The following is a 232268-nucleotide window of genomic DNA, read 5'->3' as shown; positions in this document are numbered from 1 at the left end:
TACTCGGTGCTCTCCTGGGTCCTGCATGGAAGGGGAGAAATTCTGTGAAGAAGCTTGTACCTGCCGATTTCTCTCAAGCTTGAGCACAGAGTGGAAACCACTGCGAGGAAGCTGATCCCAGCCACGCTGCCTCTTGGGCTGTGCTAGGTCAGGACAGGCCGCTCCTTTCAGAAGGCTGATAACTCTGAGGAAACTCACAACTACTGAAGTGCGCACTGAGTTGGCCAGCAACAAGATGCTGGTGTGAGGAAGCTCACAGAGATCTCTCCCGACTTGGGCAAGAACAGAGAGCACTGCTTTGTGAGAGGTTTGCTGCTGAGGTATCTCCCAGAATGGGCAGTGCCAGTGCACTGCAAAGGGATAGCTGCCAGAGTGACTCAGGAGATAAGCAGGGATAAGGTAAGGCTCTGAGGAAGTTCACAGCTATGGTGGGTTCTCCTAGACTGGGCAGGCAAAGGGCACTGAAGTGAGGAAGGTCACTGTGGCAGATTTCTTTTAGACTCAAGCTGAGACCTGAGAACCTCTCTGAGGAATGTCAAAGCTGTCACACTCTTATAGCCTGGGCTAGGACATGTCAGTGTGATGTCTTTATGGTTGGGCATGGATAGGCCAGTGCATGAACCTCTCATTCATGGATGCTGGATTATCTCTTGATTTGGGAAATAAAGGTACAGAGCTCTTCATGGTGTGGGCCATGAATGGCACATACCCCCAGCAAGTGGGGGGGCATGGCAGCAGTGGGAGCAGCGGGAGCATGGCAGCGGTGAGCGGCGAGCTCGCATTGGTGCTGCCAGTGGCAGGGGTGGGGTGGGGCGGGGATGGGGAGTGCCGACCAAGGGTTGGTGGCCATCTACAGCCACCACCGGCAGTGTTGGTGGCACCAGCGGGATCGGGAACTGCCTGCAGACACTGCCATGTCAGTGGCAGGGTGGCGAGCAGTAACTGCCTGCAGGCGCCACCAACAAGTGTCAGTGGTGCCTTTTTGTAGGGTGTGCACCTCCACACTCAGGGGGTGCACATGCACCCATGTGCACCCCTTACACATTGCCCCTGGTGTGGGCTGAGACAGGGCATGGTTGTAAGCTCTTTTCTTCCAGGGTCTTTTTTCTGTGTTAGGCAAAGATAGGACACTACTTTAAAAAAGCTCACAGCTCCTAGGGTCCCTTCTGTGCCAGGCACAAGTATGGCACAATCTGTGAGGAAGCTCACAGTTGCCAAGGTCTTTCTTTCCTGATGGACCTTTCAGAATGACTTAGACAAACTGTAGGACTGGGCCAAAAGGAATGTCATGTGTTTCAACAAGGACAAGTGCCTAGTCTTGCACTTAGGACAGAAAAATCCCATACACCAGTACAGGTTGGGGGCTGACTAACCGGGCAGCAGCTCTGCAGAAAAGGACCTGGGGGTTACAGTGGACAAGAAGCTGAATATGAGCCAGCAGTGTGCCCTTGTTGCCAAGGAGGCTAACAGCATACTGGACTGCATTGGTATGTGTGTTGCCAGTAGGTCAAGGGAAGTGATTGTTCCCTACTACTCAGCTCCAGTAAGACCACATCTAGAGTACTGCAGTCAGTTTTGGGCCCCCCACTACAGAAAGATGTGGACAAATTGGAGAGAGTCCAGTGGAGAGCAACAGAAGTGGTGAGGGGGCTGAGGCACATGACTTATGAGGAAAGACTGAGGAAACTGGGCTTATTTAGTCTAGAAAAGAGAAGTCTGAGGGGGGGATTTAATAGCAGCCTTCAACTACCTGAAGGGGGGGTTCAAAAGAGCATGGAACTAAGCTATTCTCATTGGTGGCAGATGGCAAAACAGAGCTATAAGGAGCAACAATCTCAAGTTACAGCAAGGGACGTTTTGGTTAGATATTAGGAAGAACTTTCTTACCAGGAGGGTAGTAAAACTTTCTTACCAGGAAGGCAGGTGTCATAGCCCAACCATTGGCAAAAATTTTCAAAAATTCATGACGCTCAGGTGGAGTACCTGAAGACTGGAAGAAGGCGAATGGGGTACCCATTTTCAAGAAAGGGCGGAAAGTAGATCCCAGGAATTACAGGCCAATCAGCTTGACCTCAATCTCTGGTAAGATTCTTGAGAAAATGATCAAGGAAACCCTTCTGGATAAGCTGGCTGAGGACAACATCCTGAGGGACAGCCAGCACGGGTTTGTCATGGGTAGGTCTTGCCTGATCAATCTCATCTCCTTCCATGACCAGGTGATGTATCACCTGGACAAGAGAGAAGAGATTGATGTCATATATCTAGACTATTAAAAAGCCTTTGATCTGGTATCCCATGACCTCCTCATGGAAAAATTGGCCAACTGAGGCCTTGGCTACACCACAGTCCAATGGCTGGGAAATTGGCTCTGAGATCAGACCCAGAGAGTGGTGGTCAATGGCAGCGAATCATTATGGTGCTCTGTGACCAGTGGCATCCCCCAAGGCTCTGTCCTTGGACTGGTTCTCTTTAACATCTTTATCAACGATGTGGTCATTGGTGTCAGAAGTGCACTGGCTAAGTTCGCCAATGACACTAAACTTTGGGGCATAGCGTCCACACCTGAGGACAGGCTAGTGATCCAGGCTGACTTGGATAAACTTAGTGGGCTGACACAAACCTGATGATGTTCAATACCGATAAATGTAAGGTACTCCACCTCAGGGAAAAAAACCCTGCAGCATACTTATAGGCTCAGCAGTGCTACGCTTGCTAGCACCACTGCTAAAAGAGACTTGGGGGTCATGATTGACCACAAGATGAACATGAGCCACCAATGCGATGTTGCATCTGATAAACAAAACCCTGGCTTGGATTTATAGATGCTTCTCAAGTAAATCTCAGGATTTCTTCCTCCTGCTGTACTCAGCCTTGGTGAGGCTGCAGCTGGAGTACTGCATCCAATTCTGGGCTCCACAATTCAAGAATGATGTCGAGAAGCTTGAGAGAGTCCATTGGAGAGCCACGCGCATGATCAGAGGGCAAAAGAATAAGCCTTATGATGAGAGGCTGAGAGCCATGGGACTCTCTAGTCTGGAAAAGTGCAGGCTCAGGGGTGACCTGGTGGTTGCTTATAAGTACGTAAGGGGTGTACATCAGGATCTGGGAAAACATCTGTTCACCAGAGCACCCCAAGGAAAAACAAGGACCAATGGTTATAAACTCCTACAAGGCTATTTTAGGCTAGACATAAGAAAAAGTTTCTTTATGGTCCAAGCCCCCAAGACCTGGAATAGACTCCCTCCAGAAGTGGTGCAGGCACCTACTCTGGACTCATTCAAGAAACGCTTGGATGGTTATCTTGCTGGGATCCTTTGACCCCAGCTGACTTCCTGCCTCTGGGGCAGGGGGCTGGACTTGATGATCTTTGAGTTCCCTTCCAGCCCTAACATCTATGAAATTTATGAAAAATACTGGAACAGGTTCCCCAGAGAGGTGGTGGAAGCTCCATGCTTGGAAGTTTTCAAAACCTAGCTAGACAAAGCTTTGGCTGGGATGATCTAGTTGGGGATGGTCCTGCTTTGAGCAGCGGATTGGACTAGGTGGCTTCCTAAGGTCCCTTCAAACCCTCACTTTCTGTGATTCTATGAGTCTATGACTGCAGATACACCACTGCTCTGAGGAAGCTTGTGCCTATTGGATATTTATTGGTATTGGTTAGCAACAGGGGGCTGCTTTATGGAATCTCATGGCTGCCAAGTTTACTTGTGGTATGGGCAGGTAGAGGGCACTATTGTGAAGAAACTCACAGCTGCATCTATCACTCCTGGGCTGGCATGGTCAGGACACTGCTGTGAGGATGTTTCTCCCAGCTTGCAGCAACAGGGCATCAGTGTGAGGAATCTCACAGCTCCTGAGGTGTCATTCTGAGAAGGGCCGGTCTGAAGAAAACCCCAGTTGCCAAGATCTTTTCTGGTTGTCCGTGGACATGCCACTGCTCCAGTGTTCACACCTGCTAGATTTTATACTGATATTATCCATAACAAGGCACTAATTTAGGGAAGTTCATGGCTTCTGACATCTCCCATGGATTTGGCAGGGGAGATGAATTGGCCAGCCACAGGAAGCCACTGTGAGGAAGTTTGCAGCTTCAGGGATACTTCTGGGTTCGGCAGTGGCAGGTCACTATGACAAGAAAGTGCAGAACAGCAGAAATATTTCCCAAGTTGGGCAGTGGCAGGCAACTGATGCAAGGAAGCAAATGTTATCACCAAAAACCCAGGACCATTCCAGAGACATGGCTATAGCCCACCTGTGATCAGGACCTCTTTTTCAAGCTTAGGCACAGAATTAAGGGACAGTGACAATTTCCTTAATGATTATCCTTTTTGTATACCATGTCAAGATACAATTACACTTCCCGATGATTTCATTCCCTTTTAACAGGTAAGGTTTTACTGTACTACCACCAAGTCAGATAGAGGCAAACAGCAGGTCTAGAACTCAATGTTTTATTGATTACATCCCAAAGCACAAGAATAAGCACTGCTCTCAATGCCTATCTAGCTGTGGGCATCCGTACAATACAGAATCTCACCTATACTATCTTGGGAGACACAGAAGGGAGGAAGAAGGTGGCATCCAGACTGGCAGCAGGTTGTTTTGAATTTGCTGAGATCTTCCAAAATCCCCCTTTTCTCATTTATACTCAGTATATATACACACAGCTTATTTTAATACATAGTCTCTGATTGGTTTTGTCCAGATCTCTTTGTTTCACTGATACTTTGCAAACTAGACTGAACCGGTTTTTCTATGAACTTTGAAGATGCCAATTAGATGGGGTCTGTGTCCTTGTGAAAATTACAGTTCTGGGAGAAAGGACTTCTTATCTTTTTCCTTCACCATCTGGGAATACTACTTGCCATGTTCTGTTTTGGTTTTTTTTGCTTTGCTGTCAAAACCAGTGATAACACATCTGCAAAGGCTCCCTCTGAAACAGGCTTTGGGGCTTTCTGCTTTAGCCACATTTCTGTATCTTAGCCTAAGTTCTCTGAAAAGGCCAGGGCTAACAACACGTAGTTTTGCTGGTGGACTCTTGCTTTTCCTCTGTGCTCCTGGATTCATACTCCCAGGGCAACTTTAATTCACGCTTTTATTTCTTTTCTAGACATAATATACATTTTGCCTCTACCATAGCCAGTTAACAAAGACATTATTATTTCAGTATGATTCCAGCAAACTACGTACAATTAAATTTTTAATAAAAGGCAAAACATCAGTTGTTACTTTTAACTTCCATTAAGTGTTTTCCAAAAACAGTTATTCACACTTGGGTTAGCTTAATGTTAGTGGTCTTGATGAACAGATTCTTGTTCTGTTTTCCCAGGATGCTGCTTGTGACTTAAATGTAAGTTTATTGATTTTGTATCATCTTAAGCACATATTATTTGTAATTTAGGCTTTTGCTAGTAGTAGGCCTGCACTTGTCAGTGTGGTCTGTCAGGTACTGACCATGTTTACAATACTAGATCTTGAGCAGGAACCTGGAAATGCTGTAGGGAACCTCACAGCTGCCACAGTCCCTCTTGGACTTGGACAGCCACTGCTGCAAGAAAGCTCACTGCTCTGAGATCTCTCTGGTTGGTAATAGGTAGACCACTGCTCCTGGATTTCCTACTGAGTGAGAAAATGGCAGGAAATTGCTGTGAGGAAGCTCTCTGAGGGTACCTCTCCTAAGATAATTACACAGAGCACTGCTATGAGGAAGTTCACCACTGCAGCAGTCTCTCCTAGGCTGGCCAGAGATAGGGCACTACTGTGAGGAAGCTCACTGCTGTGGCGGGTCTTATCTAGATTACGCAGAGAGAGCGCAGTGGTGTGTAGAAGTTCACAGCTTCCAGGATCTGTCTTGGGTTGAGTAAGGACAGATCACGCTGTGAAGAAGCTTACAGCTGACCGTTTTTTTTAAGGCAGTATTGTGAGGAAGCTCAGTGTTTCTGCTCAGGACAGAGCAGTGCTGTGAGGGAGGCTTATTCTGGTAGCATTATGGAGAAAGAAAGAAAACCATTACTTCCTTCCAGTGTGAAGGCTAAGGAATTGCTTCTACCTTGCAGCTTTCCATACTGAAGTGGAGACACTGAGATCACTGCCAGCCCTGACTGCAGCCAGGGGACTCTTAATGCAGCAAGAAGCCTATCAATGGGACTGCTATATAAATTCAAACTGGGGGGGGCGGTAAGCTAGAGAAGGACCAACCCGAGGAAAGAGTCCACAGTCTCCACCTTTGTCACTGTCTCACTCTTCCTGCTATTCCTCTCTCACTCTGTGCAGTATTGTATCCAGGTCCTCTTTCCTCTTTCAGTTTTGCTCTGTGATGCCTCCCAACCTGACCGGCTACTACCGCTTTGTCTCCCAGGACAACATGGATAATTACCTTCGAGCTTTAGGTAACTCCACTCTTCTCCTCTTATTGCTTCTCCCTTCTATATCCCACCCTCCCCTCCCCACTCTGCAAAATGATGAGCCCCCCACAGGCAGGGATAGGATTTTTGTTCCCCTTTCTGTCCATTCATTTTTATTCTGATCCTGTAATCCCACCAGTATGAGCAGAGGGATTGTGATAAGGGCACCTGGAATCTGAGGAATAGTCTTGTTGCAGGGAGGTAGAAGTTATGGAAGGGACTGCAGGGAGGAAACCACAGAGGAGCAAGGAAGGGCACTGCTGTGAGGAAGCTCACTGCTGCCAGCATCCTATTCCTTGTCCCATCTCATGTCCCCAGATATTAATGTGGCCCTGCGCAAACTGGTTTGCCTCCTGAAGCCTGATAAGGAGATAATCCACACAGGAGATCATATGACCATCCGCACAATCACCTCACTGAGGAACTATGTTATGGACTTTGACCTGGGAATTGAGTTTGAAGAGGATCTAGGGCCAGTGGATGGACGCAAGTGCCAGGTGAGAGGTTTGTGGGAACAGATCAACTTCTGGAGGTCAACTCAGCTACAGGCACTGTCAAGCAGTTTGACTAATCACTGGAATTTAGTAGGCAAGCCTGTTCCTAATGGGTGAATCAAAAGAGAATCCAGCTCAGGGGTAGGGTAACCTTGTCTCTGCAGACCTAAGCAGGGTGAAAAAAGCAGGGCTTTCTCTTGCTACCTATGATAAACAGGAAATTTAAGTTAAAATTAAATGTAAAATAGAGCTGAGATATCTGGAGTTTCAGAACCCAGATACCCTCAACTCTGTCCTCTGTTAGCAGTACCCTGAAAAATCCAAAAATCAGATGGCTTGCTGGAACAAACAGATTTGTCCTGTCACATGAAAGGCTGGACCCTCTAAGATGCTGGAGTCACTCTGTATTCATGAAAGTCAGAGCAACGCAAAATAAAATGTAAAAAAGGCTCTCAAAATCAGTGACTACATTTCAAAATAAGTCCCAGAGAGAGAGAGCTCAAGTATGAGGGGAGTGGGTTAGAGGAAAGGTAATGGTAAACACCATACACAGAAATAGACATGGGCAGGGACTCTGTCTTCTTTTCCCACGACTGATGGTGTCTCCTGTCTCTTCACCCATTCTTTTCAGACCACCGTCTCCTGGGAGGAGGATCAGCTTGTGTGTGAGCAGCGAGGAGAGAAGAGAAACCGGGGCTGGAGACACTGGTTAGAAGGGGACCTGTTACACCTGGTGAGGTGGAGCTCAGAGCAGGATGTCATGTTAACACCCATTATGGAGAAATCCAGGGGTGCCTATACATGTGCAGGAAGGCTGCTCTGACACACTTTAATTATAGCATATCAGAGCAGACTTGGTTAATTGAGTCTGCTGGGCCATGGTAATAAGCACACTCCAGCAGTCTCCAGCATCTTGTTTATCAGCATCCCCACACTGAAAAATGGTGGTGGGGACACTCCAAGTAGTTAAAGCACCCTTGCCACCATTTTTCAGCATGGGGACACTGACACACATGACACTCCAGGCAGTTTTATTAAAGCAGCTCTCAGAGCCGCTTTGATTAAAGCACCCACTCCCAGAGCATCTCTACAAATGCCCTAAGAGATGCAATAAGATGCCGAAGGCTCTGCCTGGCATGATCATGCCTCCTCCTGTGGATCCCAGTCTCAGTGTCCAGAGTTTCTCTGGGGCAACAGCTGCTTCACAAAAACATCCTCCTATAGGGTTCAAAAGTTGAGTTGGCGGAGCTCACTGGGATCCAGCCAATGTCCCTTTCCTGCCGTGAAATCTGACTATGGCTCCAGAGATTCTGAGAGGGAGAGGAAAAAGAAGAACACAAGGTTTCCTGTGTCTAACACTGAAATCTCAATAAATCTTCAGAAACAAAGAGAGAGAGAGAGAGAGAGATGGAAACGGCAGGGAGGGACTGGTCGTGGGCAGGAGTGGGAGGCTCAGTCTGAACTGCCTGAGGAGCTGCAGGCAGGAATAGCAGGAGCATCTCTTGCAGGGCAGAGCTGCATGGGGACCCCAAAACTAGAATGACTGTGGGTTAGAATTAGGGAGCTTTGGCAGGGATGTGTGGGAAATGCAGGCCTGGAAGAGGTCTGTGGTTCAAGACTGAGGGGCATTGGCAAAGCTGTGTGGAGATGGGGGCAGAACTGGAAAGTGTGGGAGCTGTAGGTTAGGGTTGAGAGTCTCTTTCAGATCTGTCCTAAGTCTCCTCTTGTATCTTATTCTCCTTCCCAGCGCATGACAGCAGAAGATGAGGTTTGTGTTCAGATTTTTCAAAAAGTGAAGTAACCACAGCACATAAGGTATCAAGAATTGATCCATTTGAGCAGGACCAGCTTTGCTGCAGAGCCAAAATCAAAGCTAACAAATCTGCCCCCCATGTCACGCTTCAAACTGCCTTTGGATTAAAGAGATACAAATGGCCAAAACCTCTTTTGTAGTAATTATCTTCATTGCCGCCAATGTTTGCCTTGCATCTCACTAAGGACCACACCCTAAGTAATACTTGGGTTAGGTTTCCTGGCCCATTTTCCCACTCCATAGGGGCAAGGAGCCTTGCTGAGCACCGTATCTCCTTAAGTGAGTTCACTGTGCTACCTGTGAGAAGCACAGATTTCTTTGTGTTCTCCCTCAGTACTCAGGCGCTGGAAGGCAGGAAGCATGCAATGAGTAGATACTGGCTCCCCTTCTGGGTTGCCCCCAGGAAAAGAAAGATTACAAGAGAAGGAATTTCCAGCCTCTGGGGAAATCTGCTGATGGGGTGGGGAGGGGAAAAAAAAGAAGTCATGCAAGGTTAGAGGAGTGAGATGGAAGTCAGGCTGTGGGGTGGGAGGGAAATGGGGCTTCAAGTTTCACTGAGATCCTTTCAGAATAAGAGCTCTCATGTCTGAGATAGAGGGAAGGGAGGGTGAAAAGGAAGAGTCACTGTTTGGCTGACTCCAGATGTAAGAATCCAGAGAAGAGGAGAACACACAGAGTGAAGGTCAGAAGTGAATCCCCACCTTGCTCCTTGGGGCAGAGCTGTGCAGTGGCTGATACACAGATGGGACTGCCTAAGATTCTTGTCTAATCTTATTTGTTCCTCTGCTACCTTTCCTCTCTGAGACCCCTCTGGACTCTGTTCAGTGTGGAGTTGGAGAAAAGAGGGAAAGGGTCAAACCCCTCCAGTCACCTTCAGAGGGAAGATGGCATTGTCATCAGCCCATCCCAGTGCAGTCCACAGGAATAATGCTGCCCTGACCCATAAAACAAGCCCCTGATGTTTTTAGAGCTCATGCCGAGTCCTCCTGGGCATTGCTGATATCCTCCTGGCCTACAGCACATTCTGCCACTCTACTTGCTCCCACTGACACCCCACAAGTCCCCCTGGGTTTAAAATACAGACTTGAATCAAACTTTGTCTAAAAACAGTTTTGCCAACCAGGTGAGTCAAAAATCAGGAGCCAGGAAATCCCCAAATCATTTGATTTTAGGAAATAGTAAACTGTGGATTGTTTTTATTTGATTCTTTTGGGGATTTGGTGCTTTTGGGGGTGGCTTTCTGCTGCTGTCTCAAGAGCTAAAAACTAGAAATCTGTTTATTTAAAGCAAGGGTGTCAACTTCATCTGGCCTGAAGGGCTAAATGAGGGTTACTGGGCCAGTCTGGAACCAATCCCCTAACCCCTGGGCATGCAGCACCAACAGCACTGGGACCCACCCACCAGCCTCAGGGTGTGCTGTGCATGCTGCATACAGGGCTGGCACAGGACACATGCTGCCCTCAGTGCACAAACTGCACCTTTTTTTTATTAAAATATATTTCTATAGATAGAGAGTTATATATGTACATTCCCTATCATAAGCTTTCCATCACACATCTTAAATCCACATTAAGAAGCCCACACTTCCTGTTTCAATAAACACACCAAGTCCCCTGTGCACCCTCCCTCTACCCTCACCTACCCAAATAGTCCTTTAGTCCAAACCCCTATTTGGGGTTTACATTCTCAGTTCATTCACTGTCCTTGTCGCTGTCACTGTTGATGTCACTGTCACTTCTGCTGCTGATCCTGTTGTAGTCCTTCTCGCTGTCTTCAGGTCCAATTGCATCTCTGTCCTCTTCATTCTCTTTATCCACTTCCTTTCCTGGGGGGTCTTTGAACAACCTGTGCCAGGTATTGCTTTTCCAGATAGAGTTGGCTACGTCTTCTCCAGCCTCACCCACCGATTTCCAGTGGTAGGACTGAAGTTTGCTCAGAAACATTTTAACACAGTCTGTTTCTTTGAGTTCAGCGTGCCTGTATACCAGGAGGTTCCTGCATTGCCACAGGGCGCTCCTGACACAGGACACAAATTGGTCAAAACGCGTTGTCTGGGACCCCTGCTGCTCAGTGAGGTGTCCATACATCACCACGTCCCTTGTCATCAGCCTGACTCCTGTCACTCTTTCAAGGAGCTGGCTTAGCTTTTCCCACACACTTTTGGCATATGGGCAGTGCCCTAGGATGTGGTCAATGGTTTCTGCTTCTTCTTAGCAAGTTTCCCTGGGGCAATTGGGTCGAATCCCTTGTCCCTCCCTGTACCTCCACACCCTCACTGGGAGTACTTAGTGTGCTATCAATGAACTCAAGTCCCTGTGGTCCTTGCAGAGGTCCTTGTGGATTGGCAGTCCTGGCTCCAGATGGCTTAGCAGTCCTTATCGGGGAGCAACTCCATGGTTGATAACCTGTCTCTGTCTCTGACTGCCCTCTGTATCTTTTTGTGGTTGGACATAGTCACCAGGCTTTCCTTCTGTAACTGATACTCGCTCCAGAACTCATTCAGGATCCTGTAAAACCAAGGCTGCTCCATGGTCCACTGTCTCCCTACTGCTACAGGCAGCACAGGGGGTAAATCTAGGGTGTCACATGGAGCGCCTTGGGCCAGTGATCCATAGCCAAACTGTATGGTTTCATGGGCCAGATCCAGCCTGCAGACTGTATGTTTGACACCCATGATTTAACATGAAAGCTGAGCATGTCAAGTAATCATCTGACTCCCCCAAGCTGGAGCTTAAACATATGTAATCCTGCTTATGTTCTGCCCATGTGACTGGCTCTGTTCTATAATGGTAGCTTGTGTGTTTTTCATCCGCATACCCTCATTAGTATGCAGGTTTGGGGGGACTACAAATCATAGAGTCATAGAGAAGTCGGGCTGGAAGGGACTTCCAAAGGCCATCTAGTCCAACCCCCTGCCCAAGGCAGGATCATCCCCATCCAAACCATCCCATATATACAACCATAATCTGAACCCTACATAAGACTACCCTCAACCCTGACACAACACAGACCTAGCACCCTCACCTGCCATGGGTAAAGCAGAGAAACCACAGCAGCCAATGTCATGCTTCTATAAAATGTCAATATATGCTCAAGAGGTCCTGGATAGAGGGCCACACCCCCTGCTACAGAGGAAGGCAAAATGTCCTGTCCCACAGTCTATACTGTGTTTCATAGATTTCATAGACATTTGGGCTGGAAGGGACCCTGGAGGATCACCGAGTCCAGCCCTCTGCCCCAGGGACAGGAAGTCAGCAGGGATCATAGGATCCCAGCAAGATAAGCATCCAAATGTGTCTTGAAGGCGTTCAAAGTGGGTGCTTGAACCACTTCTGGTGGCAGTCGATTCCAAAACTTGGGGTCTCGGACAGTGAAGAAGTTCTTTTTTATCTCCAGCCTGAATCGGTTGCGGCGGAGTTTGTGACTGTTGGATCTTGTCATCCTTTGGGGCACTCTGGTGAACAGATGTTCCCCCAGATCCTGATGAGTACCCCGATACATTTATAGGTGGCCACCAGATCACCCCTGAGCCTGCCCTTTTCCAGGCTGAAGAGCCCCATGGCTCTCTGCCTGTCATCGTAAGATCTGTTTTCCTGACCTCTGATCACGCGCGTGGCTCTCCTCTGCATACTCGCAAGCTTCTCCACATCCTTTTTGAATTGTGGAGCCCAAAACTGGATGCAGTACTCCAGCTGTGGCCTCACCAAGGCCGAGTACAAGGGGAGAATGACGTCCCGGGATTTACTTGAGAAGCATCTATGGATGCAAGCCAGCATTTTGCTCGCTTTACTAGCTGCAGCATCACACTGAAGGCTCATGTTCATTTTGTGGTCAGTCATGATCCCCAAGTCCCTTTCAGCTGTAGTGCTAACCAGCGTAGCACTGCTAAGCCTATAAGGATGCTGCAGGTTTTTCTTCCCAAGGTGGAGAACCTTGCATTTTTCAGTGTTGAACACCATCAGGTTCCCATCCACCCATTTCCTGAGCCTGTCAAGATCTGCCTGGATCACTCTCCTGCCCTCAGGTGTGAATGCTTTACCCCAGAGTTTGGTATCATCAGCAAACTTGGCCAGTCCACTTCTGACACCAAAGTCCACATCATTGATGAAAATGTTAAATAGGCCCTAGGACAGAGCCTTGAGGGACCTCACTGGTCACAGCATGTCAAGACGATTGGCTCCCGTCAGTCACCGCCCTCTGGGTCCTACCGCGAAGCCAATTCCCCAGCCAGCAGATCGTGGTGAGGTCAAGGCTGCAGTTAGCCAGTTTAGCCAAGAGGTGATCGTGGGATACCAGATAGAAGGTTTTTTTGAAGTCAAGCTATCACCTGGACAAGTGGGAAGAGATCAATGTTGTATAAGTAACCTGGTCATAAAAGGAAATGAGATTGGTCAGGCAAGACCTACCCACAACAAACCCATGCTAGGTATCCCTCAGGATATTGCCCTTTGATAGTCTTTTCCAGGATCCTCCCAGGATAGAGGTCAGGCTGATGCCCTGTAGTTAGCCAGATCTACTTTCCTCCTTTTCTTGAAGATAGGCACAACACTGGCCCACTTCCAATCTTCGGGTACTTCACCAGAGCGCCAAGACCTCTTGAAGATCTGTGCCAGGGGCTGAGCTATGATGCTCGCCAGCTTCCTGAGTACCCTTGGGTTTAACCCATCAGGGCCGGCTGACTTGAAGGTATCCAGCCTGTCAAGGTGTTCCTTCACAAGGTCAGCTTCGATAGAGGGCAAGGAATTCTCCCTCACCTGGGCCTCCCTGACCCATAGTGGGTAGGGCTGTCCCATGGGACTGGTGAAAAACTGATGCAAAGAACCCATTTAGCAAGTTCACTTTTTCCTGGGCATCAGTTGCCCCATCTGGTTTAGCAGGAGTCCAATGTTGCCCTTGCTTTTCCTCCGGCTCCCCACACATCTAAAAAAGGACTTTTTATTTTCCTTGATATTTGTAGCTAACTGGAGTTCCATCGCAGCCTTGGCTTTCCTGATTTGCTCCCTGCAGGACTGGACCAGAGCAGAGTATTCGCATGTTGTTCTCAAAAGACCAAGGAGTTAAACTTATAGAACAGTAATGTTTGTTTATTTAGAGAACCATCTTAGCCTGCTTCTCTGCTGTTCCCTTTGGTTCCTGCAAATGTACTAACTTATACTTTTAAAGGTATCTTCATGTCTTCCTCCAGTACTAACTTTGGCAGTTTAGTTCAACCCATAGTTAAAGCACATTTTAGCAGGTCTCTATTAGTCTTTGTGTTGGCTTTATAGCTGTAAGTGGTCTTCTCAGATTCTCTGCATTCTCAATCTGTGTTGGTTCAGTTGTTGTTTGGTTTCCTTGTTCAGTTGCCTGTATTTGTGTGTCATTTTTAATCTTCTCTGTCATTTCTTGTTGCTTTATTGCTATCTCTGTTTCCTTCAGTGAATCTCATGATCATAGGATCCTAGAAAGTGAGGGCTGGACCTCAGGAGATCATCTATTCCAACTCCCTGCTCAAATCAGGACCAGCCCCAACTAGATCATCCCAGCCAAAGCTTTATCTGGCTGGGTTTTGAAAACTCCCAAAGATGGAGCTTCCACCACCTCTTCGGGTAACCTGTTTCATTGTTTTACTACTCTCCTAGTGAAAAAATTCTTCCTAATATCTAACCTAAACTTCGCTTGCTGCTCCTTGTTCTTTCAACTGCCACCACTGAGAATAGCTTACTCCATCCTCTTTCAAACCCGCCTTCAAGTAGTTGAAGACTGCTATTAAGTCTTCTCAATCTCTTCTTCTCTAAACTAAATGAGCTGTGTTCATGCAGTCTTTCCTCATGACTCATGTCTCCCAGCCTCCTTGCCATTTTTGTTGCCCTCTCTTGGACTTTCTCCAATTTGTCCACATCCTTTTTATATGGGGGGGGGGGGAATGTGGGAGAGGGGACAAAACTGAACACAGTACTCCAGATGTGGCCTCACCAGTGCTGAATAGAGGGGAATAATTACTTCCCTTGACGTACTGGCAACATACCTACCAATGCAGCCCAGTATGCCATTAGCCTTCTTAGCAACAAGAGCACATTGCTGGCTCATATTCATCTGATTGTCCACTGTAACCCCCAGGTCCTGTTTTGCAAAGTTGCTGCCCAGCCAGTCAGCCCCCAGCCTGTACTGGTGCGTGGGATTTTTCCATCCTAAGTACAGAACTTGGCACTTGTCATTGTTGAACCTCATAAGATTCCTTTTGTCTCAATCCTCCAGTGTGTCTAGGTTCAGCTTGTTCTGTTTTTTCTTCCAGCTTCTGCAGCCTGGGATTTGTTATTTCAGTTGCTTGGCACATTCTAACTACCTTTTCCAAATTAAGCTCAGGATCCTCTAGCAATCTTTTCCTGACCTATCCCTTATACCTAATACTATTTGATTTCTGATCATGGACTGTTTTAGACCTCCAAAGTTGCATGTCTGTCTCAGAAGTCTGAGATCTTTGACAAACTCCTCTATCATCTCACATTCTTTCTACTGTTTCATGTGGAAATTGTACCATTCATAGGTTTCATTTTGTTTAGATATACAATATTCCTCAAACTTTTTATTACTGTGTCACAGCTTTTCTGTTCTGCTTCTGACAGTTGTAGGCTATTACAAAGAGACAGAGAGCTTCTAGGCCTGCTATATTTAAAAAATAGCTACCTTGAATGGATCTTCCTTCTCTGTAGCTCCATTGGCCATCGTATATGGAGCTCTGCTTAAATTCTTCCAGTTCTCTGCTGCACTGCTGGACAGCTTTAACTCCTCTGGAATTCTGAGAGGCTCCATTTTTATTGCTTATATTCTACTCTTGGTACCAGTATTGTTCTCAAAAGACCAAGGAGTTAAACGTATAGAACAATAAAGTTTGTTTATTCAGACAGCCCTCTTAGCCTGCTTCTCTGCTGTTCCATGCAGTTTCTTTCTACTGCTCTGAGGCAAAGGTACATATATATTACACTCTTAAATTTCTCCACAAACATACCAATCTGACCATGGGGTACAATTCCTTCCTGATCCCAAATATGATGATTGATCTGACCCTGAGTGGAGGGGAAGGACCCTTGAGTCAGGAATGTCCACCTTTGCTCCTAGTTGGAGAATTGGCACACCCCAATTGAAGTCCCCAGCCCTCACTCTAGCCAACGTCCAAGGCCTCTAGGGAGGCTTAAAAACCCTCTGACATGTATAGCAGAAAAAGTGGAGATGGGCAGGAGCAACCAGCAAAGCCCAAAAGCATAGGAAATATCCATGGTAGAAAATAGGCATAGCTACGCCTAGATCATCCCTGACCAATGGCTGTCCGACTTCTTCTTGAACACCTCCAGTGATGGAGTCCACAACTTCCCTAGGCATCTATTCTACTGCCTCCCTAGTCTCACAGTGAAGAAGTATTTCTGGATATCCAATCTAAATGTACTTTGCTTCAACTTCAAGCCATTGGTCTACAACCTGATCTTTGCAGCAAGAGAGAAAATATGCTTTCCCTCTTCTTTATGGCAGCCCTTCAAGTATTTGCCTGTTTTCACTGATTGTGGTTGGGTGTGAAGAGTATGAAGGGTGTGAAGAGTGTGAAGGGTGTGAAGGTTCCAGATAGGGATTACTCTGTGGATAGCCTTGTGGTTCATCAGTTCTTTGAAGGAAAGTACATGTTCCGATAGTGGGTTCAGGAACAAATCTGATACTTATTATTACTAAAAATGATGAAAAAGATCCCTGAACCTACTGCTGACATATGTCAGGGTCTAAAGGAGCTGGGGTTGTATTGCAGCCTGAACAAGAGCAGCAGAGGTAGAGACCCCACCAGAGGAATGACAGAGGAGACCCCTGAAGGTGGCAGCCAGAACAACACTCCATAGCTTCCCACCCTAGCACTGCTCCCTAGTCTCAGAGTAGTAGTAACTGCGTGGGCCTCCCCACCCAGCACTTGTTACTTTGGTTGATGTAGGTCATAGAGTCCCTGGAGCAGAGCAGCAACTTCTGATAGCAGGGAACAACAGGACCTCTGGGGTTTGCAAAGGTGGTAGAATCTCCGGATGGTAACCCTGGGTGAGACCTCCTTACCAGTTGACTAGGCTAGGGGGTAGCTCTCTGGCTTGGTTTGCCAGTGATTGTGATCTGCTTTGAGCTAACAGTGAGTGTGATCTGTTTAAGATATAGTTAAGGGTTAATCATTAAGTTTTTCTTAAGGCATGCGCTTGCTCCTCTTTCCCCTTGTAATAAACTATGTTTTAGTTTAACTTTTGCTTGTGAGTGGGGATGTTTGCACATTAGAACACACAGTTAATGTTTATTTTCTCAGGTTTCTGGCCTGAAATTGAACCTGGCCCTTGTTACTGCCATCAAATGCCTGGCAGAAGGGTTACACATAAACGGGAAATGCGTGGGAATCATGATAAAATCCTAAGAGTTAGGAGCTCTGGGAAAAGTCAGTAGCTTCAGCCCTCTCACTGAAGGGGGAAAGTGGAACTACTTCCTTTGCCCCCTGGATTGGGCTGTGTTCTACTACTGTCTCAGCTTGGCTGTCTCATTACTCCCTGCTCACAGCTTCTCCTAGCAGAGGGCAGAGATGATAACCTCATTCAACAAGATTTAGCCAGTTTAAAACTTGCGGGAATTTAATACACATAACAGGGAGGCAATGCTGGAGATATTCGAATTAGAATGCAGAGCAGACTCATTTAATCAAGTCTGTTACAACATGTTCTAATTAGAAAGTGAACGTGCAGGTGTATAGGCAACCAAAGTGTCTAACTCCCATACGAATCACAGGCCATGAAGCACCTGAAGATTTGGACCAAAATGACTTTTTAAGTTGGTAAAATGCATTTTATTCCCACTGAGACACTTTGCAGGGAATCTGCCAGCCTACAAGGAGATTTCCAGGCACTTAAGAATAGAGTGGAGTAGAGCTGTAACTCTGCATGTGAAGACAGCTACTCCCACGGACACAAAAAATACATGACAGCCAGCTGTGATTCCATTCTTATTCACCCATGGTAAGTTGAGATCACAAAACAGAGCTGTTCAGCCTGGCACTGAAATACCTTTGTAAAAACTAACTTTGACTTGCAGCTCCTGCCTTCCCTGCCCTCTGTTATTCCAGTCTTAACCATACTCACAATTGGCAACAGTTTCCCACAGAGTTAGATGGATTTCACAGGGTGAGGTGCTTTGTTAGAACGTCCTGTTGCTGTGAGCTTGTTTTGTATGGTGGCCTCTGGGTGCCAGTCCCGTATGTAATTACCAGTTTCTCTCCCAGCAGTGTTCTTTAGGTGTAAAGTTCCTCACCAGAAATGACTTCTGATTGCAAACTTCCCTGTAAAAAGGACCCTGTCTCTGCAAGCACCTCTGAAAATGGTGCCCTGTGCCTTGCATTGTTCCTCACTGGTGGGTGGGTGATCACCTCCTTCCAAATGATGGCCTGTTGCCACAATTTTCCCATGGCTTCAGGCTCCCTGCCTGGCATACTCTAGATCTGCGTGAACTTTTCCTTTGTGGTTTGATAAAGTAACTTTAAAGAAAACTTACTGAGACAATGTAGTCATTTTAGAGTTATTTGAAAATCAGGAAATTCTAAGCATAAAGCTCATGTCCAAAAGTACAAGAATATTGGACATGGGACTTTGTCCTTTTTTACCTGTAAGTCCTGAAAAGATTTGCATTTTAAATGTTTTCTGTTCCCAGTTTCTTTTCACATTCATAACTTCGGCCTTGTCTATCCTGTTTCTCAAGGAAGATGCTATGAACAAAGAGCAAGGCCTAATCAACTAAGGAAGGGAAACAGGGTATTTGCAGGTTTTAAACATTTTTCTTTGGCTTTGTTAAAATCTATTTAACTCAAATACAATGGTAAACCCCCCCCCACTTTTTTAAAGTTTTCAAATCCTACCTCTTCATTGAAGAACCTGCTGATTCACAACTCAGAGGTTTCTGATGAGTCCTTCAGCAAAACACAGAGGAGAAAACCTGAAATTTTTAATAGTTTGATATTTTTAAAGTAAAAGAAGAGACAGTTTTTAAGACTACAATTTCTGGCCTTTTTCCCATACCTAGAAAAAATGCCAAAAAAAGAAGCAAGAAGGGAAGCAATGATCCTATTATCTATTACCCTTGTAGGAGTTCTTAAAAGCAACCCCCAATTGTGTTTGGATGTAGGAAAATTCACAGTTAAGCATCTCTTTAACAGCTAATGATGTTACTCATTTGCTGCAAAGAGGGTTCTGTTACCACAGTTGTTCTGTTCAGATGTAGACACTGCACAACCCCTACCAAAAACTCTTAGTTTTTGATCTGACAGTCAGTACCACAGTTCTAGCAAAGGAACAGCAGAGGGCAGCAGAACCTGTGTTAACAAAACCAATTGGCTCTGCCAGTCTCTTTTTATTTTAACTGTCTCTTCCCTCCCTCTCCTCTGGGTCTCCCCCCACCTTGCTATCTGAGTTAAGAGTTTCGATTTGGTTACAGCTCTCAAGGTCTGGCTAGAACATTTGGAGGGAGAGAGCGGGAGAGACACACACATCAGACAATGTGAGTGCTGGCAATTTAGGAAGGGCTGGGCTGGCATCTTGGTGAGGAAGAGGTCTAAAGGGTTAGATTTCTGGGGAAGGAAGGAGATAAATGCACATCATCCCATTACTGTTCTGAATGCTCATGTTAGGAATGGCCCTACAGTGTAGAGCAGTGAGGCTGTCAGAGGAGTGCTGGGGCCCCCACTCCCATAGTAACTCAGAGTGCTAAGAGGGTTGGAGGCAACAAAGAATCTGCCCAAGTTCTTGGACCCAGCTGAGGGTCCAGTAGGGAGGAGAGGGTGCTGTCTGGAGCTCATGCGGGGGTGTTGCAAGTCTCCTTTGTTTGTAGCTGAGAGACCTAGATGTGATAGAATAAGCGGAGCTAAACTGGGGGCTCTGTGGAATTGCTCTCCTACGGCTAAACTGAGGTCACAACCTTTGGACCCTGGAGAGCTGTGCTGGGTGAGCTCTTAGAGTGACAACATACAAAAACAACCTGTTGGCCTAGAGTCAAAAGGAGGAGCAACCATGCAAGCCATTATGGCCAAAATTCTTGCACCCTCCCTCACCCCACCCTCAGTTCCAAGAGACCCGGTTCCAAGTCGTCTCCCTAGAAATTGGTTCCTGGCCTGATCCATTTTCTTGGCTTGGTGGATATCACCCAGCTGTTTCCTGATTCACCCGCCTGTATCTCTGATGTTTCATAGGTCTCCTTGGTTCTTAGTGATCAGGGACCAGCATCTGGTGTCTTGTGCCTAGAGCCAGCTCAGCCATGGGGCCATTAGGGGGCTCCTCAGCCTCCTGTGAAGTCAACTCCAGTTGTGAATAACCCAGCTGCATGGCTAGTCCACAACTTGCCTTCCCATGTATGCTGTGTTTACAGGTTTTTCCCATTTCTACTGTGGGAGTCCCTCCTCTTTGGAGTGATCAGTTCCAGTCAAACCCCCAAAAAGCTGTATGGGGAGATCACATCTCCCAGTTATCCCAAGCCATACCCCAACAACAACAGCAGCAGCTGGGACATCGTAGTACCAAAGGGCTTTGTGGTGAAGCTGACCTTCTGGCAGTTTGACCTGGAGCCATCTGAGTCCTGCTTCTATGACTACGTCAAGGTAAGACCTGGGGTGTGGTGTGAGTGGGGAGAAGAAACTAGCGACCTCCAGGTGCAATGAGATGCCCCTTTGCCTGTCTAACAGAGGAAACAGAGGGAGTTAAAAGGATGGTGATACAAGGAGCAGAGACTAACCAGATAGTGGCAGCACACAGAGTGGATTGAACCTCACAAATTCTAATGATTTCCCTTTCCCATCATTCCTCTGGGTAGATCACTGCAGACAAGAAGGATTTGGGCCGGTATTGTGGCCAGCCAGGCTCAGCCAAGGGCAACCACCCAGGAACCAGGGAATTTGTGTCCAAGGGAAACCAGATGAGGCTGAAGTTCCAGTCTGACTTTTCCAATGAAGAGAATGGCACCCTCATCCCCTACAAAGGATTCTTGGCCTATTACCAAGCAGTAGGTGAGTAGGAGATAGCCACACAATAAAAAGGGAGCACATAGGGCTGGTACCATCTGTCCCCTGATGGAAGAATAAAGAGGGGCCTAGTCCCAGTCTACAACAGTTTGAGGTACTGGACAGGATCCAGATTCAGAGTCCTGTGAATCTAGAGCCTTTGGTGTTTATACAGAGCTGTTTTGCTTTTATGCCTGCACCTGCTCTCTCCTTAGATCTGGATGAATGCACCCATGGTAATGCCCTTGAGGAAGAAGAGGGTCCTCAGTGCCAGCACACCTGCCACAACTACATTGGTGGCTACTTCTGCTCCTGCCGTCCTGGTTACAAGCTCCAGAATGATCAGCACTCCTGCAAAGGTGAATGAAAAAGGGGGAGATCAATGCAGAGAGAGAAAGAGCTGAGAGCAGGAGCCTGCTGGTGAGGATGAGAGAGGGAGGAGTGACTTAAGAGGCAACAAGGGAAGAGGACACATATTGTCTCCATGGGTGCACACTGAAGCCCTGGCTCTTTTCCCCTTTCCCCAGTGGACTGCAGCAATGAGCTGTTCACAGAGGCATCAGGATACCTATCAAGCCCTGAGTACCCTGAGCCATATCCCACAGAGCTGCAGTGCAAATACAGCATCCGCCTGGACAAAGGTCTGAGCATCACCCTCAAGTTCTTGGAGCCCTTTGATATTGATGAACACCAGAAGGTCCATTGTCCCTACGACCAGCTCAAGGTACTAGAAATTGGCAAATGTCTCTTTCCAGCTCTGCTGGCACACTGGAGCAGCCATGTGGCCAGGACCACTGGGAGGAAGATTTAAAGATTAGCAAAGGAGGAATGACCCAGGCTCTGGGGCAGAACTGTTTCCCTCAGTCCATTTGCTAGGACCTCTCATTTCCACTACCCTGAACACTGGGGATTCAGGGCCTTCCTGGACCAGTGCTGGTCTCCTTTGCTTTTTTTCACAGAAATCATAGAAAACATAGAGAAGCAGGGCTGGAAGAGACCTGTTCAGGTCATCTAGTCTAATTCCCTGCCTGAGGCAGGATCATATCAATGCCATCCTATATATATCTATAATCTAACTCTTAATAAAACTACCTTCAACCCTGAGACAACACAAGACTTAACACACTAACCTGCAAGGAGACAAGGGCACCAATATCCTGCTTTTGTAAAAGATTGTTAATACATGCTCAAGAGATCCTAGGTAGAGGGCCACATCCCCCACTACGGAGGAAGGCAAAACCCCCCACAGTTCACACCAACTTTTCACCTCCTCTTACCTGCCAGTGTTCTTGCCTCTTCCCTAAATTCATAATTAGATGGGATTGTAGGTCTGAACCCAAGATGGGAGAACCAGGTAAACCTGGTTGGACAAGCCAACTGGTCTGATCTGACAGTGGACATAAGGCTGGGTGGGTCAGAAAGCCAATTCTTTATTCACTCCTTCTCCCCTCCCCAACCCTGCAGCTGCGGAGGAAAGTACCGGGCCCCTGCACAGCTCAGGCAGGCAGGCAGACTCCAGGGAGAAAAGAAAAAAAAGATCAGGCTTTTTTTTTCTTCTTCAGTGGAGCCTGCTTGCATGGTCTGCTACCGGACTGCCTGTACAGGCTGCCTGCATAACCTCTGAGCTGCACTGGGCTCAGTGCTTCCCTCCGCGGCTGTTGCACTTTGTTAGGTAGCAAACTAAAACACCTCAGAGGTGTTTTATTTTGCTATGTCCCAACATCATTTAACAAGTAATACGCTGCCAACAATGTAAACAGCAACACCATTAAAGCAATGCAAAATTGCATTTAAGCCACTTTAAAGGCCAATTTGTGGTGTGTACAGAGGCCCTATAAGATCAAGGGATGGAGCAAACAGATCATTGGTCTGGCCTGACTCAGGGAAGGAAGTGGAAACACTGTGGTGGAGGAGTATGTTGGTCTGATTCTGGCCCCTGTAAATCATCTGTTCTTTCTCAGGTCCAAGCAGGAGGGAGAGTGCTTAATGAGTTCTGTGGCAAGGTGTCACCTGGCATCATTGACACGAACAGCAATGAAGTGGACATTTTATTCTTCACGGATGAGTCGGGGTTCAGTCGTGGCTGGAAGATCCACTATAGCTCAGAAAGTAAGGTGTGCCTTGCCCTGAGCTTACTTCAGGCCTCTGCAGGCTTTTTGCTAACATCCACCCCATTTCTCCACAGGAATCCGGTGCCCCCAGCCTGTACCACAGGATAACTTCACAGTCATCAAAAATCTGCAGCCCGTCTACCAATTTCGCGATTATTTCGTTGTTAGCTGCCAGACAGGCTACAGACTCATGGAGGTAAGACCCTTTTCTCCACTCCTCCTGATCTGTTCTCCACTCTTCTCCTGTCTCTCTTTTTTCTGTTGACCTCACCACACTTCCAGGTATTTCTGTTCTCTTAACTCGTCCCCCTCCACGCCTGTCACTCCCTTCCTTTCCCGTAAAACCAGGCCTTGTCAGGAGATTGGACAACACAGGTCTGAAGAAAAATTGGGAAGCAGTGATTTTCTTCTGGAAGGCTATGAAAAGCCTCAGCTCTGAGCTCAGGAATCTGCCTAAAGGTAGAAGGAGTTACTTACTCCTCTCCTGTACCATTCCTGGGATTGGGTGTATCTATGGCAGACCTGTGAGGAGAATCCAGTTCATGGTTTTGGAGGAAATCAGAAGGAAAGTTGAACTGTAATGAACAAGAAGCATCTCCCCTTTGATTTGGAGTTGGGAATAGAGATACAAGATTATATGGGGCCCTTAGTTCTACTTTATTTTTCATGCAGGGTGGCCAGAAGCTGGCATCCTTCACTGCTGTCTGCCAGGATGATGGGACATGGCATCGACCCATGCCACAGTGTAAAAGTAAGTCAACAACCTCAATTATCTTCTCCAGAAGGGCAAGTTGAGGGTTCATCCACTTGGTCTAATTTAGTCCTTGTCCTTTCTGCTGAGCTTCATTGATGGAAGCTCATTCCCATTAGTCTGACAGTATCATAAGTACCATGAAAATGTCTGTTCCCCCTCACACTGTAAGACCTCTGTAAGTGATGGATATCAGGGTATAATGCAGCCAACATGCTTCTTACTAAAATTTATTTAGTGAAAAATAGCCTTTTCCCCTAACAAGAGAAATTTTGGGCCAAAAAATAAACTGTTTCTAAATGAAGCATTTCCCTTCCCTCCCTTGCACCTTGGACTCTGTGAGTCCCCCGTGGGGGGCTCAATATCATTCTGGTGATGAACAAAGTGGCTACATCTGACTCCTTTTCTGGTTCTGTTTTGTAGTTGTGAACTGTGGTGACCCCAAACTTCTAAACAATGGGTATTTCAATTATGTCAGCAAACCTGGGAACAACGAATACCAATCAGCAATCACATACCACTGCAACAAGCCTTATTACCAGCTGGTCACCAAAGGCAGAAGTGGTGAGTTCTGACTGGAAAATCCCATCAGATCCCATATTACCTTAATTTCTCAGATCCAGGTCAGCATCAACTCCTATCCATTTACTGGGGCTCCAAGTTGTAGCACTATATTCTAACTGATGATGTTCTGAGCTGTTCCTCTGATGAAACAAGTCCCCAGACTCTCAATACTGAAGAATGTTTCCTGGGTTCTTCTTTTGTGGCTTTCTCCAAGCCCATTCTCACTCCCCAAGCAACTTCTCTCCTCTCAGGCACTTTGAGGTTTCATATATTTCATTTCCATGTGATTCCTTCATGCCAGGTGAGCCTAGTTGTTTGAACCTCTTCCCGCCATCCATGTGGAATCAAGGGATCATGGTTCTTGACAAGAGAATTTCATCATATAAACTAACATTATAGACCTGGACCCCAAAGTACCATTTTAAATTGGCTGCTTCCAGGGGTGGATCCAGGGGTTGTGCAGCAGTACCCTTTGGTTATGCCGTGCATGCACAGTGAACTCTCACAGCTCATAGGCACTTCAGCACAGCTCCTGCTGGGAGCTCTGGGAGCTCACTATTGGTCAGTGTGAGCTCTGTGCAGAGTCCCTGCTTTTAAGTAGCTCCAGGGCCTGCTGTTCATCACTCTTCCCCTCCCTTCTTTCCACCTCCTCCCCTCTCCTCCCCCTGCCACCCCTGAATTCAGCAGTAGGGGAAAGAAGGGGAGAGGTTGATGTGCAGCCCCTGTTTTCATTAAGCTCTGAAGGCTTGGCCCTGCCACAGCTCTTTCCATCTTCTCCTTCCCCACTACTTCAGCAGTGGGGAAGGTGAGGAGAGAGGGGAAGAATGAAGAACAGAAGTCTCTGGACTGCTTTAAAGCAGATGTTCTGGACAGAGCCTGCCCTGGACTGCTCAGAGCTCATGGCACATGAGAAGCTCCCTGGCATCCAAGATTACAGTGAGGGGCTGTGGCCATACCCGCTTCAGATGAGCTCCTTTCACTGTGCATGTGCCTTACCCCTGAAGGGAGGTGGTCACACCCTTGTCACTGAAATCCTGGATCTGTGCATGGCCATTTCCCAAGGTACACCCTGAGTTTGGAACTCGGTTCCACACTAGATACATCTAGTGACTGAATGCTATAAAAGTAAGCATACGCTACGTAATGGGGAAGATGAATGCTGAGGAACTATTATGTATTAGGTATTGTCCTTAAAGCCCTAATAAGTGAGTGTTAATGACCCCCAGTCAGTTTTCAAAGATAGAATACCATGCAGTTTCTTTATGAAACATGTAGTGGGCACAAAACTTGATAAACAGTACACAGCATAGCAACGAGCATTTAGAATATTATGGATATTCCAAATATTCATGAGAAACTTGTTAAATGAAAGCCACTGCTGCTCCTCATGGAGGCTTCCCTAATTTATTGCTGTTGCCCATATCAATATATAAAGTTTTGATGTAAACATTATGCTGTTTTACTTCAGCACGGACCTGTAAACACATACCCCTCAAGTTTTCCTCCAGAGTTGGCATGTCAGTCTTCATAGTATGATTGTACTATTGCAGTGCATGTCATCTGGATTCATTAGAGCTTAAGCAGAATGGTGGCAGCATCCCAATCCTTTCAAGACACTTCAGAGCCCTATCAGCAAACAGTCTGTGGTTCTCCACAGCTAGTAGCATTCAGGGATAGGCCATGGGATAATAGTTTCTGGTCTCCTCAGCACCTGATGAAGACATCTATAAAAGGCGTTACTAGGTATTAAATGTCAAGCTAGCTTGCCGCAAGGTAACCTGCCTCTACAGTTGCAGAAGCAGTTATATGAGGCGAACTGCCACACCCCATTTATGGCTGTTTCTGGGCCTGTTGCACTAGCTTACCCTGTCCTGCCCCCTGCACAAGTGCAGACACAAGGTGAAAAGCCATGCCTCCAACCCACTACCTCCTTCCCTTTCTTGGAGCCAAAGTCAAAAGCTGTCATAAACAGCACATATACACTGCCCCCCTGTCCTCATCAGCACATGTTTTTCTCTATTTGAAGCAAAAGTTGCTGTCTTTCTTGAACTAAGAAATTCAGATTTGAGCAAAGTAACTCAGGTGGAGACTTCCCAGAGAGTACAGAGAGGAACCATCCCTCCCTGCCTATGCTGTTCTGTTTCTTGGATTGATGGACTCAGAGCTGAGCACAGCATGCCAGTGGGATGCCTGCTCTGACTGTGGATGACCTCTCCCTGTAGCCCTGGCCTCATTATTTTCTTGCCTCTTCTCACAGATACCTATACCTGCTCTGCCCAGGGTTCCTGGAAGAACGAAGATGGCCATGTGGACATTCCAGCATGTTTACCAGGTCAGTTGGGAAACCACTCTCTTTATCTAGCACTCAGCTATATGCCTTTAGGGTCCCTGCACAGTCAAGATATCAGACAGAGAAAGGGATGAACAAGTAGAAGAGATAATAATGTGGGGACTAGATAGTGATGGAGAATGGGAAAGAGACAGACTGAGAATGAGAGAAAGCAGAAGCAGGGAATGTGATGGTACAAAGAGAAAGACAGATTAAGGAACAGAAACTTACAGTCATTTTGGTTCCTCTCTCTTCCATTTCACAGTGTGTGGGAAACCAGACAATCCTGTCACTTCAATCCAGCGGATCGTTGGTGGCAGCAGGGCAAACCCAGGAAACTTCCCATGGCAGGCAAAAACACGCATCCATGGGCTCGGGGGTGGGGCTTTGCTGGGTGACCGCTGGATCCTGACAGCTGCCCATACCATCTACCCCAAGAACAGAGAACGTGGAATGGAAGCAATTGGGAGAGAGGGCGAGGCTGTACTGACTGGGGATGAGGAGGTGTTCCTTGGACACACAAACGTGACTGAGATCCATAAGCTGGGTAACCGACCTGTCAGCAGAATATTTGTGCACCCAGGCTACAAACCTGGCGACACCCACAATTTTGATGGGGACATTGCACTGCTTGAACTGAAGGAGCCAGTGAAGCTGGGGCCCCATCTGTTGCCCATTTGCCTCCCAGATGTTAAAAACAATACCTTCTACAACACGGGGTACATGGGGTATGTGAGTGGCTTTGGAGTGGAAAAGAATATTCTTCCAGACCATCTGAAATATGTGGCACTACCAGTGGCTAGCCGGACAAAATGTCAACAATGGTTGCAGGATAATAACCGAAAGACCATGGATAAGACCATGGTGTTCTCTGAAAATATGTTCTGTGCTGGCTCACTCTTTGCAAATAAAGACACCTGCCAGGGAGACAGTGGGAGTGTCTTCACTGTGCTGGATCCAGAAAGTGAGCGCTGGATTGCTACTGGTATTGTCTCTTGGGGTATTGACTGTGCTAAAGGCTATGGCTTCTACACCAAGATCCTCAACTACCTAGACTGGATCAAAAAAATAACAGGAGAGAAGACGCTCTGAATGCCAGCAATTGTCTGAAGGCTTAGCAATATCATGTAGGCTTCCTAACACCAGCACATTCTTTGTTGAAACTTTGATGATGCCATTAAATCTTCTCAACACTGCTGTCCCATTGGCTGAAGCCTTGAAGACACCACAAAAATTTCTGAGGCTACCACATCATTGCCTGAATTTTGGTGACATTATCAAAGGTTCATAATTGTGCTCTGCTATTGACTAAAGCCTTGCTGATATTCTAAAGCTTCCAAATATAAGCCTTGATAACATCAGGAAGCCTTGGGTAATCCAACATTCAATCGCCTGAAATTCTGATAATGTCATAAGACTTCTGCAATCTGTTACACTGTTGTTTAAGATGCTTGCAATGTGGCACCCTGTTCTGGATGCTGCTGCACTTGCTGTTGAGTGCAGTTTGTATTCATCCCCAGGCACCAATAAGGTTCTATCAACATTAAAATCACTGCTACCAGAACAAGAAGTTTTTATTTAACTGGCTTTTCTCCAGTCTCTGTATTTAGTAACTAGTACCCTTTTCCAAGAAGGTTCTCAAAGGAGCTTATAGGCTCAGCCATGAACTCCAGGGTGACCCTCTGCCAACCTGTTCCCTCCTTCCAGACCATACAAGATTCCCCCCACAAAAAAACAGTCAGATCCAGGATGAGCTCCCATACATGCATCTACCCATCTCCACATACACTTTTTTCTTTCTCCTTTGCAACATCCAAAGACTTTCTTCTTCCAACTCCTCTTTCTGCACAGGTGACCCCTTTTCATTTCCTTTCACATCTTTCACTGTTCTTCACAAGCACTCTGTCATCATGAGTGCCAGATGGTGGGATCACATCACCTTGAAAAACTGGGTTGACTGAGAATACCTTCAGACCTTCATAGACCTATGTGTGGAACTTGACCCATTACTCTAGCACCACAGCACATAACTCAGGTAACTTGTGCAGGGCAGAAACAGGTTGTCACTTCTGTCTGGCTAAACAGTTCGGGGGTGGCAAATCAACAGTCAGACTGTGGGCAGTGGAAGTGTTATACTATGGCCATCAGCATCAGGGATGTGCCTGAAGTAAAAGCTGACTATCAGGGAAAGTAGTCTCCAAATAGCCTCGGCATCACTGATGCATACACATACCAATCATTTGCCTTCCTGAAGGAGCCAATGAAAATGTTAACTGCAAGGGATACTGCTTTGTTCTGCAGGGTTTTGCAGACCAGAGGGCAGGTTTGTGCAGACAAATGTGTATGGCTCCGGCAAAGTGCACAACACCAGAGCTCTGAAGAGATCAGGTCTTCTGCTTGTGTTTTTCCAAGCTGGGACCTGATTTTTCCCAGTAACAGTAGTCATCCATGGGACTCTGGTGCCCACCTTACTGTGGGGGACCCCACCTGTCCTGTATTTGCTTGTTAAGCTCCCAGACAACATGGGGTTGCATAAAACATTCAGTCACTTTACCAGCAGCTGCAGAATGGTAGTAAAATAGGCATTTGAAAGATTGAAGGTAAGGTGGCACTTCCTTCAAAATCACATGATGTCACTATTCTAAATTCTGGCCATATTGTTGTAGCCTGAAGCACTCTGTGTGGTGTCACTGATGCTAGAGGTGAATGGTACCACATGGAGCTGAAGCTGAACACTGATGGACTCTGTAGCTGAATCACACCGCCTTCATAGGCGGTATTGGTCCAAGTCATGTGTTATGTGCAGGATGAGAGATACCTTATAACATGTCCCAATTTATGACAAGGTTCATAATTGCCCACTGTAGTTATTTGTAATAATTTTTTTTAACCTCTAGAAGTGAAGGGTCTGCTGATGTGCATAAGATATGCCTACCCTGATGCATTTTATGGATTCTGGTGGGTAAAGCATTGATTTATTTTTTTGGCAACAAATGGATGTTTTTAAATGCAGTTTTCTGTACTAGCTAATTTGTGGTCATGGCATACTGTTTCAGTGGCTCTTGTAGATTGCCTGCTTTTATTTTATATTTCAGTACAATTGTTTTGTATGTCCAGTTTCCCTTACATTACCGGTGGGTGGGCAGTGATAAGTGGTTCCACAAAAAACTTTAATAAACTTACAAACATGAGCCGTGAAACCTTAGTAGCAACCAGTAAATGGACTTGTTTTTTTAAAAGTCATGTTTAAACAAAACCAGATGCAAACTGAACTGAAACCAACATGCTGTTTCTGAGGCAGCTGAAGTGCATGAGAAGAATGTACTTCCCCTCCTGTCCTCGCCTTGTTCTCCTTTCCCTGCCTGCCTCTTCTTGCATGCGTGATACAGCACAATACAGACTTACATTGTTTGGCCTCTGCCATTACCCAAGCTGTTCAAGTCCCAGGGGTTGACTGCCATTTCCACATCCTGCACCATCTGCAATCTACTTGCATCATACAGGACAGGCTGGAGAAATGGGGACTTGAACATCTTCCAGTATCTTATTGAAAACTGGGAGTAACACCAGAGAAGAGAAGGGCATATACATCTTCCTGTGTTGTTCCTGTACCTTGGATAATGCAGGGTCTGGCCCTGTTCTAGTCATGACTGTGATGTGGGTAGTCATACCTCATGGTTAGCCTTGGGGTCAGGAACCTGACTCCAGAGCCAGAAGTCAGGACAAATCCTTGTCAGGAGGTACCCAGGGTCAGAAGCCAGGCATGAATAGTAGGAGAGCAGGAACAGGAAGCAGGAGGAAGGACCAGAGTTAGAGCATGGTGCTGGGTTCAGGTTGCTACAGACAGCCACAGGGCTCCCCACATATAGGCCTCACTTCAAAGCCCTACAGCTTTTAAGTTTGTTTGGTGTGGTGGGGTCAGCTTCCTGTCAATGCAGCAGCCAGTGATGGACTGCCAGAAGCTGACTCATACCCCAGCTGGTGCAGTGATTCATCCTAGTTCTTGGCCAGTGTCAACACCAAGTTTTCTAGGACTTGGATCTGTGGGTACTTGCATCTCTTCTCCACTATTGTGAACACGCGCTGCCAGAGGTCCTTGCCCTGCTCCCTCTCCTTGATCTCTTTCTCCCATTCTTCCTGTGCTAGAATCTGTCTTGAACCCATTCCAGCCCCTGCTTTCCTTGCAGCAGCTCCTGGAAGTACGTGACTCTCTTCTGTATTACAGACACAATGTCATCCTTGATTTGCTTCCTTTGGGCCCTCTGTGGTGACATTTGCTTGCTGAGGCTGGTGGAGGTCCTGGCAGTATGTACAGTTGGGTGTTGAGACACTCCATTCATTCCTTTTCCCCACAGGATATTAGGAATGGACTCCCTCCACATGACTTCTATATTACCAGGCCCCAGCATGTAGCGTTCATCATTTTTGCTGTGTCATCCCCATTCATTTTCAAGAACATTGGCCCACAGGTAACAGGGGGTTATTCAACAAGGCAACAGCAGATCACATCATGGCAACCTATTTCTGTGCTTCTTATTATGGATATTCCTAAAGAATTTTTCGTTTCCAGTGGGCAGCAATTTACCTGTCAGTAGAATGGTGTGTCTATGGACCTGTTTTAAAGAGCCTGAATGGAAAAGAAAAGTGTCAGTCCAGGTCTGCAGAGTATGCTGGGGGGCTTTCTAGAAGCCTTGTGACCACACAGCATGGAAGGGTCCAGAGGTGTAACTAGGGTGGAGAAGGTGGTAGTGGCCAGAGCAGTGGCTACTATTTTTGCGCCTCTTCTAAATTGGCACCCCAGGCTGGTGCCCCACTCATCCACTGCTAGTTACATTACTGGAAGGGTCTTGTCAAGTACCTTGCTGTGGGAGGGTACTTGGCGTGCCTGCCCCTTGAAGAAGTCAGGCAACCTGCGGAGCCACCAGCAGGTGAGGGTCAGGGCTAATTACAGAGTCAGGTGACCCAGGGGGCTGATAGGTGAAGCTAGGCTGATAAAGGAAGTCACCTGATTGGAGAAGGGCTGGATTTAGACAGGATAGAAGCTCGGACCCTAAGAGCTGGGCTGGCACTAACATCTTGGGAGCTGGCACCCAGCAGGAAGGCTGCCACTCCTGAATGCCAGCAAGAAGAATAATATCTGGAGGTGTGGGTAGGATCTAAAGGTGGAGGAGGTTCCTGGGGGTCCCAGTACGGGGTCCAGAGTCCTGAGAAGGGGGCTGAGTGCCTGGGGCCTGTTGAGAAGCTGGATGAGCCTGGAAAGAGAGGGGCTGAGTGCACAGGGGCCTGGTGAGAGGTCAGGTGAACTCTGGGAGAGGAGCTGATAGTCTGTGCACCTACTGAGGGGCCAGGTGAGCCCTGAGATTGGGGCTGAGTGTTTGGGAGGCCTCATGGAGGGTCTGGATGAACCCAGTTAGTGGGGCAGAGTACAAGGGCCTATTGAGGGGTCCGCACAAGTGCAGAGAAGGAAGGGACTGCATTGGGGAAGACCTACAGAGGGCTCTGAGCCCAGAGAAAGGGAGTGATCTATGGAGGGGCCTGAGAGGGTGGACCCACAGAGACAAGGACTGACAGCCAGAGAACTGACCCTGGGAATCTCAACTGGCTTGGGCAGGGCCAGGGCCCAGGAGGGACTGAAGGGTGAAACAGACCACGGCAGAGATTGCCAGAGCCGGGAGAGCCTGGAGTCTCAACTGGCCCAAGTCAGGGCCAGAGCCTAGGAGAGCCCAAAGGTCCTTGGGTGGCCACAGCCAAGAGGAAGGGGTGAAGGGGCGTGAAGCCTGGGATGACAATGGCTGGTGCTAGGCCATCTGAAGAAGAGGGGTCAAGGAAAGGAGTCTGGGAGTGAGCTGGGGGCCAGAGATGGAGGACTCAGATGGGAGATGGAGCCAGGGCCAGGAGGCGTGGCTGTTAGCAGCCCAGGAGGGGTGTAGGACATCTAGGGGGAGCTCAGAGGGATGAGTAGGATCAGGAAGGCCTGAAGACTGGTCCTGGGTAAGAACTGAAAGTGCACCCTACTGGAGCTGGTTAATATGGTGGGGCTGCCTGTGGCGGGGCAGCCTCCATGAAATGCCACACATGGGCCACTCCAGGGAAAGGCAAGGATAGGGCGCTGGAAAGCCTCAGCTCCTACTGCCTGTGGGTTACCCTGTGGATGGGGCAAAGCTAGGGGGGCACACCCAGACAGAAAAGTAGTTGGTCAGGGAAGACTGGGACCATGTGGGTCCAGAGGCCCAGAAAGGGGCCAGGAAAGACCCAGGACCACATGGGTCTAGCGGCCCAGTGAGGGGGCTGGGGAATAGAGTGCAGCCCGCGAAGCATAGTGGGACCAGAGGTGTCCAGTGGCCCAGCAAAGGGCAGGGAATAGAGTGCAGAACTGGACAGGTCTGAGAGCCTGGAGAACGGCTGGGAAAATGGAGGACTAAAAGGGTCCAGGAAGAGAGAATAAAAGGAGCTGGCAGCCTGGAGAGGGATTGGGAGGGTGACTGAGAAGCCTGGTAGCCATGGGAGTGGTTGTGCAAGACCAAGAGGTCTGAGGGCCCAGAGAGGGGCTGGAGGAGAAACTAGAGTCTGGCAACCTGTGGTGGGCTGAGAGGGAAACTGAGGGGTCTGGCAGCCCAGGAAGGGGCTGTGTGGAGAGGCCAAGAGGTCTGAGGGCCCAGAGTGGAGCTGAGGGAGACTGAGGGGTTGGAAGGCCCAGGGAGGGGCGATTGGTAGAACATCTGTAAGGATGCTATCTGTGAGGCATGGGGCATGGTGTAAGGGAGGTACAGAGCCATGCAACTGGCCCATTAGGCCAGGGCCACAATCAAGGTGCTCATTATAATAAGACCAGGCTAGCCTCCCGCACTCTGTATAACAACAAACATCAAGGTGTGGTGAGCAAGTGCTGGGCAAACTGCCCCTAAAGCAGGGTATCTCCAAAAAAATGTGGAGGTACCCTGTGACACATACTGCTCTAGGTTTATTTTCCCAAGTAGCCCAACCAACCGGCTAGAATTGGTGCTACCTGAAAAACCTGCAAACATTACCTGCCAAGAATGAGGCATGTTGAGGAAGGTTATTGATAAGCTGTGTAAGTTCCTGCCCCTTGAACAGTGCCTTCAAACTTGACTCCTTGTCCCTCCCCCTACAACCAGCACAGAGGAGGGGAAGAAGCACCGTTTGGACTCTTTCTTTGAGGGCTTCACTGGTTTAGCACCAGTTGAGGGGAGCTTTGCCAAAGCACATTGCCTGCCCCCAGTCTCTCCAGGATAGCTTCAGAGCGAACAGACTAGCACAGACAGATAACCTCTAGATAGTCAAGTGGCTTCCTCATTAGCACATTTTCAACAAAAGGGGCCATGTAATTCATAGGCTCATTAATAACCTAATTTTTGTGAAACTTTACTAGATTTTAATCAATAAACTTTATATTTATACTGCTTATAAAAATGTAATAGAAAAAGCCTCTTGTTTTAATTTTCTGTCTCAGCCCTGAAGTCATACTGCCCTGTAGTGACAAGTAGAGAAGCTCAGGTCATACTGTGAGACTGTCACTTGGCCCTTATTGGCCAAGCACCAAATCCCTCTCCCTTGGCACCAAAACTTTCTTTAATGTCATTAGGAAAATGATAGTAACAAGTTTGGTGTGTGACGCATTCGCCAGCACCTTGCCTAGCTCCATGTAGCAGGGGGCATGACCAGACTTTTGGCTTGCACACTTCTCCCTGTTGTGCTTTGAGCACTCACAGCAGGGAATTCTGCCCCAGTGAACACCCAGCAGAGCAAGTTGCTAGCAAATTACCCTGCTGCTGTAGATGTTCCCCACATTGTGTCTGAAGTCCTGGTCCTTGCTGTGTTCAGGCTTCTGTCACTTCCCCAGTTAGCTAGCGGTACATCAGGAGGTCATGCTGATAGTAGCCATGGAGCAGTTATTCTGGACTGAGCTAATCATTCTGGGTAAGTACACCATAAGGAGTTAAACACTGAAGAGGGGGATTAAATAGCATCAGCAAGTTGCTGGGCAGTAGAGGGTGGAGAGGGGTACAGAAGGGCTGGAAGACACAGGAACAGGGAATTGTGGGATTGCTGCTGAAGGACAGCTAGTGTTCAATCCCCAAAGCTCATGACTACAATGTACCCACATAGTACATTAGGCATATACATATGTGGGCGGCAGATGAAATAGGTACATAGCCAGAAGCTGAACACACTTTGTGGGCTTGGGAGGACAAGACTTGCCTTAGGACACAAGGATAATGGTGGATGGTTGGTTGGTATGGGTGTGAACATGAGCCACAGCTTGTACCTAATAATGCAATTGGTAGACATAGTCTCAGATAAACATATAAAGCTTATAGCTTTCATAGGTAAATACAGGCAGCCCCAAATCCATCACATGTACTAATGAGGCTGTCAACCACTCAGATAATTGCACAGTAACTACACGAGTGGCAGACTGTGCAGTTGTTACTGTGCAGTCATTTAGTACTTGCATAACCAAGTACTAAATGACTGCGCAGTAAATGGTGTTACTACACAGTACCATTCTCACACGTTCTGGGTTGGGTTTTTTTTACAATACTGCGCAATAGCAACAAGCTGCGCGGTAGCTCATTACTACTGTGCAGTACCATCGCCGTCATGGTTAGTGCCCCCCAGTGTTACTGCACAGTAGCATCTCACGTAGATGCTCCCAGTCTTCTCTTCACCTCCAAAATCATTGGCTGTCTGGATTTCCTTCCCTTCACACCCATTTATGACTGTCTCCCATGAAATTCTGTATTCTACACTCTATTTAAATTAATATCACAAGTCTCTTAAGACCTTTTCTGGGACTAATCTCAGGGCTGGGGCACCATGCCCATCTTTGACCCCTCAGTAGCTATTTAACACTGTTAGTTACTCCAAGCTCCATCACCATCCTAGCCATATGCAGCAGGCTGGTTTCCTAACCTGTGCAAGGAACCAAAATTGCTTCCAGACGGACCTTCATGCATTTATGGAGGGCACTGCTGCAAGGAAAGATCCAAGGAAAAGGGCCGTGCTTCCTGCTACAGAGGAAGGCAAAACCCCCCCACAGTTTGTACTAATCTGACCATGGGGTAAAATTCCTGGATCCCAAATGTGGTAATTCATCTGACATGGAGGGAGAGAAAAGACACTAGGCAGAAACTTCTGGATTTTATTCCCAGCAGGAGCATTGACACAACCCTGTCAAAAACCCCAGCCTTGGCTGCAGCCACCACCCAGTGCTTCTGAAGAAGACACCCTCCCCTCCACCACTCAAACAAACAAACAAAAAAAACCCAACTCTGGCACCTGTAGCAACAGGATGGGGAAAAATTCCTTCCTGACCCCAAGTGGCAACCAGCAAAGCTCAGAAGCCTGGGAAAAACCATACAGTCCTCATTCTGGTTTGTAACATGGGGACAGAAAGCATAACTCTAAATATCACACCCTCCTGCTGGAGAATCAGAACTCCCCTTTCTGTATCTCCATCATAAACTAACCCCAGCTCCTTCAATCTTCTTTCATAACTAAGCTGGTTGTGGAGCTCTGCTTCATACTCCTGCTGATGGACATAGTCTTTTCCAATATCCACCTGCTCTAGACTACAGAACTCCTTTCATTATGTCTCAGAAATATAGGGGGAGGGAAGATCTTGGGTTTCCAATGGTCCCTCTCTACAGAGAACTCCAGGCATGGCTACTGCTAGATCATCCTTTGCCAAGACTTATTGGAAACCCCCAGTGCTGGAGAGTCCATAACTTCCCTAGGCAGTCTGTTCCACTGTCACTTTTCTAACAATGAGTGTTTCCTCATATCCAGTCTAAACATACCATGCTGCAACTTCAAGCCATTGGTCCAAATCCTGACTTCTATGTCAACACAAAAAAGGTTTCTTCCTCTTATGTGGATTCAAATATTTTCCATTACCACAAAGTGGATGAAAGGAAGCTTGATCTCTGTGGGAGAGGTCCAGAGAAATCCCATGCTTTGGGGCTTCTGCTGGTTGTCTGTAGGGACCAGAATTTATGTATTTATTTTTGCCCCATGCATGTATTTTGGGTTTAGGGATCTCTTTTCAACTTCCTCCACACTGAACATTGGCCATGACTACAGCCAGGTGTCTGGTTGGGATCCCCTGGTGCTCCTGCTGGCAGCCTCTCAGATACCTAACTGGTGAGTCTAGATAAAATACTCAGGGTTAACAGACGTCAAATCTGGGATCAGGAAGGATTTTTCTCTCATGTCAGATTAGCAAACATTGTTGGGTTTTTTTGCCTTCCTCTGTTGCCTGGGACTCCCAGGATCATGTAAGCCTATTTTAATTTAATGTAATGCCATGGTGGTGGCAAGGCATTGGTGGTACCCTTTTTCTCCCTGCTTTCTGAAATGGTATAGAGGTTTTTATAGGATGCTTTGAGGCTATGGCATGTGAGAGGGGTCAGAGTGGATGTTCTTGTGGACCCTTTGGACATGTGCTTTTCCATGTGCTCTGAAGGGCGGCGCTTTCATTAGTGCAGCTCCCACAGCTGCTGTAATTAAAGTGCCCACAGTATCTCACATATCAGCATCCCCATGCTTCAAAATGGCGGCAGGGGCACTTTAATGCATATTTGACAAGCTTTAGTTGAAGTGCCCCAGCTGTCATTTTGAAGTGCTGAGGCACAGATACATGAGACACAGAAGCTACTGGAGGCTTGCTAAGTAGCACACTCAAGCAGACTCATTTAAACAAATAATACAGCGCATCGCAGCAGCCTTCTAGCGTGTCTACAGGCACCATTCATAGTTGCCTATGAATACCGGAGACTGGATTCAATGGTTTTCAGAGTCCTCTTCCTGTGTTCCTGACATCACACTTCCATTTTGCTGTACACACACCCAGAGAGGTCCCTGAACTGACTGCAGTAATTGAATTGAATTGAATTGAATTGAACTGAGTTCAGAGGGTCCCTGAACTGACTGCAGTAATCCTGGTAATATCTCTTTAGAGTCACACAGAGAGGGATGTTCCCCCAATGTTCCAGGACACGTATGGGGAATTCAGGACTTGGAGTAGTACTTTGGAGAGGAAAGGCCCCATGAGTAACCTAAGACAAACACATTTCCAGTAGGTCATTGACCCTATTGCCACCCAGTCTTTTGTGTGTGCTGCGGAAGTCTGATGATGACCAGGCTTTGAGGTCTGGGGAATGCAAGAAGCACCACAGTGACTTCCTCTTCTCTCAGTTTAATTTAGAGGCTTGGATCTGTGAAATAACTCCTTTTCCCTCAGAGCAACTGTTGCTGGGGATCCAGCCAGTCCGTGAAAGACCACTAGTGCAGCAGTGAGGTATCATGAATCACATCATTACAAAAGGTTGGAAGGATAGGGATGGGCAATATGAAGAGTCATTTCATCTGGGAGCTGCAGGGAAGCCTAGGTCTAGCCTGAAAAACAGAAGAAGAAATGAGACGACATAGGCAGGGAGGTGATTTAGTGATCCTTTAATGCCATTAGATAATGTGTGATGCAGGAAATATAAAAAGCTGAAACCTCTGAACCTCTATGGTTCCAGTGACAAAAAGGTGCAGTGCCTCTTTTTCTGATGATTGGCCAACTTGAGGGTTAGCAATGACCCTGTCTTGTTCCCATTGATGCTGCAGAGCTAACATGCAGATGATGAGGCACAGATAGCTCCTCTCTGAATACCAAGGAACAGAGAACTTTATGGGAAAGGATGAAAAGGGGGCCCTACCCAGAATGCTGTCTGCTCCTGCTCTGCTACTTCAAGTGGGGACTTGAAAGACAAAGACCCTTCCCTGATGAAGTTACAATGTAAAAGTCCATTTGTTCCTGACTCCACTCTGGCACAATTAGTCAGGTGGCTTATTTTATGCAAAAAGTGAATAGGATCATGGTCAGGCAATCTGCTTTGGCAGCTGACCCTCAGCACACAGTAAGACTGGCAGCACCAGGGGGTGGAAAGGCTCTATGTCTGTGAAGCTACAGTCTTTTCATACTGGCTTATGGTCTCTGTGATCCAGTCTACATAACGTACCACCTTGGTATAAAGACCATAGGTACCACACTTTGGTCCCCAGGAAACCAGGCCAGATACATAGTATTTTTCGTCATTATGGGGATCTTCCATAGCATAAGCCCCACCACTGTCCCCTTCACAACTGTCTTTCTGGCCAGTCCCAGCACAGATCATGTTGTCTGTGTATTGGAAACTGCTGGAATCAACTGTGTCTATATCTGTCTTCACAGAACGGCACTTTTCCATGGCTACCACAGGAATCCGTGCCTTGAAGAGACGCTGGACTCTTACCCGATTCTCTGTCCTCCCCCAACCAGCTATGTAGCCCAGAACCCCAATTTGTGGCTCATACTCAGGGGATTGTTCAGGCAAACAGATAGGGGAGATCTTAGGACTCATCTTCACAGGCTCCTTCAGCCTCAGCAAGGCAATATCATTATTAAAGTCTGTTCTTATTCTACCCCGTAAGTCTTCTTTCTTCATCCAGAGAGGGTGAATAAATGAATCCTCTACCTCCAGATGGGTGCCCTGATTCAGGAACTGTTGGCCGATATTAATCACCCCAGCATACATGTCAGGCTTTTCCTTGTCATCCACCACGTGCGCTGCAGTCAGCACCCAGCGGTCAGAAATAAGTACCCCACCTGCTCGTGGGTCTCGAAAAAAGACTTGCCAGGGGAAGTTGCCTTCTTCAGCCCGGGTGCCCCCAAAAATCCTCCCTGTATCTTGGATCGGGACACTAGGAATACCACAAACTAGAAAAAAAAGGGAAAGGGAAAGACCAGGTTTGGAAAATAATGGTTGCATGTAGTACACTACTAAAAACCCCATAGGCCCGCTTTCCTGTGTTCTTGACATCATCTCTGGTTCTAAGTAACCTCTTTCTATGGTTATTTTATAATATAGAACAGGAGCAGGCAATTATTCTGGCTGGAGGGCCACTTCATGAGTTTTGGTGAGCTGTCGAGGGCTGCAAGGTTAGCCCCACCCCTTTACAGGTGCCCCAGGACTCTGCCCCCTGCTTTCCAGCAGAGGCCTGGGACCTGCATGGCATGGGGCGGGGAAGGCAGCTGGCTCCATCATGTGGGGCTTCTCTCAGTGGTGGTGGCACTCGAGTGCCAGGGTGCTGCACATGCACCGCGGGAAGCCCTGAACAGTAGAGGCAGGCCGGCCTGGCTACACTCTTTGCCACCATGTGCGGCACTTTCTGGAGCTGCGCACTGCCAGGAGACAATACCTGTGTGGGCCATAAACACCCCAAGCACCCATCACCTGCTGCTGTTGCTGTTGCCAGCAGCAGGGCTGTACACCATGGAGGAGCAGTGCGTTGGGGCGCCCTCACACCCCACAAATGCCACATGCCCACACCCTGCCCCACAACCCCTGCAACATACCCTATACCCTGCCACACACCCACTCACACCCCCTCATATGCCTCCCACACCCTACCATATACACACCCCAACCACACTCCACAGCCCCCGCACACAACATATAGGAGTAAGACTTCATTTTTGACTTATTATGCAATCACCTCTATGTACACTATGCAAACATGAATCATGACAAAAACATTTTTTGTAATCAAATTAAAATATGTTCTAGTGGGCGTTCAACTTTTAGTATGACTTTGTTTTTTTCTGGTTTCACAATGGCAACCCCCTACTCCCAAAGGAGTACTTTTGGGGGCCAAAGGGAGGGACTTCCAGTGGTAAATGTCAGGAGTTAGGGGAGAGGCTTTCGGTCTCAAGATGGCAACCAGGGTAGGGCACCTGTCAAGGAGCAGGGCTCTTGCAGCTCACCAAAACTCATTAAGCAGTTCTCCAGCCAAAATAATTGCCCACCCCTGGGATAAGATGTGTTCTTTCAGCACCTTCCAGCTCATACTCATTACCTGCTGTACCCAACATTCATTTAAGAGGAAGGATTTCTTTTTTTAAGGTTTGCTAAAAGCCTTACAAAGAATTAGATCAACAAACCCCAGCCTTTTTGAGACTTTATATGTGAATGCCACATATGTATAAACCAGCTGAAACTATGTGTCTCTGATATTTTATTTACCTCTGTACCCTTTTACATTCTTAGTGTATATGCTCTATAATGTAAAGTCCTGTCTTTAGCATGGTCACTTCTGTAGACAGATGGTGAGTCTTTTTTATATAATAAGGTATAAACATTTTGTTTGCTCAGAGTGAGAAGGGGAAAGTTAAGGTTCTTCTCAGTATCATCATAACGTCTGTGGCTTTCCACTTTAGGCTTTTTATTAAATTCCAGTTGAGAAACCCAGTAGGTGATAGAGAGGAAACTTGAGCATAGATGATGCCTAGGCCTGCAAAAGCACACCTATATATCCATACACACACACACACACACACACACACACACACAGAGTCCTTGGTGATACCTGGGACACAAGTTGGCAGCTCTGTTCCCATGTCTTTGCTGACCCATCTTCCACTGGCTGAACACTGATAAGCTCCTAGGAAAGCACAGAAGTATAGAAAGGATTTCAATTCAAAGCATCATGTGGATGTGACCAGGGTATCTGGGAAGTTGGTTCTGTGGGGCCAAGTGACATTACTGTTTAAATGTGACCAACCTATGCATTTCCAGACTAAACACAGCTCTGTAAGCAGAGAGTGAGCAGTGCTGACACATGCAACCTCCTGCCAATATGCCTCAGTCACTGCGTTGGAGTGACCACTCCAGCAGAGAGAATGGTGTTTGTGGCTCATTAAGACCATTACCTGACCACTGACATTGCTTAGCAAAGGAAATGATTAGTGCCAGTAGTAGTGGTGGTTGCTGTAGTTTAGACACTTAAAAACAAACCTCATTACTAATGCACTGCATACAGACCCCTACAATCAGACACCTGGAAATGTATATGCATACAGTTATTTCATAGCACCATTGAATGCAACCTTAGTCCAATGTGGGGGGCTTTCACCAGCCTTATTCTGATATAGGCTATACTATAGCCTCCCTAATGGCTCTACTGCAGGTCCTGAAGTGTTATACTCAAGACAAGGCTGTGACATAGCAAACAGTACAGTCTCCACTAGCTATAGTGGAAACTCTCTACCCAGTCCCATGAGGGAACCTTATTCCAAGCAGTCAGAATACAGCTCTTGAAACAATGCTCTTTTGGGGCCTTTATTCAATGAGTACTGTGGCTAGTGAAATACCTACCATCGCCTCTGGTTTTCAGGGAATAATAAGGCTTTTCACAGACATAGTGAATAACAGCTTTGTAGTGAGTCTCCTCAGATCCCGATGAGTAGATGACTCTGCCATTGTTAATAGGGTCAGGAATACCACAGTCCACAGCTGCAGAGAAGAACCAAACAGGTGCTAATCATAGGTGCTTCCACATCCCACAGTCCATTCACTTTGTACAAGTAGGAGCAGTTGCAACTTCCCATATCCTCCATTAGTCATCATTTCACCCTCAATCCATTCAGCAGCCTCATGCCCCATTCCTCAAACCCTACAGTATTACTATATAAAGGTATGGACTGATATCCGCATTCCCAGAGCAAATATAGCCTACTAAGCAGTAGAGTGAGCTGCACAGATACAGAATCCCCATAAGTCACCCATTCCTCTTAGCTGGGGCCAGATTGGTCAAAGGTCCAAAGCCTCTCTCCCAATCAGCTCTACCATAGAGAAATAGGTCACTTACGGACACATTTGAGGTTAGAGTTGCTCCATTCTCCATTATGCTGACACATAGAGTGAAAGGTTCTTAGGCTTCCGCGTGGCTGTGCAAAAGAAGAATACATCCCATGTCAGCTACTGGGAGGGCAATGTAACCAAATTAAGCTTTTCAGCAGTGGCACCTCACTAAGGGATCTTCAAAGTACTGCTGGGGAGGAAAGGGGCTCTCTGCAGAGGCATCAGGTACAGAGGGAGGCAGAGCACCAACCTAGACAAGTCCACCGATCTAAGCTTGTGTGGGGTAAGAGACAGACTGGATCATGGAGAACCACTGGCCTTATTCTACAAAAAGAATATTCTATTTCAAAGCCACTGAGAGCATCCAGTCACTTCTGAGCTGTTGGAGGAGACCCCATTTGTACCAACAGACCTGTGCTCAAATTTACATACAACATATTCTCTCCCTGCTAGGTTTTTGGGCATTGACCTTCAGCTTCCCAGATAGGAAGTAAGTGGAAGACACTATAAGGTGTATGGGAGAGGCATTTTGAAGTTAACAGCATCCTCAGGCTGTGTAATGGGAAGGGGAAGTAGAACTGTACTGTGGAGCTGGATGAACATACATTTTTGGTGCAGCTTACCATTACAACCTCATAGCCTTCTACACAGGTCACCGTCACGTAGTCCTTGAAGATATAGTTGTCCTTCCTGGGGTCAAGAATGGAGTTGGGGGTGACACTCTGGACACAGGGTATGGCTTTGGGGAATAAAGAGATAAGTGACCGATTGTTCTGACACTTACTCTTATTCCAAATCCCATCCTTCTGTGCCCAACACTGAGGTAGGAACACCTCGGCCAAAACAACAGGCATTCATCCATTCACACACCCATCCATCCATGTAGCCAACAGCCAGCCATTTGGTTAATCAATAACCATCCAGCTAAGCAAGCAGCCAGCTGGCCAGTCAACAGCTGTGAAGCCAATAACATGTAAGCATGCTGCCCCTGCCATGCACCTCACCACCTGGTAGGAACCTTCCTCCCAAAACAGCAGAGTGGGTGTTTACTCACGGTCTCCATAGTAACGTATTTTCCAGCCTTTGCTTTGCCCTGTTCTGTCTGTTCGGAAGATGACGTCCAGAATGTTGCTCCTGGTTTTAATTTCTGAAGGCCCTGGGAATCTGGTACCACAATAGGGACCATAATGCTGTTTTCCAGCAATGAACTAGGAAAAAAGAAAACAAGAGGAAATGGCCAATACCAAAGAAGGAGGAAGGAGGAGACAGAAAGAAAAAGAACAGGACTCTGAGAAGACACTTCTTTTTATGACAATATAGTTGGGCTTTATGGTAAGGGGGTGGTGGAGGTAGCTATGAATTTCCTGGGGAATCGTGACTGGGTCTAGTGGGGAGCAAGGAACAGTGAGCATGAGAGGAGGGGAAATCTCTAGGAGAATAGGGTAGGGTCAGGAATGCACAGACCACAGTTATAAAGGCCTCCTACCTCTATCCCACCACCTACTTTTAAGCTGTCATGGCAATTCCCTTCCGAGTCAGCCGGTTCCACATCAAAGTCCCCATTCCGGACGTTCAACACCACACGGTAGCCTGGCTCCAGGGCCACGCGGTACTGACAGCGTGAATTCTCTGGGTACATGTTGGGGTAGTTGGGGCTGGTGATTTCCCCAGACAGCTCGGTGAACACATTTCCACTGCAGTTCACTAGGGTTGAGAGGGAAACATGAGCAGGGGGCTCAAGAGAAAAGTGGTCTGGATCTTAGGGGACAAGACCCCATCTTCCAGTCTATCTCCATTTTCTCCTCTCACCTGCATTATCATGTCAGAACACTGCATCACTGAGATAAACTATAACTTGGCTCTTGCAGTGATGACTGATTGCACTTCCTGAGGACACCTAGTTCCAAGTGCTCTGTTCTCCAGATGGGAACAACACTACAGAGCCTTCAACACTTGGAACAACAAGTTTTGGGAACAACACTACAGACCCCTCAGCACTTGGAAATGGCTTCGGTGTCCTTCCTTTGCCTCAGTCTTACCCCATTCCTCTTACTACTTCCCCTTCAGAAGCAATTCCCTCCTTCTGTGATTTGTTACCCTCATGCTCATACAGACAGTTCTCATAGTTACAGCCCCTCTCAGCATAGCTACAGCTTTGCCTGCCCAGCTGAATTTAGCTCTCTGAAACAACTCCTCAGGAGCATAGCAGGGTGGGTGTATGCCCAGGACAGCCACTAACACTTGGAGTAGAGCCAGCTTCTGATGTGCCAATTACAGTGGTACAATCAGCTACCTCTGTTACAGCAGCTGCTTTTACAGCCCTCTTTTCCACCCACAAAGGTGGTGCCAGGGGCGACATGTAGGGGGTGCATGCGGGGGCACGTGCACCCCCTGAGTGTGGTAGTGCATGGTCTACAAAAATACAGTGTCAGTGACATCTGTGGGCAGTCACTGCTTGCCGCTCGCCTCCCTACGGCTGACACCACTGGCAGCATCTGCGGGAGGTCAGCGATCCCCACTGGCCACCACCAATGGTGGTGCCTAAGGTTGCTGCCCTGGTCCCCGCCTTCCCTCCCTCCTCAATTACCCTACTGCAACTCTTCTGGTCCCAAAAGCATTTTGGGCTCCTCTGTGGTTTCCCCCAGTTTGTCACTGTCCTACAGAAACTGAGAGGCCCACAAATGAGCATGTTATCTGTATGTCAGGTGTCTGCAGGGACTGTTCCTCTCTGTTCTGGGATGAGAGGCCTCTGAGAATCCACAGCTGACTGCACATAGTATTTTCTTCTCTGGAATACCATAGAGATACTTCACTGTTCCACAATATCTCAACATTTGCAGTCCCCCAAAACTACAGTGGTTTCATGGAAAACCCAAGCACTTTGCAAAGTCCTATATTTTCAGTTCCTGGTCTCTTTAGGCCTTTACTGCTTCCCACTTCCTGCGTTCCATTACTTAGAATTATTTGAGAAACTACAAGTCAGTTAGCCTGATCTTATGCTATGCAAAGCTTTGGAATGAATTTTGAGAGAAGGAATAATTCTTTCCTTCAAAGAACAATAGTTAAGAAAGATGTGAAAGTAAATGGAAAAATGACAAAAACTCTAGCTTGGGTTTACCAAATGCAGACTCTGTTAATTTAACCTTAATATATATCTAACTTTTCTAGATTTCAGTAAGGCCTTTCCTACAGAACCTCATGCAAAATTGTTGGTTGGGATGGAGAAGATAGGTATTTCTAAGGGATCTGCAAGGAAGTGCTGACTGGGAAGAACACAACAGATTACGTTGAACGACTGGGCTGGAAGGAAGTTCTGAATGGAGTTCTTCAAGGGTAAGTCTGGGGCTGATCTTATTCAATGCTCTTATTAATTACCTTGGTATAACAAGGGGATCATGATAATGAGATTCCTGACAACATAAACTGGGAGGCTTTACCATTGTCGAAAGGAATCAAGATATCATAATGAAAGAACTGGAAGGCATTGAGGACTGGATTAATAGAAATGGAAATAAATCCAGGAGTACAAAGTGCGAGGTCATACACTTAGGGATTAAGACTTTATCCCATAAATTGGAAGTTTATCACTGGGAAAGAACAGAGAAGTAAAAAGACTTGGGTCTATTAGTTGATCTTAGAAGGACTATGTGATGTGGCCATGACAGGGCATGTCAGTCAAGTTATTTCTAGTAGAGATATCATTGTTCAGGAAATCATGAGACTTTATCTGAAGTACTGTCTGCAGTTCTGATTACCATTTTTGAGAGGAATCCAAGCTGGAACAAGTATGGACAAAGGGCTATTGAGATGATCAGGCATATGGAGAGTCTATCTTATAAGAAATGACTAGAAGAGGTTGGCTTGTTTAGCCATTGTGAAACAGGCTAAGGTGGGACATGACTACTCCTATATAAGTATAACAAATGGTAAATCTCAGGGCTGGAACAGCTATTTAAGATAAAGGACAATGCTGGCACAAAAACAGAGGGCCATGAACAAAGTATAGGCTGGATATTAAAAGAGGCTGCAAAGTATCAGAGCACTGAGATTGCCGAACAGCCTCCCAGTAGAAGTTGTAGGAGCAACAAAACCAACTGCTTTTAAGAAGGAGCTTGATAATGTTATGAAAAGGATTATATGACATGGTTGCTTGAACAAGAGGGAATTGGACTCAATGACCCAGGGCATCCCTTCCAGTCTATGTCCATGTGCTCCCATTCCCCAGATACACTGGTTTCCCAGATGATGAATCAATTTATTATTCCTTGTTATATCCCATTGTTTCATTTTCCTCCCCCTCTGTTAACTGCAGCTCTTTCTGACTTACCATCCCTTGCAGATTTCCTTAACAATCTCCCTGAGTCCCATGTAAATGGAACATATACTGCCTCCTGCTGTTGGGGACAGCACATGTGGAGCTCTTACCTGAACAAGTTTTCTTGTCATCTTGCAGGAAGTACTCTGGAGGGCAGGAGCAGAAGTAACCACCAATGTAGTTATTGCAGTAGTGGCTACAGGCCTCTTCCACAAAATCTGTGCATTCATTCACATCTGCAGGGATTGAAGTGAGACAAGAATGAGCCAAGTCTAGAAGAAGCTTGGGAAGGAGGTGATAAAGTGTTCTAAACAGTCACTGATAAGAGGAGAGGCTGACCATCAACACAGAGTGCTGCATGGCCCCGTTCTGCCGCAGCTGAACACTTATAAGGCACTGCTCTGAAGAAGCCATTGTTGCCAGCCATACCTCCTTTCTGCCAGCCCCAGGAAAATGGGTTGAGTCTCATATTTACAGGCCCCTCTACAGACTAGGAGGCAGTCCCAGACTTACCCACTGCAACATAGTAGGCAGCAAAACCAGTGAAACGTTGTTCATTGGAAAAGTCTGATTGGAAGGTCACAGTCAGAGAGTTGTAAGGGACATAGAATTCCTCCAGGATTGGGGAACCAGGGACACGACTTGTCTTTCGCCCACAGAGAATGCCCTCAACTTGGTAACCAGACAGAATCTGCAGGAGGACAGACATGGAAGTCTTGATTCACTAAAGAAATGTGTATGATTACCACTGCTTGGTCTCACTGGTCCAACTTCAGCACACCTCTGTCTGCATCAAGCTTCTTAGTCACTATTAGTTACCAGTTAAACTAAGTGCATATCACCTGTAGCTGTGGAGGATTTAACTGTGATGGAGTCATTTGTGGCTTAATGATTTGGGTGCCAGCATAGATAGGAAAACAATGTCGTCCCTGGCTCAAATAGCCCCCCTTCGCCCATGGCTCACTGGCTTACAATGGGACTAGGATAGAAGGTTATTACTGGTGGCTGGGAGGGCATATGTGACAGGAAAGAATGAGGGAGGGACCTTGGCTGGAAGGAACACAGTGGGGCAGAGAGGACTCAGCAGACAGCTTAGACTCAACAACTGAAGTATCTGGGAAATGGCGCTTACAGCCCTGCTTCAAACCTGTAATGGGAACAGATAACCAGATGGCATTGAAACTATATTAGTTTATGACAATGATAGTATGGATGCCAGGCAAAGCCAAGCCAATTTGCCTATGTCTGCTGTAGATGCACTGAAACATTTGTGCTTTATCAATTATTGGACCAGGAGGGACCTGCCATTGTCTGCTTCAGTTCTAGACTACCATACACAGCTATACAATGACCCTCTGTCTTTCTCCATAGGGCCCTTCTGCTATTATAGCCCTGGGAGATGGACACCAGCTCTGCTGCTGCTCCTCCTCAGGCCTGCCCAGATGCTCTGAATCTCTGATTTGGAGGCAGGTGTGTGTACTGCACCTTGACAGGTGGGTGGATGTGGTACTATACCTTCACAAAGTCATACTCGCAGTCCTGAGATGGTTCAATGTCCAGGTGGGTAAAGTAGAGACGGATGCCATATCCTAAGGGAACTGTGACATTCCAGGACTCATGTGCATCATTGGGATATAACTGAGGATAGTTGGGGGATAAGATCTCACCATACATGGGAGCTGCATCATCTCCAACCAGGAAGAAGCAGAGGATGAGGCACCTGGGAGAAGACAATGGAAGGTGATGCAACACAAGTTCTCTGTGTGTGTATATATGCAAGTAGTTAATAGAAAAGGTGTCAGATGGTGGCTCTCAAGAATATCTTCTTGGGTTTTGTTGTAGCAGTAAAACTTGCTGTTGCGATGTGTGCAAATGGCTCCCTCTTATAGCCCTCTACAGCAGGGGTATGGCACTGACTTTGTTCCCGGCTTCAGCCACCCATCTTCTGGGAACTCAGAGTGCAGCAGATGCTGGACCCGGGTTGTCCTTCCAGGCGACCTACATCCCCTCCCCCCCCCCCCAGCTTACTCCTCATTTCCTGGGGGCTGCAAGTGCAGCAGGTACAGATAACAGGATTGGTACAAGAGTTGAGGAAAGAATCATGATTCATAAAATTAACTTATGAACAAAAGCCCCTTGTATTTTCTGTCACTCACCACATCTGCAAAAGTTCTGTCCTGTTTTCGTCCCAAAAATCCTCGGAGTCTGAACTTTGGAGCTATGGGACTAGGACAAAAACAACAGCACTGATTAGTGTTTGCAGTGTGTTTGTGCAGTCGGTGGGCAGGACAGTTATGGCCCCAAAGCACAAGGAACATGCCAAAGGAGTTGCGTAGGGAGCAAACTTCACAACCCATATAGACAGCAACACCTCCTGTGCCAGCAGCCTTGGGGAGGCATGAGGTTCACTACAGACAGAGAAAGGGGTGTCCATTCCCCTACTGAGTCACTGAAATGCACCCCAGGAGCACAGCATCTCCAAGCACTGTTGTAACATTACAATCAGCAGTGACTCAAAGACAGAAATTGTTCCCAGCTGACTCAATCCCACCCCCAACACACCTTTCCCAGTAAAGCCCCCCTTACATGCTGTAGTTAGTCACAGCACCTGCTACTGCGTCTCCCGGTAATGCAGTGACTGGCCCCTCCTGATCCAGGCAAGCCAAACAAAAGTGTTTGGGAACATCTGCCAGGCTCATTTCTAACATTTACGTGGAGGTTTTACCTTCTCTCTCCGTCTCTTTCTCTCCTCTCTCTCCCTGTCCCTCCTCTCTTCTTTCTGTCTATTCACAGCCTCCAAACCACATCCCAGCCCCAATCTTTGGGCATGAGAGAGAAGGATGCACCCCTTTACTGGCAATGTGGGAGCACCCCCTGCTGAGGGGATACAGCTTTGCAGCCTCTCCTCTTCAGCCCAGGCGTTTTGTTTACCAGGCTTGCGCAAAGACTGGAATTTCCAGGGCTGGTTGCACAATCCCTTTGGCTGAGCCTGTGGGGCTACAGCATGAAGATCTGGGTTGGATTAACCTAAACAGCTCTTTCGGGGAAGTCAGATGACTTTTGGGAAAAGCAAAAGCAAGGGAAATTCCAGCTGGTGGGAGTTTATCTTTAATCTCTTTGCAATTCCTGGAGGAAGCTAGGAAGGTGGGCAAGCTAGGCAGCAGCAGAACAGCCACCACAAGCATGCTGCTGGCAGCTGTCGTGCCTCATCCTACCCTTTGAAAACCCTTACGGGAGAAAAGGGGAGTTCGGTTTCTGTGTCTTTCTTACCACTGGGCCTCTCTGGTTGAGGCTGCAATAAAAGGCATGCTAGTGGCAGTTGTTCTGCTGGGGAGTGGTTGTGAGGTAAACACTTGTAGAGCTTCAATCTGTGGTGAAAGCCCACACATCGGTTTCCAAAAGACGTTCTTACAAGAAGGACAAGGAGAACTGATTCTCACACTTCCCCCAGAGCCGTCTTAGCTCTGGTCCACTAGAGAGAGGGACGTTCCAAATGCTATTTCCAGATTTGACCCATACTCAACCCCTGATGGGAAGCCAAACTTGACCTACAGTTCAAGAGGTAAAAGATAACCCTGACCCTTCAGTCAACCCACCCCCCTGCTCCTGAGTTGGGTTAGAAAGTATGTTGTACACTTTCCAGCTACCAAACTTAACCTTCCAAATGGAATATTGCACATCTGAGGTCTTGTCTTGACTAGGAAAATGAAATTAAACTGGCCGTAGCTGACACATACTAGCAAAGCCCAACACAAAACCCACCTTTTTCTGGTGTTTGCACATGGGAACACACATAGGTGGATTTTACCCGCTTGACTTGTAGACAAAAGCAGGATAAAAGCATTACCCTGCATCTACAGTAGAAGGGATTGAATGTACATTAGCAAAGCCTGACCCAAACACAGTAATTTTTGCTCCTCAATACAAATCCTGAGTGGGCAGGAAGAGGCAATAGTGAATCACCTCCCACTCCCTCAAGTCCTGGGGGAACATCTTGTGGTGGTGCTGCATGGGATTTGGAGGACTTAAGGGCTTAGATGTGGCCTGAGGTGCAGGACAAATTGTAGCCCCCTCTTCCCTTCGTACCTGCTTGAGAACGTTGACATTAAGACCAAAGGCCTTCCAAGCAAGGCCAGTCCAACCATTAAGCAAACCAGGTGGTTGCCTAGGGCACCAAAATTTGGGGGGTGCCAAAATTATATGCAGAACAAAATAACAGAAACATCATTCTAAATAACAGCCCTGGCCGGCTATTATAATTGTGTTAGGGTTAATGGAAAGTGTGAAACAATCAATACATTTTTTTTGTTATTGTTTTAGTGTTCATTTCGAATATCAAATAAGTACATGTAAAAGTTCATTCTAGGCTTATTTTCCTCTATATTAGAAGTGGTGGGGGCACCAAGGTACACAGTGGACCTTGAACCAGCCCTGCTTCCAGGCCCCAAACATTTTTTTTTCAAAATAGCCATAATGGAAATAAAATGAATGCTTCTAATATACATAACTATGCATAATATTGTTCATACATTATCTAATTTTATATCATTATATAAACTGCCTCTACTAGCAGTAGCTAGTGTATACATTTGCATGATATTAATAACTCATAAGGAATCATCCATCTTCTAATTAAGAAAAAAAAATGTTGAAGTTGATTACAAGGGTAGCTAGTTTTTTTATGTGCCTAGATTTGTGTAATTTGATTATTTATGCATACTACCTGAATATTAAAGTGCACATTTACACTGAAAAAACAAGCAAATAGGCATCTTATTTTTATTTGCATAGATCTAGAGTGTATGAATTCTTCATAAGATGAATTACTAAGGTAACATTTTAAAATGACTGAAATTACTCACAAAAATATGTTACAAGGACATTTTTAAAGTTGTAAAACCAAAAGCACCCAAAAGCAAAGAAATGGCAGAATTAAGGTTGCGTATGCAATGCTAAATCTGCCCTCTTATGTGCATGCATTCTGTTGCAGTCTTAAATTAAATGATCACATAATATTTTTCTGTTTGATCCCTGCCTCATTCAGTGCAGGATCCTTTCTGAGGATAAATCAGGATTGTGTTTTTATAACCCTTCTGCCAGGTGGTTCCAGAGGTCCTTTGGAAAACCAGCTTCAGCTCCCAGCCACAACGGTGCAAAAATCAAATACCTGTGCATGCTTATGATAGGCAATACTGTCCCATTTGCACATACTTGAGTCTGTGTAGGGAATAAAGAAAACATGTATTTGGAGAGGAAGAACAAGGCATTAATTGGGAAAACACAACGACAATTAATCAAAAGCAGACAAACAGTGAATAAAACACCCACCCCAACTGTAGTTTGGACAGTAGTCCTCTGCCTTAGTTTGTCTTTCTGCCAGCATGACCATCCAATGGACAAATGTCTTCTTGATACCTCACTTCCCCTCCCCTTTACCTCTGTGATGCTCCTTAATCATGTTTTTTTCTCAATGGTTGGAGAAGTCCCAGAGCCCAGGGGTGTACTTGAGGTGTACTCCCTCAGATCCTGAGGATGGAAATGCTGCCTGGCTTCCATGAAGGGACCCTGCTGGTGCTTTTGGCAGTTATGCCTCTTCTAGCCAGGTTGTCATCCCTGCAGTGATCCAGGGTTATCCTAAGGCATCTCTGCCTAGCCCGTTGTCTTCAGTTGTATGGGTGCTGTAGAAAGAGGGATCCTCACTGCAGTTCATTGAGCTTTTGCTGTCCTGAGGAGTTTGTAGTAAAAGCTCCCATTACTTCATACCAAAATGCTAAGTCCAGGACTTCAATTCTGCAATTTCTTTCCAGAGATTTTACTGCATATAGGACCCTTGAGCACTATCAAGGTGCTGGCCCCTTCTACAGAGCAAAATCCTCTCAGTCTCACTCCATCCAAGGTCCACTAAGGGTGTCTGATTGAGGTTTATGCTGCAGGGAACTCCTCAATCAGGGGAAATCTAATATGTATTTGTTACTTCTTTAGTCACACAACAAGGATTAAAAATGTTCCATTACCCCACATTGAAAACTGAAATGAGTTTTACTCATTCAATTGTCATCTCTAATTCATCAATAGATGGCAGCAGAGACCTCCTTCTTGTAGATCACTAGACCACAGTCCTTCATCTTGACAGGAACTGTGGCAGTGAGATGTCACATGATTTTTACAGGTAGTGATAAGAACACATCTTAAGAACAGCTCTACTGGATCAAACCAAAGGTCCATCTAGCCCAGTATCATGCCTCTACTAGTGGGAAATATCAGGTGCTTTAGGAAGTGCATAAGAAACAGGACATTAGTAGAGTGATTCATCCCCTATCAGACTTGGCCTAGCAGCTAGAAGAAAATGCCCTAGCAAGTAGGCAGAAGTCAAGCAGAAGTCAGATGTAAAAGTCACAAGCCAAGGTGTGAAGTCTATGGCAATAGCAAGAGGCAAATCCAGGATATAAGGCCAAGGTCAGGTGACAAAGATGTTGTCAGGATGTCAAGCCAAAGGTCTGAAGCCAGAGACAGGAAATCAGGAGACAAATCAAGGTTAGTAATCAGTCAGAAAGCCAAGAGGCAAGCCAAGGTCAGGAAACCCAGAAACAAGGCAAAGTCAAGGATCAGGAGCCAAGGAACAAAGAATAAGGGCAGGGAGCAGGAGACAAGTCAGGGAGACACGAGCAGGCTGGGATCTGGTCATAGACAGGAAGCACAGCAAAATTCTGCAGCCGGGCTAGTCCTTTAAATGAGGAGCTGGAGCCATTCATGTGACCAAGCAAGAGCTGGGAGACCTGGAACCCAACTGGGAGAGGTCACTTGACAAGCTAGAGGGAAGAGACTTAAACTGAACAGTATCCATATACTCACAGCCAGCTTCTAGATGCCCTCAGCCCAGATTTCTCAGGATGGGCATGATGGAATTCATTAACTAAGTCCAGAGCATGAACATTCTTGCTGGGTTCCCAAGTATATTCTTTTTGGTCAGGGGTTGGCAACATTATGCCCATGGCCCAGATCTGGCCCGTAGAGCCACTGGATCCAGCCTATGGAGCTGGAGGGTTTTGCCTGCGTCTGTACCCATGCAAGTGAGGAGCCGTTCCAGGGCTGATTAGCTCCCAGCTGCTCTCATGCCACTGCTGCTTCTCCCCGTCCTCCCAGCTCCAATCTGATGGTTTGGCAGTATGTTAGTAGTGGGGGGCTTTGCCTGCACCTGCACTGGGACTACTAGGCAGCTGAAAGCTACACCTACGCTGCTGCCATTTCCCACAGCTCCAGCTCCCCAGAGGTGGCACAGGTACAGCTTCCAGCCTATAGGGGCTGCACCAGGGCCTGGCAGCTGCAAACTGTATCTGCACTGCCGCTGCTTCTCCCTGCCCTCCATCTTCCACCACCCCAGCTGTGATGTGGGTGCAGCATCCCACTGGTGGGAAGCTATAATGGAGTCAGGCAACTTCCAACTTCCAGGCCCTAGGGAGTGGGAAGAGGGAGTAAGAAGAAACAGCGGCAGCACAGGCATAGTTTGCAGATTCCTGGTCCTGGTGCAGCTTACCACAGGCTGGAAACTGTGTCTGAGCTGCAGCTGGGGAGAGGGGCCTGGGCGTGGGCAACTGGTGCCTCCTGAGTCTGGGGGGTCACCCACAGAAGCCACAGGCAGCATTGGGGATGGGGCTGGCGAGCACCCACAGAAGCTGCCAGTAGCATTGGTGGCAGGCACAGGGCTGGCGAGCACCTGCAGAAACTGCCACTGTGGGCAGAGGACGACCCTGTCAGGGGGTACACATGCTCCACCATGGCCTCCCTACCAGATGCCTGTGGGCCTGGGAAAAGAGGTGGTGACCCAAGCACAGCTCCCAGCTGCCTGATTCAACATAGGCATAGGGAAAGCCCTGCACTGCTTACCTGGTGCAGAAGTCACCCAGCCTGCACCAGACTAGGATTAGGTTGTGGCTCACAAAAGGTTTACATTACAGTCCCTGCTCTGGCCCATAGCCTCCCTGGCTTTGGAATCCAGGATCTGATTATCAAAAATTCTTCCTCACCTTACATGGTCGTTGGTGGTCAAAGAGCATTAGAGTGGGAACAGGTTTGTGTGTGTGGTTTCAATAGAGATACAGGGATGATATAACTAATCACCATGGTTCTAGGCAATCTTAGTTTACAGGGCACGAATTGATCTGTCCTTTGACTGCAAAGAGCTCTAGATATCTGCACCAGAATTTGGCCAACACTCGTGGATTTCAGGTAATGGGTTGATAGCTATCCTTTGTTTCCTATACAGAAGGCAGGAACCTTTGATCCCATCACAGATCACTGTAATTTCTTTAAGAGACTTTGTTGAGGGTCCTTTTGAAAAACTTTTTGAAAGTTCAGCAATGCTATATTGCTTGTTGACACCCACAAAGAACTCCAGCAGATAGGTCATACATGATTTTCCTTTACAAAAGTTATACTGACTCTTTCCCTGCATATCAAATGAATCAATGCAACTACTAATTCTAATTTTTGTTATACAGTCTACCAATCTGCAAGGAACAGGAGTAGGACTCACTTGTTGGTAATACCCTGGATCACCTTCAAGAGCCCTTTTTATGATTACTATTTCCATTAGCAACTCTTCAGTCCCCTGGCACTGAGACTGATTTGAACCACGTTACATCCTATTGATAGCAGTTCTGCAGTTTCTTATTTGAGTCTCTTCAGAACCTCTGGCTGAATTGGAAGCTGGTCCTGGTGACTTGTAACTGGTCAATGTATCAATTTACTGTAAAACCCCATCTATTGTCACTTCAATTTCAGCTAGATCTTTAGACTTATGCCCCCCAAAAGATAGATCTGGTGTGGTAATCTCCCCAGTATCCTTTGAGTGTTCCTTAGTGAGGGCATTTAGAGCCAGATCCTATTTCAACTTATTTGCCTAAATGGTTGTTTGGTATTTACTCACAGTTTGTGACTCAGTATTGCCCATGTGTACTTATTCAGCATGCTCAGTTGGGTTGCCCTACAGACAGGCACCTAACTTGGCCAGGTATGCACATATGGCCAAGCAAGTCCCAGCATTTTAGTCAGACATAAACTATGGCAAGTAGTTGTTAGACATAAGAGGAGAAGAACCACCCACCTTCTACTTTTTAACTGAACAGTTAAGGCATATGACCCAGTAGTGGGAGATACAGATTATAGACTCCCCTCACCCACAGGGGGTTTGAATCAATTACTTCCCTGAAACAGGTTCCAACTTCTAGGCCCCTTCTCTAGCTTTCCCTTTGAAGCTGGTGGCCCTCTGGGCAGCCAAGAGAGGGAAATAAAGGGGTCCAGAAGGAATAATACAAGTGGGAGGGAGTGCAGGGCAAGGAGATGCATGCTTCTCTGGAGGGAAGTAAGTGCCAAAACCAGAGATGTAGCAGAGCAGCAACAGTACATAGTCAGTGCCAACTTGCAGCAGTGAATATTTTTGTACGTGCCCCTGCCAAAGGCAAAGCATGGGGCTGTTGCACTGGTCACCTTCCATAGGTTACACTACTGGTAAGAACTGTACTTACAGGGCTAGGTATGTGCCATTTAGGTATGTAAAGTGACACAGGATCTGCCTCTTAGCATCTCTCCTATGGACTTGTCTTCTCTGAGTACATCTTTTACACCCTGCTCATCTAGTGGCCTGACCAGGTTTCTGGCAGGTTTCCTTGTTCTGATGCACCTAAAAATATGTTATTTTTAGCTTTTATGTCTTCAGCAAGGTGCTCTTCAAATTGATTTTTGGCCTTTCTTGATGTTACATTTAACTTGCCACAGTGTGTGTGCTTTTCTATTTTCCTCATTTTGATATGACTTCCACTTTTGGAATGAGGTCTTTTTGTCTCCAATAGCTCCCTTCACTCTGCTTTTAAAAGCACTGTTTAGTACCTTTTTGACTGGTGATATATATTTACTCTGAGCCTCTAACATAGTATCTTTATAAACAGCCTCCAATCCACTTGCAGGCATTTTATCCTCTTAGCTGTGCTTTTTAACTTCTTTGCAACCAGTTTCCTCATTTTCGTGTAGTTCCTTTTTCAAAGTTTAATATTTTGGTGGGGTTTTTTTTTACTTATTCATTCTTGCAAGGATGTAGAATTTGATGACATTTTGCTCACTATTCCAGAGCAGCTAAGTATAGTAATCACTTAAACCAGATCACTTAAACCAGGAATAAATCAAGAGGCACTTCTTTTCTAGTTGTTCTAAAAAGCATTCATTTATAGTTTCTTCATATTACAAACTGAGAAGGCCTTTACCCAGCCTATACAGGCATAACTGAAGTCACCATTACTAGTATATGTACTCCTTTTGTGGTTTCTCTGATTTCCCTTTGCATTTCACAATGACTTTCATTAAATGTGGATTCCTCCTTTTCTAGAACTACTGAACATTCACAGCTGCAAAAATGGAAGTAGGAACTATAGTTTGAACATATTAATACTTACACAGTGCTCAGTACTCTGAGCAATCAGGTTCTGGGTTTCTGGAACCAGGGAGGCAGAGCCCCACTTTCCAGTCTCTGAGGGGGGGGACAACGCCAACTTATCTCACAGGTATGTTTTGAAAACACATTCATCACTGCTTGCAAAGGCACTGTAGGGGTTGTGAAAGTACAGGTGACCACACACTTCCATTTGGTGAAGACCTTGTGAGGGAACACCTGGAGAGGCTGGACATCCACAAGTTAGCGGGCCCTGAAATGCACCCAAGAGTGCTAAAAGAGTTGGCTGACATCATAGTGCAACCAATAGCAAGGATATTTGAGATCTAATGGTACTCAGGAAAGGTTTCTGAAGAGTGGAAGAGGGCCAGTGTGGTGCCTATCTTCAAGAAAGGAAGGAAGGAAGATCCGGAGAACTACAGGATAATCAGTTTGACCTCAATGCCTGGAAAGATCACGGAAAAAATTATTAAAGAATCCATCCATAGCAGGCTAATAGAACACATCATTCCGAGAGACAGCCAACATGGCTTCATTACAGGTAGGTCGTGCCTGACCAACTATGACCAGGTGACAGGTCACGTGGACAGGAGAGGAGTGGCTGATGTCATTTGCTTGGATTGCAAAAAAGCCTTTGATTTGGTCTCCCATGATGTCCCCATAACAAAATTGGGTAACTGAGGCCTCAACAACTTTATGGTCCAATGGCTGGGGAACTGGCTCTGTGGTCGGAGTGATAGTCGATGGAACCAAGTCAACATGGTGCCCGGTGACCAGTGACATCCCTCAGGGTTCAGTAGTCGGACCAATACTCTTTAACATATTCATAAATGACCTGGATTTGAGTGTCAGATGAAGACTGGCTAAGTTTGCAGATGACACCAGATTATGGGGAAGTGTGGTCACACTAAAGGATAGGCTGGGGATTCAGGCCGACTTAGACAGGCTCGCAAAGTGGGTGGATCTAAACCTGATGACTTTCAACATAGAGAAATGTAGGGTGCTCCACCTGGGAAGAAAGAACCCACATCATACCTATAGGCTTGGCAGTGCTACACTCACTAACACCGTAACCAAAAGGGATTTGGGATCATAACTGGCCACAAGATGAATATGAGCCAGTAGTGTGATGCTGCAGCTGGCAAAGCAAACAAAACCCTGGCTTGCATCTACCGATGACATCTTGGGTTTTGCTCAAGATGCATTCTCCCACTTTACTTGGCTTTGGTGAGGCTGCAGCTGGAGTACTGTGTCCAGTTCTGGGCTCCACACTTTAGAAAGGATGTGGAGAGCATTGAGAGAGTCCAGGGGAGAGCCACACACATGATCAGAGGTCAAGAGAGCAGGCCCTATGAGGAGAGACTGAGAAGCATGGGACTCTTCAGCTTGGAAAAGCACAGGCTCAGTTGGGACTTGGTGGCAGCCTATAAGAACACCAGGGATGTGCATCAGGATCTGGGAGAACACCTGTTCACCAGGGCATCCCAAGGGAAGACAAGGTCAAATGGTCACAAACAGCTGGAAGACTGTTTTAGACTGGACATAAGGAAAAACTTCTTTCCCCGTCTGAGTCTCCAGAGTCTGGAATAGACTCCCCCAGAAGTGGTGCAAGCACCTATTCTGGACACATTCAAGAAGCGTTTCAATGCCTTTGGGCAGGGAGCTGGATCCGAGGATCTCACTAGGTCCCTTCCAGCCCTGATGTCTATGAAATTATCACCACAAACAAGCCCTTGCAGTCACACAGGAATGAAATAGTGTGCAGGACATGAGGCTTAGTGTGCAGTAAACTACATACAACACAAAGCCCTGAGCGCGTTCTCAGTAATTGAGTACAGCCTGTCCTGTGCCCTAAGCCAGGCTGGGTCCTGAGGAAAAATAGCGTGTGATACTTAAATACTATATCTTATGTGCATATACACAAAATGTTACCAAAAACTCAATTAATTCAGCACTTAGAGACACAAAACTATAGCCCACCTATGATCAGGAGCTCTTTTGTAATGCATGCACAGTTAAGATATAGCCGAAATTCCCTTGAGGATTCCCCTTAAGACATGCAATTAAGATATAACTATAATTCCCTCAGGTATCATCACCTGGGTCAGAAAAGAAGCAAGATACAGATCTACATACCGCAATGGCATAGTACTACATATTTTTCTAGCATCTTATCTAGTTGCTCACAATAACATAATAGAGGTTCTCAGTTATACCATCTGGGAAGATTCAAGAGGTAGCATGCCTTCTTGAATTTGCAGTATTCTTCAATTTTTCCTCCCAATCTATACCCTATACTTAGAGATGACTTATGCCTATAAACATTCTCTGGTTGGTTTTATTCAAATATCTTTGTTTCACTGCAACTTTTGCTACTGAACTAAACCAATTTTCTTGTGGATTTTGAAGGTAGCAAAGTTACAGTTCTGGGAGGGAGAATTTCCTCACTATCAAGGAATGCTGCTTGCCATCATAATGGCTTTCTTTTCACCTTTATTTATGATCCTCACTGACAAAGCTGTTTTGTATCTACAATGTATCTAAGAAATGTAACACAAATGTAACACCTCTGCCATAGCTAAGCTATATCCAATACACAACCACTAACAATTTCAAACTATGAGGTTCTAAATTATAAAAATCATTTACAATTCTTTGGCAATGCCTCGCAGTTGAGGATGACCGTCTTCCATGAATGGCTTCTTGGGTTTGAAAATGGCTGACAAGGCCAATCTGAGATTGGCAAATTCTGTTGCAATTCAGACACGTGGGGGGGGTGTGAATGGTTCTGAATTCTCGATTCAGTCCGTGACACACTGTTTCTGTTGCTCCCACTTTCCATCTCCTGCTGCTGTCATACGGTTTCAAAGAACTAAGATTGCTGCACCAAACTCTTTCTGCATTTGGGGCAGTCCTGAGTAATAGTCTCCCATGAGTTGACATTGATGTTACATTTTTTTCAAGTTGGCCTTAAGGACACCCTTGAAGCACTTTCACTGCCCTCCTCTTGAGTATATATTTTGACTGAGTTGGGAGAATAAAACTTGCTTCAGGAGTCTGGGGTCAGACATCCAGATGTTGTGGCTGGCCCAGCAAAGTTGATGCTGAATGATCATTGCCTCAATGGTTGTGGGTTTTTCCCTGTGAGAGGACTCTAATGTTAGAAGGTCTGTCTTCCCATTGGATTTGAAGAATCTTCTGCGGGCAGCATTGCTGGTATTTCTCCAACAACTTGAGGTATCAGTGTCTCAGCTCCATATAGTAAGATGGGGATTATAACCCATGAGCTTAGTTTTAGATCTGATGTCACAATCTTTGAACACCTGTTTCCTCAGGCATTATTGTAACAATTATTACAATAATTATTTATGATAAATTATAAAATTATTAAAATATTTTCAAGTGTGAGCTAGGCTTATACTGGCATCCTCTCCTGCATATATGTACACCCTCCCCCCCCATACAGATGGTTCATCAGCAGGGTTGAAATCTATAGACATACTACATAGACCTCTTATACTCAAACCAATATGGTAACTGATATCAGTAGTAGGTTGCTATTCATTACGTGGACCAGCATTTTTGAAGGATGGTTCACTTGCTGGCAGGCTTCACAGCTGTGTGTTCATAGCAGAGGAATGGTTAGACTCTGGATTCTTGGTTCCATTCCTGGCTCTGGAGGATGAGGTAGGGGTCTGCTCATAGATGCAGACTCTTCTGCCCACTCCCCACAAACCTGACTCCTTCCTTAACTCTTCCAACCTTAATTTCTTCCAGTCCTGTTTCTGTGCCTGTTCTGGTTCCAGATTCCAGTCTCAGTCTTCTCACCCAAGATTTCAATCCCATTCCCAGTCTCCCTGCCACATAAATCTTATCCTAACACATCCAAAATCCCAGTCCTTATTTTCCTTTCCCATTCTCCTTGCTCAGCCAACCCCAGTTTCCTCCTCCATTCTCCAATCTGTCTCTTCCCCTTTTACACATGCATTTGTTTGTGGTCACTGCCTTTGCTTTTGTTAGATACATCCTTTCCTCAGCCTCTTTCCCTCTGCCTTAGTGGTTTCCTGTCCCAGTCACTCACCAGGGCCCACTGTCTGCTCCTAGTTCTTAACTTCAGTCTTCACCCTCCTCATTTGCCTCCAGTTTCATATTCTGTCCTCTATCTTCCCTATCCTAGCCTACAATCCCACCACTCTTCCACTGTACTTTGTCTGGTTCTTATAGCTCTCCACATTTGAACCAAAGAGCTTCCTCCTCTACAACACCTGGTTACCAATGACAGGATCACTGAAAACACAGAAAAGACAGGTTCACTGCTCTCAGTTCCAGTGCATGGTCCCACCCTAGCCCTGGGAGCAGCTGGAACAATAAATAAACATGTAAATGCTTTCTGAACCCCCACAGCACTAGACTGCGTGTGCATGGTCACACTGGGCACTTCTATGTGAGACACTTTACTGCATATTAGATTAATGTGCAGTAAAGTGTCACTGTCTATGCATACCCCACACTAACTGCACATTATTCATAAATTCATAGATTGTAGAGTCAGAAGTGACCTGAAGGATCATCGTGTCAGGCAGGAAAAGGACTGAGATCAGACAACCCCAGCCAGGTGCCTATCTAGCCTCCTCTTGAAGACCTCCAAGTTAGGTGATAGTACCACCTCTCTTGGCAGCTCTTTCCAGATTCTGGCCACTCTTACTGTGAATATTTTCTTCCTAATGTCTAACCTGAATCTACTCTCCACTAGTTTGCACCCATTGTTCCTGGTTACTCCTAGGGGTGCCCTGGTAAATAGCGCATCTCCAACTCTTTGTTGTCCACCCTTGATAAGCTTACAGGCTGCTACAAGGTCCTGTTGAAAGGTCCTCAGACTCTTGTGAAGGCTGAAGAGATCCAGACCCCTCAACCTCCCCTTGTAGGGTCTTGCACAGAGGTCACTAATCATATGAGTGGCCCTCCTCTGGACCCTCTCCAGATTCTCTGCATCCCTCTTGAAGTGCAGCATCCAGAACTGGACACAGTACTCCAACTGCAGCCTGACCAATGCCGCATAGACAGGGAGCATCACCTCCCCGATCTGTTGGTCGTGCATCTGCTAATGCACGATGAGGTGCGACTGGCTTTGTTGATGACTTCATTAAACTGCCAGCTCATGTTCATCTTGGAGTCAACTATTAAATTAGTCTTATGCACCATTGGCTAGTACCAACACATACAGGCACTAGATAAATGGTGCATTATGTAATGCGCAGTAGTGTAAATTGTAGATATTGATCAGGACCAGTCCCAATCCGCACAGGGCTGGGAGACAACTGCCTCTGCAGCTGGCACAGCTCTCCCAGCTCCGTGCACATCAGGACTGCCCCCCCCCCACCCATGGCCCCTGCCAGCCTCCATGCTGGCTCTCAGGGAAGCCTGATGCTCCCTCTGGGTGCTACAGGATATCAGAGCAGGGCAGGAGCAGCCCTGGACCAGGCTGCTCTTGTTGGGCAGATATCTGCACCCAACAGGGCACACAAAGACACATTCCTGGCCACATCTTACTGTGCCTTATTTTACTGAGCAGTAATCTCACTGCACATTAATTGCACATGTAGACACACCCACTCTGGAAGCGTATGGTGCACAAAGTCTGGTCAACACAAGATGCTGTGCTGAGAGAATCCTGGGAAGAGCTAGAGCATGCTTCTTGAAGATGGAGTCTTCAGAGGTCTCAGTTGCTAAATCCTCCACATCTGCACTTAACATGCATAAACTGCCTGTTTTCAAATGTCTATATGACTTAGTTAAAAGTTGCGCAGATCTTCAAAAGACAGACCATACCCCTGCCAATTCTCATTTGCCTTCTCCTAAACCTGGCAGTGCTAGGGCTTGCCAAAGAAGTTGTCAGAATTTTGTAAATGCTGAAAAATAATGTAATTTCCCTATCCTTACCCTCAGAAACAGCAGAAGCATTTTAGTTGGAAAAAAAAATTAAACACAAAGCATAGAAAATTTCTACCAAAGAAGTTTGGCAAGGCTATAAGCAACTAAAAGTAGGGTGTTATAAAAAATGGCCATATATCTCATTATAACAGAAGATAGAACAACTGCCAGCTATTACATGCTGAACAAAGAAATAGGAATAGTCTAAAATTTAGACTCTAAATATATGTGTATGTATATTTTTATTACATGAAGTATTGATAAAGCAAAATGGCTGAACAGTAATTGTAAAGAATTAATATTAGTTATTTTAATTTACATGAATGCATATACCACTTACTGTTTAGGCAAATTATCTCATCTAATCTTAAAAAGATTAAATTAATTAAGTAACTTGATTTAAAGTGAATACACAAAATTTAAACACTTTCATTAAGATATTAGCATAACATTAATTAGCTGCATGCTACATTGTAGAATAATTTAAAACAATTATGTAAAAAGGAAATAAAACAAATTAAGTATTTGATTTGATGTATGTAAGCTATATATTGTATATATTTAATAGATTTCATAGACATTAGAGGCTGGAAGAGACCTCACAAGATCATCAAGACCAGCCACCCTACCACAGGCAGGAAGTCTGCTGGAGTCAGATGATCCCAGCAAGATAGACATCCAGACGCCTTTTGAATGAGTCCAGAGTCCAGAATGCTTACAGAAACTCAGGGAAGTGGGGGGCATGAGTCTGTTCCAGACCCTGGGCAACAACTGTTCTCCCAGGCCCTGGTGCACAACCCTTATATACTTGTAGGCTACCACCAAGTCCCTGCTGAGTCTTCTCTTCTCCAGGCTGAAGAGTCCCAAGTCCCTCAGCCTTTCCTCATAAGCCTTGCCCTTTTGGCCTTTGAACATATGGGTCACAGGCCACACATAGGGAGGGTATGCGGAGGGAAAGCACATGCCCCCACTGAGATTGGCTGCTAGTGTGGCTGGTGGCTTCTGTGGGCAGTCACTGCTCACCACCCCTCCTACCCCCCCCCCATACACACACTGACACCGCCACCGGCGTCTGTGGGTGGTCCCCACTTGTCACTCACCGCTGACACAGCTGCCTACAACTAGTGCCCTCCCAGTCTCGAGAGGCACCAGTTGTTCATGATACAGGTGGCTTTCCTTTGGACTCTCTCAAGCTTATCCACATCCCTCCTGAAGTGCAGGGCCCAAAACTGGCCACAGTACTCCAGCTGTGGCCTCACTAAGGCTGAGTAAAGTGAGAGGATGATGCCCCTAGTTTTTCTTGAGATGCATTGGTGGATACATGCCAGAGTTTGCTTTGCTTTGCTGGCCATTACATTGCATTGGTGGCTCATGTTCATCCTGTGGTCAGTCAAGACCCCCAAGTCTCTTTCAGTCATGGTGCTAGTGAGCATAGCACTGCTGAGCCTATAAGTATGCTGCTGATTCTTCCTCCCAAGGTAGAGCACCCTGTACTTCTCTGTACTGAAGGCCATCAGGTTTTGGTCTTCTCACCTTCTGTGTGTGTCCAGGTTGGCCTGTATCCCCAGCCTGTCTTCTAGCATGACCACCTTCCCCCATAATTTAGTGTCATCTGCAAACTTTGTCCGTCTGCATCTGATTCCCAAATCCAGATCATTAAATGAACATGTTGAAGAGTACTGAGCCCTGAGGGACACCACTTGTCACCTTGCACCATGTTGATTCACTCCCATCAACTAGTACTCTTTGGGTCCAACCCCGGAGCCAGTTTTCCAGCCATCGGACCATACAGTATTATTTATTCATGGACTATTTCACTTTATATAATATAAAACAAAAATAAAAAACTTAGGATGATTATGCAAAGGAGATTTAAATTTAAAAAACTGACCAAAGAAAATGCAATTGTTTAAACATAATATTATATTTTAGGTAAATACTATATTTAGGTAAATAACTATATAATTGAAATTAGATTTAATGTCACAAATTTTAACAGGACTTTTAGAGCAAACCACTCAAACACCCATTGTTTTCACTGGAATTTGCAAATCCCCCTAGACACTTATCTATGTCTTTACATGCCAAAATACTTCTGAAAACAGGGCTGTTGGGGTTAGAATAATGAAAGTAAGGAACCTAGGTAGTTGTGAAAAATCCCACTGTAACAACCTACAGGTTCCCTAAAGGTTGGAATAAGAGTTGTAGGGGGCTGATTTGGAGGGTGGCACCAGGACGCTTCCAGAGAGCTCCATGTATTTGGCGAATTGTGCAACAGATCTGGGCATAAGATAAACAACATGGCTGCAAGCAGAAGCAGTGAATACAGGACACTTAAGTCAAGATCCAAGTTGATACAGTCCAAATGGAGTCCCTTTTTATCATACAAGCTCTGTGCATGAAACACCCACTAGGTATTTATCCATGTTGTAAAAGGATATATATGTTCCTGTGACAGGGGCATGTCCTGAGGCTGGGCACAAAGCTGGCCTACCTACCCATCCAGGGATGTCTCTTCTGTCTCTCCAGCCATGACCTGATGTATAAAGACAGACGTAATAATGCAGGAGGCTGCCCATTTTAAGCCCTGATGCCTAAGGCATTATACATGGCTCTAACCTTCCCTATACCATACCCCATGCCTTGTAGATGGCACCCAAAAATCATCTAACTTCCCCCGGCTCCCTTGCTGAGCCTTACCACTTGGCCTGTGGCCCAAATTCAGCCTCAGGCGTCTGTAGACTTACCTTGGCCATTACACCCTTTCATTGGAGCCAAAACTCACACCCCCTCACTGGGGCTCACTCAAACTATTGGGGGCAGCCCATCCACAGTCCTTCAGGCCCTGCTCGGACCTTGTTCTGTGTGCCCCGTCCCCCACAGCCCTCTAGGCCCATCTATGCAGACCCTACTCTACGCCCTCTCTGCACAGTCCTTCAGATCACCATAAGGACCCTACTCTGTACAGCCTACTACTTATAATTATGCCCCCTCACTAGGGCCTCAGGACCTTATGCCCCTTAGGTCCAAGACATGTTGATAATGCCTGGACCCATGCCTGTCCCTACTCTGGGGTTACTCACCAGGTTGTGGAGGCTGGGACTATAAGGCACCCTATACTCACCTTTCACTAGGGAGGCAACTGGTGTGGCATTTCCTGGGGATCACCCCACCACAGGCAGCCCCACCACACTAACCTACCCTAGCAGAGTGTAGTTTTACATCATTCCCCAGGACCATAAACCTCCACCACGCCCATAGCATATTATGTGAGCAGCAGCTCTAGTCTGGCAATGTTCTGCCTCCAGCTCCTTGCAACAAACTAGTGGCTCTACTACTTCAAGCCTGCTCTTATATCTAGCAGCTGGTCCCACTCCCCAATCAGGCAGTTTCCTGCTGGTCATGTGACTCCTGATTGGAAGTGCAGCCACTTGCAGGCTGCTGTATTTTTTATTCTAGCCCTTAAAGTGGCAGCCACCAAAGGTGCCCTGCCACAGTTACAAAATCTCACTTAAAGGTCCTAATCCTGGAATAAGTTTTACATTACTACCAATCCCAAATATTGAAAGGAATTACAAATTAAATTTCAAAAAATCATAAGACTGGTATTAAAATAACTATATATTAAATAATTCTAAATGTGGGATTCATTTGATTTACCTTATAGTTTTGGAACTTTTAGTAAAACTTAGTAAACTTTAGAATTTTTTTTTAATTAAAACAGATTTTTCAGTTAAATGGCATGACACAAACATCAGGCGGTCCACATAGCACCATACTTAGGGCATCTTATTTGGTGTTCTGGATATTTCAAATATTGTTCCTTGTAGTTATAGGTAAGGGTTTGAAGCAGTGATTTTGTGGACTTCATAGGGTGACCTGCCCTCCCCCCAGGTCCTCCGGGGCCCAGTGGGTGGGACATGGCATGGAAGGGTGGAGAGGCTCAGTGCTGCTGCCCCCAGGAGCCCTGCACTGGCTGCAGCACTGTGGTGAGGCACCCCTTGTCTGCCCAGCATCAGCTGGGGTGGTAGTGGCAGCAGTGGTGTGGAGCTGTGCACCCTCCTGCAGCTGGGCAGGCAGGAGCCACCTTGCCATGGCCGTACAGTGCTCCTGGGGAAAGGGCAGCAGGGCAGGGAGCTCCAAGCCCACAGTGGGCAGCCTAAATCTATCCCCACCTCTGTGTCCCACAGTCTTGGTTGAGCTCTTTTCCAGCTACATTGGCAGTGGGGAGGTGGACTTGTGTCCTGCCTTTCCATTTTTAAAAGGTGGTCACCCTAGATTCCATCAGTTAATGTTAGCCTTTAACCTTTGTAACAACCTGCAGGTTGGAACACAAATTGCAGTGGGGATGATTTGGAGGGTGACCCAGGAAGCTCAAAGTGCTTGGAGAATTTTGCAGTAGTTCTGAGCACACATTACACCTCATGGCTGCAAGTAGCAACATCAAGGACACAGCTCTTCTAATAACGATCTAAGTTTTTGCAATCCAAATGGGGTCCCTTTATTATTGCCCAAAGCTCTGGCATGATACAACCTGTGCATATGGATACTATCCCAGATCATTTCTGTTCCAGAAAACAACTTCATACATTTTTTGTAATGTACATCCAAAGAAATACTAGACAACATCTTTGATTTCTCTTCCTCATTTTAGCAGCCTGAAAGATGCAAAATTTTAGGCAAGCCATTCAGATCAAAAGGAATACCCTAAGTTTACAATCTGCCCTGAACAACAGGCAAAGCAGAGAAAGGAATTGTGACTATGAAACTTAACTGGTCTCTGGCTGGATTCCATTTTGCTGAAGGGAATAAAATAATCTGCTTGGTCTACCCCAGGCATCCTGCCCTTCTCTTCTGTGCAGGAAAAAACTAATCTTGTGTAATGTCCACCATCCGGATCAATACACTAGGGACTATACCAAGGACTTTCTGAACTGGCTGCCCTAATTCCAGAGGAAAAAGTCTGGCAGAATGAGCTCTAGCAAGGCTAGCAAAGAGCAGCCAAAGGCTGATGTGGAGGTGCCAGCTGGATAGTAAAATGCTTCTGAGGGCAAAGGAACACTTGCTTCCCCCCCTTGTAAAGAGCTGAGGCTTTGGGATAAGTTAATTGCAGACTCTACATCTCATCTCTTGGCACCATGACAGAATCAGATCCATAAAAAGCTATTTAGTGCATGCAGGTAAGGCAGCCTTTATTAGACTACAGTAAGAATAACAGTCATTTTTGTAATAGAACACATACACACATGGACATCATTCAAAACTGAGGAAATCTCTCTCTCTATAAGTGCACAATTTCTATAATACTTTTTATTTGTGAGCAAAATCTACATTTGGTTAACTGCCTGCAAGTGTTTTTAAATGTTGTGGTATTTTTAAGGATACCACCAACCCTGAAAAATCTACACAAAATGTATTAAACATGCAGGTGGCATGAATGTGCGTACAATTACACTGTCAACTTGGCAATAAAATTGGCTAATTTGTATCTTAGGATGCTTAGCGTAAGCTATTTATGAGCTTCCAGTATAAGCCAGCTAGTCATGAGTGATTTAAAAAACCTCTACTTGTGCAAAAGGAAGGGGAAAACACACATTTGCTTGGTCTAAAACTCTTCTGGGATGCCATCATTTCCTCTTTTACTTATTGTAACTACACCCACTTTGACTCCCTTGACACCCAAAGCACCATCCTGTGGTCCAGGGATATCAAACATAAAGCTTTTGGGCCAGATCTGGTCCACAGAGGTACATCATCCAGGCCATGGGGCTTCTTGCTGTGGCTGCCAGAGCTGCTGTGTCAGTGTGGCCAGCACACACTGGGTTAAGGCAGCCCCACTGAAGGTAGGTACCCTCTCACCCCCACTTTTTGTGCCACCAAATGTAGTTTTCAGTCGCTGCTAGGGATGAAAATCAGCGGCAGTCAGCGACAGAGGTAAGCAGTAGTGTTAATTCCCTGGTTCTGGAAGGAAATATGACTCACCAACTAATTTGTCTTTGCCACTCCTGCCCTAGCTCATGCAACATCCTAAAGCCATCTTATTGATTGTGCTGGCCACAAAACTCAATTTCTGTAACAGTTTCACATTGACTTTCAAAGGGGCCAGCCAGACAACTCTACCCTAGTACCCACCACTATTGTTTCTGGCTGGGTGGCCCCTCAATCTCTGCTTCCTGCAACGTCATCTATTTCTCTTTACTCCTGTTGCCTCTTTATTGTTTGCTGCACATTCTTTTTTGTTTCAAATAGCTAAGCAAATGCCAAATCCAACTCAACAAAGCTCAATAACTGTGATGACAGGTATTTATGGGCCATAGAACTTCAACCAGGCTGGCATCCTATGTCCCAGCCCCACAGGGCTGGAAGTTCAAATGCTTGCCTTATCCAGGCTGGTATCAGTGCAAGTCCACGGCCTGGGAGTTTGGATGCACTCTGTCATGCTTGATCTTCACCAAAAAGTCTGGATAGATAGATAGATAGATAGATAGATAGACAGACAGACAGACAGATAGATATTGATATTGATATCAATAGATATTATATCCAGTGTCCAATTCAAATATCCAAATCAAGTATTCGTATCTGTGAATATCTGTGGGCCATACAACTTCAAAGAGGCCAGGATCTTACCTCCCAGACCTATAGGCCTGGGAGTTCAGATACTCCCAGTCTTCAGGTGAAAATCATATGTAGAAGTCCCAGGTCTGGAGGCCTGGGACTACGGATGTGCCGTCACACAAACGCTCCTGTCTGCTTTCCCTTACAAGTGAAACAGTCCTTTTAACTTGAGCTGCCCCTCAGCTTGAACTTGAAGGTCGCTGCCCCACTCCCTCCTCATCCATCTTCACTGCGGTGCTGCACGCACTGACCTAGACACAAACTCCATGTGGAGGAACCCTGCCTGATTTTGATAGGGTTTTTAGAGAAGGATATTGCATCTATCCTCTCCCACCAACCCCCGTGTCCCTTCAACCTGCTGGGGGAGGCACAACAAAAACTAAGAGCACTGATAGCCAAAGGGCACAGGAGACTTCTGTGTAATTGTCTGTGAGGACACAGAGGTTTTTAGTCTGGGCATGAGACGGGCAGATTAAAACAGGCAGATCTGCTGTCTGGCTGCTATGCATGAGAAAGCTGCACGCCCTGCTTGCCTCATGTATTAGCCACGGACCCCACTCTGTGGGCATAAGACCACTTTGGTACAGCTGATGATGTATCAGACCTGCTACCCCTTCAAATTAAAGTTGGATAGAAACCAGCTAGGGACTCATTACACCTTTGCAAGCACTAACTTCTTAGCCAGTTAACTCTTTTTGTGGCAGGAGAGCCATTTTTATGGGGCGCTAGCTACTTTGCACGGGCTCGCGGGCCAGCTTTATTTACACTACATGTAACATGTAGCAGGGGTCGGAAAAATACACCGACGTGTCTAGGGGCGAGGCCTCAAGAGGCGATCTGCATATGCAAAGGAGGAGACGTCGGGGGAGCCCCGCAGGGCTCTGCCCGCCCCGGCCAGCGCGGCTTCCTCATCAAGGAGGAAAACGCGCCCGAAGGCTCACGAGCGAGAGCAGTCTCATTAGCATACGATGAATATGCATGTAGACGGCCCCGCCCACTCCAACGGCATTCGGAGGTTACAGGTACGGCGGTTGGGCTCGTGCAGGCATCACCCCGCTCGTGCCCGATAGTAACCCCGACCTCACTCCCTGCCGCTCCCCCTCCCCTGCCCGGCTCTCTCCTGTCCCGCCGCAACCAATGAGAGAATGGACTCCGCCCCTCGCCCAAACCTCCGCGCCATCCTGCCCAATCAGAGCGCGGATCCCGGAAGCCGCTCGTCCAATCCTTGGCCGAGGCAGAGAGAGCCGTCCCTCCCCCCATGTGGGATAACCTTTGCCTTAGTAAGTGTTCGGCACCGCCCGGCTGCCACATTCGAGCCAATGGAAGGCGGAGGAGGGAGCAGGGGAAGAGCGGCGCAGCCAATGGCCGCCGAGGAAGGCGTGTCTTCGTGCGGGGGCCGCGGTGGCTACCGCTGCCACTGCCACCGCCGCTGCCGGGTTCGGGGAGCAGCGGCTGCCCGGACGGCCCGGGTAGAAGATGGCGGTGAAAGGGTCCGGGCTTGGCCTCGGCCTCGGCCTCGGCCTGGCCGCGGTGGCAGAGGCGCTGGGCTCCTCCGAGCAGGCGCTGCGTCTCATCGTGTCCATCCTGATGGGTAAGGGCGAGGCAGGGGGCAGAGGTCAGGGGGCAGAGCGGGAGCAGGGGGCTCGACCCCCGCCCGCACGTGGCGCTGGAGTGGGGGGGGGGAGCCCTCGGGCCGAGGCAGGCAGCGGGGTCGCAGCTGACCACGTGTGCACCTGCAGCAGGGTGGGCCAGGCGGGTGCTGTGGCCGGGGGCGTGTGCCCACGCTGTGCCCTAAGCCTGGGTGCAGGGGGGAGGAGCAGGTACCAAGGCTGGGAGCCACTTCCGGCAGGGGCTGACTGAGGGTAGGAGCATCTGTCTCCCTGCCTAGCTGCCCTGGTGGCCTGGGCCCCTAGGGGAGCCGGTGGGCTTGGGAGATGCTCAGAAAAGAGCAGTAGCCAGGAGCTGGAAGTGAGGAGGCAGCTCCTTCTGGCTAAATTGGGCCTGGTCCATTAATTAGTTTTGGCCCACCAGTGTCCTGAGCTCCCCAGGCTCCCGTCCTGTGGAAATGAGTTAGGGGTGTGCAACAGTAGCGAGGAGGAGAGAAGGATGGATGGCTGCAGTGGGAACTGGGAAAGCTTCTCCCTTCCCAGTTCAGGCACATCTCCCCCAAAGGCAGAGAAGAGTTGCGCCAAGTTAGTTTGAATGGAAGCATTAGGTGCCTATGTTTCTAGACATGAGGCTGAGCAGGGCTATAGTGTTCCTGGCTTCTGCTCTCTGCTTTGTCCCTGTGTATTGCAAGCTCTTACAGATCCTTTTATTCAGGGCATTTACTTTGTGCATTGAGGGATTTTGAAGTTCCCAGTCTTTTGCAAGATTTGAGATCTTGACGTTGCACGCAAACCTGTTGTGTCATAGTTGTTTCTGTTTCCCTATGAACGCATGTATCTGGACAGGCTGAGTTCAGATATTTGTGAGCCTGTATCGTGCATCTCCACACAGCCAGTTGGGTAGGTGTGCATCTCCCTGCCAAGGTACATCTACCTTAAAAGGGCTGTGTGAAAATGACTTGTTACAACAGTATTTGCAAGGTAGGCTGAAGGAAACCTAAGCACTGACTGGTTAACAGGTGAGCTTCTGCCCTGCAGCAGAATTGCATCACAGCTAAGATATTAATCTTAGCTAGTTAACTAGTGCACCTCTGCAATTCACTTCTATGCCTGTCAAAATGTAGCATATTACAAGCTGTACAGTGACTGAGGCGCCGAAGCGGTGATAGGGGACTAAAGAATATATTTTTTGTCCATTAACTTTAACTCCTCTTAGTTCCTCTTCATCAACTGCCTCTCTGAATACCTGTGGTAAGTGTCCTGAAATGAACTTTGATTTTGTAAACTTGTAACTTCTCAGTAGTCACATCCATCTATTTTGTGTTTGTTCTGTTTTCTCCCACCTGAGTATTCATAGAGGGGTGCCATTGCTACCACCAGTTAGAGTTGGCTTTACGAAGTTGCATTAGTTTAACTTCGAAATCCAAAAGTCCATGGGTTGGATCTAGCCCACAATGCTGCTTTATCTGGCCCACTGGTCTAGGTAAGTTGGGGGTGTGGCTAAGAAGCATGGCCTGCTGCAGAATTTGGGGTCCCTGGTTCCTAGTAGAGATTTGTCCTTGCCAGCAGGAGGGTGAGGGAAGGATGTGCTGGCACATCCCTGCTTGCTTTACAGCCGCCTTGGCCTGTTGCCACCTTTGTGGCAGGTAGCCACCTGGCCCACAACAGCCATTTGTCCTACCACCAACTGGCCTGCTGCCACCCTAGTGCTGGGCCCCAGGCTGCATCCACTACCCTGGCTTGGATCTGGCTTCACAGTCCGGATCCAGCCTAGGACACTGTTACACACAACTGGCTCCAAACTGTACTTTAGAGATGGCACAAAACCTATTCTCTGTTGAAGGGCATAGAGAATCATAGATTTTACTTTGGAGTTTGGATGCTTCCAGGGTTAGGCAAGAACTAAACAGTTTTCAAAATTGCAGTTTTGAACTTGCATACCTAAGACCTTTAGGGGATCTAGTCTCCGTTTAGTGTTTTAGACAGTTTGCAGACTTGGATAGGTAATGACTCTTTCAATTGCACTAAGATGACTAAATTGTTAATTCAAGGTAAATGATGTCAGCTGTTCCACTCATGATCATTTAGTGGATGGCATGACATGTGAATGAAGGATCTGGTAATTGAAAGCTGTTTCAGGGAAAGAAATGTTAATAGAAGAGATACTGGTTTCCTTCCTCTCCTAACCTAAGATACCAGGCTAGATGTCAAATTTGTCTTACTGAATGACAGCAGATAGCTATGAGCAGTCCCTGAAAAGCAGCATGCAGTGCAGCTAGATCTTTTATTACATCCTGTGGTGTACATCTCACAACGTCAGGGGAAGACCAGACCTCAGGAAGAGGACTTCTCCTTTGAAGGAGCCAACTTCTTTCCTGACAAGAACTCCTGCCTACATCAAAGGGCATACAGCAGGGTCAGGTAAAGGAAGCCTTGTGTTCTGGAGGTACCGGACCAAACCACAGGCTACTGACAGAATCTTTGCTTTCATTTTTAAAACTATCTGACTGCAGCTAACTTGAAATTATTTCTGAGGTGTGTGACCTACTCTGGCACCCCAGCATGGTGTTAATAACAAGACCCAGTGCATCCTTAGGAAAAGATACTTCATGTGGGACAGGAGGGAAAGAGTGCAATACCCTCTCACTCCCCACTCCCCCCAGATCCATGCTGTTGCTGGTATTTACCCTGGCATCTAGAAAGCATTCCTACACTTGTTGCTCCCACTGCTTCTCTACTGAGGTGGTGAAAAAAAAATCCTGCCAACACCTGGGGGTTAATATAGGGGCTCCATGCTGCTGTCCTTGTGTCTCTGGGAGAAAAGAAGATTCCCTGCCACCACCATTCTAGGTGGTGCAGGACTGCAGAAGGCCCTGTACAGCTGCCTCCAGCCTGAGTTATCTCCTCTGGAGAGATTTCAGTGGAATGAATGATGCATGCAGTTTTGGGTGCCACACTTGAAGAGGGTTATGGATAACCTGGAGAGGGTCCAGAGAAGGACCACTCATATGGTTAAGGGCTTGCAGGTCAAGCCCTACAAGGAGAGACTAGGGCACCTGGACCTCTTCAGCCTCTGCAAGAAAAGGTTGAGAGGCAACCTCTCCTATGACCCCAGCTGACTTCCTGCCCTTTGGGCAGGGGGCTGGACTCGATGATCTCCCGAGGTCCCTTCCAGCCCTAATGTCTATGAAATCTATGAAACCTTGTGGCTGCCTATAAATTCATCATGGGGGCACAGAAGGGAATTGGTGAGGCTCTATTCACCAAGGCGCCCCTGGGGGTCACAAGAAATAATGGCCATAAGCTAGCAGAGAGCAGATTTAGACTGGACATTAGGAGGAACTTCTTCACAGTTAGAGTGGCCAAAATCTGGAATGGGCTCCCAAGGGAGGTGGTGCTCTCCCCTACCCTGGGGGTCTTCAGAGGAGGTTAGATGGGCATCTGGCAGGGGTCATCTGAACCCAGCACTCTTTCCTGCCTATGCAGGGGGTCAGACTTGGTGATCTATTGAGGACCCTTCTGACCCTAACATCTATGAATCAAGGCCACCATAGTGAGGGAGGGAGTGGGGCTGGGGTTGGGGCAGATGCTGCCCAGCCAGGGCGGTAAATGGAACCCCGGGGCTGGGAGTGGGACAGAGCTATGGGCGGCTTGTCCGGGGTGCACTGGGGAGGCTGCCTGCTGTGGGCTCCAGTCCAGGGACCACACCAGCCTCCTCTTGGTGGGGAGGCTGGGCTTGGAATGGGTGGGCACCGGATGAGCTCAGCTGCATGGGGTAGGCAGTACCAGCAGTTCTGTGAGAGGTGGCTACAGGGAAGGATACAGGGAATTTTGCGGTGGCTATAGCCCCCCTTCCCCAGTGCCACCCGTGCTTAGGGCACTCCACTCTGCTGCCTTTCCCTTGGGAGCCCCTGCAGCGAGACAGGCAGGGGATGCACGGCTGGTGCAGGGTTCCTGAGGGAAAAGCAACAGAGCAGAGTTCCCCAAGCAGGGGCAGTGCTAGCAGGGGTCATGGAGGGCTATAGCTTTCCCTGTAGCTGTTCCTGTAGCCCCCCCTCCCAGCACCAGTGCTGCTGACTGCCCCACACAGCTGAGCTAGCCCCGCTTCCACCTGCTCTGGGCCCAGTCCCAGCCTGGGAAGAGGCTGCGCCAGCCTGACCCTGAAGCCTCAGTAGGCAGCCTGCCTCTACCCCCCACACACACATTCAGGGGGGCACATGCTCCCCATGCCTCCCCTGGGGGTGTGCACAGTGGTGGGGAGCTGCCCTCCCCACCCCTCATTGCCCCCTGGGCAAGGCACTTGCAGCCCTATCCCACTCTCAGCCCCAGGGTCTCATTCACTGCCTTGGCTGGGCAGTGCTCCTTGTCTCCACCCCACTCCCTCACTGTGGGGGCCTTAATCTACACTCTCAATGCCCCTTCCATCCCTCATGCCCCTTTCCTCCCATAGACTTACCTGCAAGGAGTTGCTCTTCAAGCTTCTGGGCTGCATTCCTGGCTGCAGTTGCACACATGCACACAACATTTATCAGTGGCATTATCAGCTACACCAGCCAAAAAGAACCAAATACCCTATCATATTTATTTTCATTTTATCTGTGCTGATGCAGTATGTGACCAGTAGCTCTCAACCTATTTGCCATAGTAGGCCACAATTGCAGCTGTCAGTGTGTTATATGGGCCACACCCACACAACTTACTTCCTGTGTTTTAAAGGATATCTCGTGGGCCACAGCAATGTGCTGATTAGGCCATGGGTTGAGAACTACTGCTCTAGTAGTATTGGATTTCTATAAGGAAAGACTTTTGTTTTTTTACAGTCTTTTAGATTATATCAGTGAAGGGGTTAACTGTCCTCTACTGCCTTGCTGATGAAGGGAAGACAGACTGGCATAGCATGCAGTCAGCCACCTAGAGACATAGAGCAACCTTGTAGAAGCATCAGGCTACTTGAAGTATTGTTTTTACTTGCCTTTCTTGTCACTGTCTCAATGGGATTGTAAAAGTAGTCTTGGCTGGTTACGCTAGGCTTTTTACACAGGAGGCAAAGATGATAAAACAAATGTGAGGAAAAAATATAAGACGTGAGGGAGGAAGTACCAGAAAGAACTCCAGACTCCCATGGCAGGTGGTGTTCAGGACTTAGCTGGAGCTAATGGAGAAGAATATGTCATCTAAGTTCCTCTTTATGGCTCTGACTAGTCAGGACATCTCAAGATCAGCAAAGCAATGGACCAACAGCACCACAGTACATCTGGATGTCTCCAGAGATGCTTGGTGTGGCACAGCCTAGGGCTAGTTGCCAGCACATCAATTTTAGGTTAGTTTCTGATCTTGTGCTCCTCCCGCGCTCATATGTCTGATGAATAGTGTTTGCATGTAGGCAGCAGTATTCACCACCAGACAGATCTTTGGTTGGACAAATCCATTCTTTCTGTCTAACTCTTGCTGACTCAGTTGAACTTTGTTATTATGGACAACTTATAGTATATATGTTTTGGCACCATCTGCTTTAGTGTTACCATCCTACTACACATCCGTTGCAGAAAGGTTGATCTTGTACTTTTATATTGAATTCCAAAGTTCTTTTAGCCACAAAAAACCAAAACATTCTTCTGCCAAGTGTTTATTCTGTGCTGCTTAATCTCTTATTCAATAGGTTTATTTAGAGCCACAAACCAGATGTGTGTATAGGCCATTTTTCTTCTACTTTTTCTCTTTCTTTGTATCCAGGAATGAAATCACTCTGAACCATAAGCCCTATTTTTGTGTCTCAAGGATTCAGGTGTTGTCACTTCCATCCTTCTGTTAGTCAGCACCTTACATTCTTTTAATTTTTTTTGCATTTAAACTAAGTGTATAACTGTAAATGATAATCCCACAGTGCATTTCTTGAACTCCGTCATTTCTTAGACTTTAGCATAAAGCTTCAGAGGTGATGCTACTGCTACATGAATAATCACTTTGTATGAGGGATTAATTAACGGTTTACTCAGTCTAGAATGCTGTTATCAAAAGAAATGTAAGGCAGTGCATCAAAACTGATCTAAGAAAGGAGGAGAAACTTCTAGTGGTCTGAAAATGTGGGGAGAGGCATCTACTGGTATTTCATTTGCAGCTGATCTCCATTGTGAAGTAGCAGGTGAGAGTGCTTTTCAGCAGGTTTGTTGTATGTTAATGAACTCATTAATTGAACTTAATTATCTTCAATTCTTTGTGTTTTCAGTCTTGAACCTTAAATGTATTTAGTACATATTGGTCATTAGTCATAGATTCATAGATGCTAGGGTCGGAAGGGACCTCAGTAGATCATCGAGGCCGACCCCCTGCATAAGCAGGAAAGAGTGCTGGGCCTACATTACCCCAGCTAGATACACATCCAACCTTCTCTTGAATACCCCCAGGGTAGGGGAGAGCACCACCTCCCTTGGGAGCCCGTTCCAGACCTTGGCCACTCGAACTGTGAAGAAGTTCCTCCTAATATCCAATCTAAATCTGCTCTCTTCTAGCTTGTGGCCATTATTTCTTGTAACCCCCGGGGGCGCCTTGGTGAATAAATACTCACCAATTCTCTTCTGTGCCCCCCGACGAACTTATAGGCAGCCACCAGGTCGCCTCTCAACCTTCTCTTGCGGAGGCTGAAAAGGTCCAGTTTCTCTAATCTCTCCTCGTAGGGCTTGGCCTGCAGGCCCTTAACCATACGAGTGGCCCTTCTCTGGACCCTCTCCAGGTTATCCGCATCCTTCTTGAAGTGCGGCGCCCAGAATTGCACGCAGTACTCCAGCTGCGGTCTGACCAGCGCCCGATAGAGGGGAAGTATCACCTCCTTGGACCTATTTGTCATGCATCTGCTGATGCACGATAAAGTGCCATTGGCTTTTCTGATGGTTCCGTCACACTGCCGACTCATGTTCATCTTGGAGTCCACTAGGACTCCAAGATCCCTTTCCACTTCCGTGCCACCCAGCAGGTCATTTCCTAGGCTGTAGGTGTGCTGGACATTTTTCCTCCCTAGATGCAGCACTTTGCATTTCTCCTTGTTGAACTGCATTCTGTTGTTTTCTGCCCACTTGTCTAACCTGTCCAGGTCTGCTTGCAGCTGTTCCCTGCCCTCCGGCGTGTCCACTTCGCCCCATAGCTTAGTGTCATCTGCAAACTTGGACAGAGTACATTTCACCCCCTCGTCCAAGTCACTGATGAAGACATTAAAGAGTATCGGTCCAAGCACCGAGCCCTGCGGGACCCCACTGCCCACACTCTTCCAGGTCGAAACCGACCCATCCACCACGACTCTCTGGGTGCGACCCTCCAGCCAATTCTCCACCCACCGGACTGTGCAGTCATCCAAGTCACAGCCCCTTAACTTGTTCACCAGTATGGGGTGGGATACCGTATCAAAGGCCTTCCTGAAGTCCAAGTATACGACATCCACCCCTCCTCCTGCGTCGAGGCGTTTTGTGACCTGGTCATAAAAAGAGACTAGATTGGTCAGGCACGATCTGCCTGCCACGAACCCGTGCTGGTTTCCCCTCAGCATAATTTGTCCTGCCGGGCTCTCACAAATGTGAGCCTTGATGATTTTTTCAAAGATTTTGCCAAGGATGGAGGTGAGACTGACTGGCCTATAGTTACCTGGGTCCTCCTTCCTCCCCTTCTTGAAAATGGGAACCACATTGGCCCTTTTCCAGTCCTCCGGGACTTGACCCGTGCGCCACGAGCGTTCAAATATTCCTGCCAGTGGCTCTGCAATGATGTCGGCCAGTGCCTTCAGTACCCTCGGATGGAGCTCATCCAGGCCTGCCGACTTAAAGGCATCCAGTTCTTCCAAGTGACCCTGCACCACCTCCGGGTCCACGCATGGAAGTCTGGTGCCTTGCTGCTGCCTCCCTACACTCCCAGTGAGAGACTTGTCGTGCCTCTCGCTTAGGAACACTGAGGCGAAGAACTCGTTGAGGAGTTCAGCCTTGTCCCCTCTGTCCGTCACCAATTGTTTCTGCCCATTTAGCAGGGGTCCTATTCCTCCCTGGGCCTTCCTTCTACTCCCTATATATCTAAAAAACAATTTCTTATTGTCTTTTACTTGGGTTGCCATCCTCAGCTCCATGGTAGCTTTGGCCTGTCTAACTGCCTCCCTACAAGCACGAGCAGAAGAGGTATATTCCTCTTTGGTGATCTCTCCCTGTTTCCACTTTTTATGTGCTCCCCTTTTGGCCCTTAGTCTGCCCTGGATTTCTCTGGTCAGCCAGGGAAGCCTCCTGGCCCCTTTCCCTCTTTTACCTCGCACGGGGATCGTCTCGCTTTGTGCTCGAAACATGCAAAAGGCAAAGTGGAATTCTATAAAAAGACCCATTAGTGGTAGAAAGAAGAGAGAGTTTGTTCATCTCAGATTGAACCTAGTGCTTCTGAATTTGATAGGTAAAATTCCAGGCAGTGTTATTTTCCCATCTCTGCAGATCTAGTTTAGTGTTTCCCAACCTTTTCCAGCCCAAGGCATGCTTGTTGAGGCATTCCCCATCCTCATACCTATTGTAGCTCACTGCCATGGCAAAACTCCATGACACATCTGATCATTTCTGATGGCACACTTTTGTGCCACAGCACACTGGTTGGGGAAACATCCATCTAGTTCATGCTCTACCGTTCTAGATGAAATAGCCATTATCACAGCTCATATTCACTGTGGTAGTCTAAGTAAGGGCATAACTCTGATATTGGAACTTCTTTCTAGAACAGAGGTGCTCAGTCCTGTGCCCATGGGCCAGATCTGACTTGGGGAGCCTGTGAGGCAACCCATGGGTCCAGAAATTTGGCAGAGGAGGAGTTGCAGCAATTAGCACTGCCACCACTCCACCACATTTCCAAGCCCTGCCTAGCTAAATTGGGCTCCAGTATTGGTATTGGCCCTAAAAATCTCTATCAATGTACCCCTAGTCTTTTCCCAATTAATAGGGGCCAATGTGGTCCCTACTTTCAAGAAGGGGAAGAAGGAGGTTCTGGGTAATTATAGACCAGTTAGTATCACCTCTGTGCTTGGGAAAACCCTTGAAAAAATTATGAAGGATCACATTTGTAGGGGTCCAATGGGTAATATAATGCTGAAGGGCAACCAGCATGGGTTCATAGTAGGTAGACCCTGCCTGATTAACCTTGTGGCCCTGCCTAATTAACCTTGATTAACCCTTTGGCCCTGCACAGCTGGATCAGGCCCGTGGACTGACCTGGCACTGCTCATCTGGCCCTTGGAGCAAAATGTTTGGGTACCACTAGTATAATGGGACAGTAGCATTATTAGAGTTAAGGCTGAAAACAACTTATTAACCACCATTTTTTCTGGGTGAGTCACCATGTGAATTTTAGAAGAGTTTATAAAATTACTGTCATGTAGGGCTCTAAAGCAGCATTAGTGGTCCAAATCTGAGGTTTGAGCAAGGGTTCCTGAGATGCAGCCCTTCCTTTCAAAGGTTACATATCATGTGACTTTTTGCAGACTTTGGACTCAGATTATGACTGATCCTCTCCCAAAAGATTTTGCCCACATGAACTCTCAGCTATGTACAGCTCCCACTGCCAGTTTCAGGAAAGCAGCAATTAAAAGATGGATCTTCAGCAGGGCTCAAGCCCTAATGCATGTCAGAGAAAGCCATTTGTGTGTGTGTGAATTGCAGAATGCTTCACATGGAGTTTGCCTGTTGGGTGGTTCAAGGTGACATTGTGAACATTGAACCTGAATGGCACCATATCCTGCAAGTTACTTTCTGCCTTCATTCTACAGGTGCTCTGTATGAATATCTACCTTAACAGCAAAATGTCTTCTGTTTAAGAACTGCTTTTTCATATTCTCTTATTGTGCATACTCCGACTGAATGTTGTTTTCTTGAGGTGGCTGAAAAAATAATGGATTCATTTTCTGTTTGAAATCCAAATGTTTCATAGGAATGTGTGCGTCTCTCTCTTTACTTTTTCACTGAAAAATTTTGAAAATATTTTTAGTGCAAGTGTTCCAGAAGTTCTCTTTTTTTTAATCAATTCTGAATTGAATTGTGTGATTTCCTCTGCTCCCCCCCCCCCCACACACACACATTGGTAGGAATTTTCATTCTACAGTTAATCTCAGAATTTGGATTTTTGGTCTAAATTAGAATTTCCTGTGAAATGGGAATTCCATTTTCCAAATAATGCTACTATTTTCCTTTACGATGTTTACAGAGGAAGACTCCAGAAAGTTGCAGCAGCAGATATAATCATGTCACATGCTACATGTCTTTATCTTGAACAGTGAAAACATATGTGATTAAAGTGAAGTAAATAGCTGTGACTCTCTTCAATACTGGCATGATCAAAAAGATTTCTGATCATTAGCAAATGCACTCATAATGGACAGCAATTTTAAGAACTGGTATAAAGTCAGCATTGACCAGTGTTGTGCTAGAATATTGCAAGCTAAAATAGTAATTTATGGTTTTCCTAGAGAAATAAATGGAGAAAACAAATAACTTGTCTGTAATTATTACAGAATCCACACAAACAAAGAGGCCATACCAACCATTTCCCCTTAAAAAATGCACTGGTACAGGGATGTCAGACTCATCAAGCCCCAAGGCTGGATCGGAACTGCAGGGCTCCTTACGGGCTGGATCCAGACTCAGTGGCAGCAGCAGGGCAAGCAGCAGTGGTGGTGGTGCAGAAGTTACCACAGCCATTGCTCACACCTCTCACTACTGACATATGTCCCCACCTGGGATCCATAGCTGGGAATTTGGCAGTAGGCCCTGCCCCTGAATTTCCAGCTCATATAGGACCCCCCTGGCCAGATTAAATGCATCTGTGGGCCATGTTTTTGACACCCCTGTGCTGGTGAAGTCTTCATCATTGACAACTTGCTAAATAAAGGTTGGGTGTTTTTCTAATACCTGTCCTGTAATTCAGCCATGAATTAATGCAGGGAAGTCCAATGGTCTTTTATGCAGGAATTAGGTAAGATGATCACAGTGATCATTTTGGGGCTTAAAACCTATCTAATCAAGTTCCTTGGAAAAAGATATCTGAAGAGAAAGGTTAGCTGTTAAGAAAATTCAGTTTCATGGCCCTTTCTAATAATCATAGCCAACAATACTTTTTTTCAGAAACTGTATTAGAAAAATAAAATGGTGGGGAAAACCATAATAAAGACATGAGATAATCTGTTAACCTAAAAGACAATTATTTTAGACCTATTTTACACTATTAAACTAGAAATCTGCTGTAACCTTACCTTTAATTGTGCTAGTACATCACACAATACTATTGAGACAGGAGTCCCTGTAGAGTTGGTGGTGCAATTTGCAGGTTCACTTGAATAAAGTAGTCCCAATCTATGGTCTATCATATCATGAACTCTTTTTATTTTTCAGAATGGTCTGAAACCCATGTAAATAATGTGATGAGCTTTGATAATAATGCTATGTCATCTCATGCCTAGGTTTACGCTTCTTGGCATAGATGAGGAGTCATTTGGTCATGAATTTCCTCAGAAACATCCTAACCAACAGAGATCTGATTTTAACATTTGTATTCATACACATAATTCATGGGCACTGACAATGTCTTGTAAAATAGCATAGCTTAACACGGACTAGACTAGACTCTGGGGAAGAGGGATAATAAAACCCATTGAGATGAAAAGGAATCATCATGCTTTTGTCTTCATCCTGTGCTGCAGAGTATTACTTAAGGAGACTTAAGATGACTCCCCCCCGCAAAATACTTAGATTCTATACATGGAATATTACAAATTTGTTACATTATTTTATGTATAGAATCTAATTATTGGAGGTTAGTCTAAAATTCATCCCCCACTGCTGCAGTAGGGAAAGCATTGGCATGTGGGGCAGGCATTGGAGGGGGAGGGGGGAATCCAATGGCCTAACTCCTGCCCTTTGCTCCCTGTCCCCACCACCACATGTCTCTCCTGTCACCTGCTTCCTGTTGTACTTGTGCCCCCCAGAACCAGTCTTTCCTTGTGCCTGCACCCTGAAGTACCTGCCCATGCCTACTACTTGCCTCCTTCTGCTGTCACTTAACCCTCAGTCATGGCTCCAGCACTGCTCCAGCCTGGAGCATGGAGCAAGCAGTGGTTCTAGCCCCTGCCTGGCCAAGCAGCTCTGCTACAACCACCACAACTGCTATTGCCTACCCAGGTGGGGGCTGGAGCCACTACGTGCTCCATGCCTCAGACTGGAGCTAGAGCTGTGATTGAGAGTAAGTGCTGGGCCTAGGGGAGGCAAAGGTGGTGGGGGGCAAGCAGGGCAGCACAGGCAGCAAGGAACAGGTGTGTGTGTGTGGGCCAGGGAATGGCAGCAGATCTGAGCACAGGTCAGAGCCACAGCAGCTGCCTGCCTCCCCACCTGCTACTTGAATCCAAGGTAACGGACTGTTTTCCCCTATGTTGGCTACAAGAGCGCAGAAAGGCTCTCTCAGATTCAACAGAACTGTAGAAAAGTAGGGCTGGATGGGATCTCAAGAGGTCATCTAATCCACCCCCCTGCCTGAGACAGGGTCATCCTTATCCAAACTGTTCCATACAAATTCTTTCCCTGTACAAGTTACTCTGGGCTTCAGTAAGGTTAGAAACAGGAACTAGAAACAAAGGGGTTCTGTCATCCTTGGGCTCTTGGCTCTTCTGCTTCTCCTGGTGGCACCTAAGCAGTGTAAAGGAGGAGGAAGCTTCTGTATCACTTGCAGATGGAACAAAATCTGAACCAAAGGGGAAGGAAGGTAGTCGATTGGGACAAGATGTCTGGTGATCAAGGAAGTGAAGTGGATGAGGGAGAAAACATCTGATTTCAAGGACTAGTGGGACTGGTTTGAATTGGATGGGGCCAGAGAGCCCACAGGGTTAAGAATGATGAGACTAGGATTGATAGTGTAGGAAGGTCAGAAAACTGGGACTGGGACTACTTGAAGGAAGACAGGAGGGAGTTGAGAGTGAGTTAAACTGGGCAGGGAGTTGAGGGGACTGGGGTTAGCTAGTAAGGAAACAGGGAAAAGGTGGGGGAAGGAGACTGATATTGGATGAGACACCCAGAATAGGCAACTAAGGGTTTGTTTGGGAAGAGAGAGATTGGATGAGATTTAAGGTCTGGAGGGTGGGGTGTGAAGTGATTAGCTGAACAAGTATACTAGAATAGGAAACCTGGAGAGTAGAGCCTAGGACTGAACAGGCAAGGAGAAGAAACAGGGTTGACACAAGGAGCCAAGCGGGACAGAGCCAGATTTGAGGAGAAGGATCCAGAGCCTGGAATGGAATCCAAGGTGCCTGGCTTACCACAGATTTTTTTGCTACCATCAAATATCTGTGAAATTCTAGTAAAGCATGTATTCTATCTCCCTAAAAGTATGACAACCTGCTAGAGCTATAAACTTACAGAAATCTAATTGACTGGAAGAGTCCAAGTCCCTTTCTGTCTTCCTGTTGAAAGATGATAAAGTTACATAACCAAATAGTTATGTTAGGAAAAATGCAAGATGTTAGCTGCAGTGATGTGCGATCTACACTTCTGCACCTCAGGGCTCTTAGAGAAGGCGGAACACACAATTCATGGACATGTGACAAATTTGGATTCTTTTAACTTGTCCAGCATTATGCAGGAACTCCAGCCATTTCTTCTAGAGCAGCACTCGATTGCCTTAAGTATATGATTGTCCTTTCTCTTTCTTCAGTCATCTAACTTCTTCACTAACTTCTGCAACAAGAAGCATGGGTCGTATAGACCAACAGCTTCCTGAATTACAGCCCTGATGCTCTTGAGCAGCATCTTGTGCACTGAGACAGACAGGGGTCTTGTGGGGAAATAGTATATTGTTGTACAATTAAAGACTGTTTCATAATGTATGTGTACAAGGGGACTGATTTAAGGCTGCACATGCAACCATATTCTGGCCTTCCTAATTGGTGGGTCTGCATCAGGGTTGTCAAGCCACTGCCATCATGGTGACTGCTCCTGTCCTGTGCCTTGGGCCAGATCCTGCTTGCAAGGAGCCATACTGTCCGGATCCAGCTGAGAATCCAAGATCAGTTTGATACCTGTAGTCTACACTTTGACTTAATAATATTCTTTGAATACAGTTTTCTGTGTATATTATAACATACAGAGTAATGCTTCAAGAGGTGGAAAGAACAGCCAAGGATATGTATATGTAGTAACTGATCTCAAAACATTATGGCTTAGAGTTAGAACTACATAACAAATCTCTCTGCTTGTTTGCAAGGAGTCATGTTGGCTTTTTTGGTTTTGGTTTTTGTTTCCCTTCTCAGGGTACCCATTTGCCTTGTTCCAGCGCTATTTCCTCTTCCAGAAGGAGGTCTACCTCATTCACCTGTACAACACTCTCACAGGGCTCTCAATTGCCTACTTCAACTTTGGTAAGAGAGACCAGGGGCAAAAGGGGGGAGAAAAAGACTATGGAGACAAGAATTTCATTCAGTGGGAAAGGACCTGCTGTGATTTAATTCCTGGTTCATATCTCTCTATAGGGGCACAGTTCTTTCACTCCCTGTTATGTGTCCTGATCCAGTTCCTTGTACTGAGACTTATGGGTCGCACAGTGACTGCTGTCTGCACCACATTTTGCTTTCAGATGGTAAATCTCTTTCTTTTCTGCATCCATCTAAGGGAGGAAGCCTGCTGTTGCTCAGTTCTTCACTTCCCAGCAGTGATTGGGAGTGAAAAGAGTGATTGGGAGTGACGGAGCAAACTCTGCAGGAGGAGGCAGAGCCCGAGTAATCCATACCTTGGTCTCTTTCAGATGTACCTTATGGCTGGCTATTACTTCACAGCCACAGAGCATTATGACATCAAGTGGACCATGCCACACTGTGTCTTGACTCTCAAACTGATTGGTGAGTGATGCATGACTCTCCTGCCATCCCCACAAACTGAATTCAAACCCTGGCCTGAAGTGAGGGTGCCAGAATCCATGATGTTCAACTCCACGTGTCCAATAGGTGTCTTGGCATAATTTTTCTCTCTTTCTTTATTTAGGTTTAGCCATCGACTATTATGATGGAGGACAAGTTGTGGTGAGTGAAGCCCCATCTTTCCTTCCTTTCCTTTCCTGTCAGCTGGAGGCCAGTTAAGTGAGTCTCTGGCAAGAGATGGTATATGCTAAATCCACAGCTCAGCAAAATCATAGCTGTGAGGGAGACATCTGCAAGTGTCTGAAGGGAATTGTTTTGCGGGTTTGGCTTGGGAACATTAGGAATTGCAGATGGGAAAAGCACCTTAACTTTTTGGAAGCTGAACTAGTATCTTACTCTCTTCCCTGCAAACCCTATAAAATCCATTCCTCAGGAGTCCTGGTTCCCAGCATAACAGAGCCCTTCCTTTATGGAAATTACTGCCCAGGCTTGCAGACCACTCAGCATTGGTTTGGTTTCGTATGCAATCTCTCTGGTTTTTTCTTCCTTAGTCATAGGAGTACCTTTCCCTGCAAATCCTCACCTTTTTGCTTCTTGTCTAGGGTGGCATTAGCAGAACCCTAACAGCAAAGTAGCAGTCATCCCAGAGCTCAGTGTGGGAAAGACTGTCTGTCAATAAAGGAAGAGAGATTGGAATCTTTATTGCAATATCCTAATCCTACCCTAGGGTATCAACTCCACAGATCCCATTCTGGGTATTGCCCTGTCATCAGCATTCACGCAATCATTAGTGATTATAAGAGAACAGAGTACAATTATATTTCCCAAGGTAAAGTTAATTGCAAGTGCATTGTGCAGTGAGATTGTGCAAGGAAACATTCACATCCTAGCCCTTAGGACTTATAGAAGTTTGGGTGTGTGCATGCCACTGCATGGGGATCAGAGAGCAGGGCTGCAAGCTCTACTGCACTTAGTACACTGAAGGGGGTGGATGTGGCATGCCCTTTGTTCAGGTATTACCTGAGAATGTGGATCCCCATGACAGGTCTCAAGTGAGGATTGTGTTGTTACGGGGGTGGGGAGGGCAAGGGCTTGGATCTAAAACCAGTAAATGGGATAGTACCCTAAATGTAAAAGTTAAAATTTCCAGTTGTAAAGGTAACAGGTTGCAAATTCTGAGCCTAGATTAGGAGCAGACAGATTATGGCCCATGGGCCAGATCTGGCCTGCCATGTACTTTTCATCCAGTCTGCAGCACCCCTCCCCTCCCCCCACAACAAGTTGTGCTGCATCTAGTCCTTCCACCCACAACAGTGGGAGTGAGGCACCTATACCTGCCCCCAACATTACCCTATTATGCCTCACTCCCACCCTCGTGGGCAGAAGGGGCCCAGTGTGGGGCTGACTGCAGCACGGAGCTCAGGTGGGCAAGGTGTGGGTGTGAGGGAGAAGGTGTATGGGAACGCTCCCCGCCATGGCAACTCTGGCAGGCGGGGAGGGGCACTCTGCTTCGCACTGGTGCCTGGCTCCAGCCAGCGCTGTGAGGAGCGCAGCCTCCACTGAGCAGTTTGCCCTGTGAGTGCTTGGAGTGCCAGGGAAACACAGGAGGGAAGCCCCAGCCACTGGAGCAGGCTGGGGCAGCGAAAGCAGCCAGCTCCAGCACCTGGGGCTTCCCTCCTGTGCCCCATGAGTGCTGGGGAAATAAGTGGCCCAACAGGGGCTGCACTCCTCTGCAGCATGTGTGCTGGCCAGAGCCAGGCACCAGTGTCCCCACCTGCTGCTGTGCCATGGGGGGAGTATGTATGGGGGGGTCCCTACACCCCTCCCATCCTGCCTCACACATCACAAACCACACACACACAGATGTACACGTTCCACCCTACCCTTGTGTTGCCTGCATTGATTGCAGGAGAGGGCAGTGTGTTCTAGAGCTACACATCCACACCCCTCAAACTCCCCCATATCCTATCATAAACACCCCCCTACACACACCCCCAACCACCTCCCTACACACTATATAAAAAGCTAAGAATTCATTTTGAGTTGTTATGCAATCACCTCTATACACAGTACACAAACACAAATTATGACAAAAATATTTTTTGTAATAAAATTAAAGTATGTTGTAGTAGGTGTTTGACTTTTAATGTATGGTAGTTGGGTTTTTTTTCTGGTTCTAAGATGGCAACCACCCTCCCAAAAAGAGTATTTCCAGGGGGCAAGGGAAGGGACTTCTGGTGGCAAAGGTCAGGGGTTAGGGACCGGACTCCTGGTCCCAAGATAGTGGCCAAGGGGCAGTGCTATACTTGTGGCCCTCAACAGCTCACCAAACCTCCTTAAATGGCCCTCAAGCTGAAATAATTGCCTGCCCCTGGCCTAGAGCTATTCTGGGGTCCCTTCAAGGTCACATTAACCCCTCTCATTTTAACATAGGAGGCCCTGACCCCAGAGCAGCAGCGATTTGCAGTCCGGGGAGTTCCTACCTTATTGGAGGTCTCGGGCTTCTCCTATTTCTATGGTGCCTTCATGGTGGGGCCCCAGTTCTCCATGACAGACTATCAGAAACTGGCAAGGGGTGAGATGACTGATGTTCCAGGCCAGAGACCCAACAGGTAACCAGAACCACCCTGGCACCCTCTCCTGAAATGCCAGAACACTCTTTAACAAGGCATGCAACACACTTCCTAGCGCATGTTACCATCTAGCGCCATGTGGGAGCACTGGGCTTAATGGTAATTTAGAGGGGGAGGCAGTCTTCAAAGAGCAGACCAGGAACTTAACATGTTACTTGCTAGCATTTTCCTGGGACATCACTTTTTCTGCAAAGCTCATCCCATACCTGGTGGGATACCAATTTACCAGTGGATGCAGCAGCTGCACTGGACACCATTTCTTTTGCCTGCCCATCCCAGCACTTGTCTTTACTTCTGCTTTTAAATGTTTTTGTTTTGGGGTCTGGTGTCTTTCTCCACTGTGTACTCATTAACCCTCCACTTTTTTTTCCTCCCTTCCAGCTTTGTGCCTGCTCTCAAGCGCCTGACCTTGGGCCTCATCTGTCTGGTAATCTACACCCTGTTGAGCCCATATGTTTCTGACGAATACTTTCTCTCTGATAAATTCCTGGTAAGTGGCTAACCTTGGTAATTAGAGCTGTAGAAGCTCATCTGCTCCTTTAGAGGGCACTTGCTACACAAAACAGGAAGATTAAACTGAATGAAAACATTTTTTTGAGATTACCTGTAACTGATCCTGAATGTAAAACTAGGCATTCTTAAACATATGTATTAATGCAGTTCTTACTGCAGGTGTTGTGGACTGCATCTAATTAAAAACAGCAGTATATCCGATTATAAATTGAACCAGAATTCTAGGAATAGAATGATAATTGTAGAACAACCCTATTAGTGTTGCTGTTGGAACCATAGCATTTGCATTTCTTGATCCTTTAATGATACCAGTCTTTAATCATCGCTATAACAAAGTTCTTTGCATATCATTTCTTAGGTTTTGTTGGAAGTACAGAAGTCACAAAGATATCATGGACACTTCATAATCCAAAATGTCCCCAGTGCCAGCATTCATTCAGGAACCTGCCTCTGTCATATTACTTCAGCCTTACCCAGCAAAATCAGCTGGCTGTGCAGATCTACTCATTTTTGCTGGAGACTGATCTAAATATTTGAGATCCTTAGAGAAAAGGGCGATTCTACATTACCATGAGCAAATGTGTACTTAAGATTTTTATTTCTAGAATTTAGCCCGAAGTCTTTCCAGAATAGCTATTATGTTAGTGCGTCTGGTGGTTTGTGGCTTTACAGCAGTCGGATTACATTAGGTCTGTGGTGCTCAACCTTTTGGCCCAACAGGCCAGATAAGTAGTATGGGGCTGGTCTTGCAGATTGGGCCCTGGGGCTTGGCACCACCCGCATGTGCACTGGGAATGGGTCTTAAATCCTGGGCCAGCTGTTCCTGTTTCCTGTGCTCAGGCAGTGGTTCCCAAGGGCCCAGCACTGTCCATCCTGCCTCCCACACACTGGGATTGAGGACTGGGGGCCCAGCACCATTCCATGTGCCAGGATTGGGTCCCAGAGGCCTGTCCTTTTTTGACCCCAACATATTGCAATTGAATCCTGGTGGCCTGGTGCTACCCTCTGCTGGTCCACCACACCAGGATTGGGCCCTGGGTCCTGGTGCTGCCTCCACCCAGCCCTGCATGCTGGGATCAGGCATCAAATCCAGCACATTGGATTCAGGACTCCCCATAGTTCCAGAGATTTAGGAACAGGGGAGCAGTGGCACCACCCCCCACTGCCAAATTTCCAGACCTGTGGGCCAAATGACAGTCTGCCGTGGGCTGGAGGTTGAGTGCCCCTACATTAGATTGTAGCAGCTATATTAGCTGTCTCCCTTAACTTTTAGAGCAGCTAGTATAAAAGAGATACCATCCACTCAAGTCTAGTAATGCCATTTCTCACTCAAGTCTCAACTCTTTCTTTTTTTACTTCTTCTCATGGATTCTTTCTAATTCTCTGCAGGAGCAGTCTTTCTGGTTCCGTTGCTTTTACATGTTGGTCTGGGGCAAAGTGGTACTCTATAAATATGTCACCTGCTGGCTTGTCACGGTGAGTCTGGAAAGCAGATGTACTCTGTAAAAATCTACCTTTTTAAGATGTAACACAGATGCATTAAAGTTTGAGCCCCTGCAGCTGCTAAGCTCTGCCCTCTTCCCCTAGGGCTGCCATGACACTGAGGGGAGGGAGTCATGTATTGCCTGTAACCTAGTCACGTTCCCCTCCTCACCCCCATCCCTCTATTGTTAGTCCCTCGCTCGGGCAGTCTGTATTTCCATATCAGCTTTGTCATCTTTTTTCTGGATTCCCCATCTAAAACATCTACTAATAAAAGTCAATCTGTTCTGGACAAAGAATGGATGCTAGCCAGTGGCTACTCAGTTCTGCTGTTACTAGCAAGCAGGGAAGTAGCTGGTAGCTGTTTGGTTGTGCCACTAGAGATCTCGCAATTGCTTAACCTTGGCCTCTGTAGGAGGGGGTGCTGCTTTTCCCTTATCATGTGGTTTCTCACAGGAAGGCGTTTGCATCCTCATTGGTCTTGGATACAATGGGCAGGACGAGAATGGAAAGCCAAAGTGGGATGCCTGTGCCAATATGAAGGTCTGGTTATATGAAACAACGCCCTTGTTTACAGGGACCATCGCATCCTTCAACATCAACACCAATGCCTGGGTGGCCCGGTGAGCAGGGGAGATGGATTGTTTCATATAGTATCATCTCAACCTAGACCCAGCCAGAGTTGCAAATGGGATGTGGGGCTTAATGGGCTCCGTGGCTGGGACAGGGATGTTAAAATGGAGTGAACAGCTTTCAGTCTTGTGTGCATTAAGGAGTCCTATTAAAATTGCTTGGTGGTTTGAAACAGCTTTTAGCTGGACAAATGCTTGATCATGCTCCTACTAAGCAGGCATTGCCAGCAGAGTGAACTCTCCCCATCAGTCAGGATTCAATCAAGTCGGGGGTAATATAGATTGGCAGAATTTGTCCCATTTCACTGGCCATAGGTTACTAAGAGGCATTCAGTCTCCTGTGCCCTATGTCTCCAGCCTGGAAAGGGGAGGGTAACTAACCAGTTAGAATTGCACTGAGTTGTTGCATCTCTGATCCAGCTACATCTTCAAGCGGCTGAAGTTCCTTGGCAACAAGCTAGTGTCACAGGCACTAGCTTTGTTTTTTCTGGCTATTTGGCATGGATTGCATTCTGGCTACCTGGTGTGCTTCCAAATGGAGCTCCTTATAGTCATTGTTGAAAAACAGGTAAGTTTTGTCTGGTGTATTAGAAGGGGAGGGCCTACCATACGCAAGTTCCTGTGGGCTCTAGTTACTCCTAAGTTTGCAGCAGCTTTTAGAAACTGCCACAGGGGAGGGTTTATGAGAATCAACTACAAAACTGATCTATGAGCTTTTGGCATATGGGCTGGTGCATGCAAGCACTCAGTAAACTGTGAGTTTCTGCATCAGTTATCTGTCACTACCGTAACAAACTGGCAGAGGAATGCTAGTGCTTGAAGAAACGGCAGTTGAAGTTCTTAGCAACTGCAAAGCTGGCAAGACAAGCACACAAGCTTGATACTTCTGCTAAAACTTCATTTTATCACTTAAACTATGGCTTTTATACTTAGTTCCAGCAGACTTAACAATAAAATTCTGCTGAGCTGGATAGAGCATTTCACTCCCTTCAGATGTAGTATTTGACAACTGCAGTGGAGTCTAATTCAATAGTCACAGAATGCAAACAACCCTGCATAGGTTGCCCCAGGTCTTATTACAGGTGGGGAATTCTAGTGGCCAATTTCTGTTTTTTCAGGCTGTCAGTCTGGTGCGCAACAGCCCTGCACTGAGCACTTTGGCCTCCATCACTGTCCTGAAGCCTGTCTTCTATGTGCTGCAGCAGACTAACCACTGGATGTTCATGGGTTACTCCCTAGTACCATTTTGCCTTTTCACTTGGGACAAGTGGCTGAAGGTACACAAGAGTCTCAAAGTGACTTTTTTCCCTCCCCTTCTCCCCACTGTCCTAACTTGAAGGTACAGCAAGCAGAAGAGGTTTTAATATGATTTTCTTCTTCTCTACAGGTTTACAGCTCAGTTTATTTCATAGGCCATGTGCTGTTCCTCACCTTACTGTTTGGGTTGCCTTACATCCACAGAATGCTTGTGCCACGGAAAGAAAAGTTAAAGAAAGCAGAGTAACAGCCAGAAGGTGAGATAGATAGCCTTCAATCTAACACCTTGAGAGGAGCTCAAGGCTAGAATAATGGGAGAAGGCGGCTGTAGATCGGGATTGAGATAATTAGTGCTTTCAGCTGGAAATTGCTTTGTTTATAATCCTGACTCATTATCTCTTCCAGATTTTACCACGTGTGCATTTGTCACAGGGGTGTTTGGAGTCCTTGCCTGCCAAGTTTGCTGTGTTGAAGTCCAACCCTTCTTTCAAAGTGAGGAGGGGGAAGAGAGAGCACAGGGTCAGAGATCCAAGGACAAGGGATACAGGAGAAAACCTCCCTCCGGTACCCCCACGCTACATGTTGCCTTATCTCTCTACTGCCCCCTGGTGGACACTCCCATTTTTCTGCTGGTATCAGATGATTGTAAAGCACTCAACACAGCCCCTACATGGGAACGGAGCCACATCCTGACTTTTCTACGTTTCAGTTATGCCAGATAAAAAAATCTGTTTTTATTCACTCATTCACAAGCTGCTTTTTCTGTTGGATGGGTATGAGTGAGAAGTATAAGCTCCCCTACTTGGCACAGTAGGTTTCAAGACCTGTACCATATCACCTGTAGGGTGTCTGGCTGCCAGAGGGTTAGCAGAACATGGCTCTGTCACTCTTGCCCATACTGTCCATTGCAGCTGAAGCAGAGAAATCTAGTTCCCTCCTTGGAACAAACCCACACCCTTCAGAATATCTCCAGAATTTCTCCTGTGCCAAATACAAGAACTGTCCAAACATACAAATGTATCAAAATAGCTTTTAATACATCAGAAGTAAATAGCCACCCCTGAAGGGCCTTTCTTAGCATCTGATCCTCAGGAATAGCAGAGAAAAACTCTCAACTGTACACTTGCTCCTCTTTGGGAAGGACAGGAGCCCAAGGCTGTCTCATATACAGACTTCAGTAAAACAGCACCAAAATCTGCAATATATAAGGAGTCCGTTTTCACCAGGGTAAGAACAAAAGGGCTTACGCTACTCCCCAAACCTCCTCAAAGGCTGTAGTGATCTTGGCACAAGTCAATGCAGCAGAAAGAGGATAGTTGCTGATAGAAACCATCTTCTCTGTATAGTCAACATCCAGCTGTAGTAAAGGAGAGAGAAAATGAGGAAGAAGCAAAAATAAACCCTTTCACCTAGTGAGCTACTGCCCTCTACTGCTATAGTAGCCCTAGCATTTAGCACGCACACAGCACTCTCCCCACCTCAAAAACCAAAACTGAAATGCAGCTGCCTCTGGGATAGTCTAGGACAACCTCTGATGCCATATGTCATTGCTGCTGAGACCACAGAAGAACAGAATTGCCCTGACAAAAGTTAAAACCCTAATGTCAGAAAAAGTGAAAACAAATAGCACAACAAATACAACTGTCATATGGGAGCTGAGGTGGGAAGACAGAAAGGGGCAGGGGGAGGAGGAAGGGTTCAGACCAAAGGTCTGTCTAGCCCAGTTGCCCATGTCTGATAGGAAAGTAGTAGATGCTTTAGAATAGAGTGATCCCTCCCCTGTCATACTTTCTCCATGTGCCTGGGTAGTAAATTGTTTCAGACAGCACCAGAAAGAAGAGCTTTAAACAAGTGCACACTACACTCAGGTTAGTATACTTCCACTGCTAGGAATCTGTACTGACAAGAAAAACACCCCATAAAATAGATCCATTGTCCTGCTTGGACATCAGAAGGGTGTGTGCAAGTGCACGAGACCTACCGAGCCATGGGCAAAAGCTCCCACAACAATAGCAACAGGCTGTTCTTCAGGAACCAGTTTGCGTGCATCTGTCACATCAGGAGCTGAGAAAGAAGTGCCTATCTTCATGCAGCCCACAGGAAGATGATCAGTCACTGGATTTTTAATTACCTGCAAAAATGGGGGGAGCTTTAGCACAGTGTCAGGGAGAGAAAATGTTACTACACAAGCTCTGAGTCTTCAACATGTGGCCATTCCCTACCACATTCTCAACTCATTGGGAGCAGTCAGGAAATTGCCTATAAAAGAGCCATACATTTTTTTTACCTTCAAAAGTTTCTGCGGTCCATCAGCTGATCGGACACTGAGTTTATGCAGCAACTGAACTGGCAGGAGACAAGATAAAAAATGAGAAATCTTCCTGCTCCATCCTACTTTTAGAAGCAAGAGCTAGGAAAGTCACCCTAAGATTCCATCTCTGAGACTCCTTGTTTCCAATGTTTTGAGCCGTTAGACTTTCTCATGGAAATACCCCTGAAATGTGGCTCCAGAGCGCTCAACTCACTCTCATTTAATTACCTTATTTCTCACAAACAATGCACCCCTGGGGTCTGCATCCCGACTCATGGTAGAATTGTCCTGCTTTTCTCTTGAAATTGAAGGTTTTTTGAAGCAGGTGTAACTTGCTCCTTCAGTCTTCCCAGGAGGGCTTGGCTTCCCCAACTCCCTCCCCAGGCTGTCACACAGACAAGCAACAGCTTGAATCTCTTACCCATCAGACCACAAAAACGGTCAAATGTGCGGGGAATCCTTGTCTGGGGGTTTACTTCAATCAGCACATTCTTCTGTGTGTGGATGTACACCTGCAGCAAGCCAGCCCGGTTCAGGGGACTGTCCATGAGCATCAGGAGGCTCTGGGGTGGAAAAACAAACAGGGGAAGCAGGCAAGGCCATACAACTCAGTGATACAGGGCAGGGCAAATCAGTGGGCACCAACACCTGGTCCACAGTCACCAGGAGTTGCTTTGCCGAGGCAGGGGTGGGGGATGGACTCTGCAGTGCTACTCGCAGAGAGCTCACCCTTCACAGAAGGGCTGGGGAGAAGCTGTCAGCAAAGGCTCCGCGAAGGGTAAGGAAGGAGTTCTCCCCAGGACCAGCCCTGCGGGACTCGGCGCAACCCTACCTGATGGGTAATGTCAGGCCTGACGGCGCCCGGGTCGCGGCCGCTCCGCGCCAGCAGCGCCTTGTGCTTGTCGCAGTTGAGCAGCTCGTACGTCCTGCCGGCCTATGCGGGAAACTGCGTCAGTGGCCGGCGGCCCCAGCCCAACCCAGCCCGCCCCGCGCGGGCCCCTCCCCGCACCTTCACAGTCTCGAGGCTGGCTCCCTCCAGGATGACCAGGAGCCGCCGCTGCCCTCGGGGCCGCTTCGCAGCCGGAGCCGCGTCCATGTCGTGCCGCCGCGTGGGCGCCGCCATCTTGGGCCCAGGAGCAGATTCACAGGGAACACCACTCCGCCACTTCCGGTCCACTACACGCGCGAGGTGATTCGCCCCCGCCACTTCCGGCCCTCAACTGCGACTAGTTCCCTCCTACCCTGCTTCCTCGCCAAAAGAGCGACCACGCGCGGGGGAGGGTACTTCCGTCCTCCAGAGCCCACTTCCACCGGCCGCGTGTTGTGGCTGCGCCATGTCGGAAGAGGGGCGGGCAGGTTCCGGCCCCGGCTGGGTTGGGGAGTGATTAGGTGTCGGACACTTCCGGTGCCCTTCTCCTTCCGTGCTCGCAGCAGCAGCTGCGTGGGGTCAGGTCCCGGGCCAGAGATCGTGACCGTGCAACCTTCGTGTGCCCGCAGCGCCGCCTCCCCCACATGGACCAGAGCCTGAAAGACCTGGTGGGCCGCCTGCCCTCGGGCCCGCGCGGCGTGACCACCGCCCTCAAGCTGCTGGTGGGCGCCGGCGCCGTCGCCTACGGGGTGCGCGAGTCCGTTTTCACCGGTGAGTCCCGGTCCCGCGGCCCCCCCCCACCCCTCAGCGCCCCGCTGTGCTGCGCTGCGCTGCTCACCGCGTGTCCCGCTCTGTCCCCGCAGTGGAGGGCGGGCAGCGCGCCATCTTCTTCAACCGCATCGGGGGCGTGCAGCCCGACACCATCCTGTCCGAGGGGCTACACTTCAGGTACCCGTGGGGGGGTTGGTTGTCTGTCTGTCTGCGCCTCTGTTTGACCCGGGTTCCCTGGTTCTGCGGGCTGGGTGGGACCCCAGGTTCCCGGGCTGGGAGTGAGTTTGGGGCCTCAAAGCTTGGCCCAGACCCCAGTAGTTGGTCCTCCCCAGTCCCCCTCCTGGGATAGCTGGGCCATGCTCTGCCAAGGAGCTGCTGCACCTGCACCCAGCTACTGGCTCCTGCGGGGTTGGGGGGGGGCATCATGCACACAAGAGGGCCCTGGGCATACCGGGCCCAGGGGAAGAGGTTTTTTCTTCGTTCTGTTAAACAAGAGCAGAGCCTTTCCCAGTCACAAGGTTGTTTACCTTAAGAAAAGGAGAAATGTAAAGTTTCCACATACCAACACCTCTGGGTGGGTGCAGGATTAGTATCGAAGGCATTTCCAGCTCCCTTCCTCCAGAGCCCGCGTCCTTTGGTCTCCTTACCATGCCTTAATGAGGTAGAGGAGTGTCTTTATCCACCTCTTACAGCTGGAGCATGGAGGCACAGAAAAACAGAAGTGACTTGCTAGAGATCACGGGAAATGTCTCCGTTGAAGGAGGAGTACCTGTTTGGGTCTTCAGAGTTGTGGGCTACTACCTGGAGCACATGGTCATCTTCATCTTCTCCAGTGTCATTCAGTTCTTTAGCTTACTGTACATACAAGCTCTGTGTGATTTCCTCTTACTTCACCAGCTGCTTTTCTTTTCATGTAACATGTAACATTTCTCTATACAGAATTCCCTGGTTTCAGTATCCGGTAATTTATGATATCCGGGCTCGACCCCGAAAAATCTCCTCTCCAACAGGTTCCAAAGGTGAGGCCTTTTGCTTGGGCAGGACAGGGGAAGGGATCTGGCCCTCGGCCTATTTTTTGGAGAACAAGAGTGGCGAATCTGTAGCATGAGTGCCACAAGTAGCACAGGCAGCTGCCTCTGGGTGGGGCACACAACAGATCATGGAGAGACAGGCAGCACAGCAGCAGGTAGGGAAGGAAGCAGAAAGCAGAGCAAGAGATTAGACAGGGAGCACAGAGAACAGAGCAGAAAGCAGAGCAGGCAGGAGAAAAGGATTAAAGTGGCTATCAGGGAGGTTGCGGGGCTAATTTGAGGCATGCCTACCGAAAAAAGGTCGGCTTCTACTGGAGTAGAACATAAAGCTTTTCCATACGTCAGGATTGTGAGGTCTTGGTAAGGCAGTGTGTGGGGAGGACTCAAGTACTTGGATTGGGACAGCTGGTCAGAAGCAGGAGGCCCTGGCAGAACGGAGCCTGGGACTGGAGTCCTGGGGTGATGTGCAGAGCCTGCAGGACTTGCGAGCTATGGGGTGGCTATGGCTGTGCATCCTTACTGGCTTTCTCCTCTTAGATCTACAAATGGTGAACATTTCTTTGCGTGTCCTTTCACGGCCCAATGCTGCGGAGCTGCCCAGCATGTATCAGCGCTTAGGACTGGATTATGAGGAACGGGTCTTACCTTCCATTGTCAACGAGGTGCTCAAAAGCGTGGTGGCCAAGTTCAATGCTTCTCAACTCATCACTCAGAGAGCGCAGGTCTGTTTACTTTGCTATGGTGAGGGCTTGGGTGCACAAAAAGGACAGAGCTGAGAATGTGGAAGGTTTGGTCTTTTGACTCCGAAGACCAGGATTACTTTCCTGCTGGGCACAAAGCTGGCAAATGTTGAGACATCTTGAATGACTTTTGTTTAACACTAAGAAGGAGCCTGTGTTTGTGTTATGTTTGATGCTACCCCCATAGGGAGATGGAGAAGTTAAAGTTAGATGCTTGGGAAGAAGATTTGAGGTCAAGTGGTACAGGAAGACTGAACAGTGAGGCCTACCACTTCTAGCTGAGCAAGATGCTACACCTCAGGAAAAATGATCAAAAGTAGGAGTACAAAATGTTGGTGACCACTGGGTGGATGGCAGCACTGTGGAGCAGGATCCTCAGTTGATCGCAGGCTCAGTACTAGTCTGCAGTGTGCTGCAGCTGTAAAAAAAAAAAAAAAAAAAAAAACTAATATAATTTTGTGTTGCATCGGGGGGTGGTGTTTGATGCAAGCTGTGGGAGGTGATGGTGTCCCTTTTACTTAGCACTGATTAGGTCTCATCTACAGCAGTGGCCAGCAACCTCTTTCAGGCCATGGGCTAGAACAACCTAGTGCTGATCTGACATGCACCAGGTGGCTTTGGTGGTGGGAAGGGGGTTCCCTATTCCCCTGCCAGAGCCACACAGCTGGGAGCTGTGCCTTTCTTGCTGCTCTTCTCTCAACCCCCTGCTCCCCAGCTGTCGTGCAAGCACAGTTTCTACCTGGAAGAGAGCTGCACTAGAGTTGGGGAGCTGGAAGCTATTTCTGCTTCTCCCCTGCCCCCCATCCCCATGCAGGTCTCCTCCTCCAGCTGGCAGCTGTGCTTACACCACACACTTGGGGAGGGGGGCATAGCTGGGAGCGGGGCATAGCTGGGAGAAGTGGCGTAGTCACAGCTCTCCTGCTCCAGTACACCTCCTTGTTGCTCAGCTTCAGCATGGGGACAGCACAGGCAAAACACTGCAGCTCCACAGGCCAGAACCAATGGCTGACCTCTGTTGTAGTGTGTGCAGCTTTGGGTTTCACATTTTTACAAAGAACATGGAGAAGTTAAGAGATGGCCCAGAAGCAGGTGACAAAAATGATAAAAGATAGATGGCAAGCCACACAAGGAGAAGCTGAAATAAGTAGGTATATCCAGCTTGCAGTAAAGATGATTAAGATGGGATGTGATAGCAGGGAGAATATTTTTTTGTTGCTACAGAAAGCAGGGTGTGGTCCAGTGGTTTAAAGTTGCAGCAAAGTAGGTTTAGCTTGCATACTAGGAAGAACTCCTTCACTGTTAGAGCAACGAGGCAGTGGAATCAACTGAATAGAGAAGTCATGGAATCTCCATCTTCGGAGGCTTTCAAGAGCAGGTTGGATAAGCTGGGTCAGGGACGATTTAGGAGTAGACCTGCCTAAAGCAGGGGTGGGCAAAATGGCAGATTTGGCCAGCAGCTGGACTCCATTTCCCAGCAGCCCCTGCCCACATTGCTGTGGCTGCTTTCCATGGACCCCAGGAGTGGCAGAGCCAGGGTTTCTGTGGATACCAGCCCCAGCAGCACTGGTAGGGGAGGCAGCTGGGTGAGGAGCTGCCCCGTTGCACACCTTGCCAGCTCTGCTGGGGCCAGTCTCCGTGGAAGATCTAGCCCCACATTGTCACAGCTCTGTTGTTCCTGGGGCCTTCATAGAAACTGGCCTGCAGCGACATGAGTAGGGACTGTTGGGAAGTGGAGTCCACCACGGGCTGGACTTTGCCAGTCCCTGCTTAGAGTATGCTGTACAAAGTTGGAAGCCCAAGTACCATTTACAATCCCTGGTTGGATGTGGGATCACAAGAGATCTGTAGCCTAGAACAAGGTAGATATTGTGCTCAGCAGCAGGAGAATGAAGCAGAGTTTGACAACCAGTGCAGTTACAAAAAAAGATTAAAGTAAGGATATGTTTATGGAGGGACTATGAAAAGGTAGAAAAGGGAGTTCAGTCTGTCTGCTTAGAGGGTGTGACTTACACAGCTGTGCTTGCTGTCCTGTCACCAGGCTGCTGAGTGAAATGGAGGGTGATTTTTTTTCGATACATCTGGGCTTTACTGATTTGCAGGGTGGATTTAATTTAAATCCAATAGATTTAAATCATAATTTAAATAATCAACTTAAATCACTGGTCAGGAAGTCTCAGTCATTGTTAAATGATTTACAGTGGCACTTCCGAGTCTGTCAGGGAGCGTGCTGTCCCCTCGTGCCCCCTCAGCTTGGTGACTGGTGCCTGCTGGGTCTGTGGGGGGACTGGGGTTCCCCTGCAGCTAATCGCAAGCCAGGGGGAGGCACAGGGTGGGGCCCAGCATGTTTCCCAACAGACCCAGAAATGGACCAGAAGTACTTCTGGTCCACTTCTGGGTTTGCTGCCCACATGGAGGGCCCCCCCGACACTCCCGTGGGATGCTCCATGCACCCCAGCATCGCAGCATTCACAAGCCATGCCGGCTGCCTCAGGGTAGGTAGAAAAAGCTTTTAAAGCTGTGTCTATCTCCGAATCGCTGATTCTCTGAATTGGCATCAAATCTTTAGATTTGGATTTGTTCCAAATCAACAAATTGAATCACTGTTGGCCAAATCTGAATTGAATAGGGCCCACTTCACACACCCCTAGTAATTAAACCCTGGGGCTCCTTGCCACAGAATGTTGAGGCTAAGAACTTCCCAAGACAAAAGCAGTCACCCATGTAAGTGACCACTTCAGAGTATGTAGGGTTGTTACAACAAGGATTTTTGTTACTAAACCTCACACTTTGGAGTTCAAGCCAACTTCTAACCATTAAAGAAGAGGATGAGACCTAATGTAGAGAGTGGATTGTTCTGCCATCTGCCTGCTCACAGGATGTTATGGCTTCCTCCAGAGCAGCTGTGTCTGGCTGTTGTCAAATAAGATGCCAGAGTATGGACTCTCAAGCCAGGTCCAATATGGTGGTTACTAGGTTCTGCGCAGAAGTGCTGCAGCGCTCAACAACCCCTTTCCTATCGCTCAGGATACTGAAGTGGGAAGCCTGAGAAATGAACTGTAGCTCTGGAGGAAAATGATTCCTGAGGTATGGTTCTTGCTGCCCTTCATCCTTGCTCACCTTCATTGCAGGTGTCTCTGCTTATCCGCCGGGAGCTGACAGAGCGAGCCAAGGATTTCAGCCTCATTCTGGATGATGTGGCTATCACGGAGCTGAGTTTTAGCCGAGAGTACACAGCAGCTGTGGAGGCCAAGCAAGTTGGTGAGTTGATCCTGCCCTGAGCACTCCCTAACCCATAGCAAGGGGGCAACTGCTATGGAGTGTTGAATCCTGTGATTTTTGCATCTCAGGTGAAACTTGGAGTCTTGCTGAGGCCCCTTGCCACAAGCAGCACCTTGTTATTTTTCTTTTGAAATAAGGGAAGTTCTCTCATCTAATGTTGCATGAATAAAGCTACAAAGTCAGAGCCTAGCCAGCCTGTAGAACTTGGGTATTTCATGGGCAGCCTCTGCAGGTGTTTGGCCATAGGGCCCAGAGCAGAAACTACTGTGTACTCACAGCTGTGGAGAATTGGCTCCTTCAGCTGCAGAATAGCACCTCCTGTAATTGGGCTGTGACTGTGCCAGGAGAGTCCAGTAGAAACGCATGATAGAGTCCCAGAGTGAGAGGCTGGCAGTGCAATTAAAGATCAGTTCTGGATAGGGTCCCAAAGCCAGGTCACAGAGCGCCTTGGGGTTTATGAACCTCAGTGGGTGGACTGTTACAAATGGTGCCCTCATAGGAGGGATGGGACCCATGAAGTGGGTATTCCCCACAGTCCTGATGTTCTTGGCATTTTCCTCCCAAGCCCAACAAGAGGCACAGCGAGCCCAGTTCCTGGTGGAGAAAGCCAAGCAGGAACAGAAGCAGAAGATTGTCCAGGCAGAGGGAGAAGCCACTGCTGCAAAGATGATATCCTTCTTCTGGGTGTGGCTGGTGCTGAGGCATAGCAATTCTAAGAATCTGTTCCCACTCCTGGCCCCTGCCATGCAAATGTGCAAAGATATGGGGTGAGTGGAAGGTAAATGTGACCCATTTTCTCCTGTTACTTGTTCTTCTGCCTTGGGCAAAGTATGAGGCATGTATTCACTGACCTGCCATCTGGGTGGGTGAAGGTGTGGAGTTTCCATTTGCCACTGTAAGGCATTTGATCTGTAGATGTGGCCCCACAGAATTGAATAGGGATCCTGTCTGTGCCCTTGACTTGGATGAGGTATGGGTGCAGCCAGGCAGAAAGTCAAAGGTCAACTGACAGTGTTATTTCTCAGAAAACCTCATGATGGGTTTAGACGATAGTCTCTTAGCAAGTTTCCCCTTAACTTGGTGCGTCTCTCACCTTGGTGAAGCGCTGAGCAAGAACCCAGGCTACATCAAGTTGCGTAAGATCCGCGCTGCACAGAATATCTCCAAGACGGTGAGTTCATTGGCTGGAGGAACCCCCTTCCCTTAGCCATTTGTGCCCCCTTATCCATTCCAGAGGCCATGTGATGAGTCCAAGGCGAATGTGACATGCCTTCCCCTAACTGTTGCTCCTTTCCTGCCCTTCCCAACCAGGGTGAGGGTTTTCTGTAGTGATCTGTAATCTTGGCAGGGGCTAAGAGATAGTATCCCCCTGTTGTAAACACAGGTCTATATCAAACCCCAGCACCCCATGCCTGGTCGCAGTCACCCAGAATCCCCGGTATCTTGCGGCCTAGGACAAGGGGGCATATACCGACCTGTCTGAAGGTTAATGGTCAACAAGCTGGGGAAGAGACAGAATGAGCACACTCAGGAATCTGATGGCGTTGGATTGGAGACCTGGGGCAAGGAGTTTAGCCATGTCCATAATCAAGTTGTACTCGTTCAGTTTAGGTGCTCATAAACCAATACAGAACACACATGCATGTGTATGTTTACATTCAGATCCATTATGTACTTCACCTACTTTGGTTTAACTGAACCTAATTTTGTACTGAATTATTTATTCAATACAATATATTGTATTGAATAAATCAATACAGGCTGGTTTAAATCAGGCTGGGAATCATCATGCAGATACTTTAATCAGTTCTAAGTTGGCTTAAATACAGACTAAAATTAAATTTTTGGCAGTCCTTGAATATCAGCAAAACCTCAAAGGCACCTTTAACACCTCATCCCTTCCTTGTGCTGATGGAGCTGTGAGCAAGAAGCCAGGCTGCATTCAACACCTCTCTCTGGGGTAGTTTGAGATAGCAGAGTAGTTTCACTCCTTCCACCCTTCAGGCAGACTTGCTTACACTGTGGCTTCTCCTGTCCTCATCTCTGTCCCTTCCAGCTTGCTACATCACAGAATCGTGTGTATCTCACAGCTGATAACTTAGTGCTGAACCTACAAGATGTGGATTTCACCAGGTAAGGGTGGCTTGAAGAGGATCCTGGATAGCCACCACAAATGGCTTCTCCTGCCCCTTCTCTTTGAAGGGCCTTTTGGAAGCTTTCATTCTCTCTTTGCTCATGTAGGGGTCAATCACCAGGGATGACCCTTAGAATCCTGTCCCCCATTGACTGGGCTGAGCCCAGAGTGGTTGGGTTGGGTGAGGTCTCAGGGTTCAGGTCACACTCAGTCTAATTATTTTTCTTTTCACATCTCTCCCTTTGCTGCTGCTGCTGCTCCTGATCTTCAGAGGAAGGTAGGGTACAAAGAACTTTGTTTGTACATGGTTTCCTATGTGTGGGGTTATGCAGGCTGGTGGGCATTGCAGGGCAGCAGGGAGTGCTAGACTGCGTGGACAAGGATGAGCTGATTTGAGGTTTAAGGTTTGCTGATCTGAGATTTGAGCAGCATAGGTTTAATTCCCTGCTTATCAGCAGACTTTGTGTGACCTTGGGCAAGTTGCTTAACCCTTCTGCTTCTGTCCTGCCTGTAAAATTCCAGTGGTAGGACACGGCAGCCTCTCAGGGGTGCTATAGGGATACATGCAAGTTGCTCTGTGTGCTAGAAAGGTGGGGCAGTGCAAATGACAAGAAGTGGCAGGCTTTGTGAGGAGTACAGAGTAGTAAATGAGCATCCTCAGTCATACAGTGTAGGTTGGGACCAGGGTGTCAGGCGATGGATAGAGATGATATTGGGAACATGGGTGGGAGGGGATGGGGTGGAGGTGCTTTCTCCTTGCAGGCTTCCTTTCCCTCCTCTTTGCTACCAGCATTATGATTACCTCACAGGCCAAGTGGGCTGAACGCCTCCGACCCCAAGTGCAGGGAAGGGATCTTACTGTGTTGTCCTGCCCCAGGGCAGCTGTCCCCAAGCTTGCTGGGCAGGACCAGTCCAGCTGCAGTTGGCCTTCAGTGCCCAGTTGAAGACGTAGAGCTGGGACCTGGGAGCCAAGACTCCCAGGTTAACATTTCGTTTAGACGCTGCTGAGATTTGTGGCCTCTTAAGTGCTTGTCCCTGCTTTGCCTTTTATGGGTTGAATTTCTGCCTGTCCTGGGCGGTTCACAGGGCTTTGCAGGAAGTGCTGATTAGCTAGGACTGAAGGGTGGCTTCTGGAATACTCATTAGTGTGTTATTAGGGTCTGGATCCAGTCTGAAATGCCTACCATCTGATGTATGTGTCCCCCAGCCTGAACTGTCTTGTTTCTGTTTCCTCTCCATCAGCGACAGCCTCATAGGCAAGCAGATAAAGAAGTAAAGCGGCTAGAACCATCCAGAAGCATTTACACTGACTGGCAGAGCGAGGCCTGCAAGCAGTCATGATGATCTTCCCCACTCCCTACCCCAACGTTCCCCCTTACTGGGGCCCTATAATTTGATTGCCCTATCACATTGAATTCTCAGTTCAGTAGCCAAGTGAGGGGATTCCCAGTTCCCCACTCCCTCTGTATTAACCAGCTCTACCATTAAGCCAGCCTAGTGATAAACCTAATCCGCATCTTACTTGGTTACTGAAGAAGATTCATGTGGTGGTGAGACCAGTGGAGCTGATATAAGTCCTGGCAGACTTGCCATCTTTGTCAGCACGTGGATTTTTATAGGTCTGAAATCAGAACTGTTCCTGCAACACCCACATGTCTTTATATCATAGCACCAGTGCCTGGTTCTCTTTCCAATGAGTCTCTGATCACTTTTCTCCAACTGAGGGGAAAATGAGCTGCCCAACTCATGAATGGATGGCTTGGGGGCTTCTCTCATGGCTGGAATCTCTATCTGTGCAACTTTATCCACTCAGTTTATAAAAAAAATAAAATAAAATTGTGAATCTACTGATGTGTAGCAGGTGCATTCAGTCAGAAAATGGGCTCTGGGCTTGGGGAAGTGGAATCAGAGTGTTGGGACTGGTTGGAGGAAAGGGAGAATGAAACCCTCATTCCTCTAGAGAAGGTGGTTGGTGTTTGGGAAGGGAGGGGCAGGGCACATAATTTGTGTTCTGGTAGGAGGTGAAAGGAGCGAAGTGTGCATGTTTGCAGAGGTGGGAAGGTGATTGTCCAACTACTCTAGTCCTGGCTTTTTCCCCAGTGTTGGTCATTCTGGGGAGCGACTTGTTCAATCCTGCAGTGTCTGTTTGCTGTGACAATGGAAGTATTGCTTTTTTTAACCTTAAACAGTACTATTGTAAACTAGAGCCCTGCTGGCTGGTGATAGGACAGCCCATCTTTTATGCAAGTTCCTGGGTGAAAGGCTTGGTTGAGCCAGTCCCATACACCAGTAGTTCAGCTGAAGGTGAAAGGTTACTGCTATGATGAGTGGTATGGACAGTGTCTTCACCAGACAATATTTAGGGGGCTGGGATTTCATCATGCAACATTGGCTCAGGCACCATCTTTTGAAGCAGAACTGGCTCTGTTCTGGGCTGTAGCATGACCCCACTCCCAATAAAGCCACTAGCAAATACTGGAGGGAGATGCAGTGGCCCTAGCAGTGAAACCAATGAAGGTTGGCTTCCTTTTCAGGCCCTACCAGGCAGAACCTTCCATCCTCACTTTGCACGGCTTTGCTAACAATGCTAAAACTTGCTGTTTTCTAGGATGCCAGTGCTGCCATACCACAGTACACAGACTGGGGAAGCTAGTGGGAGTTGATAGTTCAGTGGCTTAAGCAAGGTCTACCCTGCAGCCTATCATCCATCCTGTGGATGGGGCAACTCAGACTGCCTTAGCCTTTCCCCTCTTGGACTACCAGTTCTAGATGAGGAGGTGCTGCTTGGCCCTGCAGCTCTGCTCCGCCTGTTACTGCAACAGCAAACTCCTAGCATGTGGCAGAGAGCTATCTGTTTCAGAGAGCTGTGGAAGTGATGGAGCTTTATCTGTGGATTTGGCTCTAACTCGAGGATGACCTGGTTGCACTGGGTTGGTGAGGCAACAATCATCACAATAGGACCAATAGTTGGTGAGGCGTTGGGAGGTACTGATCATAATAAGGTAATTCATGATGCTAAGGATACAAAGGCATAGGAACAGCAAAGCAAGGACACTGAACTTCAAAAGGGTGGAGTTTAGTAGAAACAAGCCAGGAATTGATGGATTAAAAGAAAAAGTCTAAGCTGTTTCTTAAGGACACATTGGAAGCACTACATCAAACTGTTACAACATGGAAAGATCAGAGGAACTGCAAGCGACCAGTGTGCTACACAAGGAACTTATTTACAATCTGGAGAGCTATTTATGGGCAATGCAAGAAAGGGCCAGTTACTGAAGACATGCAAAGGCATTATATGTAAGTATAGGGATAAAAGTCTTGAAGGCAAAGGCAAAAACCAAGGAACCAAGAGCAAAGAGAAGAAATTCTTTTAATGGGGAAAAAGATTAAGTATATTCTTGGTCAGCAATTCAATAAAGAAAGTGAAACATGAACAAAAGCCTCAAAGAAACAGCATAGGCGCTCAAGCCTATTTTGCTCAATCTGAACATAAGGCTAACCTAAAAGAATTGCAATGTAAATGGAGGAGGAGAAAGGGCTGTAGCTCATGATAGGTAAAGCAGGCCTCAAGAAACTCATTCACACTTGACAAATGACAAGATGCTCAAGTCATCTCAGAGCCAGTATTAATTGGATGCAAATGCTTGGATTATAGACAGAGAAAGTCCCAGAGGCCTGGAGAAGGGTAGATGTAGGACCTACTTTTTATAACAGAAGGAAAAGGAAGCCCTGAGGTGTTATAGATCAGTCAGGCTGACTCCAATACCTGCAATTACTAGAGCAAATCAGAGTACTGTTTATTTGTAAACATATAGGTTGATGGGTGCTCTCTAGCAGCCAAGGCCAGATCAATGTGATCCTGAATGGGAGAGCAAGACTCTTCAGCCAACCTGAGTGATTTCTAGGTACCACCAGGAGCCACGGGTGCACCCCTGCGAAAGTTCCTAGCATTACCTGTCACCAGTGTCCAATGCTTCAGAAGAAGTCCATCATGAGTCCAAGTGCAGCTTGGCTGGAGTTTAGTGCCACATGCACAGTGTGCCTAGGCTGTGTGCCGCCCTCACTGCTCTGGTGCACTACCATGGGAAGGGGAGAAGTGCATGTTACTTGAGCCCTCTGAGTGCTATGGGGCAGTGCTGCTATAAGCTCTCTTCCTTCGGCTACCTCATAGGTCATGTTGAATATAGCACCATTTCTGTGGGTTTCTAACTTCATTTTTAAGCAAACATCATTGTCAGATGTGGCATCAATTCACAAAAAATGCACAAGGAGCAGGGTATAAAATATAGTTCTTGGAGGTGAGAGCTGTGTTGCCACCCTCCTTGCAGTGTTTGGCACACAAGTAAATGCCTTTGGGGAGCAAAAGAATGTTCAGCATAGGAGCAGTCTCCTATCACATGGCATCACCATCATATGCTGCCACCTCATGAGTAGCTCCAGTTATTGTCGTCTTTGCTTAATATTCCAGGCATCCGCTGGTCCCATGTGTGTGACATTATCAAAGTTTGACTGCATTTGCAATCCCCATGTTGGGCCACAGGGGTACCTTATGTTGGGTCTGGATTTAGGACCCACAGGCCTTGCTCCAGAGGGGGGGAACCTACCCTCAGACTGACCACAACCTTTCCATTTGATACTAGGCAAATTTATGGATGCACAGTGATAACAGAAAAGAAGCAATACAAACAATTCTCTTCATCTACCAAATCCTAGGGCTGTCATCAGAGCCAGACTACTGGCCAGGATGCAGCCTTTTGCTCTGGGGCCTTGTTAGCTGGTGCCACTTTATCTAGTGTTATGGAACAGTGTGGGACATGCTCCCGTTTTCCAGGCTATGTGTCCTTGTTGGCCTTGGAAGCAGACAGACTGTCTAATACAAGGCTGTGTAAAACTGTGACTGTCTGACCCAGGCAATCAACTCCTGCTGCCCATCCTGAACCATTCTAATACATATATACCTATAAGCCAATTCCCAAAAAACAAACCTTTAAATACCATTCTTAAGCCATCACCTTGCACTGTGGTAGGTATTTAGTACTCCCCGGCTTCACAGCTGTTGCTGGTTGCCTCTTGGGGCCAGGCAAGATCCCTCTCCCGCCCCCCAAGTGACTACTATGGCTTATAGGGTGAGATGTCACATGGCTCCTGAAGCCCTGGCATGCTGGCCCCAGCTGGAGCAGCAATATGGAAATGCTCCTCCAGGTACTTCGAATGTTAGCAGCTCCTGACTACAGGGTATTGCTCATCTATTCAGGGTTAGACCAGTGGCTACATCTGGGGTTAGGAAGGATTTTTTTTTTTTACCTCTAGGACAGAGTGGAATGGATTGGGGGGATTTTTTAATTTTTTTTTGCCTTCCCCAAGTGTAGACCATAATCTTTTCCCAGGATCCTTTGAGCATATATTAAATGACTATTTCCCTGGCATTGCAGTCACAAGTCCTTAGCAATGCCCTCATCTCCCCTGCCTTTACCCATGGCCTATTGTTGCATGCTGTTGGTGCTTCAAGGATTGTGCCTTGCAGTTGTGTGTGAGGGGTTGAAGTGGCAACTGTAGGGATTCCTTGAGGAAGTGACTGCCTGTGAACACAAGGATGGGGCTCAACGGCCTGGGAGGCCCCTCCCAGGCCTGTTTCTTATAATTATATTTAAAAAAAACAACAATTCTTAGTGACAACTCTCAAAAGGAAAAGCAAAAAGAAAACCCCCAAACTCCAACAAAACCTGGTTTATTTACAAAGGAAAGAACACATACCAACACCACACCCCATCTGTAAGTATTTACAGCATACAGAAGAGTGAATGTGCAAGGGCACAAGATGCAGGAGCCAGGCCTGGAGACACCAAAGGAGAACTGGCAGAAGGCAGGGGAGGGGGGACTTTAGGGAGGCATTAGCTTAGCATCTGATGAAGTGAGCTGTGGCTTACAAAAGCTACTGCATCTCTAATCTTGTTGGTCTTTAAGGTGCCTACCCTGCCTTCTGCCTGTCTGCAGACTAATACAAGTAGCTAGCTTTCTTTGCTCAAAGAAGAATTGAAAAGGTCCTAAACTACCAGGCAAGGGTTAAAAACTGTAGATGAGACTCTGATAAGTCAGAAGACTAAAAGAACAGAGATCAAGTGTGATAGATTTAGCTTGGGCAGACTAAATGGAGGGAAAGTCCTGTAGGGACACCTCTTCTGTAAGAGGAGCCTGTAAAGGACAAACAAAGCTAGTTCCAGGAGAGTGGCTGTGACCCTGAACCTTGGTAGCCAGAGAAAATGAGAGATGCCATTACTGATCTGGCTGGTAAAAGTATTAAAGGGATAGGTTGGGAAGCAGAGCAGATTGGCTCCCTCTGCTGGAATGTGTGTTCAGAAACGGCATGGGGATTGCAGCTAACTTGCTCTGGAGGCAGCATTTGCCAGAACAGAGAGGAGCTGGAACAAGAGAAAAAGCAACACGTCAGAAGGACTAGCTGGGGCATGACACAGTGTGTCAGATCCCTTCAGGAATATCTTACTGGGGCACATGGGTTACAGCACCCTCTCCCGCCTCCCTGGAATGATCCTAGTCCAGATTTCACAGGACTTGGGGGACTGTCCCATCTGTTGCACAAGGCTATTTTTTCTTGAGTGATCCCTTGAGCTTCTCCTTCCCCGATGATCGTTGCTTTCGTACTTTCTCCTCTTTCTTTGCTTTGGCATTTTCCAAGTTTTCATAGAGTGTTGACTCTTCCTTTTGCCTGTAAGACAGGGAAAGGGCTGGGCAGAGCTAAAGAACCTGGCATGTAGGTGGAGAGAAACCGGACAGAGACCAAACAGGAGGGAGGGGAGGAAGGACAGCAAAGACAATGAGGGAACAGAGATGGGGAAGGGTGGGAAGGGAGGTGTGAAGAGGCCTCCCACTCTTACTTGGAAGACTTCCGTGAGACTTTGCCATGGGGGTTCTTCAGAGCAGGTGGGTACATGATATTGCCATACTCAGACTCAATGGCTTTTCCCTTCTGAGACTGCCAGGGACAAAAACAAGAGAAGAGAGGTCTGTAGGATGTGAGGGAGCACAGTGTTCCTTACACTAAACTGCATCATGGGAAAACAAGGCATGGTCAGTGAGTAAATGGCAGCTGCTCCATGTCCTTAGTGCCAAGCTCAGGTGTGGAGAAACAGAATATGGTTCAGCTGTGATGAATAGCCTATTCAGGAGCACAGCAACCCTTAGGACTGTGTGCGGCAATGGATCCCCTCTTACCTGCATGACTTCTAGCTTCTTCTTGGTGGTCTCTATGTACTGACAGATGGCCACGTAGATGAATTTGTACTGGGCCTCAGTCTGCACCATTCCCGACCTCTGGGCCCTCACCATCTGAATGGTCTTCTGGATATCTATGTCACAATCCAGCCCTGTAGGTAGAGAGGCCATTATTAGTTAGGAGCTCCTGACCTCAGTCCTACACCAAGTGTCAGTCTCCCGACTGAGGTTTCCAAATAAAATCTCAACATAGCCAAATCCCAGCAGGTTCTGGAACAGGGGTGGGCAAAATATGGCCTGTGGTCTGGATCTGGCCTGCCAACCAATTGAATCTGCAATGCAGGCTGGTGCCCACGTGCATTGCAGGTCTGCATTGATTGGATCTGGCCTGCAGTGCTCCACATAGGGTTGAGCCCCACCCACTCCCACCTGGGGCAGCTGTGCCATGCCCCAGCCCCAGCCAGTGTGTACAACTTCCTGGTGCAACTGCTCCCAATGTGGCTGCAGCTGTTTGGATGCTACTCTGCCCCCCTAGACTCCAGTGGCTCCTCTTTCTCCTGCTCCTGCTGCACTACTCTAGGCAGGGGGGAAGCTGCAGCCAGGCAGCTCCTGCCCCAGTGCACAGGGCTCCAGCTCCTGGCCACCTTACACTCCCTTTGCCTGCCCAGTGCAATAAGCTGCCATCAGTGGCTGGGCAGAGTGGGTGAAGGGTGGCCAGGAGCTGGAGCTAGACCTGGAGCCCTGCACATTGAGGCAGGAACCACCCAGCTGCAGCTTCCCCCCAGCCCAGAGTGGCACAGCAGGAGCAGGAGGTGGAGGGGCTGCTGGAGGCAGAAGAGAGCCAAGCAGCACCCAGGCAGCTGTATCCATACCAGGAGCAGCCATGCTGGGAAGCTGTGTGTGCTGGCTAAGGCTGAAGCCTGGACTGTCCGGTGGGTGTGGTCTGCCCTGGGTGTGAGCAGGCAGGGCTTGGACCCTTGCAGGGGCAGCTGTGGGCTGGATGAGGAGGATGTGGACTGCACCTGCACTGCACTGCCTGGACAAGATGTGCTACACGTATCCCATGCCCCCACCTCCAGCATCTAGCTTGTGGGCAGCCCTCCACATACCCACACATCCCCCTCAAACAAAATACACTAGAATAAGACTTTGTATTATAGCAGATGTTTGATTTTTTACTATGTAATTTGTTTTTTATATCTTCTAAAAGATTTTGTGTGTGCAGCCCTCAACAGATCACCAAAACTCATTAAATGTCCCACCAGCCAAAATAATTGCCTATCTCTGTTCTGGTACCTGTATCCCCATATTCTCTTTTGCCCCTCAGCCTCCCAGTGCCAATCAATGCTGCACAGATTGGTTAGTTATATCCACCAATGGGAGCACCAGCGATCCAACTACTGCTACAGCCAATCAGCTGGTACTGCCAGACTACCACCAGCAGGCCTGGGAGAAGCAGCCTTCTCCATCTTTTGCTCAATAGTTGCATTCCTGTGGGTAACAGGATCTTTGACATAGGGACGTGGCCACCCATCCACTTCCCTCCCTGTCTTTTAAGCCCTTGGACTATTTATGTAGAAGACTTTTTCCTTCTCAGCAGATCTGCTATTTTTTAATTAGGGAAATGGCTATTTAAGAATGGTGGAAAAAAACTAGAGTTGGGATAGTGCCCTGCCAGACAAGTAAATGCATTCTCACAGATATGTGGGGAGTCCTTTACCCTTGGTGGCGATCGTGTCCACTATCATATCGATGACAATGATGGTTCCGGTGCGGCCAATTCCAGCACTGCACAGGAAGGCACAAGCAGAGGTCAGAAACTGGCAGTATCATAGACACAGTGTTTACCTTCCTGGTGCAGGGAGGATGATTTTTGGTTGCTTTATGCTGCACAGGCAGTTCCCATACCCACCTGCAGTGCACCAAGATGGGTCCAGCATCTGGGATGCTCTCCTGTTTCTGATTGATCTGGTCCAGGAAGCTGAGCACCCCTCCAGGCTCACTGGGAACTCCATGGTCCGGCCAGCTCAGGTACTGGTACTGCCAGATCTCACGCACCAAATCACACTAGGGAACAAAAACATATAATGCTGTGGAAGGCCACTGGCCCTTGAGGGCCTCTCTCTTCCCAGCACAGACCTGAAGTGACAGCAGCAATGCATGGAGCTCCTGAGGTTCAGCCACTCCTTGGCCTCTCTGTCAAGGCTGCCAAAGCAGCAAGGTAGGATACTGAGGGTTTCTCTCTCTAGGATCCAGACTGAGAGCATGTCAACATATTTCACAGACAGTGCTGGCAGAGAGAGGGAACAAGTCCTAGCCACAGCAGTCTTATCACTGCACTGGAAGGGGGGCCCAGGAGACTCTACTTTAGCCCCACACTCAGAGTCTAGGCAGGATTCAGGTCTCATTACTTCTGCCTAATTCCTCCTGAAGTCACTCATTAAGAACATAAAATGTGCCATGCTGAACCTGCTCAATGGTCCAATCTAACCCAGTGGCAGAACCAGATACATCAGAAGGAGACCACTAAATGCTGAATGTTAGTATATCTAGAGGGATCTATCCCCTGTTCATTACCCTTGTTCATATCCACCATCATTGGTTTAGAGATGGCAAAGGAAACATCTCCAACTCTTTTGTTTCATAGCTATGAACAAATCTATCAGCCATGAATCTGCCCAGTCTGCTTTTGAACCTGGCTATACTATTTGCTTCTAAAACCTCCTGTGGCAGCTACACATTAACTACATGTTGTAGAAAAATTTACTTTCTCTTGTTAGTTTTAAACCCATCTCCTACTAATTTCAGTGGGTGCCACACAGTTCCAGTATTCTGGGACTTGGTAAACAACAGTTTCCCGTTCACTTACTGATTTTAAATACCTCTATAAAATCTCCCTTCATTCTTTGCCTTTCCAAACTTAGCCTTTTCAGTCTCTCCTGGCAGCTGCTCTGTAGCCCCAATCATTTTGGTTGTCCTTCTCTGTACCACCTCTAATCCTGCTACATATTTCTAGAGATGTGAAGAGTAGAACTGTATACTGTATTTGAGACGTGGGCACACCATAGAGATTTGTACAGTGGCATGATGATGATCTCCATTTTGTTTCCAAATCCCATAATGATACCCAATAGTTTATTGGGTTTTTTTGGTCGCTGCTGCACGTTGAGCTGACATTTTAAAAGAACAAGCTACAACGATGCCAAGGTCTCATTCCTGAGTCATAACAGCTAGTTCAGAACCCAGCGTTGTGCATCTGTAATTAAGGTTCTTTTCCCCCCAGGTGCATTACCTTGCACTTGTCAACACTGAAGTACATCTGCCAGTTTTCTGTCCACTCACTTAGCTTGGTGAGATTTTTTTGCAGCTCTTCTCCATCAGTTTGGGATGCAACAACCAGAACAATTTTGTAACATCTGCACACTTAGGAGATTTCAACCTGTAGCCCCATTTCCAAGTCACTGATGAAAATGTTGGACAAAACCAGGCCCAGCAGAGATCTCAAAGGGGAGTCCCTCCGGATTTTGGACCTCCCACCATCCTGACAAGTGACCATTTAGCCCTTCCCTTTGCTTCCTATCTTGTAACTAGTGCTCAAAATTCCTCACTCTAAAGGCACAGTTACATTTCAAGGCCCAGAGGCAATTCCTTCTCTGGGGCTGGACACTCACATCATCGATGGGTGCCAGGGAGAGCTGGCGGAGCTTGTATTCCTGGGTGTCATGTTCCTTGCTGTTAGTCACGCTGTAGGGACCATACTTCTTGGTGCTGCCCTCCTCTGGCCAGTAGGGGACGCACTTGTTCTGTGTAGAAACAAAAAGAGAGGGTGAATGCTGAAACTAGACAAAAATCAGGGAAAAATCTCAATGCAGAAAATTAAAAAGGGCAAAGCAGGGAGGGGCTGGCAGGAAACAAGTCGGGGAGCTGGGGGGGAAATGGCAGTGAGAACAGTTCCTCCATGCCACTCACCCTCCCTTTCTCCACCTCCCGGGTGGTCATCACAATGATGCGCGTGTTTTCCTGCCACATCATCTGCCAGAAGTCATTGACCGTGGCATCCAGGCAGCCCTGGCTGGCAATGTAGCTCTTGGTGCGCTCATCTGGGCTGATCAAGGTGTTCTGCAGGTGAGCAATGGACAGAGGTAGGTCAGTAAGCTACAAGATCTGGGTGCTCCACCAGCACACAGCAGCAACATGTTTGGAGTCTCACCTGGACGTAGTTGGCATTGATATAATCTGATCCAGGGATGTTTGGATCCCTGCCCTGGAGGACTACCCGGGTGTGATCAACTAGGGGAGAGATGAAGGATTAATAGAGCAGCATGGGATCTCTCCCTTCTTCCCCACCAGCCATGTAACTTGGGTCTGGCACCAGCAGCATCCCATAGGACCCCCCTAACTCCACCCTCATGCTCACTGGCACTTGGCAGCATATCTACCTGGGGCACTGAACCTACTAGTTATACTTATTCCCTTCACCCTGAAGCTGAAACCAGCAGTCCCATGTAGCCTAATTTCCACCATCCTGAATCAGTTCAGTGGGTACTGCAGTTCCAGTGTCTTACCAGCAACTCAGACAATACCAGCCAGTACCCACACCTCTTCCCTTCTGCACTGGACCAGGCCAATAAGCCAGTCTAACCTGATGTTCACCTCCACTCCCTATACGGTAGATGATACATCACACTGAGCCCCAGTGGCCTCAAGTACTCAGACAAGTGCCCTTCTGGAGAGCAAATAATCCCCAACAAGGCTGAAGTTTCCCTGGGAGACTCTCAGACAGGGTCTTAAGATTTGTTGCTGCCCCTCTGTCTGGCAGTGCCCTCTTCATCAAAGCAGAGAAGTGCAGCCTCCTTTTCCCAACAGAAGAGCAGAGGAAGGTGAGACTCACAGGGCAGGATGTTCTTGTACCGATTCTTGCCCTTGTTTTCAGGCCTCTGGCCTTCATGCCGGTCATAGAGATTCTTGGCCTCCTGCTTTTGCAAGCTCTGAAAGAGGAAGCGAACAATTATGGAGTAGTCACAAGCTGGCATAGAGGGGTGGGGAAAACCTGGAGGGAGGAAAGGCAGTCTAGAGTTGAGGGCACCAGCCAGGGACATGAGGGATCCATGTGCAGTTCTTTGCTTCCCCACAGACTCTCTGCTTGAGCTCAGGGAAGTCACTCAGTCTCCCCAGGCCTCCATTCCCCATGGGTAAGTTGAGAGTGCTTTTCTACATCACAGAGGTGCCGTGAGGCGACCAGCACTAGCGACTGCATAGCACTGATTCTACAGCAACAGGGACCACAGATGGAGACCTCTTGCATAAGAATACCTATGCATAGGGTGTAATGCCTAGATACAAGGGGGCTGAATCCATGAAGGGGCAGAGAGAGAGAATGAGACAGGGACCAGTGTCTCCCAGAAGGACATGGAGGCCTCACCTGCACCACTGTAACTTACATCAAATTCCTCCCAAAATCCAGCCTTGGCTGTCTCTTCAGGAAGGCTCCGCTTGTTCAGTTCCTGCACCCTGTTCTCAATGTCAGCAGCATTCACTCTTGTAGCATAATAGGGCTGAGGAAGGCAAAGGAGAAGAGTAAGTGTAAAGACATAACAGGGATGGAGCCAGTTAAATGGCAAAGTCCCCTTTTTATGCAGCATGTGTGGCGGGGGGAGGGGGGAGATGCTCAGGGTGGGACAGAGAGCAAAGCCCTCCAAAATACAAAAATAAACAAGACCTCCATTTACCTGCTTCAGGTACACAAAGGTTCCAGATACCTCTTCAATTCCTATCTTCTTGAAATGTTCCACTAGATCTGCCAAACTGTCAAACATCTCAGCCCCTCCAACTGTGTATCTCCCGTTCTAGAGTGAGCAAGGAAGAGTTATGTCTCTAATGCTCCTGCTTACTGTTCCTACACAGGTTTTTATACAAGGTCAGGGAAAATGGTTATAATGGAGTATAAAAGCCTGGGTGGGCCCCACCCTATGAACTTGAAGTGCAGCACGTCCTGTGGTGTAGGTCCCACCCACCTGGCATGATGGTCAGATGAGAGCTGGTTCTGAATGCATCAAATGTGCAACATGTTAGACTGACCCCCCCCCCGGTGCCCTGCCCACTAGGTGAAAGCCCAGAGAAGTCATCTTCCCACAGCCTATTTTTCCCCATAACTCCTCTCCATGCTCGGCAGCGTTCCACTGGATGGAACACAAGACCTAGCAATAGCCAAGTGGATCCTCTCACTGAGCTAGTCTCAGGGACCTTGCCAAGGTTGTCCTCTTCTACAAGACTCCTCAGCCTCTCATCACAGCTCTGAACTTCCATGGTGTTGGTGAGCTCTGCAGCTCATCTTGGAAACTTCTTAAAAAGTCTGAACATCTCTGCAGAGCCAGAATGGCCAGAAATTACAAATGTTCTCTGTCTCCACTGCATCCCCCCTCCAATCACCCGCTGTTTCCTTCACATCACCTGCTGTTTGGATGCATAGTCTCTCTGATAAAGCTCCATATTCATTTTCACTTTCAAGCAACCTTATACTGGCCTACAAGACTTTGTACACCTCTGTTTCCTTCACCCCCTGAAGTCCCTCACAGCCCTGTCCCTCTCCTACAACTACTTTAGTGTCTATCAGGACACCTTCCTCATCTTGGGTGCAGCATAATCAGCGATATCCTACAACCGCTGCTTGGACCAGGCAAGGAACCTTGGGCATGGGTGGACTTAGGATTTTGAGAAGGGGGGGTGCAGGTGGTGTGGTACATCATCAGATATAACACATACATATTTATCTCCAGTTAATATGCTAGGGTCCTAGGGCTAGATTATTTTGTTTAAGATCAAGCCAAACCAAATACAACTTCACTGAAATGTGCATTAATTTGCTTAATTATATATAAAGTTTAAAAAAAACCACAACCGACTAGTCAGAAAATAGTCAATACAGTCAAAAGATATTGTTTCATTAGTCCTGTAGTCATTAAAATGAAACATATTTCTCTTATTGAGATTAAAACAAAACCTTCCTGAGCAGCTTGACAATGTCTCCAGTACTTCACTGAGTCATTTCTATACCTGAGTTAACACTATGATACCTGAATTATGGTTTTTAGCTAAAGTTAAAAAACAGGCTTCAGAGCTGTAAAATAGAGGAGAGACTATATGAGCAATGGCAACAAGACAACTAAATTGCATTAGGAAGGATAGTTTGAATAGTGGAACATCAGACCATTAAAAGAGAGGGAGGGTCACTAACACCTGTAGAGAGAAATTATCAGGAATCTGGTAGATTTTAATGAGCCATGAAGTCAATTGACTCTCTCAGTGACGTCTGAATAGAAATGCCACAATTCCTCCCAGGCAATTGGTTTTAAAGTTTGGGTAGAAAAGGAATCAAAGGTGTGGGGAGTACAACCACACCACTACAACCCCCCTTAGATCTGCCCCATCTGTGGATAACAACGTTAGTCACCACCTCCCTATGCATGTATTACACAGACATTGTAAGATATCTTTCACTTTCCAGAAGGACCTATATCTTCCTGGTGGTGAGAGAGAACCAAGCAGTGATCAGCAGAGAAAGATGTCTTTCTTTCACCTCCCATTTGTGTCCCGTCCCCCCTGCCCTTGCCATCCTTCTCACCTCACACATGATCTTGATATGGGTGACTTTGAGCCGGATGCCAGGGGTACTGGCAGCCCCAGGTGGAAGGGCCTCAGCCCCAGGTTTGGGTTGGTCAGTCAGGACTGACAGAACGAAGTCACCAGGTTTGCTGAGGCTCTCTCGCACCAGGAAGGTCCAAGGGATGGCCTTGGCCTGGAGCAGAGACTCAGCTGCTGAGCCAGATAGATGCCCATGGTACCACCTGGGGGGAAATAGGAGAGAGTCAGATGATAGCTAGGGATGTGGAAGAATGGAGAGGATATTGGACGGAGGTGATAGACAGGCACGATAAGAGTCCAGGGAGGAGAAGGGGAGAGGGTCAGAAGGAAACCAAATGAGGGACAAGACCCTGAGCAGAGGCAGACCAGGAGGGGCCATGAGATAGAAGGAGAGGGAGTTGCAAGGCGATGCATGGAAGGTGTCTGGGACCAAGTGAAGCCAAGAGTACAGGAGTGCCTGGACCTTGGGAAAGGAAGAAAAGAGAAAGAAAGGTAGGACATGTGAGCCTGAGCTGTGGGGTAGCCAAATGGGAGACGTGTAATAACCATGTGACATGCAGGGTAAGGTGCTAGTAAGAAACAAAGCTGTATTTCATGGCTTGGACCTGATAGTAACACATAGGGGTCAGCACTCAGCCCAAAGAACCACCAGTGCACTGCTGGGCATGGCAGGCGGATGGTATCCAGGGACTCCAGTAACTATACAGGAAGCATAATACAAAAACAAACCAATACCCAGTGCAACCTGAAGCAAATGCAATCAGTACAACAGCAGCGACCAGACCGGGGTGCCTATACTCAATGGTCATCAGAGCAAATAACCTGATAAAAGGGTTATTTTGGACTTCCACTTGGTATCTGTCAGGACCTCTGATCTCTGAACCTTTAATGGCTTTCTGATCACACATCCACTTCCTATTTCCACAGTGGTTCCTTCTTCAGTAACTTGTTTGGCCTTTGAGGTGGATCTGCCTGCTTGCCTGCCCATGGTAGCCAATGCCCGTGACTTGGAGAGGGTGTATGTTCCTACCCCCGGACTATAAGGCCTCTCAGCAGCATTCTGTCTCCTCTCAGCACAGTGAGCTAGTGGCAATCCCTTGCTGGTGCGCATATGATGTTCCTGCTGTAGGACTGATCTTCAAGAGCGCCTCTGGCACCATATCAGCGCAGATGGCACCACTGGTGACAAGCGTTCCAGCTCCTCCCTGCTTGGGGTGAACATTTTCTCTCACTTACAAGAGGGCGACTCTCCAGCTCCCTTGTCCCAACCTTTTTTCTGGTGCTGTTTCTGGCTCCATGGCTTTGGCAGCCACTGCAGGGTTGATGGTTCCTGGCGGCAGACATTTGTTAGATGGTGGCACTAAGGTTTCTGCCTCCTGGTGAACTGGTAACAAAGGGTCCTTGTGAGGTGAGTTGCTGTGGTGTTAGATCATTAAACCTAGAACGCTTGAATTTGCCAGGACATTGTCTTAAGAAGGCCTCCAGCTTTTGGCTGCTTTACCAGCTTCTCAGCGACATCACCAGGGCCAGAGGCCCAGAACAAGGGGCTGTTGACACATAACATGCAGGGTTTTAACAACCTGAGCAGTTGTTTGCTAGTGAGAGGATCCCAGGTAGTTCGAGTAGGGCTGAGCCCACCTCAGGCCATAGGCAGTCAGGCCTCTCTTGTGCCTTCAGTGGCTCTGTTGCATTCTGGTTCCTGGGCTGACACCTGGTAGAGGATGTGGATGGTTTCTTCACGAGAGTGGGCACTCAGGCCAGGCTAGAATGGTCACTTCCAGCTTTCCTTTCCCCATGGTCCCCAGCTAGTAGCCAGCTGTTCAATTCAGGATCTCCAGCCTTGTGTTGCATTGCAGTGCCACATGCTGTCCCCTGCGCAGAATCCTGCCATTTCGTCTGGACGGCCCCAGTTAGAGCAGATGCTAGGAGATAGCAAAGCTCCAATTCTTCCCCTTCCAGCTTGAACATCTCTCTCAAGTGCTTGTGAGCTCAGTTGTTCTGTGTTTCTCATCGCAGCTTGTCAAATTTTGCTTCAAAAGCAGGTAATCCCTGACTCCTATTCAATTCAAACTCCTCTTCCTATTTCCACCAGTCACAGGCCATCTTGACTACATAACCCTCCCAATGGATCTGCACTTCACACAATGAAAATATCTATACTTCAATCAAAGTGTGACTGCAGCTCTTGCAGACACGCCCAATGTAGGTTTCGACTGCCGAAGATGGGGTAGTATGGCAGCAGGATGCTCAGCCTAAGCTAACTGTGTGAGTGCTCACCCCCCCTTCTTGAGTGGGTTTAGCAACCTAAATCAAGAGATTCGCACTGTCACAACTCCACTGCTACCAGTAGATCCTTGTTTAAAACTAGTTTGGCTATGCCCACACAACACTGCAGTCACTTATCCTTAGTCAGACCCTTAAGTAGGAGTTTGAAGTTTAATGCTGTCATTCAGGAGTCCAAGCGATGCTCTGGCCTAATGGATTCTGTATTGTAGACTCCATTTGTTCATAGTCTATTTGTCTCATGAATAGTTTCAGCCTGTAAACACATTTCTGGAAGTACAGACAGCCTCACACAATCCCCAGCATTTCTTCTACCACAGCAAGGGCCTGTAGTAATTTAGCACTGTGGATGAACTCGTTACAGAGTAGTCTTTGAGCAACTTGGGGACAATGGGAAGTATCCTGAAAGCAGGAGTGGCTGTATCACTAGAAAGCCATTCAGCTTCAGTTATGAGACCAACTAAATATTTGCAAAAAAATATTCTTTATTTGCAAGCTTTCAGACACGCTCACCCTTCCTCAGATGTAGGAGAATGCAAAGACTGTAAAATTTCTCCAAGGTGGAAATTAAAAGTTTTTATCTGAGCCTAATTTGCACAAAATGAACTATTCCAACCAGGAGATCTTACACCTTCAGCTCTCCTGTGAAATACAAATTTTCATTTCTACCTAGAAGAACTTTTACAAGCTTTGCATTCTCCTATGCCTAATGAAGGTTGTGTGCACCCGAAAGCTTGCAAATAAAGAATTTTTTTTGCAGCTATCTAGTTGGTCTACTAATAGATATTGCCAGGGCCATCCCTACGGGGGTGTGAATCAGGGCAACTACCCCATGCCCCATGCTTTGGGGGCTCATGGAGCTGGGCAGAGCAGCGGTGGTGCAGAGCTGGGCAAAATGGTGGCTCTGTGTCCAGCCACTTGCTGCCCCCCTCCTCCCGGCCACTGATGCTGCAGCTTCGTCGGGTCCGGGGCCCATGGGATCAGCGCGGGGGTGGCACCCTGCATGGGACGATTTGCCCTGGGCCCCACACGCTGCTCAGGTTGCCTCTGCATATCGCTGCTACTACGAGTTCTGATTCCTTTTGCCTGTAGACCAACCTGGCTACAATCTGTATCTCATTAAGCTTCAGTTATTTCTGGACAGCATTGTGCTTTATTTTCCATTGATTATCACAGGCACAGAGAAGTAGGTGGTTACTGACCCTTGTGACATGACAAAGATACTATCTTTTTTCTTTACCCTAACCCTCGTAACTAGATCAGGACATGGGTTTCTGCAGAAGATGTAGAAAGCTGCAGCTCTGCACTAGCCAGCCTGTGTCTGATTCCTTCCCGCCCTGGGGCATCCCCTGGCCTGAAGCAAGGTTCATGTTCACCTCATGTCAAGGCAGGGCTGGGGTTCTAGCTGCCAAAGAGTTAACTACTCCCTCCTGCCCCCCTTCCTCCCCCAGCTTAGGGAAACCACGTGATGGAAAATCTCTTGGGGAGAGAGAGTGAGAAAGGAGCTTTCGTAAGAGCTGGGGGGAGGGAAGTTTCCAACCGCAGTGGGGAAGGGAGGAAGCAGCAGAGCCACGGCCCAACGGCCTTGACTGGAGGGGACAGAAACACCAAGCAGCATGCACGCTGCCCCCCCAGCACAGGGCCCCAGCCCTGCCCCTGTGTGAGCTCGGAGGACCTGCCTGCTCCCCAGAGGGGACCCCGTCTGCCTCCCCGAGTGAGCATGACCCGGGACCCCGACCCCGCGCTGGGCAGGCCAGGGCTGCTCCCCACGGCAATGGATCAGCAGCACAACAGCGCCAGGGCTGGGAGCACAGTACAGAGCAAAAACCAACCTCATTTGATTTAGGAACTCAGTGTCGGAGACATATGCAAATAGGGGAGAGGAGGAAGACCAGGCATAACAGGAACAGCCAGGCCTGTAGTCTGTCTGCAGAGCTGTGCAAGGAGCCCAGGATGGGAACAGCATGGGTTGTGGGTCAGGACAGCAGGGTTTGCACGCATGGCATTGTCTTACACTCTAGGCGGTTTCAGACTTGTTGCTAACACCATCATTTTCACTTTTAGCAACATGATATTAATAGCAAATAGGCAAAGGAAGCCCAAGTCACTGAATGTTAACAGGGCCCCTACTAAACAAACTACTTCCTGTCCTTGACATACCCTCACCCTCCTGTTTCACCTGTAGTCAATTAAAGGGCATTTCTGATGTTGGGGGCATTGTGCCTGGCAGTTGTGCACAAGGGTTGTTCCTGGAGTTGTTAAGAGCAGGTTAAACCAACACTTGTCTAGGATAGCTAAGACAGCAATGCTCCTGCCTCTAGCAGGGGGTGGGGTCAGACTGGGTGACCTTGAGGGCCCTGCCACCTCCACTTTTTATGATGCCAATGAACATCAGATACCTCCTTGCAAAAAGGCACTGAGGGAGGGGTCCCGGGGAGTCTTGTGCCAAGAGAGTGCGCCTCCAGGGTATAAACAGGGGAATTTCAGCAGGGCTAACTCATGGACCAGCAAATTCAAGGGACTGGTGCAGGAAGGCTTTGGGGAAGGCATTAGCCTCCCAGGCACAGATGTTTTCTCCATACCTCTCTGTCGTGGGATCTGAGCAGTTCAGTGGATATCTCAGGTCTATGACAGTCCCATCTTTATCCTGTAGTGAGCCCTGCTGTTGCGTGTAATACTCCACCAGTTCAGACAAGGTTGCAAACTTCTCCCCTCCATAGAGGTCATAAAAATCCCCAGTGTTCTGGATACGGATGTGGGTCACCTGGTCACCTACCCTGAGGGATGAGGCAGAGAAAAGTCTGGTGAAGGAGGGCTGTGGGAGTCAGAAGAATGGAAGGGACAAGGTACAGCCCCCAAGGTGTCCCAGGGTGGACTGTGCAAGCAGGGCTAGGGAACTGGAGGGAGGGTCACAGAGAAGCCTCTAACATATCCCTGGGGTAGCATAGGGTAGAAGGGCCGAGATGCAGGGAGGAATTCATGGGGCTGGAAACCACAGTTCAGTATACACCTTGGGAACACTGCAGGAGTTCAAAGTATTCCACATGCTCCAGGGATAGCAGACAGCGAAGTGCGAGTGACCTACCTGACAGAAAGGGAGAAATCTCCCTGGTTCTTTCGACTGGGCCTAGCTAGGAAACTTCCATGAACTCCCCGCCCCTTTAGCAAGGCCTCAGCATCTACTCCACTTAAGTCACGGTGAAACCACCTAGGGGAAAAGAGAAAAAAAGGTAAGCATGAGCAAAATGGGGAGAAAGAAAGGACAAAATACAAAAATACACAGGCCCTGTGAGAGGTTTGTGTGAAGAGCAGCATGGCCTCTGCCAGGCACCGAGAAGGGTGCTATGAGAAGTGATGACATGCAGTGCAAGCAATGGATCCCAGGAGGACCCCAAGGCAGCCCCAAGAAAGGCTCTCGCAGGAGTCAGGTGGGAAGCAGCTAGTCGAGTGATCCTCCTTTACCCACCCCACCCCTGTTTTCTTGGCTCCTCTCTTACCTCACCATCGTCGAGGCAGAATGAAGAGAGGGCTGAGTAGTTACCACCAAAGGAACTTGAAAAGTGTAAAGAGAAGAGGTTTTAATGCCGGCCAGAAAAGGGAAGTCTGATGTCTCTGCTGGAGTCCCCGGCACCAAACTCTCTCTGCGCAGCTCTAGTTCTGGCCATCTACCTCTCGCAGTCCATCTGCCTCTCAGCGTTGCTCTCTGCCTCAGTCCATCAGCCTCTCTGACTCTGTTTCCCCTTCCTTCCTCAGCTTGCTCACTCCCTCCCTGTTGCAGGCACAGATAGAAGCAAGACAAGTGCGCTGCTTAGACGGCGCACAACTCAGGGAACAGGAAGCATAGACGAGGCATCAGCTCCTTTGCCCTGTGCTGCTTTGCACGAACTTCTGCTTCTCCTTTTGTGTTTTTTTCCCCTCCTCAGTTATTCTTGGTTTGTTTTGGGGAGGTGTTACATGCAGTTCCTTTGGTAAGCTCCTCCATGGGCCGGTCTTTTGACTATGTAAGCCTTCCCCTGCTTACACAGTTAATAGCACATTTCCCACCAACGACAAAAATTCTTACAATGGTGACAAGCAGATCACACCAGCATTGAAACCTGCCTGGGCCCACAGCTCCAGGTAATGCAAATAGCAAATGCTTCCCCTTCCACCCAACAGTTCAGTGCTCTCCCTTCTGTGATAGGGTTGCCACAGATCAAACCATCACTTGCAGGTCTGGGAGCAGCCAAGGCTGTACTTATCTTTTCTCCACTGTCTCACTGGAAATCTGGTGCTCCTGAACACCTTGCCAGCATTCATTAAGTCATCCTCACCGTACTCTAGTGAGATAACTATTAACCCTATGGTCCCTGTGGGAACCTAAGGCACAGGGTCATGCCCCAGAGGAATTCTGTGGCAAAGGTGAGGACCAACACCAGGTTTCCTGAATCCCAATTTAGGACTCTAACAAAAAAACAGTCCATTTACATGGTCCATGGCATCAACCTTCTTTCCAGAGAGAAGTGCAAGAGCTTAGTATCATCAGCCTGGGTTACAGCTCAGAGTGCCCAACATATAACTCGATAACTAGGGGGCCCATGTAACAGCAGGTGCAAACAATATGGGGCCTGCAGAGTCCAGACACAGCATGCTGAGGCTGACGTTGTGGAACTGAAGAAGTAGAAAGAAAGAATTATTGATGGCTACAGCATATGTTCAGAGCCAACCCACATCAGGACTGAGGAAGCCAGTCTTGTGACAGAGAAAATGTCAAAGAGATGGGATCCACCTTTCAGCAGAAGTAGAGGAGTAAAACTGATTTAGCCTCATCCTCCAAAAAAGTTGCTCCATCCCCTGGGGCAGGGGAACCGCAGACAGGTAGTGGTGTTGGGAATTTGATTGTTAGAAATATAGCTGGAGATTTTCTAACTAGGTGGAAAGCTGATGGATCCTGCAAAACACACTACTAGTGATTGCTGAAGAGGAGCTTGTGGTCATAACAGATACTGAAACAATGACAAAGAGAAGTGTTGGAAATGCATCCAGGAAGCTGAATTTGATTGTTAGAAAGAACACATGAACCTCAGTAGTAGCTTCCCCTGAAATATCTCTATTTCATACAAAAGACCAGCAAGGCAAGAGAAAGTCCAGTCTCAACATACATATATGAAAGTAGTAACACTACTTACCTAGATGATGAGGAATTTGTGGAATAGGGAAACCAATACAGGAGGAATGAACTGCACTTTAGCCAAACCAAAGTGATGCTGCTGGCACAGAACAGTCATCAAGTTTGGGGATTATCCAAACTGCTCTTCCACAGCTGGGCATTTCAGTTCAAATAAATTTTGCGTTTAACCTTCTTCTGTTGCGTGCAGATCCTGGGGAGCTGAGCTATGCCCAATAACTTCAGAAACATCTATTAGGACTGGGGTGGCCAGTCTGTGTCTGGGGTGCACACGAGAAGTATGAACAGCCTCTGTGTGTAACACAGCAGACTGGAGAGAGGACAGCAGACAGGGTAGGAAGCAGAAAGCAGTAAATCAGGCAGGGAGCACAGGGCTGGGAGCAGAAAGCAGAGCAGCCAATCAGGCAGGAGAAAGGGATCAGAGAGGCACTGGGGGAGGGTGCGAGGCTAGTTTATGGCAGAAGGCTTGGCCCCCATCATATTATGGCAAACAACTGTGAGCAGAGCAGCCCATCTGTTAAAATCCATATGGATACAAACCCCAACTCCTGTGACAACAAATATGGTTGCACTACTGGCCTCCAGCTCAGCAAAATGGTGATGTAGAACAAAGAAGCTACAAAATTTAATAACATGCCACTAACAGGTGATTTCAACTACTCACATGTGAACTGGGAAAATATAAGGCCAAGAGAAGCAGCAACTGGGTACCTTAGAGGATTGCTTCCTGGAACAATGAAGCAGAGCCAAGGAGATGTTCTTAGTTGAGTTTTATAGACTTAGACTGAGAGGCGAGTGTGATGAAATTACTAAATAATGGTTACCATAATAAAATTAAGCTTGTAAATTCAGAAGTTTTAAGGCCCAAAAGAACTGTTCTGTTCATGTAATCTGACCGCAGGCTCAACGTAAGACAAAGAAATTCACTCAGGGATCTCTGCATCAAGCCCATACCAAAACTAGTATAGGAGCAGTAAATGAACCAGCAGGTCAAAAATCTCTGAAATTAAAGGTAAAGAAATGAGGTTTACCAGGAAGGGTATTTAAGGTACTTAAAAAGATTTCCAGAATAGAGGCAGACCTTTAAATAAGAGAGAAAGCAGAAAGGTAAAGAATAAGCCAGAGTGGCTAAATGGCAAGGGCCAAGGGGTTCTTTGAACCAAAGAGACGTCCTTCAGAACATGGAAATCCAAGGCCAGTGTTGTCAACAGAAAGTGGCAGATACTGCTGCAGGGAAAAGGGAACTTGAGAGAGGAAAGAGTAGCCCAAACAACGGAAGATACACAGTCAAATAAGTCACACACCCCTGCCCCCTTCCCCCCCCCCCACACTTATATCACATGCAGGAACCCCAGGCAACCAGCAGGTCTGCTGGTCCCCCAACAGCTGAAAGGAACAACTGAACTGTTATAGAAGAGGAACTTCCCTGAATGAGTCTTCACCACCAAGAACCTGCTGTTTTCAGTAATAAAATTGAGGCAGTCAAAGACTGAGTTCTCAGAAAGAAAGACGCTCTAACAAACTGATGAGTAAAGAGGAAGAAGGCACTGAGAGTGGATGGTCCATCCACAAGGTCTGAGACTGCAAAGAGGAATATGCACCTTCTTGCGAACAATATGCAACCTCACTAAGTGCCCTGGACGGCAGAAGATGGAACCATCCTTTAAAAAAAGTCACTAGGTGTGATTCTCCTTGAAAATCACATAGTAAGGACCCTTATTTCTTCCAAGTTTCCTGGTATAGAAGGAATAATTAAAAACAGAATTAAGCTCCCATTGCCTCCTACTGTGGAAGGGAAAAACCAAGACAGCTTCTGAAAGGGAATATGGGGCCCATGTGCAGTCTCTTTCTGCCCCTAACAACTGTGAAACTATGAAACACCCTTAGAAAGATCCCATGGCACCCTATAGTGCCATGGCACCCTAGTTGAGAACCACTATGCTAGGCAAAGTACACACATGTCAGAGAAAGGGGCAGCTCCTGACCCTAACCAGCTTATGGGCTAAGTAGGCAGAAAGAACAGGAGGGAAACTGAGGTACAGAGAGGGGAAATTACTTGTCCAAACTGACAAAGCAGGTCAGTGCCCAGCATTCGTGTTTCATAACAACTGGAATAGTGAAAGCAAAGCATATATATACCAACCAAATATATACCATTTCTCATCACACAAGAGCCAAGGCAATTTCAGTGAAACTGAAAGGTAAAACCGATCCAAGGAAAAAAATGTTACACAAAGCTATTAATCTGTGGACTTAATGCAGCTAATTATTTCTGAAGCCCAGGGCACACAAAGGATTCACGTACGGATTAAAAAAACCTAGGGTGTGTCCTGCTCTTTCGTCTGTACCAGCCTGTCTGGAAGCTCTCACAAAGGATACCGGACAATGGATCATTGTGCTGATCCAACCTGGCCAGCCCTAGTCCATGCTCTGCTGGGTTCCTCCCTCCGGTGGGGAAGGAAGATGGTGGGAGAGAGATGGGGGGCAGAGAAGGGAGGGCATTCCCTTGTGTCCTCAGGGGGATGCAAGGAAGGAGAGGCCCCCCCAGGACTCACTGACAGCTGTACCGTGTGACATTTAACTCCTTGTGCGCTGGGTGTGTGTGGGGGGAGGGCGCCTAGATTCCACACCCCACTGCAGAATTTCCATCTCACTTGTCATTTGGTTTCCAGACATTTTGAATGCAGAGAAACCTTTCTAAACGTGAATCCCGGCAGTGCTGCTGGAGTAAGGATATATTTACACTCTAGTAGTTCCTGGCTAGCTTGAGCTGTGCTAACAGTGCAGCCATGGCAACGCAGAACTCAGCAGGGATGAACCACTCAAGTACTTAGCTCCTCAAACAGGCTTTGCAGCACATGCTGAGTTCTGTGCTACTGTGGCTACGTAGGCACTGGGCTAGTAAGCCTAAAATGAAGCCAGCTATGCACATTGCATAGCTGTCATGGCGAAGCAGATGAAACATTCAGATGTGTATCAGAGCTTGAGGACTCTGTGCCCCGTCCTGGGAGGGGTGTAGCATCTGGAGGGGGAGAGCAGGCAGGACTGGGAGCCAGGACCCCTGGGCTCTATCTGGAGCTCTGACTTTGACTTACAGTGTGACTGGAACAAATCCTTTCCCTGCTGTTTCCCCATGTGTTAAATAAGAAAGATGACCTGCATCCCCACTGCGTACAAGCTCTGTGAGGGGATGAGGTCACAGGAGCTGTAGAAGAGGACAGAATTATTGCAGCAGGTCTCTCTTTACAAGGGTTGGCAATAATACTGACACCCTGCTGAGCACCATCCTCCCAGCCCCTTACAGTCCCAGTCCTCTTAAGGCATCCATTTCCCTCTAGGATCTGCCTCTCACTTCCTATATTTTTTATTTCTCTTATCAGCCTAATTTTAAACCTAGGATCTGAAAGGCAAGAAACAGCCAACAGTGAAACACACTCACCCACAGGACGACATCAGGACTTTGGACCCAGGGGTCCCCACTGAGAAGGAAGTGCTAATAAATGCTGGAGGGGTGGCCTTGCATCAATACTTAGCCAGATATTCCTATTGAAGGACAGAGAAACAACAGTGGAAGCATCAGTGACATTTTAACAACTCTCTGGAAGCAGCTGAAGGACCAAAGGATCTACAAACCCAGAGAGAGGAGCAGCCTCTGAGGGCTCTGGGGAACATTTGGCATGGCTAATTCCATAGACCCTGGAAGGCAAGTCTTAACACTTCTAGACCCGGGCTGCTAAAAGCTTCCTGACTGAATGGCCTCTAATCTCGATAGGAAAGACTTGGCAATCAACTTACCTCCCCAGCCTTGGATGTCCTCAGAAGATCGATCACTGTTGTTGGGGGGTTGGGCAGCAGGAGGAAGAGACCCAAGATTGGGCAGCCAGGTGCAGGTGCAGGGCAAGAGGCTTCCTTTCTACTATCCGTAAATCACTTCCTGATTTGTAGTTAATGAATAATTGAGGTGCAGGGGGAGCAGAGGAAGAACAGGCTCAAATTGAGGGGGCAGGTGAATAGGTGAGGAACTATCTGCTCTTCCTGCTTCCTCTCTACTAAGTATGTCCTTGGCTATTTGTAACTGAAAGGCAGAGAAAACAAAAGTGAATAGCTCTGATCACCTGCGAACGTACCAGACTTCTGACTCTTTTCCCTTGCAGTCCTGGCCTCCACAAACACTGCTCTCTCTGCCTAAGCCTCCAGTCCAGACTTGCAGCTACCCCTACTGAAAGCTCCTCACGTGTACATTTGAATTCCAGGGTTGAAAAAAAGAGTCCAAAGACACTTGCTGTTTCCTCACTTTAAATGTTGGAAATTAACAACATCAGATGAAATGCAACAAGGACAAGTGCAAAGTCCTGTGTCCAGGACTGAATCATGGACAACTGGTGACACCTTAGTCAGGGGCATGGGGGGTGGAGGGGAGTGGCCGTGGCACTTCATCCAGTGCTATCAGAAGTGGCTGTGGTGTTTGCAGGGGGGCACCGGTGCTCCCACCTTCCCCGCTGCATGCCACCTAAGCAGGGAGCATGGCCTGTCAGGGGGTCCACCAGCACTCTCAGGGGGTGCATGTGCACCCCCTATGCATCACCACTGGACTGAATAATTGCATGTACAAATACAGACTGGGGAATGACTGGCTAGACTGCAGTGCTGCTGAGAAGGGCCTGGGGGTTACAGTAGACTATAAACTAAATACGAGCCAACAATGTGCCCTTGTTGCAAAAAAGGCCATAGCATACTAGGTTGTATTAACAGGAGTGTTATTTGCAAATCAAGGGAAGTGATTCTTTTGTTCTGTTTGGCACTGCTGAGGCCTTCCTGGAGTACTGCATCCAGATCTTGGCCAAACGCTTCAAGAAAAATGTGAACAGTTTAGAAAGAGTCCAGCACAGCAGGGGTGATGCGTAGGGGGTGCACACAGATGCTCACGCACCCCCTGAGCATGGAGGTGCACCCCTTACAAAAAGGTGCTGCTCTCCGTGATTCCCTCTGGCCGCCACAAATGCTGCTAGTGGCATCTGCGGGTGGTTGCTGACCCCTGGTCAGCACTTGCCACCCCCCACCCCACCCGCTGCTGACAGCACCAGCAGCATCTGCAGGAGCTCTCCTGCTTACTGCTGTCGCGCTCCCGCTACTGCTGCCGTGCCCCACCCAGCTACGGCGGGCACGCATTGTTCATGCAGCACAGAATAAGAAAAATGAGCAAGGGCCTGAGAAACATGACTTAGGGAGCTGCCCAAAATTACTGGAGCTCTTAACCCCTGGGTTATCCCCACATGTTAACACCTTAAAGGAGCTTTAAGCACTGGTTTTGTGGCTCAAAATTATGCCACTCCAGGGCGGGATTATCTCTGATCCACACTACCCAGCTCCTAGAATCACAGAATCATAGAAAGGGAGGGTTGGAAGAGACCTCAGGAGATCATCTAGTCCACCCCCTGCTCAAAGCAGGACCATCCCCAACTAGATCATCCCAGCCAATGCTTTGTTTAGGTGGGTTTTGAAACTCCCAAGGATGAAGCTTCTACCACCTCTCTGGGTGACCTGTTCCAGTGTTTTACTACCCTCCTAGTGAGAAAATTCTTCCTAATATCTAACCTAAACTTCCCTTGCTGTGATCATTGCTGTGACTTGAGATTGTTGCTCCTTCTTCTGTCAACTGCCACTGCTGAGAATAGCCTGGTTCCACCCTTTTTTGAACCCACTTCAGGGAGTTGAAGACTGGTATTAAGTTTCCTGTTCTCTAAACTAAATAAGTAAAATTTCCCCCAGTCTTTCCTCATATGTCATGTGCCCAGCCCCCTCACCATTTTTGTTGCTATCTGCTGCACTCTCTCCAATTTGTCCTTTCTGTAGTGGGCGGCCCAAAACTGAGCACAGTACTCCAGCTGTAGCCTCACTGGTGCTGAATAGGGGGGAATAAACACTTCCCTTGACCTGCTGGCAACACACCTACCAATGCAGCCCAGTATGCCGTTAGCTTTCTTGGCAATGGGGCACACTGCTGACTCATATTCAACTTATTGTCCATTGTAACCCCTGGTCCTTTCTGCTGCCCAGCCAGGCAGCCCCCAGCCTGTGCCAGTGCATGGGATTGTTCCGTCCAAAGTGCAGGACTTTGCACTTGTCTTTGTTGAACCTCTCCAGATTAATGTTCCATGAAGGTGTGGCCACTCTCCACAGATGTGCTGCCCAAGCTGAAGTCCTCCAGTATCCCAGGATCTCTCATACCCCACCCATGGAGCAGAGATAGAAGCCTGTCCTGGCTCACAAGCCCTCTTGTGGCAGTTCACAGCTACAGCTCCTAGTCCTGCCCCTGCTCATCAGGCCTCTTGTCACAGCTCCAAGCTAGCACTAATGCTGATCAACCTTTGTGTAGCTCACAGCATAAAGTGTGGCAAGGCCCTTATAAGGAAAGGCTGAACAAGTTAGTGTTATTTAGTCTGAAGAAGAGAAGACTGTGGGTCAGGGGTGAGGGGAGCGGTTGATAACATTCTTCAAACACCTGACAAGGGATCCTAACAAGGCTGGCAATGGGCTTTTTTATGGCTGTAGGGGACAGAACTAGGAGCACAGACCTCAAGCTGCAGCAGAGGAAATTTAGGTTGGAGATTAGGAGGAACTTTCTGACTATGAGGTTAGTCAAGCAGTGGAACAGGCTACCTAGAGAAACGGTGGAATGTCAATCCCTGGAAATTTTTAAGAGGTTAGATGGACACTTGGCTGGGATGTTTAGTCAAGGATGATCCTGCCTTGAGCAAGGGAGGGGCTGGATTAGCTGACCTCATGAGATTCCCTTCCAGCCCCACTTTCTAATATGATTCTAATGTGCCAGCAATGCAGAAGCATAAGATTACTAGGTGTAAACAACTGCAACTCAAAGTATTTTTCTGTCCCTCATTTCAGGCTATTGCCACACATTAGCCATTACACAAGGGTGTGATCTACACATTAAGTGTAGCAGCAGGTACAAAACAGCAGGGTCCCCTAGTGTAGACACAACTCTGCTTGCAGGAGGAGTTTTTCTGGCCACCAGGATTAAGCCCCTCTGCACCCAGCCTTCTGCCTCTATGCCAGGGCTATGTCAGCAGGGCTACATTGGCTATAGCATAATATTTTCTCCTACCCTGTAGGCATCAGTGCTCTGCCAGTGGACCCCTGTAACATGGACAAAGGCTACAAGAATAAACTGAGTTCAAGAAGCTTCTAACCAACACATTTGAACAAACATAGTTTTAGATCTTCTAACCTTATAAAGAAACATAACAGCACAAAGCTGTTCAACTGTTGGCCCATGAGAAGTTAACATGCCTCCCATACTGGCAGGACTCTCTGGGGCAGGGCAGCATGGCAAGGAGTATGCTGCCTGTTGGATGCTGGCACGGGGGAATTCCCTGCTGTGGGGGAGAGGTTCTTGCCCATGTGGTGGCAGCAGCAGGGCAGCTGGCACAGCAGTAGCTGGAGACTTGCTCATGTGGCAGAGGTCCCAAGGTGCCCACATGGCCCCCAGGGCATGCTGCCTGTATGGTGTGTAGCCCAGGGCCTGCAAACTGTGTGGTGTGCAGCCCCTGGCTGCTGTGTATCTGGCCACCCCAAACTGAACACATTTAAAACCACATTCACCACTTGTGTTCAGCAATAGCGCCACATTACTGTGTTAAGTGCTATCTGCACTAGCATGTTAAAAGCTAAGTGATTATTAATTTGCTTCTAACACAACCTACCCTACACAGAGCTGCAGTGCCCACACCTGCCCTTTGACAGGCTGGGGTTAGGCATATAGCCCTGGACTCCTTGTTCCACCCCTGAATGGTTTCACTTGGTTCCACCCTCAGAACAAAAGCATTCCCTGTGCTGCAGCCATGGCACTCAGTATTTCAGAAGTCACCAGGTACCGAATCTTTACTCCCAGGCAGAAGGGTTGTGCCCTGGGGGGGAGTTATCTCCTCTCCATTTCCTGGGACCAGGCTCAGGCAGGATGCTCTCAGAGCAGAGCTACAGCAGGACAGGACTGCTGAGGAAGAAGCAGGAAAGCAAACCTCCCTTCTGCCTCATCATCATCCATTGGAAGCAGCTTAGGACACAGACCTGGGAATCAATGGGACCATTCTTACAACAACTTTTATTCACAAGCAGAAGCAGCACTCTCTGTCTCATGCAGGCACATAGAACACACCACCGCAGACACACAAAGCAGCTTCTGAGGTTCTGGGGCACGGGGGCTTCTTGGGCCCCACCTGCAGCTGGACATGGTGGACCTGGATACTGGGAGCCAGCACCCTCACACTTGTGCTCAGCTGGAGCTGGACAGGGTCCCAGATTCATGAGGCTGCCACCCCGCCTGTCCCCGACCCATGTGGGGGCAGCGTCATGGGTGGCAGGAACATGCCTTTCAGCTTCCCAGACATGCTGGCGATCTCTGGGTCCTGGGATTCATAGGATTTTATCAGCCGGGCAAACTTCAGGACCCCTGAGAGAGAGAAAGAGAGAGGGGGGAGGGGGGACACAGCTGACCGGCTGGCCCTCTGCCAGGCAGCCATTCCCCAGGCCTAGCAGGACACCCCTGGCCACGGGGGATAGCGGGCAGGGACCGACCCCACCTTCCCCGTCGCTGCTGAAGCCGTAGGCTTTGATGACGTCCTGCTGGATCTGCGTGGCCACGGGCAGCAGGAATTGCAGCATCTTGCCCATGTCGTTGCAGGCGTTGTCCCTAGCCTCGTCCAGGCGCTGCGCATTCTCCGGGGCGCCGAACGCCTTGAGCACCTCGGCCAGCACCACTGCGGGCAGGACACGGGCGTGGGGGGCGGCTCGGCACCCACCAGCCCCGCCGCCACTGCCCGTCTCCGAGCGAGGGGACGGGGGATGCTCACCTTTGGCTTGCTCAGCGCTCAGCGGCGCCGCCGGGGCCGGGGCCGAGGCCGCCATGGGGCGCTGCAGGCTTGACATGCAGACGGTCCGAGAGCTAGGAGCACAAGCACCTACCGCCGCCTGCAGGGTCGGAGGATCTGCTGCTGACGCGGATCACAGCGCCTGGAACAACAGCGCCGCCCCTGCTGAACAGCCTACCAACCCGCCAAGACCCTGCCGCCCACTGCCTTTAGACGCGCTGGGGCCCCTCGCGGCGCGAGGGACTGCTGGACAAATACTAAAAGAGCTGAAATCACTGCCCAGTTTTTTCTACCCCCCGGAACCCCAGCCCGACCAGAGTGTTACATAGGTTAGGGTGACTCCGGCTGTAAGTCTCAAACCCGCTCCGCAGGTTCGCGGGAGGCTCCTGAAACGAAGCCGCCTACCCTGGAAAATGTTCGCAGCGCCTCGGCGGCTCCCCGTACCCCCCCGCCCCGCTGGCGCCGCAGCCCCCGGCTTCCAGCCCGCGCCCAGGCGAGCTCGCCGGCATGCAAATGACCCGCCTTCCCATTGGCACCGAGGCGCGAAGCCCCGCCCCGGCCGTCCGCGCCCAGCAAGTTTCGGCGGCACTGGTTGGAGGCCCCGCCCCCTCCCCCACATCTCCGTCCAGGTGCTGTGCTGCGCGCTCTTGGCCTCTCTGGCCTGGTCTTCCAGCTGGGGCTTCACGCGCCCCCATCCATAGCACGGGCCTAGTGCTGGGGAGGGCGCTGAGCAGGCTGTGCCCCAGGGGGCTCTGTGCCTCACCCCCCAGCTCACCCCACCTCCTGCCAGGCAGGGCTGAGGGGACACTGCCCTTTATGCCTCTGCCTGCCTCTCTGTTTGGCTCCCCCGCTGCCAGGGCCCCCAGGCACTTAAATGAAAACCACAGAGTCCGTTTCTGGAAGGGTTTCGCTTTGTTTGTTTGTAAGAGCTTCATATTTATATTTTATATATAAATTATTAGAATGTGTGTTGGGGGTTCAGAGCGCATGGAGGACTTCATTGGGGTGTTGCCCCAAAGCTCTCTTTCTTGTTTTTCCTTTTCTCTTTTTAATGTTTTAAGTAAATATATATATATTTATATATATATATGCGTGTGTGTGTATATATATAATGTATGGGTGTGTATGTGTGTACATATATATACACACACGTACATATATACACACACACACAGACAGACTGAGATATACAACTGTGAGATCAGACACGCACGTGGGGACTGGGAAGTCACACATTGCTACGCAAAACTGCCACGTCTAATGGGATGTGCATGGATTAAAAGTACATCAACTGGAATAAGTGAGGGGAAAGAGGCAGCCACCATCTTGAAAACAGTCCCATGGTGCTTTGCACCTGCTGGCCATACCTGTTCCCTCGAGGTGGGGGAAAGCACAGCCACCATCTTGAAAACAGTCCCATGGTGCTTTGCACCTCATAGCCAGGCCAGTCCCTCAGGGGTTGGGTGGGAAAGTAGAAGTGGCCATTTGAAGAGTTCCAATAGTGCTTTGCATCTCTTTGTCATGTTCATTCCCAAAGTGGGTTCGGAGAGTAGGAAGCCACATTGGCCAGTTTCCAAAAGTCCCATGATACTTTGCATCTCTAGGCCATATCTCACATCCAAAATAGCAGGGTGGGAGGCATTTTGAAAAAAAGTTCACATCAGGTTCTGAGGGTCTGCCTCTTGGCCATATCTGCTCATGCAGGGAAGCAGAAAGGGCTACCACCACGTATAGAAAGGTCCCATGATACTTCATACTTTTGTTTTTTTTTATTAGGTACAACCACTCTCTCAAAAGAGATTCTGGAACAGCAGCCATTTTGAATCCCCACAATTCCTTGTACTTCAAGCTCTTTGTCACATTAACTTTGTCTTTCTCAGTGCCCCTCTTGAAGTCATGCCATGGTTCCAAACATTTTTTAGGCATCTCACTCCCTCCCCACTTCTCTCCCCTCCTCTCTGCTCCCTCGATGGTCATCTTGTTCTTTCCATCCTTCCTTCTTTTTCACTGTGCTGAACAGGCCCATCACTCTGCAGCTTCCCCTCTCCCAAGATTTGGTTGATTGATTGTTTCTCTCTGGAGAGGGAGATGTGATGATGTCATTGCAAGGGTTGGGTTTCATTTAAAGGGGTTTGTCACTTTCTTTCTTCAGGTGACTGGCAAAGGTGAAAGAAAAGGAGCACAGAGGACAAGAGGCAGAGAGAGAGAGAGAGAAGAAAAAAGAACACAAGTTTAATAAAGCAAATTGTATTGAGTCTTTTAGTAAAAATGAATCTGTCCCCCGGTGAAGATACTGGCTCAAAACTGAATTCTTTGAAATTCTTAGGAAAGTAAAATCTTGTCTCTCTGCAAATCACAGATGCTTCTTCCCTGTCAGTGTACCCTTCCCAGTGCTGCTGCCTAGGGAAGGGTCCTTGCAGAGAAGAATTCAATCTCTGTGACCCTTTCAGTCCTTAACCCACAAGGGAATCAGTGAGAGTTAGTCCCAATATGTTTGTCTTCTTAGGAACAGAGCCAAGACCCAACATACTCATTTTGCCCGAAGGCCAATCAATACTTGTCATATGTGAATAGCATCCAGTTATTATCATGGGCCTACAATGGAACTTGTGACCTATAAGTGAACATATTTGACCTAGACCCTGCAACCTAGAAGTGAACTCTGTGTGCTCTCAGAGTTCAGTTCAGACTACAGCCACTGCCCCAAAGCAAAGAACTGCCCCTCCCATTCCTTGACTGTACCAGCTCTCCCATTCTTCAGCTAGATTTGAACTGGTGCCCAAGAGGTGAAAGTTAAGCATCCCATTTACCTAACCCTGAAAGGCTGTGGCCTCTTTTTACCTGTAATAATCCTCCTGTGTAGGAAGCGGCACTCCATGCAAAGGGTGATGGGCATGGAGCCACTGCTGCTGCTCCAAAGCCAAACGCTGCAGCTCTGCCGACTGTGCGTGCATGGCCTGGAGTTGATGAGCTGCTGACATGGGAGCAGAGAGAGATCCTGGCAGGTCCCTGTAGGGGGCAGCTGCATTCAGGGAGAAAGAGCAGATCAAGTCAGCCTACCAGACCCATTCTTACCCATTCTCCCCTGATTCTGTCATCATGACCCAGCACAACCCACACCTAATCCACCCATGTCTATTCCACACTTGGGCTCCCTGTCAAAGCTCTGTCAATGCCCCTCAATTCTGACATGCTGGCCTCCTGATTTTCTAGTCCCTGCCCTGCAACATTGCACAACTCTGTTTATGCACCTCCATTAGAACCTGCAGCCTTCCCTGTTATCTAATTTCTACCCTTTTGCGGTGTCAGTGCCCTTCACATGTGGCTCACAGGTGCCACTGGTGTTCTTACCAAAAAGCTGATGGCGCAGCACTTCATTCTCATGGAGGGGGTGAGGAAGAAGTGGGTTGGGGATGGTACCAGCTGGGTACGGTATCCGAGTGAGATGTGACCCTGATGCCAGTGGGTCAATAAGGGGGTGAACAGAGGCTGAGGCTGGTGACAAAAAATACCAACTGGTTACTGGGTTGTGTTACCTCAGAAGCAAAGTAGGGAAAAACAGAAAGAAACAAAAGGGAAGAGTATAAGACAACCAGCCATACAGACTGACAGAACACAGCTCTGTATCAGGGACAGATCCATTTCAAGATTAGGTGATGCAGTTATTCAATTTTAGTATCATTAATTTCTGAACTTGTTCTTTGTGTCCTCACTATACAGCCAGGTTTGTGTAAACTGGTTCTGCCTGTCCATGTATACATGCCCCTTAGCTGCAACTATATATCTCAACATTTTGGCACTTCCTATGTTCCAAAGTGCCAGGCACATCTCCCGAAAGCTGGATGTGGATGCAGGTATTGTAGTTTATTGCATGCAGAAGTAGGTCCTAGGAACAAAAATTCGTAGCTTTGCTGGACACTAAAAAACAAAGAATTAACACAGACAATGGTTTCATGACTCATTACAATTACTGTACCTACTCCCTGTGCTAACCTCTCTGTATTCCACAAGCAATAACAGCCCTATTTCCTTTTGAATGGCTTTATGCTTTTTACAGAATTAGGTATAGCTATCTCAACTAGTCTTTACTCAGTCAGTAATTACATAGTTAAATTCTCATTGCTCCACAGGTTCAGTGCCCACTTTCCTTCTTAAGTGACAACTCTCACTTACATAATGAGATGTAAGCAAAGATAACCGCTCACTCAGGTATTTAACTTAGGCTGTATCTGCTTCTTTCCTGGACCTAAAGAACATTTTGTGCCCAATGGTTCATCTAATATCTCTCCAAACTATGTAGTTCAGCCAGTAAAAGATATGGTCAAACAAATCTTGCTTCTTGCACAACATAAGGCTCATGCACCAGAAGGGATACTTTTTAAATTACCTTTCACTTTGAGGGCCTCTATTTTGGGTGGCTAACACACAACATACAATTTAGAGGCTTAGCCTTAGGCTCCATGTTTGAAAGTAATGGCTAGTCTGTGAACATGTAATTTGGAACATGGATAAATGAATAGAGGGTGCTAGATGCTGGAGGGAAGTGCAGTAGGGAGGACTTCTCTTCAGGTACTTCTGTGTAGCCCGATTGGTGAAATATACTCTACTCCCAGTGCCTCACACATTATAAACCACCTGCAGTTGAGCAGAGCAGGAATTTCTATGGGCTAGGGTGTTTCTGTGTCTATTGCTGCTAGGACCCCTCCATTCCCCTCAGCACTGGATACTAGTTATCAGGGCATATATGATTCTGTGTGTATGTGGGTTTATATGGTCCCAGCTTTGGCAGCCATTCTTGGTCACATTATTGGCTAGTCTTGGTCACATATTGGCTAGTCTGTGAACACACGTAATGAAATGGTTGTTTCATAACCAAGCTGGCTGTGGAGCTCTGGCTTACGTTTTTCAGATGTTGAAGACCCACAAGTCCAAAACTTAAAGATATTACAACAAGAAGTGGTTCTATACTGTAAATTTAAAAGCAAATATTTGAAGGAGGTCTTGTGACACTGGACGGTGGATGGCTGGACAGATCCAGCCAGGTTTTGGCTAATCAGTTTTATTCTGTAGAAGGCAGAGAAATTGAACAGAGACAGGGCTATCTGAGCACAGCCTTCGTGTTGGCTGGGTCAACACAGATCCAGTGATTACACAGGTTCACATTTAACACAGTCAGTGCCCAGAGCTTCTGCTGAGTGCTGTGGGGCTGCATTAGGACAGCCAATGGAGCCAGTGCAGCTGTGATGTTCATGCACACGGAAACAGGTGAGCTGATGCTATCCTAGGCCTAGAGCAAGCATGGTTCTCAGAGCCTGGAATGCCTGGGGAAGGGCAGAACAGCTATGTGTAGATAAGAAGGCCTCTACAGGTGATCTGAGGGCTAGAACCTGCTCTCAGAAGCATCTGAATCTTCTGGTGCAGAATCATAAAGTAACACCAAAGTTGGGTTTGAAGGGACCTCAGGAGGTCACCTAGTTCAAACCCCTGCTCCAGGGCAGGATCATCCCTATCTAATCCACCCTAGACAAGTGTTTTTGTAAGCCAGGGCTGTCAAACTTGTGGCCCATGGAGTCAGGCCATGTGGCCCACAGCACTTATAAAGGAATCAGAAATTAGAGGTGGGGCCAATGAGGGGCAGGGTCTGCCACCAAAAAATGGAACACAGAGGCCTGCAAGTAACGTGTTAAGTGGCAGGAGGTGAGCAATGACTGCGTTAACCTCTGCAGCCACCACTACTCCCATATCCAGCCTGAGAGGAGCCCTGCATCTGGATCCAGCCAGGGAGGCAGGGTAAACTGGCACCCCTGGTCTAACTTACTATTAAAAATGCATGAGCAACCCTCACCTACAACTACCAGGCATAGTACCCAAAACCTTCAAGAAAATCCTAACGTGCCACAAGTAAAACAGGGGGTTGAGGACATGGTCAGTGTCCTGTCACTTCAGCAACAGGAAATAGCTTGTTAAAATACACTTGAAAGATTCAAGGAAGCGGGTCATGCTCCCTGCTATACATAAAGGCAAAATTCCCCACAGTCCATACCAACCTGATCATGGGGTATAATCCCTTCCTGATCCCAAATGCGGCAATCAGTCTTATCCTGAGCAGAGAAGCAAGACCTCTAACCAGGAACCTCCAGGGTTTCTTTAGGCTCCAGCAGGAGTGCTGGCACACCCCAGTCAAAATCCCTAGCTCTGGCTGCAGTCAACACCTAACGCTTCTGAAGAAGATGAAAAAAACTCCAATGCCTATCAGGAAAGGAAAAAAACCCTTTCCCAGCCCTGTGTGGCAACCAGAAAAGTCCAGAAGCATGGGAAAAACCAAACACCCTCTATTCCATTCAGCAATCTGGGGATTGCCAACACAACTCCATGTGACTCACCCTCACTGGAAAGCCCAAACCCCGCTTTCTGTCATCCCATCCCTTCCACCAACTTGATGTAACCTTTTGTTTCATAACCAAGCTGACTGTGGAGCTCTGGGGAGCACTGTCCTCTCCAGTTTCTGATGTGTATGGGGAAGTCTCTTAGATGAGCCACACCTTGTCATGCATCCATAGATGCATCACAAGCATGTCCAAGGAGGTGATCCTCCCCCTCTATGTGACACTGGTCAGGCCGCAGTTGGAGTACTGCGTCCAGTTCTGGGCGCTGCACTCCAGGAGGGATGTGGACAACATCGAGAGGGTCCAGAGGAGGGCCACCTGCATGATTGGGGCAACAGGGTAGGCCCTATGAGGAGAGGCTAAGGGACCTGAACCTGTTCAGCCTACACAAAAGAAGGCTGAGAGGGGATCTGGTGGCCACCTACAAACTGGCGAAGGGAAAACAGCAGGCAATGGGAGAGTCCCTGTTCCCCTGAGCACTACCGGGAGTTACAAGGAATAATGGCCATAAACTGACTGAGACTAGGTTCAGGCTAGACATCAGAAGGCGCTACGTCACAGTCAGGGTGGCTAGGAGCTGGAACCAACTTCCTAGGGAAGTGGTGCTCGCCCCTACCCTGGGGATCTTCAAAAGGAGGCTAGACAATCAACTAGCCAGGGTTGTTTGACCCCAGCATCCTTTCCTGCCCATGGTAGGGGGTCAGACTTGACGACCTGCTTAGGTCCCTTCCGACCCTACCAACTATGAAACTATTTTCAGATGTTGCTCTTTGCAGCACGCTTCAGGTATTGCTACTCTTGTATCACTCCTGACCAAAACTTATCCAACCTCTTTTTGAAAAATTCCTGTGATGGATATTCCACAGCTCCCCCAGGGAGTGAAGAAACCTACTTTGCTGCAATACCAAGACATTGCTATGCCGTACCCTATTCCCTGAAACAAGAGAGAAAAGCTGCTATCCATCTTCTTTGTGACAGCCGTTCAGATATTCAGAAGAGAAAGAGACTATGACAAGTAAACAAAGAATGAGGGATCCCCTATTCTGTGTCCCCACACATCCCTCACCTGCATGGATGGCATCCTGCTGGTGCAGATGGAGGTGGGAGTGGATGTGCGAGTGTTGGTGATGATGGGGTGTCACATTGAGCATCTGCAGCCGGGCCAGAGGGTCGTTGCTCAGAGCAGCAACCCGCTCCGCATGCTGCCTTTCAGCTGCCAGTCGCTCAGCGTATGACATGTCAGGACGCAGGGTTGGGCCAGCTGCTAGTGCCAGCCGTTCCCGCTCCAGGTGACCCAGCCCTGGGTGGAAGGGAAAAGTGGGATGCAGGCCAGGGGCTGCCTGGAGAGCCAGCCCCCCATGGCGTGGGAAGGGATCCATGGCAGCAGCAGGAACAGCATGGAGCTGATCCAGCTCAGCTGGCTTGACTTCAAACCCAGGCTTGAGGCGCTCACGCAGGTCCCGATCCCTCAGGTCTCGCTCACGGGCTTCTCGTTCCCGCAGCTCCCGCTCCCGTGTGGCTGGGTCACTGCTGTAGATAGCTGGCACATTATAGCCCAGTAGACCTGGGTCAACTGCACCCAGCGGCACATAGAAGGGGTGATTGCGGTTGCTGGGGGACATGACATGGGGCCGGGCGTATTCACTTAGGGTGCGCAAAGCTGGTGTGTCAGGACCCAGGTATGGTGGGACAGTAGCCACAGCACTGCCCTGCTCAAAGGATGGACGGTGAGGAACGGGCCCCAGAGACGAACATTCCACTGGACGCCCCTCCTGTGCCATCTTCTGCAAAAGAGCAGAGAGAAGCTTCTCAGTGTCAAAGCCCAGCCAGTTCTACCCCCAGCAGGAAGCACTCTGATCCTCCAGCACTGGCTCCTGCAATGCCCCATTCTCTTCCCAGCAGGAACACGGTGACACCTACCACACTTCGCTCCAGCTCTCTCTCCTTCTCTCGCTCTCTCTCCTTCTCCCTTTCACGTTCCCTCTCCCGTTCCTTCTCTTCCCGAGCCTTCTGCTCTGCCTCCCTGCGGACCTTCTCCACTAGGTCTGCTCGTTTCTTGGCCAGCTTGGAGCCATCCAGGGGCACAAAATACAGGTCTGTGCGAGAGCAGGAGTTGAAGCCACGGTCTAGATGCTTGTTAAACCTGAGGATAAGAACTGAAGCATGAGTGTCAGAACAAGAGAGACGGAGCAGCAGAGAAATCCAGAGGGCTGAGTCCACCTAGGAAACATAATGTGTAAGGGACAGAGTGTGATGGAAATCTGGAGCAGTGAGGGATGTAGAGGGCAGCTATGCACCACACACTTGGGAAAACAAAGTTACTTACCAGTCACTGGAGTTATTCAAGATGTCCAGCCCCACACACACACACACACACACACAATTTCACTACAGATGACAGTGTTCCTCAGTGTCCTGGCTTTTGAACAGACTTCTCTGTCTTAACAGTATCCACACTGTACATTCAAGTTGAAGCAAGGGAAATTTAGGTTAGATATTAAGAAAAGCTTTCTCATTAGGAGGATAGTAAAGCACTGGAACAGGCTACCCAGAGACCCTACGGACTCTCCATCCATATAAGTTTTTAAGACCTGGCTAGACAAAGCCTGGGCTAGAATGATATAGCTGGGGATGGCCTTGCTTTGAGCAGGGGGCTGGATTAGATGACCTCCTGAGGTCCCTTCCAACCCTCATTTTCTATGATTCTATAATTTTAGCAGGCTGTTTCTCAGGCCCTAGGTGTGAAATAGATTGGCTGTTGCATGAAGATTCACTGACATGTACTCTGTGGAGGCCCCTTCTATCAGCCAAACAGGGGAAGAGTGTGATCCATTGCTTCTGGCGGTGTGCTGCTACCACTGAAACCCTCTTGGCTAAAACCCCTGAACTCATTGAAAGTCCAAATGGGAGTACCTGTGTTGGAAGTGATCCTGTGCCCCTACAAACCCCAGGGAGTGTGCTAAGGTCTTCAGAAAATGTGGAATTAGGTATCCCACGAGTTGTGGGATGCCAGCCAGTCCCCCTGGTGCAAGCAGAGGATGACAGGTGCTAGTGTCACCATCTTAAGTTGTAACCTACTGCAGCAGGGCACTGAGGTGCCTGCTACTTTGGAGCAATCGGTAAGGAATCCAGCTGCGGGTTGCCAGGGTAACCAATAGAAGTCAGCTGACTGGAAGGGGCAGGGCCTGGCTCCCATATAACCCCAGGCAGAGGCCAGGCAAGGAGTTCCCCCACCGGCAGTCAAGGAAGAAGGAGCTCTGCCAGAGCAAACACCGAGGAGAAGCCTGACTGCAAGAGCAGCTCCTGATTGCTGTTATGGGGTGGAGAATTCCCTGGTAGGGGCTGAATGTTGTTTAGCCGGACGGCATAGATTTTATGTTATAGCCCAGGGGCTTGTGTTTTTGTGTTCACTGTTTAGACCAGAGGACCGGGTGAGGCTATTAAGGGTTGCAGGAGGCCTCATAGGGGCTCCACGGTAGCGTGGGGATCCCAGCACCAGAGACGGCGCAGCATTTGGGGTTCACTGACCCCAGCGCCAGACAGGGCACATCATTTGGGGTGCTCTGACCCCAGTGCCAGAGAAGGTGCAGCATTTGGGGTACACTGACCCTGGTGCCAGAAAGGGCACAGTGTTTGGGTACACTGACCCTGGCGCCAGAGAGGGTGCATCATTTGGGGTGCACTGACCCCAGCACCAGAGAGGGCGCAGCATTTTGCGGTACACTGACCCCGGGACCAAAGAAGGGGCCAGGCATGGCTACAGCCACCTGAGCCCGAGGCTGAGAGAAGCCCCAGAGCAGAGGGGGTGACGACTGATGAGCCCAGAAGGGCAGTGTAAGACAAGGCTACAGAAAGTCACAGGGCGCAGAGAGAGCAAGACTGACTGAACAACGTCCGGTACATCAGCAAGGCTTGGGCTGCAGTGTAAGGGGAGGAAAGGAGCTGCAGACAGCGCCCCCTGGCATTGGGGCAGAAAATGGGCCACCTTCTGCTTAATTAACATCCTCTAATTAAGCAAGCAACAATGAGGTGTGGCAGGTGAGAAGGCGGGCAGTTGGCCCATAACAGGTGGGCGGGGCCACTAGTGGAGAGAACCCAAAGAGACGCACCTGTCACACCTACAGATGACCCGAATGAACTGCCAGGATGGGATGCCATCAACCCTTTCTCTTCAGGACAAGGAAATGTCCACTGTAAAACCCCTTCCCTCAAGCATGCGGATATCTTTTTCTAATGCTTCCAATGCCAACAAGGATTCATGAGAAGAGCCCCTGAAGCAGGAGGGAGAAAGGAGGGTTTGCTGTAGAGAACATGTGGAATTATGTAGTATCATCATGAGCCACTGTCCAGAACCCTAAGATCCAATGTTATCTGGGCCCAAATTAGATAAAAACAGGCCAAAAGTTTCTGCAAGGGAGTTTCCATCATCAAACTTCCTGCCTGCTGAAAGAGTCACAGTGGAAGATGGTAAGAACAAAAAGTTGAGGATCTGTCCTTATGGAAGCATAATGCCTTCTTGCCTTGGCTCTGACCATCACAGTTGGTTAAAAGTTGCAGGAGTATAGCTGGTACTGATTGTTGTGCTGACGTATAGAAACATGAAGTCCAAAGGACACAGCCTGTGAATCCTTGTGGCAGACTAAGACTTGGTCAGTTTTAGATGAGAAAAGTACTGGCCCTTCAAAAAGGAGATCCTCCACAGCTGTTGGGACCTCAAGGGACCCCAAAACCCTGCAGCCCATACAACCCTCTCATGTGCTGGCCACAGACTAAGAAGTCATACTTACTTCCTAACGCAGCCTAGGTACTATTTTACCAACCCACTGCTCCTCTGGTATCAGAGAGAAAAATGAAGTTCACACATTCTGTGGGAAGATCCTTGGCTACAGATGCAATATGCTCAAAGACAGGGCTAGCAGAATTTGTTATTTAGTTATTCTAAATTATACACTTGTAAAGGAGTGACTGTTTGTGGAAGAGGTCCAATGTCTGGGAGCGTTTTCTTTTTAGGAACTGACTTGTATAGGCCTGCCCTCTCTTTAGCCACCACTACAACTTGTGAAGATGACACAGTGAGGGAACAGAAAAATTCTACCCCCGACAGAAGGACTCAGTACTTTCTGTCCACCCTCTTTTCAGTAGGGAGCCCTGACACCAAAATTTGCCACACAAATTGGGCAAACTTTCCAGGACCAGTACAACCTGACACAGCTCAGGATGGGGCAAGACATCAAACAAGGTATGAAAGGAAGGTTCAGCTAGGTCTTCTGACAAAATACTGAGCTCCCTCACAACTGATCTCATCAACTGCCAGCATCCCCCACAAGAAACCATAAACCCAGTGAAGAAGATGACACATGGGCCTGCATGCAGTGATGGAAAGGAGGGAGGACAGCAGCCCAGGTCCAGCTTTGAGGGCAATGAGGAGAATCAGGATAGCAGACAAACAGTCCAGTGCTTGGGGTCTTGAGTCATCCAAAGTTCGAAGGCCAACAGGGATATTCCAGAAAGGTAGGGACCTATCCCTGCTGCCAATGGCCAGCCAGTCAACTGTCATAATGGCTGTTTTTCCCTTGGGTGGCTTAATGTGGCGACAGGCAGGGGCAAAGACATCCATGTTCATGAGACAGAGTCAGAAGTAGATGTGGAGGAGACAACCTCTACAAGCGGTGCCAACTACCTGTGTGTTAGCTGGGATATAAAAACCTGGAGCATCAGGATGGTGAAGCGCCTCTTGGGACCAGGGACCTTCAAGAAGTTACCAAGGGCTCCCACGGAACAACAAGCTCCATTTTAGCTGACAATCTGAAGGCAGGAGCTGGGCAAATTCTCTCTCAGCAAGGGAAGCAACCAGTAATGCTGATGTGCTCTGGTCCAATCGAGAGACAAAGCATCTAAACTTGGTTGCCTTCTTCTTGCCAGGTCATACTATAGACATGATCCTGTCTCAGGCGGGGTGTTGGACTAGATGACCTATGGAGGTCCCTTCTCTTATGACTTCAATGTTGGTGACACTTGGCTCTGCAGGAGGGCTGGATGACACAGCAACCTGTTCAACAGGCACACTACAGCCCTACAGCACAGCCATAGAGGTACCCAGCTCTCTGCAAGCTTCTTCTGAAATCTTTGAGATGTGGGAAGTCTTGGGGGCCTGGTTGGTGACTTAGTGATTCTCTAATGGAACAGGACACATCTGCCAACCTGTGAGGTGCTCCTGCCTGGGGATCTACCTCTGAAATGAGGTCTCAAGCACAAAGATCAAACCAAGTTTGCTGATGCCAAGGAAGGAGGTTGGCATAAGGAAACACCACCAGACCATGTTCAGGGCTGGGCTGGAGGCTTGGTTTCTAAATCTGACTCTGGGATTGTAGCCTTTTCTAGTAGTACCATTTGGAGCTTCCATGCTCTCTGTCTACGAGATGTGGGACTGGTTTAGATGAAAATGACTATCTGAGGTAGGAACCATCCCGATGCAGGAGAAATGGCTGTGAAACCCAGGAGAGTTTGGAGATGGCGTCCCCATAAACAAAGGAGGAAACTCTTACTCCTGTAAAATGGTGACAAGCTCCACAGAAAGAAATAACAGGTGGTCACCAGAAAAGGAAAAATAAATAGGGGTCCCCCAAATGGCTGTGCTGCATGGCACAGACAAAAACAGTAACAGTAAGGGAGGAGGGAAGGGTTGAGAGCACCAAACCTAATCTGCAAGTCGCACCCTTTTCCTTTTACTCCCAAAAGGTTTTGAGGTAAAATAAGTAATAATAAAGAAGATAACAAGGCAATAAAAAGCAATGATAACACTGAAAATGGAAGAAAGCAGCTGTGTGTGATCTCTGAGCAAAATGCAGGCTGCAGAGCAGACTGACAGAGAAGCGCACCCCTAAGCCAGGTGGTTGAGAGGAACTGAGGAGCAGGATGTGTGCACCACCCTGTAAACCTTTGGTGCAAAAAAGGAGTCAGGGCAGTGCTGGACTGCATGCCACAGATACTGCTGAATCTCCATTCAGAGCTCAGGGGCCTGAGACACACCTACAAGTGAGAAGGTGTATGTGCACAACTATGCCAAGGAGAACCCCCTCTTTCTTCGCCCTTCTATCTACCTCCATGGCCTAAATTCCACTTCCCAGGGTGAGATTTTTCACCTTTCTCCTGCCACAACTTGCTACTGTGGCAGCACCCAGGGGCAATGAAACAATCTACAAATGGCCAAGGAACATTTCCCTACCTGGTGCAGGCACTGCCATACCACCCACACATTGCAGCCATCAGTCAAGCCAGGGGAAAGGGCCATTAGGAAAGTGTGGCATGAAGGGACTGGACTGGCTGTACCCTGCTGCCTGCTCCTATTTATGCTGTGGGCTACACTGGCCCAGCACAGACACTCACGCTCAGGAGAGGTCTCATTCTTTGACTTCAATGGGGGTGAGCCCTGGCATACAATTGTCCTTCCCACCTGTTTCCCCATCTTTTCCTATCGTGTCCCACCGCCACTCCCCACCCTCTACTCTGTCTCCCTCTTCCCTTCTCACCTGGCTGACTGGCTGGCATGACTTGGTATGTCCACCACTTTGGGGGCTGGTGAGGGACTCCGCGTGGGCGGCACTGGGCTCTCTGGGGGCTCATACTCCTCCGATGGCTCTTGCTTAATCTGTGCAGTGCTCAGTGGCAGTGGTGGCAGTGGGGCAGCAGGGACTCCAATGCCTCCAGGCAGTGGGGGAGCAGTGGGGGTGGGGGTGGGGGTGGGGGTGGGGGAGGGAGTCTTGTAGTTGCTAGTCGCGGGAGAAGAGGTCACCCTGTACCCAGGCGGAGTGGCCACATGGAATGATGAAGCAGAGGATGAAGGGGGGGAGCCTGGCTTGTAGGCAGGTGGGGGCTGGAATGTAGGGACAGGTGAGGCTGCCCGCTTCCCATAGGGAGCCACGGCAGGTGGCGGTATGGGGGGTGATACTGTTTTATAGGGGGCTGAGGAAGAGGAGGCCATGGTGGCTATGACAGTGGAGAGAGTGGCAGACGCAGAAGTGACTGGGGGTCCAGCCCCATGTGCAGGAGAAGGTGGGGGTGGTGGGGGGAAGGTGTAGGTGGCAGGACTCTGGCCCTGTGGGTGGGCACAGACCCCTTGGTATGTACCCTGGGAAGAGGAGGAGGAGGAGGAAGAGGAAGAGGAGGACGCGGCAGCAGAGGCAGAGGAGGAGGCAGATGAGGGGGCAGGGGTGGAGGAGGAGGCAGCAGCAGCTGAAGGAGCCTGACTGTATGTGGCCTGGCTGTGGGGTGGGTAGAGGCGCAGCCCATAGGCAGCATGTGAAGGGTGATGGGTGCCTGACTCCATGGGGTGGGGGTAACCTCCTGTTGGCTGAGGAGGAGCTGCTGTGGCTGGAGAAACACCCCCTCCACTGCCAGGGCCATGGTGGTGCTGCTGTGATGACTGCTGGTGGTGGGAGGCCTGGCCAGGAAAGGAGGCAGGAGGATGGGAGCTGGTGTTGCCCAATGGGCGGCTGTACGGTGGTGGACCCTGGCTCCACACAGGCTGGGAGGGCAGAGAGGGCTGGGTGTACTTGGGAGGCTGGCTGGAGACAGAGAGAGCAGTGGGGAGGGGGAAGGAGTGGGCATAGGAAGCACTGTAGTTAGGCAGGGTCTGGGCAGGGGAAGGTGGGAGATATTGAGCAGAGGAGCTGGAAGGGGGTGGGGGAGCATAAGGATAACGTGAAGGGGCCAAGGCTGGTGCCTTGTCCTGCCCCATGCCATGGGGTGATGGGAGGTGCCCACTCAGAGCCTGCCCCACCATCCCTGGAGAGTTGGAGGCGGCAGCCACGTTATTCAGTGGGCGCAGGGCTGGCGGGGGAGGCAGGTTGGCTGAGACATGGGGGAAGGAAGGGGCAGAGACTGGGGGTGCAGCTGGGGGGTTGGCTGGAGGTGTTTTCTGAGGAGGCAGCCCTGCTCCCATGGCAGCCAGGGAGATGGGTGTAGTGGGCGGAGGGTTGTGCTTGGCACCAAGGTTCTGTTCACGTGCCCCTGGTGCTGGAATGCCTCCCACTCCATTGGTGCCTTTGGCCCCAACCTGGACCACATTGGCAGTAGGATAAAGAGGAGCATGGGCAGAGGAAGAGGAAGAAGAGGAGGAGGAAGAAGAAGAAGCAGGCTGTGGTGCCTGGGCCTGGAAAATCCTGGAAGTCTGCGTCTCAAGTTGAGAGTGGTAACTCCCTCCAGGGGGCTGAGGGTGGACCTCACCTGCTAAGCCAAAGCCTGGCTCAGATGGACGGCCTAGACTGTCAGTAGGAGGGGCAGCTGGGGGGCTCTGGGGGAAGAGTGGGGGGTGGTGGTAGGCATGGGATGGTCCCTGGGACAGCACAGAGGAGGAATCTGAGTCATTCTCCACACTGCCAGGGCTGTAGACACTGGGTGAGGTGCTGCGGTTATCCTGGTCAATGTCCCGGGGGTCGCTGCTCATCTCGTCATTGAAGCTGTGGCCATCAAGGCTGTCAACATCTGAGGGAGACTGTGGACATGGCAGCTCCTGGGCAAAGGGAGAAGGGAGATATTACACAGGCTCATAAGCCTCCAGAATCTGCTCTCTAAAGCTCCCAACCTGTGCTGCTGGAGCCATTACAGGAGATCGCTCTGTCCTATCATCAGCAGAGTCTGCTCTTTGAAATTTGTAGGGATGTTGAGGGCAGTCCAACCCACTTCTCCTCACTTGTCCCTATGGGTATCTCCCAGAAGACGCAACAGCAGCAGACTTTTATCATGTACAGAAGGCAATGTTACTTGAAGTGTATCAATAACAAACCTAGCAACCTCCATCTGAACAGCAAAAAATACAGCACAGACAATAAGGGCTGATGTGTCCTGACCCCACATTCTGCAGAAAGGTCAGTGTCATTAGCCCAACATACAGAGGATGTAACTGAGGCTCACAGATTAGCGGTGTTAGTGACCCCCATTCTCAGGGGGTCTTTGGAAGAAAGGGCTGAAACCCATAATCAGTTATGGGCACTGGATAAAGGTATCATTCAGGACTACATATGCACATACAGTGCATGGTGGAATATCCCAAGAAAGCAATGGGAGGTTTGCATAGAAATAAAGAGGACAAAGTGGCCTTTATGGAAAAAACTATTTATGTTGTTAGTTGCTCAGTACCTCTATTGCTGCTTTCACCACTGGGCAGGGAATCCTACTCCCCTTTGGGTCAATGCTATCTCTTCCTTTTGTGTCAATTCCTTCTCATCTTCCTTTCTCTAATCCTCCTTGTTCCCTGTTCTTGTGAATCTTTTCAGTGATTCCCTCTGAGTTTACCTCCCTGTAGCTACTCCCTGTTCTGGCTCCAGGGACCCCACTGCCACCCAAACCCCATTCCAGGCAATAAAATGCTGAGTGATAGAGTAGCTTGTGTCCCCAATGATTAAATGTCATGGCTGGACTTCAAGGCTTACAACATAAGGTAAATAAAGAAAGGGCTTCTGTTATGCTGGATAGAAGAATTCACATAGGGGAATTAATGTTAGTAATACTGTGGTGTTACATTTATCCTGTCACAGCAAAGACAGTAATATCCAAAGCCTTAGAATTGATTTTCTAAGCCAAGACACAGAGGACAATAGCATATGAGAATTAGGTGGTATCCTTTTAAACCAGGGGCAGGCAATTATTTGTGCCCACGTGCCATATAGGTGGTTCTGGGGAACTGCTGTGAGATGGTCAGCACTCCTGCCCTCTCCCTCGAAACAGCCCAGAGCTCACAGACCCTGCGGCTCCTCCCTGCCACCACCAACAGGGCATATCCCCAACCCCAGCCCACCCCAGACCCACCCTGGACTCACCCCAGCCGGAGCAGACCAGCTAGTACCTGCACGCACGCCTGCTATGGACTCCCTACCCATGCTGGGCAGTGGCAGCAGCCAAGTAGAAGCTGTTGCTTGGCGTGCAGGAAAAGCAGCCCCTCCCCATCACCGCTGTTGGGCCCTTCTTGCTGCAGCTGCCCAGAGCCTGGGCCCAGGCAGCCTGTGGCTCCTCTCCACCACCATCACCGCTGCCTCTGGGCTACCCATCAGGACAGTGGTGGCAGTGCAGAGAAGTGGCAGGCAGCCTGGCCCAGGCTCTGGGTGGCTGCAGCAAGAAAGGCCTGGAAATGGTAAAGCTGTTTCCCACCCCCACCAAGCAACAGCTTCTGCCTGGCCACCGCTGATGCTGCCTCTGCTCAGCATGGGCAGTGAGTCTGGGGCAGGCCAGCACTGGAGCTGTGGATACGGGTTCCAGCTGGTCATCTCCACCAGACTGAGTCCAGAATGGATGTGGAGAAGGCCAAGGTCAGGGCTGTGCACGTGGGTCCCTGCTAGTACCACAGGGCTGGGGCCAGCAGCGTCAGCAATCGGAAAGAGCTGCTCCTGCCTGGGCTGCCTAGAAAGTTAGTTCAGCTGCCAAGCTGCCCCAACCATGCTGTGTGCTCAGGGGTGGTGGGATGTGCCACAGGCCGGGTGGCATCTGTGACAGGCGGGACCAAGGGACCCACTGCAGGCTGGACAAAGTCCCTTCATGGGCCGGATGTGGCCTGTAGGCCATATTTTGCCCACCCGTTTTAAATAGTTTGTAAGCCCTCCATTAGCACTCACTGTTTTCTCTGGTTCAGAAGCCACAGAACTCTACTGGAGCAGCAGGGTCTTTGTAATTAGATCTTCCATGTTTTACATCATTAGTAAACATGGTAACTTGGACCCACATGCACCCATATGGTTCCTCCCCATCACATTTGTTGGGTAAAGAGCAAAACACTCAGACCAATTGGGAAGCTGACTCCTCTGAATCCCTGTTCTGGGCAGCTGTTGGTAAGCACAGATGGACATCACTGCATGGGGCATGCTTGGAAGGACAGGTCTGCAAGTGGAAGTAGAAGCTGGGTTCTAGAGAATGTGATAATGTCACACAGGCCATGTGAATACATCCTGCAGCTTATGTGTTTGATCCTTCTGCTACAGAGAAAGCATAGGCTCGTAGCTGAGATATTGGACTGTGACTCAGGAGATCTGGAGCCAGCCTCCTGCTCTGCCACAACTGTTCCTCTGTGACACAGGGCAAGTCACTGCCTCTCTGTGTGCCTCCACTTTCTACTTGTGCAGTGGTATTAGTATTACTGTTTGGATTGCACTTATGCTTACAGGCCCCAGAGATGAATCAAGGTCCCAGTGTGCTGGGGGCTCTGTGCACACACAGTGATAAGACTGCCCCTACTCCAAAGCTGGAGTCACAGTTCTCAGTCTCTTGCTCTAAATGGTGAGGTCCCAGACTTCTCATCAGAGGCACAGGAGAGCAGAACTCCTAAGTGAAAATGCCCCACCCTCCTCGCTATGCCTTTAACTAGAACAACTCAAAGGTAGTCCCAGGCAAACAATCAGTGTCCTGCACAAAGTTCTGGTAGGGTCTGTGGAGTATTATGAGGAACAGCCACTGGGGGAAGGGACTCACCTCAGTTTTGGTTTTCTTGGGGGCACTACTGTCCTCCCCTTCACTCTCTGAAATCTCCTCTGTCCGGCCTTGCTTGCTACCCTTGGGTGTGCAGGAGTCCTCCACTCGACCCTTCTGTGAGGAAGAGAAAGAAAAGAGTGAGTCGCACATGACTTTTCTCCCCCACCTTCCATGGTCCAATCCAGAGACTGACACAGAAGCGAGACATTAGACAGATTAGATCACAGGCTTTACAAAGCAGCCGGGTGCCCAGGGCAGTAACAATGCACGGGGACAGTGGCAACTTCCAGCTGCCAGTGCCACTGGCACTGCCAGTAGCAGTTCTTATTTTCTGCTCCCTCACTAAGTCAGTGCCCAGCAGGGGGCTGCCACAGTCACTGCACTTCAGTTATGCTACTGGATTAGATCATACCTGAACCACCAGCTATTAGCAGCAGCAATTCCATAACTGGCCACAAGCTGGCGAACACTAAAATAATACAAGGGTATTTCAGATAGTAATGGCAATTTCAAAATAAAACCGTTTTATGGGCAATGATTCTTTACTGAACCACATCACTTCTTCATCTAGTCAAAACAATGGGTGTGTTCAACAGTGCTGCCATCAGTGTTTCCTGCTGCCACATAGTTTCCCAGTCATTGTACACACAACAATTTTATTTCCAAAAATGCTTTCTGAAACACTCTTGCAAAACAGGACTGGGAGATGTGGGGGACAATAACTGATGGGATCCTGAGAGTAAGGGAAGGAACTGATCTCAGTTTTTGGTGAGCCTTAGGGGCATGTCTGCTCCACAGCAGCGGCTCATCACCAGCACCTGCTCTTTGGTCCACCTGAAGCCAAGGGCTTCACAGTAGGCACTGGAAATGGGGCAGAAGCAACCTCGCTGGCATACTTCTGAGTCTGGAACATGCCTGTGGGTATAGGTGGAGGGGGCACACTCAGGCCCCTCTGTGCCAAGAACCCATAGTCTGTGGTGTAGACAAGCTTTATGGTATCTGAGGCATGATACTCACTTTTCCTACCTTGTTTGCTTGCCGGGATTTCTCAGCTTTGCCATCACTGCTGGAGGTGCTGATGCCACCCGGGGAGGCTCGACCCCGTGACCTCAGCTCTTCTCGGGGCCCAGGAGTCTCCTTCTTCCGTCCACTCCGCATTGACATCTAAGGAAGGAGAAAGCACATCACTATAGCCCTGTCCTGCAGCTCTTCCTTGCTATGGAATTCTTGTTCCAGTTTGGCTGAAGCCTCTCAATCTTGCTCCACAAGCACCCCACTACTCCCATCCTTAGTTCACCACACAGTGTTGCTGATGCACCTCAGTCCTGACCCACATCTCTCCTCCTCTTCCAGTTCTGGGTTTCCCACCTCCTCCTCTCCTGTCACGTACTGAGTCTTTGTTCTGTCGAGTCTTCATTCTTTTGGGTGTGGGGCCCCCATTCTCTTTGGCCCGGCTGGATGAAAACATAAATTTTTGTCACTCCCCCTTTCTGCTGTTCCTTGGGGGGACTAAAATGGTGGCCTCAGGGAACTAGGCACAACCAGATCCTCCAGAAGGGGGCTCAGACCAGAGATGTTACTGGTTTCTGGAAGTTCCTGGAAGACAGGGAGGGAGACAACAACAGAAAAACTGAGACTGAGCATGTGTATGAGTCCTCTTCATACCACAGAACCAGCTCATGATATAACTGTCTTCCCCACCCTCAGTATCTTCATATACACTGCCCAGCTTTTGCAACCTGGAGAGGTCACTCCAGCTTTTCAGAAAAGCAGATTACTTCTTATTTGCACTGTAATGTAACGATGCCCATGTAATAAAAGGCAACTGAGCTCCCTTAGTATTTTGGGGGGATCTAATTCTTGGGATCTGATATGTTAACTTTGTTTTAACTTTTTTTTTAATATTTCATGTTCGTGGTTAATTTTTTTCCCCAAGAGGACAGAAGCGAAAGAGAAAGTGTTTTAAAACTGTTTGCATTTAAGCTCACAAATTATATGTCTTCTGGCATTATAAACTCCTCTTGATACCTGTTATCAGCCCTGTAAATTACAGTATTCTTGACCAATAATGTAATATCATTCACCCTAAGATGTGGTCCCCCAGGGGTTCCTGGAGCACAGACTTTTAATCAAACCTGGATTCCCCAGCATACACACCAGGGTACCGGTTCTGTACTGAGCTTATTATACAGAGGTGCTGAGAAGTCCTGCTCACACTGCATCTTCAGGGATACCTAGCAAATACAAACGCCCACACTTTAACTTGAATTTGCAAGTCACATGCTGAATCCAACCCATTTAGCTTTAACTCTTGCCCCCAGAACCCAACCCTCTGTCCTCTGCAGCAGAGCTGTAGCTCTTTTCTTAGCTCCAGCCCCTACCTCGTTAATGCTCACTGTGGAATTGACAGGCACTTTTACACTGTTCCAAAGCATGTGGATTAGAATGCATCAGAGCAGACTCAGTCGAGTCTGCTGGAGCCTTCTAACCAGAACGCTCCAGCATGCTGCAGTGTCTTGTGTATTCAGCATCCCTGTGTTTCAAAATGGCAGTGGGGGCAATTTAAAGAGCATTAGTTAAAGCACCCCACCGCCATTTTGAAATGTCAGACAAATACATGAGATGCTGAGGGCTTTATAATTAGAACAGCTCCCGAGAGCTGCCCCAATTAAAACACCACCACCTGGAACACATGCATAGGTGCCCAAAGATCCCAGAGCCATATGCCAAAAATGTCAAAGACAGTTTTGTGAATAAGGCATTAGGGATAAGGAATCAAACATTCCAAGTCTATGCCCAATTTTAAGGATGACATGTGGATTAATGGGTTAGTGCAGGGGTTGTCATCTGGAGGTATGTGTATGCCTAGAGATACTTGGAGAGGTCCTAGTGGGTATGCATGGGTAGGCAGGGATGGAGCTCCACCACCCACAACCCCACACTGCTGCCTCCCAGAAGCAGGGCCAAGGAGGGTGAGGGGGTGAGGGCAGCAGTGCCCCTTTGTGGGCCACACAGCCACTGCCTAATCAGCCAGACATGGGGGGGAGGAGGGAGGGGAGGAACTTGCAAGTAGTGGCCACTGCCACCATCTACCACCCCGCGCCACTGCCCCGTGCCATTGCTGCACGCCACTTTCCCATAGCCAGTTGCACATGAGGCTCTGTGGGCTGATGATGGGTGGCATGCAACTGGTTGTGTGTGAGGCCTGTCAGCAGCCTATGGAGCTGCATGTGCAACTGGCCACGGGAAAGTGGGGTGCAGCAGTGTGGAGCAGTGGGTGGCAGCATGGGGTGGTAGGTGGTGCAACCCCTCCCACCCCCCAGCATCTGGCCACCACCACCAGAAGGGGTACACTTCTTTAAAAAGGTTGAAAACTCCTGGGTTAGTGCATGAAGACAGAATGAGGATTCTGCAGGGCTATTCCGGTTCTGAGATGGACATGAATTCTAGAGGTTTAAAGCAGAGGGATCCTGGACTCTGTTCCCTGCTCTAGAAATGCAGTTAGGTCTAGAAGGTTAGATCCAGGAAAATGCAAGTAAGGAATCTGGTATCCAATTTGCAGCCTCTAGCTCACCTGCTCATGTCCCTTGGGAATATTCTCTTTCCCATGTCCCAGTCGCCCGTCTACAAAAGGATGGGGTGGGGGACGATACTGCTCTCCCACTTGTGGAGGTTAGGAAATCTCCTTAATTAATGCATTCAGAGTGCTTGGAGAACCCCAGATGGAAGGCAGAAGAGTATTATTAATTTAATTTCATTAATATTTTATCTGCCCCTTGTCATGAAAGCCACATGAGGCCCATATAACAATAATTCCCATACACAACAATTCATTAGCTTAGGCCTTCTCTTAGTAAATGCACCATTTTAACTAAAATTGATTTAAAGCTGATCTACTGACACTGGTGCAAATTCCTCATGTAAACACACCTTAATCGGTTACAGCCTTGCTCACATAGCTTCAACTTAATTTGATCATTGATTCTGAAATCAATCTAGTTCAATTGACTGATTTTCTAGTACTGACAGTGCCTTAGGACTAACATTTCTCCTGTAGTGTAAATGCTAAAAAGCAAGAAGACTGTCATTTAAAAAACTTGATATACATCTCTATGACAATGCGCAAGCATTAACCCCATACATGCATAGCACACAAACACAACACACTTCAAATTTGACAACACTGTCCTTCTCATTTTACATCTGACGGAACTGGAGATCACATGCAGTACACAACATTATCTCCTGCTTCCAACAACACATTATTATAATCTTTCCATAATCAGCACAGTTCAGTGTCCCCATACTGAAATTCCTTTCCTTATCAAAACATAAATTTATCCTTAATATCTACAGCACAGCTCCCAAAATGTTGGTTCAAATATCCAATGCACAATATTAGTGCTAGGGATTTGTTAGGTCAAAAAACAAAACAAAACATCCAATTGAGCTGTCTAATAACATTAAGTAATAACAAAAATGTTCAAATATTTAAAAAATGTATTAGAACAATATCATCAGTAACAGAAAAGAGTGACTTTATTATTGCTAATATATTAGATACCTATGTTCAATTATGAAAAGCAAGTTACATAACTAAATGATTTTTAAGTCAGAAAAATCTGAAAGAAATAATGAAAAAAAAAGAATGAAAAATTGTTACTTTCTAGCAATGTTAGCTTAGTATTTAAATGCAAACATGATTGAATATTGAACAGCTACAAAAGGAATGAAATGAAACAAATCAATAACATAATAATTACAAAAAAAAAGTCATTTTACGGTAGGTAGGCAGCAGGCTGTCTCTTCATGTGTTTTTGCTTTGCATTCACTTTTTTTCTTCTCAAACGTAATTGTCTTATCTATATCTCTGTTATCATCATACTCAAATTCATCAATATCTACTTATTCCTACTATCTGTACATTTAATCAATTCTTCAGCTGCCATTTTCCTCTCTAATTTTACATTGTAATACATGGTCAGTGCGCCTCAACAGTAGAGGTCCTAAATTAATATCTGTTTTTTGAATGGACAAAGCTGTCCAATTTTGTTTTGCAGATGTGGTAGCACATTAAAGTACCAAAAGGATTTCTGCTATTGCAGCTGGACTGCAAGAAGTTCACAATCATCTTGACCATAGAGGAGCACCCACTTTGAGCCAATTGCTGTAACTGCACTCCACATTGTTCAATGGTTGAATGGGCTGCTGCTTGCTTTTTTTTGCTATTTCTACCAGAACTGTCTGTTTTTATATCCCTTCACATTTGCAACAGTGACAGCTAGGGCAGAAGCTGAACCACAGAGCATGCCTATACTGCATGCCCTGCTGCTCCCAAGCCATCCATGTCTATTCACCTGCATCAAACAGAAACTCAGCAGCAAAGCCACCCTAGGAGTAGGCCTCATTGGCTCTTCTTGAGACCTGTCTGACACACACCAGAAACATAGTGTAAACATACTTAGGTCCTCTTTCTTGCATCTCTAGAGCATATTTTAACAAACTCCTCCCTGTCCTTGTAGTTCCAGGACACAGTCAGTACCCTCATCCCATTGCTCATTATTTTTTATGTTTCAGGCATTGGACCTGGTAGTTGCACATGAGAACTGTTCCTGGAGTTTCCAAGAACAGGTTAAACAAGCACTGGTCTGGGATGGTTTAGTCAGGGATGATCCGGCCCTGAACAGGGGGCTGGACAAGATGACCTGCTGCAGGGCACTTCCTTCCCTGATTTTCTATAACTCTATGGTTACCAGGTAGGCCTTGGCCCTGGAAACAAGATCAAGAAGGTAGAGAGCATGAAGTTCAGGAATCATCATCTAATTTTTATGTGATATCCATTATCCTTTGCTTTGCAGCTTTAGTAAGTGGACTTTATTTAGTATTTTCACAAACACGTTTCTTAAATTTTATGCTCTTCTTTTTGGCATCAAATAATGTAGAGCTACCATTCTTCCATATTTTGAAAGGCGGGAGCTATGTATTCAAGCAATGAAAATGAATTTTGAGTTTCACATCTGAAAGACAATATCACCACAGATTATTCAAGAACAACACAAAGCCACCTCTTCTTCCTGGGTGGCTGACTGAAATACCTTCTTCCATTTTTGAAGATTTTTGACATATTTAATTGAAGTTGCCCGTCAAACACAAGGCCAGAAAAATGGTTGCTGATGTGCAATGAAAAAGTTGTCAGATCTTCAACATCACCAGTGAACAACGGCATCAAAATGAGAATATACTCATATAACACAGAAGGTGAAGATACTTATTTAACAACAAGGTACAAGCAACTTTCATGTTAGTTGCACTATCAATCCCTAAGAAACCTTTTGTAGACACAATCAACTGATTATTTTTTAAATAACTGTGCAATGAATTTCAGCAGTGCACTGGCATGTACAAAACACTGGTGTTTGAGTTATAACCATGAAGCTGATGACATCCTCTGTTTAAATACTGCTCCATCAGTCAGACACTGGAGACGCATGAGGAGCTTTTCAGTAAAAACACCAACTCTCTTTTCATGTCTTCCAGTCCAGCAGTCAGGCTTCTTGCAATGTTTTATACTTGGAATTTTGTAAATTGAATTAAATTTGTAAAAAAAAAGAATTAGCATATAAGGATTTTCAGCTATAGGACATGAGGTATTGCTGACATAAATACTTCTAGCAAAAATATAGCCAAGTTCATTCTTCTGGTCATCGGACACATGCTTCACATTTTTTAAAACTGATCTAATGAACATTTGAAGATCTTCTAGGAGTTAGAGTTTTGGATGCTAATACATACGGAGTGGCAAAAGTTTTGTGTCTTCCTCAAAAGACTGAGAAAGATGTGAAGCATACTAGTTTTCCCCTTCTTGCTGTTTAACTGTAACAATCTATCTTTGACAGTAGCTACAACCTATCACTAGAACTCAGCAAGTGTTTTCATTCTAGACTTGTCTTATACTAAAGAGTAACAGACTTTGCACTTAGCTTTAACAGTGCTTCCATATTCATTTCTAGTGAAAAATTTCTGTACAAATGATTTAGGCATTCCCTGACTGTCTTTAATTTATTAATGTCTCACTTGCTGGAATGCAAATCTCTAAATTATGAAGTATCTCTTGTATTTCAATCAAGCAGTAGTTACTCAGTTCCATTTGTAACTGGTATTGTTCCAGAAGATTTCAATCAAAATGTTATGGTAGTGCTAGAGTGATGTTGTAGCTGTGACGGTCCAGGAATTACGCAAGAGGCAAAGACAGTTTGTCTGATACCCCCGGGAATTTCTCCCCTCATCCCCTTCCAGCTGTTTTTTGTTTGTTTGGTTGGGCTTTTTTACTATTGCTCTGCTGGCTTTTCTCCTCAAACCTGAAGAATGTATTGAATTTGAAAGTTTATCTAACTTTATCCCAGCTATGCAGTTGGTCTAATCAAAAGTATCACCCACAGAAACTTTTGCTTTCCTAATCAAAATGTTCTTGCCCCTCTCTCTCCCAGGATCTTTACAGAGTCCAAAATACCATGTAGGTCAGGGGTGGGCAAAATGCGGCCTGGGGGCCAGATGCAGCCCAGCAGGCCATTCCATCCAGCCCATGGGTCCCCTAAAAAATTTAGAAAATTAATATTTATCTTCCCTTGGCTGCCTATCATGCAGCTCTCGATGGCTTGCCAAAACTCAGTAAGCAGCCCACCACCCAAAATAACTGCCCACCCCTGATGTAAGCAGATGGTACCTCCACCCTGCAACAAGTGCAAGGGACTCATGGAAGTGGTCCTAGGCACATATGACCTGTACCACCTCAGGGGACAACCTTACTGTCTCTAGAGTAGTAGCAGATGACCAGTAAGGGGCAAAAAAACCAGTAACATACAGAAACTCCTCTAGCAGCACAGACTAGTGCTTTGTAGCCACACATTTGACCCTGCGCAGGGAAGGGAAAGGAGCCTTTGAGCTCAGAAAAGTAAACAGCGCAGGGGGTTGCCATGGCCCAACTAAGTGTGTATGGGGGATATCCCTCCTTTGTGAGCACAGAGTGGGGAGTGTGTTAGTGTGTGCATGCATTGATGTCCTGGTTCCTGCAGGGCTGGGAGCCCAGAGTCCTCCTCTCTGCCCTTGCTAGCTGGTGGCACTATGATGCAATCAAAAAAGGTGGGCTACTGGATTGCAGGAATATTTTACATGTTTGACCAGATGCAATAATAGGCAGTCTGCTGATATGATCTGATCAGTCAGTGGATCAACTTGCCACTTCTGTCCAGCACCAAACAATATACATGTATTAAATAGTGGTAAATAATATTGGACCAGAACTCCCATCACATGGAGTCACTAAATCTTTCTAAAATACCTTGTGTAAATCAACCATTTGGGTTTAATATAGGACATGCTGGATGAAATTCTCTGGACCACGTAAGGTAACAGATCAAAATTAGATTGGAGGTATCAAATTTATGGCCTGCGGTCTGGATCCTGCCAACAAAGTCATATTGTCTGGCCCATGGGGCTGGTAGAGGGGTCAGAAATCTGGACATAGAGCAGGTGGATGCCAGGCCTGCCCCTGAAATCCAGGGCACAGAGCCCCATCAGACACAAGTGTCACAGTGAGTGGCAGGCAATGGCTGCTTTAACTCTCATGGTTGCTGCCTTTTGACCTGCTTCTGGCCAGGGAGGGGGGCGAGCTGGACATGCCTAGATTACACGATCATGATGATCATGATGATGCATGATGAACTAGGCACACAATATTTCATATATGCATTCATAATTATGGAGGGGCAGCAATGCCTATCAGCAGGTTATTCAACACTTCTCATTATAAAAGAAATATTGAATGCAAATCTCTCTGAACTCAATGGTTTTGGGGCAGGACTCTGGCAGTTGGCAGCCCTCTGGTTAAGAAGCTGAATGTTGCTGGCCTCATGAATATCTCTGCAGATGGGGCTGAGATACAAGGCACTGAAAATTGTTGTTGTCCATTTGCATGTCATACAGCCCAGCTTGTTCCTGGCTTGCCATCCAAATCCCACCAAATTCTGTATATGCTGGGCCCACCCTGGCTTGTCCCTCACAGCACTCTCCCCACACATGGTGAACCTTGGGGTGGAATGCAGACAAAACTGATTCTGCTTTTTTCCCAGTTTGAATCACCCTTTTGCCTAGAGGAAGCTGCACTGCACTGGGACTCAAGTGATCATGAAGTATATCCTCCTTCCTATTCAAGAGTGCTAATTGTGTCCTCATCACAAGCTGAAACACCGAGCAAGCCCTCCTTGGTTATACACAGGTTGGGGGTAGAATAGCGTCTGCTTAGCTAATTCTCAGATGATATAATTCTCAGAAAGTCTGCTAAATATTTGTCCTTGTCCCAGCTGTCTGTGAAGTGCGTGTGCTCCAGCCACATAGAAACCCACCGGTCAAGTGTGTTATCTATCTGTAGAGCACTGATTCTCAACCAGGGTACTGGGGAATCCTAGGGTGCTCTGAGATTCTTTGAAGGGTGCTTAAAGAAGTGAGAGAAGATGATCAGTTCAAGCTCCAGATGTGAGAGGATAAGCAGATAAGGGCAGGTTCAGGCTTTCCCTACCTGGCTGCTCCCCTGCCTTCACTGCCCAGCATCGTAAAGAATACATTTATTTTTTAAATGGGGTGGTGCATCATTTACAGAAGTTATGGAGGGTGCCTTAAGAACCAGCAGTGCATAGACAGTTTGGAGCCCAGAAGGCAGGGCTACTGGAGTGGGGGCTACAGACCAAATCCCCATTCCTGTGTTTTGCAGGCCTTCCCATAGCTTCCCGGGCATAAGTGTAAGTGCACATTCTGTAACTGCCTTCCAGGGCATGTGTCCGGAGCTTGGATTCCATGTGCACTTGCACAACCACTGCCACACTTAGCCTGCACAACTGTTCTGAGCATGCTCAATACATTCCACTGTGGACACTTAGGCTCCAGGCAGAACAGAGCTGCCTGAGTACTGATGTAACTCTGCCTTAAGTCCCCAAATTTTAGTTAGTGGAAAACTATAGTATGCAACTGATTCAAGGTGGTGGTGGTGACAGTGGACCCTCCCACCTTTCAGAGAAAAAGTATAGTGACCAGGATACTTACTGAGCAACTGGGAGACCCAGGCTCTCGGGCCCCTTACCTTGTAGGGGTTTGAACTTGCATCTTCTGTTTCCTAGCAAAGTGCTTGATCTACCAGGACAGGGGTCAGCAACATTTTATGAACAGTGGGCTACTGCTTGTGACATGGTCCCTGATGGGGGCTGCTGATCCCTGCTGTAGCATCCATTCTGCAGCACCCCAGCTGCCTGCTGCCATCCCCCTCTTTGCTGCACAACCCAGTGCTGCAGATTCCCATCCCAAATGGCAATGGGAAGGAACAAGTCTAGTGGCAAAATCAGTGCTGGCTGTTGTAGGGTGTGCATAAGAGCTGTCGGGGGGTGGGTACTGTGGAAAGGATCAGTAGCAAGGCACAGGATGGAGAAAGGGAATGCATTAGGGTAAACTGCGTACCACCAATCCCTCATGCCACCACAGGCCAGGTTCAGTCTCTTTACAGATGGGATCCAGCCCACAGGCTGCCAACCCCTGCACTAAGCCATGGCATTGCTCACTGAACTCTTGAGCCTTCCGCTTAAACTTGGTCCTCTGAGCAGCCAAGAAGGGAGAATGTGGGGTCAAGAAGGGAAAATATTACAGGGATTGTGGTTCAGTGAGCAGAATGCTGCCTGGAAGGGTGGGCTCCCTGGGTTCTAGCCCTTCCCTCAATAGGGCTTTCTACACCTTGCATTTCATATTTGTTGGATAAAGTGCATAAACAGCAGTTGGACAGTTTCAGCCCCCCTGGGAGCAGAGGTCCAGGCAAGAACCCAAGGAGAGGGCTCTCTTCCTTTTCAAAGCAGAGACCCTAGACCTTGGCTGTCCTGATACTACGCTGTTGGACTGAAGAGTGAAAGAAAGTTCCTCCCTCTCCTCCTCCATTTTGCGTAAAGTAGATGTATGCTTACCTATCTGATCCTATTCTGCCACAGGTTAAATAAGAATCTAAAGCTACATGTGTGCCAAAACTGGCAAGGTCACAAATACGTAAGTCCTTTTTGAGTGCCAAAAAGTGAAATAAGTTTTTGTCCTACCTGTCTAGCCTGCATTTAAAACACAAACAATCTGCAAGGGTCTGGGCAGAAGTTCAACTGACAAGAAGGGCAACCAAACTGCAGGCTGTCCTGGGACTGTCCTTATGACAGGTGTGCTAAGCCCAGCAGGGGCAACAGTAATATAACAAGAAGGTGACTGCGGCAGAGACAGAAAGAGTAGCCACTACTAATGTATCAGCTGCTGCCACCGCAGCCCCTATGCAATACAGCTGCTCAGTGCATAGATCCACCCCACTATACCTCTGAGGGGGCAGAGCTGAGTACCAGGAAGCAAGCTGCAACCAGACCCAGAGGTGCTGTCTGCAACAGGGGGGAAGAAAGCCTTTGTCACTCACTGAGGTGGCTCAGACAAATGCAAAATACCCAGCTCCTAATGGGTGTCATTGGGGCTTGAAGTGCTGAAGACCCACTGCACCTAGCCAGAAACACTCACCCCTCTTTCATCCAACTCTAGCTAAAACAACCAGCTGAAGGCCTAAGCAGTCTGTTGAGGAAGGGGGAGGTAAAATACTTTTCCTTAGCTTATGGGTACTTAGGGTGTGATCTATTTCCCACAGAAGTTAAGGAGACTCTTAATTATTGTTACATGATTAGTTAGGGTTTTTCAGTTAATTATTATCCCCGATTCCTCTACTTTTCCCCTTCTTTCATTTTATTCTTATCTTTAAATGAAATAAAACATTATGGACCGAGGCACTTCCTTCGAACCACTTCTTCCACCATTGCGTACCATTGTAACAGGTTTGTGTGTATCGATCTCCTTTCTCCCTCAGCGTTGGGAACCCCCTCCCTCCCCTTCCCCCCATCCCCCACCCCCCGGGGCTTAGTTGGCTAACATTGTATCTCCTGTAACCTAGTCGTGTTCCCCTCCTCACCCCATCCCGCTATTGTTAGTCCTTCGCTCAGGCAATCTGTATTTCCCTATCAGCTTTGTCATCATCTTTCTGGATTCCCAATCCTAAACATTTACTAATAAAAGTCAATCATCTGTAATGTGCCTCTGAACGGGGCTGTCCGCCCCGGCCACCAGGACAGTGCGGCTATGTGGCATAAACCCCCACGTGCTGTGCAGCTGCAGGCCACATGCCAGAGCCTGGCAACTCCACCACACCACTGTCCAGGATCGCCTGATGAGGGCTATCCTGGCAGCAGCAGGGGAGATTTTCGTGAAGTGCACTGTCACTGGCTGCGAGAGCCAGACACGCCCCAACATCATGATCACAAATGAAGAGGCCAAGAAGTTCACGATTGTGGTTGTCACCATCCCCTTCGAGAACCAGTGCCAAGCCTTCACTGATGCCCAGGCTCGCAAGCGGGAGAAGTACGCCCTGCTGGCCAACATCCTGAGGGGCCGTGGCTATGACGTGATGATTGATGTGCTCGCTGTGGGAACACTCAGAGCCTGGGACTGCAGCAGCAAGAATGTCCTGCATTCCTGCCATGTCTCCCGCTGCTACGCCACGCTGATGCGCTGCCTCATGGTATCAGACACGATCCACTGGTCCCATGACATCTTCGTGGAGCACATCACAGGCCACCACCAGTACACCGGTCCCACCAGCCCACCCACCACAGGACTGGACCCAGAGGGGGACCGCCTGAATCCCCCCTCTGCACCAGATGGACTTCACTTTGAGAAGAACCTTCAGCAATGGACCACCCCATTCCATCCGAGGAGGATCCTAGCAATGAGACTATAAGGACTGAGAAACTTTCTTCAACCTACTTCCTCCACCATTGCAAACCATTGTATGGGCTTGTGTGCATCTATCTTCTCTCTCTCTCAGTGTCACAAACACCCTCCCTCCCCTTCCCCCACCCTGGGCTTAGTTGGCTAATACTGTATTTTCTGTAACATAGTTGCACTCCTCTCCTTGCCCCCATCCCTCTTATGTTAGTCCCTTGCTTGGGAGATCTGTATTTCCCTACTGGCTTTGTCATCTTTTTGGATTCATATCTCTTAACATCTACTAGTAAAATTCAACCATCTGTAATGTCCTCTAAATCAGGAGTTGGCAATGTTTTTGAGTAGAGTGCCAAAACCACCTGCAACCTCAATTTGTAAGATGTTGGCATGCTGGAGCAGAAGGTGGGGGAACCACAAGGGGCCTGATCCTTGTTGTGACAGTGTAACCCTGGCCCCTCCCCACCATCTGCCCCAGGGCACACATGCACCTGTGTCACCAGCAACGAGCCAGGCCAGGGCTCCGCAGACCCTGGTGAAGTTACTTGCAGTCCCCCGGCATGTCAATGGCGCCTTTTTGTAGGGGGTACATGTGCACCCATGTACACCCCCTACACATTGCCAGTGGCTCTATGTGCACACAACAGAAACTAGTTTTGCATTTGTTCTGTTTTTAAAAAAGTAGGAAATTACTAACAGAAGGCTATATTAAAAAAATGTCTATAAGTTCCCCAATAGTGCACTCTAAAGTTTGGAAGCATCACAATTAAGACACAGACCATCTTCATTGTACCCCTTTGTGTATATCATATGCTACAGCCATTGACTCCATAATCACATTTTCCACAGTACTCCTGCCCATTCAGTTCACAAGGTGGATGGCACTCTATCAGTGCTGTAAAGAGAACATGACGTGCACATGACATCATGCAAGTTGACATGATGCATGTGTTGTGTTATGTCACATGTTACATGTCATGTCTCATGCTGAATGATGTATCTCATGTATCACATCATGTTACAAGTCACATGACCTGTTTGCTGCAGAAGATGGAAAGTGGACTACAGATAGCAGGTGAGGTTAAGTTTGGGTATTCTTTGGGGAATATTATCTGATTTTATTTTACTGTAAGCCACCCTGAGTCTTAAAGAAGCAAGGAAGGAAGGATCATCCAGGACCCCAAGGGCTGATGTGCGTAAATGTTGAGCACTTGCAACTTCAACTGAACTCAAAGGGAGACAGAGATTACCAGAACCTCTTGCAATACTATAGTCTGCTTGGGAAACATGAACACAGGACTAGAAATCAAGAGTTCTCCTAATCCCATCCCTCCACTAAGTGGCCCTAGGCTTGTCACTTTGCTTTTCTGTCTCAAGCTTCCCCATGTCTATGTACAGGTAAGCACTGGAACAGATTTCCTAGAGAAGCAGTGAAATGTTATATAAAGTTCTGTCAAAACCCCGACTCTAGCAACCTCTGGTCTGGCATTTCCTAATGTCTGAGTGTTTGAATTTTCTGCCTTGACCAATGTTACTTTAACACTGGGTTTGAGGGTAGAAGATGGCATAGGGTGTTATGTAACAGTAACTGGGTAAGTTGGAGTTCATGTTGCATTTTGCAGCCTGATTGTTGGTTCTTTGAACTGCCAAACAGGTATGACATTGTTAGTGAAGGCACTGGTGCTGATAGCTGCTGGGAATTGTAAGGTTGCAAGCTAATTGCTTCCAGATTAACATCATCTTGGGTGCAAACTTGCCCTTAACTTGTGACTTCTTTGCCTATTAACAGTCTTTATGAAACAGAAATGCACGTAAGCAACCTTGAGCACATTTTTATGTGGGAATTTTCTCACTCTTACAAGCAATTGTAGCCTATGTAACAGTTTAATCTAAGGAACCTATGTCAGGAAGAAGTCTCAGCAGGGATGGATCCAGTAAAAATACTGTACTCCATTTAAAATGCTTGCACAGCCAGGGGAGGAAGCTGCAGCCAGATCTCTCACTTCCTCCACCTTTCGCTCCCTAAAAATGAATGAGAAGCTGCAGAAGTCTGACAGTTTGAAAACCTCTAGCCAGTGGCTGGAGAAAACAAGAGCATCAGTTAATGCTTCCTCCACCAGAAGAGTCATGCTTTATACCAAGGAGATATGGCAGGTCATTTTTAAATGCTTTGAAATCAAGCTAGGTAATACATGAATGGGTGGATTGAGGAAACTCTCTCTATACCCAAAGAGCACACTATTATCTGTTTATAGCTGAGAGATTGTTTTGAAACTGGCATGTAACTTCAATATTTGTCATCAAATTCACTTGTATCACTTGGATATTCTTACTTCATCAGGAAAATTTTCAGCATTTTTGTTTAAATGATCGTTTTGGGGTTTCAGTGGCCATGTCTACGTGCGCACTTTACTATAGAGTAGACTAATTAGTTGAAGAGTAAAGTGTCACCATCTATACGTTCAATGGTACTAAGCCACAATAAACTAATTAACGCCACTGTAAGATAGTGATGTTAGGGACAGCACTATCTTATGGCAGAGTAATTAACTGTGAATAAATGCACATGTAAAGGCTGACCATGAGCATAAATTTTTCCCAGTCTGCCCAGGAAGCAGGGGATCAGACTTCTGCCTGCTGCCTAGCCACATGGCTCCGCACTTTCAGCACCCACATGCCCTACCCAGCCCCTCCGCTGCCCAAAGCTGCCACCCAGAGCCTGGGGCAGAGCAGGGTAGGAGAGGCCCTGGTACAAACTGCTCTATCCCTGCTCAAATTGCTGCTGTCCCAGGCACATGTGTAGATGCTGTACCTGCGAGTAGTTTACTCTGGCTCAAACTGCTCCAGAGTTTACTGTTTCAAATTACTTGCATGTGTAGACACACCCAGAGTCAACAACTCCATTGGCATACAAAGGGCCAAGGGATGATGTTTCAGGTTGCTTGAAGCCTCAAGGAGGTAGATACTCCCATTTGTTTTAGCCTTTACAGGCAGCCCTTGACTTACAACTTTTCAAGTTATGATGACAAACAGCATTTACATTTGTAAACTGACACCCTGTTTCAAGGTTCTGATGTGGGTTTTGCCTTTATGATGCTGGACACAGCTGCGTCCAGCTGGTAAGTCTATTTTGGTGGGGGGAAGGGAAAGGGCATGGGGGTTGCAAATCAACGCCCCTGCAGCAAGGGAGGGATTGCAGCTGGGGCTGAGACCAGGGCTGGGGCAAGCTGCCCAGCAGGGGTGGGAAAGCATGGGGAGGGGGTGGGATGGCTCCCACTGCTGTGCACCACCTGTCCAGGAGGGCATGGTGAGGGGGTGTGCCGTGGATCTGCACAGGGTAGCTGGAGCTGGGGCTGCACCAGGCTGTGCTCCAGGCGGGTGACAGGGGCTAAGTGGAATTTTAGGGTGGCTGCAGCCTCCCCATAGCACCCACTCCACTACCCACCCTGCTCAGGTCTGGGGCGCATGCTCTGATGCCACTCACCCTGCTAGGGAGGGGTGAGACAAAGCCTCAGCTCGTCCAGGAAGCACAGGGAGCCTGGAGCAGTTCCCACTGCTGCATACTGTTTGTCAAAGGCAGTGCAGTGCCTCTGCCCCATGCCCCCTGCCCTGGCTGAGCAAGAGGCAGCAAGGCATAGCCCCCGCTCCTAGCACTGCTGTGCCCACCTGGAGCGAGCCGCATCTGTGTCCCATGCCCCCCTGCCCCAGCTGGGAAGCCCCTGTCCCATCCCCATCTCCATCCCCAATCCCTCCCTTGATGTGAGGCATTGATCTGCCCTCCCCCCCACTACAACAGACTTACCAGCTGGAGGCAGCTGTGTCCAGCATGGTGAAGGAACCCCATTTATAACATTGTTCCTATGGGAAAATTGGTTTTGAGTTATGACCTTTTGACTTACGACAGGGTTTTCAGGAACCAATTGTGTCACAAGTCTGAGGACTGCCTGTACTTACACTCCACTCACCCACCCACTCACTCAAACATTCCTTAAAAAACAGAAGCAGCAGAAATGTAAGCTTCAAACTGAAAGCTGTGATTCTAGAGTGTCCCTTCAATGACAAACGAGCTGGAAAATGAAATTATTAGCTGATGATCCCTGTAAAGCAAATAAAACAAATAGGACTAAACAAGTTAATACATTTTTAAAAACTTTAAAATTAGTCTGCAACTTAAATTTCACTACAACAGGAGAGTGGAAATAAATTATTTTTTTAGAGGCAAGCAAAAGGTTAGATTTACAAAAAGAAGGTTAGATTAACCATAAAAATTCTTAATAACATATTTGAAATATTTGTAACTAATAGCTTCTCTTGAAATCCTCAGCAGAACCATTCTGCCTTCACACAGCAGACCTTGGTCCATCTTTGAGAACCATGTGGACATAGGTCAGGGGAAGTCCACCTGGATGCAGCAAGCCCTGCTCTGAGCACAGGATCAGGGAATAAACGCGTGGTAAGGGTTTTTTTAAATGTATTTTATTGGACCAACTGTATGTATTTAAGAGGGACATTATACTTTATTAGCCATATTCATTCATAAGAAAAGGTTAACTAGCAGTATAATTGCAACACTTGACCTTAACTCCAGAGCTAGTGTGATGTGATATTTTTATTATATTTACTAATTCTTTGCCCTTCTATAGCCCACTTCACCCACTTGTCTTATCAATTATAGACCCTACTTAAATTTCCTTTTATTTAGAAATATTACTGAGTGGCTCATAGATTTCATGTATACATTTTCATATGGCTTCAGCTGATTGGCACTATGGAAGTGTTCTGCACCTGACCCATCCTGGCATCCCTTTACTGGGGTTGACTCTGGGGATGTTTTTTCCCCCATAAATCAGAGCTATAGGTGATATGTAGAATAAAGGAACTCTTTGGACCTCACAAACCAAAGTGAATTCACATTCAAGAAAGCTATATTCTTCATCCTCCCCGCCCTACTAACATTATTAGCACCCCAAGCTTGGTCATTTATCTCCTCCTGATAGTCAAAAGATCCCTGACAGGTACTTCATTCTGTGGGTGTGAAGAAGAGATGCTCTGCTCTCAGCTCTGAACTCCTCAATCCCAGAAAATTAGTAACAAGCTAGAGTGAGCTCATAGAGGAGGTCAGGGAGCAAGAAGAAGCAAGTTCTAGGGACTGATTCAGAGAGTTTATTCTACCTGAAATGCAGGAGATCTCGCTCGGGATTTCTAGCAAGCACTAGATGTGGTGCCACATGGGAAATTATTAATTAAGCTGGAGAAGATGGAGATTCCTACAAGAAATGTAAGGTAGATAAAGAACAGGCAAAAGGGGAGAAATGGTGATGGTACTGCTGAAAAGGCAAGTACCAGGCTGGAGAGAGGTTACTCATGGAGTTCCCCAGTGATCAATCTTGGAACTAGGCAGGGAAAGTGGGATGTTGCTGATGAAGTCTGCTGATGACACAATGGTGGGGGGCATTGTAGGCACTACGGAAGATAGGGTTATTACCAAGGATCCTGATTTTCCCTGATTTAAAAAAAACAATCACAAATTCTCTGTTAAAAAAAATCCCCAAATCTGTGATAAAAATTAAAGGGCCCTCCTCTGCGCAGAGCTGCAATGAGGGTATTGTGTCCCTCAAAGCATCGGCAGGCGTTGGAGGCGCGTCTCCAAGGCAGTGTGGGGGGGGGGGGTGAGCAGTGGCAAGGTGTGGCACCTCATGCAGCTCCTCTGCTTCCTGCCACACCAGGGCATGCCCACAGGGCTGGGGAGGCCCCAGGGGAGAGAAGCAGGACAGCAGGGAACAGTGGCCTGCAGCTTATCCACATGGCTTCTGCACACAGGGCTGCAATGAGGGAAGTGGCATGGGGCTGCAGCAGCAGGCACAGGAGGCATGTTGCCAGGGCAGTAGTGGGGGTGGGAGGCAGGGGGGAAATTCTCCCCTCTGCTCATGCCGGGTTGTGCCTGCAGGGCTGCAGGGGCCCCAGGAGAGCAAAGCAGGGTGGGAGCCCGAGCCTGCAGCCTGCGCCTGCCCTGGTACAGATCTGAGGGGCACAGGTTCCCCTGCCCCCTGTTAGTGCATGCGGTAGCAGGGACCTGCGCCACCCCACACCAGGGAGGGGGAGGGGGCAGGGGGCTGCAGACCCAGGTCCATAGGTCTGGAAGCTGGGGACTCCCTCCAGCAGGGTTGGGGGAGCAGGGGCTGTGGGTGGGCGGCAAAGGGATCCAGCAGGGCCCGGGGGGGGGAGCGGTGTGAGGGCCCTTTAAATTTTAATCACAGATTTGAGGGGTTTTAGCAGATAATTTGTGATTTTTTTTTAACAAGGAGAACCAGGATTCCTGGTAATTACACAGGAAGACATTAAAAGCTGGAGTAACAGAAATGGGATGAAATCTAAATCATACAAAGTACAAGGTCATGGGCATAAGGCATACATGATCTCGGAATGTTTCAGTCAATGGAATGATTTCAACAGAGTCAGAGAAGTATTAATGCCCTTGTGCAAAGTATTGGTGAGACCCAGTTTGGAATATTGTGTAGAGCTCTTTATCACCAAACTCAAGAAAGATGAACTTGGACTAAATGGGTGCAGATAAGGCAGGGGCAGGCAATTATTTTGGGCGGAGGGCCGCTTACTGAGTTTTGGCAAGCCATCAAGGGCTGCATGACAGGCACCCCAGGGCAGATAAATGTTAATTTTCTAAATTTTTTAGGGGCCCCACGGACAAGATAGAATGGCGGCTGGGCCGCATCTGGCCCCCGGGCTGCATTTTGCGCACCCCTGATATAAGGGCTAGTGGGATGGACAGGAAAATTCCAAAAGACAGGAGACTGGAAGAGTTTGTCTTGTTCAGTCTGTGGCAGAAGGCCACCTCTGTTTCTCCACAAAAACTCTGCTCTGTGACAATTTAGTTAGGATGGGCCCTGCAGAGGGTACACACCTTACCCTATCTCTTTAGCTAACCTGAGGTAGATACATTCCTGAGGAATGGGGGAAACCTGCTCCCTCTGCCTTCTCGACTAGCATCACATACTTGGGTGAGGGGCTTGGGCTCACTGGGGAGCTAGGAACTGCCAGTCTGCCCAGCAACTAGTGATGCATTTCAAACTGGTTGACTGACAGCCAACAGATGCTGGCCTCCATTGGACCAAGTACATGAGGTCATAAGGGCTGTATAAGTTAAGGACTACCCAGGAGGAGGGGGCAGCAGCTATGAGGAAGACTCAGAGAGAGAAGAGCTGGACCATCTGAAACTTTCTCTCTCTCTCAAAACTCAAGATCAAGGAACTGCCTGCCTCCAGAGGGCATCTCCACCTGCCTCTGGATACCTGTGAGTAAGCTACCTGAGATCTAACTAGATGTGTGATGTGCAGTAACTCAGATGTGTGATCAAGGCTATGTCAGTTTGGTCTATGGGATTTCTCTGATACTGCTCTACCCTGTACCCTATTCCAGCCCTACCCCTTGTAACCAATAAAGTTCTCCTTGGTACCTAGCATGGGAGACTTACTGGGAGTGGGTCTAGATTATGCCTTGGGGTCCCCTTGGTTCGGCTGACTAAGGGAGACCACTACTTGTGCTTCTGACTGAGGGAAGCATCCCAAGTTCCCAAAGTGAATCAGGTACCCTCGAGGGCTACTAAGCCTGTGTTTCCCAGGGTGCGCAGACCCAGAATCAAGCCCATCCCTGGGTGGGGGCAGTGATACCCCCAGGCTAGCGGGTGTGCTCCAGGAAGGGGGTTGACCAGACATGAGGTGCCCCCAGGGAGGCACTCGGAGCCTGGAAGATGGTCAGGCACAGTGAAGCGTGTGGCTCAACACAGGAGTGCCCCCTACTGGCCTGCCACACGGCCTAACACAGTGAAAGCTGGGAGAAGATATGATTGCGGTCTGTAAATACAGTGGGGGTAAACACAAGGGAAGACAAGCCACTGAATGCTGGCACAAGAAAAATGAGAATAAACTATCCATGAATACATTTAGGCTCGGTGTTAGAAGTACATGCGTGTGCTAGGGTTCTGGGACAGCCTTCCCATCAGAGCAGTGGAGGCAAGAAACCTAAGATGGAGCTTAAGTTTATTAAAGTGATTTTGTGATGTGGTGCCTGATGTGCAATGGAACTCATTGACCCAGAAGGTCCCTTGCCATCTTATGTTCCTGTAAAGTCATGCCATAAGAACTATTTGTAACAGTGTGATAAGCCAAAATTTCAATGTAAAAGAGTTTGTTAAAGAGAATAATAGGGAAAATTAGGAGAAAAGGGGAGAGACTGCTCAAGGGAAAGGAGCACAAGAATCATCCTATAGCATTGAGACATTTGGCACTTGGAGGGTCATCTCAAGAGAATGGTCTGTACTCCCATTGCTTGGAATACTGGTAGCCAGGAGCCCTAGAAAACAGAGTGATGATACTGATCCTGCCTTGTTCCCTAGAGTTGCGTGTGGAGCGGATCTCCAGTGTGGTGTTCCTAAACTAAGTGTATATTAGATGATTCTGTGTATGAATGGCTTCCATGACTAAGGCACGCTAATTGTCCAAAGCCACCAATGTCTAAAATTCTCTGTGACTCCAACACATGTTTTGCCAACCATCTCTGAATCTACCCCAGCTCAAGAAACAAGATCCTGCTTTACAGGACAAAAAAGTAGGTTTCCTTCTGTTTAAATAGATCCTGGGTCTGGAAGATAAATACCAAACACAGCTCAACTTTGGACTGTTGAAGGATCTCTAAAAACTCTGCCAGCTCAGAATTGGACAAACTTCTGTCAAAACTCAATGACCAATAAACATGGAGCATATCTTCTCCTTTTATCTATGGATATACCATTGCCACACCAGTATCTCTGGCTTGAGAATAACATTTGTCCTGGAACAGTTTCATTGCCGATTACACAAAGTAGGTACAGGTAAAAGCAGGTACAGGTAGGTTTTTCTCTCTTGTGTGAAACATGGCACATCACCAAATGGAAAATTTAGAAATTTGTTATAATTTTCCAGGTACAGGATTTAGTTTTTAGAGGTTTATCTTCAATTTTTCCCCTTCTCACTGCTACAGCAGGAAAAAGCCTGGGAGGTCAGGTAGCACCCTTGTCCTTTTCCTTCCCACAACTTTCCAGGCAGTCCCTTATTGTCAGATCCTGCTCTCACTGAGCACACGGAAGTGAACAGTAAATCTGAAAAAAGTGCCCTTAAAATAAACATAGCCGTAGTAATTTGCACACAGAACCCACAGACTTAGTTCACCAGAACAGATGATGCATGTTACCTTCTTTTAAAACTCATGCAAGTTTTAGCACCAGTACTATTTAAACACACTTTAAACAGCACTTTGACACCTACTTATATATAGTACAAACTATTTTTTGAAATTTTTTTTATATATATATATATATATATATATATATATATGGGGGTGTATGTGTGTGTATATATATATATGCACACACACCTATATATATACACACACACACACACACCTATAAATGTATATAACTATACACCTATACCTCAAAAAAACCTGACTCGTGACTGCTGTGGTTCATTTGACAGTCCAATACAGACCTTTACCATTACAACATCCACATTCCCATTATAACGACTGTACCATACACCCACAAGTCTGTATACACATCACCTTCACTTTTAGTCATCACAATCACACAAAAGACCACCTCCACATTGCCTTCCTATCCCCCTTCTTTCCACCTTCCTTCCAACTCCACCTCCAGATTTCCCAGTCTTTCATTCATCATTATAACTGTCATCATCATCATAGTCATCTCTGTCGTCATTATCATCTTCATCGTGGCACTCTCCAGCTGTCCTACTTCTGAACAGTTTGTGCCAGTCTTTTCTTTTCCATATGATCTCTGCCATTTCCTTTCCGATGTCTTCCACCAACTTCCTGAAGTATTCCTGCTTCTCACTCAGCCCCATTTTGACGCAGTACTTGACTGACAGGCTTGTGTGCTTGCACACGACCAGGTTCCTGGTTGTCCACAAAAAGTTTCTGAAGCAGGAGACGAACTGGTAGAAGTGGGCTGTCAGGATCCCATGCTGCTTAGTCATGTGACTGAACACTACTGCCTCTCTGTTCAGAGTACTGACCCCTATCACAATCATAAGGAGTAAGACTACTTTCTTACATATTTCCTTGGTGTACGGGGATTGCCAGAGGAGGTGGTCAATAGTTTCCACCTTCCACCAGCAGGTTTGCCTGGGTCAGTATGATGGGCCTCCTGCCCCCTCACTGTTTTTGCCATGCCTGCATAGGGAGTATCTGGTGGGCTATCTGCTAGTTTCATAGATTTCATAGACATTTGCGCTGGAAGGGACCCCAAAGGATCATCGAGTCCAGCCCCCTGCCCCAGGGGCAGGAAGTCAGCAGGGATCATAGGATCCCAGCAAGATAAGCATCCAAATGTGTCTTGAAGGCATTCAAAGTGGGTGCTTGAACTGCCTCAGGTGGCAGTCTTTTCCAAACCTTGGGGGCTCAGACAGTGAAGAAGTTCTTTCTTATCTCCAGCCTGAATGGGTCACAGTGGAGTTTGTGACCGTTCGATCTTGTCATCCCTTGGGGGGCCCTGGTGAACAGTCATTCCCCCACATCCTGATGAGCACCCCGATAAACTTATAGGTGGCCACCAGATCACCCCTGAGCCTGCGCTTTTCCAGGCTGAATAGCCCCATTGCTCTCAGCCTCTCATCATAAGGTCTGTCAAGTCTCTGTGCTCCTTCTGCAAGTATTTGTGGAAAAATTGATGATCTTGCGAGGTCCCTTCCAGCCCCTTACAGTCAATGAATCTATGACTCTAAGTTTGGGTTCACCTGGTCCCAGAAAGCAACATAGAACTCCTTGGGCAGGCCAGCTGCCCCAGGAGTCTTAGCAGCATGCCAGTGAGCTCCCACAGGCAATTCTCCATAGCCTCTGGGTCATCTGGGCACACAGCATAAAACTACCAGTAGAAAGCTGTGGCTGTCTCCGTTTGACTGGTGCTCTGTCTACCAGATCCATTTGAATAAGATATATAGTACTCCACATCAAGCTCAGTCCCTCTCAGGACCAACTCTTTTTCAAGTCTTGGTGAGCCACTGCATTGTATAAAATTTCAATTTCTTCTTCACTCCTGCATCTGAGCTGCACCTTTCTTTCCTATTTCCTATGATTCCTGTTTGTTCACCAGCCTTAACTGTCTGTGGGAGGTCTTTTGATTAATTTTTCCAGGGGAGACTCTTTGATGAATTTTTCCAGGATTTTCCCTCGGATAGAAGTTAGGCTAATTAGCCATAGTTGCCTGGGTCCTCTCTCCTCTTCTTCTTGAAGATGGACATAACATTGACCCTCTTCCAGTCTTCAGGGACCTCCCCTGAGCGCCATGAGTTTTGAAGCAGTTTCACCAGAGGTCCTGTGATGACTGACTTATAAATGTCTATTTTTTCTAACTGATCAGGCACCAGCTCAATGTCGATGGTAGGAAGGCAATCATTCCCACCATGCCCACTTTGAACCTTATCTAGTATGATTTTCCTCTTAGTCCAATGAAATACTGAAGCAAAGTAGACATTCAGGAGTTGAGTTTTCTGCTGTGTCAGTAGCCAGCTGTCCTGAGTTGTTAAGCAATGGACCCACACTTCCATTTTTCTCCTGGGTAGGGACAGTATCCACCTCACGCAGAGTGGTAAATCCCTGTTCTCGGCCAGGATGGCCGATCTTCTAGACAGGGCTTTAAACTAAGATCACCAGGGTATGGGGAAACAGTGATTGGGGCATGCCCAGGGACTGGCACACAAGAAAGCTCCAAAGTTGAGGACATCAGGAGAGACACTCTTGCAAGAGCTGAGGGAATAGTTCTCCTTCAGCGTGACAGGAAATCGAGGGTCTTAACTGAAGGACTCAGGTGCCTATACACTAATGCCAAGAGCATGGGGAAGAAGCAGGAGGAGCTAGCCCTCTTACTCTCCAGTGGGCATTGTGATCTAGTAGGGGTTATGGAGACCTGGTGGGACTCCTCACATGATTGGAGCCATAGATGGCTATGCCCTGCATAGAAGAGACCAGGTAGGGAAGAAAGGTGGAGGTGTAGCTCTTTCTGTGAGGAAGTAGTATACCTCCTTGGAGGCTAACATCAGCTCCAAAGAAGTGGCTCAAAACCCTCTGGGTCAAAATATGGGGGGTGGGGCACAGTGAGAGATCTAACTGAAGGTGTATACTACAGGCCACCAAACTAGGGGGAGGAGTTTGATTTGGAGTTCTCTCAAAAACTGGCAGAGACTACGCACGCAGGGGACATGGTCGTCATTGGTAACCTCAATTACCCAGGCATCTCTTGGGAGGAACACTCAGCTAAGCTGAATCAATCACATTGATTCCTGACCTGTATCGAAGAGCTCTACCTGACTCAGGAAGTGCACGGGCCAACCAGAGGTAACGCTCTCCTAGACTTGGTTTTGGCTGAAGGAGAGAATCTGGTGAGCAACCTGAATATAGAGGGTAGCCTGGGGAACAGTGACCACAAAACCATCATATTCACTATCCGTCACAAGGCAGGTAAATCAGCTAGCAGGGTTGAAGTTTTGGACTTCAACAAATTGAATTTCAGTGGACTCAGGGCAATAGTAGGGGAAATGCTGTGAAGCCAGGGTCCGAAAGTGAAAGGCGTGCATGAAGATTAAGAGTGGTTGTTTCTCAAGGACATGATCCTCGAAGCCCAAAAGAAGTCCATTCCCATGCAGAGGAAAGGTAGCAGAAAGGTTAGTAAGCCCTCTTGGCTTAATAGGGATATCATGGTCCTCTTGAAAAAGTAGAAAGAGGCATACAAACAATGCAAGCTTGGGACAGTCCCCAAGGAGGACTATACAACAACGGCCTGCGCTTGTAGGGAGCAGATTAGAAAGGCTAAGTTGGCAACTGAATTTAAACTAGCAAGAGAAATCAAGGACAATAAGAAGTCCTTCTTTAGATATGTAGGGAACAGGAAGAAAACAAATGGAAGTGTGGGGCCCCTGCTCAACAACTCAGGACAGCTGGCTACCTGCTGGAGGTCTGTACAGTGCCTGCAGGAGAGCCACCTAGGAGCCGGGATGGAGAAGGGCCTCAAAACCCATCTTTGTAAGAAGGGGGCAAGGGGGGATTTGAAGAATTGGAGACCCATAATGCCCCTGAACTTTGACTATAAGCTGATGGCCAAAGTCTTGGCCAAGTGTTTTAAGTCTGTCATAGGTGCACAAGGACCAGTTATGCTCAGTGCCCGGACAGCAGATCCACAGAGCCCTGCTGTAGCTGCAAGACATACTACAGTACCAATGGGAGAGAGGGCTGAACACCACTGTGCTGAGCCTCAAACTGGAGAAGGCCCACTCATGTCCAACCAGTTCCTATTTGAGACATTGAAGAGGACAGGAACCCCTCCAACCTTTGTCACCTGGATAAAGACACTGTATACCAATGTGAGCAGCAGGGTACTCATAAACAGATTTCTGACAGCCCCTATCATGGTGGAGCAAGGAGTCTGGCAGGACTGCCCACTTTCCCCAATCCTGTTTATCTGCATAATGGAACCGTTAGTACAGAAGCTCAGTTGGGACCTTGGAATCAGTGGACTAGAGATCCCCAAGAATACCAGGAAGACATAAGGGTCCTGGCCTACAGGAATAACCTCAACTTCATATGCAGGGACAAGTGGTTGGTTGAAAGAGTGTTACAACACACTCAGGTATAAGGAGCAGCAGCAGAGGCCAAACTCAATATGAGCTAAACCACCTGTCCAGTACTGGGTGAATTCAGGGACCTGTGAGACCTGAGGGGTCACCATCCCCCATGAGAGGATAAAGATCCTTGGGGCCAGTTTCAACCCAGAGCTGACCAAACAGAGGGCATGGGAAAGGCCCACCAGAAAGAGGCCCACCAAACTGCCCTAGACAAATCTGCTAGTGGAAGGAGGAAACAATCATCCACCTCCTCTGGTACTGCCCATACACCAGGGAGGTGTGGAGGAGAGTAATTATATCCCTCCTGATGGTGACAGAGGTCAAGACCCTGACCTGAAAGGCGATGGTGTTTATTCACAAACAGCAAGGGACCCCAACAGCATTCACAAACAGCAAGGTACCTCTGAGCAGTTCATCTCCTGCTTCAGTAACGCCCTGTGGAATATCAGGAATCTGGTCATGAACAGACACATGAACTTCTCAGTCAAGGACTGTGTCAAAATGGGACTGAATGAGATGCAGGTATACTACAGGAAGTCAGTAGAGGACATTGAGGAGAAGACAGTGAAAAGTATATGGAAAAGAAGAGAATGGCACAGGCTGTTCAAAGGAAGGACAGCCAGAGAGAATGCCAGTGACTATGACAACAACAGAGATGACCATGATGATGATGATAGCAGTGAAGAGCGAAAGGACTGGGGAATCAGGAGTGGGATTTGGGAGAGGGATGGAGGAGTGGGGAAGGGAAGGTCCTGAGGCAGTCCTTTGCATGACTGTAACAGTTTAAAGGTAATGGTGATGGGTATGCAGGCACATAGGTGTGTGGTGCAATTACTGCAACAGAAATGAGGATGGTGAAACTGTAAAAGTATGCGTTGGACTGCCAAGCGAACCATATCAGTCATGGGACAGTGTAGAGATATAGGGGGTATGTGGGTGTTCCTATATATAGAAATAAATATTTTTGTAAAAAAAAAACAACCCAAAAATCAGCCTGTTTGCCCAATACATGTCATGTATTTTATAGTCATGCTCATTGTTGGCTACATTTAATTAGCTTCATAGTTGGTTTCCATTGCTGAGCCCATGCTGGTTTTGGCAGCAATTCAAAGATAGACAATGTATTTCATGAGGTTTCCTTATATGTAAACATAATATGAGGGGCTTTTTCTCTTCCATTTGAGTAAATAAAGTAACACTGGGAAGTTTCAAAATGGACACTTTTTCCTATAGCCCTCCTGAAAGCCTAAATTCCAAATCAGCAAGGGCCAGTGGTAGAAACAAGACCTTCAATATATGCCTTTGCCTCAGGCAGTGTCCATGTGCTGAATGTTTTCATTCAAGGTGAGGCCACAATGGTTTTTTCAGGGTTGCTCATCAGGTCAGAGCTAAAGTTGCCTGACTGCAGGTTGACTTCTCTGGATAAAGTGGCCATAGCTGTTCATCAGACAGCACCCAAATGGGTCAAGCACTGATTGCCCTCTCAGGATATTTATTTCCCTCCCTCTTTTTGACTTTGCCTTGTACAAAACCATCAGTGATAAAAGACTGTGCTGCATGACAGATGATCATGATCTAACTTGGATGGAACACTTTAAAACACTGTTTAATGGACCATCATGATTTTTCTCTGGATGAAGCCAATGTGCCTATAATTGTTTACTTTTGGAAGCTAATAGCTTATGCAAATCAAACTACTGGCCACAGAAGCCCTTTGGGTGTCTACACATGGGCGGGGGTGGGGGGGAATAATTACAGCAACTACTGGACAGCTGCTCCAATTAAAATGCCACAGCATCAGGTACATTCGGCATCTCATGTTTCAAAATGGCCGTGAGGGTGCTTTAACTAAAGCTTATTCAACACTTTTTAGTTAAAAGTGCTGCCATTTTGAAACACAGAACACTGAATGCACGTAACGCTGCAGCACACCGGAGCGTTCTCATTAGAACACTCCAGCAGACTTGATTAATCTAATTAGAACATGTCGGAACACGTGTAGAGGCACACTTTGTGAATGACCACTGTGATCCTGATAATCATCCCTCCTATCAAGCGCTATTGCACAACTTGCAGGGTATAACATTGTACATAACTGAAGCATTCAGAACACTAACATGGCATCCCCTGCAGAGTCCCCTTTTATCCATGAAATCAGTGGCTGTAGGATAACCACAATGAAGTTTCATATTGGAAAGACAAAGACATCAGGGTGAGACTACTACTGATGAAATTGCAGCGTGACAGAAAATCTTGGATGAAGTTTGCAAATGACAGTAATATTGGTGGAGCAGTAAATAAGGGTAAAAATGGGTAGATCAGATCCTAAGCAATCTGAATTACTTGATCAAGTGAGGGCAATCTGATGAAATGGTTTTATGAAACAAAAAGGAAAGGCCAACAATGAAAGTAGGTTGTACTCACAGGATGGGGAATTGTATCCTGGAAAGCAGTGACTGAAAAAGCCTTGTGGGTAATGGCTGACTGCAAACTGAACATGAGCTCCCAGTGTGACACTGTAGCAGAGAAGCTAACAGAAACCATGGATGTATAAACAGAGGAGTATCAAGTACAAGCACAGAACTGCTAGTAGCTCTGTAAACAGTGCTGGTGAGACAACAGCTGGATTACAGTTCCCAGTTCCAGATTTCAAAAGGCAACCAACAAATTAGAAAATAATTCAGAAAACAATTACAAAAAAGATGTGAAGTTTGGAAAATTTGCCTTGCCACAAAAGACTTAAAAAGCTTGATACGAGTTTGCTGATCAAAGAAGGTAACCTGAGTAGGGTATCTACATTAGCACTAATATGTGCACAAACATCTACCCATGACTCTCAAGATAAACCCAAAGATTTCAAATAGGAATCTATAGTGTGACAAACATTCTGACCTGCTTTGGTCCTTGTGTTCTTCACAACAGAAGAATTGCTGTATTACTTTTCCACAGTAAAAAAAAAAAAAGGTGAAAGCTAAGATCTTTCCAAGGGGTCCCTTGAGTCTAATGGGGTTGAGAACCCATGCTTTAAATCAGGACTGGATGTCTTTATAGAGATATGTTCTAGCTGAACCAGAAGCTATGAAGTTTGAGGGGAAAAAAATCACAGGTTGAGGTTCCATGGCCTATGTTGTCAAAAGGTCACAATGTTCTAGAGGCTTTAAAAATGTGACTAAGACCAAAGTAACCATCCACCACAGATATGTTGACTGGAGAATGAGCATAGGCTACACTGAGCAAAATCAGTTTGAAGGGACATGGTCTGATGAACATCTCTAGGCTAACCCTTAGCTTTACTCACATAAGAGAATCTGGTGAACAACAACCGTAATCAACTGTGGACAAAACCATCATTCACAGAGGCTGGAGAACCAGAGCCTGTTCAATAACCTTGGAAAAACTTCTGTTAATGTTGCCTACAAGTAGAACCATTTGGCATTTTTACATGTGCTGGGATGTGGTGCCGGTTGCTTTTAATTGGAGCAGAAGACAGCTGGTAAAATACTGGTAGAAGACAGCTACCTGTCCTTCAGCAAAGCCCACCTGGAATATTACTAGCTAAAACTGCCCAAAGTTACCCTATGGTTTGCAAGAGAAATTACAGTCCCATCCTAGTACATCAAAAAGCTGTTGCTGTCATGGGAGATAACAGCAAATCAATGTATGCAGTCACAGTGCACCACCAAAAAACAGCAACAACAAATTATTATAATCAAATGCAACTTAATACTGGCTGTCCATAAGTATATGCCTACAATGAAAAGTTAATCCAGGCTCTTTGTTGGTCTTGGCCCTGACTCAGCTCTCATCCACATACACTTCAACCAAAGTTTATTGGTGCTTTAAACCCAAGCTAGTTGACCCAGTTAAGGTATAGGCCTAAGTAAGGCTTTCATTTTGGCTGGTAATTCATTCACTTTGAAGTGAAGACATATGGTATATCACTCAAGTGCAGACAATCTATCACTCCTTTTCTACATCTGACAAAGTAGGCTGTAGCCTACAGAAGCTTATGCCTTTCTGAAAGAGTTATTCTGTAAGGTGCTACCCTATCCTGCCTTCTGCTTTTCATTAGTGGCTTAAAAGCAAGAAGCATGGAATAACAGTCAGAGGACTGGATCACTCTCAGCAACCCTTCTGTGACATTTTGGATTCAGGCTCCTGAAAGGCACCAGATCTCTTAAGACAACAAATGTGATTGACAGATAAATGGCTCCATAGCCCACAGAAGGGAATGACCAACCACCACCCTTTGCTTCCTCTCGAGCATAGTGGCATTGATTCTCTCAGTCTGTGGGGTGCCTTTTATGCCAGTGGAGCAGGCTCTTTCTCCTCTGGTGTCAAGGCTTCAAACCAGTTCTTCATCTTGATGTCAGGGGCTCAGAAGTGAAGCACTGCCTGCTGCCAGGCGCCACCCTCCAGGGCATCCTATTCTTCCCTGTTCTTTGGTGCCTTCTCCAGCTGACCCTCCTTGCAGTCTTGAAGGCCTCTGTATGCATCATGGCAATGAAGTCCTCATGTTCAAAGATGCAGGAGGAGCTGGCTGGACTAAGAAGCATCTGGATCCTTACCTCCCTTACCTGGGTCCTTACCTGCTATTAGCTGGCATCTCTCACACTGGAAACACTAGCTAGGTACAGGACTACCTAGCTGTCCTTAGCGAAATTCCTTACAAGGCCAGACTAAGACCTAGGCTCTTTTCTTCCCCTGGTGTCTAATGCCTGTTACTCATGGATTTTTGCAGGGTAGAATGTTGTGACTTAACAACTGCCCAGTATACGTGCATACAGAGCCACTCACCTGCCTGCCCAGACTGCAGCTTATAGCACATGCTTAACAGCTATGTAGAGATTTACACATTCACACTGAACATGGAAGAGGACTGCAAACTATAAATGCCAAATATAGCAAATCCATGGTCAGGTAACTGGTGTGTGGGCATGTGCAGTGACACAGGAGTCTGTCCATTATTGTCTCAGTTCAAAGAAGAGACAAGCCCTCCCTCTACAGTTCTTTGAATACTGCACTCTGATCTGGGCCCCTCTGACCCAGAGATGGAAAAAGGTCATTTCTCCTTATAGAGCTGTGGGGAGACCTCACATGGAATACTGTGCTTAGCTCTGGAACCCACAATCCAGAAAGATGACGGCAAACTCTAGGGAACTCAGTGAAGAATTAAAGAAAGACACAAGGGGCCACAGGGACTGAACCCTCAGAACAGCCAAACGTATCTGGCTCAGTGAAGCTCAGGTAAGCGCTGTTCTACAGGAGAAAAATGTATTGATGAAATTATACCCATATAAGAATGCTGCTATAGTCATATTGCATTCATTCCTTTTTGATCACTGGTATTCAGGAATAAAAGTGCCCAAACAGAGAGCTATACTGGTATTCCTGTGTAGACAAACCATAAGGTGGGGCTAAAAGGGCCCACTGCAATTGCCTGAGGGGAGCAAAGCCTGAGGAGGAAAAATACTACAACAGATTAAACCCATTGAACCCCTTCATTAGGATTCATGAGACATTAAATTTGCAAATGATTGGGTGAGATGTATTGTCTCCAGTGAGCTTTACCACTGGATGTTTCTTCAGAGCCATAATGAAAAGCTCAGTCAAGAATTTGAACAATTTCCCCAAGACCACAAAAAGAAAAGAGGTCTTCCTGCCTAGGAAGACCAGATCCTCCAATCAGGAAACAGAAATGATCATCTGTGACTTAGAGGTCTCACCACATGGCGCAAATTCTCCTTTCAAGCAGCTCATTAGCAACCATTGGCCAACATTTATTCTCACAGATGATTTGTTACATAATCATAAGTAACATATGCGAAAATAATGACATAGTCCAAGGAGAAAAGAGTGATATCTCTCAGATAAATTAATCCCAACAAATCATTTGACCAGCTCCTGTTCACAACCTCTCCCCTGATGTCAGTCAGGATCTTGTAGGAGTGACTTCATCTGCTTATTTAAATTGGTCTACCTCTGGGGTACAGGGCATTTAGCTCTTTAACAGTCATACAGCGATGCTGCACAATGGTAGAGGACAGGGAGTGAAAGAGAGCACTGCATCTCACAGCAACTACAGGGCGGTTTAGGGGGGCAGAACCAAGCCACCATAGAGAGACTTGGTGGGACCGCTGAGGTTAGCACCCCCACTTCTGCAGAAAGTGATGGGAACTTTAACAATCACAACTGATTAATGCTTCAACCTGATATCTAATGTGAAATACATCACTCCTGAAGCATCTCAATTCTTCGCACAGTACTCCACTGTTCAGGCCAGCACTGAGCGCGCACCCCTCTGAATGCACACACATGCAAACCACATTACTCGCCATTTTCTCCCCTCTCCATAGGTCCCTGTCATCTTTGCCCTCTCCTTCAGTTTCAGGAGGCGCACCAGATCTCGGGCAATCCTCCCAGTACAACTGGAGCCAGAGATACTGAAGCTGTGTAAGGACTCAGTGCTCCAGAAGAACCAGATCAGGGCAGAGGAGCCCTACTGGCCAAGAAGCACGGCAATCAGAGTAACAGTAGGGCAATTAACAGCCAAGGGAGCCAGAGCACAAAGGGGAAAAAAAATAAATAATGCTAAGAGGTTGGCCAAAACATCGTCAACGTCGTCCTCAGCAGTCCTTCCGATGATCTCTACCAGGGCTCACTGGCCAGCACAATAGCAACTCTGTCAACACCGAGATGGCATAATGGCCACCAGAAAAGGCAATCAAATACACCTCAGTGGTAAACAATAATGATGGTGGGCTAATGCAAAGGCCAGCGTGACTTGTGTTGTAGCAACCTGACAGTCACTGGGCACAAAAGGGCAGGTGGCCCAAAGGGGACCATGCCCAAGAAGATCCCCAGCTAACAGCCCAGGGAGCTCTCCACAAAACCCAGCTGCCTGGTCCCAGCCATGGGGGCAGCAGGCACAAAACTAGAGGCCGAGCCCTCGACACGAGCGGCCAAGCCGAGAAGCCAGGAGAGCCGAGTCAAAGGGGCCACGAAAGCCAGGCTATAACCCTACTTGCAGGCCGGGTCTCTTCCCTCGGGCACCCCCTGCAGTAAATGGGTGGGGGCCCCTGAAGCGTGTGCGGGGAGGCAGCGCCGGAGCCAGCGGCTCCTTCCTGCCCCGGGGGGGCGCCGCGCTGCGCTCGCCTCTCCCCAAGCGGCCCGAGCGGGCAGAGGCAGCGCCGCGAAGTGAGACCCAAGGGTGCCCGCGGGCAGCGGCAGCCCGGGCTGCTGGTCCTTGTCCAGCATTGTTGTGGCGCGGCGCGGCGCGGCGCGGCCCGGCCCCGCTGCGGGGGGCGCAGGGAGTGCCGCCCTCTCCCCCCGGGGGCTGCCCGCGCGCCCCCCGCCCCTCGCCCCGGCCGCGGACTCACCGGCGCTGCGGAGCCGTCGGCTGCAGGGGAAGGCGCCCGTCCTCGCCGGGGGTGGCGGAGCGGCCCGGCCGGGGCGGCGGCGGAGCGGCAGCAGCAGCGCTCAGGCGCCGGCGGCTCTGCCCCGGCCCCGGCCCCAGCCCCGGCCCCCGCGCCGCGCGGCCCCCGCGCCCGCCCGCGCCCCGCCGCCCGCCATCCCCGCCCGCCGCGGCTCTCGCCCCGCGCCCGCCGGGGGAGCGGGGGAGGAGGAGGAGGAATCCTGCCGCTCCGCGCGGCAGCGGGAGCGAGGAAGGGGCAGGGAGGCGTGTGTGCGTGTGTGTGTGCAGGGGGGCCGGCCCGCTACAGCCCCCGCCCCTGGGGCCGAGGGGGTGCGCCCCACTCCCAGCTGCCCCCCCCCCCGATCACGCGCGCGCACACACGCACACGCAGTGCGGGGCGGTGGAAGCCTTCACCTGCCCCGCGGCGGCCCCCCCTCCCCGGGGCCCCTGGGTGGAGGCCCGGCTGCTGCCCCCGGGCCCCTCAGGCTCCCTCCCCGGCTCCGTGCCACTCCTCGGGCTCCCCGCAAGCCCCCTCCCACCCAAGCCCCAGTACAAAGGAATGGGAGAAGCCTGGAGCTTTTTTGGCAAGACAGACCCGGGAGCAACAGCATCAGGAAAGGGAGGGAAGAGCCGGCTTGGATCGCTCCGGAGCGGGAGTCCCGGCCTGCGCCCCCAGCCCCGGGCCGGCCGGGCGGCACCTCAGGAGCGCCAGGGCCACAGGGTGCGGGTCTGAGAGCTTGTTTCTCTGCCCACGGGAGGCGGCCTCCTTGAATCCCGCCTGAAGCCAGGCTTCAGTTGGGGGGAGGGAGGGAGGGGAGTCTTGTAGGGCGCCCTGGTCACAGCTTGGGCGCCCTACAAGCCAGCCCCCCCCCGGCCTCAAGACACGCCCGCTTGCCCGGGCGGGAGCTGAAGCCTGGCGCCCTCCCGGCCGCCCTCCAGCACCGCACCCGCTGAGCAGCCGCTCCCCGCGCCAAGGGTGTGCCCGGGGCCGGCGTCCTCCCCCAGCCCGGGCAGCGGTGCCTGTGCAAGCCGGCCGGCCACAGCTCCATGCCTGGCCTTTGCTTTCACCGGCCTGGATCTAATCAGCATGCAGAGTCTGCCTGAAGGATTACACAAGCTGCACACACTTCAATTGCTCACCCCCCTCCCCTCCCCTCTCCATCTTTCCCTCCTGGAGCCTGTCCCATCCCCCTTTCCCAGTTACCAAGCAACGGCACAAAGGGAGAGTCTATAGTGTGGAGGCCAAGAGAGGGCTCTCAGCCCTGCAAGAATGGAGAAGACTGTAACCCAATCCGCGGCTTTCTACCTGAGACTGGGGAGGAGAGGGATGGAGAGGAGCAGAGGCAGGCACACGCAGAAAGAACAGATAGATATATGCAGTTGGCAACCAGGCCCAAGAGCTGTATGCCCTAGAAAATACAAGGTGCCAGTCCAAAATCATAAACCCATGCAGTGAACAGGAGTGCAAATACATTGGTGGCATCCCCGAAACACCATTTATTATGGAGTGGGGAGTTTCTCCTGAGTTAAGGTTGCAGTAAGCTTCCAAGCTAAGCCTTCCTTTAGCCTCCGATTATTTCAATTTGAAAATTGCCACCTTTATTCCAAATGCAAAGGAGGTTTATGAGACTGCTGAATTCATCTCAGCAAAAAGATTGCTTGAGTTATAGGTCACTAAAAATGACCCTGAATTTTTCAATCTTAGGGTTTCATCAGGTGTTTCCTTTCATGCCTCGGTTTCAAAAGGCCTCTTTACACAATCCCCAGAATTCAATTTTACTGAAAATACATGCTCTATTTTGGAGAGAAAGGGTTGTAATTAAATGAAGTGGCTAATGATGTTTGTTTTGTGTGAGAGAGAGATAAGGATCTGATTTTGCTCCCATCGGTTTCACTTGGAGGTTTCAGTCCTTGACACAAGGAAATTGTGTGTGTGAGTGTGTGTACATGCGCACATGTCTGGGTGGGTAGATGTGCATGTGTGGGTGAGTCAGTGTGTGGGGGGGGTATGCACTGTGTGTGGGGAGGGTTTGGTGTGGGTGTGAGAGTGAGAGAGAGGGAGGGGGAGAGAGAGGGAGTAAGAAAGTGCAGGTGACCAAGACCATATGTTACCCTTCATTGGCTGGATTAAGTTCAGTAGATAAGGATGTTCCTATAAGCAACACCTAATAGCTCCTTAAGTGGAAGTATAGAGGCCTCAGGCTATGTCATAATGTTTCTAATGTTATAATGATATTTTACTATACTAGAAAACCCCAAAGAATGCAAGATTGTCAAGTCAAGTGCTTGAAAATTGGGATGTGCTAGAATTTAGGTTGCCAGTACAACTTTAATTTGGGACCCATATGCATATGTATTCTGGTTTTAATTTTACTATCACATTCTATTTTTTCCACAGGACTACTGCTTCTTTCTATGCACAGGTTGAACAGCACTCACTGAATGGATAGCCAATATTTATTTTTATCTTCATCATTCATTATGTGGCTCCAAGCGTTATTTACTGTACGGCATCCAAACCCTGCAATGAACACAGAGTTATTAATTTTCTCATGGGTTTTTCAATGATGCTCATCACCATAATATCTGGATGCTTTACAAATCATCTTTTTAACATTCCTGTAAGGTACCATTATATCTCTCTTTCACATACAGGGAACTAAGGCTCAACGATTAATACTAAAATTGGAGTGACCAACTGGAAGTGGTCTGACTTTTCAGAGTACTAGCAATTAATAGCACTTTATCTGTTCAAAACACCCTTCTCATTTATCTATTCTAAAGCATAGTTGTGAATGTCTCCTGTACTTATCAGAGTCCAAGTGTTTTTTCAAGTTAGGCCCCAGAAAATAGGGAATACATTTGTATAGCTGTTGCACCTAGAAGACCCATTCATGGGCCTTGATCCCAGTGTGCTAGGTACTGAACAAACATAGAACAGAAAAAATATCCCTGCCTAGAGGGATATAGATAGATTCAAAAGGAAATGCCAGAAATAATGAGATGATATTGGACAGAAAGAAAGGCAGTAGTCTCATAATTCCAACAGCCTAACCATTGTCAAATTTTTGTAGTCATCATATTTAATGAGGTTTTTGAAGAAGAATAATGAGGTAGATTGGCAAAAGTTCATGATCTTCCTCTAAGCATTAGGGACACCAGTGAAAACCTGGATTAAGTGTCATGCTCTTCGTCGCATAAGAACTGTATGGCAAAGGTAAAAATACAGTCTAATTCTCCATGAGACCATCCTTTACCTCAGAGGTGGGCAAAATATGACTTGTGAGTAGGATCTGTCTGGCCCGCTAAAGGATTTTGTCCAGCCTGTGGCAGGTCCCACAGTCCCACCCAGCTCAGGGCATAGCCCAGTCTGTGGCATGTGCAGCCAGTTCAGACACCCAGCAGGGCTGAAGCAGTGCAGTACCTGGACTCACTTCCCAGCAACCCCAGTGCTGGTGGCTCCTTCCAGCTGCCACCACTGGGCCCAGCCTCACTGCCTTGGCATCCCAGCCCATCTGCCCTGCACCCAACATGGGCAGGACACATGCAGGCAGGTCGCATGGCCAGGTGGATGGGATGGGATGGGGCCACGGGCAGGCAGGGAATGGTATTTGGGAGCAGGACAGGCAGGTGAGGTCAAGATCACCGGGCAGGATTGTGAAGCAGTGACAGCATGGGGCTGGGGCAGAGCTGCCATCTGCTGCCCACACGGCCCCATGATGAGTGTAGGTTCTGTGGGCAGGGACTTCTGGGGAGCAGATCATAGCTCTGCCCCTGGCTCCGGTGCCAAGTTATCCAAGATCCCAGCCCCAGCCCTGGATGCATCTTCCTGCCCAAAGGTGGCCTCATCCTGTCTGTCTAGTTGTGTGCCCTGCCCACGCAGGTCCCGGACAGTCTCCACAGAGACCTTGGGACCACTGGGCAGTGAAAGTGTGGGGCTGGAGCTGGGGACAGAGCCACGATCCACTCCCTACATGACCCTGCCTGGAACCAGTGCCCATTGCAAGGGTGTTAACAGTAGATCACAGCTCTGCCCAGGGCCCTGGCCCCATGCAGTCACCATCCCACAATCCCAGTCCTGGCCTTAATCACCCACCTATCCTGCTCCTGGATGCCTCCCCCTTCTCACTTATGGCCCCATTCAAGCCCCCCCCGTCAAGTGCCCAAGGAATTTTAGTGAACCGTTGGTTGTGAGAACGGGGGCAGGGGTACTGACTGGCAGAGGGAAGAGGTTGATGTCATACATTTGGACTTTAAAAAAGTCTTTGACCTGGTGTCCCATGATGTCCTCATGGAAAAAATGGGCAACTGCAGCCTCAACTATTCCACAGTCTGATTGCTGGGGAACTGGCTCTGAGGTCGGACCCAGAGAGCGGTAGTTGACATGGCACTCAGTGACGAGTGGCATCCCCCAAGGCCCTGTTCTTGGACCTGTACTCTTTAATGTCTTCATATATAATCTGGATTCTAGTGTCAAAAGTGAACTGGCCAAGTTCGCTGACAACACCAAACTTTGGGGAAGAGTTTCCAAACTTGAGGATAAGCTGGTGATCCAGGCCGACCTCAATAGGCTTGCAAGCAAGGTTACCTCTAAGGTGCACGTATGTGGCCACGCACAAATAAAAGGCTGACCGCGCACAAACTTTTTTAGTCCACGCACCCACTGGGATAGGAGCTGGGCTGCGGCATGGGACACTTACACGATGGTAAGTTCCTCTGAGAGGCGACGCAGAGGCGGGAGCCTGGTGTGGGCTCCGTGGGCTCCAGGGAACTGCTCCGTTCCTCCGCTTTGCCTTGGGGAGCGAGAAGCCATGTGGCATCAGGGCTGAGGAGTGGGGCACTTCCCTGGAGCCGATGGAGCAGTTCCCCATAGCCAGCAGAGCCTCACTCAGGGCAGGCAGTGGCTCCTCCCTGAGGTGAGGCAAGGCAGGATAGAGGCTGGGGCTGGCGCAGGCTCTGCTGGCTCTGGGGAAGCGCTCCACTCCCCAGCCCTGGTACCACATGCCTCCTTGCTCCCTGAGGTGAAGTGGGGGAGTGGAGCAGTGTCCCGGAGCCAGCAGAGCCCACCCCAGCCCCCAGCCTCCAGGCCCCCAGCCCCTAATTTTAGTCCCAAATCAATCCTCACACTGCGTTAATGCACTTTAACACCTGCATATATAGATGCCAGCCTATTCCTGCTTACTGTACAGTAAATTTAAGCTGTCATAAATGCATGAGTAGACACATCCACTAAGTGGTTAAATAGACCAGAAGATAAGGTAGTAGCTTGTGTGCGTTTGCACAGATGAGCTATCCTGACTTTGCAAATTTTTCCTGGTTTTATTGTGGAGAAGTGATAGCATCTTCATTGGGAAAACTGATCGTGTTTTTTTTAACAAAAGAGAAAAGGATACCATGGGGAGGCATGGTAAAGGGGCTGAAGACCAGTAGGATTAGAGAGGGCTTCTCACTGGTGTTAATTCCAGGGAAGGGAAAATCTATGAGTCGCGTTACGGAAGAGGTTGTGTTGCAGGAAAAAGGAAACTGTCAGCTAACACACTGGTGAGATTCACTGGCTAACGGTGCTGCTACCTTTGCCAAAGATGACACACATGCCCCCATGAATTGTTGCTAGGCAGTTCTAGGAGGAATATTACATCAAACTTTACATTGATTTCAAGTAGTCAGCATGGGGGTGAAATAGTCAACTGAACTACAAATGGTTGGATACTCTAGTGTAAACAAGACCTTAGACAGACTGTAACATGTGGCTAACAATGCTAGCTCAATCTTTATGAAGAGTGTGGATATCCACAAAGAAAAGAACACTGAGGAAGTGGAAAGCATTATTATCTATATTGCTCCTGGATGGGTAACTGACTGATTTCATCTGATGCTCTGGCATTGGAGGGACTGTAGCCTATGTAAACAAATTCATTGTTAACTTAATTGTGGGTAGAATATATGTCTTTTTACTTAGAAAACTGAATAAAATCAGGGCTCATGGTCCCAATCATTTCAAACAGGGGAAGATATTGTCCAGGACTGGCTGCTTAGACAAGATGATCCAAATATGGGAATTTGTTTTTTCTCTCATTTCTCCTAGAAAATCTACAGCAAGAACAACAACAGTGATGATGACAATAAGCTCAGGAACAGGAACTAAGATAATATTAAATTGGTATAGATAAGTGCTCAGAAGTCAGGACATTGGAAAGTCAATATTTTATTAGTATTTTATGTCTATCTACTACTGCACCTTAATTTACTAAGTCTCTAACCTCTCGATGACAGACTAGACCTGAAAGAATATTGTTTCCACTTAAACCTGGGGGGAAAGCCCAAAACTCAAGACCCAGAGGAGTGGTTCTGTTTGAGTGAGAAATCAATTACACAGTTATCCTCAGTGCAGTCTGTTTATATAGGGAAAGATACAGAGTCCTGTTTCCTTGCACAGCTAGAAGTACAGACAGCACATAGGCAGATTCCTTGCTGACAGATCCTCAAGAAAGCCCATCCAGACCCAAGAAAAGACTGCCTCCCTGACTTTCCAGGACACATGGAACTGGTTTCCTTGCTTTCTCACTGCATCACACAGGTTGCATCTGCAATACAGACATATCTGCCTACATAGTATATTGCACAGGGGTGCAAAGAAGCATGAGTATTGATCAGAATAGCTATGGAAACAAAAGTCATTGTCAGTAGCCCCAGTTATACCAGCAAAACTGCACTTTTACTGGTACAGCATCTTTCACTTGTGGAAGGTGGTTGTACTATGCTGGTATGATGTACAGCTTTCCTGCTATAGCTTTACCCACACTTCGAGTGCCTTGCTAGTATAGGATACCAGTATTCCAAAACTGGGAAAGTATTTCTAACATAGGCAGACAAGGTTCTTTGGGTAAATCTGATATCTTTTATTAGACCAACTCAAAGAGTTGGGGAAAAAAATTTTCTTAGCAAGCTTTCAGGCACAAACACTTTTTGTCAGGCTGAGGAAACATCTGCAAATGGGCTATGCTTTTCTTGGATGGAGTGGTAAAGTAGATGTGATTTACAGGCCCTATAGCCCGTCTTCTCTCACCAAGTAGTCTTGGCAGTTAAAGTTCACAATTCCACCCTTAACAACCTTTGGCTAGTTATAGCCTCAATTCACATTTTCACTGGACAGAAACTTTTGTCTTAATGATTTTTAATAGACAGTCTATTACAATGGCATTTATTTCGTACAATCTTCAGTAGAGACTGACTTTCAGAACCAAACCTTCACACTTCTTGACATGAGGCTACCCAGCACCTCACAGAAGTCACCCATGCCCCGAAGTTTTGGCCCCCTTGTAATCTTCCCGGTAGCAGAATGCCGTTCCTATGTCTACAGGAACTCCTGCTGTGTGGAACATAAGGTGGGGGGGTGAGTTCTACTTCTGCAGACCCTTAAGGTTTGGGACAAGAAAATAGTATGATATTGGAAAATGGTAGTTCTTTGTTATTAAACCTTCAGTGCGTGCTCTATTGTTTGTTTGATTTTGAGATATCTTCCTTCCATCCTTTCCACATTTATACACACATGTGTGCATGCACACACACATCTATAATAACAATCATCCTCAGGATTTCAGAGTTCTAGAACGAAGTCATCCTACTGAAATCTATAACTTATTTTGAAACTATCCTCTAAACAGTGAGCAAATTTAAAGAATAAAAATAACTATAAATGTTTCCTCTAATCTAGAAAAAATGTTATGAATTATTCACCACTGTTCTGTGTTACTCACTCCACAAATTAAATTAAATTAGGTCATGGGTTGTCAACTGGGGGGGTACGCGAGAAGGCCCTAGGACGTATGCATGGGTGGGCAGGGACGGAGTGCCGCCACACACCATCCAACGCAGGTATAGCCTGCTTGGCCAGATGCAGAGGAAGGCCACACGGCAGGCCTCTCTTCCCCATGTTCGGCTGGTGGGGGTACACTGTTCCACGTCTGGCCATTGGAGGTACACTGACTCAAAAAGGTTGGGAAAATCCCTGAATTAGGTTACAGCATACAGAGGGAAACATTTTGATATTGGCAACGCAACAGTATTTTCAAGGACAAGAATAATAAGGCATTTAGGAAATTCCTTTAAATGAAAATGAGAAATGAATGTCTACCAGATTATAAGTAGCAAGAGAAAAGAAAAATGCATATGCAGGTTAAATTCTACAGTACTTTGCCTATGTTGGCCTCTTGTAGCGATTAAAACAAAGGCAGAGGCAGAACACATTGTGCTCTCATTGACAAATCCTTTAATTATAAAAATAGAAATACTGAGCTGATATGTTGCTTGTATGTAGCATAAAATTCACTATATATTCAGTGCTAGTATGGGAACATAACTATTGGTTTCCTGCTGTTATTATTTTGGCCAGCATGGCTAACTCCCTTAGGGAGCATCTAAACAAGATGCTATGGCGCTGTAGCATCCCTTGGCAAAAACTGTGATGCCACCACTAAGTCGCCATAGCAATGCACTCCCTCATTATAGTGTGTTGCTATGGCAATGTAGCAGCCAAAAATAACTGTGCACGGTTGGCAGAGCACAGTATGAGCTGTTACTGCACCATCTTTTAGTACTTCCAAAAAAAGTACTAAATGATAGCACCATAACAAACGTGCCATACGTACACGTGTACACACACCCTTAATGTAACAATTTGGTATTATAGCCTCTCTCAGAGATTTCTTTTTTGATCTAATTTACCTGGAAAATGAAAGAGTAATGGGGTATTATCCTACATCCCTGCCTCTTCCCACTCCCCCCACAAAATTCCAAAATTAAAGAACTTTGTTTCAAAAGCCTATTAGGTTGCCAAAACCAGTTTACAAAATCCAAGCTCTTAGAAGAAAGAAAATGTATAGTTATGTGCATACATAATAAATGCATTATTCCTAACTAACGTAAAGAAATGCACACAATAAAATCTCTTTAATTTGTCATTCCAAGGGACTCGATGAGTAATTATCCATACCTGACTAATAATCAGTAGCCATTTCTAAACTTTTGTGAGATATATTCTGAATACCAGATCAAAATATGGTGAAGGATAGTTTCTGACATTTATAACGAAGAAAAAATATATTACAAACCTTGCAAAATTGTATGCAGTCTGGTTTGTACTCTGTATGATTATAGAGGTAAATGCCTAATCCACCATTTCTTATCACAAAATTTCAAGTGCTCACTATATAAGAATTACCAGATTATGAGGGAGTAAAATAACCAGTCAAAGATTTTTGTCTTCCATATTTGCATGCACTCCTTACCATAATAGAAGAAGATACGTAATTCAGCAAAATGGTTGATGTTCTATGTCTTGTTGATCCAAGTAAAGAGTATCCAGTACTTTGTAAGCACCGGCTGGCTCAACAGCCCAGCACTTTTAATTTGACGAATTATCAGGAGTAAACTTGTTATGATTTGGTATGTATACACACCTGGAAATAACTATTTTTTCTGTAACAGATGATGAATTAGCCAGAGTGTTTCATCCACAAATCAGTGGGACTCTGGCAGGGATTCTGTGCACCAACTGGTAAGGCCATAGTGACAAATTACCCCTGTGACTAATTAGCCAGATTTTCCTGTATTTCATCTTAAATCAACATTCTCTTTCATTCAAATAATAACTGTTGTTGCTTATCTCAAAGCACTGGCACAATACAGACTCTTCTGAAATTATGTACATGTGCATTAGTGATATCCTGATCCTATACCTCCATAGGTTGTCAAGTAAACATAGTTGTATCAGGTATCAAATGCTGTATGTCTGCCATGTTAAACTACAGGTAGAACATCATGCTCCAGACAGCATGCACATGCCTGTGCCCATGTACAGTATTTTTTTTTGTCTCTTGCTACCCCATTTCTCTCTAATTCATTTGCTGATTGAATCTACTTGTGACCTACAGCCCTGGTCTGACCTGCAAGCCTTCCCCCCCACACAACAGTATGCCCACCTTCTGGCAACTCACTTATCCTGCCGTAGTCACTGCCAACTAAATTAAACCAAGGAATCCAGCAATTCTGCTGTTTCTCACCTGCTGTGTGAGCTCTGTCCTGACACTGCTGCCCTCTAATGGACTGTCCATAGTCAAACAGCCTCTTCAATTTTCTTTCTCTACCTGCTGAAAGGATTGCTTTTTCTGAAGTGAAGCCAAAGACAGGAAAATGGAGTTTTAAGCCAGGTGGTCACTGAACTACAGCTCCCAGAATGCTTCTTGTTATGCCCAAATGTGGCCTGGCAAACTATTCTCATGTCTCAGTGGACATGATGTTCTCGCTGCTGAGTTAGACCCTAAAACTAGCATAGTGCCCAGTGCTAGCATAGGATAGTGCTAGCAGGGTACCAAATTGCTTAGAATGGCGTGAATGACTGAGTCACAATTTCCCCTTAGCGCAGTGATTTTCAACCCAGGGCTGCACTGAGATCTTTTCAAAGGTGCCTCAGGGTGTCACACAATATTAGTACTGTTAGGTGTATAAAGATGATTCACAAAATAACCCTGAGATTTCAAAAATGATTTAACAGTGTTAAAAACAGTCTGACCTAATGTGATCTTTCTGATTTCTTTGCAACAGAAGAATTACTCTTTGTTCTGTAGTCAAAGAACTAGTGAAAATTAAGAGCTGGTATATTCCTCAAGGTGCCTTGAATCTAAAAAGGTTGAGAACCACTGCTTTAGTATCATTTTTGCCCCCAAAGCCCTAACACAATCATGATGGCATGGAGCATGCTGTGCTGCAGCCTGTCATCTCTGATATATTAGTCCTAACATCAAGTTTTAGATTCTGTTTCCATTATTGATCTCCTGGTACTTTCCCCAAAAGATGCAGTGTTAGTTTAGTGTCTAGATACATGCTTCATGTTTCTGGCGTTACAGGCCTATGGTCCTTAATTTCTTATCCTTTTGCGCAATATTGCTGTTAAACAGCTGCAAGTGCCCCATTCCAGAGTTGGCCGTATCTAAGTGCTAGATATGTCTTCTCTAGTAAGTGCTTTAGGATTGTGATCTGTGATGGATGGAAGATGCTCTAGGAGCATCAAATTCAGTTCACAGTTGGTGCGTCCACATCAGACACTGACTGCACAGTAGCTGAAAAATACTGCACAGACAGTAGTATCAGGCTACTGCACAGTAGCATCATCTAAAAGATGTTACTGTGCATTTATTTGGTACTTGCTGACCATTTCTACATAGGCGGCAGACTGTGCAGTTGTTTCATAGTTAGTAGGGTCAGAAGGGACCTGAGCAGATCATCAAGTCCGACCCCCTGCCATGGCAGGAGAGAGTACTGGGGTCAAATGACCCCAGCAAGGTGACTGTCAAGCCTTGTCTTAAAGACCCCCAGGGTAGGAGCCAGCACCACTTCCCTTGGAAGTTGGTTCCAGATCCTAGCCGCCCTGACCATGAAGTAGCGCCTCCTGATGTCTAGCCTGAATCTACCCTCTGCCAGCTTGTGACCATTATTTCTAGTCACTCCTGGCAGTGCTCGGGGGAAACAGGGACTCCCCCAGTGCCTGCTGGTCCCCTCTGACTAGTTTGTAAACTGCCACTAGATCCCCCCTCAGCTTTCTCTTGTGGAGGCTGAACAGGTTCAGGTCCCATAGTCTCTCCTTAGAGGGCCTGCCCTGCTGCCCCCTGATCATGTGGGTGGCCCTCCTCTGGACCCTCTCCATGTTGTCCACGTCCCTCTTGAAGTGCGGCAACCAGAACTGGACACAGTACTCCAGCTGCAGCCTTACAGGTGCCGCATAGAGAGGGAGGATAACCTCCTTGGCCCTGCTTGAGATGCATCTGTGGATGCATGACAAGGTGAGGTTGTCCTTCCTGACTGCATCCCCACACTGCCGGCCCATGTTCATCTTGGCATCAATGACAATTCCAAGATCCTTTTCTGTCTCTGCACTGACGAGAAGGGAGTTCCCCAGCCTGTAGGTATGCTGCTGGTTCTTCCTCCCCAGGTGCAGCACCTTGCACTTGTCAAGTGTTGAATCCCATCCTATTCTTGTCCACCTACCCCTGTAACCTGTCTAGGTCCGATTGCAGCCTATTCCTTCCTTCTAGCGTGCCCACATCCCCCCACATCTTAGTGTCATGAGCAAATTTGAGCAAGGTGCTTTTTACCCCCTTGTCCAAGTCACTGATGAAGATGTTGAACAGTGCGGGCCCGAGGACCGAGCCCTGGGGGACCCCACTGCCCACATCCCTCCAGGTCGAAAACGACCCGTCTGCCACCACTCTCTGGGTGCAGCCCTCCAGCCATTTGGCGGCCTATGCATAACCAAGCACTAAATAACTGTGCAGTAACTGGCATTATTGCACAGTAGCGTTAGAAAAACCCATGTGTGGACGCTACTGCACAGTAGCTTGTTACTACTGCACAGTAACATTATGTTATGGTTAGTGTCCCCCAATGCTACTGCATAGTAGCAATGAGCTACTGCGCAGTAGCGTCTTGTATAGACATAGCCATTAAGTACTAAATAAATGCGCAATAACAACTGTGCAGTAGTATCTTGTATAGACATGCCCACTGAGCCAAAACTACTTCCATCCACAGCAGGTCCCTAATGATACAAATTGGAATTTGCAGAGATCAAGAGTAAATTATGGCATCTGTGTAGGATCTAAAATCTTAGTTATCGTTATTTGTTCAGTGCCTTATTGTCACATTCACTCTAGTATCCACCATTTAGAATCCATTCTATTTGTTTCCTCTTACTTTGCCATTCTTTTTCTTTTCCATCTCACCTTTTTGCTTCCCTCCCTGCAGCAATTTCAAGCCTCCTCCATGAACTGCATTACCAGCCCCTTCACATATCTACCAAAAGACCAGCAGTGAGATTGCTGTTGACATATCGAGTTATTAGACTTTAATATTAGACCTTAGAGTCAACAACCCCTTGCAATTAGTGGGATATAAGGAAGTTTGTCTGTTTGTTTCAGATCACATTGGGAAAGTTAAACTTAACAATCAGGAGGGATAGAAACAGACTATTTAAAATGAAGAATCTTAAGACTATGCAGAAGCCAAACACATACTCCAGGTGCACCATTTACTTGACCCCACAGGGCTAGAAAAATTGATTCCTCTTTGGTAGGAGGGGAAATTCAGTCACCACCTTAATTCAGCCTGCGTTTCCTCCATTACAACAAATTACCTTCACTACAATGTGTCTAAGGAAATGCCATCTTCTGGGAGCTAAACTTTGGTGACATTCTCAGTCTTCTCATAGGGCAATTAGAGCCCAGGGTGTTTTTCTGTCATGTTGTTACATGTGGTCCTCTGTGAAACAATGCAATTGAAAGACTTCAGATGCATTTAGTGTCCTTCATCCCTGTTTTGGCTTTGCTTTTTTATCTTGTCCATAGACCTGTGGTCCCACTCCATCACCATGTAAACCAGTGCGAGGTCTACTCATAGCTCCCATGTCTCTTATGCTGACAGGTAACATGACTGAAATCACTTGTGCATCATCTTCTCATGGAAGATAATTTGGATAGCACAGGACTGTGTGAGGAAATGTCTATCCTCTCCTCAGATATTCTGCAGCTATCTTCTGTGGATCTTGCTGGGTATACATATACATAGCCCATGAGCTACAACTGCAAAAGGGTCTTTTAGGCAGGAGTCATGGGGAGTGAACTCCTCATTGCATCATTTCCGTCAAAACTGTTTGCTTGTTACTACTTTTGGCTGTCTGTTTTCCTTGAACTCCCCAACTTTCCCTGCAGTATGTTCCCATCTCCCAGGAAATAATGTGCAGAGAGAAATGTCAGGAACTCAGGTGTGAAATATATTTTAATTAAGTTTAGGGCCTTGTTTTTTTAGTCTCTGTTGCTCAGCTGAGGGTGACTGCCCAAAGGACAAAGCAGATGGTAGGGGTGGCAGAAGAAAGTGAAGAAAAGGTAGGGAAGGGAGGCAGGGGGAGAAAGATCAGGGGAAGCAGATTGAGGGCATGTGTTTGTTTCCAACAAGTTTTTAAACACCCCCACACAGTACAACACAACAAACCATGGAGAGGCTGACCCGGAGAGTCACAATATGCACACACCAACCTGTGTCACAGCAGAGCACCTCAGTGTTAAGTTGCCTAAGGATATAGCTCAATACAAACACAACATTCAGAGTCCAACAACTAAACACATGGGCTCCAACTCACTTCAGCAGACACACTTTGGGCAATAATAAGCTTGAAGGCCAGCAGAGATATATATACTGACACAAAGACCTACAGCCCCATGCACTGAATAGTCACTAAAACCACACATAGTCAGGCAACTAACTATGTAAACCCACATTAATCAGTGCACACATTCACTGTGCTCTTTGAGAGATGCCACAGACACACTAACAGACGTGTTCATACAGCCTAAAACACAAGCAGAATGACTCAAATAGATCTGCAGACAGATGAAAAAAAATACACAAAACGCAGAGTCTCAGACATGCCTACAATACCCCAAAGCAAGAGATGAAAGGAGAACTCATTTTTACCATTTGCTTGAGAGCTAGGGATACCTGAACTCACAGGGACTTAGGGAGACAGGAAACCAGATGGCTGAGTGGCAAAGGAGAAGAGAGAGAGACAGAGAGAAGGGGTTAAGGTGCAAGGAAGATAGCTTCAGAGTCTGTGCATTGGGAATTAGCTGGGGATTTGCTGTGCACCAGACAATGTTCAAAGAACACTTGGATTGCGAAAGTTGTGTCCAGCGAAGCGAGCTTCATCCCCCAGCTCTTCTTCAATCCTGCAGGGAAAAAATGTTAATCAACTTCAGAGCCTCAGTGCAGGGCAGTATTGAGGAAATACCTGGGGCATCAGGAGCAACTCCGACAGAGCAAATCATAGTTTCATAGTTCATAGTTTCTAGGGTCAGAAGGGACCTGAGTAGATCATCTATTCTGACCCCCTGCCATGGCAGGAAAGAGTACTGGGGTCAAACGTCCCCAGCAAGGTGTTCCTCTAGCCTTGTCTTAAAGACCCCCAGGGTAGGAGCCAGCACCACTTCTCTTGGAAGTTGGTTCCAGACCCTAGCCGCCCTGACCGTGAAGTAGCGCCTCCTGATATCTAGCCTACAAATGTTTGAAGTGAGATAGAGCAGGAAAAACGGGCTGTGATGAATGTCAGGACTAGATTGACAGAGGTATTGCATCTTTCGGAGGGGGAGAAGAGACATCTGAAGAGAGATCCCATCTAGGATACTGCAGTCAGGTGGGACCCTGGTGACAACAAGAACATTCCCATGCCCTACATCCTTAGTCCTGGGGTTCTCTGCCTGTGCTGTCCATCTTTTCCACCCTGGTGAGGCTCAAAAGACATCCCCCTTATCTGCATCCTTAGCTCTAGGCCCACTCACCTCATGAGCTGGTTGTATTTGGCCAGTCTCTCAGACCTGCAAGGGGCTCCTGTCTTTATCTGCAAAATATGCACCACACAAAACTGTGAGACATCCTCATGGTACATTACCTCCCATGCACGGGACCCCAAGTCTGTCCTGGAAGACAGAGGGAATTCACCCTCCATGTTAATTCAACTCTGATCTTCTCCTCCCATACTCCACTCCAAGGCTGTCCAGGGCCTAGATTCCAGCTCATTGACACTTACCTGTCCAGTGCACAGGCCCACAACCAGGTCAGCAATGAAGGTGTCTTCAGTCTCCCCAGATCGGTGACTCACCATCACTCCCCAGCCATTCTCTTGAGCCAATTTGCAGCTAGAGAGAAACAATGAGGTTGAAGGCTCTCTCTCCTACAGCCCCCACATGCCTGGGAAGAGGCTCTGTCACCCCTCCCCTGCCCAGACATGGCTCCCAGGACTCCTACTGCCTGCTGACAAAGATAAAGACCCTGTCAACAGCAAAGTTGCACCAATCTAACTAGCTGCTTTAGAAATCAGAGGGAACCAATGACACCACTTCCTGCCCCTGTGTTGGGCATGGCTAGAGGGCTGGGGACTCACGCTTGAATGGCTTCTGTGACTGATCCAATCTGGTTGACTTTGAGCAAGAGGCAGTTGCAGGCCTTTTCCTCAACAGCTCGTTCAATGCGTTTGGGGTTTGTCACTGTCAGGTCATCCCCCACAATCTGAATCCCCACATTGGCTGTGAACTTGGTCCAGGCTTCCCAGTCATCCTGATCAAAGGGATCCTCAATGGAGACCACTGTAGAGACAGGGGAAGTTGGGCAAGTTACAGCTGCCTCCTTCCCAGCCCAACATTGCACAGTGATCCAAACCTCCAGGTAGCAAGCACTAAGGGTATCTCCATGTTGTCACACGCAAGACCCCTGATCAAGCCTTATACTGCACTGCACAGTACTGCATAATGCGCACGTACTCTAAGCATAGCAGCTCACCTGGGTAATCACGTACAAAGCTTTGGTAGAGGTCACCAAGCTCATCTGCAGAGATATAGCGGCTAGGGTCATCAGGGGATTTGAAATCCAAGTCATATTTGCCATCACGGTAGAACTCAGATGCTGCCACATCCATGCCGATAACAATCTTGTCAGTATAGCCAGCTTTGTCAATGGCTTCCTTGAGGAGTTCCAGAGCTGGAACAGTGACAGACAGAGTGAACAAAACACTGCTAAACTGCTTACATCAAACTCATCCAGAACTCCAGTCACTCAACAGGAGTGACATGCCCAAGAGACAGGAGCTGCCGAGGAAGGACAAACACCAAAAAAGGACAGTCCCTCTCTAGACTGCTGTGTTGAGACCTTAGCTGGGGAATTAACAAAAAGACAAAAAGAAGGGAAACTGTATCAGTTGGACCTAAATATGGAAAGGCCTCATATCGCACAGAAGAGCTGGCTCTGGTAAGACACAACCTTATAGGCTTTACTCAGCTCTGGCCTCCTCAATCCCAGAAAGTGATGGGCAGGCAAGAGCTCAGAGAAGAGATAGGAAAATACTCCAGGGGTTGAAGGCATTAAGTTCTTGGGAGGAATTCAGAGACCTAATCCCACAGCTCAGAGCTGTGACAAGGGCGAAGGACATAACTGCCTGCAAGTATGCAAGGCCACTGAACACCAAAGGGAGGGGACTGTTTAGGAAATCAGTTAATGGGGCAGGATGTTACTAAGGAGAAGGTGCTCAGAAGGATAACCAAGCATGGTGAGGAGCTGTCTCTTCAGTGGAAGGACTCAGAACCCTGAAACTGGAGACACTAGGGATTAGGAGCCTTAGGAAATGGACATAGAGTGAGCAGTGATCCAGCCAAGGATGCATCTGTCCAATCTCTGCCCCTTTTGATCATTCTTTTTTTTTTTTTTTTTTTTATCTCTCTCACCTTCACTATTCTCTAGGATGTTGGGGGCAAAGCCACCCTCATCTCCCACATTGGTGGCATCCTTGCCATACTTCTCCTTGATGACACTCTTGAGGTTGTGGTAGACCTCGGCCCCAATCTGCATGGCATCCCGAAAGCTTTCTGCCCCTACAGGCAGGATCATAAACTCCTGCATGGCTAGCTTGTTCCCAGCATGTGAGCCTCCATTGATCACATTGAAGGCCTGGATGAACACAGAAAGAAGCAGAGGTGAAATTGCCAATCCCTTATAACTGCTCTGAAAGGGAGCTCTCAGTTGAGCCCCCACATTCCATCAGTCCTGCATTCCCCAGCCTCACCATAGCCCCACAAACTTTAAATCTCTTTGCAAGTAGACTTGACAGCCAGAGCCCCAGAAAGTTCTTACAGGCACAGGCAAGATGAGGTCTGAATTCCCAGCCAGGTCAGCAATGTGTCGATACAGGGGGACTTCTTTCTCTGCAGCACCTGCCTTGCACACAGCCAGGGACACCCCGAGGATGGCGTTGGCTCCAAACTTGGCTGCAAACATTTCAAAATTCGGAGTAAACATCCCAAACTCCTTCACTTCTGCCCTACAGCCCCCCTTTCTATTCCAGCCCTGGCTCCCCACACAGCTATGCCAGTGCCCCTCACTCCTGCCCCGCAGCGCCCCCTGCTATTCTATCCTTGGGTTTCCCACAGCCCTGTCAGGACCCTCACTCTTGCCCTGTAGCATCCCACCCCCTACTCCTGTGCTATTCTATTTCTAATACCAAAGGAAAACAGAATTACATTTGTTCTCTGTTCCATCCATCTCTATCATAAGGTTGTCTATCTTCTCTTGATCCACAACTGAGAGGCCCTGCAAGAAGAAACATTTCCTAAGACAGGGTTGTGAGGAAGAGTCTTGAGAGAGCATGAGGGAGATCTAGATTGTGGGAGAATCCATATGCATATACCCCTAGAAATCTAATGTCATAGGGTGTGGACAGATGAAACAATTATACTACTTTAAAAGGGGGCAGGGGAAGAGGACTCACTGAAGTTCAGCTGAAACCAGTTTGCTCTGAACAAAAAAGTTACTATAGCTTAGTTTTACTTATTACGGAATCAGACCAAACTACAGATCAGATGGTACGTGCTTCCAAGTGGTAAGCCCTGCTCCCTTTAAAGCAGTGCAATTGTTTGTCCCTAGTGTGTGAAGCAGAGGTTGTGTGTAAAGTGCAGCATCTTCTACAGAGTATAGATGTACCAAAGCCAAATGTACCAAATAGATGTACTAGCAAGCTTGGGTTCCCAATGCAGTCCACCCATGTAGAAGCAAGGAGCTTGGTCTGAACTAACCACCCACCTATCTTCTAGTTCTCGGCATGTTTTTTCAACCTGCAGCAAGCTGAAAACTAGATAAGTTCTAGTAGCCAAGCTATCTAGCTTACAGGAAACAGAGAAAGGTCCTCATTACACTATACCCAGAGCAGTGTAGACATATCCAGAGTGTGTATGTGCATGTCTCTAAGATCAGATGTCTCAGAGTGTAAATAAGGGACCTACTAGTGCAGCTCAGAGACTTCTTTTAACATCCATGTCCCTAGAGCTGCACAAGCAGGATTGTTGCCCTGGCTCCCTAGGAAGCAGTATACAAGTTGCACACATAGTACTGGCTGTGTAGCACATGGTTCAGTTCATGTTATGGCTCTGTCCTAGGTTTTGGAGACTGGCTCTCTAGCAGTGCCATAAACACATTGTTACTACCTGATGAGACCACTGATCATGTCATAGAAAAGTCCAGTTCCTGCACAAACAGAATCAGTGGCCCATCACTCTGTGGATGCCATATGGAGAAGAGAGGTGACAAATGGGAGAGGGCATGGAAGCATCGGAGGAAGGCACTGCAGTATCTGGAAAGAACATCTGAAAAAGGGAGAGCACTTTAGAGTGAGACAGGGCCACTGGAAATCAGATGGCAGGGAGTCTAAAAACTGGGTCAAGTGCACTGAACTTCTACTAAGAACCACCACTGCAGAAGAACCTTCATTATAATACACACACACACAAAAAGGGCTTGTGATGGAGTGTGCCTGGGGTAAAAGGGAAATATCAAGGTAGTAGTAAAGCTGGTGAAATGGAGAGAGACAGACAAAGATTAGAAGAAAACAAGAGCAAAATAAATTTTCAACAAAGAATAAAGGGAAATCCTTACAGAGCTCAGGAGAGCTGGAGCAATAGTGTTGTTGATATGATCCACGGCCTGCAGGACCCCTAGAGAAAGGAAGAGATGGAGAGAGACAGAGGCAGAGACAGAGTGAGAGAGACAAAGGCCACAGACAGATGAACATATACCCTGGTGTAATTTACAGTGGTTTTATACAGCTACCTAAATTACACTGGGATCAAGAATAGACAAAATGTGCAGCTACTCCAAATAGCTACCTTAGGGGTGGGACAGATGACACAATCTGGTGTAATTTACACCAGTAGAATGTTTTAATCACATATCTTTCAGGATAATTCTCCACCAGATTGGAAAGAATTATCCAGGCTTGATGTTTGTCTCATCTGTCCACTCCTTTTTACACCAGTGTAAATGCCTGTTACCTTGATGGAAAACTTTCATCTGCTCAGGGTAAGAGAAAGAAAGAGAGGAAGAAAGAGAGGAAGGGAGGGGAGGGAAGGGAGAGAAAGACTCAGGGCCTGATTTTCCACCCAGATTTGTGCACCTGGAATTCCAGTGAGGTCAAGGGAATTAAACAGCATCAAGCAAGTACAGCTGATGGAAATCAGGTCGAGGGTCAGCCACCCACAGACACAACTTTGATATTAGGGAGTTGCCCGGAAGGTCCTCAGCAAGACAAGGAGTGGGATACTCCCCACCTTTTCCTAGGAATCGTGATTTGTCATCATCTCGTAGCTCCAGAGCTTCATAGATGCCAGTGGAAGCACCGCTGGGAACTGCTGCTCGGAACATGCCTGGCAGAGCGAAACACACATGTAAAAGTGGAGGAAAGGATAAAGAAAAAAAATGTTTTCAATGTCCATCCCCCTTTCTTGCATCTCTGTGAAAATGCCTCACCTATCATTAATGAAAACTCATGGCTTCTAAGGCATTTGGGGAAGGACTAGATAACCCCTGAGGTCTCTTCCACCACTTATGACTTCATGATCACCCTGGGTTATATGTGGGGAAATTAGAGCACAAGTAGGGGAACAACTTCACCGAAGGTTATATAATGAGATGAGTAGCAGAGCCACACAGAGAACCAAGGAGTCCTGAGTCCCAGCCCCTTAGGTGCCTTCATGAGTTCCTACTCTTCATCAAACTAGAAACAGAGTCCTGGAGTTCTCTTCTCCATCTCCTACTCTAACACATTAGCCAAAGGAGCTTGAATGGTGGCTGCAGGCAATTTCTCCCATTTTGAAGTTACTTTGTCTTTCTGAATAAAGAAGGTAATGAAATATCCAATTCTAGAAGCAGGATCTGTTTAGGTCACCCATAATTCCTAGGCTGACACACACTTACCTGAATGCACACAGAAGCACTTAAGCTGCTACATACATAAAACACACATACACACAAGAGATTTGTTTTAATTTAGATTACAAAACCTACAGGCATGCAGCAAAATGAGCATGTCCAGGAATCAAGAACATACCTGCAAAAACTGAAAACGTTTCCTATCAATAAGAATGTGAATGTGGGACACTAGTACACAGAGCGACATTTGCATGAAGGTATGTACACATGCATTAACATGCACAGGGATGCATGCCCTTCATTGGAATATACACAAACAACCTGTCACACACACATACACACACACACACACACACACACACACGCAAGCAGTTTCATTTAGTGCACAATGCTATACGGACTGCTAACATCTCTCTGTACTACAGAGGACACATGCCTTCCCTAGTGAGCTCTCTCACACACAGCCAGACAGACATGGGCCTTTCCTGTCAGAGCTAACAGAAATTATCTGTCAACACAAGATGCACAGTGGGTACCTTCTCTCTAGGTGCCGCAGCAATAGAGGGTAAGGTAACAGGCACGTATGCACTGTCCCTGAACACACACTTGGATACATGCTGCCACAACTTCACACACATTCACCTCTAATGAGATTAAAATTTGGGGCCCCAATGTCTCTGGCATGGTATCTGAGGTAAATTCTCCAGCAGTGGTCAAGAGCAAAATCCCCAGTATTGCAAGAGTGTGCCAAGGAGTTGGAGACACAGCAGTGGGTGCCATTTTCTATGCAGGTCACCTGCAATTTCTCAGTTTTTTCTAGCTGGCTGCCAACAGGCTGACCTGGTTCCACTTCCTACAAGGCTATTCTGCCTGGACTCATTCATTCTTCTCCCACGTACCTTTCTGTGTACACAAATCCACCTCAACAGTGGGGTTCCCACGGGAATCCAAAATCTCCCTGGCATGGATCTTTTCGATGGACATGATGAATCCGGTCTTCTCTAAAAAAGAGTGGAAAGTGGCACTGGTGGAAAGAAAAGGAAGCCAAAGGATTCAAGCTGTGGTCTACTCTGTGCCAAAGGCCTCCTAGTCTGCCAGAGACACTGAGCTTTGTTTTTAGTTTCCCATTCCCAGAGAGAGAAAGGGGGGAAAACTCAGAGAAGAGCCACAGAAACACTGCTCAAGTTGGAATTAGCTTATCTCTCCTGAGAACCTATCTGGCTCAAGGAGAGACACAAGAACTGCTGGCAAAGACCCAAAAGGTGCAAATCCTCTGGGATTAAGGCAGCAGTGTTCAACCCTTCCACCCCAAAGGACACCTAGGGTTTTGACCTGGTCTGCTCCCTTCACTTGCAGAAAGCGCAGAGAGCTCTCCCACCTAAGTGGGGAGCTAGTTCCTGCTCTTCCCCCTACAGAGCACCTGGTCTTCAGTGAGAGAAGAGGGTGGCTGGAGACGTGGGGCTAGGGCAGAGAACCAAGGCACTAGCTGGTGACTGGCTCTCAGCTTCTCTTCCCTCTCTGGGGCTGCCCTGAGGTTGTTGGAAGAATCCATCACTATCCCACAGCCTAGCAGGGAAGCTGGCATGAGAGCAGTCAGAGCTATTGTCCTCCCTTTACTGCAAGGCAGCCAGCGGGTGAAGGAACATCAGCTGTTCAGAGCAAAGCTGCTGCTGGGGCTGCAGGGGAAGCAGTGGGAGACAGCGCACCCTCCCTCCTCTCACAAGTCTGAGTCAAACAGTCTGTAATAGCACGGCGGGGCTCAGGGAGCTCACATCCGCTATGACTCAGTTTACATTTTTGTCTTGCAGTCTCCCTCAAGAGCCATGATTCAATGGGTGCCTCAAGGTCCACTGACACCACTGGTTCAGGAGGCCTGAGGGGGCATGATAAGGCTGTACCAAGTGTTAAAGAGTCATTCCCTAGTGCCACGGGGTCTAAGAACCCAAGAAGCCATCCCCCAAGGGAATCCCCCCCCCACAATGCCAGGAGCAAAGAGCCTTGAAGTCTGTAGCTCAGTTCAGCAATCAGATCTTTAATTCTAAAAATGAAACATGCAGGTGTGTGCAGGGGGCTGGAAGATGAGAGGACTGTAGCTTCTTGCTCTGAAGGGCTGGAAGGGAGAGATTTGAAGACTTTGCCACAGGAAGTCAGGTCTGGGTGCAGGGGGGATATGGGAGGGCAGAGCAGCTGTGAAAGATTCTCCTGCTGGAGCCAACACTGGATGTCCACTGCAGTCTTGCCCTCCCCATCCCAGAACTGAGGCCCACTTGTCTCCTCTGGCCAACACTCTTCTCTTGGTTACCAGGCATGTTGTCTAATGATAAGCCAGGGAATGGTACTCCTGGGAAGCAAGCGGGGGTAGGGGGGTGCAATTTAAAGCAAAATCTGCTCTCTCATTCATGCAGGTTCAGTCTCCCCACCCCCCTCCACACTCGCCAGTGGAATAACCAGCTCTGAATATTGATCCTAAACCAAACCCCAAGCTGAGACCAAGCAAAAGCCAAATCAAATTTGGAGAGCCCTACAGAGGAACTGCTAGGGTAATGGGATGCAGTGCGGCAGGCAGAGGGACAGAAAGGAGCATACCAGAGACTGTGCGTGTGCAGCAAAGGAAGGAGCAGGGAGAGTACCACTACAGCAGGGAGGGGCAGAGGAGCAGACTGCAGAGGGGCCAGAGCTCTGTCTTGATCTCATGCCCTTGGGGTACAGAAGGCACAATTCAGGTTCAGGAAAAGCTTGGGAGTTGCAGGCAGCGAAACTGGGAATCTCTTGAGCCCACGCAGGGGACTCCGCAGCTTCCATCTGGGCTGTCATCCTGCATCAGCTGCCTCAGCAGCTGCTCCTCGCACCGGATTTCCTCACACAATCTGTCAGACTCCACGGGACCTTCCACCATGGCTGAACCCAAATGGGCTGTGTGGGAAAGGGGTGAGGAGGGGCAGGACCCCTCAGCATGAGCTCCTCTGCAGTGGGTCCTGGCGATGACACAGCAGCTAGACCCAGCGCTGCCAGTCCAGCACCAGCAGCTTGCCAGCCTCTGCTCCAGACTGCAGCGCTGGCTTGGCCGGTGATCTTCAGCAGGCAGGGAGCAGGACTCCATTCATACTGCAGCTTCACCCTCACCCTCACCACGCCATGCCTCCCTCTCCCTGCTCTCCCCTTCCCTTGCCTCCCTCTCCAGGAAGGCCCTGCTGAAAGGAGGTCAGGGGCGGATAAGCCGAGATAAAGGATGGGCAGAGGCAGAGCCGGGAGCCCGCTGGCCGGTGGAGGCAGCTGGAGGGGGCACCCCCCGAGGAGAGCTCGGGGGCGGGCAGTGCCGCAGTGGCGAGGTGGGACCCTGCGCCCCGCTGCCAGGAGCCCTCGGGGGCTGCGCCCGGGAAGGCGGGCGGCTACGGTGCCCTGCCCCGGCCGGGGCACACTCACCTCGACGGGGAGAGGAGAGGAGAGGAGACGAGAGGAGCGGAGCGGGCGCGGGCAGGCGGCGGTGTGAGCCGGCGGGAGGCGCCCGGATGGGCCGGGCCAGAGGCAGCGGCAGCACGTGAGCGGCGCGGCGCTGAGTCAGGCTGCGGCCCGGCCGCACGTAGGAGAGGGGGAGGGGGGAGGATGCGGGACGCGGCGCGGCGCGGCGCAGCGGGACGGGACACGCGGGCGCGCTTGAGCCGACGCTCTTTATTGGCGGGCGCGGGTCGCAGGGCTCCTCGGCTCAGTCGGGCTCCCCGGGGCCGGACTCCTCCGTGTCCTGGCGGGTAGACGGGCAGAGGGTCAGAGGGGTGCCCGCCCCAGCCCCCTTGTCTCCTCGAGGTTTGCGCCCGGGGCAGGCGGTGACACCCGGCTGATGCCAAGGGCTCCATGATGTGGTGACCGCGGTGCGCCCTCACCTACTGGTTTGGGCCAGCCCAGCCAGTGGGGCCAGATGCAATGGACACCCCTGGTCTAACCTCTTCGGACTTAAGCACAAGCAGGCCCCTCATGCTAGTACATGGCACTATGCCCCAAAGCACCAAGGGCACCCTAGCCTGCCACAGGTAAAGCAGGGGGGCACAGGCACTGCCAGCACCCTGTTGCAGGGACAGGAAATAACTGGTAAATAGACGCAGGAGCTCCAAGGAAGGCGGCATGCCGTGCTCTCCCTTGAGCTCTGTTTTGGGCTCAGTTCCCCTAATCTCACACGAGTGGCCCCCAAGCTCGCCAGCTCCTCTACTTCCCCAGATGCTCATTCTTGCCCTCCGCTGCTCCCACCTGCTCCTGTTCCTGCTCCTGCTCTTGCTCTTGCTCCTGGCGATGCTGCCGGAGCTCCTCCGCCTCCATCCGCTCTTCTTGCTCGTAGAAGTCCTTGTCGAGTCGCTCCAGGCGTGAGAGCAGGACCAGGATTTCCAGCCGGTAATCGCCCTCATCTGCACAAGGGTTGTCCAACAGCACCAGTGCCCGCAGCATAGGTAGGACCTGCAGCTTGGCCACTTCCTGCAGCCCAGTGATCCCATTCCCCCTGCAGCAGGGAAAGAGCAGGGCTGATTATGAAGAGCTCCCGTAGGAGTGAGACTGTTCCAGTGAGGGGACACTTGGCTGAAGCCAGCAGCTGAGGTCACTTCACTATCACCACCTTGGGCTCCTTGGATCAGTTGTCTCCCCTGGACAGCGGACATCAAGAGGGTATTTGCATTCCTCAACAGTGTGCTGAAGGGGTGAGAAGAGAAGGACTAAAAGGGATTTCAGCAAGGAATGCAAGGTACCAGCACAAGGTACAGAACTAGAAACAGGTCTCCCTCAAGGAACAAAATAGTAAGAAGTGTCCCAAAGGGCTGCTGAGGGAACCAAAGTACTAGGACTCAGAGAGGCTGCAAGGTCTGGAGCCCCTCTGAGACTAGCAGAGGCTGTATCAACCAGAGCAGCCTCACCTGCTACAGGGGGATGGTATGGATCCAAGGCAGTCAGCTGGGCACGTTTTGGGGAGAATAGACTGAAATGTGCACCCCAGCATCCCCAAAAGGCCTGTGGGGCCAAAGCTGACTTGGGGAGAACCAACCTCAGATTGAGGTACTGCAGGCACTTCATGTTGCTAGAAAAGCCATCCAAGGTGCCCAGCTGGTTGTCACGCAGATGCAGGGTTGTGAGCTGCACCAGGTCTTGTAAGCCTTCTAGGCGGCTAATGGAGTTCTGGGCCTGAGCACCAGGGAGGGGAGAGGATGGGATGCGGAAAGAGAGGAAAAGTAGAGAAAGGGAGGAAAAAAATATCAATAATGATATATTCTAAAGTTTCTGTCATATTCTTTCTACTCACCTCCCTTGAACCATTCTGTTACATGGCAACCTTCCCTAAGATTGGCCATGGCAACTATTTAACAATAGTTGCCAGGTTAGCCTGAAGTCAGGCAGAAGGTAGCATACATTTGCACCTTATAGACTAACTAAATCAGAAATGCATGAGCTTTCATAAGCAGGAGCTTCCTTCATGAGATGCTAAAGAAGGGACTGTTTAACAGCCTAACAGCAATGCTACACAATGATTTAGGACAAGGTATTTAGAGGAATCCCATCTTCAGTTGACATTTCAGGAAAAAAATTAGGGAAGGAAGAGTAGAATAAGATGAGAACTTGACCAGCGTCTGGGGATTTATACCTTAATTCATAGGACAGGGCATTTTTGATGCCTTGAAGAAGTCAATAACCAAATGTTTTACATCTCTACTTACATCTCCCGGAGCTCATGCTGGAGCTCTAAGACAAATCCTTATTCCAAAGGGAGAACATCTCCTGCTGAGTAACCCATAGCAATTCTTGCAGTACTAGAGCTAAGATGGGGCATTTTTCCTGGCAGAGTGAACACAGTGTGGCCTAGTGAGTTGCTGTATCACAGCCAGCACAGCATCCCTTCCCATGGTTGTATTTAAATTATAACCCTTAAGATTCTCATTGTGGCCCTAGAGATGAACAGTATCAAGAAAAAAAACAAATATCTGGATATGAGCTGGAAGTTTGTAGAATAGGGACTCTAGCTCAGATCGGCCCAGTTGTCCTGGTTCAGTATCCTATCCTTGACTTTGGCCAATAGCAACTGATATGTCTACATCTCAATAACAACTGCTTCAGAGAAGCAAGAAACCCTGTGGGAGGTAGACATGGGATAATCATTTCTAGGGAAGTTTCTTGCTAATGTGTAATAGTTAGAGATTGGCCTAATCCCTGAAGCAGGAGGTTGACAGTTTACATTTTATTAGTATTTAACGGTGTAGCTCAGGATATTCTAGTTATCCATATAAATGTTCTTTGAATATTGCTAAGTCCTCAACTCTAATAACTTCTAGTTGCAACAACTTCTAATTGCATGCAATATGAAAAGTGCTTTTGCTTTCTTTTAACAATTTCAGATTAACCATCTTTCAACTTGATTGGCCATGCCCTTCTTTTTGGGCTTTGAGACAGAAAAAACAAAAGTTTGGTTTATAATATCTATATGAATAATGCATTATTAACAATTATTGGTAGGTCTTGGAGCATAGTCTGTAATTAAGTTGCTTGACATGTCCCAACACTTTCTAGTCTAAGACCACATATTGAGTTGTTTATAACTTTGTCAAAATTTAATGGTTAAGATAGAAATTTTCTACATCAGCTTTTTGTTTCAGGCTCTTTTTTTATTTCAGCCAAAACAGTTCTTGTCACTGGGAAAGTAGTTAGTGAAGAATGTCTTTCTTTTCTTTGTTAAAAAGTTCTAGTGACCTTGCCTTTGAACAGCTTTAGTGCCTCCTTATTTTGCAGCAAAAATAACATGACAGTCAGTTACATGTCTGTTGAAAGCTGAATGAGAACCTTACCAAAGTTTGTCAAGTTAGAAGTCTTTGAAAAACTGCAGATTTTACATATGCCCCGTAAAGACTTTCTGGAGCTTTGCAGCTAAATTCACACTAAGCATGCTCCAGCCCAGAACTGAGTAGCACTTTCCTTGTATTATGCCTGGTAGTTGTACATGAGAGTTGTTCCCAAAGCTTTCAATAATAGGTTTAAAAAACACACACTTGTCTAGCATGGGCGACTAGTGCCACCTTAGTCGGGGGCGGGGGGAGCACATGCACTGTTAGCAACCGGGGAGGGAGGTCCCCCATGGCCAATCTCACCAACAGGGGGTGAGATTTGCACCCCTCACATCAACTGAGTCAGCCATACTGCTGGCTCCAGCATGTGAGGACAGAGGCCCACCAGCACTTGCACCCACAAGAAGGCACAGAGTTATTATGGTGAGTGACTCCCTCCTTAGGGGGGCAGAGGGAGCAATCTGTAGCCCATGAGGTCTGCTACCTGCCTGGAGCTCATGTCTGTGATGGGACAGAGAGAATCCTCAGACGTGCCCGGCCCTCCAACCACCACCCCATGCTACTCATCCACATGGGCACACGTGATATGGCACAGAGCAGTCTGGGCCAGGTCATGTGGGACTACAGGGCTCTGGGAGCGGGGCTTAGGGCTCTGGGGACTCAGATAGTTTTTTCATCGATCCTCCTAGTCGCAAGATATGGGCTGCGGAGGGAAAGGTGCATTGGTGAGGTGAATTGAAGACTCCGGCAATGGTGCCATCACGAGGAGTTTGGCTTCTTTGACCACGGTCCATACTTCAGACAGAGTGGACTGTTAGGAAGTGACAGCCTCCACCTCACCTGCTGCCCAAGAAAAGGCCAATCTCCTAAATCATTTTTTTGCATTGGTTTTTCACCCTCCCAAGAGGATCACACTGTCAGAAAGGCATGAACCAGCCTGGGAGTGGGTGGCGGGTCCAAAATTGATGTGGATCAGGTAAAGGAACACCTTGAGAACCAGGACATTCCAGGCAAAGTTCACAGATGACACCAAATTATGGGGGAGGGCAGTCACGCTATAGGACAGGCTGGGGATACAGGCTGACTCGGACACACTTTCAAGGTGGGCTGACCAAAACCAGATGGCCTTAATTGCTGAGAAGTTGAGAAGTGTAAGGTGCTGCACCTCGGTAGGAAGAACTCTCAACACACTTAGAAGCTTGGCAGCGCTGATTGACCACAAGATAAATATGAGTTACCAATGTGATGCTGTGGCTGGCAAAGCAAACAAAACTCTGGTGTGCATCTACCGATGCATCTCAAGCAAAACCAGGGCTGTTATCCTCCCACTGTACTCGACCTTGGTGAGGCCGCAGCTGGAGTACTGCATCCAGTTTTGGACCCCCCACTTCAGGAGGAATATGGAAAACCTTGAGAGAGTTCAGAGGAGAGCCACCCTTATGATCCAATGCCTGGAGGGCAGGCCATACAAGGAGAGGCTGAGGGATTTGGGATGCTTCAGTCTGGAGAAGAGAAGGCTCAGGGGTGATTTGGTAGCAGCCTACAATTATATAAGAAGGGAACATCAGGACCTGGGAGAACAGCTGTTCACCAGAGCTCCCCAAGGGATAATAAGGTCTAATGGCCACAAACTCCAGGAAGGCCGATTTAGACTAGACATAAGGAAAAAGCTCTTTACAGTGTGTGTGTCCAGGGTCTGAAACAGATTCCCCCCAGAGGTGATGCCAGCACCTACTCTGAACTCCTTCAAAAAATGTCTGGATATTTTCTTGCTGGGATCACTTGATCCCAGCTGACTTCCTGCCTATGGCCAGGGGAGGGGGCTGGACTCAATGATTTCATGAGGTCCCTTTCAGCCCCTAATGTAGGGGTAGGCAATTATTTTGGGCAGAGGGCCGCTTACTGAGTTTTGGCAAGCCATCGAGGGCCACATGACTGGCAGCCTAGGGCAGATAAATATTAATTTTTCAAAATTTTTTAGAGGCCCTGGCAGGCTGCATCCAGCCCCTAGGCTGCATTTTGCCCACCCCTGCCCTAATGTCTATGAAATCTATGAAACTCCAACTCTGGGCTGCCACAGGTTGTGCTGGGTCCAGGTATCCAAACTGAGTTCTTGTGCTCCTACTGCCCCCTGCTGACACCCAGGCAGAGAGGAGAAGGAAAAGGATGATGCTGAATGATTGAAATGAAGAGGGGAAAGAGCTGGATTGGAAGGGCAAGAGAGTAGGTTTGACCAAGCAGTCTAGGAGGGAGGTGCGACTAGTACTGTGGAGGGAGAAATGGAGTTCAGAGAGAGGGAAAACTGGCTAATGAAAGATTCTGTGACTGGGAACTTAGGGAGAAGCTGAGACCGATTGGTCCAAGTGACCGAAACTAGGAATTGAATTTAGGTGTAGTTCCTGGCTGAAGTAAGGAAATGCAAACCAGGATCAGCAGTATAGGACATGGACCAAGAGGAGAGGATTAACAGATTCATACACTGAAGAACAGAAAGGACTTTGATTATGTGTTTCACCTCAGAAGACACTGGGACTATGAGCCAGAGAAAGAAATGAGGAGTTTGGGGGATGGGAGGGAGTGGGAGCAAATAGAAGGCAGCAGCAGTAGGCAGATCAGACAAAGAGCTGGAAGAAGAGAAAAGGGCTGGCTGACAAGGAAAATAAGGAGAAGTAGGTCAGAGGAGAGGCATGAAGGAGGGAAGACAGTTCTGATGAGGAACCAGGATAAGAGAGAGAAGTGGAACTGGCTGATCAGAGTTTTGGAGAAGAAGTTGGTTTGGGGGTTGGGATTGGATGAGGAGCCCAAAGAGGGAGACTGAGGGCTAGTGTTGATGGGAAAGAACTGTGGGGAAAAGAAACAAATTGGACAAGGAGTTGGGGTGGAGGGAAGGAGGACAACTGGGTCTTCTAAGACTAAGTCAGAGATGCTTTTTTAAAAAAAATTGTATGTATCCCAGGCCAAATTAGCCAAAACTAATTCCAAATGCGAGAGTCCAGAACTGTAAGTGGCCCTGCTACTAGCAAACATCCTCCACCCACACCTGGGGATTCAGATGTTTCCAAATCCCTTGGCAGGCATCCTACTTGCAAGTCCAAGCCCCAAGGCTTGAGGTTCGGATGCCCCAGCTTATGTAAGCAACAGCTTATTTCATCAGATGCTATGAAGGGACTGCAGGGAGCATCGCTCTTAAATAGGAAGCAGTGATTTGAATACAAAAGGTATGGAAGGGGAAGGAACAGGGAGGGGACGCTGCTAAGAGAAGCAAAGTGGGTAGGAGAGAGAAAAACAAAGCAGTTAACCCACTGAGGGACACAGGGTTTATAAAACCTAATCCGGGTAATCAAAGAAGATTCTATAGTCTCAGTTTAGACCATACTTAACCCAATCCAGACTGTGGATGATTTATTGTTCTACAATTTCCCATTCAAGTTGTTTTTAAAGTTCTGTTATCGAAGAACAGCTACTTTGAGGTTAGTGAAATGTCCAGGAAAGTTAGTCTTCTGCCACAGGCTTGTGTCTTTCTAAAATGGATGTCAAATCAATATTCATTCGTCTTCTTACCAAGGCACCAGACCTTGCTCCTGCAGATCCAGATGCTATCTGTGCTCCCTTATGCACATGGACAACATCATTGCTGGACTAAACAACAAAGATTACAACATCTAAGGTTCGTCTATCTGCTCCTCTACTAATATCATATACACCATTACCTGCTTACAGTGCCCCTCTGCTGTCTATATTGGGTAGACAGGACAATTCCTGTGTAAAAGATTGAATAGACACTGACTAGACATCAGTTCCAGAGTAGCTGACTTCTAAGTACTCTGACCTCAAATGATGTATTCTTAACAAAATGTTAAAAACCAACTTAAATGGTAAATTGTGGAACAAAAAATCATCCACAGGCTGAAACAGGTTAACTGTGGTTTAAACCGAGACTATAGATTATACCCCATTACCTGAATTAGCTTCTTTAACCCCTATGTCCCTCAGTAAGTTAACTGCTTTGTTTTTCTCTCTCCTACCTACATTTGCATCTCCCAGTAGTGCCCCCTTCCTTTTCCTCCCCCTTCCCTATCCATTGTATTCAAATCACTGCTTTCTATTTAAAGGCTCTGCTCCCTGTAGTTCCTTCATAGTATCAGTTGAAATAAATTGTTGCTTATATAAACTTATACATCTGCCTTAGTCTAGAAAGTGCAACTTCATTCTGCCTTCTACCTGGCTTTAAGTAGAAATTATGTATTATTGCCACTAACTCATTACTTTGTACTTATCCTGTTTCAGAACTCTTGGCTGTAACCATCTGTGGCTGGTATAGCCTCTTACATGATCAGTCAGCTCCAGTACTTTTTCTGACACTGCTAGACAGAGGTGTAGACACATGACCTCATCTTTGGTACAACAAGAGCAGAGTGGGGGAGGAATCTTCCCCATATCCACTGCTAGGAAGGTTGATGCAAAGAAACTATTCAGTTTCTCAGCAAAGTCCTTATCTTCCTTAACTGCTCCTTTTAAAACCACTGGAGATCCAAGAGCCCTACTTACTGCTTCTTGTGCAGGCTATTGTCCTTGCATGTTATTTAGGACTAAGTTGAGACTAGCCTCTCTTCCTATATGCTTTAGAACAAGAAGCAGTCTTTTAACATGCTGGGAAATTGTTTCTTCAGACTTTGTCCTGCTGTGTTATTTAAACCAATTCATATGTAGGCAGCAGAACTTCTCTGTGCTATGATCTGCAGTTTTAAAACTGGTATTTGAATCGGGGTTATTGGGAGGAAATAGCAACACAGCCTCCCATCACATCCTCTGCAGCCCTGGAAGCAACCTCAGTATGAGCTTGGAGTGCTCTTGGCAGTTGCTGTACGCTTGCTCAGCAGTTTCCTTGCTGGCTGCCTACTCCATAACGAGGAGAGAGGAAACAGTTGCTTCTTGGCTTCTTGTGGGATAAAATCAAGTGTAGTTTGCTGCACCAGTCCATTCCCTCAGCCGAGATCACTTTTGAATAGCGTTGTGTGGTAGACAATGTTCACCTATCTAATGCAGACAGGACACCTTACGAGAGTGTACTATAGCCCCCCAGTGGGAGGATCTCAGCTACACGCCTACTTTATGGAAATGGAGGATCTCTCCCTAGCTTGCTCCTTTGGCCTACTGGCTAAGGGAAAGCAAGACTTGGAGGCATTCGGACCCCAAGACCTCCCGGCTTAGGCCTGCACGTAGGATGTCTGCCATGGATTTGGGAGTTCATAGTTTCATAGTTTCATAGTAGCTAGAGTCGGAAGGGACCTAGGTAGATCATCTAGTCCGACCCCCTGCCTTAGCAGGAAAGAGCACTGGGGTCAGATGACCCCGGCAAGGTGCTCATCTAACTTCCTTTTAAAAATCCCCAGGCTAGGAGCCTGCACCACTTCCCCTGGAAGCTGGTTCCAGGCCCTAGCCGCCCTGACTGTGAAGTAGCGCCTCCTAATATCTAATCTAAACTTACCCTCCGCCAGTTTGTGACCGTTATTCCTGGTCACTCCTGGCAGCGCACGGAGGAACAGGGACTCCCCCAATACTTGCTGATCCCCCCTGACCAGTTTGTAGCAGGCCACAAGGTCCCCCCTTAACCTTCTCTTGTGGAGGCTAAACAGGTTCAGGTCCCGTAGCCTCTCCTCATAAGGCCTGCCCTGCTGACCCCTGATCATATGAGTGGCCCTCCTCTGAACTCTTTCCATATTGTCCACGTCCCTCTTGAAGTGTGGCGCCCAGAACTGGACGCAGTACTCCAGCTGCGGCCTGACCAGTGCCGCATAGAGGGGGAGGATCACCTCCCTGGACCTGCTCAAGATGCATCTGTGGATGCATGACAGGGTACGATTGGCCTTCTTGACTGCCTCCCCACACTGCCGGCCCATGTTCATCGTGGAGTCAATGACGACTCCAAGATCCTTTTCCGTCTCCGTGCTGGCAAGAGGGGAGTTCCCCAACCTGTAAGTGTGGTGCCGGTTCTTCCTCCCCATGTGCAACACCTTGCACTTATCAGTGTTAAACCCCATCCTATTCTCATCCGCCCACCGTTGCAACCTGTCAAGGTCAGTTTGTAGCCTATTGCACCCTTCTAGTGCACCCACATCCCCCCACATCTTAGTGTCATCAGCAAACTTGAACAGGGTGCTTTCTACCCCCTCATCCAAGTCACTGATGAAGATGTTGAACAGTGCGGGCCCGAGGACCGAGCCCTGCGGAACCCCACTGCCCACGTCCTTCCAGGTCGAGAAGAACCCATCCACTACCACCCTTTGGGTGCGGCCCTCCAACCAGTTGGCGACCCATTTGACCGTGTGGGCATCGACACCACAGTCTCCCAGCTTTTTGATGAGGACAGGGTGAGAGACAGTGTCGAAAGCCTTCCGGAAGTCCAAAAAGACTACATCCACAGCAACCCCTGCGTCTAATGATTTGGTGACCTGATCGTAAAAGGCCACCAGGTTGGTCTGACAAGACCTGCCACTGATGAACTCATGTTGGTTGCCCCAAGTATCTGAAGCCCCAAGCTGAAGAGTCTGGGATGGAGGATACTTGCTTGTGGTAGCACCACATGGACTTGAACGACTGAGTTCTGCTCAGTTGATAGGATTCAGAAGTGATTTGGCTAATTTGACCTGGAATACAACATTTAATTTAAAAAAAAGGAGAGAGGAGACACTTGATCTTAGCCAAAAGTCCAAAGCAGGGGAGATACCATACCACCATGAGGTGGTTTTTGGCCCAGGTGGTTTTACTTACCTGGCTGGGGAGATACCCTTCTTCTTGGCTTTGAATGGCCTTAGAGGGTTAGAGGGTGAAGGCTTGTCCTTAGCACTGTGGGCAGGCTGGCCCAGGCAAGTGTCTACAAATGCCTCCAAATGTAAGGATCTCAGCTACACAATTTATGGTGACGGGGGATTGCTCTCAGGCTTTCCCTCTAGCTTGCTCTTTCTGCTTTTTGGTGAAGGGCAAGTGAAATTAGGGGGCATCTCAACTCCATGACCTCCAGGCTTGGGGACTGCACATAGGATGCCTGCCATGGATTTGGGAACATCTGAAACCCCAGGTTGAGTAGTCTTGGAAACTTGGAAACAAGGATACTTGCCAGTGGTAACACCACACAGATTTGAAAGATTGAGCTCTTCTCATTTCACAGAATTCAGAACTGATTTGGCTGATTTGGCCTGATATGAAATTTTAAAAAAGGGGAGACAGTAAGATAGGCTTTTTTCATTGCCTGTTTCCCTGCTGAGCTCTGGGAGCCCCAGAGAGGAGAGGAATAGAGCTTGCCTGGCTGTTTCAGTATAGGAAATCACCCAACAAAAGCTGCTGTTTTTCCTTACATAGCTATGCAGTTCAGCTCAGAGTAAAGGGTAAGAAGAAGGTGAGAACTAGCAACTAGTTACAGCAACCTGATTCTCTATAGGGAACTTATAAGTGGTTTCTAATCTCTTTCCACTGCCTGAGCTTGTAGAGAAAAGAAAAGGACAGAGACTCTTGTCCCAAAGAATTGATTTCATCCCCCACATTTTAGAATATGTTCAGCCAGAAAAGTTGGACAGTGTTGCCTCAGTACAACCCTAGGGCATGGAGATCTACACTGATTTGTAGGGGACAGGTTCCTTGATTGAGCTTCCTGTTGAAGTAAGCCAACTGCTTATACATCTCTGATTCAGTTAGTCTATAAGGTGCAAATTAGCCCTGCCTTCAGGCTAACATAACTAACCAACCATCTCTGAGCTTCCTGTGCCACTCTCTGTAGTGTATCACCTCCTTGTGGCTGAGGTCACAAGATCTTACCAAGTACAGGTTCTTGAGCTTAGGCAGGTGCAGCCCTGCTGTGGTTTCTATCTTATTTCCTCGTAGCTCTAGGGTGTGGAGGTTGGCTAGTTTCCCTGGATCCAGACCTGATATCACCTGGATTTCGTTCCCTGAGTGACACAGAAGCAAGCAATGGAAGAGTTAATCCCTCCAGAGATCCTTTCCCAGGACATACAGTAAAGAACACCTCCTTGTGCTGAAAGCCTAGTACATACATACCCTTAAGGTTGAGACTGCCAAGGCGTGGGTGGCTAATGCCCTCAGTGTCCTTGATGCGGTTGTGGGCAAAACTGGCAATCTGCAAATAGGGCAGCTCCTGTAAGGTGGCACTGGTCAGTCGATTCCCATCCACCTTCAGCCATAGCAAATGGATGAGGCTGCCCAGAGGGGACAGGTCTCGGAGCTGATTCTCTGACAAGTCCACATAACGCAAGTGAATGTAGTTTTGGAGGAGGCCAATGTCTGTCAGGTCCCTGCCAAAGGATGAGAAAATGAAACAAACTTCTCTCTTCTTTCCCCTCTGCCCTTTCCCACTGGTGAGAAGGCTACTACCTAGCCTATATCCTGTCAGGAGAAGCATCTCTGAAGATGACAAAGGGGAAAAAAAGGCAGAAGGCTGGAAACAAAGGGCTGTAGAGCTACAAAGCCGGCCTGGAGTATTTGATGACTCTGAAACTCATGCTCAGCTGGGCATTTTAACTCACAAAAGTTAAAATACAAAATACTGATGCTAACTGTGTAGTACAAGAAGATGTGAGTTCATGGGTAGGCCATCTGAGATGAAATAATGAAGTATCACTTCAGCTTATCTTACTATATTCATGATGATTTTAAGCAGGCTTCTAGTTGTCTAGTATGTAACCCTGTGAAAGGTCTATCCTTGATTAATTAGTATAGTAAATATTTCTTTTGCAATTAACTCATGTTATGTACAAGAAGAGACATTCTCCATATGTGATAAGCATCTTCTGATTTATGTTTCCTCCTGGTTTACCATGTTTTGCCTAGTGGTTCCCTTGATCTTTCAAGGACACTTGTGTTTTTCCTGGTTGTTAATCTGTTTCTTGATGCATCCCAAACTTAGTAGAAATGGATAACCTCTTGTCACCAAGGAAGGTAATTCATTCAAATTGGAACTTTCTGATAACCAGTAATGAGCAGTTTGATTAACAGGATTTCCCTGTCAGTTACTGCTTGGGATTCTCTTTTGATTTACACAACTAAAAGAATGCTTTGAAGATGCTGGACTAAGGGTATAAGCCAAGGCAACCCAAACAGGGTGCAGGGCCCAGGGCAAATCAGCCCATGCGGGGCCCTGCCCCTGTGCCAATCCCACAGGCCCTGTACCTGAAGAACCTCGCGGCGGTAGGGGGGGAGACGAGGGGATGCGAGTGGCTGGACGCAAAGCTGCTGTTCCACCTGGCTTCGCACCGCCTCTGTTCCGCAGGGCCCCCAAAATGCAGGGCCCAGGACGGTTGCCCCGATTTGCCCCCTAAGGGATGGCCCTGGATATAAGAAAGAACTAGAACAGCTTCAAGAGTGAGAAAGCTCTCTGACACCAACAACTGCTGTGCTCAGCTTACTGGAGAAATTGAAGAGAAACAGAGTGCTTTTTCATTGCCTGTTTTGTGAGAAAACATCGCCTTATAGCTAATTACTGGACTTTTGTTTTGGATTGGGCTCATTTGACTCTGAATACTTGTAGTAAATAAAGCCTTTCTGTCACTTACTGAACGAGGTGTCATTTCAATCCTCTGATGCTAGTCCAGGACCCCATGTTACAGTACTAGAAGGACCCTGCCCAAGAAATGGAGATGGAAGGATAGATCTAGAGGCAGAAAGCAGAGGTGCTAAAGAAAATGAGTGAATGTGTCTATGAGAGTATAGAGGGCTTCATGGTCTCCAGGAGAGAAAGGGAAGAGGTAGGAAATGACCAGGCTGCCTGGCCAGGAGCCTGTAGCAGCCAAACTGAGTTATGCTAAGGCTTTTAGCCGTAGTCCAGAACTAAGCAACAAAATTGAACGTAGCGCCTTCTGTGGCACTGGGAGATGTGAGTGCTGTGATTGGGCTCTGAGAAAGCAAGGGGCAGCCATTTCCCTATTAGGAATATGGCTGGCATGCAGCCAAGGAATTGGACAATATTGAATGAGAAAAATTACAAAAGTGATGGCCAGACAAAGGAATGCATGTGTGTTCTGTGCTGCTACCCTGGGGAGACAGGAGCAGCCTTGGACTTCTTGTTTGAACAACAAGGAATCCAGAAACTAACATCCCGCACACCCAGCAGAGGATCTGAGACAGGTATTACTGAAGATCGCTGCTGTAACGCCTGAAGGAACCTCTTGCCAGGTCATATTGCAAGGAAGAATACTTGTAATAAGCCTAGGGGTTACTATTAAAAGTTCATTTGATACCAAATTGGACAAGGGGTCATGTCAATCCTTGAGGGTCTCTGGTAAAAGGAATCCTATGGGCAACAGAGCCCGAGTTACAAAGGTAATGAAAAAGAAGGTTTTGTTTCTGCTTTGTGGACATGGACCATGTCTTTCCTGTGGTGCCTGTTGATACATGGGTTGGAGGTAGTAGGTGGCTTAGGGAGGAAGATGGTGCAAGAAACTGGTGAATTTGGGTAATAACTGGTTGTGGAAACAGCACCAGAAGATGGTACAAAGAACATAGTTCAGTGGATGCACTCTTACACTCCTAACTACTCATTAGCAGACAGTGAGACAGGGCACTTGGGGTGCCTGCCACTGTAAGGTCAGGCATCCTGCAAACCTGCTGGCAGGCACGCTGGGTAGAGGGAATCATCTGACTGTGGAGGATGGCTGGGCTGAGAGCAGGCATAAGCCCAGGCCCTGAGAGAAGCCTGGCAGTAAGATCTGGAGTCTGCTGAGAGTGTGGGACCAGAGAGGGTCCAGGAGCCCTTGAGGAGGGGCTAAGTAGAAGACAACATCAATAAGGATGCCATCTGTGAGGCATGGGGCATGGTGTAAAGGAGGACGAGAGCCATGCAATTAGCCCATAAGGCAGTGACCACAGGCACCTGGTGGTCATTTTGAGGGAGCAATTTGGGAAGCCCTAGGGTAGCCTCCCTCATATCAAAGTAAGACATCAAGGTGTGGTAAGTGACTGAAGGGGTGATTGTCCAGAAAGTGAAGGCTGCAGGGACTCCAGGCGCTTCACGGCCACTCCTGGAGAGACACCTTGTCACCGAGAGCACTAGCTATAGCTTCCATGTAGCTATCTACCTACTGTATTTCTCCATCACAGGCAGAATTCCATTTCCCTTTTGTGTGGCAAAAGGACAGTTTTTCAGCTGCTTACCTGAGCAGTTTTGGCACTTATCACTGCACCAAGGACAGGTCAGTGCTCAATGCACATGCATAGGCTAACCTGGTACACAGCTCTGTATATGAGCATAAGTCCCCATGTTTTATCCCCAGTAGATGAATGGTTAAGATACTCACCCAGGAAGTAAGTTCTAGGCACCCCAAATTCTAGGCACCCCCTTGACCAGGTAACAGATCTTTGACTTCCTAACACAGTGCTGTAACCACAGTGCTGCAAGTTCACTCCTTCTCTGGTGGTCCCTTTGCCGCCTAATCAGTAGCTGCCCCCTGCATTTACTGGATGAAATGGCTGGAGAGCAGTGCAGTGGGGAAGTTTCTGCTTCACTGGAGACAAGGATCTAGACAAGAACCCAAAAACCCTGGCCCACTGATGGTAGCAGCCACCTCACTGACCCCTACATTCTCTAGCTCATTTGCTTCTCCCCCCTGCCCAATATCTCTCCCTCTTGGCAGCCCAGGAGGCAAGCTTCAAAGGAAGAGAAGGGTGTGGCTGATACCTGATCCATGGTGTGGTGGTAATGTGTGAAGAAGTCAGCAAGGCAAGTCCAAACCCAGTATGGGAAAGGGACAGTCTAAGTCTGCCTGCTTCCTAGAGAAGACTGAGAGGGGATTTAATAGCAGCTTTCAACTACCTAAAGGGAGGTTCCAAAGAGGATGGAGCTAGATTGTTTTCAGTGGTGGCAGATGACAGAACAAGGAGCAATGGTCTCAAGTTACAGCAAGAGAAGTTTAGCCTAGATATTAGGAAAAACTTTCTCACTAGGAGGGTAGGAAAGCACTGGAACTGGTTACCTAGAGAGGTTGTGGAATCTCCATCCTTGGAGGTTTTTAAGACCTGCCTTGACAAAGTCTTGACTCGGATGATATAGTTGAGCTAGTTCTGCTTTGAGCAGGGGGTGGGATGAGAGGTGGACTCAATGACTTCCTGAGGTCCCTTTCAACCCTCATTTTCTATGATTCTAAATTTCCCAACTGCTTGGAGCCATTGCTGCCCCCGCATCCACCTGCATTTAACAACCATTAGTCATGGGTTTCTGTCCAGCTACATTTTCATAACTTATGCATCCAGAATGGGTGCATGGACATAGTCATGGTGCCTGCATAGCTAGTGCATAGTCACCTGTGTGTGCTCAGGCTAATGTGCATACTTAGGTATCTGCAGTGCAGGGGGTAATAAAAATGGCTACCTACATGTTTGTGTCAAATATGCTACTTATATGGCTGGAAAAGTGCCATTCAGGCACCCAAAAGGAACAGCATTTTGCTCTATGTGGCACTCTCAGAGAATGGCTCTGGTGTTCATTCTTGCCTATGATTAGACAACCCTGTGATTAGTTCTCTTGATACTTCATTGAACCTGGATACACAGGTGTAGGTCAGGGCTACCCTACTGCAGTGAGATTTCAGTTAAGGCATGATTTCTGGGGATCTGCAGCTGAAGCAACCAGGGAATCCACAACCAGAAAGACAGGTCTCAGCAATACCCTCCTGATGCAAGAGGCTGAATGCTAGTTAGTCAGGGATCATCTGATGTCAGGTGGTCCAGCTAGATGCAGCAAGGGACAGGGCTTAAAAATCTGTGAGGAGAAGCAGACCCAGGGGAGGAGGAAGCGTTATATTTCCCTACTTACTTTTCCTTTGCTTCTAGTTTCACATAAGCATGAGCCAGGCCATTGCCAGTTTTGCACAGGAGTGAGAGGCCTTCCTTCATGATCTCCTCTGTCAGAGGGTTCGAGATCAGTCTCTGGGATGGTGGTGCGGAGAGGTGGAAACAACACGGACAGAATCAGACAGTAAGAGAAAGCATCAAACAAAAACTAGGGCTGCCCCTTCCCTCCTAGTCTCAGCGTGACTGAGACCCCCTCATAGCGATTGCCCTTCCTCATGCTCAAAGGCTGCCATTTCTCTGTCCTGCTTCCTTACCTCCTCCTCCAGCTCTGCTGACTCCTTCTCTTCTTCCCCATCTTCTCCCTCCTTTTCCAGTTCATTGGCATCAGACTCATCATCAAACTCCTCATCTGACATCTTCAGGGACTGAAGTTTCCAGCCTAGGAAAGGTCCTGTTAAAAAAGGAGCTGATGTTGGGCACAAAGCTGTTAGCCAGCCATCCCAGGCAGTCAGGGCTGGTGTCCCCCTAGGGTGGCAGCTCCCACTAGGGATGGCTCTCCTCAGGGCAGGGGCCCCATGGGACCTGTTAAGGATGCTAAGGGGGGTCAGCCTCTGTCCTGGTTGCTTACACTGACACAATCCCACGCCCTGCTGAAGACCCACTGCCTTGCTCCATCTCCTAGGGCCTTAGAAACCGCCATCTGCTGGGAAGCAGGTGTGACAGGACAGGCTGGGAGGTGGCGCCCTGGGGGTGCAGAGCCCATACCCCTGCCTCCAGGTGCTGAAATGGGCGCAGGTGTAACAGCAGACCCTGGTGACTGCTCCCTTGTTCCTCACACATGGGGCCTCCTGCTCCCTGCCCTCCGTTTCCACCCCAAGCTGCAAGGTAACTCCCAGGAGAGGCCACCCACCCCAGGTCCCAGCTGCTTCAGGAGCCAGCCACTTGCAGCCAGAGGGAGGGTTTGTTTACTGGTGCTATGGAAACTCGGGAGGGTAGGAGCTGCTGCCATGGCAACACCCGGTGGGTGACAAGTCCTCACCAGAGGGTCCTTGCAGAGCATTGGTGAGAAGGGGACAGAGGTGTGGCCTGCAAGCTGACTGGCAGCTACACAGTGGTTTGCAAAAGGGCCCCTGGAGGCTGGAGGCTAGGCTGTGGCTGGCCAGGCCAATGGGAAAGCAGCCTGGTGATTTAAATGGCATTTACACTGTGACAGAGAAAGAGCAGGAGGGTCACTTCTGCGGGCATGGAAACCAGTTTAATACTGTCCTTTCTATAGCTGTCTTTAAATATCAGATGTCTGTTATCATGTCCCCCCTCCGTCTGCCCTTCTCTAGTCTAAACAGGCAACCTTGCCTTATTGGTTATGTCTTCCCAGTCTCTACTAAATACCCCACACATCTCAGAACTGCAATAGTCTTTTTCATACCTGAATCACAGTTTTGGTCCAGTCTTCCACATTTGACTAATATACTCAGTTTTCACTTTTCCTCTGACCCTTCAATCTATGATTCTTCATCTTACAACATTCTTGGTCGGGCATTTTCATATTTATTACTCCACTCAACAAGATGATCTAATTCTTTCTGCATGATTATCCAGTCCTTTTTGTATTGGTAATACTTCCCAACTTGGTGTCACTTTCACATTTCAAAAGTGCACAGCTAATTTTTGCACCAAGGTCACTAATGAAAATATAAAACAGCATGAGTCCCAAGACTGATTTCTCAGGAACATGACTAGCAAACCCTCCCACCCAGTACCTCCCCCTTCAGTGTAACCAGTTCACATATCCTATTTAAGCAGCTCTTAATCCACTTTACAATTATAATGTTAGCCCCATATTTTCCATTTTAGCTAATAATTTCCTACTACGCATAGTATCAAATGCTTTAACCTTAGATAGATTAGGTCCACTATATTTCCTTTCTGTAAGAATTCAGTTATTCTGTCATAAAAGGAAACTAGATTGATTAGACAGTTATTCCTCATTTTGTATTTGTGCATTTGATTTTTCCTTCATAAATGCCATACTTTGCATTTATCTTTATTGAAAATTACGTTGTCAATTTGAGATCATTTCTCTGATTTATCAATATAATTTTGAATGCTAATCTTGTCCTCCTGCATGTTTGCAGCTCCTTGCAGTTTGGGGGCATCTGCAAATTCTGTCAGTGAACTCTCTCTTTCATCATTAAGTGGTTAATGAAAATACTCAGTATAACTGGGTCCAGGACAGACACCTGGGAACCCCACTTGAAATATCCTACCAGTTTGACAGCAAACCACTGATGACTTCTCTTTGAGTATGTTTGCATGTTTTTAACTAGTTATATCACCTAAGCAGGTGAGCCTGAGAGCCAGCAGCATAGTGATGCGGCCAGGTGCCCAGGGGTAGTGGCAACTTCAGTTTGCCACTGTGCCATTGGCACAATTGTGATTACAATCACAAACCTGCCAGCGGTAGCAGGTTTTTTTCATCCCCTCTGCCAGGTAGGCACCCAGGGTGGTTGCTCCAGTCACTCCGCCCTAGTTTGGCCTACACAGGTCTGGTTGTCAATTGTAGCTGGGATTATTTGGCTGAGCAGCTTCTGTGGACCCAGCACTGACATTTTTAGTCATTATGAGTTAAATTTCCCCATGGAACCAATTCCAGGTGATCATTTCACATTCTTCATGTCTACAAGCGTCATTTGGGAGAGGTTCAAATTGAGCTTATCCATGCTAATCCTGGTTGGTGTCAGTGACCATCCAGCTGCCAACGCAATGCAGCTAATAGCAAAGTCCAAGGCCCTGTACCCATAATCTCCAATGTTTGTTGCTGTTTCACAGCCCTGACCTCTAAGCTGTAACTAGATTCTTTAGATAAACTGTAGTTTTCACATTCTGCTGTTCAGAAGGCTGAATGGATTCAACCTGAGCTGGCCAAACTTTTTTAAGCTCTAGATCTCATACTTCTATAGCTTGTGTATCAGCTATGATCCCTCCACAAATCTGACCTCCTCCCACAATCTCTAGTCTGGGCTGGAATGACCATACTGATCACAGAAATATAGAAAAATAGGGGTGGAAAGGACCTTAAGAGGTCATCCAACCCAGAACCCGGCAGGTTACCATAGTCTAAATCACCACAAACAACTGATCAGTAACCTCTGCCATGTTCTCTTTAGTTTCCCCAGCCAACACTTTTTCTTCTCGTGTCACTGGTTGACAGGGTTCTGTGGTCTTTTAATGGCTCTTCACTTCTAATTTTTTCCACCCGCTTCTCTGTGGTTGCTTATTTCCCTAGTCCCCATTTTCGTTCCTTCTCTCCTTCTTAACCTTTTTCCCTGTCTTAGTACAAGCCTTACCTAATAATTCTTATCCTCAAGGAACCACAACTTCATCTTACCTACCTCTCTGGCAATTGATCCATATCCTTTCTTTCTTCTTTCTGTTCACACCATTTCCACTGATATTTCTACATTGTTGGTTCACAAATTTACCTATTCACTCCCTGTCTGTCTCCTAGAGAGGTTTTCACAGGAGAAATGAGCTAAGTAAAACCTTCTCTATGTCTTGAGAAAAGTCGTGAAGTATTTATAGTGAACAGTCCTGCAGTGGGTCCATTCCCCTGGTTGTGAGTTTCCTGGGCTGACTGCATCTGAGGGAGAAAGAGGTTGGTTCATTCTTCTGATGCTGAAACTAGCATCAGTCATTACATTGATATCAGGATGAGAGATCCTCATAGATCACTTCAGGTATCTGATATCTTATTCTTCAGACCATCCACCCAGTGCTGTCTCCTACAGAGACCTTTCCGAGAGGTCTAGGCTTATTTAGCATAGAGACGAGAAGACTGAGAGGGATTTAACAGCAGCCTTCAACTATTTGAAGGGTGGTTGCAAAGAGGGTGGTTCTAGACTGTTCTCAGTTGTGGCAGGTGCTGGAATGAGGACCAATGGCTTCAAGTTGATATAAGGGAAGTTTAAGTTAGATATTAGGGGAAAAAAACCCTTTCTCACTAGAAGGGTAGTATAGCACTGGGACAGGCTGCCCAGAAAGGTTGTGTAATCTCCATCCTTGGAGGCTTTTATTTGGGGATGGTCCTGCTTTGAGCAGAGGGCTGGACTAAGTGACTTCTTGAGGTCCCTTCCAACCCTCATTTTCTATGGTTTCTAGGTATTATCTTGCATTTAATTTCTAATTCTCTAAGGAACCTTTAAAGTTATCTAGCAAGATAGTAGAAAGAAAAGAGCTTGAGTATTTTTCTTTCTCCCCCCC

General features: G+C 47.8%; 11 protein-coding genes and 2 non-coding genes across 27 annotated transcripts; 5 read left to right on the top strand and 8 right to left on the bottom strand.

Moving 5' to 3' along the window:
* Nucleotides 1–6180: 6180 nt before the first annotated feature.
* On the top strand, nucleotides 6181–8839 carry RBP5 (retinol binding protein 5). Of its 2 annotated transcripts, none has more exons than XM_090055594.1 (4): nucleotides 6181–6389; nucleotides 6789–6901; nucleotides 7530–7631; nucleotides 8646–8839. In XM_090055594.1, exons 1-4 carry the CDS (start codon nucleotides 6317–6319, stop codon nucleotides 8697–8699), a joined length of 342 nt encoding a protein of 113 aa, XP_089911720.1. In that variant the 5' UTR covers nucleotides 6181–6316; the 3' UTR covers nucleotides 8700–8839. The 2 variants fall into 2 exon arrangements, with proteins under 2 accessions (XP_089911720.1, XP_089911710.1); XM_090055584.1 differs by having other exon boundaries at nucleotides 6183–6389; nucleotides 6723–6901.
* Nucleotides 8840–18637: 9798 nt separating this feature from the next.
* On the top strand, nucleotides 18638–28061 carry C1R (complement C1r). The gene is made up of 11 exons (XM_090055570.1): nucleotides 18638–19244; nucleotides 20109–20337; nucleotides 20550–20742; nucleotides 20952–21095; nucleotides 21264–21460; nucleotides 22698–22845; nucleotides 22922–23043; nucleotides 23520–23598; nucleotides 24022–24162; nucleotides 26420–26494; nucleotides 26757–28061. Coding segments are annotated over exons 1-11 (2157 nt in total). The 5' UTR covers nucleotides 18638–19242; the 3' UTR covers nucleotides 27584–28061.
* A 9888-nt stretch (nucleotides 28062–37949) lies between these two features.
* Nucleotides 37950–49369, bottom strand: C1S (complement C1s). Its single transcript, XM_090055555.1, has 12 exons — nucleotides 49221–49369; nucleotides 48652–48721; nucleotides 48011–48215; nucleotides 47009–47186; nucleotides 46606–46731; nucleotides 43685–43884; nucleotides 43235–43388; nucleotides 42804–42919; nucleotides 42188–42266; nucleotides 41695–41832; nucleotides 40907–40981; nucleotides 37950–39257 (listed from the first exon to the last, which is right to left on the bottom strand). The coding sequence occupies exons 2-12, from the start codon at nucleotides 48654–48656 to the stop codon at nucleotides 38452–38454; spliced, it is 2082 nt and encodes a 693-aa protein (XP_089911681.1). The 5' UTR covers nucleotides 48657–48721; nucleotides 49221–49369; the 3' UTR covers nucleotides 37950–38451.
* A 21501-nt stretch (nucleotides 49370–70870) lies between these two features.
* On the top strand, nucleotides 70871–93246 carry LPCAT3 (lysophosphatidylcholine acyltransferase 3). Its single transcript, XM_090055512.1, has 13 exons — nucleotides 70871–71076; nucleotides 85386–85493; nucleotides 85605–85711; nucleotides 85877–85970; nucleotides 86113–86150; nucleotides 88422–88600; nucleotides 89003–89111; nucleotides 90524–90610; nucleotides 91073–91239; nucleotides 91669–91816; nucleotides 92367–92525; nucleotides 92636–92762; nucleotides 92911–93246. Exons 1-12 carry the CDS (start codon nucleotides 70962–70964, stop codon nucleotides 92750–92752), a joined length of 1428 nt encoding a protein of 475 aa, XP_089911638.1. The 5' UTR covers nucleotides 70871–70961; the 3' UTR covers nucleotides 92753–92762; nucleotides 92911–93246.
* Nucleotides 93247–93521: 275 nt separating this feature from the next.
* On the bottom strand, nucleotides 93522–96091 carry EMG1 (EMG1 N1-specific pseudouridine methyltransferase). The gene is made up of 6 exons (XM_090055540.1): nucleotides 95826–96091; nucleotides 95649–95750; nucleotides 95238–95379; nucleotides 94793–94851; nucleotides 94487–94636; nucleotides 93522–93862 (listed from the first exon to the last, which is right to left on the bottom strand). The coding sequence occupies exons 1-6, from the start codon at nucleotides 95937–95939 to the stop codon at nucleotides 93749–93751; spliced, it is 681 nt and encodes a 226-aa protein (XP_089911666.1). The 5' UTR covers nucleotides 95940–96091; the 3' UTR covers nucleotides 93522–93748.
* A 99-nt stretch (nucleotides 96092–96190) lies between these two features.
* Nucleotides 96191–105486, top strand: PHB2 (prohibitin 2). The gene is made up of 8 exons (XM_090055526.1): nucleotides 96191–96455; nucleotides 96548–96632; nucleotides 97395–97474; nucleotides 98024–98208; nucleotides 101355–101484; nucleotides 102071–102174; nucleotides 102599–102676; nucleotides 103562–105486. Exons 1-8 carry the CDS (start codon nucleotides 96329–96331, stop codon nucleotides 103640–103642), a joined length of 870 nt encoding a protein of 289 aa, XP_089911652.1. The 5' UTR covers nucleotides 96191–96328; the 3' UTR covers nucleotides 103643–105486.
* LOC149874044 (small nucleolar RNA U89) lies at nucleotides 102743–103046 on the top strand. Its single transcript, XR_016440129.1, has one exon. It is a non-coding gene; the product is annotated as a small nucleolar RNA U89 (small nucleolar RNA).
* Nucleotides 105487–109351: 3865 nt separating the features above from the next.
* PTPN6 (protein tyrosine phosphatase non-receptor type 6) lies at nucleotides 109352–133921 on the bottom strand. Of its 5 annotated transcripts, XM_090055441.1 has the most exons (17): nucleotides 129756–133921; nucleotides 129400–129503; nucleotides 124291–124562; nucleotides 123879–124001; nucleotides 123376–123570; nucleotides 118491–118713; nucleotides 116599–116715; nucleotides 116311–116424; nucleotides 115761–115857; nucleotides 115080–115159; nucleotides 114839–114988; nucleotides 114541–114672; nucleotides 112782–112936; nucleotides 112590–112657; nucleotides 110870–111021; nucleotides 110533–110630; nucleotides 109352–110363 (listed from the first exon to the last, which is right to left on the bottom strand). In XM_090055441.1, exons 3-17 carry the CDS (start codon nucleotides 124296–124298, stop codon nucleotides 110240–110242), a joined length of 1836 nt encoding a protein of 611 aa, XP_089911567.1. In that variant the 5' UTR covers nucleotides 124299–124562; nucleotides 129400–129503; nucleotides 129756–133921; the 3' UTR covers nucleotides 109352–110239. The 5 variants fall into 5 exon arrangements, with proteins under 5 accessions (XP_089911567.1, XP_089911550.1, XP_089911559.1 ...); XM_090055424.1 differs by lacking the exon at nucleotides 124291–124562; XM_090055433.1 differs by lacking the exon at nucleotides 124291–124562 and having other exon boundaries at nucleotides 130088–133921.
* A 139-nt stretch (nucleotides 133922–134060) lies between these two features.
* Nucleotides 134061–135367, bottom strand: C1H12orf57 (chromosome 1 C12orf57 homolog). 4 transcript variants are annotated; one of them, XM_090055473.1, is made up of 4 exons: nucleotides 135251–135367; nucleotides 134828–134987; nucleotides 134558–134734; nucleotides 134061–134427 (listed from the first exon to the last, which is right to left on the bottom strand). In XM_090055473.1, the coding sequence occupies exons 2-4, from the start codon at nucleotides 134901–134903 to the stop codon at nucleotides 134279–134281; spliced, it is 402 nt and encodes a 133-aa protein (XP_089911599.1). In that variant the 5' UTR covers nucleotides 134904–134987; nucleotides 135251–135367; the 3' UTR covers nucleotides 134061–134278. The 4 variants fall into 4 exon arrangements, with proteins under 4 accessions (XP_089911599.1, XP_089911616.1, XP_089911607.1 ...); XM_090055490.1 differs by having other exon boundaries at nucleotides 134828–134945; nucleotides 135251–135356; XM_090055481.1 differs by having other exon boundaries at nucleotides 135171–135302.
* Nucleotides 135065–135123, bottom strand: LOC149874041 (U7 small nuclear RNA). The gene has a single exon (XR_016440087.1). It is a non-coding gene; the product is annotated as a U7 small nuclear RNA (small nuclear RNA).
* A 1232-nt stretch (nucleotides 135368–136599) lies between the features above and the next one.
* On the bottom strand, nucleotides 136600–155217 carry ATN1 (atrophin 1). Of its 4 annotated transcripts, none has more exons than XM_090055355.1 (9): nucleotides 155078–155217; nucleotides 154705–154851; nucleotides 153688–153801; nucleotides 148761–150742; nucleotides 143152–143374; nucleotides 142298–143015; nucleotides 138197–138340; nucleotides 137687–137867; nucleotides 136600–137001 (listed from the first exon to the last, which is right to left on the bottom strand). In XM_090055355.1, exons 1-9 carry the CDS (start codon nucleotides 155153–155155, stop codon nucleotides 136968–136970), a joined length of 3621 nt encoding a protein of 1206 aa, XP_089911481.1. In that variant the 5' UTR covers nucleotides 155156–155217; the 3' UTR covers nucleotides 136600–136967. The 4 variants fall into 4 exon arrangements, with proteins under 4 accessions (XP_089911481.1, XP_089911487.1, XP_089911468.1 ...); XM_090055361.1 differs by having other exon boundaries at nucleotides 154714–154851; XM_090055342.1 differs by having other exon boundaries at nucleotides 155006–155163.
* ENO2 (enolase 2) lies at nucleotides 155148–211979 on the bottom strand. 3 transcript variants are annotated; one of them, XM_090055375.1, is made up of 13 exons: nucleotides 211828–211979; nucleotides 209304–209428; nucleotides 207804–207899; nucleotides 207133–207191; nucleotides 205725–205794; nucleotides 205339–205472; nucleotides 204933–205155; nucleotides 203995–204192; nucleotides 203600–203801; nucleotides 203246–203354; nucleotides 202998–203056; nucleotides 197676–202388; nucleotides 155148–155283 (listed from the first exon to the last, which is right to left on the bottom strand). In XM_090055375.1, the coding sequence occupies exons 2-12, from the start codon at nucleotides 209386–209388 to the stop codon at nucleotides 202319–202321; spliced, it is 1305 nt and encodes a 434-aa protein (XP_089911501.1). In that variant the 5' UTR covers nucleotides 209389–209428; nucleotides 211828–211979; the 3' UTR covers nucleotides 155148–155283; nucleotides 197676–202318. The 3 variants fall into 3 exon arrangements, with proteins under 3 accessions (XP_089911501.1, XP_089911516.1, XP_089911509.1); XM_090055390.1 differs by having other exon boundaries at nucleotides 209304–209405; nucleotides 211828–211961; XM_090055383.1 differs by lacking the exon at nucleotides 207133–207191 and having other exon boundaries at nucleotides 205725–205784.
* On the bottom strand, nucleotides 211979–228954 carry LRRC23 (leucine rich repeat containing 23). Of its 2 annotated transcripts, none has more exons than XM_090055410.1 (8): nucleotides 228919–228954; nucleotides 228323–228459; nucleotides 228031–228143; nucleotides 223266–223519; nucleotides 223026–223156; nucleotides 213428–213564; nucleotides 212644–212890; nucleotides 211979–212143 (listed from the first exon to the last, which is right to left on the bottom strand). In XM_090055410.1, the coding sequence occupies exons 2-8, from the start codon at nucleotides 228422–228424 to the stop codon at nucleotides 212108–212110; spliced, it is 1020 nt and encodes a 339-aa protein (XP_089911536.1). In that variant the 5' UTR covers nucleotides 228425–228459; nucleotides 228919–228954; the 3' UTR covers nucleotides 211979–212107. The 2 variants fall into 2 exon arrangements, with proteins under 2 accessions (XP_089911536.1, XP_089911527.1); XM_090055401.1 differs by lacking the exon at nucleotides 228919–228954 and adding an exon at nucleotides 228774–228912.
* Nucleotides 228955–232268: the final 3314 nt, after the last annotated feature.

This window comes from Crocodylus siamensis, chromosome 1 (genome assembly GCF_052110815.1).
Source record: "Crocodylus siamensis isolate JL-2025a chromosome 1, ASM5211081v1, whole genome shotgun sequence".
Taxonomy (NCBI): Eukaryota; Metazoa; Chordata; order Crocodylia; family Crocodylidae; genus Crocodylus; species Crocodylus siamensis.
This window is presented reverse-complemented; position numbering and strand designations above follow the sequence as displayed.

Coding starts and splice junctions, on each gene's coding strand:
- RBP5 (XM_090055584.1), top strand. CDS start 6,317: ATGCCTCCCAACCTGACCGGCTACTACCGCTTTGTCTCCCAGGACAAC. Junction 6,902..7,529: donor TGGATGGACGCAAGTGCCAG/GTGAGAGGTTTG, acceptor CATTCTTTTCAG/ACCACCGTCTCCTGGGAGGA. Junction 7,632..8,645: donor AAGGGGACCTGTTACACCTG/GTGAGGTGGAGC, acceptor TCTCCTTCCCAG/CGCATGACAGCAGAAGATGA.
- C1R (XM_090055570.1), top strand. Junction 21,096..21,263: donor TGATCAGCACTCCTGCAAAG/GTGAATGAAAAA, acceptor CCCTTTCCCCAG/TGGACTGCAGCAATGAGCTG. Junction 23,044..23,519: donor CAGGCTACAGACTCATGGAG/GTAAGACCCTTT, acceptor TTTTTCATGCAG/GGTGGCCAGAAGCTGGCATC.
- C1S (XM_090055555.1), bottom strand. Junction 47,187..48,010: donor GCGAGTATGACTTTGTGAAG/GTATAGTACCAC, acceptor GTCCTCCTGCAG/ATTCTGTCTGGTTACCAAGT. Junction 42,267..42,803: donor AAGGCTATGAGGTTGTAATG/GTAAGCTGCACC, acceptor TCTTTTGCACAG/CCACGCGGAAGCCTAAGAAC.
- LPCAT3 (XM_090055512.1), top strand. CDS start 70,962: ATGGCGGTGAAAGGGTCCGGGCTTGGCCTCGGCCTCGGCCTCGGCCTG. Junction 86,151..88,421: donor ATGATGGAGGACAAGTTGTG/GTGAGTGAAGCC, acceptor ATTTTAACATAG/GAGGCCCTGACCCCAGAGCA. Junction 91,817..92,366: donor TAGTCATTGTTGAAAAACAG/GTAAGTTTTGTC, acceptor CTGTTTTTTCAG/GCTGTCAGTCTGGTGCGCAA.
- EMG1 (XM_090055540.1), bottom strand. CDS start 95,939: ATGGCGGCGCCCACGCGGCGGCACGACATGGACGCGGCTCCGGCTGCG. Junction 95,751..95,825: donor CCAGCCTCGAGACTGTGAAG/GTGCGGGGAGGG, acceptor TTTCCCGCATAG/GCCGGCAGGACGTACGAGCT. Junction 95,380..95,648: donor GGCCTGACATTACCCATCAG/GTAGGGTTGCGC, acceptor TTTCCACCCCAG/AGCCTCCTGATGCTCATGGA.
- PHB2 (XM_090055526.1), top strand. CDS start 96,329: ATGGACCAGAGCCTGAAAGACCTGGTGGGCCGCCTGCCCTCGGGCCCG. Junction 96,456..96,547: donor GCGCGAGTCCGTTTTCACCG/GTGAGTCCCGGT, acceptor CTGTCCCCGCAG/TGGAGGGCGGGCAGCGCGCC. Junction 97,475..98,023: donor CTCTCCAACAGGTTCCAAAG/GTGAGGCCTTTT, acceptor TTCTCCTCTTAG/ATCTACAAATGGTGAACATT.
- PTPN6 (XM_090055424.1), bottom strand. Junction 116,425..116,598: donor CCTTTGTGTACCTGAAGCAG/GTAAATGGAGGT, acceptor TGCCTTCCTCAG/CCCTATTATGCTACAAGAGT. Junction 111,022..112,589: donor GGACACGATCGCCACCAAGG/GTAAAGGACTCC, acceptor CTCTACCTACAG/GGCTGGATTGTGACATAGAT.
- C1H12orf57 (XM_090055473.1), bottom strand. CDS start 134,903: ATGTCAAGCCTGCAGCGCCCCATGGCGGCCTCGGCCCCGGCCCCGGCG. Junction 134,735..134,827: donor GAGCGCTGAGCAAGCCAAAG/GTGAGCATCCCC, acceptor TCCTGCCCGCAG/TGGTGCTGGCCGAGGTGCTC. Junction 134,428..134,557: donor CTTCAGCAGCGACGGGGAAG/GTGGGGTCGGTC, acceptor TCTCTCTCTCAG/GGGTCCTGAAGTTTGCCCGG.
- ATN1 (XM_090055342.1), bottom strand. CDS start 155,155: ATGTTTTCATCCAGCCGGGCCAAAGAGAATGGGGGCCCCACACCCAAA. Junction 154,852..155,005: donor AGATGTGGGTCAGGACTGAG/GTGCATCAGCAA, acceptor CTCCTTCCTTAG/ATGTCAATGCGGAGTGGACG. Junction 137,868..138,196: donor GCTGCGCCATCAGCTTTTTG/GTAAGAACACCA, acceptor CCCTGAATGCAG/CTGCCCCCTACAGGGACCTG.
- ENO2 (XM_090055375.1), bottom strand. CDS start 209,388: ATGTCCATCGAAAAGATCCATGCCAGGGAGATTTTGGATTCCCGTGGG. Junction 205,156..205,338: donor ACCTCATCTTGCCTGTGCCT/GTAAGAACTTTC, acceptor GTGTTCATCCAG/GCCTTCAATGTGATCAATGG. Junction 204,193..204,932: donor CATCCTAGAGAATAGTGAAG/GTGAGAGAGATA, acceptor TCACTGTTCCAG/CTCTGGAACTCCTCAAGGAA.
- LRRC23 (XM_090055410.1), bottom strand. CDS start 228,424: ATGTCAGATGAGGAGTTTGATGATGAGTCTGATGCCAATGAACTGGAA. Junction 228,144..228,322: donor CAGCAGAGCTGGAGGAGGAG/GTAAGGAAGCAG, acceptor CCACCATCCCAG/AGACTGATCTCGAACCCTCT. Junction 223,157..223,265: donor TGGCAGTCTCAACCTTAAGG/GTATGTATGTAC, acceptor TGTGTCACTCAG/GGAACGAAATCCAGGTGATA.